This window comes from Physella acuta, unplaced genomic scaffold (genome assembly GCF_028476545.2).
Source record: "Physella acuta isolate Inbredline_101_S28 unplaced genomic scaffold, ASM2847654v3 ptg000026l, whole genome shotgun sequence".
Taxonomy (NCBI): domain Eukaryota; kingdom Metazoa; phylum Mollusca; class Gastropoda; family Physidae; genus Physella; species Physella acuta.
This window is the reverse complement of record NW_026731546.1, coordinates 1-267500: the sequence shown is the minus strand read 5'-3', so window position 1 is coordinate 267500 and position 267500 is coordinate 1. Positions and strand designations below refer to the sequence as shown.

Sequence of the window (267500 nt, the reverse complement as noted above, 5' to 3'; positions counted from 1 at the left end):
GAACGGAACATGGTGTTCTAAAACAACTGTATGCTAGAAGTGAGTTTTCAATTCTTCACGAAAAACTGCTCTTATTGTCGTCAGTTGGCACTGAGGAAAAATCACTACGAACCATCGCATCTTCACAATCATTGACTGGGGGCCAAGGCTACACTCGCTGCAATTGCACAACCAAGTGCACAACAAATCGCTGCAAGTGTAAAAATAACAAGCTGCTATGTAATTCTAAATGCCATAAAAGTTCAACTTGTTGTAACAAATGATAATATTGATTGATTGAGACTATAGTACAATAAAAAATTTGAATGTTTCTGTCATTTACTTTAATTAATAATCAATAAAAACTTAATTTCATGATCCTTACGGCATTAAAAAACCCAAAATCTGCTCATGATTTTCTAATTCGGACTTTTGCCGGTCGTCCCTAGCCAGATGATCTTCTAATTAAGACTTTGGCCGGTCCACCATGGCCAGTCTGCGGATTGGCCGGCCAAACGCCGAAATCAAGCAAAGTTTCGGACTTTGACCGACCTATGGGAGGCGATATTGGCCAATGCGCGGATTGGCCGGCCAATCCGCGCATTGGCCGACTTCGGGCTTTGACCGTAACATATATATATATATATATATATATATATATATATATATATATATATATATATATATATATATATATATATATACACACAGACACACACACACATATATATATATATATATATATATATATATATATATATATATATATATATATATATATATATATATATATATATATATATAGATTATCCCCCCTCCCCATCCCGTAGTCCAGCTCCACCGTGCGCCATCCAAGTGGTATCAGAAACCAGCGCGTGACCGCCCCGTCCCTCACGCTGAGCTCCCCCCCCCCTCCGCCCGTGTGGCCGCTGTGGTTAAAGTCGCCATCGTGTCGACACCACGCCCAGTTTAACCTCGTCACTCTGTGCTTCACATCTGGCTACTCTAGTGTTGATCTGTTCTAACCGCGGCTGTTTCTGCTACACTTTTTTGTTTACTTCTGAAGGTAAACTTTTTCTTCCTGTTTTTTTTAAGGGTAAACTTTATTTGTTTTCTCACGAAGATAAGTATTTTGGTTTATTTCTGAAGGTAATTTTTTAAAATTTACTTCTAAAGGTAAACTATTTTCCTGTTTATTTTGAGGGTAAACTTTATCTGCTTGCTCACGAAGGTAAACATTGTCTTATGTTTTTGTTTACTCCAGCAGGTAAACTTGTTTTGTTTACTACGGTGTGTAAACAACGTATTTATGATTTATGATTTACTATGAAATTGGTCGGTGCAATTAAAAATTATTAAATTTCTTCCTGATTGTATTTGAACAAATGTGTACTTACAGTAATAACTACCTAATGAATCACTGTAATTAACTTGTAGCATTGTTATATAAGAGACTATAGTTTTCCCCTTATTACGAGTCAAAGGGAACTTTGGCTGGTAATTAGAAGCTTTAGAAATAATGGCTTAGCTACATCTGTATACCGGTTTTTGTTTTACTTCAATAAAACTACTTTATAGATACTTCCACAACAAGCTTAATTATGTTATGTATTTTTCTAGTGTGACTATCTAAAATACGATATAACTGAAACTTGGCTGTTGCGTAAATCTAATTATGTATATAGTTTATGGGAATGCGTGGCCTAGCCGTAGAGCGCTATACTGCTAACCGGAACGTCTCGTGTTTGAATCCGGATTCAAGTTCCTGAATCCACGTTGCAGTAGCTCGATTTTTGGAGTGTCTCAATGGTAGAGATGAGCAATGATTTGAGTAGGGCAATGATTAAAGTGGATCCATCCATGATTAGACTACGTATAGAGAGGAGTCGCACGATGGATATCTAGGATTTAAGCAATGAGTCCGAGTTTGATACAAAAATATGCTACGTTTTTGATACAAATGTTTCCACACTATACCGCAGTCTAAGCCCAACCTGGGCACAATGTCGGCTGTGTTGTAGCATGTATTCTAATCGATGCTGATATAAACACAGTTGGCGTATCTAACAACACAGTTAGTTGGTCTACAGCTGTCGCATCTGTTGACGGCTTTATTTGGGTGTCACATTTATCGGAGCACGGCTTGGTGGAGCCCAGATTGTTGGGGCCCGACTAGATGGAGCCTGGCTTGATGGAGCCCGGCTTTATAGAGCATCATCGAGCCATGCTTGATGGAGCCCGGTTTGATGGAGCCCGGTATGTTACTGAGCCCATGATTGCAACATGATAGAACCTTTTCTGGGGCTCCATCTTTTCTCAGCCCTTGTCAGAGCCTTATTACCTCACACAGCCCTTCCTTTGTCATAGTCCTTCTTTTTATCAGAGCCCTTCCTTTTGTCATAGCCCTTCTTTTTATCAGAGCCCTTCCTTTTGTCATAGCCCTTCTTTTTATCAGAGCCCTTCCTTTTATCAGAGGCCTTCATTTTATCAGAGCCCTTCCTTTTATCAGAGGCCTTCATTTTATCAGAGCCCTTCCTTTTGTCAGAGGCCTTCATTTTATCAGAGCCCTTCATTTGTCAAAGCCCTTCATTTTGTCACATCCCTTCATTTTGCCAGAGCCCTTCATTTTGCCAGAGCCCTTCATTTTGCCAGAGCCCTTCATTTTGCCAGAGCCCTTCATTTTGCCAGAGCCCTTCATTTTGCCAGAGCCCTTCATTTTGTCAGAGCCCTTCCTTTTGTCAGAGCCCAATTAGCTTCCACTGCCCTTCCTATTTTTGGAGCCCAGTTGGCTACCACAGTCCCTTCCTTTTTTCAGAGCCCTTCCTTTTGTTATAGCCCTTCCTTTTGTCACAGCCCTTCCTTTTGTCAGAGCCCAGTTAGGTACCAGAGCCAACCCCGTTTGAATCATTTTGTTGAGCTCATTTTCCTATAGCCATTTAACTCTTTTAGTTGAGCTCCGAATCTCAATTTGAACTCTGCTTTTTCGGAAAGTAGCCGACGAGTCTTTTAATATTTCCAGAATATTTTTTTCCCCCACTCCCAAGAAATATCTGACGTTTATCGTTATGGCAATACTAAATAATGGATGCCGTGTTTACAGTCGAGAGGGGATCAGTGGACGCTTGTTGTATGTCACTGTTTATTGTCCTATTGTCAACCTTCACCTTGGTTTTGTTTTCCCCTACTTTCTGTTTGAACTTTGAACCATGTCCGTATATAAATAAGATAGATCACGTGATCGGCGTGACGCCATGTTGTTTATTGTTGATCGACGCGGTATCTGATCATGTTGATGTTAAGTTGGTTGACAAGATTAATTAAATTGATGATGTCGCTTGTGGCCCGCAATATAGTGGCCATATTTGACTGGCTCAAATTTTTAATGGCCCACATTTTAATAGCCCACATTTTAATGGCCAACATTTCAGTGGCCCACATTTGGTCCACATTTTACTTGCCCACATTTTACTGGCCCACATTTCAGTGGCCCACGTTTCAGTGGCCCACATTTTAGTGGCCCACATTTTAGTGGCCCACATTTGGTCCACATTTTACTGGCCCACATTTTAGTGGTCCACATTTTACTGGCCCACATTTTAATGGCCCACATTTTAATGGCCCACATTTTAGTGGCCCACATTTCAGTGACCCACATTCTACTGGCCCACATTTCAGTGGCCCACATTTCAGTGGCGCACATTTCAGTGGCCCACATTTTAATGGCCCACATTTTACTGGCCAACATTTCAATGGCCCACATTTCAGTGGCCCACAATTCAGTGGCCCACATTTCAGTGGCCCACATTTTATTGGCCCACATTCACTTCAGTTTAGTGGCCCTCAGATTAGCAGACATCATTATAGTGTGCAAGACTCCGGTATACAGCCAAAAAAAAGTTCAAATTTGTGTATGTAAATGGCCCACTGGACCACCAATAAACACGTAAAATATGTGTATGCGAATGGCCCACTAGCCCAGCAATAAACACGAGTTAAAACCTGTGTATGTGTATAGTCCACTGGCCCGGAGCCCCATCAACTTAACCCATGTCATAACTGACACAGCAAATGTTATCGATCTCAGGATGATCTAGCTCAGCGCTGATTAAAAATGTTTCATCGATCCGCCAGCGATTTATTGTGACGCGGCAGCACAGATAGAAATAATATTATGGTTTTCTGTTAAAGACCCCCCTCCCCCCTCTATCGTCCCGGAGAATTTTCTCGCACGCGATGACAGTATTAGGGGAAGGACTTATGTCGAAACATTACAGGTCAGAGGTCGAGCTATAAGTTGACGGCTATGGACTAACGGTCAATGTTTGGTCAGACCTGGCAGTCTAGAAAAGGGGCAGTAATTTACAAAAAAATTTCAGGGAAGTAATTCAAGTCTGTTGATTAATTGTAGTTACCATTAAAACAATCACAAGATAAAATTGATTACGTTTAATTTTTATTTTTTGAGCGTCAGTAGAAATTTTTCAGGGGTCGTAATGCGGCTCATTACGATCACGTTACTTAGTTTAGTTAATGTTTTTATTATCGATGACATGATAGCTCATTATTTTAATTATTTATACTAATTAGCAGTAGCAGATCGGTTAGTAACTCCGATGGTATTATAATATAATTATGTCTAATTCTGCGCAAAACCCCCAAAAATAACCCCCATTTTTTGAGTTTCAAAATCTTGAGTAAATTATGAAGAAGTTTGTTACTAAGCTCAGTGTTGAGTGATGAAGAGTTTTGTTAAATTACAATGCACTAAACTGGCTTATATTATGATTACTGTGGTTGGGTATTAAGATTAAATTAGGGATTAACATTGTTTATACCCACACTGGTTAGTACATTAAATACCTATAGCAAAGTTTCTTTCAGATCTTTTGATCCGGGGATGGAAAGGGGAGGGTGGGGGGGGGGGGGGGTGGAGGGGACACTTTGCATTACTGGGGGGGGGGGTTACTTAAAACTTCTAAGTGTGATGGGAGTTAATACAGTTATATACTCTTTAAAACATTTTTTTTTCTATTTTGTAAGGGGGAAGGAGGGGGGAGAGCGATGGATGTACCGGTTCACAGAAAAGTATGCAAATAAAAAACTAGTTGTACTAATACACCTTAGTTTTAACATCTTTTTGGTAACATGTTTTGTTATATTATAATATAGAAGTGTTCATTCTTTGCTGAAGTCTATAAATGCTCGATTTTGAAAAATAGCAACACTCGTGTGCGCATTTTTCCTGTGCAGTTTTCCGTTGCACTGTTTCCCGTTGCGCATTTTTCAGGTCAACGGATGTATCGCCCCACCCCAACCAAGAGAGAAAGCCTGTAAGAAACACTATCTATAATCTTGTTTAATAAAGCAAATGTTTTGTTTCTTCCACAGTGAAAGCTATGGACGTACGACTACATCACAGAGACAACTCTAGACGGAAATTTTCTTAGCAGAACCAACACCGCTTTTGTATTAGACATCGTTGTTATCATAACTTTTGTAGTCATCGTAATTCAACCATAGGCGCCTCATCTCTAGAACTTAAACACGTCAACAAAATTACCCTAGGCGCCTTGTCTCTATAACTTGACCAACTCAACCAAATTTACCCTAGGCACTTCGTCTCAGAACTTGACCAAGTCAACGAAATTGACCATATGTCCCTCATCTCTAGAACTTGACCGTCAACAAATTAACCTTAGCCACCTCGTCTCTAGAATTCTAGAAGTCAACAAATTGACCCGAGGCACTCGTCTCAGAACTTGACCACGTCAACAACTTTCACCTCCATTCACCCCGCGCCCTGCACTAGACAGCCCCAACGATCCCCACCCCCCAGACGTCCCGGCACTGATTCCAGATACCCCGTGTCACAAACATGGGACATGTTATTTAGATTCCATACATAATTAATGAGCCGGCTAATTGTCGCAGCGGCTATTGATTCAGACAGTAGTTGCCCATGTCTTCTGTCTAGCGCTAGCAGGCCAGTAGCAGATATGTGACACTGGACAGCATTTAATTATTCCATTCACACCTCGGAGTAAGATTTGCATTGTTCTATTCATAATACGCGCTGGTCAAACCTATTGTATTACGGAGTGAACGTCTTCTAGAAAGGGAGATCAGTGAAGTCAAAAAATTACTGGATTATCTTTAAATTTAAACCAACACCTTATTTAGTTCTTTCAAAAGTTGTACGCATTTGTATTATTTCATACCGTGAACAAGTTCTTAAACCGGATGTTATTATTTCTGTGTCCTGTTAAGGGAGATCACTCGATTTAAATAACCCGGATTACCTTCTAACCTTTGAACTGGAAAAACCCAAGAACCAGCATTCTATTCTGTCCGCTATATGTTTGGAAAGTCCTAAACAACGACCCCAGTTCCACTACAGTATGGCGGACACCGACCAAAGGAACAGAGTAGTCTTCCTCGGCGCGGGGCGTGTCGGGAAGACCGCCATCTTGAAGAGGTTCCTCTTCAACACCTTCCAGGAGGAGTACAAGGAGACGGTGGAGGATTTGTACGCACGTGACTACAACATCCGGGGCTCGTTGATCAAGGTGGATTTCCTGGACACGGCGGGGAACTTGACCTTTCCGGCCATGAGGCGGCTGTCCATCACGACTGCGCATGCGTTTGTGTTGGTGTATTCCATCACGCTGGCCGAGTCGTTTGAAGAGGTCAAGAAACTGTGGGCACAGATTCAGGAGGAGAGGGCCAGCTATAGGGTCAGTATTGTAGGGTCATTGTGGGTCAGGCTTGGTTAGATGGGTCAGGCTTGGTTAGATGGGTCATTCTGGGTCCGTATTGGTTAGATGGGTCATTTTTGGTCAGGCTTGATTTGCTGGGTCATTGTGGGTCAGTTGTTGTTAGCTGGGTCGGTGGTGGTCAGTCGTGGTTAGATGGGTCAGTCTTGATTTGCTGTGTCATTGTGGGTCAGTCGTGATTACCTGGGTCAGTGGTGGTCAGTCGTAGTTAGATGGGTCAGCCTGGGTCAGTCATGGTTAGCTGGGTCATTCTGGGTAAGTCTTGGTTAGATGGGTCAGTGGTGGTCAGTCGTGGTTAGATGGGTCATTTCGGGTCAGTGCTGATTAGATTGGTCAAGCTAGGTCAAGCGTGGTAAGATGGGTCATTCTGGGTCAGTCGTTGTTGGACGGGTCATTCTGGCTAAGTCTTTGTTAACTGGGTTATTCTGGGTCAGTCTCGATTGTGTGGGTCAGTCGTGATCAGTTTGGGTCAGGAATCTGGGTTGCCGTGTACAACCCGTGTTACCTGGTTGAGCCATGTTGAGTGAGATCAAAATGTTTTACCCTGGGTCAGGTTGACACTAGGTGTCACGTGATAGGGTTACTTCCGGGTCTAGGTCACGTGGACTGTTCGAGTCAATGTACTTAGACAGAACCAGTCCTGAAGCACTCGTTAAAAAAAAACACTTAAGTCTGGAAGTCAGTCAAAAATGACATATTTTAGATGAACACTATCCTGTATCATTTAGATCTAGATGTTTCCATCGGGTCAGACAGACCCGTTGTATATGAAATCTGGGTCATAATTTTCCGTCTGGGTCACAGTGTCAGTCGAGGTCAGTGTTGTCTATTTGGGCGTTGATTGTCAGTTGTGTTGAGCTAGTCCACCCCAGGTTTGTGTCGACCGTATGAGATGGTTCGTCGCTTGCAGCTTCAATACACGAATTGGTTCGCGGTGTTTTCACTAACATTCCCCATTGCCAACCAACTATTATTATTATTTTTTATTTTTTTAACAGACTTCCTTTATTACTAGTTTAAGCAATGATCTCATAGGAATAGGTGTCGAGAATTCAGGCTTGACTCTCTTAGTGCTGACAAAATGGGCTTTCCTTGCCTGGGCGGGAACTGTCTTAGTGTTAGCTTTAACACCTGTCTCCTTAGCTTGTCTCTTCAGCTCTTTATTTTTCTTGACGCGTTTCAAGAAATCAAGACGGCAGTTACTGTGCTCAACATGCTCAATTCTGACATTGATCTGTTTGGGGATAATACGGTTGCCCAACTGTTTAAGGACAACCAACAGCATGAGGAGTTACATTGAAAACACGACCAGGATTCCCATTATAGAACTTGTGTGGCATACCTTTTTGAATGGCACCATCACCCTTAATGTCAAAGATGTCCCCACATTTGTAAACGGACATATAACGTGAGAGCTTGGTCACACCTTTGTTTTCTAAATGTCCGTGAGAACATGTACCGCGTGCCACGGCGAAAAACCTTTTTCTTCTTCTTCTTCTTCTTCTTCTTCGAGCCTTACCTGCCAGAGGGTTTGAACTCGAGACTTTTTTCGAATTTATCACCCATGAGCTTTGCCGACTCGACCTCCATCACAATTAAGGATTACGTGTCAACTGGTTTTGCGCCATTGAGGCCATTAACTCCGATTTCAGCCTGCTTTTCTTTTTGGATTTGCTTCCATAGCCTTTGTCCAACCAAGAACAAGCTACAAGACAGCAATTGTTTGATTTTGGAGTTGTCTCTCCTAGAAGAGTGGCTGTCCCAAGCTAGCTGTCCCTCATCTGCCCGAGGGTTCGAACTCGAGAATTTTCGGTTTAGCAACCATGAGCTTTACCGACTCGACCACGCCGACCCCTTTTGGAAAACCTTTTGGATTTGTCATTTTCAATCACAATAAGTTTGTCCTGTCCCCCACACGGCTTTTGGAAGAGTATCCGTGAAATTTATCTTAACCACTACTGTGATGACGCTAGTTTAGGTCAAGTAGAAGAAGTTAATAGAAGCAGGCTATGGCTAGTTGTTTAGAGAGACCAATGAAAGTACAGGAGCTGACCGGTCATGTGGGACGGGCAGCTGACCACTGAAGCGTGGGTCTGCCTGTTAGGCCCGGCAGTTGATAGTTAGCTAACAAAGAGATCGGTCAGAGTTAGAGAAATGTAGAGTTTAGTAGAGACGGTCAGACGTATGTAGAACTAGGGAACAGTTAGATAGAAGTGGTAGTAGTACAGTATAGATTAGTTAGCTAGGAAGTTGATTATGTAAATTAAAAAAAAAAGAACATTATATTTTGACTTGAACTTGTGTGTTGGATTTTCATCATCTTCACCCTCCCCCTCCTCACAGTTGGTGGTGCTGCCTTTTCCCACCCTCACTAATGGCGGAGGATCTTCTATTCACCCCGACACCACAACTACCCTATACGGTAGTTTATAATCTTCAACCTTTGTTTAACATATTAGGTTAGGTTATGTTTGCCTGTCGTCCCTCCTGGGACATATACCGCTGACAAGAGCTTTCCAGGCGTCTCTGTCCTGGGCTAGTCTCTCCAACTGTCCCCAGGTGTATCCAATCTTCTTGGTGTCTTCTTCCAGGTCACGTCTCCAGGTCTTTCTTGGTCCGCCTCTCCTCCTCCTGCCTTGTGGATTCCAGGTGAGGGCCTGTCTTGCTATGCTGGATACAGGCTTCCTGAGTGTGTGGCCAATCCATTTCAATTTTCTCTGGAGGATTAACTTAATACCTGTGGTTTAATATTCATCGTGTCTGCTGGTTTGGATAGGCTACTTAATTTTCAGCTGTATTTAATAGGTTACCTTATTGCCTAATATATGTATAGCCTGTAATTATTTGTTATACTTTATTGTCTCTAATTTTGTTTACTGTAGGCTTATTGGTTAGGTTAGGTTAGCCTGTCGCCCCCTTCTGAGACATAGGCCGCTGATTACTATCCGGTTAATTACCCCTTCCTGCAATTAATTAACGTGGCGGTAATGACCTGCTCCCAATCTAGTATACTTAATTACCTGTAGTCTGATATTTTTTTCTGTAATTTTGTCTACCTTTCTTAAGTGACATCCCCGGCTGTGGAGTTGTCTCCCATTAGCCAGTCAGGCCTCAACACGACAAACTCCGAATAACTGGCTTGGATATCTGTTTGATTATCATGTATTGGTCTCGTACCTTACTTGCTAATATCTCATATACATGTCATATTATGAATTCCTGTGGGGTACAAATGTCATTTTTATTTCATTGTGAAATAATTTTAAGCTTAGCAGTAGCACGTCTTCTTTCACAAATACTTTTATAGCCGAATAAACTTGTAAACATTTAGCTTTAAAACATGTTTAACTTCAAAATATGGTAGAGTTAAGATTATTATTTTCATCTTGTCAAACCTTCAACTGTAAGGTACGTTTACCTTATAGAACTACGATGGACTATATCTAGTAAAACCTCAAGCTGAGAGATACGTTCAACCAATTAAAACGTTAGCTTTAATGTATGTTGAACTAGTAAAAACATTAGCCTAAAGATAAGTTCAACTATTGAAACGTCAGAAATTCGTTCAACCATAAAACGATAGACTGGAGGTAGCTCAAAAAGATATGTTCAATAAGAAAAAAATAAATTATGCGCTTGAAATTACCATTAACTCATGCAACATTGAGCAATGATATTCGTCTCCGTTTCACGTTAAATAACGTCAACTGCACGCTATGTTCATCTTATTAGCTCTCTAAACAAACCAACTCGTTACAAATGGGCAGGGACGATACTCGAGCTAGGCAATGCCAAATCTCTGCAGAATTAGAAGAAAAAAAAACAATGCGCTTCGAGGAAATGGTTCCAGCTTTTAGCAGGTTGATGGATGGGCCGGGGACACGCGAGCGGAGCCGGTCTTAGATCACTTTGTCTGGGGAAGTTTCCGTACGTCATTTTAGAAACACGGTGACGTCACGTGAACGAGTCGTGACGTCATTTTAGTAGATGGTGATGTCATTTCAGAACGTCATAACGTCACATGGACATATCATAACGTCACATGTATAAATACTGACGTCACTTTGGCACATAATGACGTCACGTGAAATAATCGTGACGTCACTGGGCAGAATACTGGCGTCAGTTTAAAACATCATGAGATCTCACGGTAAAATCACGTGACATGGAAACATCATGGAGTGAGGTGGAAATAAGGACACGTCATAATGTCCGCATGGAAACATCCGGTGCTGTAGAGAAACATCACTCTCGCAGGGTAGACGAGAGTTAATTATTCATTGAATTTAATCTAAGGATTTAAATAATTAATGAGGCTAATGGGAATAGGGTGATAGGGCTTTCTTACGTGCAGGTTGTTGTGGTGTGGGTAGTTATGTGGGTTGTGGTGTGGGTTGTGGTGTGGGTTGTGGTGTGGGTTATGGTGTGGGTTGTGGTGTGGGTTGTGGTGTGGGTTGTGGTGTGGGTTGTGGTGTGGTGTGGGTTGTGGTGTGGGTTGTGGTGTGGGTTGTGGTGTGGGTTGTGGTGTGGGTTGTGGTGTGGGTTGTGGTGTGGGTTGTGGTGTGGGTTGTGGTGTGGGTTGTGGTGTGGGTTGTGGTGTGGGTTGTGGTGTGGTGTGGGTTGTGGTGTGGGTTGTGGTGTGGTGTGGGTTGGGGTGTGGGTTGTGGTGTGGGTTGTGGTGTGGGTTGTGGTGTGGTGTGGGTTGTGGTGTGGGTTGTGGTGTGGGTTGTGGTGTGGGTTGTGGTGTGGTGTGGGTTGTGGTGTGGGTTGTGGTGTGGGTTGTGGGTTGTGGTGTGGGTTGTGGGTTGTGGTGTGGGTTGTAGTGCGGGTTGTGGCGCGGGTTGTGGTGTGGGTTGTGGTGTGGGTTGTGGTGTGGGTTTAGTGTGGGTTTAGTGTGGGTTTAGTGTGGGTTGTGGTGTGGGTTGTGGTGTGGGTTGTGGTGTGGGTTGTGGTGTGGGTTGTGGTGTGGGTTGTGATGTGGGTTGTGGTGTGGGTTGTGGTGTGGGTTGTGGTGTGGGTTGTGGTGTGGTGTGGGTTGTGGTGTGGGTTGTGGTGTGGGTTGTGGTGTGGGTTGTGGTGTGGTGTGGGTTGTGGTGTGGGTTGTGGTGTGGTGTGGGTTGTGGTGTGGGTTGTGGTGTGGGTTGTGGGTTGTGGTGTGGGTTGTGGTGTGGATTGTGGTGTGGGTTGTGGTGTGGGTTATTGTGAGGGTTGTGGTGTGGGTTGTTGTGAGGGTTGTTGTGAGGGTTGTATGGGTTGTGGTGTGGGTTGTTGTGAGGGTTGTGGTGTGGGTTGTGGTGTGGATTGTGGTGTGGGTTGTGGTGAGGGTTGTATGGGTTGTGGTGTGGGTTGTGATGTGGGTTATCATGTGAATTGTGGTGTGGGTTTTAATGTGGATTGTGGTGTGGGTTTAATGTGGATTGTGGAGTGGGTTGTGACGTGATATGGATCGTGATATGGTAGTAAAGTTCCCTTTCCAGCCTGGGGGCCCATTAGTCAGATGAAGTAGAGTTCACCTCTTTCTGTGACCTCGGCATAAGAAGAAATAGTATGGTCAGCACTATGCCCAACCGCCATTACTTTCTCTAACGTGCGTTAGGTACCCATCAGAGTTGGGTAGACACATGGACGTGTTACGACTCTAGCCCGGATCCGAACTCGAAACTTTCCTGCTGTGAGCCGAACGTCTACTATTCGACAATACCGCTTGTGATTTGGTTGTGATTTAATTTTTGATATGGTTTGTGATGTGGATTATGATGTAGATTATAATGTGGAATGCGTTGAGCTTTGTTATGTGCATTGTGATGTGATATTTTATTTGTTTGTCATTATGTGATCTTTGCACATCACATTTTCCTGATCTGTTTTATCAGCTTCTCTGTGTAGCACCCTGTTGTGATTGTATTTACTTATTACAACCACATCACAAATTGAACTCTCGAAGTTTGCTGAATCAACCTCTACTACATTTTACAGCAATACGATATTTCGGCTACTTAGTTTTTCTGTGTACAATTTTACAGCAATACAATATGTCGGCTACTTAGTTTTTCTCTGAATATTTTTAATCTCGTTAATCCACACTAATCTCGTGTGCAACACATTTCTCCCGTTATCCCCCACCCATGTCCTATTTTAATCCTACACTTTATTTGTAAGCTACCTTCCTCAACTTTCTAAATACCACTTTTCCCATTCCTAAGCCAAAATTCTCCATTTTATCCCCCGATATCTCCCCTTCACTATTCCTAATCCTCACCAACTGGTGTACCCCCCCCCCATACACCCTCCACCACCCCTACCCCTATACTCAAACACCCTGCCCAATTTTAAAAAGACCCCCCACCAAACAGTTTCCTTGTTCCCCTCAAGTAATTAGTCGAGCTAAATATTTGAAGTTTTCGCCTAGCCGCGCAGAACTCTCTACCATTCCCGGTAACAAAGTTAAAAGGGGCTAAAATATACCGCTCTAACGGATAAGAAAACAAAATTCTCTCCACTTCACGGTTGAGAGTATACTTTTATTATTTAATGGTTGTTTAGTTGCGCCTGACCTACTTTGATGAAGAAATTTAATAGAGTTTAGTAGCGTATAGTAAATAGTAAAGAGTAGTTATGTTGAAGAAATTATGTCGAAGTTTTCTATTTAAATAGTTTTATTTATTTCCATAAAAACGAATTAGGTTTTTAAAGATTGCATTCGAATATATCTTTACTGCAATATTGCTTTAAAAAATTCTAACGAAAACTTTATGTGATAAAGTTCGTATGCTATTATGTTTGAATTTACGTAAGAGTATTTTTGCAGACACATTTTCTCCGTCTTCGATATTCTCTGCTGGTATACCTCTAATTTCGTTAACTCTGTTCGTCATCTATTTTTGCAGTATTGTTTTTATTCTCCAAAACATAATGCAGTCGACCTTGAACCAATCTCAAGGTCATGACTTAGTTGTCTTTATGAAAGCGGAGAACAGCTATCAAGTATCCAACTCCTTAAGATCCCAACACCAAAACTTTAAAGTCGAACTCATTTCATCGACTTAAAACCTATATAGTCTGGTTGGGTTGTCGGCCGCGGGAGTATTACCTCCCCACCCACGACCCTACTTTTCTAGTATTTTCACCAGAACCCATCTGCTACGAGGGAAATACGAATCGATTCCGTGTTAGCTCCGTCTTAGGAAGCTTCATAAGACCACCCGGTGAGATATCTCTCCATCTTTGTCGGTCCAGTTAGTTTCAATATTCGAGAAAAATATTTGATCTGTCTTTTAGCTAGCTCGATCCGTATCATATGTGTCTGTAACTGAGTTCGATTTTGTGTGACGTAGTTCTGTCTTGTCTGTTTATAGTTCCGTAGTATAGTTCACTTTCTTAGTTCAGTCTAAGTAATATTTCTCGGTTGTTTTGTTCCGTTTCATAGTCCTACGTGGAAGGGCACTAAATATTCCAGTTTTAAATTTGACATCTTCCCAAGTTTATTGTCATAGTTATTTAGTTTCATAGTTATGATATACGTTTGTAACTTCAACAATTTTTCAAAAATAATACTTTTTAAATTTTATACTTTTTTTCATAGATCCTTACCCCGGAAATGATATAAACTTTGACATATAGTTTACTGTGTCATAATTACACTTATTTCATACAGTTAGATGTTGCATAGTAACACATCTACTGATTTATAACTTCTATTTTTGTTAATACGTTTATTTAACTGTTTCATCTATTCTATCAAATTTGTCTTTCTGTTTCACTGTTCTATTAACTAAAACATGACAATATAGCTCTCGTTAATTTTGGCTTAGTTCTTGTGATAAACCTCTAAACCTCCAACACACGACTAAACCTATAAACCTCCAAAACACGACCAAACCTCTAAACCTCCAACACACTACCATATACCGCTGGTCAGTTCTCATAATAAACCTCTAAACCTCCAACACACGACTAAACCTTTAAACCTTCAACACACGACTATATACTGCTGGTCAGATCTCCACTAGGTTCTTGTGATAGGCCTCGGCCTTTAAGTCCCCCATCAAAACGTCCTACTTCATTATAAATTCATGTGCTTTTAAAGATCTGACCCGCATGCTATAGCATTAAAGGGCTACCGAGTAGCTCTTTGTAAATGGCTACCGGGTAGCTGTTGGTCCATGAATGAGGTCAATATAGGTCGTGACGTTTAGAACGTTGTCACGATTTGACTTGATAGGATCACGTTGATTTAAAACGTGATCGTTTTTATCTTGTCCTATTGGAACGTGATCGTATTTTATCACTAAAGATATAAACACGTCACATTCGTGATAATACAATTAGGATTTTAACGTGACAATCATATGTGCTATAACAACGTGATATTGTACGCTACATCGATACAATCATGTCACACCATGTTATAGCAGAGTATACTGGTTAAGTTATCGATTTTTGGAAGCTTATTTCAGATTTCATTATAAAATTGATTTTGTATTTTACAGTCCTACTCGAATACTGTAGTAGAATATTACTCGTTTTATTATTTAAAGCTACCAGTCTGATTCAATAAGTTTTACTAACACTACATGACTTATCTACATGACTTCACAAACATGACTTCAATCATGACTTAAACATTACTAGCTCTTTTCTACACACACACACACACACACACACACATATATATATATATATATATATATATATATATATATATATATATATATATATATATATATATATATATATATATATATATATATATATATATGTATGTATATATATATATATATATATATATATATATATATATATATATATATATATATATATATATATATATATATATATAAACTATTGAACATGACTGGACTGAGCAAAGATGACTTACTATAAATGCTTCATCAAACATAACAAACATATGACTTAACACACAGAACTTAGCCATTACCAATAGCTCAAGTTTTCCATTTTTTCTCAAAAATAATTAATTTTCGCTTTAAAAATTATAATTTCGACACATTTTAATTGGCCAATTAATCACCGAGTTTTTTTTTTAATCAATCGGAAATAACCAGATTCATTAAAGCTCAATAATTTTGACGCCACAATTAATTCTTACAACCAAATTCTCCAAAAGTTCAACCACCAGCTAATACCCTACCTGCTCCAACTCTGCTTGAACTAATCGCACCCTATTCTAGTCGGTACCGCGATGGGAAGACATCATCAAATTCACCTGCCTATTTACTTTTTTATACCCAGAAATAAGTGTCACAGGGAGATAACTCCAGTGAAAATAAATTATTGTTAAGCGCCATCCATGTCAGCGTGTGATGAGGCTTCTGTGTCCAAAGATGTAAATGGTTTCTGGTGAGAACAGAGTTGACGGAATTGGGTTCCTGACATTTAAAGTGTATATTGTGATAATGTTATTATTAAAAATAGAAAATATATAGAAACAGAAACAGAAAAAATAAATATTGTGTAGCGTTTATTTTAGATAAGGCTGTTGAAGTATAGAGTAGATTAGTTTCTATGCCCTGGACATGTCAAGATCACCTAGTTAATCCAGAGGCGTATCCAGGTTTTCGTTGTAGGGGGAGCGAAAAGAGCAAAAAAAAAGGCGCCGAATTTTTAACACGTTCTATATACGTGTATTATATATATATATATATATATATATATATATATATATATATATATATATATATATATATATATATATATATATATATATATATATATATATATATATATATATATATATATATATATATATATATATATATATAATTACTAGCTGTATGCCGTTACTTCGCTATGATGTAAAATAAATTGAAAGTAGCACTCTGAAGAAATAAAGAAAAAACACACAATGTAGGCCGACAAAACAAAAATTGTATCAATCTAAACAAAAACAAAATATACACACACTACAACCAAAAACAATGAACGTAACACAATCTGTTTTGTAATTCTTGTAAAATAATTTCTTACATAATAATTCCTGGGAAATTATTTAAGACAAGTGAAATAGGGGAAATAAACACTCTCTTAATATAAATATGTATATATCTACACACTTATTTATAAATGTCAAAACAAATAAATAATTACTTTAGATTATAATGAAATTGTTTAACACTATTCGTGTTTATAAAATGTTTTTGTCTATAATCAGAATTTAATATATCGTCATCATAAATGCTAAAGTATTACAGCATAATGAAAGTTTTTAAAATCAGAGTTGGTATAAAACCACAATTTTCGATAAAAATAGAAAAACACTCGGAATAACAGCCTACATTTAACTATATGTTGGTATTTTAGTTCAGTTCATATATTTTTAATTAACTACTGCTTCTTTGTGTTCTTTAAAGATCATTTTTAACTTGGTGATAGGTATGGGTTAGATCACTGTATTGATCACACACCTTTTTACTGGTAATTGCAAAAACAATATTCACAGAGTTTTACGTTTAAAAAGCTAATTTTCTGGCGGCATGGTACTTTGGTACATCATGACGCGTTTTTCTACATGTACTTCACAGATCAGTCCGGGGTGGGTTGGGGGGGGGGGGGGATTCAACTTCATTCACTACTGTCCGGTCACTTTAGGTCAATTATCCAACCCAGTGTATACCTAGGTGTGACATTAATGTCGCTCTACACAATTGTGGTGGTGAGGTGTGGGGGGGGGGGGGGAGATAACCAACTCAGAGTGAACATAGCGTCAGTTTTTAGATGACTTTTCTAAACATACATATATATTATACAAATATATATTACACAAATACATATTACAGAAATAGATTTAAATAAGTAGCAGTGGTATTCTGACAATATTTTTTTACAGAGGGGTAAATATTTAAAGTAATCATGTGTGAAGTTTTATGTATAACATGTTCTAATTCAATTATTCGTAAGCAAATACATTATACTGTTGCCTTAAACTTAACACCCCTATTGCAAAGTCGTACTACCCGTAGAGGTTTTTTAAACATTGCAATGCATCGTAATGGTTATTTTTAGAATGGCAAACTGATGCAGCTCTTAATACGTGTTGTAAACGTAGACACTACTAGACTAGTACAATAATGCTTAATTGCTGCATGAAAAGAAATCTTGTGATTTACATAGATGTGCCGACCAAAAATATTTTTTTAACAAATATCATTGTTTAAAACTTGGAGTTTAAAAAGTTTCCAAAAAGGCGCCACTTTGCTAAAAATGGCCAGAGGGGGAGCGGCCGCTCCCGCTGCTCCCCCCTGCGTACGCTACTGAGTTAATCCAATGTAAAAAAAAAAAATTAATCCAATGTCGGAGTCAGGTATATACTAGAGCTGATGAATGGATATACGATATAGTTTTAGGTCAGGTATCCATTAGGTGGATATATGGACAATATGGACCCAGTTCAGTCAGGTATCCATTAGAACTTTGTGGATATATTGATCATTTAGTCTTCTGCCAGGTACCCATTAAAGTTGAGTCCTAACTATTCGACTGCTATGAGCAACATTCTGCTCATACACAACTGTTGTTGAGATTTATATCGACACAGCAGTAAAAAAAAACTTTCCAGGTCAGACTGGTACGCACATTGCTCAAATATTTAGCTTGCACAAATTTACATAAATGATTGATGTTTTGGAATGTTTCAATCCTGCTGAGTAAGCATTTTTTTCAACAGTTTTTTTTTTTTTAAATTGATTTTTTTTTGTATTTCACAAGACCATATGTGACACAGTCTATACAAAATGTGACTGGCTTATTGTAAAACTTAATAGCAGCTTATCAATCAATCAATCGGCTTACCATTAGCCCAGATTAGGGAAGTGAGTGATCGATAATTGAAACGGGTAATTGAACATACATGTATGAAACAGGAAATAGGTGTGGAAGCGCATCCAACCGACGTATGATGCTTTTATTGGCGTGATTGTAAAAAGTGTAGAAGAGGCGCTAAACTTACAATCTATTGGCGTTCTAAATTCAGAGTCATTTTTGTAGCTTGAGTTTGAGAGGAGTTAATGATATTTTAGAGTGGAAAAAGTATGTTACTTGTAAAATTGCTAGTCTGCTGTTTTCACGTCTGTTTATAGTTTTATCGACATGATTCTTGTCTCAATGTAGGCATTCTGTGCGGTAGGCAAATAGAAATTTTTTTTTCAAAAGTGAAATTTAAAAACATTAAAAAGAAGGAAAGACGATTGATTTTATTTTACTAAACACGTTTTATATTTTTTATGATTTGTAGAAGTTTCCTACTGTCTTGAATGCGTTTAATAATAAATTTGATGAATGCATCCAAATTCATGCTGAATCTTAAATAATGCTGAGTTTTCTTGCTCAAGTAGCGACTCCTTAATGAAGTCCAATCTTAAAATACTTGAATTTCTTTTTTCACAAAACGGGACAGAATTTGCAAGTGTAAGAAAATATTTATGAAAGTACAGAGTAGGCCTATACTTGATATTAACGATTTTAGAAATTTTCAAATTTGTAAAATAGAAGAATTTTATACAACTAACCGGTTTGTGTTTAAGTTAGAATCCAATAGAAAATACAAAAATAGTGAAATATTATTTTTTGAACGTAGAATTCTTCAAATTGTGTTTGTTTATGTTTGAATATTAAAAGTTTAATCATTAATTATTTTCATTACTGTTGAAATTTTATTTACATTTAACAACTTTTAAGAACTTTGAGGTTATTACCCTTACTTATATTCAGTATTATAATGGGAAGCAACTCACAAATTAAAATCCAATATTAAACTGCCGTTTCTAATCATATTAAACAATCTTGGAATAATTATTATATTTATAGTTTAATAAAGAAGATTACATAATATGCATCCTTACATTTTAAAGATCATTTTATATAGTTGACGTGTTTGTTAATTTTAAAATATAGTCTATATTCAATCTTTACTGAAGCATTGATACTCGTGACTTTTTTTTATTATCAGTAAACAGATTGCTACAATGATGCTATGTGTAGTTACAACATCAAATCATATATTTACATAAATATGATGTAACTAATGACATCAGTAGTCCAAAATACTGTACCATCTTACCAAAATACTGTACCACCTAATCAACATACTGTACAAACCCTACAAAAATACTGTACCACCTTACCAACATACTATACCACCTTTCCAAAATACTGTACCACCTTAACAACATAATGTACCACACTACCAAAATACTGAACCCTTATCAAAATACTGTACCACCTTACCAAATACTGCACCACCTTACCAACATACTGTACCACCTTTCCAAAATTCCTTTACCACCTTACCAACATAATGTACCACACTACCAAAATACTGAACCCATACCAACATAATGTACCACCTTTCCAAAATACTGTACCACCTTACCAACATAATGTACCACACTACCAAAATACTGAACCCTTACCAACCTAATGTACCACCTTACTAACATACTGTACCACCTTTCCAAAATACTGTACCACCTTACCAACATAATGTACCACACTACCAAAATACTGTACCACCTTACCAAATACTGTACCACCCTAGGAAAATACTGTACCACCTTAGGACAATATTATACCACAGTACTAATATACAGAGTCTCTTTCAGGCATCTCTTCGGCGGGGGGGGGGGGGGGGGGGACGACGATGGACGGAGCCCCCCCCCCCCCCCCTGAAGAAAGTCTACCCCCCCACCCCCCAACGAAATGGAATTTATATAGAAAATATATACTTTTAGTCCGCCCCCCCCCCCCCCCGAAAATCCGAAAATTTCAAGTGCCCCCCCCCCCCCGGAGAAAAATGTCTGGAAGAAACACTGCCAACAAACTGTATTACCTTACCAAAATACTGTACCAGCCTACCAAAATAATGTACAATTACCAACATATTGTACCATCCTATGAACATACTCTACCACCCTAGGAAAATATTGTACCACCATAGGAAAATACTGTACCACCCTACCATAATACTGTACCACTATACCAAAATACTGTACCACTATACCAAAATACTGTACCACCCTACCATAATACTGTACCGCCGTACCAAAATACTGTATCACCCTAGCAAAATACTGTACCACCTTACCAAAATACTGTACCACCTTACCAAAACAATGTATCACCCTCCAAATATTGTACCACCGTACCAAAATACAGTACCACCCTAGGAAAATACTGTACCACCGTACTAAAATACTTTACCACCTTACAAAATACTGTACCACCTTACCAAAATACTGTACCATCCTACCAAAATACAGTACCACCCTAGGAAAATACTGTACCACCGTACTAAAATACTTTACCACCTTACAAAATACTGTACAGCCCTACCAAAATACTGTACCACCCTACCAAAATACTGTACCATCCTACCAAAATACTGTACCACCCTACCAAAATACTGTACCACCCTACCAAAATACTGTACCACCCTACCACAATACTGTACCACCCTTGGGAAAATACTGTACCACCGTAACGAAATACAGTACAGTTACCAAAATACTGTACCACCTTACCAAAATACTGTACCACCCTACCAAAATACTGTACCACCCTACCAAAATACTGTACCATCCTACTAAAAAACTGTATCATCTTACCAAAATACTGTATCACCCTGCAAATACTGTAGCACCGTACCAAAATACTTTACCACCTTACAAAATACTGTACCACCGTACCAAAATACTGTACCACCCTACCAAAATTCTGACCGCTACCATATATGGAAACGTCCCATGGATCATCGTCCTATTGGCGGCTATTGAACAATGGCACGCTGGGAACTGACTGTAAGTAGGGAGTGAGTAAATGATTCCCGTCTGGTCGAGATCGATACCCAATCAATAATTCCTGATTTAAGCCTAAATCCCGTTTGTGTGAAGGCATTTGATGTTGCATAAAACGGTTCGCAGTTGACTGGCTGGTCCATGTATGACTGAATGTTATGGTTCAGTCACAAAATGATTGACTGCATGTTATGGTTCAAAGTTCACTAAATGATTGACTGCATGTTATGGTTCAAAGTTCACTAAATGATTGGCTGCATGGTATGGTTCAGGGTTCACTAAATGGATTGATTGCATGTTATGGTCCAGGGTTCACTAAATGATTAATTGGATGTTATGGTTCAAAGTTCACTAAATGATTGGCTGCATGTTATGGTCCAAGTTTCACTAAATGATTGATTGGATGTTATGGTCCAGATATCACTAAATGATTTGACTGAATGTTATGGTCCAGAATTCACTAAATGATTGATTGAATGTTTTGGTCCAAGGTTCACTAAATGATTGGCTAAGTGTTAGGGTTCAAAGTTCACTAAATGATTGATTGGATGTTATAGTCCATAGTTAACTAAATGATTGGACTGAAACTTATAGTCCAGCTCAATGATTGCCTTAATTTTATGATCAATATTTTACTAAACCATTTAGCGTATTGTTGAATAAAGTCGACAGGTTTGTTATTAAAATTAAGTTTCATTTGGCTAAAGTAAATTATTTGACAAGAATCGATTTAACAGTACCCCAAGGCGGGGTTTGTTTCACATTAAAGATACAACAATAGAGCTATTGAGATAGTGTCGTGGTTTATAGGACTCAACATGGTAGCTGTCTTTACAAAACATGTACTTGAAATATGTTGCACATCTGCGTGTCTTGTATGTCTTGTACTCACGAGAGTTAACATAATTATTTTGGTCGATACAACACACTAGATTGGACAGTTTAGCTAATACAAATAAATGGTATCTACATGTCTGAGTAGTAGAGCACATGACTGCTAACTCAAACATCTTCTGGGTTTCGATTCCTGGGTTCTAGTCTATATGGTGTCCTTGAGTCACTCAGCTCTTATTGGTACCTAACAGAACAGTAGGAGGTCTTTGAGTCCACTAATGAAAACAGATTATAGTCAAGAAAGCATAGACGACTGTATGATTGTACGAACCAAAACAATCGCTCTACGTGTTAAAAACACACAAACTTTACTTCATTTCACCTTTAGATCAATTTATGCCTCTAAGGCAGGGGTCGGCAACCTGCGGCTCGCGAGCCGCATGCGGCTCTTTTGGTGTCCAGTTGCGGCTCTTCAGCTCCATGCACAAATATTAATAATTACTAGAATACCCGTCATCCGTTGGATAACTGTGGGTTTCGGGGGTCATCCATCAAAAAACAACACGTCTGTCACTCAGAGGCTTAGCGACCCTTCCCGGCGCCCGGGGACAAACTTTTCGATTTGAACCCCCCCCCCCCGCAAGATTTCGATTTGCAGCCCCGCCCCCCCTCAAACTTTTGATGTGCACCCCCCCCCCCACTCAAACTTTCGATTTGAACCCCCCTCAACCTTTCAATTTATTTTTCCAAACCATTTTGGCGCCCCAACATATGTCCCCCCCCGCCCCCCCCTTCCCCCCTCCACCTCCCCCCGCCTCCCCTCCCCCCCCCCCCCCCGCCTCCCCTCCCCTCCCACCCCCCCTCCTCGCTACGCTACTGCAGTGTCACTTATCGTCACAAAAAAACAGACCCCACATTCAAAAATATGTTTTTTATCTTTTAAAAACACCGAAAACACCGATTTCGGACTATCCCTTCATATACTGACGTCACATGTGACCTACTCAACGCTACTTCACCTGCCCAGTGTCCCGCCAAGTCTCAGACAACATGTTTTTATCGTTTGAAAAACGATTCCAGCCGAGCATGTCTCTGACCACACTATCCTTTCATATGCTTAGGACAAAGAAACAGATGAACTCTACTTCACCTTCCCTGTGCCCCGCGAGGTCCTGATAGTCAACCTTATCATTCACATATAGGGCTTAAGAAAAAATAATTGAAAACGTAAAAAAAAAAGTTCTATTAATTTTTATGACACTGACTTTAAAATTTAGCCTTCATTCTCCATTTTTAAAATGCTTTTCTGGCATATCTAGCCCTGGCCACCTATACCATGTTTAAATAATGTGAACACCCGCCATTTTGCTCGTGGTAAACATGGCCTACAAATGGTCGGAAGTCATTCGTCCGGTCCGGACGCCATATTGTTGTTAGCAGCCGACCACGCCTCCAAGTTAGTGAGTAATCCTACTACATCTAGATATAGAACCTAGATTTAAAAAAATCCCATGTATTCTCGAATTAGATGATCATTGAAGCTAAACAAAGATTTATATAAAATAATTAAGGCCTGAAATAGATTCTAGATGTAGAATTTACATTAAGTCTAGATCTAGAATTTACATTGAGTCTAGTGACCTAGATCTAGGCTAGAGTCTAGATCTAGATTCTAGATCTAGAATCTACGCTAGCTCGATTCATTCATAACTTTCCTTCGACAGCTGATCTTTAGATCTAGAGAAATTTATTGTAAAACTAAATGAAAAAAGACAGTTTAAAATTGATATAAGTGTTGGAACGTAATAAATACAGCAAACGGACGTATTGTTAAAGTTATGACCGACAGAAAATTAGATTTAGAACGCGTTAAACTTTTGAATGGGAACACAATTTTCTTCGATAGACGCCGCCATTTTATTGTACTAAAGAGTAAAAAAAGCCTGTGACGTCACTGTTTCCGTCGAGTCTAGTGGCTTTTCAAATCTTTTTTAAAAAATTGGGTTATTCTACGTATGAATAAATCAATAAATTAATTAACGTCTTTAAATAAATTTGTGATTAACAGTCTGTCTTAAAACAAAATTTTTTCTCTACCTACATACTATTTTACAGCTTTCCACGATGAGTGCAACCATGAGCAATAGTCAATCAGGCAAACAAAAAAACAAACAAACAAACAAACAAAAAAATAAATATTCAAACATGTAAACAAACTTGACTTTTAGTAGTATATAGATGTTATTTTAATTTTCAAAACTCATAAAAAATATTAGTCTGCAACATTCGGTAATAAACGATATAACATAAGATATAAACAATAAACATTCACTATTATATTAGAATATTTAGTTACTCCCTATCTCAATGTAGACTACTTCCTATTACATTGTCCATTCTGAATTGAAACATTCAACTTCATAGTGGATATCACACAAAAACCAAACCAGCTAAGCGTAGAACTGAAAGGAAAATCTAGCCTATCTCTTGCTTGAAGAAGTGGTTTGTTTCGAAAAAAAACAACACTTTTTTGTTGGATACATGGTGAGCGGTAAATTACTTAATTACGAAAAATCTGAAAAAATATCGTTATAAAATCAATGCTACTACTCAATCACTTCAGCATTAATATAAACAAAATGAAGGATTTAAGCTATTCAAAACAAATGCAAGTACTCTGACTTACATAGTAGATCCTCTCAACACAAATTCAAATGAGATTATTTCATATATTCAAAGCTATTTATTTTAAATATATATATATATAGTATGATATTTGTTTAGGATTATATATATATATATATATATATATATATATATATATATATATATATATATATATATATATATATATATGTATATATATATATAATCCTAAACAAATATAATATTGACATAAAAATGTTAGCGGCTCTTTAAAAACCGGGTAATGTTGTAAATTGTAACTTTTGGCTCTTTCGACTCAAAAGGTTGCCGACCCCTGCTCTAAGGTACTTTACGTTTACATATGTCATTCAGACATACCCTTGCTAACGCCATCTCATATTGACTATTGTGGGCGCGTTCTACTCACTACAGCTGTACAAAATAACACAGCAACTGTGTTTTACTTCTATTAGCTACTCCGTCTTCTGAACACGCCCGACGCCTATTGATTTATTGTCCGTTCCCTGTTATACCATTTTTTTTTCTTCGTACACAACTTATAAAGATCTCGTTATGCAATCATTGGCTCTACCAGTAATTTCAACATGTTCTGTTTCCGTTTGAACGCGCGCCTGATTAAATGAACATGTAGTTATCTAAATCTTTTTTTTTTTAGTATTGCGAACACATTTTACTTCCCGGAACATGGTTATATTTAAAGGGAGTCAATCTCAAAAATCTGCAACAAAGCATGATGCCAATTTTAACGCTTTGAGCACTGTTCCTTATTAGCTTGTGGGACCTTTCTGATTCCAGTAAGACCCATAGAGTACCTGACAAGTCTGGTAACATATTCCATGCTGGAAGCGATGCGCATCAGTTTCTTTATGTGTGCGATTTATAGAAAAAAGCGAGAAAATTAAATTAATCGTCATTTGCCAATATGGCATGCCATTTTCTCGGTGACGTTTTATTTAAATTGTTCTGACTAGATTTTTCCCCCTTCGAAAAACATAATATAAATCTGAAAACAAGTTTTCTATCTTCAAATCTTATAATTTATAAACCTTTTAGGGATCGTGACCACATTATATATTATAATATTTTATAGTATTGTGAACGTGATTTAATTTTTCAAACCGCGAAGCGTTGTGAACACGGCAATACCTTCAAACCTAGCAGTATTTTGAACACGTGGTTAAACCTTGCTGTATTTTTATCTTGTCGTAATACCCACTGTGTTACGGTAAACCCGATATTTTTCAGGAACTTCCTTGCTTTTTTTTCCTTTCGTATTGCCCACTTTATTACGGTAGACCTGATATTTTTCAGGAACTTCCCTGCTTTCTTTTTTTCATGTTGTATTACCCAATGTGTTACGGTAAACCTGATATTTTTCAGGAACTTCCCTGTGTGATAGTCGGCACCATGATGGACCTGGAGAACGGCAGACAGGTGGAGAAGTTCGACACGCTCAACTGGATCTATAGCAACAGTTTTTCTGGCGGCTTTGTTGAGGTGAGTACACCCCCCCTCACCCACAGACTCACACACAGTCACACACAGTCACACACACACACACTCACACAGTCACACACGCTCAACTGGATCAACAGCAACAGTTTTTTTTTGGCGGATTTGTCGAGGTGAGTACACCTCAACACCCCCTCCCCACTCACACACACACGACAACTGGTACTCAACTGGAAATTAGAAAAGAACTATTAAACTTAGATTTTTATAATTAATTACACATTGTTAGTAGTTTATTTAATTAGCGAGTCAAAATTAGCGACAAAACTGATTATGTGACTAAAATTAATAACCTTCAACGATCTGCAATGCGTACAGATAAAATACCCACGTGATCTCTAATTGTACGGGCTCCTTTGTTATACACACCCGTACACATAACTACTCACTGTATAACAAGTACACATTACTTCAGCAATACACGACTTACTTGGCAATACATTTCAAATTGGAGAAATGGAGCAAGGTCGTCTCTTCGGGAGTTCCCGATTAGACTACAGTCTCTCCCGGTGGGATTCCCGGTGATGGTATTCTGGTGGTAGTGTGCACTGCCCTGATGGGTAAAACAGTGTAATTGTAGTTGTCAGCTGGTCTCTTGAGGAGCTGGCTGTCTGGGTGTTTGGTTGACTGGAGAATTCTGTTCTCTAGCAACTGTCTGAATGTTGACTGTCTGGGTGTTTGGTTGACTGGAGAATTCTGTTCTCTAGCAACTGTCTGAATGTTGGTGGGTTTTGTTGGGTAACTTAGGGGCTGATGTAGAGTTCATTGGTAGGTGTAGAACAAATGGTGGATTTAGAACATATTAGCCAACTTAGAACAAATAGGCAAATTCAGAACAAGTTTGCGAATTTAAACACACTGGCGAATTTAGATCATAATTGGCAAATTGAGAACACTGTCGAATTCAGGACAAATTGGCGAATTTACACCACACTGAGGAATGTATAACAAGTTGGCAAATTTAGGAAAAGTTGGCTAAAAAAATGACGGATTTAGAATATACTGGTAAGGTTGGAACACGCAGGAGTGTAAAGTAAAAGCTCTAAGACTCGATTCATGTTGGCGACTATAGAACATGTTGACCTACAGGCGCATCCTCCAAACCAACATCATCATCTCGCAACTCCCATTGGCGCGCGAGGCATCAACAAGTGAGCGCCATTTCGTCCTGTCTCTAGCTCTAACCTCGGCCTGTGAGGTCACTCCTTCAACACATTCTTCATTGATATCCCATGTTTCATCTGCCTTCCTTAATTTTCTCTTGTCATGTGGTGTCCATCTGACTTCAGTCTTAACCATTCTGATCACGTGACCTACTGAACTCCATCTTCAGTGCTGGAAGACTACGTTAGTTTTTGAATGTTCTGGGTGTCCTACTTTTAAACCCACATTGAAGATATTTGGCCAGACGAGGATCCAGAGGCGTAGCGAGGAGGGGGGGGGGGGCTGGGGGTACAAATGTCCCCGGTAGCCAACCGTAGGGGGCGCCAAAATGGTTCGAAAAAAAATTATAAGCTCATTTTAGCAGTTTTGCATTATAAATATAAAAAAATATAAAGGGGGGGGGGCGGGGGGGGGGGGGGGGGGGCGCCAAATTGAAAGTTTGTCCCCGGGCGTCGGGACGGGTCACTGCGCCTCTGCGAGGATCACTAAAACGGGACGCCCTGTGGATGTCGAAGACTCTTTTAATGGAAGATCACAAAAATTAACGGGACGTCGGATCTTGAAGACTCTTTTGATTTTGATGAGCTGATTTCTCGGCGCAACAAAAACGGAAAATTGGGTTTTTAATTTACACGCTCATGCGCGATCGTCAACAACTTGTCGTGTGGAACGTCATCAATCTCTGTGTTGTTTTTGTTTACATTTTTTTCACACGGGAACAAAAGCTCGAGGTCGACATGAACTTTGAATTATGATGACGTGATTTCTCATTTGTGATTTTGAAATACTGGCTATTTAAATTATTAAGCAAATTTTACCAGCAATGCTGTTTTTAAATTTTACGGAAATACTTTTTTTTTAAATTGATTCAAACTCAGCGTGTTTATTTATTTAAAAATAAATAAAGAAATAAAAGAAATAAATAAAAACATCGAAGTTATAAATTAATCCACAAAGTCTTCTGACGTGAAGCAATGTTATACAAATCAACTCCCTTCATGGCGTTTTATATGTCACAAAAATACAACCCATTTATCTAAATCAGAGACGTAGGCAAATTTCAATCCAGCCCCGTAAAGTAACGATAACTCTATTAAAAACAACATGGGTTACGGCGCATATCTTCCCATAGTTGTAAAACGTAATTTATTGACATCCCCCCCCCCCCCACCCCTGATTATAAACAAATATCTGTAGGCTAAATGCCACAAACTCGACCTTGTGGTGACACATTTACTTTTTTCACCACTAATAAAGAACGATAGCGTGTTGTGTAATTATCTGCCCTTTAATTAATTTTTTTTTTTAAATTTATTTTCTCATTTTTACGTAAATCTCCTCCGTTAAAATTAAAACCAGACAGGTTTTAATTAGGTGCAATTAATACAATTAAAGGCAATTAAAATAAATGCGGTGTAACATATTGTTACAATAATAACCTCGATTAAAGCTCAGGTTTTTAAATAATAGAGAGATTATTAATCTAACCTTCACCCTTTTAAAATCGTAATTAGCCCAGTTGTGTCTTGTTGTGCTTTGTTTATTAAAACAAGACGGGGCAATAATTAAAACAAAGCGCGCGAATAAAAACCGACTATATCTAGTTGCAACATTTAATGCCAGTGGGTCATACAAACAAATTGTAGACATTTGTAGCATGTTTTTCACAATGTCAGTGGTGAACACTACTTCACCTTGGCCGTCAGGTTCGAACGGGAACTTTACTTTTAGTTTTGAAATCGTGTAACAAAATGATAATTTACACCTTTTTATTATGCCGCGTTATATAAGTGAATAGTCTGCAATTTACTATACGCCTAAGAATAAAAAGAATAGTAATATGTACAAAAAAATAGAAAAGCATTAGAAATGAGTCAAAATTGATTGGGTTTCTATGTTTGACAGTAAAGCCTACATGAAAAGACCTTATAAAAACTTAAAAAAAAACAACAACAACAACAAAACAAAAAAATAAAAACATCGCACAATTGAATACATTGACTCGAATGTACAATTTTAAATATCCAAGCTCCTTATTGGAGGAAATGGAAAACAACAAACGATTGCATACGATCCATTTAAAGAAAATTAAAACTTTATAAATATATTCTCTCACTCCCATACATTTGATCAGATTTGACTATGTTATTGACTAAAGTGAAAAAAAAACCATAATCTTTACGCTATTATAGTTAAAATACATATCTTTCTGAAACCTTTATTCGTTGTGTTTAAGTATATCATCTCTCATGAGATGCAAGTCAAGTTTTCTATTACATTCTGACGGTGTAATGGGTTAAAATGTTACTTGTATTTATTTCTAAAGATGTTTTCATTTGATTAAAAAAAACTTAAACGACACCAACAGTCATTACTTATAGCGAGGCGGCAACTTAATTTTTGATGAGGTAATTTACTTAACGCAGTCAATTCACTGTGGGTGGCGTTTCAAATATTTATGCCAGAACCTCAAGTGCATTAGGTGGTAAAGATAGGGTTAGGTTTATTTATAAGGGTGGAATATATCCAGTAATTTAAACCCCGACCGTTGGATGGTGTATGTTGCTATTGAGTCACTTTGTTTTTTAATACTGGTCATTTTTAGATTTGGTTATTTTTAACATTTGGTAAATTTTAACATTTGGTTAATTATTTGGTCAATTTTAACATTTGGTCGATTTTAACATTTTGTCAATTTTAACATTTAGTCAATTTTAACATGGGCGAATTTTAACATTGGTTACTTTTAACATTTGGTCATTTTTAAAACAGGTCATTTTTAACATAGGTCTTTTTAAAAATTAGTCATTTTTAACTTTCGTCATTTTTTTGCATTTATCATTTTTAACGTGTAAATCTTAGCGTTGTTAATTTTGCACTATAGGGGCCTACATTTTTGACAAAAATGTTAACACTAGTAATTTTAACTAGTCATTTTTTAGACTAGTTTTTCTTGACAGTGGTTTTAACACTTGACATATTTAACTCTGGTACTGTTAAAACGAACAATACTAATCACTTTTACGGTTGGTCATTTTTAACACTGGTCACTCTGGTTATTCAGAACCAGTCACTAGATTCACCCAGCTCTGACGTGTACCAGACTCACGTTAAGGAAAGTAAAGACGTCTAGACATAGTACTCACCACACTATCCCTTCATTGAAGTAGTAAAAAAAAAACAGGCGAACTCTACTTCATCTTCCCTATCAAACCCCAGGTCCAAAAGAATATCTATTCACTTTTATCTTTTAATACTTCAAATACTAGTTTACTAACTTCTGTTAAAAAAAACAACGTTTTATTTACTGTGTACATTCGTGATTAAAAATAGTGTTTTTGTTAAACTAAAAACACGGGATGTTTATCTCCATCAAGCTCCATATTCCCTGTTTTGTAAAACACGATATGTTTGCAGAGATTAAATATGTATAAGTCATTTTTCCACCCATCTGACCCCCCCCCCCCACCCTCCACCTCAACGTTGTAATACCCGATCTACACTTTTCATCAAATACCACACAAGTGTCATGTTATTTGATCCGTTTCAATTTATACTTGCTCTGTTTTTTGTTGTTTTTTTTATTTTTACATTCTCTTGAAACGAATCCTACCAGATGCGTGAGTTAATTCCCCTTTCAAATAAATCAACAGAAGATCCATTATGTAGTGTTTTTCTTCTTCTCTCCCTTCGTATTTCCTGTAGAAGAAGATGAGCGCTTTTTAAAACTAATGACCATACTTTAGGACATACATTTCTTCTGTAATTATCTTTTAATTAAACTTTCTCTCTTCCAGCTGTCTTGTAAAAATTTACAATTTTCTTTTTTTTTTTTAAATTCTTTATCTGTCGTGATCTCACGCAATCCATTCTCCTTGTGACACACATAGACAAAATGAAATCATCGACTAGCAAACTCATTTTGGAATACTTACGCATACGCAGTCAGCTATATACACATAAACATACACATTAAAACACACACACACACCAGTGGCGGAACTAAAAAAAAAAGGCTCCCCCGCAAAGAAAAAATTATATATATGTATATATATATATATATATGTATATATATATATATGTATCTATCTATATATATATATATAAATATATATATATATATATATATATATATATATATATATATATATATATATATATATATATATATGTATATGTATCTATATATATATATATATATATATATAGATATATATATATATATATATATATATATATATATATATATATATATATATATATATATATATATATATATATATATATATATATATATATATTTATATATTTATATATATATATATATATATATATATATATATATATATATAGATATATATGTATATATATATATATATATATATATATATATATATATATATATGTATATATATATATATATATATATATATATAATCTATATCCTAACTGAGTAATTTAGTCTACTTCATTGCAATGGATAACCATTCTGAGAGAACAAACCAGAAAAACTTAGTCTAAACTCATCTTTAACCATCAAACATAAACATGCTGGTCAAAAATATATAAAGACTTTAGCTTGATCCGTGAATGGTTTCTCGCGTTATGTTTATTTTTTTCATTTTTGGCTTTTATAATATCAATTTTGAAAACATTGATTTTTATAGCTATACTATTGTATAGTACGTCTTATTTAAATTAATTTTGAGAATCAAATGCTTTTTAATATACATAGTACAAAACTATTTAAATAAGCTTCGTGGGCATCCCTATTTTAAAGAATGGCAGTAAGTCATGGAAGTAGTGTGAATGTTTACCTACCTTTCAAACTATAGCTCTTGTAGATTTTAAAATATTTTTCTACGCAACAATCTCTGCTATAGTAGACCTGCTGTTTTTTTTTTTACAAAACCTCTTTCAAAACGCATGAAAAACTTAATTTCTGTAAAAAAAATTCATTGTTTTTTGGTCGGAACTGGGCCCCTAAACGTCCTGGGCCCCCCCGCATTGCGGGGTCTGGCGGTATGGTAGTTCCGCCCCTGACACACACAGGCAATACGTAAACACGAACACACACATTTAATCATAATTTTTGTTATATTTTTTTATCTTTGCTAATAGGATTTTTTTTTTACTGCCGAAACTGTTTTGTGCAAGTTTCCCGCTAAATGTCAATATTGTCCTCTGTTTCGCGCACCAGGTGTCGGCAAAAGAGGACGAAAACATCGAGGACATCTTCCGTCTTCTGCTCGACCAGTCACGGGGTGAAGGTCGCCACGTGGGGGCGCTCAGTCACGTGCTCTCGACGCGCAGGCGCAGTGCCAACTCTCTGGATGAAAGCGAACCGGAGAAGAGCGAAGAGTGGGACAGTGATGCCAAGAACTTTAACAGGTTAGGGTTAGGGTTAGGGTTAGGGTTAGGGTTAGGGTTAGGGTTAGGGTTAGGGTTAGGGTTAGGGTTAGGGTTAGGGTTAGGTGTTAGGGTTGGTGTTGGAGTTGGAGTTAGAGGTGATGTCAGGAATTTTACGGTTAGGGTTGGTGTATTGAGTTAGAAGTGATGCCAAGAATTTTAACAGGTTAGGGTTGGTGTTAGAGTTAGGTTTAGGTTTGGCGTTAAACCTACAGGTATTTATCCGACGTCACATTCCCCCACCCCATATCACGTTCATCCATAGAAAATATATACTTTAACCAGTGCCCCCCCCCCCCTGGAAATTTCAAGTACCCGAAATAAAAATTGTCTTCAAGAAATCCTTGACGGAAGGCGTTAGAATGGGCGTTAGGGTCAGGGTTAGCTTTAGCTTTAAAATCTTGGTTTAGCAACAAAATGATGGTTGATACTAGAATTAGATGTAAAAAGCATAGTTAAAGTTATTAAAATGAAACTAAGCGTTGTATTTGGGGTTGGTGTAAAATTGAGTCAGCTTCGTTTTTAAATGTGAAATGTATGTAGAGCCAACAATAATATAACTTCAGGAACAAAATAGAACTGGCATTCTTTCCAGATGGGGTTGGATTTTCGTTCGGCATTTTTTCTTTTTTTTTTTACTTCCTTAGAAGTCGGAGTCTGACGTGGTTTGAGATTTGTTCAATTGTTTCCTGTTTTTTTTTTTCCAGAAGTCGCAGTCTTGTTAGGCGGGGTTCGAAACCCAAGGTGAAGAGGACCCACCGTCGGGGCAAGCATGACTGCCGTGTGTCGTGACCTAGTTCCACATCGGCTCCAGAACGTGCGCGTGACTGGTTGTCTACTCGAGAAATGACGTCACTGTTCTATCTATTCAAGGTCGCACCTGTGCGGTGTGACGTCATCCTTGTCACCTGCATGTTCTGAAGAAAAAAAGAAAAAGAAGTGCGCTAAATTGGATGCCATTGGATGGGAATTTTTATTCATTTTTTTAATGAATGTCGAAACATACTCATTGATGAAAGTGTAAGAATTTAAATTATTGGCTGTCAATGCAACGTCATAGCTCTCTGCGCATGTCTATTTCTATCTTGGTAATGATACAGGTAATGACTGCGCATGTCTTGTGGAAGTGTATGTTTGTATGAGGCTGTCACATATTGCTTGAATGCCACATATACATATTAGTGTAATAGGTTTGTACGCTTTTATCACTATTTTTAAACTTCGTTGTAGGCCTATATGCAAAACCATGCAGTTTATACATTAGATTTTGTATGTGCAAGTAGTGTCTTTGTCAAACTATTTTAGTAGATAGCTTTTTCAATCCACGGGTTCATCAACTTGTGATTTGAAGGAGAAAAACTGCTCGATTATTTTATTTTTTATATTGTGATCGGTCTTGTTTATTTCATGCATTTTTTTGGAGGCGGTATGTTCACATACGAGAGAGAGAACAATTTTAAATAAAATTAAGCTCTGATTTTGTACTTGTTTGCTACAAACAGTCGTGGAAATTATTTGTTTCTAGTCGTTTCTTGGGCTTGAGTCTGAAAACCTATTCAGTTCTGATCACGGGATTGGTCACTAGAGATTTTCAGTCAAGTGTTTTGTCTTGATAAGAATTTGGTGTGCTTTATTGTATCAAAGTTGATTAAATTATTGCCTATATGGAGTGTATATGTTATTTATTGTTTGTTTCATTTGCGTCCATACTTGCTTAATTGATTAAAGGACTAAATCTGTTATAGTCATAATACTGTTTTTATGAATGCACATATAGTAAAGTTTTTCAACAAGCACTATCGACTGTAAACATTGGGCGTGTGTTGATTAACTGAATTTTGGTATGTGTGACTTGTCGTGTGTGCGAAACTTTTAAAACAAATTTCATTTTTGTGAAGTCAAAATGAAATGTTGCTGTTTCAATATAATGTAAAGTACAGAGGGAATGTTGCTGTTTTAGCACAATGTAAAAGTAAAGAATCTTTGTTGCTGTTTCAGCACAATGCAAAGTACAGAAGGAATGTTGTTTTCCTCAGTACAATGTAAAGTATAGAGGGAATTTTGCTGTTTCAGTATAATGTAAAGTACAGAAGGAATGTTGCTGTTTCAGCACAATGTAAAGTATAGAATGAATGTTGCTGTTTCAGTACAATGTAAAGTATAGAATGAATGTTGCTGTTTCAGTACAATGTAAAGTATAGAATGAATGTTGCTGTTTCAGCACAAAAGTATAGAATGAATGTTGCTGTTTCAGCACAAAAGTATAGAATGAATGTTGCTGTTTCAGCACAATGTAAAGTATAGAAGGAATGTTACTGTTTCAGCCTACCTTGTACAATGCAAAATTTAGAATGATTGGTATTTTTCTTGAGGTCTTTCTTTGGTTAAAATTCTGTTGGTGACGGAGAGTGAAAGGATAATGTTTATATGTAAACATTAGTATAATTGAGTATTATAATACAATCACATATCTGTATTAATCATACTTTGCATTTTTTCTACTGGGTAAATTTGTTTACTTACATATGTTTCTATTGGCTAATTTCATGTGTTACGTAGGCCTATACTTCAATTTTCTAAATTAGTTTTCTAACTAATGCTTCTAATAGTTTACTTCGTTTTCTTACGTATGTTTCTATTGGCTAACCGTTCTCTTACGTAAGTTTCTATTGGCTAGCTTTATCATGCTCGTTTCCAATGGCTAAATTGATGTCAAATATGTTATGGTTGCGGTAGTCAGGACTAAGGTTGTGTTGTAAATTGTAAATATTGTACGCTTTGCTTTACACGGCTTTACACAGCCTTTGGTAGGGTCCAATTTTTTTATCCTTTCTGTGCTGTGCAGCGACCATAGGCTAGATTTTACCCTCTGTGTTGTCGGGTCGTGTTTTTTTTTCAATTTTAATACTTGCAACTGAACCGTTTTACGTCATGGTTTTGTCGTTACCATGGCAACCCGCATTGTCGTGGACTTAGGAATAAGCTTAAAAATAAATTCTAAGCCTTTTTTGTGTCTTTTTAATCGCGAGTTTAAAAACTTAGAAATACAATACATCGGGAGTAACATTTAAAAATATTTTTTATCTTTAAATTTTTAATTAAAAATGATTCTCATGTTCAGATTTCTAGGATTCAGTACACTTAAGGGAAAGAGTTGCAATGGTATGTAAATAAGAATCAATATGTATATACATTTTAATTTAATTTTTTAAAGATATATGCTAGTTAGACGTGTAGTTATTCGGTAAAAAAAATACAACAAGATCGATTATATTAATTTGCTCAATTACTCATTGGTAGAGCATTGGAATTAATGGCGTTTAAAAAATTAAAATTTTATATTTATTTACCACAGGTTGTGAAAAAAAAAAATATTTAAAAAAATATATATATATTTAAATTTAGAAGAATATTTCTGAAAAAATGCCCGGCAAGAAACGAAACCGGAAAAAACTAAATTAACCGGCAGAAATGGAAGGCACGGGCCGGACGTAATGGTGGCTGGTTTACGTTTTTTTTTAGCGGGTGGGGAGTCGGCATTGACGTGTGCCCTTCACCTCTAACATTCCACAACAAGTGCAGTTTTTTACTTCCGGGTTGTAAAGGCTGAAAGTAAAATAAAAGTAATAAATGCTGAAGGTAAAATAAAAGTAATAATTCTGAAACCAAAAATAAATATTAATAAATACTGAAAGTTAAATAAAAAGTAATAAATGCTGAAAGTTATACTTAATGAAAGACTGGATAAAAAAAAAACTATAATCCGAGGGGGTTTGTGGTGTTAGTTTTGATGGATGGGGTTTAAAGCCCAAGTCACAATCGGGATGAGTTATGCGAACATTTTAATGAAGAAAGCCTTATCGGGATTCCCCGGTGATTGTTCTAATAATACCTAAAGCCACAGTTTTTTAACCTCATTTTGAGAACAGTGAATAAACCTTGGCGCCCCCCCCCCCCCAATTCCGTCTTATCCCATTGGTGTCACTGTGGGAGAGGGGTCAGGTATCGAGGGCGAAAGGGGTCGGTCTAGTAACATGGGGAGAGGGGTCGGGTCTTGTAACTTCAGAAAAAAGGGGTTAGGTCTTTTAACATGGGGGAGAGGGGTCGGGTCTAATAACATCGGGAGAGGGGTCGGGTCTGGTAACATGGGAAGAGGGGTCGGGTCTGGTAACATGAGGGACCATCACTGGTGGCATTGTGTGAAGGGGGTGATAACATTGTGGTAGTGGGGGCCAGCTTTAAATGCCGTTTGCGTCAGCTCAGCCCCTGCGAACCATTTCCATCTGTCTTCTACTTTAAAGTCTGATGCATACAAAAAAACGATATATTTTAACAGTAACAATAGCCTTCTATTCTAAGGCTACAAACAGTACACTCAATGAAAAATACTCTTTTTGTTTTTGAAAAAAAAGAAGAAATGATTATAAATCGTGCCTTCCATAAGCTGTTATTTTTTGCTTGACAAGGGTAATCCTTTTAAGAGTGAAAATATTTTTTTTTTACTTCCTAAGAATTAAATTACTGAAGATGGAGTAGGTGTCATGCCAGTATTTAAAGGCCATACTTTTAAAAAACATGGCCATTTTTCTGACAACTAACAGAAATTATTTAAAGGCCAAACTTTTAAAAAACCTGGTCATTAACTGACAACTAACAGAAAGTATTTAAAGACAATACTTTTAAAAATCTGGCAATTTTTCTGACAACTAACAGAAATTAATAACCGTGTATTGATTGAATAAAGGTTACCAGACACCTTCTGACATTTTCTTATGCCAGATTTTTTACAAAGATGTGTCAACTTGCCTGATTGATTATGTTAGTTGTAGGGGTATATTTAGTGTAGGGTATATGTATTGTAGATTGGGGCACGACCGAGACGAGTACATACAATGCTGGTGTGTAGCGTCTGTGTAGGTAGGTGTGTTGATGTAGCGTCAGGTTTTGGGGGAGGTGGGGGCAGTGCTTGGGGTAGGGGTAGTGACATTAGGAGGCGGGGGGGGGGGGCAAAGGCATAGCTGTAAAAGAAATAAAAATGCAGTGTTTGGAGTCATATTAATAAACACCTGTTAATTGTACGTCTGCTGACGTCACGCACACCGGAAAAAAACAACTAAGTGATAATCTCTAACGATAACATAAACACCACATTATTTTAGCACAGACCTGTATATATGCAATACTCACATTGAAATTAACAACCAGATTTAACCTTTTTTTTACAGCTTTTAGCAGTCAAAAGTAACATTTACAAATACATTATGTAGCTATTTCCTGGAGTATTTTGTATATTGTTCACTTATTTACACACCAGTAGTTTTACAAATGCCTAGAATTCAAACCAGCAGCCAACTGACATTTTATTCGATCCACATATAATATGTTCTGAGTCAAACGATGTAATCATTGCTTTTAACATTCTAAAGTTTGCGTGCAAGAACTCATGAAATTCAACAAAAATAACTCAAGAATTTTCAAACTCCATTTAATTTTTTTTTAAATAAAGAGCATTGAACTGGTTGTACTGAAATATTCGTAGCATGAGAAATTTGAAGATTTGGATGCGTGTGTACAAATATCACGCAATCTTGTTTTTTTTTTACAACAGTTTGAAAGGAGTAAAAACCACATGTGGGTTGCTTGTTTAAGACTAGACTCAACCACATGTGGTGTGTGCATCAACCACACAGACCACTGATATAACCATTGTAAATAGATACTTCTTTCTTTTTTTTTTGCTCATTTGCTATGTTCTTTTTCAGCCACACTTTCAATAAAAATTGAAATGAATATTTGTTCCGTCCTTTTATTTCATTAGGATACTGATATCACGACAAGACAGTTAACACGAACACAAAAACTGAAATTTTATAAGAGACTGAGACGTCATAGAAAATGTATATATATATATATATATATATATATATATATATATATATATATATATATATATATATATATATATATATATATATATAATATATATATATATATATATATATATATATATATATATATATATATATATATATATATATATATATATATATATATATATATACACCTCTAATGAACACAAGAAGTTGAGAGGAGGAACAGCTGTCCAGCGACTCATCCATTGCAATAGAAAACTTACAAAACTTCTTGCATTTTTCGCGATTTGAGACATGTTTTCACCAATGTCTGCAACACGGCGGGCAATGGAATTTGCACCCAATACTACACTTTAAAATTGTTTTTAATTTTCTGGACAAAGTTCCTCAGCCACCTTCAACAAACATTTTTTTTCCGTGGACAAAAAGATCTCGGCGGGCCACTTGAGAGGACCTCGCGGGCCTCATCTGGCCCGCGGGCCGTAGTTTGGAGACCCCTAATTTAGACTATATATATGCGTGTGTGTGAGTATGTATGGGTGTATGTGAAAGCAAGAGAGATTTTGCGTTTTTACATTACATTACATTTGTAATCTGTATTAAGGAGCAACGAATCAGATAACGCCATTGATCATCGAGTGACCACCGTTAGGGTCAAGGCGGATTAAATTAGATTAAACAAGCTCTCACGCGCTAATCCAGGGAGCCGGGCCCCTGGACGGAAGCCGTTAGTCGCTAAATTAAACTGGATCACGAAGATAAATCTAGTTGTGGAGCCGAGACCGACCTTTTAGAGCATTCCATTTGTATGGGTGAGACGTTGTAGGTACCCACGGCCTAGCACTATGGGTTCGTGACGATGTCTAGTAACTGGGGGTGCTGAGGTACTCGGGTCAATGGGGCAACACAAGAACAACATGGATTAGATGTTTGGCTTATAGGTATATTACAATCCAGAACATGACGGGCAATGGAGCAGGTGAAGTAGAGTTCACCTGTTTCAATGCCTCGGTATGTGAATGGTTATCGCTTTTCTCAGTCGATTTACTTTCGCTAATATGAGTCAGGCACTCATTAGAGCTGAGCGAACTCAAGGACGTCCTACATAAGTGAGTCCGGGATCAGAACTCGAGACTCTCGGGTTAGCAGGCCTACGCTCCACCACCCGATCACGCCGTCCTGGGTGTATATTTAACAAAGCGATGATGAAATTCTTAGTTTTCTTGTCATAGCACAGCCATATTCGCTACAACATCAAAAATGTGGTTGTCTCATCAGAAATGTGGTTGTCTCATCAGAAATGTGGTAGTCACATCGCAAATGTGGTAGTCACATCACAAATGTGGTAGTCACATCACAAATGTGGTTGTCACATCACAAATGTGGTTGTCACATCACAAATGTGGTAGTCACAACACAAATGTGGTAGTCACAACACAAATGTGGTTATCACCTTACAGTTCCTGTTTCAACAATACAGCTGGTTGTCGCGGAACAACATTGGTTGTTAAGCATATTTCCGGTTGTCACATCACAACTGTAGATGTCACATCACAACTGTAGATGTCACATCACAACTCTAGATGTCACATCACAACTGTAGATGTCACATCACAACTCTAGATGTCACATCACAACTCTAGATGTCACATCACAACTCTAGATGTCACATCACAACTCTAGATGTCACATCACAACCCTAGATGTCACATCACAACCCTAGATGTCACATCACAACCTTAGATGTCACATCACAACCCTAGATGTCACATCACAACCCTAGATGTCACATCACAACCCTAGATGTCACATCACAACCCTAGATGTCACATCGCAACCCTAGATGTCACATCACAACCCTAGATGTCACATCACAACCCTAGATGTCACATCACAACCCTAGATGTCACATCACAACTCTTTTTGTCACATCACAACCCTTTTTGTCACATCACAACTCTAGCTTGTCTTAGCTAAACTATTTTTGTACCATCCTCTAGTAAACTGCTCATGTATCAAAAAGTTCCCATTAATTAAACCCCAACAGTATCACATTTCAATCTCTCCCCTCTAAACTTAAGCCTCAATCAAAGCATCAAATTCACCAAGGACTACATAACTCCTAGAAATATCCATCAAACTTCAAAACAAAGTCAGCTTAAAATAAGCACCCACAGTTTTCAACCTTTCATGTTTCACCATTGACCCGAGTTGTTTAACAACACATCATTTGATACCATCTTTAGATACAGCCGTTTAGAGTGTTCCATAGATCTTCATCTTTGTTATCGGCAGTGTTCTGACGTGATCTATAGATCTTCATTTGTTCTTTACAGTAAACAAATATAGACTTAGTTTCATATTTGATACCACCTTACCCTCAATATGGAAATTTGAAAAAAATATAAATCGGATATGTTTATTTGCAGACAGCATTCAAGTTGTAAAAAATTACAATATAAATATAAAGTAACAATAGTTTAACAATACTACGGCGACTTTTCACGTTCAGTTTGCTTCAATACTGAGATAAGTAAAATTATATATATATATATATATATATATATATATATATATATATATATATATATATATATATATATATATATATATATATATATATATATGTGAATGTATATATTACTCCAAATGTGTATATATGTATATATATATATATATATATATATATATATATATATATATATATATATATATATATATATATATATATATATATATATATACATATATACACATTTGGAGTAATATATACATTCACATATATATATATATATATATATATATATATATATATATATATATATATATATATATATATATATATATATATATATATATATATATATATACACATTTGGAGCAATATATACATTCATATATATAAATATATGATGGTCCTGTATTAATGCAAGACAGACAACGACAAAAGTACTCGGTAAAGTAGATCATTCTTTGAGAACTTTTTCCAGCAAGCTAAATGTAGAAACAATAATCCTCTGCCGTTAATCAAACTTAATTAACGCTAATGACTCCAAGTACATAAATCAATAGGACAGAAGGATTGGAGCAAGTATGGCGGAATAGAAATAATGTCACTATATGCAACAGGGCAGAAAACTAACTCAAGAGCTTTTCAATTTGATATAAAGAACAACTTACAAGGAAATGTATTATAGTGAGTGTTTACGGAAATTTACAGTTATTTGAAACTTATTAACATCAAATGTATGCAGATAAAAAAAAATTAGTGTGACGAGTCATATTATATATATATATATATATATATATATATATATATATATATATATATATATATATATATATATATATATATATATATATATATATATATATGGCGTGTAATGTGTTGTAAATACAATAACAAGTATCAAAGTAAGCAGTAAACGGAATCTTTTTAACAAAGTACTGCATATGTCTGTTGACTTTTTTCCACGGACAATCCTTATATGTGGCAAACATAACGTATGTTCTTGCTGTCATATTCCTGTTCTGGTCCTAAACGCAGACACAGAACATACAAGACATACACTTGTAAAAATATTACGATATTGTATAACAAAAACATATCACGAATCTAGGGGAAAAAGGAAAGTAGATCGCAGACATTATTTGGATTAAATTAAAATTCCAAAGATTAAATAACGAACAATACCGCGCACAACAATCTTTGGGATGAAATGCCCTCACCTGATGCATAAAAAAGCGCAAACCGACAAATTAAACAAGAAAAGAAAAAAAATGTGCAAGAAATTTAATTTCATTTTCCTGAGGTATTAATTAAATCAATCACTTTTTTTGTGTGAGGGAAGCAGGAAGAAATGGACGCGGTCACATGACTGTACAATAATAATTCATTCTGTTTTCTGGTGTTCGCTTGTGTGTGTGTGTATGCGTATGTGCGTGCTTGTGTGAGTGTGTGTGGTAGAGAGAAAAATCGGGAGTAGGGGGGACAGGGGTTGGGGGGTCACACATGAGTCATCCAGCAGTTGACGTCATCTACCCAGGACGTTCAAATTTAGGCTGCTGATGTTGAGGTCCTAGTTCAGTTGACTGTTCACTTGACGTACATGCTAACGTCACTTCCCACAATTCTGATGTTAGTCTTAAGTCACCTGCAAACTATGACGTACACGTTCAAACTACTGCTGTATGAGATTTCAATTAAAGGCTTATATTTGACTTATATTTCCAAAGGACGACTATATTTGACTTTAATTTTTTTTTGTCGATTGCTATATTTTACTTCCATTTTAAAAAAGACTGCTATATTTGACTTCCATTTAAAAAAAAACTGCTATATTTGACTTCCATTTTTAAATAAACCGGGAGTGATCTCCCCTAAACTTTCTCGAATATTCTTATATAAAATAACAGGGGATGGGAACTCGGGCTATAGACATGATTTTTAATCCATTTTAAATACTTAGAGTTTTAAAAATAGAATAAAATCTCGTAGACAAATTAATTGCACACCAAGTGAACGCCAAATAAAAAAGCGCTTAATAGTGCGCAATATTATTCGTACTACTAAAATTTACATTAGTTTTTTGAGAAATCGAAAGTAGCGTAAATTACAACTTCCAGTCAACGGAAATTACTCAAAATTTAACAGAAGGTAGAGAATTAGATCTTTTACTTACATGTGAAATTTCATGTATCTATCTGAAATAGTACTCAAGTTATAGGCTTTTGAAAAATTCAAAGTAGGAAAAGTACCACTTCCGGTTATCGAAAATCGCTCAAAAGTTGATACGGATCTACGATTTTGATAAAATACTTATATATGAAATTTCATCAACCTAGCTGTAACGGTACTCAAGTTATCGTGTTTACACACGGACATACAGACACACAGACACACAGACACACAGACACACACACACACAGACATACGGACAAGATTGCAAAATTATGTTTTTCCGTATCAGTGAGGTGTAAAACGTCGAGATTTGTAAAAATCTCGATTTTTTTTTTTTGCACGATTACAATACTTTCTCTATACTACGTATATACGAGAAAGTAAAAAAGTAATATATTTGACTTCCATTTTAAGAAAAGTAATATATTTGACTTCCATTTTAAAAAGACTGCTATATTTGACTTCCATTTTAAGAAGACTACTGTTACTTAGATTTTTGAGTGAACTGCTATATTTGATTTACAGTCTTTCGTGGACTGCTATATTGGACTTTCATTTTTAAAAAAAAAGAACTACTACATTTGATAGCTGGACTTCCAATTTCTGCTGATTGCTACGTTTGTTGTCCTAGTTACGATTCCCTCTACCACTGTCTTCCATACTTAGTAACCCATTCCCCTGACGTCAGTACACTGTTTTTATAATTGGTAATTTGACACTGGGTAAGACGACCAGTATTTAACTCGTGTTGGTTACATTCCAGGTGAAATTTGACCCTCGTTATCTTTCGGTTTAAAATATTTAAACAGGAGACTTATTTATTCTATTGACAAAATCCACACAGCAGCTAGTATAAGGTTTCACTAAGTCAAATTTCAACACAGATTAAAATACGTTGTGAATCATGCAAACTGTTGACATTTGTGCACGTTTAGTTTCTCGCCTTAGTGTTTTTATAAAATTATTGTTTTTATTAGGAAAGTGAAGAATGTATGACTAGCCTTGAAGCAATGCATTTCTTCATTAAATTAATTACTAATTGAAAACCAGAGTGATTTATATGTTTTTCGTTTTTTTCCGTTGTAAAATTGTTAACTTGTATGTGGTTCAAACGTTTTCTGTAAAAAGTGTTAAATGCTTTTGTTAATGCAGTAGCTGTAGTTTAACATTAGTCTAAGGGATGTTAGTTGAAATTATGTTAAACACATGTAGGTCTAACACGCTATATGTGTTTGTCTGTCTGTAGACAAACATATGTTATTATGTATGTGGTCCTAAAACTGTATGTCTGTCTGAGACCCAACATATGTTTGTATGTATGTAGTCACACAAAGATATGTCTGTCTTTAGTCCAACATATGTATGTCTGTCTGTGGTGCAACATATGTTTGTATGTATGTAGTCGAACACGTATGTGTCTGTCTATGGTCCCATACATTATTTTCTATCTGTCATCCTTACAAAATAACTCTGTATCTGAGGTTCAACAAACTATTGTCTGTCTGTAGCATTACAAATGTTCGACCAGCAACTCTAGCATATTACAAATGTTCGTCCAGCATATTACAAATATTCGTCTAGCATAGTACAATCGTTTGCATGTGTGTGCTCACACTTTATCGTTCAGCATTGCTCAACAATTCAAATATTTCTCCAATGTCTGCCCCAAAAGCCTAACAGAAGCACCATAATACCTTATTCTCACAATGCTAAATTCGGACTAAGCAACGCAATTATTCTTAAAATATAAATCACGACTATTAAAATTGATGATAGTCATTTCCCTTCGACTAAATCACGACTGTTAAAATTGATGATATTATCTCCCTTGGATTAAAAAACACGCTAACAATAAATGTCGAATTCCCTGAGGCAGTAGATATTTGATTTCAAAACACAAGCTTTAATCAACACGAAATTAGAATTTTAAAATAATAAATTGTTTTTGTTTTAATGGCAAATACGTAGGAGTTAACTTTAATGTTAACAAATATTTAACTCCACCGTTTTTACTTGACCAACCGGATTCATTTCAAAAGTTAATTTTTTTTTACCCATTTTTTTTTAAATAGTTGCTTTTTAGATAGATCTACTATTTTAATATATTTTTGTTTTTATTGAACTGCTAAAAATAGATTCTATTTCTGGCAGTTTAGTTTTTACTTTATAAAATGTTCAGCTTTTCAAAAAGTTTTTTTTTCATGTGTATTGTGAAAAATTGACAGCTTTATATAGATTGTTTATTTGTGATATCAAGGCTAGTTTTATTAATATGTTATATATAGGGATGGCGAGGTGTAGCGGTAGAGCGGTAGACTGCTAAGCTGAGAGTCTCGAGTTCGGATCCCGGCCTGTAGGATGTCCCTGAGTCCACTCAGATCTGATAAGTACCTGGCTCACGGTAGGAAAAGCAAGCCGGATGGCCATAGTGCTGACCACACTCTCCCCTAGTATACCGAGGTCACTGAAACAGATGAACTCTACTTCACCTAGCCCATGTGTCTTGGGCAGGAACGGGAAAAGATGATGCTGTCACTTATAGGCCTAGCCCTTATAAATTGTTATATATTTATTTATAAGGCAAAATAAAACCATTTATTTTGAGCATGTACATTATAATTAATACAATAAAACATAATGGACTGACAGAAGTATATAGCATTATTGATTGCCATAGGTCTATTATTGTATAATCTTTTAGGCCTTTTTTTTTTTACTTTTTTTTTGTTCTTTTGTTCAGAAAAATATTTTCTTTCGGAGTTGAAAGTCCATGTGAAGTTGAAGTAGAATGTGTCTGATTATCTGACCTCGGCAGTAGATTGAAAAGTGTGACAGCATTTTCTCTACTTAGCTTCACCAGAATTGTCAGGACCTTTCATGGCTGGGCGGCGGAGTCATTGACGCCATACAGACTCGAGTCAAGGACTCAAGCCTTAGCTGGACTCGCTGACCAGAGTTTCTTCCTGGCATCCCCCCCCCCCCCCCCCCCGATGAAAGTCTACCGCCCCCCCGACAATTTTAGTCTGTTACCCGAAAATTTTAAGTGCCCCCCTCCGGTGAAAAAATTCTGGAAGAAACACTGTCACTGACGCCGTAAGGATTTGATCCCCGGATCAAAATATGAGACTTTTGTGTTGGCTATTACGTGCACTATCTCTATACCACACAGTTCCCATTTCATAAGTTGATCAAACTTTATTCATCAAAAAAAACAAACAACAACAATGATTTTAACAGTGTGAGTAGCATACGCGCATCCTATATTTAGGATTATGATTAACGCAACAAAGGGGATTTAAACAAATAAGTTTTCACTTGTAGCTAGTTGTATTGTTTGATTTTGGAATAAATTGTCGAAAATAATTTTCAGATAATCCTAGATTTTTTTTCAGCGAAAAGCCTAGTTTAAATCTAAGCTATTTCTTTGGTAAATAATAACGTGCTTTAACTAAAGCAAGCCAAAAGCACAGCCCCCCCCCCCCCATCCCACAATAACCGTCACCCAGAGATTATATTGGTGGGGCACTACACTGTTGACATGACAATACGGCATGGAATAATATGACATTTGTACCTGTTCTACAAAATACGTCAGGCACGGATTAAGATAACATCTCTAAAGGTTTAAGGAATAAAATTTCGTTCGTTTTTACCTTTAAATCGTCATACAAATCTATTTTTAAATCATTTAATTGTCACATTTTACAATATATTTAGATTAGACCCGGCTTATAACATGAATACCATGAAATTAAAATGCGTATTTCGGTACACGATCCTATACCTCAGCCAAGCCGAGCTATTCACGCTACTAAAAAAATAAATTATCTCCCTTTGAAACATAAACCGAACCAATCAAAAACAATTAGACGCTTTAGCCAAGCCAATCAAAAGCAATTAGACGATTTAGCCCGGAGCCATATTTCAAATTTTAGATGGCTTAATAACGAGGCTAATTAGACGCCATATTTAACCGGCCAGTTAAACACGTACTGGGTATCACTAAGGTGATAGGACCCGTAGATCTCAGTTCTGCTCAGATTTTTGAATTTGTTGACGTTTGATCTCTGCGGTCGTGCGCCGAGACCCGTCGTGCTGATTAAAGATGAAAGACACGCATACATACATAAATACATATTAATTCAGAAAACCTGAGATCTTTCCTTCTGTTGATTTTTTTTCAGTTGTAAGATCTGCTCACATGGTAGAAAAAGCATGAAAGAAACCCATTATTTCAATTTAACAGGAAAGGAGGGGGGGGGGGGGTATTGTTGGCAAGCAGAGGCGTAACGACTTCTCCTTTGTCTGGGAGACTCGTTTACCCACCCACACCCCCCTCCCCCACCCCTAGTTTAGCTTCTGACTAGCGATAAATAACGTTGCACAGAATCGATACTAGATCTATAAATGTTCATGAATTTATCGTTGAAGATTGTCTATAAAAAGGTGACTTGTATAGTACTGAGAGGTGGGAGGGTGTGGGGTGTAATAAGGAGGGATTATTCAGAGGCGTAGCGATGGGGGGCAGGGGGTACATATGTCCCCGGGCGCCGACCTTAGGGGGCGCCAAAATGGGTTGTAAAAACAAATGAAAATATTATTTTAGCTGCATTTTTGCTTTATAAATAGTTAAATAGTTTGGGAGAGGGGGTGCAAATCGAATGTTTGAGGGTTTGAGGGGGGGGGGGGGTGCAAATTGAAAATTTGCTCCCAGGGGGCGCCAAATTGAAAGTTTGTCCTCGGGCGCCGGGAAGGGTCGCTACGCCTCTGGGATTATTGCTAAGTATTCTGGAGCTCTAATCCTAATTGCATTTTTTTATTTTCTATAATCTTCTTTAATCGCCGTTTCGATACAATGCATTATTATGGTTTTGATTCTCGCTTTAAAAAAAACACGTCATGTGAGTTATAATTAGGCTTAGAACCAAGGATATTATTGGGACTTAATTCTGGTTTGTTTTTATTTATTTTGTTTTAGTAACAATAACAACATTTGTTAAGTTATCGATCCATATTGATTAGCCTGTTAGGCTGAATGTGAATGAGTAATGGCTTCTAGTGATAACAAACTGAAAATCGTGTATTCATATACATCACGGGTTCCCAACCTGGGGGTCGCGACCCCCCAGGGGGTCGCGAAGGTGTTTCTGGGGGGTCGCCAACTGGTATACTAAACCTTAGTAATTTGAAACAAAACATAAATATTTAGAAGAATTTTTTGAAATTCGGCTTTATTAACATCACTGGAAATGTAATAGAGAAGAAACAAAGCGCACTGTACAAAATTGTTCTCAGTCACGAATCTATGAAATATTCAAAACTAAAACGTCATTTGAGACGAGTCATTCGGAACACACAAAAAAATATATGGAGTTCTTTCGTCGGTAAGAAGCTAGTTGCAAACGCCATATACTTGATCGAACAGGAAGTTTTCACCAGCATTAGTGCAGGCATCAATTGAAGTCGCGATAGAAAATGCCAAGCAAAAAAAAAAAAAACAATAGGAGAAAATCTCATCAAACGCTGCATGTACGTAAATGTTAAATACCACATTTTTATTGAAATTAAGCTTCCACCATTGTTTGCCTTTCAAGTTGATAAATCAACAGACGTGAGTTCGTGTTCGAAGTTGCTGGTCTGTGTCTATATTCATGCGGATGATAGCAAAGAAGAGTTGCTCTTTTGTGAAGATAGCATGAAGAAAATAAATACCTTTTTTGAAACTGGATGATTAAAATTGGTTAGAACGGCTGTGGGGGTTTTTACGGATGGTGCGCCATCTATGTTTAGGTCAAAATCGGGCTTTCAGAAAACAGAAAAGATTTAGCTCCCTAACCACTGCCCTAACCAATCGACATCAAGAGTCCATTGCTAGTATAAGTCGTAAAGTATATAAAATCTGGAGCCTTCAAAGAACTGAGCAAAAACATTAATATAGATCACAAGGTTCTGCTCTTCTACACTACAGTACGCTGACTGTCAAACGAAATGTTATAAATTGTGTTTTTGAAGGGAAATCTGAAATCAAATTGTTCTTGGAAGTGCAAAGGAAACAAGACTTTTTGGTATCCTTAAAACGACATAGAGTGGTTGACCACTGCCCTAACCAATCGACATCAAGAGTCCATTGCTAGTATAAGTCGTAAAGTATATAAAATCTGGAGCCTTCAAAGAACTGAGCAAAAACATTAATATAGATCACAAGGTTCTGCTCTTCTACACTACAGTACGCTGACTGTCAAACGAAATGTTATAAATTGTGTTTTTGAAGGGAAATCTGAAATCAAATTGTTCTTGGAAGTGCAAAGGAAACAAGACTTTTTGGTATCCTTAAAACGACATAGAGTGGTTGGAGAGAGTATCATACCTAGCAGATGTGTTCGAACATCAAGATAAGCTTAACCTGAAGCTTCAGGGAAAATGAACGAATATTCTAACTTTCCATGATAATCTCGGGACATTTTTATCAAAGCTGCAAAATCGGTAAAGAAAACAAATCTTGGAAACATTGTAAATTTGAGAAACTCTGCGGTGTGGTAGATGAATCTGATTGTGAGATAATTAAAATTGTGAAAGAAGCGATTTCTTGGCATCTTGAATCTCTTGAAAACGAACTGCATTGCTATTTCTCTGAGCTGAAAAAAGAAGAATCTGCATTTACGCATTACCCATTCTTTTCTTCCCTTGATGTTGCCAGCATTCCCGATGAATTACAAGATGAATTATTTGATTTGCAGAATGATTCCGAGTAAGATGAAAAACTGCAGACACGATTTTGGTGTAGCATTCACCATTCATACCCAAACGTAAAATTGATTGACTTTTTGAGAATATATTTTTAACACTATTCTTCGATTAAAAACAAAATTAAGATAATTATAATGACATAGGTTGGCGTTAACAAATTTTTTTTAAATTAAAAACTTAACCATGAAGGTTTAGTGAATAGTATGCAATCTTACTCATGCTATTAAAAGAGTTATAAAGAGTAGTTCATATTGAAAGTCTACTGGAAAATCTTATTTTAGTGCTTATTAATTTCCATACTAATTACGGCTTTTTAATTCTATGGGGGTCGCGGGTCACTTACTTTTTATAAAAGGGGGTCGCTACTCGAAAAAGGTTGGGAACCACTGATATACATGTACAGTAATGCTAATAATAAGCCTTGATGTCGACTTGTTAGTAGAAATGTGATTATACTTTTAAAATAAAATTTAATGAAGTATTAAAAAACATCACATTAACGATGTAAGTCGTAATGAGACGAAAGTAATAAGATGGAAATACAGTCTGGTCGTTTAATGAGCTGTTCCAGAATCTTCTAATGAGCATCCCCTCCCCTCCAGGCCGATGGACATGACGTAGGCTATCAGTACTTTTCTTATTCAGTTTTAACCATTGATCTTAACGACACACGTTCTTATTTTTACGACATTGGTTAAAATATTTATGACGAATGTCGTAACGATGCGGGGGGGGGGGGGGGGGGGGGGGGGACGTTGTCACCTTAGAACACGGAAGTCGTTGGTTTTGTTTTGACTTAAAATATTTCTTTTTTTCACTAAAAACAGCCTAATGCTAACAACATAGGGGGTTTCGTGTATAGTGTACATAGAAAAGCATGAACTATACTTCATCTATACACAATGTCGCAAAAATCATGAACTCTACTCCATCTATACCTGTCACAGAAAAAAAAATGAACTCTACTTCATCTACACCTAATGCCACAGAAAAGCATGAACTCTACTTCATCTACACCTAATGCCACAGAAAATCATGAGCTCTACTTCATCTACACCTATTGTGTAAAAGATGACTATATTTTACTATAGAAAAAAAAACACTACCAAAGTCGTTATAAGAAATAATCATGGCAAATGTCTCAACTGTGTTTGTCAATATAACATTTTGAAGATTACATTTCTAATGATGTCATGCTAATGATGTTGTGTCTCCAAGTATTGTTGACTTATCAACCGCTACGTGGTCAATTAATGTCAGTTTGAACATGGATGTTCTGATAATGACTTGTGATATACTCTTTTATCATAACCACATATACATCACCATGGTTACAGCACTGCCACACCCAAACACTCAGCACACACGAACAGACACGAGTAACTGATGCTCAAAGTCGAGATTACAATTCAAATGACGCTAAAGGGGAAACAATGGTCTAGGGGAAGTCACCGCTGAACAGGAAGCGAATGACAGAGAAATGTTGATTTTATTCATGGAAGCCGTCGCTTAGTTTCTGTTGCCACGATACTATGGATGATGTAAAGACATGGTGTCCGCTTCATAATCAACGGAGTGGTTTCCTCAGGGATAGATAATTAATTGTCTTGATAACTTGACGTTATTGTTTTTTGAGTGTGCTTGCAGTGATTGGGGGGGGGGGGGGGGGGAGGGGGTTAGATTATAAATGTATACATAATTAACATCAAATCGTACAATACATAGATACATAGATATATAGACTGATATGGCCAACTATATTTAACAAAACTAGAAAATAAAAAGTAACTAGTACATTGGAAAGGTGACGGTTTTTATTTATTTCGAGAACTTCAAAGCGTTGAATTTTTTTAGCAAAGAGAGGCAATCGTGAAAATACATCAGTTTTAACATATTACCTCCCTCTACGCAAATTTATTTACAATAAGTAAAAAAAGAAGTATTTGAATTTACGTCAAAACAACACATTATTTATAATACAGCGATATCATTTTAAAAGAAAATGATATATCAAATTTTACAAATACCACACACTAACACTCTTCACATAACTAATTTCACTATCTAATCCATTATAATTATCAGCTTATTAATTGTAAAAATATATTTATTTTCATATTTTAGCTAGTCTCCCTTAATTTTTATATCACAAGACTATCTCCCTTTGTCATCGTGGATTCTTCGTTTCTCTCGTCTGTTACCGTTTGTTTATCTGAAACGAAACAGACGAATTTATTAAAGTTTTAAACATCCAAGTCTAGCGATCACACTCCTTCCCCCACACTTACCAAGCCCTTTGCCCTACCTCCCCCCCCCCCCCCACTCCTACCCCAAACTTTACAAGCCAATGTCCTACCTGCCACATTCCCACCCCTATCTCATATTTCCACCAATCGAACCCCCTCCCCCTCCCAAACAAATACCAAAACCTTCAAACGACCCTCTAGCACCAAGAACATTTCACCCCCATGCGGCAACCATCCCTCCCCCTTTCCTCTCACACAACTGCTTTACCTGCAAATGACTTATGTGCAGCAAACACATTTGACTTCTACCATGCAACTACCCCTCTCCCCTCTCCCCACCCCCCACAAACTCCCTCACCTTAAACGACCCCTATGCAGCCAGCAAATTCGACCTCTTCGATGCGACCCCCCCCCCTCCCCCACACAACGCCCTCACCTTCAAACGACCTCTGTCCAGCAAGCACATTTGACCTCTTCGATGCGACCCCCCCCTCCCCCACACAAACGCCCTCACCTTCAAACGACCTCTGTCCAGCAAGCACATTTGACCTCTTCGATGCGACCCCCCCCTCCCCCACACAGCGCCCTCACCTTCAAACGCCCTCTGTCCAGCCAGCACATCTGACCTCTTGGGGGCGACTCCCCCCCCCCAACTCCCCTCCCCCACACAACGCCCTCACCTTCAAACGACCTCTGTCCAGCCAGCACATTTGACATCATCGATGCGACCCCCACTCCCACTCCCCCACACAACGCCCTCACCTTCAAACGACCTCACCTTCAAACGACCTCACCTTCAAACGCCCTCACCTTTAAACGACCTCACCTTCAAACGACCTCTGTCCAGCCAGCACATTTGACATCATCGATGCGACCCCCACTCCCCCTCCCCCACACAATGACCTCACCTTCAAACGACCTCTGTGCACCCAGCACCTCTGACCTCTTGGAGGCGATCATGACCTCCTTGAGTACCTCCAGCCTGGTGCTAGAAGCCTTTCTCTCCCTCCACCAGATGCAGGAGGCGACGATACAGGAGAGGATGGACATCTGTGAGAAGATGAGCACCAGTAGGTATATCACGCCCTTGATCTTCATCTGTCTGTGGTCCCCGCCTGGTCGGGGTCTAGCCTTGGTGCCGTTCAAATCTCTCGCTGGGTTTTCTTTCATGTTATAGAGGAAGGAAGATGGTGAAATATACAATGAGAGATTGAGTGAGACAGAGAGATACAGGGATAATAAATTAAGAGAAACGTTGTAAGAATATAAGATGTACTAGGGTGGACTGGCTCACCGATCTATCGACAAAAATCTCTCTGGGCACACAAGAATGGTGCTGTAATATTCCGATTGGTGATTTGATATTTTTACTTTCTCGTATATACGAAGTATAGAGAAAGTATTGTAATCGTGCAAAAAAAAAATCGAGATTTTTACAAATCTCGATATTTTACACCTCACTGATGCGGAAAAACATAATTTTGCAATCTTGTCCGTATGTCTGTGTGTCTGTCTGTCTGTGTGTCTGTGTGTAAACACGATTACTTGAGTACCGTTACAGCTAGGTTGATGAAATTTCATATATAAGTATTTTATCAAAATGGTAGATCCGTATCAACTTTTGAGCGATTTCCGATAACCGGAAGTGGTACTTTTCCTACTTTGAATTTTTTTAAAGCCTATAACTTGAGTACTATTTCAGATAGATAAATGAAATTTCACATGTAAGTAAAAGATCTAATTCTCTACCTTCTGTTAAATTTTGAGTAATTTCCATTGACCGGAAGTAGTAATTTACTTCCGATTCCTCAAAAAAAAAACTAATGTAAATGTATAAAGTACTAATAATATTGCGCACTATTATGCACTTTTTACTTTCTCGTATATACGAAGTATAGAGAAAGTATTGTAATCGTGCACAAAAATCAATTGAAATTTTAACAATTTTCACCGTATTACACCTCAGTCCTTCATCACATCCGAAGTATAGAGGACTTATTTTAATCGGGCAAAAATTATCAATCCAGATTTATCAAAATTAAGAGGTTTTATGCGTAATCCAGTCTGAAAAACTGGGCTTTGCAATTCTGTCCGTGTGTCTGTGTGTGTGTGTGTGTGTGTGTGTCTGTCCGTGTGTAAACACGATAACTTGAGTACAGTTACAGCTAGGTTGATGAAATTTCATATATAAGTATTTTATCAAAATCGTAGATCCGTATCAACTTTTGTGCGATTTCCGATAACCGGAAGTGGTACTTTTTCTACTTTGAATTTTTCAAAAGCCTATAACTTGAGTACTATTTCAGACAGATAAACGCAATTTCACATGTAAGTAAAATATCTAATTCTCTACCTTCTGTCAAATTTTGAGTAATTTCCGTTGCCCGGAAGTACTAATTTACGCTACTTCCGATTTCTCTAATGTAAATGTAAACTAATGTAAATTTTTAAAGTACTAATAATATTGCGCACTATTATGCACATTTTTTTATTTGGCGTTCACTTGGTGTGCAATCTTTTGTCTACGAGATTTTATTCTATTTTTAAAACTTTAAGTATTTAAAATGGATTAAAAATCATTTCTATATCCCAAGTTCTCATCCCTTGTTGTTTTATATAAGAATATTCGAGAAAGCTTAGGGGAGATCACTCCCGGTTTATTTACTTTACTCTTTTGTCTACGAGATTTTATTCTATTTTTAAAACTTTAAGTATTTAAAATGGATTAAAAATCATGTCTATAGCCCGAGATCCCATCCCCTGTTATTTTATACGAGCCGACCCGCGACATCTCATACGCCGCTATTTAGTTGTTTTATTTTCTACTTTTCAGTAATTCATAATTTGTGTACCAATGCTGCCACTGAAAATATTTGCTTTAAAACACCATTAGTAGGTCGTTGAGGACGATACTACCCCCACCCTCCTTTCCCCCAACCCCTACCCTACACCCCCCCCCCCGTGAAAGCAGCCTCCTCTTAGCGTGAACCACAGCTCACCAGACCATGTAGGGGTGGGGAGGTAGGGAGCGCGCTTACAGCTTGTTTTCTAGCGTCTCCCAGAAGAGAATTATATATATAGATAAGAATATTCGAGAAAGTTTTGGGGAGATCACTCCCGGTTTATTTTAACGTTGGTATTTTACCATTTAACCATTCTTTATATACACGCTTTGATGGAAAAAGAAATGTATAATAAAAATTTTAAAATTTTCCGGGCATTTTGGACACACACTGATGATATATACTGATTTATTTAATACCATATCAGAAGATTAACGTTGTAATGTTTTCATTCAATGTCTTATTTATAATTATATATTTTTTCATTGAGTTGAAATGTAGAAAATAAGTATTTCTGTAGCTTCTTGTAGTTTGTTATGCTTCAGTCTTGTCTAGTTGTAAAAAGAAAAAAAAACAACAAAAAAAAAAAAAAAACCCACAGAGCATCACTAGAAGTAGTATATTAGGTCGCTTTTGATTATTATTTTTGGCGGAGCAGGATGTGGGGAGGAGCAATGACATATAGTAAAATACTCGGGAGCAGGATGTGGGAAGGGCGCAAAGAGATATAGCAAAATACTCCCAGCCTGGCGCATCGGGATGTGGAGGGTGGGTGAGCAGGATGCGCAGAGGGCGCAAAGACATATAGTAAAATACTACGCCAACTGGGGTTGGCGGAGGTGGTGGGGAAGTAGGTCACCTTTTGGTGACCTTGTGACGTAATCATTGACCTTGTGACGTAATTAGTGACCTTGTGACATCATCATTGACCTAGTTACGTAATTTTAATGCGTTTTTTAATGAGTTTTTTAAATTTTAATTAATTTTTGACCTAGTTACGTAATTTTAATGTGTTTTTATTACGTAATTGTTTAATTTGTTTGATTTAAATTGTTTAATTACTTTGTTTATATTGTGTAATTTTTATTAACGAGTTACGTAATTTGATTATTTGTTTACTTTTTAATTATTTTTTATTTTGTTTATTTTTAATTTTATTTTATTTTATAATTAGTTAAATTATTATTAACTAGTTACGTAATTTGATTTTAATTACTTTTGTTTATTTATTTATTTGATATATTTCTTTTCTTTGTTGTTTAATTTGTTGGTTTGTTTATTTGGTTGTATGTATGTTTTAAATAAAAGACTAACACTAGCATGTACTAGAACAGTCTTTGTATAGGGACCATTCAGCAACACAACGAACGTTACAAAAATAGAACAGCCATTAAAGATAACGATCAGCCACATCTGTTACTTAGCGATCCGCGATCCTTTGTTTTTGACACGCGCTCCCCATTTTTTAATGGGTATTATATCGATCGCAGCTCCAGGCCCATCACACCTAATTAAAGTTGGTCATGCATCGTGGGTTTATGTGTTGTTCGCCCTCACCCTCCATTGATCGAACCCACTGACCATCAGTATGATGGTCCACCTATGTGTAATTTTTATTAACGAGTTACGTAATTTGATTTTAATTTTTTAAATTTTTAAATTTTTAATTTAATTTTATAATTAGTTTAATTATTATTAACGAGTTACGTAATTTGATTTTAATTTTTTAAATTTTTAAATTTTTTAAAATTATTATTTTTAAATTTTATTTTTAATTGTTGTTTACTTGTTGTTTAATTTAATTACTTTGTATAATTTATTTGTTTGAAATTCATTTTAATTAGTTTGCTTTTAATTTCTTTGTTGTACGCCGTTTGAAATAAAAGACTAACACTAGCGTGTACTAGAAAGTGTCATTGTGTATAACATCCATTTAACCCCAAGCTGTTACTTATTAGCGACAGCTTGTACTTATCGATCCGCCCGTGATCCTCCCCGGCGCTCCCCGTGGTTGCTTAATAGCGGGCTCACTGAAGCGATCACAACAGGTAATTAATCGAAGCCATTAAGTCCCTCTCCGCGTTAAGTGTGGCGACAGCTGGTGCTGTAATTAGTCACGGCTCTCGGCTTTTTTCATTAGACTACAGCTGTACATGAACTATGTTCACATATCATACGCCCGGTCATTCTTTGATCAAATTAAAAAATTTTGTTTCCACATGTCATGCGAACCGTCCCTTGCTATGTATGAAAGATTAATGGTTGTAACTATTCGCTTATAGCGAGGGTCAGCGAAAACAAAAATATATTTAAGGGTCGGAATTTTCTTTCAACCACCGTTAAGTCAGGTTTTGAGACGAAACGAAGTCTCGGTAGGTTCGTGTTTTTTAATGGGCGACAGGGCGACTTGGTGCGTTGGTACGTAGGTATGCGGGGTAGACATGTTTTTTACAAGTCTGGAAAAGTAATTACGTTTTTTTTTTTTTTTTTATGACCGTTCCGATTTTCTTTTGATCTGACCACCATTTGACCACACTGAGCCAGATAAATTTAACAATCGTCGCAGCGGGGTTTATTTTAAGTGCACCCCGTGCACGCTTGTTTACATTTTAAAAGACGTGTCGCGTGTCTTCCCCTTACGGCTTCCCTAATAGAGAAACGAGAGGAAAGACAACTGTTCTAAAATTAGAACAGCCTTGTTTACAGCCATGAGTATCGTCCCTTGTGAAAAAATTCGCGTCAGAATCATTAACTAAACATTCAATTTCTTTAACAAGTTAAAAAATAATTTAGGAAGACAAGGGTTAACAACATTAGACGCCACCGTTTTTGTTTCCTGCGACGACAAGGCACAATACACTTTTTTATTTTATGTCTCAAGTAGAGGGGTGGGATATTTTTTCTTTGTAAGCGTGTTGTAAACAATAGGTAGACGAAGCGATTACTAAGTAAGAGGGGAGAGAAGTGACGTACATCGCGATATTTGAAAACATGGCGATGTTTAACCTCAACCAAAAAAGGCAATGAACCTAGAAGGAAGACGAATATATATCTTAGTCTTGCAGCAGATTACCTTCCCATGTTCGCTTTAGTATTACAGTTTTCATCAATCTTCTTTTTGACTTGAACTTCTTTAATTTTTAAGAAAGTTTACTTATACATAATACATTACGTCTAATGACAATTTTTTATTTTTACCACTCAATGTATTTTCTTTTTCTATATCTTACATTGTCATCTTAATTTTTGATCACCTTAGGTGGTGGTAAGGTGGTAAGGTGGTGGTAAGGTGGTGGTAAGGTGGTGGTAAATTTGCTTAAGATTATAAACTTCAAGTTTTAAAAATCAACAACGTTATAGTACGTCGTGTCAAATGACACACCGTTAAAATGTCTACATTTAAATTTCACCAAAATAATGATGTATAAACTAAATATGATATGACGTTAACATACATATCATTCAATCTAATCATTCTAAAGTACAAATCAATAATTTTTATTTATTAAGGGGCCGTGTTCATACTAGGGTCGGTGAAGTTTTCACCGATTAGTGTGTTGGGTGGTACATATGCTTTTTGTTGCATAGACTCTAATATTCGAGGATCCATTAAAAGCATTTTCCTGGCCATCCTTAAAATCCCAAGACACCTTTAAGTACACCGAGGACTGGTCCGAGTAAAGCACCTAGGAAACCACCGGTCTGCAAAATTTGCTTTCGTCTTTTGACGGTTAATTTCTTTTTGGTAAGTTGTCTCAAGTTCACTTTGTGACGACGCAAACGTCTCTTCTGACCAAAACGTCTCTTCTTAAGACATTGTGACAGCACTCGCATAACGTTTTTACGAGTTGTGGGGTAGCATTTTCGACAGAGGCTTTCACGGCGGGTGGTTTGGCCCGAGCCAAAAACCTTAACATCTCACCTTGTCGTTTTACCGACTCAGACATGGTTGCTTTTATTTCGGGACGTAAACGACTTGTTGCTCGTAAGAAAATATACTACTGCGTAATCTCAGATTATCAGGTGTTTCCTGTCGAAGGTCGATCAACAAATAACCATGAGGGGCCGATGTTGCGTCCTTAAAACTTTCCTGGACATACGAAACGCGACCGGGATACATTTGTTTTGCCAAATTTGTAATTTGTGAACCGTCTCTCGGGTTCTTGAACAACACTATGTAATGCGAATTGAGACTGATGGTTCTTTGTTCTTTATTTTTCCCGAATAGGTTTTGGACAATATACATGACACTAATATTACGATGGTGACTCCCTTTCGTAAACAATTTTGTAATTCGGTCATCTGTTTCCGCCATCAAATCATCGATGACGACTAGACGCCTACGTTTTTCATCCCCCATTGATCCACTTTCTAAGTCAGGAAGACCTTCCACAAACTGAACGTTCTTCATGGTATCAAACAAAGGCTGCCACTCCCCGTAACAGTAATAAATTTCCTCAGGTGCAGGATCCATCATCTCTGACACCTGGGATAAAAATGTTTTGACAAATACGGTTTTACCACTCCCGGTTGGCCCTGCGATCAGAGCGGTAAAGGGATGTTTCCATCTCGGATCCATCGTCTTAAATGATTGATTTTGATTCCAATCATACGAGTTAGTGTTGGTCGCCGTATACTCTGTTTGGATCGCTGATGGCGGTTGACCGGCTTGTCTGTCGACCGGTGATGGGGTGTCCCTCAGTATAGTTTGGTTGTTGTGTGCTGTCTTATAATGGGTTGTCAAATTGTCAAGTCGTGTAAATAGTTTCCCGCATGTTGTGCAGGGGTGTCTTTGTCGTCCGTGTACAGAGTCGTGATGTCTTGTCAAAGCGTCTTTGCGAGTGAATACTCGGTCGCATATGTCACACTTGTTACGGGTCATGGCTGGGTGGCTGGTAGACTGGGCGGCTTCCATTATTGACGAGTTATCTAGTGTGTGGATCAGTTGGCTGCTTGGGTAGGTCGGTGGCTGTAGAATAAAAAGAAAGTAAATACATAAAATAAAAATCATAAAATAAAAAACATACTTAAAACAAAATTGAAAATTGAAACGTACCTCTGGGTTTGAACGTCTAAGGTGAACGTGTAGTTAACTGTATGTGGAGATCCGAAGTGGTGTAGTTGGATGTAGTTGGAACGTTTGGTTCAGTGGATGCCTCGGGGATGGGTAGGTAGCTCAATAGGTCGGTCGATGGTTAGGCTGTGTCGGTTGTACACTAAAAAGAAAATTCAATTGACTACTTATTTAGATACATGTTTATTTAAAGGTTATTTTAAATGGTTAGTTCCCTTAAAACAATTCATACTATTCACCTTACGTCGGTGTACGATACAAAAAAGTAAAGTAAATACCTGTGACTACTTATTTAATAAGTTTTGATTTTAATGGGGTTAGCTCCCTTAAAAGAAAAGTAATATTAACCTTACCTTTAATAGAATAAACACACACAAAAGATGTGGTCCGTGGAAGGATTAGGTGGGTGTGATGGTTGGTAAAGCTGACGTGGGTTAGTTTCAGGAGTCAACAGAGGTCTCAGGTAGGATAAGTCGCTGTGATGGTTGGTTTGAAGTCCGAAGTCGAAGTGATTAGAACACAATTTGCGCGGTCATTTATACGGTTGGACACTCTAATTACAGCCCACACCTACCGACTCCAAAACATGCATGTTCCGAGTTCAAAACCAACCTCGGTGAAAACTTCACCGACCCTAGTATGAACACGGCCCCTTAATAAATAAAAATTATTGATTTGTACTTTAGAATGATTAGATTGAATGATATGTATGTTAACGTCATATCATATTTAGTTTATACATCATTATTTTGGTGAAATTTAAATGTAGACATTTTAACGGTGTGTCATTTGACACGACGTACTATAACGTTGTTGATTTTTAAAACTTGAAGTTTATAATCTTAAGCAAATTTACCACCACCTTACCACCACCTTACCACCACCTTACCACCTTACCACCACCTAAGGTGATCAAAAATTAAGATGACAATGTAAGATATAGAAAAAGAAAATACATTGAGTGGTAAAAATAAAAAATTGTCATTAGACGTAATGTATTATGTATAAGTAAACTTTCTTAAAAATTAAAGAAGTTCAAGTCAAAAAGAAGATTGATGAAAACTGTAATACTAAAGCGAACATGGGAAGGTAATCTGCTGCAAGACTAAGATATATATTCGTCTTCCTTCTAGGTTCATTGCCTTTTTTGGTTGAGGTTAAACATCGCCATGTTTTCAAATATCGCGATGTACGTCACTTCTCTCCCCTCTTACTTAGTAATCGCTTCGTCTACCTATTGTTTACAACACGCTTACAAAGAAAAAATATCCCACCCCTCTACTTGAGACATAAAATAAAAAAGTGTATTGTGCCTTGTCGTCGCAGGAAACAAAAACGGTGGCGTCTAATGTTGTTAACCCTTGTCTTCCTAAATTATTTTTTAACTTGTTAAAGAAATTGAATGTTTAGTTAATGATTCTGACGCGAATTTTTTCACAAGGGACGATACTCATGGCTGTAAACAAGGCTGTTCTAATTTTAGAACAGTTGTCTTTCCTCTCGTTTCTCTATTAGGGAAGCCGTAAGGGGAAGACACGCGACACGTCTTTTAAAATGTAAACAAGCGTGCACGGGGTGCACTTAAAATAAACCCCGCTGCGACGATTGTTAAATTTATCTGGCTCAGTGTGGTCAAATGGTGGTCAGATCAAAAGAAAATCGGAACGGTCATAAAAAAAAAAAAAAAAAACGTAATTACTTTTCCAGACTTGTAAAAAACATGTCTACCCCGCATACCTACGTACCAACGCACCAAGTCGCCCTGTCGCCCATTAAAAAACACGAACCTACCGAGACTTCGTTTCGTCTCAAAACCTGACTTAACGGTGGTTGAAAGAAAATTCCGACCCTTAAATATATTTTTGTTTTCGCTGACCCTCGCTATAAGCGAATAGTTACAACCATTAATCTTTCATACATAGCAAGGGACGGTTCGCATGACATGTGGAAACAAAATTTTTTAATTTGATCAAAGAATGACCGGGCGTATGATATGTGAACATAGTTCATGTACAGCTGTAGTCTAATGAAAAAAGCCGAGAGCCGTGACTAATTACAGCACCAGCTGTCGCCACACTTAACGCGGAGAGGGACTTAATGGCTTCGATTAATTACCTGTTGTGATCGCTTCAGTGAGCCCGCTATTAAGCAACCACGGGGAGCGCCGGGGAGGATCACGGGCGGATCGATAAGTACAAGCTGTCGCTAATAAGTAACAGCTTGGGGTTAAATGGATGTTATACACAATGACACTTTCTAGTACACGCTAGTGTTAGTCTTTTATTTCAAACGGCGTACAACAAAGAAATTAAAAGCAAACTAATTAAAATGAATTTCAAACAAATAAATTATACAAAGTAATTAAATTAAACAACAAGTAAACAACAATTAAAAATAAAATTTAAAAATAATAATTTAAAAAAATTTAAAAATTTAAAAAATTAAAATCAAATTACGTAACTCGTTAATAATAATTAAACTAATTATAAAATTAAATTAAAAATTTAAAAATTTAAAAAATTAAAATCAAATTACGTAACTCGTTAATAAAAATTACACATAGGTGGACCATCATACTGATGGTCAGTGGGTTCGATCAATGGAGGGTGAGGGCGAACAACACATAAACCCACGATGCATGACCAACTTTAATTAGGTGTGATGGGCCTGGAGCTGCGATCGATATAATACCCATTAAAAAATGGGGAGCGCGTGTCAAAAACAAAGGATCGCGGATCGCTAAGTAACAGATGTGGCTGATCGTTATCTTTAATGGCTGTTCTATTTTTGTAACGTTCGTTGGGTTGCTGAATGGTCCCTATACAAAGACTGTTCTAGTACATGCTAGTGTTAGTCTTTTATTTAAAACATACATACAACCAAATAAACAAACCAACAAATTAAACAACAAAGAAAAGAAATATATCAAATAAATAAATAAACAAAAGTAATTAAAATCAAATTACGTAACTAGTTAATAATAATTTAACTAATTATAAAATAAAATAAAATTAAAAATAAACAAAATAAAAAATAATTAAAAAGTAAACAAATAATCAAATTACGTAACTCGTTAATAAAAATTACACAATATAAACAAAGTAATTAAACAATTTAAATCAAACAAATTAAACAATTACGTAATAAAAACACATTAAAATTACGTAACTAGGTCAAAAATTAATTAAAATTTAAAAAACTCATTAAAAAACGCATTAAAATTACGTAACTAGGTCAATGATGATGTCACAAGGTCACTAATTACGTCACAAGGTCAATGATTACGTCACAAGGTCACCAAAAGGTGACCTACTTCCCCACCACCTCCGCCAATCCCAGTTGGCGTAGTATTTTACTATATGTCTTTGCGCCCTCTGCGCATCCTGCTCACCCACCCTCCACATCCCGATGCGCCAGGCTGGGAGTATTTTGCTATATCTCTTTGCGCCCTTCCCACATCCTGCTCCCGAGTATTTTACTATATGTCATTGCTCCTCCCCACATCCTGCTCCGCCAAAAATAATAATCAAAAGCGACCTAATATACTACTACTAGATACTAAATCAGTACTGTACTTTTGCATTGTATCAATAAGCGTGTTTTGACTTTTGACGGCTATGCATGAAAGATGATAAACATTTTGGTCCAGTTCAAGGAATACATTATTTGGTTGAGGGTCTCTTTTGGAAAGTGGGGCGGCATTAGAAACTTCATAATGGACGCTTTACACTCCTAACGTGTGTGTGAATAAAGTAAGAGCGATGAAAATAATTACAAGTAATTATTTTAAGTTTTATTTTCTATTCAATTTTTAAACAAAAATTCTACTTTGTCCGGTGGGGTGTGTGGGAGGGGTTACTGTCTCTGAAAAGAAATGCCTTAAAAGAAACACTGATGTGTATAAGTTCTCCCAGTTAACACACACAATCCAGGGCATTGTCTACGTCATTCTTAGTTTAGCAATCATCCGCTTTACTGCTAGACCACGCCATCCCCACCTGATGGAGCAGTCCCATAGGAGTCAGGTGAAACTAACAACACGGTTCTTACCTTCGCTCTACTGCTAGACCACGCCATCCCCACCTGATAAGCAATCACATAGGAGTCAGGTGAAACCAACAACACGGTTCTTACCTTCGCTCTACTGCTAGACCAAGCCATCCCCACCTGATGGAGCAGTCCCATAGGAGTCAGGTGAAACTAACAACACGGTTCTTACCTTCGCTCTACTGCTTGACTACGCCATCCCCACCTGATGGAGTCAGGTGAAACTAACAACACGGTTCTTACCTTCGTAGCACTGGCCATTGTGATGGCACCGCCCTTCGTAGCACTGATGTCTGCAGATTTCTGAGCACTGGGTTCCGTATCTTGGAGGTGCACAATCTGGCATTTGATAAAGGGAAACACAATACACACAACAAAAACCGCTACACATTTCTAGCTTTTTTACCAAAGACAACATTGGTAGACCGCAGCCAAGAGATTACAATTTTACCACTTTACTACTTCCACACGACATCCGCCTACTCCAAACACCAGACATAACCTACCACCAACACTACAAACTCCCACCAAACACCACAACCTACCACCAAACACCACAACCTACCACCAAACACCACAAACAACCTAGCACCAAACACAACAAACTACCACAAACAACCGCAATACAACCTACCACCAAACACCACAAACATCCACAATACAACCTACCATCCAACATCAACCTACCACCAAACATCACACCCTACCACCTACCACCAAACGCCACAACCTACCATCAAACACCACAACCTACCATCAAACACCACAAGACAACCTACTGTTACGGGCCAGTTGTAGGTTAGATTAGAATAGGTTAGAATAGTCTAGAACAGGGGAGAGTGCGTGTGTGAGTGGAGTTCACCTTACTGTGTAGTTACCCTTGTGTGTTTATGACTTGTGGTCCCAAGGTCGAATGCGGGTATAAAAGGGCGAGTGAACGATTGTGGGGGGCAGTCAGCGGGTTAGTAGCGGTTAGGACGAGGGCTGTTATGGTACGCTTGAATGCATTGAGACAAATAAAAGGAGTGAAGTTATACACGAAGCGTTGTTATTGATTTGAAACGAACCCAGAACGTAACAACTGGTGGCCAGTATGAATCAAGTAGAAGCATAAACGTGATGCTGTCCTGTCGTTTGCCTGATGCTGTCCTGATGTTTGCCTGATGCTGTCCTGTCGTTTGCCTGATGCTGTCCTGTCGTTTGCCTGATGCTGTCCTGTCGTTTGCCTGATGCTGTCCTGATGTTTGCCGGTTGCTGTCCTGATGTTTGCCGGTTGCTGTCGTGATGTTTGCAGGTTGCTGTCCTGACGTTTGCCGGTTGCTGTCCTGACGTTTGCCGGTTGCTGTTCTGACGTTTGCCGGTTGCTGTCCTGATGCTTGCCGGTTGCTGTCCTGATGCTTGCCGGTTGCTGTCCTGATGTTTGCCGGTTGCTGTCCTGATGTTTGCCGGTTGCTGTCCTGACGTTTTCCGGTTGCTGTCTTGACGTTTGCCGGTTGCTGTCCTGACGTTTGCCGGTTGCTGTCTTGATACTTGCCGGTTGCTGTCCTGATGTTTGCCGGTTGCTGTCCTGATGTTTGCCGGTTGCTGTCCTGATGTTTGCCGGTTGCTGTCCTGATGTTTGCCGGTTGCTGTCCTGATGCTTGCCGGTTGCTGTCCTGATGCTTGCCGGTTGCTGTCCTGACGTTTGCCGGTTGCTGTCTTGATACTTGCCGGTTGCTGTCCTGATGTTTGCCGGTTGCTGTCCTGATGTTTGCCGGTTGCTGTCCTGATGTTTGCCGGTTGCTGTCCTGATGTTGGCCGGTTGCTGTCCTGATGCTTGCCGGTTGCTGTCCTGATGCTTGCCGGTTGCTGTCCTGATGCTTGCCGGTTGCTGTCCTGATGCTTGCCGGTTGCTGTCCTGATGCTTGCCGGTTGCTGTCCTGATGCTTGCCGGTTGCTGTCCTGATGCTTGCCGGCTGCTGTCCTGATGCTTGCCGGCTGCTGTCCTGATGCTTGCCGGTTGCTGTCCTGATGCTTGCCGGTTGCTGTCCTGATGCTTGCCGGTTGCTGTCCTGATGCTTGCCGGTTGCTGTCCTGATGCTTGCCGGTTGCTGTCCTGATGCTTGCCGGCTGCTGTCCTGATGCTTGCCGGCTGCTGTCCTGATGCTTGCCGGTTGCTGTCCTGATGCTTGCCGGTTGCTGTCCTGATGCTTGCCGGTTGCTGTCCTGATGCTTGCCGGTTGCTGTCCTGATGTTTGCCGGTTGCTGTCCTGACGTTTGTTGATGCTGTGGGGATGCCGTTAGCCCGACGCTATAGCTGTTTGACAGAGTATGTTACAACATCGACTGTGAGTTGCAAAATTTCGGGATGTAGAATGTTTGAGATATGAGTAGGAGTCGTAAACCAGTGTAGCCATAGAGCGCAGGTTGACTCAAAATTTGATGTAGAATGGTTGAGATATAGGTAGGAGTCGTAAACCAGTGTAGCCAGAGAGCGCACAGGGTAGACTCAATTTGATTTTTTTTTAGTGATGTAGAATGGTTGAGATATGAGTAGGAGTCATAAACCAGTGTAGCCATAGAGCGCAGGTTGACTCAAATTTTTTATGATGTAGAGTTGCTGAGATATAGGTAGGAGTCATAAACCAGTGTAGCCATAGAGCGCAGGTTGACTCAAATTGTTTGTGATGTAGAATGGTTGAGATATGAGTAGGAGTCGTAAACCAGTGTAGCCATAGAGCGCACAGGGTAGACTCAAAACAATTGTGGTCTGGAAAGTTCTTAGATTCGGTACGATGCAACTGGGTGTGTATGATTTTTTTTTTTTTTTTTTGTTAGTTACACGGATGATTTGTGCTAGCTCGAAATTGTAGCAGTTTTGTATATTGTCATTATGTATTTCATTGTATATACAATCTGTCATATACATTCTTCGGAATGTATATTTTTAACTTGTCTACTAGTGTATGTGTATGAAAGGCTTTGTTTTTTTTATTTAGCTAGGATTTGTTAGTCAGTATTTGTAGTTATTACTACAAATACTTAGGTGGGGGGTAGTGTTACGGGCCAGTTGTAGGTTAGATTAGAATAGGTTAGAATAGTCTAGAACAGGGGAGAGTGCGTGTGTGAGTGGAGTTCACCTTACTGTGTAGTTACCCTTGTGTGTTTATGACTTGTGGTCCCAAGGTCGAATGCGGGTATAAAAGGGCGAGTGAACGATTGTGGGGGGCAGTCAGCGGGTTAGTAGCGGTTAGGACGAGGGCTGTTATGGTACGCTTGAATGCATTGAGACAAATAAAAGGAGTGAAGTTATACACGAAGCGTTGTTATTGATTTGAAACGAACCCAGAACGTAACACCTACCACCCAACACCTCAACCTACCACCAAACATCACAAACTACCACCCAAAACCACAAGACATCCTACCACCAAACACCACAAACAACCTACCACCAAACACCACATGACAACCTACTACCAAACACCACAAGGCAACCTACCACCCAACACCACCAACAACCTACCACAAAGCACCAACAACCTACCACCAAACACAACCACAACTTACCACCAAACACCAACAACAACCTACCAAAAAACACCAACAACCTACCACCAAACACCAACAACAACCTACCACCAAACACCAACAACAACCTACCACCAAACACAACCACAACTTACCACCAAACACCACAAACTTGCAAATCTCCACCACTGCCTTGCTGCCTGGCATCAGCTCCACCACAATGTAACCAACCACTGTCACGGTCTCTGTGTGGAGCGTGACCACACTGTTCACGTCAGTGACGGTCAGCTTGAATCTCACAAGACCTGTTTCGTCATAGCCCTCAATAGTAGCCCCTGATAAAAAAAAAGATGCTACATTGATTTATTTTTCCATTGCTGTCTCTTGCTTAAAACCTTTAAACAAAAAGTAGAAGACAAGGTACTTACATGCAGAGGCGTAGCAGCCCCTCTCAAACTTTCAATTTGGCGCCCCCCCCCTAAGGTCGGCGCCCGGGGACATATGTCCCCCCGCGCCCCCCCCCCCCCCGCCTCTGCTTACATGTGATGTATCATTAATGTGACAAACTGTAAATATTGCGAATCATTAATCTCCTGAACTTTAAATGTAACAAATCACTAATACGACAAGCTGTGAAGTTGACCTATCATCAATGTGTCGAACTATAAATTTGAAGTATCACTATTTTGATGAACTATACATAAGACATCTCTAATTTGACAATATATAATTGTGTCGAAAAAATTATTCGATGTCTCAACTTCTGTACTCTCATAGCTAAAAATTTTTTTTTATCATTACCGTAATGTTTCATGTTATGTATAGTATGAAAGGTAGAAAGCAATTCGACAATGCAAAGTTGTAATATACATTTAATTTTTATAACTGCTTTTATCTACTCATCAGAATTATTGAATGAAACAAGTACTTTGAATATCAGATTGTACAGAGTATGAATACGACTCAGCAAAACAGAAAAACTGTAAACATTTTATTAAAACTTAAATTTTTTTTTTTATCCTATACAGGTATTCTAAAGTCATATGATACTTAAAAATAGATCACACATTTTTTCATTCTTATCCATGTTATCACCAGCTTATGTTTAACTGCAGTCTGACCCTAGTTGTGCAGTCTACACAATAACTACAGTTTAAAGTTTAGTTACGTCATTCCCAACACACAATAATTACAGTTTGGAGTTGTGTGACGTCATTTTCGAAATTCTTTATCGACAATCGAAGCAATGACGTCATAGACACAGTTGTAAGAAAATACAATTTAAAAGTTTAAGGTGTATTTTATTTTTTATTCAGTTGTCGAGTTACACCCCCACCTCCCTCCCCCACCCTTTATGGTGATTTGTGCAACGATTAAAACTATGAGTAGTGGCACGAATAGATGGGGTATTTAAATGCAAGACATTGTTCACATGTTCACAACTTAACTCATTCTTTTCGTAGGCGTGGGTTCGAATCCCACCGCCGCCACCATTTTACATGACTTAAACAGAGTTCCATGAGTTAACCTTGGTACTTTATGCTTATAGACAGCTTAGATTACACGTCTTGTTTCTCGCTAGGGGGTCGCCTTGGTCGAGTCGGCAAAGCTCATGGTTGCTAAACCGAAAAGTCTCGAGTTCGAACCCTCGGGCAGATGAGGCTCGTTAGCTGGGGACAGCCACTCTTCTAGGAGAGACAACTCCAAAATTAAACAACTGCTGCCTTGTAGTTTGTTCTTGGTTGGACAAAGGCTATGGAAGCAAATCCAAAAAGAAAAGCAGGCTGAAATCGGAGTCAATGGCCTCAATGGCGCATAACCAGTTGACACGTAATCCTTAATTGTGTTGGAGGCGTGGTCGAGTCGGCAAAAAAGTTCATGGTTGATAAATTCGAACAAAGTTCAAATCCACTGGCAGATAAATCACGATCCCCTTCAACACTAATAATTAAGAACGAAGAAGAAGAAAGAAGAAGATTCTTACTATATCTGTAGTTAACTAACTCACAAGTACACATCCGTTACACGGTAAACACTGAGTATACAAGCAGTGGCGGAACTAGAAAAAAAAGGCTCCCCCGCAAACAAATTTTTTGGGCCCCCTATTATATGTATATATATATATATATATATATATATATATATATATATATATATATATATATATATATATATATATATATATATATATATATATATATATATATATATATATATATATATATATATATATATATATATATATATATATATATATATATATATATATATATAAGTAGCCTGCTTCTCTAGATTTTATATAGTATATTACCTGAGTATTTTTATTTATTTCATTGCAATGTATAACCACTCTGAGATAACGAACCAGACAACAATAAGTCCGAACTCATTTCGGGCTCGCAATAATCGTTTTTTACAAATGTTTGTATTTTTTTTTTTTTAATGTAAAAACTTTTATTACAAATGTTTGTATTATATTTTCATGCTTACCGAAAATTGTGAAAATATTTGTTTTAAAATTGACATGATGGTCAAAATTATATAAACACGTAAGCTTGATTTGTGCAGTGGTTTCTCGCGTTATGTTTATTTTTATGATTTTTCGTATGTATATTATTAGATTTGAATACATTCATTTTTATAGCTATAGGATTCTTTAGTATGTCTTATTTAAATAATAATTAAGAGATTAAATTGCTATCTAATTTGCATAGGACAAAACTATTTAAATGAGCTTTATGGGCACCCCTATTTTAAAGGAGGGCAGTAAATCATGGAAGTAGTCTGAACGTTTGCCTATCTTTCAAAGTACAGCTCTTGTGGATTTTATATTTTTCTAAGCAACAGTGTGTGTTAGCTACTGTAGAACAATCACTAATATAGTAGACCTGTTTGTTTTTTACAAAACCGCTATCAAGGTGCACGAAAAAGATTATTTATGAAAAGATAATTCATTGTTTTTTTGGTCGGAATTGGGCCCCTAAAAGTCATGGGCCCCCCGCATTGCGGGGTCTGGCGGCACTGTAGTTCCGCCCCTGTATACAAGGGACTTAACTATGATAACTAACAAAACATAACGTAACAATATCTACAATCCCAAAAAAAAATAATTATCTAAGTACTTAGATAAAAATGCAAGGGAAAAATATAACGTACGCCCGCTGGATGGCATATAGTAGAGCCACTAGACAGACACTGGGTTTGAACCTACAGACCTACAGACCAGTAGTTTCAGGGAGAGATAAAGAGATGATTGTATGACTCGAGCTGAGGAAAAAATAGCCACCAATCGAATTTTTGGCAAAGTGTCGTCCGGTCAGAAGACACGATGGAGGATATTAAAATATGTAAAATGTTAAAATCAAATTTTAAATATTGATCGACTTTCAGATACGCGTGCGTTTTAACTTTTAAGCATTGTAAGAGGCATGTGTTGATTAGTTATGCGATTGTTGTAACGTTGTCTCCCTTATTAAAATGAAATAGAAAACAAGAGAAAAAACCTAAAGTTAGAGTGCAATAGCCATCACAAGAGTACAATAAACGTGCAGTAAAATATATATATACACGTTTTCGCATCTTTGATTAAAAGTAATAATTAAATATATTTCTAAATTTTATGAAATAATAAATTTATTAATTGACTTAGAGTTATTATTTGTAGTTTTATTCAAACCGATGTCTTAGCACTGGAAAAATTTGGTATTACGTTATGTATAAGTAACTGTAGAGTAAATAAAAAGTGCTGGATTGTTCAGATGCAATGCGTTCAAAAAGATTTCTTTTCTCAATTCTTCTAATCCAGGGGTCGGCAACCTGCGGCTCGCGAGCCGCATGCGGCTCCTTTGATATCAATATGCGGCTCTCCAGCTCCTTGCACAAATACTAATAATCTTAGTAACAAAATAAAATATTTGAAATAAAAAAATGTTAGTGGCTCTTTAAAACCAGGGAAGTTTTTAAAATTGTAACTTTTGGCTCTTCCGCTTCAAAAGGTTGCCGACCCCTGTTCTAATCAACGTTACACAATCAACTCGACTCTAAACTCCAACAGCATAATGATTACTCAACTCTCGTTAAAAACCACTCTTCAAAAGTATTACTTCGCACCAATTCATCTACTTGACTACGCAAAGAATACAGTACGATACCACCTCACTCTCAAACTACACTCACAATGAACAAGTAAACAAAACAACCTATGCAAAACGATATCTCAACACGATGACGTCACCTAACCTAACTTCTTCAAGCTCTAACCCATTCGAACAACTCCACCATCAACGAGAAGACAGCAGCAACACATCTCGCCACTTCATCAACACAACATCCCCCACTGATACTCTCAAACTAAAACAGAAAAAGTAGGCCTACGTTGTCATGTTTTAAACCCCACACTCATGATTTTTTATAAAAAGGTACTTATTTATCCAAGCGTGGGACTTAAGGTTTGTATGTTAGTATAGTAACACTTATAATGGTGAGAGTTCGTCGGGTGTAAACTTCAGGCATTTTAAAAAGTAGGTCTACATTTAACTACTAAATTTTCGTTTTGTTTCGCATTCTTAAAAGACATATTTTTTCTTTTGTTAACAATAATTTCTTTCAATCTACATAATCGGACACATATCCGTTCATAGTTTTATGAAATCTTTGTTTCAAAATTTAAAATTTCTAATTAGAGTAAATGTCTGCTGAGGTGTGACGTCATTGTAGCGTGAAGTAGGAACGATTTTTACTTTCTCGTATATACAAAGTATAGAGAAAGTCTTGTAATCGTGCAAAATACCAAAATCGAGATTTTTACAAAAAACATAATTTTGCAATCTTGTCCGTATGTCTGTGTGTCTGTCTGTCTGTCTGTCTGTGTGTAAACATGATAACTTGAGTACCATTACAGCTAGGTTGATGAAATTTGATATATAAGTATTTTATCAAAATCGTAGATCCGTATCAACTTTTGAGCGATTTCCGATAACCGGAAGTGGTACTTTTTCTACTTTGAATTTTTCAAAAGCGTATAACTTGAGTACTATTTCAGATAGATAAATGAAATTTCACAAGTAAGTAAAAGATCTAATTAGCTACCTTCTCTAAAATTCTGAGTAATTTCCGTTGACCGGAAGTACTTATTTACGCTATTTCCGATTTCTCAAAAAACGCATGTAAATTTATAAAGTACTAATAATATTGCGCACTATTATGCACATTTTGTTTTGGCGTTCGCTTGGTGCGCAATTCTTTTTTCTACGAGATTCTATTCTATTTTTAAAAGTTTAAGTACTTAAAAAATATGTCTATATTCCAAGTTATATAAGAATATTCGAGAAAGTTTAGGGGAGATCACTCCCGGGTTATTTTTCTAACGATGTGTGGATTAATGGGGGGGGGGGGGATGTAACATTGTTGAAAAAAAAAGAGGCCTCATTAATGTACAACCCGTCCAGGAATTAAGAAATTAATGATCTAACCTTTAAAAGACTGCTCATGACTTGGTTAAGCAATCGACAAACTGAATGACTTCAGGTAACTGAGGATGACTTACGTGAGTTACTCTGAACAACTATCTGGTACACGGCGCGAGGAGTTTGAAAGCTGACCTTCCACCTTGGCACCGTCACGTCCTTGACCCGTAGCTGCGCACACAGGCCTGGTGGCACACCATCGACGGTTACATCCGGGCCACTGGAGAGGATGTCGGCGCCCAGCACCTGGGTGGGCTGGTGCAGGGCTACGTTATGACCTGTGGAGACGGTCACGTGGTCTAAACTAGTTAGGTGACCTCTATCGTGGTTATACGATATTTTAAATTCTTTTTTTTTTACATTTTTACCCAAATTTTTATTTATATTACACCTTATGCTTGAATTTATCAGTAACAAAAAAATAACAATACATATAGGAGAAAATAATCGAATCAAGAAACTTTCTTTATAGTCTCACTCCCCAGTGGCGTAGCGAGGTCGGGAGTCACCCGGTGCGGCACTTAATGGTGTCACCCCCCCAGAGGCGTAGCGACCCTCCCCTGGGACAAATTTTCGATTATCACTCACCCCTCAAACTTTCGATTTGCACCCCCCTCAAGTTTTCGATTTGCAACCCCCCCCCCTCAAACTTTCCTCAAGTTTTTCTCTATATATTTTGCTATTTTTCGCCTTGGTGTCACCTCCCTAAAGGGTGTCACCCGGTGCGGTCCGCACCCCCCCCCCCTCGCTACGCCTTTGTCACTCCCTACCCCCCTACTAACCAACAGAACTAGGACGTGTTTACCAGTGTGTTACCATACACCACCACCAGACCAAAAAAAAAAAAAATTAGGTTGCCCCAATTAACAAGCTAAATGAGCTTTTGTGTAGCCAAATCCTAATTTACTCGTACTTAAGCTATAGATAATAATGTAAATGAATTAAAGGTAGGATGGACAAATAAAATCTCCCGGAATAGTAAGAGGAGTTATGCGACAAAACTAGGTGTAAGGCGGGCAGTGTTTCTTTTAGACTTTTTTTTCATTCGGGGGTGGGGGGGGGGGGCGCAATTGCAAATTTCGGGGGGGGGGGGCTTAATTTTCCAGGGGAGTTACCCTGGCCCTGGTAAAAGTATATATTTTGCATATTAATTCTGCTTCTTCGGGGAGGGAGTGGGGTTCAACTTATGAATAGTCAGGTGAGTTAGGCGTAAGAACCAGATGTAAGCCTAGTAAGTAAAAACCTCTATTCACATAAACAGAACACAGGTGTTTCTCCCCAAAGCTCGTGTGACGTATCGGTGTCCAGTGGACGGTCAAGGCCGTGACCCTCTTGGTGACGTTACAAGCGATGTCAGTTGTGACGTTGTTGATGGGGATGTTGATAGTGTCAGGACATACGGTAGCTGAGGTGCTGTCCCACAGTCGATACACCAATGTAAAGGTCAAATTATCAGCTGAAAAGCCATATATATGTATATATATATATATATATATATATATATGCATATATATATATATATATATATATATATATATATATATATATATATATATCGATGCATATATATATATATATATATATATATATATATATATATATATATATATATATATATATATATATATATATATATATATATATATATATGTATATATATGTGTGTGTACGTGTGTGTTTTTGTGTATATTGTCCCCAAAGAATGACATTACTGTATGCGTTGACATCATCATATTTTCCCGTTTGTGCCCAAGACACATGGGGCAGATTAAGTAGATTTCAATTACCTCGGCACACAAGGGGATAATATGGTCAGCGCTATGCCCAGCCGCCTTTGTTTCCCTAACTTGAGTTAGGTACCCATTAGAGCTGGGTGGACTCAGAGACGTTCGACAGATAAAACCGGGGTTCGAACTCGAGACTTTCGTGTTAGCGGTCTACCGCTGATATGGTATGTTATATTCATCAGTGAGAATACACATTTGTTGTACCAAGTGCCAACAGCTGACAAGATGGTACTCACGATGGTTGCAGGTAACCACACGTAGCCAGGTGAAGTGGATGGGCTCCACGAAGGTGAAGGTCAGCTCGTGGGCGTCTGGTGCCACCACACAAGTCGTGTCCTGCCTGTCTGATAAGACCTCATGCCCCGTGTAGGCTACACTGGCTGGAAGAAGATGTCGTTTATTCATTGATTGTCTTAAAGTTCGTCTATTCACTGCGCCTACATAGAATCACTATTGATCTACACATCACGCACTAAAACCCACACACACACACACGCATATATATATATATATATATATATATATATATATATATATATATATATATATATATATATATATATATATATATATATATATAATTTTTTTATTTATATTATATATATATATATATATATATATATATATATATATATATATATATATATATATATATATATATATATATATATATATATATATATATATATATATATATATATATATATATATATATATATATATATATATATATATAATAGCCGAACGTTTGCCCAGAAAACGAGCACCCTGAAACCGTTTGCTCGAAGGTAGTTTTTCCAAATGGACATTTTCCCGCAATGTGACAATACTCCAAATAGACGTTTGCAGATGGAGAGGCAGGCAGATAATGTGGTCAGATGAGGAAGTAGACAGACAACATAGAAGGCCAGGTATAAGTTAACTATGACTTACCATACTGATACAAACAGCCAAAGTATCTATGACCCCCCGTACTGACACAAACTTCCTAATTTACTATGACTCACCAAACCGACTCAAACTACCAAAGTAACTATGACTCAACAAACTGACACAAACTACCAAAGTAACTATGACTTACCAAACTGACACAAACTACCGAGGTAACTATGACTTACCAAACTGACACAAACTACCGAGGTAACTATGACTTACCAAACTGACACAAACTACCAAGGTAACTATGACTCACCAAACTGACACAAACTACCAAAGTAACTATGACTTACCGTACTGACACAAACTACCAAAGTAACTATGACTTACCAAATTGACACAAACTACCAAAGTAACTATGACTTACCAAATTGACACAAACTACCAAAGTAACTATGACTTACCAAATTGACACAATTTACCACAGTAACTATGACTTACCAAACTGACACAAACTACCAAAGTAACTATGACTTACCAAACTGACACAAACTACCAAGGGAACTATGACTTACCAAACTGACACAAACTACCAAGGGAACTATGACTTACCAAACTGACACAAACTACCAAAGTAACTATGACTCACCAAACTGACACAAACTACCAAAGTAACTATGACTTACCAAACTGACACAAACTACCAAGGTAACTATGACTTACCAAACTGACACAAACTACCAAGGGAACTATGACTTACCAAACTGACACAAACTACCAAGGGAACTATGACTTACCAAACTGACACAAACTACCAAGGGAACTATGACTTACCAAACTGACACAAACTACCAAAGTAACTATGACTCACCAAACTGACACAAACTACCAAAGTAACTATGACTTACCGTACTGACACAAACTACCAAAGTAACTATGACTCACCAAACTGACACAAACTACCAAAGTAACTCTGACTTACCAAACTGACACAAACTACCAAGGTAACTATGACTTACCAAACTGACACAAACTACCAAAGTAACTATGACTTACCAAACTGACACAAACTAACAAGGTAACTATGACTCACCAAACTGACACAAACTACCAAAGTAAGTATGACTCACCAAACTGACACAAACTACCAAAGTAACTATGACTTACCAAACTGACACAAACTACCGAAGTAACCATGACCCACCAAACTGACACAAACTACCGAAGTAATCAAGACTCACCAAACTGACACAAACTACCAAGGTAACTATGACTTACCAAACTGACACAAACTACCAAGGTAACTATGACTTACCAAACTGACACAAACTACCAAGGTAACTATGACTTACCAAACTGACACAAACTACCGAAGTAACCATGACTCACCAAACTGACACAAACTACCAAGATAACTATGACTTACCAAACTGACACAATCTACCAAGGTAACTATGACTTACCAAACTGACACAAACTACCAAGGTAACTATGACTTACCAAACTGACACAAACTACCAAGGTAACTATGACTTACCAAACTGACACAAACTACCGAAGTAACCATGACTCACCAAACTGACACAAACTACCAAGGTAACTATGACTTACCAAACTGACACAAACTACCAAGGTAACTATGACTTACCAAACTGACCCAAACTACCAAGATAACTATGACTTACCAAACTGACACAAACTACTAAGGTAACTATGACTTACCAAACTGACACAAACTACCGAAGTAACTATGACTTACCAAACTGAAACAAACTACCAAAGTAACTATGACTTACCAACTGTCACAAACTACCAAAGTAACTATGACTTACCAAACTGACACAAACTACCAAAGTAACTATGACTCACCAAACTGAAACAAACTACCAAAGTAACTATGACTAACCAACTGTCACAAACTACCAAAGTAACTATGACTTACCAAACTGTCACAAACTACCGAAGGTAGCTATGACTTACCAAACTGACACATACTACCAAAGTAACTATGACTCACCGAACTGACACAAACTACCGAAGTAACTATGACTTACCTAACTGACACAAACTACCAAAGTAACTATGACTTAACAAACTGACACAAACTACCAAAGTAACTATGACTTACCAAACTGACACAAACTACCAAAGTAACTATGACTCACCAAACTGACACAAACTACCGAAGTATCCCAGGTCACACAGCGGCGTCTCTGCAACACAGGAGCCGCTGGGGCTGCATCCGTCCCTCTCACAGTGGCACTTGAGGGTACAGTTGGTGCCCGCCCACCCCCGGGCACACGCTGGGCACAAAAAAACTATTGTACACATTTTGGCACTGTAATTGCGGTAGTTCCGCCTTAGCTTTTGATGTGAAGTGTTGTGTATGTGGTTTATATGTGGTCATCTTTATGTGATCCATGTGTGGTGCTCACTATGCGATGATTGTGGGGTGTCGCCGATGTGGTTAATAACTACATAAAGGTTTGATAGCAAGCTTACAAAAAGAAAATAGCTTAACAAATTACAAATGTACTCAGACCTTGAATAATACTGTTGTTAATTTTAATATACATTTAAATTTTATTTTTTTTTGTAATTTGGTGACACTAACAAGACAAATAAAGATTTGTGCAAATGTGCTGTATTTTTTATAGTGCTAACTGCTAAGTAATAAAGAAAATTAACTTATGAGCTTGAGTGTTTTTGATCGTTTATTTTAACCATATTCTTTGCCCAAACCCTTTATCGTACGCCACCCTAATCATAACCCTTAAAACAATACAAGCAAAAACATTTTAATAAGACACTAGTGACTAGATCTATAATATATTCCTACTGACAGTAGAATGATGTAGATGTAGATATAGATTCTAGATTCTAATACAGAGTAAAAGTAGATCTAATCTAAGTCTAGATTCTAATACAGAGTAAAAGTAGATCTAATCTAAGTCTAGATTCTAGATCTTCTTTTAATCTGTATTAAAAAATAAAAAATCTAGATCTATAAATATCACAAGTTTTGAGAAAAAAAAATATTTTTGGGACTTAATTTAAATGTTACCTGACAAAGCAACTGTTACACAATATTGAAATATAATTCCAATATGGTAGGTGTATATAGGCTTATACATTACATTCAGTTTAAAAAAAAACATTGTAGACCAGTATTGTTTTTAACAATCTTTCATTTTTTTTTTAGAAAAAAAAAGCGAAACTTGATTACTTTCTCTAAACTTCCGTCTTTCGCGATCGCGCGAATTTGATCAAGGTATTAACGATATTTACAGCGCGCTGCAAAAGTGATGTGCAACTTGGTACCAAAAAACGAACCTTTATAGGCTTGAAAAGCTGAATCCAAATGGGTCCAAATATTTATTGCTCGAAAGCATATTTTCAACCACAATTGAATAATTAATACAGAGGCGTAGCAAAGGGGGGGGGGGGGGGACCGCACCGGGTGACACCATTTAGGGGGGGTGAAACCAAGGCAGAAAATGGTAAGATATATAGAGAAAATTTGGGGCGGGTGCAAAATCGAAAGTTTGAGGGGGGAGGGGGGGTGCAAATCGAAAATTGAAAGTTTGTCCCCGAGAAGAGTCGCTACGCCTCTGGGGGTAGGGGGGTGGCACCATTAAGTGCCGCACCGAGTGACACCCGACCTCGCTACGCCACTGAATTTATAGCATTTGTGTAATATGTGCATACAGGTGCCGACTTAACTTCGTGCTCAGGGGACACAACTGAGAAATTATTTCCCAGATTCAACTAAATAATCAAAATGTATTTTGAAAAAGAAAAGAAATGATATTTAGTAAATAATTTACAAGTAAAAATTTTATTATTATTGTGGTAAATGAATATAAACTGCAACTATACTTTTTAAAAAACATTCTAATACACATTTAGCTACATTTTAAAATTAAACGCTTTAAACTAATATTAATATTATAATTATATGTTTGAATCTAATTATATGAACATAACTCTTTTTTCTAACATGTACTTATTTCTGGATCCCAGAAGGGACATATAAACCATATGTGTGACGACCACATCACCCTTGCCCGGGGGTCGGCAACCTGCGGCTCGCGAGCCGCATGCGGCTCTTTTGATGACAGGATGCGGCTCTTCTGCTCCATGCAAAAATATTAATAATTATTTTATTTTCGAAACTCTTAAAAATATTGCTTTGCAACATTCGGTGATGAACCATATAATAATAAATATAAACAATAAACACTCGCTATTGTGTTAGAATATTTACTTACTTCCTATTTTATTGTACTTCCTATTAAATTGTCCATCCCGAATCGAAATATTCAACTTCATGGTGGATATCACAAAGAAACTAAAAGAGCTAATGTAAAACGGCAAGGAAAGGAAAACCTAACCTATGCCTTGCTTGAAAAAGTTGATTGTTGAGAAAAAAAAAAAAACCTTTTTTTGTTGAAGTCACAGAGAGCGATACATTACTTAATTTTGATAAATTTGAAAAAAAAAATGATGAAACCAATGCAACTTTTAACATGAATTACTTAGGCATTACAATAAACAAAATGAAGAATGGATTCCTGAGTGATTTGAGCAATTCGAAACAAAGGCAAGTACTTTGACGTACATAGTAGATCGTCTTAAAACAAAAACAAATGCGATCAACATTGAGCCAATTGGAATGGATGCTGGTTCGCTTCAAATTAAATGGCTGGATTTGAAAACCAAACATTTCACGAAACTCAGGAGAAAGAAGATTTGGAGATCCAGAAAAACGCGCACGTTTCGCTGCACAACTTGACAACTCTAACATAAATGCCTCGAGTTGAGGCACTATTATGTGACGCATGGAATATTCTCCCAGGATACTACATGGGGTAAAGAAGTTAGCGTTTGGAGTGCTGACGATCTTCGGGTCACTATATTTATGCGATGTGGCGTTTTCTTGCATGAATAAAATAAAAAGTAAAGAAGCCAACCAGTGTTTCTTCCGGTTCTCTCCCCCCCCCCCCCCCCCCCCGAAGAGTCTACCCCCCCCCCCCTCCCCGGACGAAATGGACTTTATATAGAAAATATATACTTTTAACAGTGTCCGCCCCCTCGGAAATTTGTGTCCGTCCCCCGCGAAAATTTTAAGTGCCCCCACCCCCTTTGGAGAAAAAAAGTCTGGAAGAAACACCGAAGGAAACTAACAAATAAAAAAATCTTGAGGCGTGCTTGAAACTTGAAACAAGCTATGAGCCAGGTTTTAACAAAAAAAGCTTGCAAGGTCAAACTATAATTGTAAATATTATTCAATAATTATTGTTATATAATTTTATTACTGATTTTATTATTCTAGCAGAGCTGGTTAAAATACTTAAATATGCTCTGTGCTAATCTTGTGTATGTTTTTGTATGAATAAATATTATTTCATTTTAAAAGCTATTTATTTTAAATTATATATATATATATATATGTATATATATATATATATATATATATATATATATATATATATATATATATATATATATATATATTTATAATCCTAATAAAGCATCATAATATTGCAATAAAAATGGCGGCTCTTTAACAACTGGGAAATTTTGTAAATTGCAACTTTTGGCTCTTCAGTCTCAAAAGGTTGCCGACCCCTGCCCTTGCCCCCCTTATACCAGGTGTCGGCAACCTGCGGCTCGCGAGCCGCATGCGGCTCTTTTGATATCAAGATGCGGCTCTCCAGCTCCTTGAACAAATACTAATAATCTTAATAAAAAAATAAAATATTTGAAATAAAAAAAAATTTACTGGCTCTTTAAAACCAGGGAAATTTTGAAAATTGTAACTTTTGGCTCTTCCGCTTCAAAAGGTGGACATTTAATTGTCAATCAATAATTATTTATTTAAAATTCATGTTTCATAAATGGAGGTAGACAACATGTCAGAAAGAAGTACTTCTATTGAAAATCAATATCAATACTCATAATCCAGGGACGAAAACTAATATCTTACTTAGTAGCAATGTTTACTGATGCAGTACAGAAAATGCTTGACCTGTCTCAGTATTGACTCGCAAATGGTATGCCTTGTGCAGTGTTTCTTCCAGACTTTTTTCTCCGGGGGGGGGGGGCACTTGAAAATTTCGGGGGGTGGGGGGGGGGGCGGTAGACTTTCTTCAAGGGGGGGGGGGGGCGGACACTGTTAAAAGTATATATTTTATATATAAATTATATAAATTTCATTCCATTCGGGGGGGGGGGGGGTGGGGGGCAATAGAATTTTTTCGAAAAGATGCCTGGAAGAAACTCTGGCCTTGTAGGAGAGCCATCCGTTTATGACGCCCACACAATCTTCGTATTTTAGGTTTAAGCCAAACCCCCCTCCCCCCGTCCACCTGGGAACCCCCCCCCCCCCTCCCCGATGTGGACGTCCACACACATTTTGTAGACCTCCCAAAACTTACTACAAATTTATTATTTCAATAACATGTATTGAGTGCTTATCAACTGATATACGGATTTAACATTTTCGTTATTGTTGATTATTTGGCCTAAATAATAAAAAGTAGAATTCAGAGTAGAGACAATGTAGTATGATTTAAACATATATTATTTATTTCAATTATTCTCCCCATTACAAACCACAAACTTCCTGTGTGTTTGGGGGGGGGGGGTGAGAATTTTTTGTGATGATGGGTGACGTTGGGTGACGTTGGGGAGAGGGAGGTGGAGTTAAAAATCGTTAAATTTTTCCGGAAGCCCGACCCCCCCCCCCCTCCTACTGTGTGATCATCATAAATGGATGACCGGTAGGGGTGACTTAGAACTGAAAAAGTCATATTTTATGTAGGATGTGCAAGACGCTTAACTGTACTGCTAGGTACCGACTTTGGCTGAGTGGTAAACTTGACCCTCCAACACGAAGATGTAGTCTGCACTCAGACACTCAGCCGATCCAGTACCCAGCATGGATACACATTAGTTGTAAAACAGCTTTTCAAAAAATAATTTTAATTCCCACTGCTTAGCAAACATTATACACATTAACAAATTATTCAAATGTTTAGATTTTAATTACTTTTAATTAAAAAAACAACATCGGTTTGCTAAAAACAAAGTATGGTCTTAATTAAAACAAAAAGTAAAAATTAACCAAAACAAAATAAAATAACATTAAATATAACCCTCTATAAATCTTCGTATGCATGACTGATTTTAATACCCTAGTTCAGTTTTAAAACATTAATAACGCAGATTACAATGATAAACAGGGCCGGCGCTACCTATAAGGCAAACTAGGCGGTCGCCTACGGCGCCATCCCTAGGAGGGGGGCGAAAAGGTTTAATCGCTATTATCAAAAGGTACCTAATGATTAATAACTTGTATAAAGGAGTATCAGTCTATTTCGGCACTATCAATTTTGCACCCCCATCCCAAAATTAGGTCTAGATAGGCTTATATTTATTCGCGATGGTGAAAATGCAACCCCCCTCCCTAATTTGGAAAGTCGGGGCGCTTTTTACCAGTCACTTTGCCTTTTTAATTTGGTGTCACATAATTGATGTAGAAAACGATTAAATTAGTTCGTAATTTTAATTTAATTTCCAACGTTTCAAACAATTATCTAATTTTAAAAGGGCTTGTAAGACTCGTTTTCTCTGACTTTGAATTAGAAATCTGTCCTGTGTATAGAGTTTTGTAATGAGGGGTAGTTCAAAGTATTATACTTGTTTGGTAAGTTTTGATTTTGGAGTAATTGCGGAAGGCTGTTGCTGATTGGTTTCGTAGGTATAAAGTATCGAAGTGTTAATGTGTCATAGTTTTTATTCGGCTGTTTTGTAGTTGAAGGTCTAGTGGAATCTGATTGGTAGTAGAGAAATGAGAATGTAGGTGATGAAGTATCGTAGTTCTGGAGTTAGGGAGAATTGATTCTTGTGGTATTATGGTATTGAATTATATTGACTGTTAAAGTGTAGTAGCAGGTCCAGTGAAATCGTTGTTGATTGGGAGTAACATTTGTAGATCTTGGTGAAGTCAAACGATTTGGTGTCGTAGTTCTGGAGCATCGAGACTAGTCATGTTTAGATATCGAAGTTTGATATGTGTTGTGAATGTAGTAGAGTATATCGAGTAGTCGAAATTCTCTTAAGTTAGATGATTTCAATTCAGTACGGAACACACTACAAAGAAAGGTAGGCGTTCTCTAGTTGAAAAAATGTTTAGTTTTTTAGGAATCTATTTTACCACTCTTAAAGTAATAATATATAATATTAAATAGGATGGAATTTATAACTAACCGTAAACTTTTTTTTTTCATTTTATAATTTTTTGAATTTTAATCAATAATTCTAGCATCGTATAAAACAGTTTTTTTTTTTTTTTTTTTTTTTTTTTTTTACGTCTCAGTGTTGTAGATTTGACTTTCAGCGCGCCCAGCCAATGACTGGTGGCAGTAGCTGATTTTTACTACGTTCATCATGCGACATAAGAAGACTGGTGCAGATTTACAATATAAACTATTCCTGAAACTTTCATTCTCAAAATTTTTTACATGTTATTTACAGAATAAAATATGTATTTTATAGGGAGGGGGGGGGGGGTTTATTTCATGGGCCAAAAGCAATTTGCTATTTCTGAAAATTAAAGTTATAATTGGGGCAATATTTGGCTATAATAAATAAAAGTGCTGAGTTATGGTAAACTTTATATTAACAAAATTTGGCTTCGAAGGTTGGTCTAGGCTTCCTAAAGGGGGGGGGGGGGAGAAGTACAAATAGTTATATATGAAGTATACAGGAAAACATGATATGCTATGTACAATAGGTAGTTGCTATTTCTGAATAATAAAGTTGAAAAGGGGACAATATTTGTCTATGATAAATAAAAGTGATGAGTTGTAGTAAACTTTATATTAACAACATTGGCTTCAAAGGTTTGTCTAGGCTTCCTAAAAGAGGGGAGAAGTACACATAGTTATGTCTGAAGTATACAAAAAACATGATATATTATGTACAATAGGTAGTCATTTGCATTCACGCTTTCCATTTGTACCTATTATCTGCAAACAGTCTTCATTTTTATTTTTTTTTAATCAAAATTTTAAAATAATTAAACTTCAAAACAAACTTATTAATTAATTTGAGTAGGTAATGTACAGAGATGATTGTTAAATCAAATATGTTGAACGTATTTGAATTACATAAAAGGACAAATTTATAAGAGGGGAGCGGTGGTGGGTCAGTGAGGGAGGTGGGTGGGGGTTGGTTGGGTAAGGCGACCTAGACAGCGTGATCGTTTTTGCTACGCTGAGTAAACAAAAATCGTTCACTGGAAATAAAACAGTTACCCGTGTTTGAATTTTTAAAGACGTCCCTTTATTAAAAGATCTAACATTTATATTGACATTTGTAATATGTCATCAGTATTGAATAGAAGTTGTTATAAAAAAGCTACAGTTTTTAGACTTTCAAACAAAATCTACATTTAAGTATTCAATTGGTAAAATATATTGTTTTCACAAGATTACATAGCAAATATAAAATACGTTTTGATAATTATTACGTAATGAAATTTAGAACGTTTTATTGTGTTTTTCAAGCATGTCTTAGTTACACTTGGTTAATTTAGCTATTCTTGTGAAAGTTATTTCCCATGAATAAAATTTTGGTATTTGGATTTTCAAATGGGAGATAATTCGTTGCTTAACTTTACATTCATTATTTCAAATTCCTGCACCTTAGGTTAACCGCTTACATATAAATACAACTGTAAGTTATTATTTGCTATTGTAAAAATTATATAGAGCTTAATTTCTAAACAAAATAGGTTGGTAGGTTTTTTTAGCATTATTAAGTCGATAATCAAAAACATCAGTAGCCGTTGTAGATTGCAATACTTATGTAAATGTTAGTAGACATACAGTCTTAGTCGTAAATTAAACAATTATAATTCTTTTCACATTTTTCACGCTCTCCTAAAGGATTAATAAATAACATTTTTAGTTTTAGGCTTTAATTTTTAACATTTATAACCTTTCATTTTTCAAAAAAAAAAAAAAAAAAAAAAAAAAAAAAACGTTACAGTAGCGGAACTAGAAATAAACCGGGAGTGATCTCCCCTAAACTTTCTCGAATATTCTAATATAACACTACGGGGGATGGCAACTCAGGGCATAGACAATATTGGTAATCCATTTTTAATTACTTTAACTTTTTATAATAAAAAAAAAAGAATTGCACACACAGTGAACGCCAAATAAAGTGTGCATAATAGTGCGGGATATTATTAGTACTTTATAAATTCACATGCTCTTTTTTGAGAAATCAGAAATAGCGTAAATTGCTACTTCCGGTCAACGGAAATTACTCAAAATTTGTTAGAAGGTAGAGAATTAGAGCTTTTACTTACGTTTGAAATTTCATTTATCTATCTGAAATAGTACTCAAGTTATAGGCGTTTGAAAAATTCAAAGTAGAAATAACCGGGAGTGATCTCCCCTAAACTTTCTCGAATATTCTTATATAAAACAACAGGGGCTGGGAACTCGGGCTATAGACATGATTTTTAATCCATTTTAAATACTTAAAGTTTTAAAAATAGAATAAAATCTCGTAGACAAAAGAATTGCACACCAAGTGAACGCCAAATAAAAAAAAAGTGCATAATAGTGCGCAACATTATTAGTACTTTAAAATTTTACATTAGTTTTTTGAGAAATCGGAAGTAGCGTAAATTAGTACTTCCAATCAACGGAAATTACTCAAAATTTAACAGAAGGTAGAGAATTAGATCTTATACTTACATGTAAAATTTCATTTATCTATCTGAAATAGTACTCAAGTTATAGGCTTTTGAAAAATTCAAAGTAGAAAAAGTACCACTTCCGGTTATCGGAAATCGCTCAAAAATTGATACGGATCTACGATTTTGATAAAATACTTATATATGAAATTTCATCAACCTAGCTGTAACGGTTCTCAAGTAATCGTGTTTAAACACACACAGACAGACAGACCCACAGACATACGGACAGAATTGCAAAGCCCAGTTTTTCAGACTGGATTACGCATAAAACCTCTTAATTTTGATAAATCTGGATTGATAATTTTTGCCCGATTAAAATAAGTCCTCTATACTTCGGATGTGATGAATGACTGAGATGTAATACGGTGAAAATTGTTAAAATTTCAAGTGATTTTTGTGCACGATTACAATACTTTCTCTATACTTCGTATATACGAGAAAGTAAAAAAGTCCACTTACGGTTATTATAAATCGCTTCAAAGTTGATACGGATCTACGATTTTGATATAATACTTATATATGAAATTTCATCAACCTAGCTGTAACGGTACTCAAGTTATCGCGTTTACAGACACACGCACACATACACACACACACAGACATACGGACAAGATTGCAAAATTATGTTTTTCCGACTCAGGGAGGTGTAAAACGTCGAGATTTGCAAAAATCTCGATTTTTTTTGGGCACAATTACAAGACTTTCTCTATACTTCGTATATACGAGAAAGTAAAAAAAAATACTTGAACCACACCTTACCTGTTGTCACGTCTGAAATAATATTCTTCATTTACTTTTTAAATACACTGACAGTAAAGATAATATTTGTTTTACTTTCACAACAGATGTGTGAAGGATTTAAGATTAGCGAAAATGTTTTTAAAATATATATACTATTACCCCCAAATTTTATATTTTGCTCTAGCATCTAGCTATTAGTATCTTGAGGTTAACGGTGACACAACCAATGGAAATAAACAAATGTTAACAAAAAAAGGATTGTATACAACATTTAGTCATAGTATTTAATGTGGAGAAGAAAAAACCAAAACTCTAATTTAGTATAGAAACGGAATGTTACATTTATTTTTAAATTTAAATGTGTAGAAAGAATGGCAAAATTTAAAAAAAAAATGTATTGTGTTGATAAAATGACCAAATTTTTAATTTGTGTAGAGATGGAATTGCCAGATTTTTATTTAGCGTAGAGACGAAGTGACCGGATTTTAATTAGTGTAGAGATGGAGTGGCCAGATTTTTAATTAGTGTAGAGACGAAGTGAACAGATGTGTAATTAGTGTAGAGACGAAGTGACAAGATTTTAATTAGTGTAGTGACGGAATGACAAGATTTTGATTAGTGTAGAGACGAAGTGACCAGATTTTAATTAGTGTAGTGACGGAATGACAAGATTTTAATTAGTGTAGTGACGGAATGACAAGATTTTAATTAGTGTAGAGACGAAGTGACCAGACTTTTAATTAGTGTAGTGACGGAATGACAAGATTTTAATTAGTGTAGAGACGAAGTGACCAGACTTTTAATTAGTGTAGTGACGGAATGACAAGATTTTAATTAGTGTAGAGACGAAGTGACCAGACTTTTAATTAGTGTAGTGACGGAATGACAAGATTTTAATTAGTGTAGAGACGGAATGACCACGCGATTGTTCTGGAAACTACTCAGCAGCTCTGGTGCTCCAAGAAGACCTTGACCTAGATTGTAATTTTTATCGCAGGACTCGGGAACATCCGCATACGTCATGGCCATTTCAAAACATCTCTCAGAGAAGTAGCTCCGGAGGCTCTGTGGGTAAAGTTTTCTGGCTTTAATGATGTCATTAACAGAACAAACAATTAGGAGTGTATTTTTTTAAAATACCATTCGGCCCGAATACACATCACAGTTGTTTATTGTTAACATTAACCCGACTTTCTCAACACTGAACCCTCTATGTACGACACACTGTTCAACACTGAACCCTCTACGAACGACACACTGTTCAACACTGAACCCTCTACGAACGACACACTGTTCAACACTGAACCCTCTAGAAATGACCCACCCTGTTTAAATATAAATCCACTACAAATGACCCACCGAGTTCAACTATAAACCCACTACAAATGACCCACCCTGTTTATCACTGAGCCCTCTAAAATGACCCGCCCTGTTCAAATATAAACCCTATAATTATGACCCACCCTGTTCAAATATAAACCCTCTACAAATGACCCACCCTGTCCAAATATAAACCCTCTACAAATGACCCACCCTGTTCAAATATAAACCCTCTACAAATGACCAACCCTGTTTAACCCTGCGCCCTCTACAAATGGCCCACCCTGTTCTAATATAAACCCTTTACAAATGACCCACCCAGTCAAAATATAAACCCTCAACAAATGACCTACCCTGTTTAACACTGACTCCAGCCACCGCCTGACGGGAGTCACGTGTTCATTCTGTGACTGCCACAGCACCAAGAAGTCCTCCACGATGTGATGCAGAGAGTCTGGTCTGGGCAGACGATCGTACTGGTGCTTCAGCAGGAAATCCTCTTCTGAAACATGACAGTCACCAAACGTTTGGCTCAGATTGTGTGATCCCAGACAGAGGCGTAGCGAGGGGGGGGGGGGCGGGGGTGCGGACCGCACCGGGTGACACTATTTAGGGGGGGGGGTAGACACCAAGGCAAAAAATAGCAAAATATATAGAGAAAAACTTGAGGGGGTGCAAATCGAAAGTTTGAGAGGGGGGGGGGGGTGCAAATCGAAAGTTTGTGGGTGGGAGGGGGGTGCAAATCGAAAGTTTGAGGGAGGGTGCAAATCGAAAGTTTGAGGGAGGGTGCAAATCGAAAGTTTGAGGGAAGGGTCGCTATGTTTCTGGGGGGTGACACCATTAAGTGCCGCACCGGGTGACACCCGACCTCGCTTCGCCACTGATCCCAGAAATATATCTTTGTGTTCTGTTCTAAAGTAAATACATCAAAGTATGTACAAAAAGCTCCCCACGAACCTTACGGTCCGTGGGGCAAGTGAAGTAGAGTTCACCTGTTTCTGTGACCTCGGCATATGAAGAGATAGTGTGGTCAGCACTATCAAGATTACCTGAGGGTAAGTCTATCAACATTACCTGTGGGTAGGTGTATCAAGTTACCTGTGGGTAGGTGTATCAGGTTACCTGTGGGTAAGTATCAAGATTACCTGTGGGTAGGTGTATCAAGTTACCTGTGGGTAGGTGTATCAAAATTACCTGTGGGTAAGTATCAAGATTACCTGTGGGTAGGTGTATCAAGTTACCTGTGGGTAGGTGTATCAAAATTACCTGTGGGTAAGTATCAAGTTACCTGTGGGTAGGTGTATCACAATTACCTGTGGGGAGTTGCTTGTAGTAAAAGAGAATCGGGTGCAGGAAATAAGACTGGTGGGCCTGACTGGCCTTGGCGTCAAATTTTTGGCTGGAAATGTCTGGAGCTCCGTAGTCCAGGATGGTTACGATGACCTGGGATACAACGTTTATACTTTAAGCGATGTAGTGACAAGGTTCATTCAAACAATTCGTAGGGCAGTTGTGTGGATATTAGTCTGACATCCACTTAGTCTAATCAGTGAGCCCAAAAGAGGGTCCACTGCACGAATCAAAGGAGTTTGTATTGGCGATGGGCCCCTACTGTAAGTTTGGAGCTAAGTTGAACGAATGATGTAATGTGGTTGCACGTTTTTGTTAGTATCTGTATAATTTATACTCCTGTCTTTTAAATGTTAAACTGGGCTAAGTTGTCTAAAATAAATGTTTAAAAGGCAATCAAGTCTGAATACACATGTGGTGGAAGTTTTTTTTTATGTTAGAAACCCTCATATTGTCCTTTATTTATCCCATTTACGTTTCCCTATATTACTTATACCTCGATAAAAGATGACACACATAGTTGTTGAATGCCTTAAAATGCCCCCACCCCCGTTTTGTTTATTAGCTAGGTATTTAACTTCCCATGCCAACCCTATAAGGATACCATATTCCATTGTGTTTAACAGCTGCCCTCATAAAGGATATACCTCAGTGGCATTATGCCCAGTCATGCGTGTCAACTGGGGCAGCAAGTTGATGGGAAACTCTTCCAGGTACGTCACCAAGTCACGGGCTCTGGAATATCCAGGAGGTGTTTTGATAATACAAATAGGGAAACACGTACCAGCTTATGCATGTTATAAACACATAAGATACTCAAACACATTTAATAAACACATGTTAAAACACATAAGACCCTCACATTAAAATACATTTAAAAAACACATGTTAAAACACATAAGACACATTAAAACACATTTAATAAACACATGTTAAAACACAAATTAAAACACATTTAATAAACACATGTAAAAACACAAATTAAAACGTGAAGATCTATAGATACACTCTCCAGCTGAAGGGTAAATTGCTAAACGTATCTGCCTGTCGACAGATAATTCTAGCTCTCATAAAATAAATCTACCTGTCTTTTGATAAGAAACCCACGACTAAAATCTATCTGAACATGATGACTAAAAGTACCTACTCAAAGATATGAAATATCTACTTTATATTCTAAATAAGTTGTTATCGAAAACCACCTGTAAAAATTCTACAATACAATGGAAGCATTGGTTCTTGCTGATATTAAGGTAAAACTTACCTAAGAATGTAAAGGTGAGATATTTACATTTCCATGTAAAGAAGAATTGCTGCATGGCAACATCAAGGTAAAACTTACCTGCGACTGTAAAGAAGGTGAGATATCTACCTATCAATTAACGCCACGTCTCCAAGGATCCCGTACATCTGGTAGAAGCCGGAGCCTTCGTTCAGCCTTTTGATGATGACGTTGAGCAGTTGGTGTAGAGGATACGTCGCAGACGGCCACGTGACACCCTCGTACCGCCACTCCAGCAGACGATGTAACGCTTGCGCTGGTCAAGGTCAAATACGATTTCATTAAGACACGGAAATGGTAATAATGATAACAAGATTTAGTTTTAAATAATTAATATATTAATTAAACTTGATACGTATAGATAGGTGATAGACATTTAATGTATTTCGTCAAGATATGGCTTCATAAGAAAGGATGTTACCCAAATTAGCATATAAACCTAACCTTTATGCTGATTTTAAATCACTGTTTCTTTCAGATAACTTTTCCAACGATATAGATTGTATATAGAAAATATATAGTTTTTCCCAGTGGCTTCCCCTCGGAAAATGTAGTCATTTAGTCCAACACCCCCCCCCCCCCCCCCCCCAAGAAAGTTTAGTTTCAAGTGCCACCCCAGAGAAAAAGTCTAAAAGAAACACTTTTAAATTAACTCACGTCGTAAAAGTACACAAGCTTAGCAATGACATACGCCATAAATCCTAACATCGCACATACAGTTTAATAACAGGTTAAAAGAGCCCATTCGTTTGTTTATTTTTAAAAATGTAATCATCGAAGCGTAGATGTCTATAGCTTAACAGCTAAATAATCTCAAGCTTTGGTATGAAACAACAAATGGTCTTACTTGTGTATCGAAACCCGTGTATAAATCCGCCAGCCGATTTCCGAAAGTCTAGTGAATGTGTCGCTGTGCCTGCGACAAATAGTCCCGGCAAGTCCACAGATTCGTACGCATGGGTGATGGCTGGGTACTTTTTGGCTTTCCCGACAGGTCTAGTAATGCTGGTCCCACTACGACAGAAGGAGTGAAGGTTTTAGGGGTCGTCCACAAATGTCTTCATACTTTTTGTCGAGTTTACCCTCCCCAACCCTCCAACTAATGTCACTCATCAACTCACACAAATACCCCTCATAATTTTACGCAAGATTTTATTCGTGTGATGACCCTTTAATGTATCGAGTTCTTTGCTGGATAGTAAGAATAATATCATAAGATTTTCTTCAGTGAAACACATTAGCATAAAAAATTAAATCCTTTAAAAAAAAAAAACCTCTCAAATTATTTAATTGTTTCAAATCAATGAACTGACTTGTGAATAAGTTAATTGAAATCACATCTTGCAGGTACAGGTGACTTACATCCAAATTCAGGTATCAAATTACTTAGCTTTATTTGATAACTGTGACTTATTAAAGTTGTCTAAGCCATATTCACATAATAGACGAATTGACAATAGATGTTCGTGTAAGTAATGCTAAGTCAGACTAGATCTATATCAAAGTTTTCAAGTAAACAAATACATTTTTAACCTCACGGTTCATCGTGCAGGGGAGGAGATTTCACTTAGACATATGAAGTTGCAAGGTGGTAAAAGTTATACCCAGCCGCCATCCCATGCGTCCGGTACTCACTATAGCTGTAAGAACTCTGGGACGCCCTGCGGTCTCAAGTTTGGGATTCGAACTCGTAACTTTCGAATTATCAGTCAAGTGCTCTACCACCCGACCACTTTGTATGACTGCATGTAATGACTGCATGCAATGACTGCATGTAATGACTGCATGCAATGACTGCATGTAATGACTGCATGTAATGACTGCATGCAATGACTGCATGCAATGACTGCATGTAATGACTGCATGCAATGACTGCATGTAATGACTGCATGTAATGACTGCATGTAATGACTGCATGCAATGACTGCGAGCAATGACTGCATGTAATGACTGCATGTAATGACTGCATGTAATGACTGCATGTAATGACTGCATGCAATGACTGCATGCGATGACTGCATGTAATGACTTACTTGAAGATGCTGGAGTCAAATGTGAAGCCCATACACCTGATGACCATATCGTAGCCGGACCTCAGAGGGAAGTTGTCGGGCACAGAGTCCTCGCTCTTGGAGTTGCTGTGGTACTGAAATAGTTAGTTGATTTTTTACGAGTATAAATGTGTCTTTATTTACTTCTCAAAGATAAAACATTTTCTCCATTGTTTGTATGACAGTAATGTTTACTCACGTGCTAATCTACAACATACCCCCACCACACACACGCCACCACATTCTCAATCCCTAACCACCTACAAAAAACCCTACCACCCTATACCCTCATTACACACGCAACCCCATCCCCACAAGAGCCCCCACCCCACCCTCCCCCACCCATACCCCCACTTCCAAACACCCAGCCCACCCCGAACCCCCACACCCCACCTCATACCTCCACCCCCACCAAACCCCCTATCCCACAGCCCCAACCCCCCACCCCATACCCCCACCCTTGAACGACCCCAAAATGTCGACTCACGTGTTTATCTACCACAACAAAAAACTTCCCGCCCCTCTCCTGAATGCTGGCATCCTGCATGTCCAGCAGGGTGATGCCGTCTAGTGACTTGAGCAGGTATGTGTCCAGCAAGTTGTTGTTCACGGACCTGCAACAGATGACCTGTATACATTCAACAACACCTCACAAGACAGTGGTTCTTAACATATCTGGAGGTACCGAACCCCACCAGTATCATATGATTATTCACCGAACCCTTCTACTAGTTCTGAAAAAAATCCTATCGTGAATCATATGAGTCGGATGTGTGTCTTGAAATCCGCTGAACCCCTGACACTGACTCGCCAAAACCCTGATGTTCGATGAAACATGCAGTTTGTATTTAAATGAAATATATCTTCACATGAGCTGAGGGTACCTGAGGTCCCCAACATAGTGAGTACTCCAGGCCAGGTCGACCGTCTGCTTGCGTGAGATGATGTGCACGTACTGTGTGCGGCTGTAGATGGAGTCTGCTGTCTCCATGGCCGAGTTGCCCATACCTGGGGAGGGATGGGGGAGGGATGGGGGCGAAGAAAATCGCAGGTATAGTTTTGAAAAGGGGTGGAATTTTAGATAAACAATTTATTTTCAAATCACCCAACATAAATATCACCCTACAAAAAACTCAGCCTTCAACATAATTTCCTTAAAAAATCATCATCTTACAAAAAAATCCCACAAAATTAACCTTAGAAATTATACCACAACAAAAAAAAAAAAAAAAACACCACAAAAACAGCACTATTAAACAACACAAAACACTACATAATTCGAAAGCACGCACCACTATAAAAAACAGACTAAAAACACACCACACCACAAAACGAAGCAGCACAGTACACACCACCCCACGAATCACTCACCCAGTACACTCTAACACACCCACTTACCCAGTACACACGAACACACCCACTCACCCAGTACACACTAACACACCACCCAATAGATCACTCACCCAGTACACACGAACACACCCACTCACCCAGTACACACTAACACCCCACCCAATAGATCACTCACCCAGTACACACGAACACACCCACTCACCCAGTACACACTAACACACCACAAAATAGATCATTCACCCAGTACACACTAACACACCCCCCACGGATCACTCACCAAGTACACACTGACACACCCTCTCACCCAGTACACTAACACATCACCCAGTACACACTAACGCCCCCCCCCCCCCTCACACACACACGGATCACTCACCCAGTACACACTAACACACCCCCACGGATCAATCACCCAGTACAATCTAATACACCACCAAAAAATCACTCACCCAGGATGAGCACACTCTTGTTCTCATACAGTTCCGGGTCAGTTGAGATACTCTCGTACCCGACAGCCCTCTCGATGCCTCGAACATCCGGGATATTTGGCTTCCACATACCCGTGGCGGCAATCACTCGTCTGTAAGGAAAACGTTATAAAACGTGTCCTCTGATTGGATGATAAGCAACCAATCATTATACCCAGCCATAGGCGAATATATCTTTTTTTTTTCTTTTTGGTGATGGGATTTAGATATATAAACATTTATTTGGGGTTGGAGCCTGAGTTTCTTTGAGGGATTATATTGAGGTGGGACAGTGACCCCTATCCTCGAAGCAAGCCTACCGACCAGCGCTGCGACGTAATAGGAAAAAAAAACTTATACATAAGATATGTACTTCAACAAATGTCCTCCCCACCCCCCGGGAATTTTAAGTACGACCCTCATTGAAGTTTCAAGTGCTCCAACCCCCCGATTTGTATACACATTTTTAAAAATCTTTTTTTAAAAATTAGCTTCAGGATTGCGTTTATTACTTTTATTCGGTTTTACATACAATTACAATGCTTTTTTTAAAAAAAAAAATAGATACGTCTGTTCGTTAAATGGGTTCTTTCTCCTGAAATTCTAGAAAAAAATGAACTGTTAAAATACTCACTTGCAGGAATATGTGACCTCGTTCTGGTCGTCCATGAGAAATCCGCCATCTTTGTTGTCAACTTTCCGTATATTTTTTATCTAAAATAAAAGTTGATAAAGGATATTACATTTATTTTGGTGTAAACGTTTTGAAGACTATGAAAGCTGATGTTAAAAGGCGAAACATAACATTTTGAATAGTTCTTTTTTGTGCTTTATAAATAGATTTATATTTTGAAAAAAAAATAAAACAGCAACTAACAAACATATAGAAGAAACCGTTAAAGTTTTAAACAAAGAACGAAGAGAAGACGTGTAATAATTAAACACGGATACCTGTGTGTTAAACTGAACATTGATGCCTAACTTTCTCTGGAAGTCTTGTAGGTACTTCACTAGGATGTCTGCAGGCGGGAAAATCTCCTGGAAATAAAGTATCTTAATAACAAAACTATGTATACCAAACAAAAATATAACAAAACAAAAGCTCCTACCTTGGAGTGATATTTCAATAACGGCACTCTATTTATAGCAACAAACAAAAAAGCCTGCAAATTCCCACGACGAGGTAATGTTTCAATCACAAAACTCTACATATAACAACAAGGAAAACCCACATCTAACCTTGGTGTAATGTTTCATGAGCAGACTTTCATCTTCTGAGATGAGAGAGTTCCAGTCATGACGGAATGAGAAGCCTTTGTTGAGTTGACCAGTGTGTCGTTTGTTGACGCTGATCAATTTCCTGTGGCGGGGGTAGGTGATGAAGAAATTACCTGTACAAGAATGGTTTTAATTCAAACCTAGGTAAATACATTTTTTAAATAATTGGGACGATGCACTCTTGATCGCAAAGTATACACATTTAGAAGGAGCTCACTCGTTCTTGAATACGGTAATTGCAGGCCCAAACTTTCGCTCATTAGCAATGCAGTTCGGAATAGCGTTAAAAATCAAACATTACCCTAATCTATGACACGTGGTTTTCCGCCAGGCTTTTGCTTCCTCTTCCCCCTGCATCACAACCACCTGATTTAGACACGAGGGTCCGGGTACGACAAACGGCCTCGAGCAAAGGGTTTCGATTTCGTTATTTTCAGGTAAGCAAGGGCGTGGTCTATCGCTAGTCCACGTCGTGCCGTGTATCACACTTGATGTAGCTACCATAACTCACCTGTAACTCACCTGTAATTACTCTCAACTCACCTGTAATTACTCTCAACTCACCTGTAATTACTCTCAACTCACCTGTAATTACTCTCAACTCACCTGTAATTACTCTCAACTCGCCTGTAATTACTCTCAACTCGCCTGTAATTACTCTCAACACACCTGTAATTACTCTCAACTCACCTGTAACTACTCTCAACACACCTGTCATTTATTTCAGCTCACCTGACGTGGCACTCTGCTCAAATATGACGTAATCCCGCCCCGACTGCTGCATGAAGTAGCCCAGCTGCAACCCAGCTGGCCCGGCTCCGACGATACAATAATCACGGCTCCCGGAGCTGTTGTCCACACGAGCGTGCAATCCTGGTGCCAGCCACAGCAAACAGCCCAAACACAACAGCCGGCTGTCCATGATGTTAGTGGCGGTCAACAGCTTGCTTCAAAGTCTTCAGTTAAGGAAGTAATTTTTAGTTCAATTTGACCAAAAACTGAAGTATGGTTGTGAGGCTAATTGTAAGTCACTGAGAATATTTGATAAACAAGTGTTAACCATATAAGAAAAAAAAACTATTTTCATATTTTAAAATTAGATAGATGCATAGTTTATATCAGGCTTATAAACAGAGTGAAACAAATTGTACCACTTCACGTGTTAAATGTGTTTGAACTGTCCAGACCTTTGTGGCGCCCACAGCTCCAAGCTAACGACTGGTTTGACGTTTGATGTCCAGCTAGATACCTTCGCCACACACTTCCACTATCACGTGACTTGGTGTAATGTCTTAATTTAGCATAAACTGTAGTTAGTAACGCGCTTTCCCATTGGTTGGTTGTAAACACAATAGACTGGTTATTAACAGATGTGTGATAGAAAGAAAAATATGGCTCCATAGTATAATCGACCATTGGATGATTGTACATTGGACATCCAAGCAAAAGGCCTGGACGGTAAGATGGTAAGAGCCAAATGTTGCCCATGCATCAGGCCCCCCCTCTCTCTCTTCACAGCTGATGGACCCAGGGGACAGGACGTTTCCTGTACAGCTTGGAATCAGTGGTGTGGCAGGAGCTGCCGAAATCAAACCAGAGTTGGTAACCCAATAGCATAAGGGCTCCACTTCAGTTTGAATTCTGACGTTTCTCTACTAGATGGGCTGCCATCCTTAGCTTATGAGCCTCAGTTGCCCGATGGTTTGAACTCGGGACTTTCAGGTTAGAAGCCATGTGCTTGACTGCCCAACCATTTAGAACCATGATTATTTTGTTTTTTCAGGAATTCGGCTAGGGGATATTGTCAGATATCAGTATTAGGGGTTATCTCATAACCGTTCTATTGAACCGAAAAAGTAAGATTCTATTTACTTTTAAACGATGTGATGTTGAGAATCCTTACTCATAATGTTAGCCTAACTCGTTATACGTCCCTATATGTTTATGTCACCTTTGTGGCACCTTTAAGACTCAAGGTCTAAGGGACATAAACATAATTTTTCAAATTTTTATTTGTAATTGTTTGTTTTTGCCCTTGTCAATACACATATAAACATGCCATAATGGAATGTGGGAGGAAGGTGTGTGTATGTGTGTGTGGGGTCTTTGCTAGCATGCACATATTCAACACTATTCGAGGGTTCGAAGCTAAACCAACAAGATTGAAAAGGTAAGTCAAATAATTATATCATCACGAAATAAAGCATATGCTAATTGGTGAACAGGCCTACGTGTCTCATATGCAAATACAGGATTCAGGTTATGGTTATAAATATCGATTCATCATAACGAAGAATAGACAATCCAGAGCATCGTGCCATTAGGGTTCCGTTAGGGACATTATGGTAGACAGGTGTACGGAATGGTTGATGTGGTTAAATCTTCTAGAATAATCCTTTGTTCTTTGTGTGCGTCGGGCTGGAGAGGGGGGGGGGGGGGGGGGGGTGGGAGTATGGGAAGATGGTACGGACGTACTGGTTTGAATAAAATATTTGGATAAGAAAATATAATAACGTTAGATGCTAGATGCAGCAACCGTTAAGACATTATAATGCCCCGAGTTACGAAAGCCTCAGACTACGAAAGTTTTAAATAAGGTCTTACAACAGAAGCGGATATCGCATGGAAACGGGGCATACAAAAATACACGAATTAGGTCCGCGTATACATTTTTTTGACCAAGTGACAAGAAATGACCGAATGTTCAAATAACGGATTGTTTAAATATGTTAGCCTAAGTAGAAGCCTTTTAAAAGAAAGTTTTCAACATTTTACAACAGAAAAGTAACGCCGTGTAGAAGAGCTAATGTATGTGATTATTGAGCATTATGCTGAGATGATTTTACTTAACTGACACAATTCACATACTCATTTGAGATAACTGAACTCAGGAGCTTAGGGTTGGCAGTCATTAGCTCCCACAACACCCCATAAAACACCATTTCAACCAAAAAGCTCCAAATTAATATAACACAACATAACAATTTATTGATACATTCTTTATTAAAATATCTGATGAAAACGTTTTTTTTTTATCACAGCTTCAGCAAAATCGTACACACAACAAAATTCTTTCTTCATACAACTGTCGTACATCAATATGTCATCATACAGTCACAAAACACCATACCATTATACACAGTCATACTAAACAATCATCATACACAATCATACTAAACAATCATCATACACAATCATACAAAACAATCATCATACACAATCATACTAAACAATCATCATACACAATCATACTAAACAATCACCATACACAATCATACTAAACAATCGCATATACAATGAATTCTCACGCAAACCCATTAATACATTTTAAAGAAAGGGAAATAACTACCGCATAAAAGTGATCTCTAGCGTGAAAAGTGAAACTTAGTAAGCTTTCCAAAAATAAATGTATGCACTTGTATAAAGAAATTTGTGACATTACACTTAAAGCGAATACAATTATTGTATTAATGATGACAAACCTAATTAAAAATAATTTAATGCCTCAGTGAAAAAAAAACATAGTTTAGTTAAAACAATTAGATAAACATTTATTTTAATCAGCTTAACCTATGGTTGATTGTTTCCATATTTCAAAAAAAAATATTTAGTTAATTATGTCAAAAAACGATTTCTAACTAGAGATATGTTTTCATTTTTAACTAACTCAGTACTAATTCTCCCTGCTGACTTTACCAGTAGAACTACAACCTTACACACACACACAGAAGTATGACACATGCTAATGTTACATAAGATTGATGGAGGTATGCTGGGTAACTTAAATATCATCATCTGTAAAGTCATCCTTGAAGTTCCTGGCAGCAAATGCTATCGCCTCTTTGATTCTATGGCGGCTGGAAACAAAATAAAGAATGAAAATTTAACATAGAGCATAAAACTGTATAACAATTACAAATAGGCAGAAAATGTGTTAACTTTTGATAGGCCTACATTTCTCCAAATTTATTTAGACCCTTAGAGATCCACCTATAGTAAAACCAACAGTTTCTGAAATACTTAGCCACACTGAAAGTTGGATTTTAATACCGATAAATTATACGGAAGATAACTAAAAAGTTACAAGAAGTTAGGAGACTACATTTTTTTCATACAGGTAGCCTGTTCTGGCTTTTAAAAAAAATTAATAGTTACCTTAATTCAGCTACAGTTTACCAAGCACATAGCTAGTTAAAAAAGATGATATGGATGACCCTAAGTTGAAGAAGATGATGTGGATGATCCAGAGTAAGTTGAAGAAGATGTTGTGGATGATCCAGAGTTAGATGAAGAAGATGATGTGGATGATGGTTTAACCAACAACCTACCTGCTACACCTGCTGGAGCCAGGTACATCATCAGGTTCCGGTGACGATGACTCACTGTCTGAAAACTGAGCCTTCAGCTCTTTAAGACTGGCGGCAAAATTTGACTTTGTTTCCTTTTGCTCAATGGGGCTCAGAGCTATTGGCTCTCTGGTGCTGTTCTCAACTTCAGAACCTGATGTTGGTGCTGGTGCATGAATCCTGTTCTCATCTTTAGCACCTGATGTTGGTGCTGGTGCATGAATCCTGTTCTCATCTTTAGCACCTGATGTTGGTGCTGGTGCATGAATACTGTTTTCAGCTAAAGCACCTGACTTTGGTGCTGGTCTGTGTATCCTGTTTTCACCTTTAGTACCCGACACTGTTGGTACACTTGTCCTATTTTCACCTTTAGCACCTGTTCTTGTAGAGTCTACGGCAGTAGCACCAATTCTGGAACCACCTTTAACACCTGTGATGTTCAAGTCTACAGGTGTGGCTGTTCTAAATGTTTCAGGTAAACTGGTACTAATATCCAGGCTCACAACAAGACTTCGCAGTGAAGTCAGTCTGGAATGTCAGAATTATTCGTAAAATTAAGTCTGAAATGTCATAATTATAAATAAATTAAGTCAGAAACGTTAAAATTATAAAATAAGTGAAATCTGAAACGTTACATAAATAAGTAAAATTAAGTCTGGAACATCACAATTATAAATAAAATTAAGTCTTATATGTCAGAATAATAGATAAAATTAAGTTTAGAATGTCACAATTTATACAAAAGAATATAGCTCCTCATGTATATTTGGTGTGCCGTATCTACAAATGATATAGTATGTTACTGTCAAAACCAATGATAGTATTAACCTATCAATCAATAATGTCAGAATAATGTCACAATGATGTAACAATGACATTGCAATGAGGTCACAATAGTGTCACAAATGTCAAAATAATGTTATGATGCTGAAATAAGGTCACAATGATGTCATATTAATGTCACATTATTGTCACATTAATGTCACATTATTGTCACATTAATGTCACATTAATGTCACAATGCTGTTCTACCTGGCCTCTATAGACTTATGAAGTGATTCTTCCTGTTCATGAACAGCTTTGATTTGTGAGTCAACTTGTCGTACACTGAGGACTGGAGACAAAAATAAGAATTTTAACATTTATACACTAAGCTGATTCTTAACACTGTAACATATAATTAATTATTAAACACATTGCAGAATGTTAACATTTAAACACATAATTAATTATTAAACATTTAAACACATTGAAGATTGTTAACATTTAAACATATAACAGATTTTTAATAATCAAACACACAGCAGATTCTTCACATTTAAGTGAAGACAAGTGTTTAAAGAACAGCAACTCACTGCTTGAAGCAGACATAGGTCTCATCACAGGGTGAGCATCAGTCTTGGTGCTTGGAACTTGTCTGTGTACCTGCAAAAATAAAAGGTTTTACAGCCTACAGAAATTAAAGGTTTGACAGTATTATTTTAAGTGGTTTGTCACCCTTTATGACATTTTGGGGAAATGACCATGGCATTTAAAGAGATGGTGTGGTTAGGTTAGCTCTATTTGCAACAATCTTTTTTAAAATACATCTTAATACAATGCAGTAATTTTTATTTTGAAATTTATATTTTTGAAATAATTGACATTATCTAAGACTTATTTAGACAAAATACGGCTCAAGGTATATCTTGTAACAGACAATGAAACAGTTATTAGCAGTAAAAAAAACATTACCCCATCCAAAAGCTCCAGTGTGGCCAGATTTTTCCAGATTGTCTTGTGAAATGTAATAATTTCCTTGTCCTCACTGGTGATGGGGTTAGATGAGACACTTAGCTCATACAACTCAGGCAGACCAGATAAGGCAAACTGAGGAAAAATATAATTTTATACAAACCATTTCTGTTTCTTTTTTCAAATAGATATGATTTTAAAGTAAATAAAACATGAATTTAATATGATGATTTGATAAAGTATTTTTTAGAACAATCATACAATAATTTAAATTAAAAACAGCAAGTTAGGGGATATAGGAGTCATAGAATACTTTATCATAATCCCTCATTGGGAGTTGAGTGGGAAACTGGATTTATGATGGGTATAAAAGGGTAGTGTTTGAAAAACATACACACTAATTCTTTGTTTAAAGGATAGTATAGAAAATTAAAATGGAGAGCTAGAGTGACAGATGGAGTTATTATTGTGATTGGGTTGTAAATGTTTATCATGGTAGAAGAAAAAATTGCTCTAGATTTGATATTATTGTTATATGAAATTTTTATCTACATACACTTTTTTACTGCTGTATGTGTACCTACACAATACATGAACAACATGCAAATTAATAAATTAAGTATTGTGGAGATCTTTTTGTAGTCCTTTATTCAATGGCATGAACTATACTACACTACACTAGATTAGAATAAGGTAGAACTTCTTGCCCTCTACATTCCTGAATTATTTCTAACACAAATAAAAAGGATGTAAAACTTACAATTTCATCCCAATTTTTAATGCAGTTTTCACACACATGCAGAATTTGTAATTTGGGACAAACACCAGGCAAGTTAGATAACTCTACAAACTGGTTGCCAGTAATGTTTAACTCCTCCAGTGATCTGCCCGAATAAACAAAAATAACTTTTAATTTTTGCCTCACAAAGAAATTAACCAATTAACAGGCACAGACTGTGTTTTATTTTTTAACAAATGCCTAAAGATTTTAGACTTTTTAAAAAAAATTGTTAAAAATTAGTCTGAAAATAAACAACATTTTTAAAAATGTCTCTTTTGTTTTAATAGAGCCATTAAATTATGACAAAACAAAAACTAACAATACGTATGATATACATTAATTAATTAATGTAGTAATAATTTTTGTGTTGTTTATTAAATGGAAATTTTAGATATAATTGCAGAAAATTCAACAAAAATTATTTCAAAATGTATTACTTTACAAATAAATACTGATGCAATTTTTAGGGAAACTGTTTAGCTATTCAAACAACCAACCTTAGTTTTCCCACGGTCTTGATTGTAGACAGTTGATTATGAGAGACATCCAAAATCTTTATGCCGAGAAAAAAGAAAGATAATGTTACAAAATGAATGTGAGCATGCAATAAAGGCTTTGTGAAACTGCAGTTTATGTCATTACCAAACTACAAAAAAAATTTACTCAAGTGCTATGGTGACTCACTTGAAGGTTTGGTAGATTGGCCAGGCCAGATAACTCTGTCAGTTTATTCCATGACAGATCAACTTCCTGTAGTTTTTTACACTTGGTCAATTCACTGGACTTTTTAAAACGGTTTCTTGAAGCAAAAAGTTCCAGAAGGTTTGGTAGGCAGGTGACAGCCTGGGGGTGACAAGTTCAAAACATTGCAGGGAATGTCAAAATAAAACAACCCCACCATTATCACCCCCTGCATACACCAACATCTTCTAAAATTTAAAAGCCTAACTTGTAGAATTTTTTTTCAATTAATGCAAATATACCTGCATGTGTTGTACAAAGATAAAAAAAGAAGATTGAATGGATAATGTAACTATATTATATATAACATTTATTTTTAAAACAATTGTTTAGAAAATTAAAATAAATATTTTCTCCAACATATTTAATAATATTCCATAAATTATTTAGGATAGAAATTATTTTAAGTAAATTACCAAATGAAATTTAAATGGTAAAGAAAACTCACACTACAATAAAAACATTGCAAAAGATATAATAATCAATTTAAAACTAGTGTTGATTTGGAATTTAGAAAAAATCATGTTAAAGTAATAAGAAAGTAAAAAATGCCATTTTAAAACTTGGTGTCATTTCTTGTTTTAAAAGGGAAAAGGAGTTAACCATAATAGACTTAATGTAATAGTCCTGCTAAAATACACTTAGTGACAGAGATTCAGTTACACTAAACTTACTGATAGAGATTCCTGTTACACTGCATTTAGAGATTCCAGTTACAGAAGACTAACTGATAGAGATTCCATTTACATCAGACTCAGAGATTCCAGTTACAGAAGACTTAGAGATTCCAGTTACACTAGACTTAGAGATTCCAGTTACAGAAGACTAACTGATAGAGATTCCAGTTACACCAGACTTAGAGATTCAAGTTACAGAAGACTTACTGATAGAGATTCCAGTTACACCAGACTTAGAGATTCCAGTTACAAAAGACTTACTGATAGAGATTCCATTTACACCAGACTTAGAGATTCCAGTTTTACCAGACTTAGAGATTCCAGTTACACCAGACTTAGAGATTCCAGTTACACTAGACTTAGAGATTCCAGTTACATCAGACTTACTGATAGAGATTCCATTTACATCAGACTTAGAGATTCAAGTTACAGAAGACTTACTGATAGAGATTCCAGTTACACCAGACTTATACATTCCAGTTACAGAAGACTTACTGATAGAGATTCCATTTACACCAGACTTAGAGATTCAAGTTACAGAAGACTTACTGATAGAGATTCCATTTACATCAGACTTAGAGATTCAAGTTACAGAAGACTTACTGATAGAGATTCCAGTTACACCAGACTTATACATTCCAGTTACAGAAGACTTACTGATAGAGATTCCATTTACACCAGACTTAGAGATTCAAGTTACAGAAGACTTACTGATAGAGATTCCAGTTACACCAGACTTAGAGATTCCAGTTACACCAGACTTAGAGATTCCAGTTACAAAAGACTTACTGATAGAGATTCCATTTACACCAGACTTAGAGATTCCAGTTTTACCAGACTTAGAGATTCCAGTTACACCAGACTTAGAGATTCCAGTTACACTAGACTTAGAGATTCCAGTTACATCAGACTTACTGATAGAGATTCCATTTACATCAGACTTAGAGATTCAAGTTACAGAAGACTTACTGATAGAGATTCCAGTTACACCAGACTTATACATTCCAGTTACAGAAGACTTACTGATAGAGATTCCAGTTACACCAGACTTAGAGATTCAAGTTACATATGACTTACTGATAGAGATTCCATTTACACCAGACTTAGAGATTCAAGTTACAGAAGACTTACTGATAGAGATTCCAGTTACACCAGACTTATACATTCCAGTTACAGAAGACTTACTGATAGAGATTCCATTTACACCAGACTTAGAGATTCCAGTTACACCAGACTTAGAGATTCAAGTTACAGAAGACTTACTGATAGAGATTCCAGTTACACCAGACTTACTGATAGAGATTCCAGCCTATTTGCACTGAGGTCCAGTACTGTAATGTTGGAACAGCTACACAGTTCTCTACTCTCCAGTGTAGTGAGAGCATTATTGTCCAACCTCAACGACTGAAGGTTTCTTAAGTGTCCCAAACCTCGTCCTGTTGCATCAGAGGTAATCAGGGTGATAAAATACATGAACATAATTAACAGTTTATGTAATAAATGAAAGTCCTTTTTTAAAGCTTTTGTGTTAATTAAGACCGGTTAAAAATTATAATAACTATTTACCATTTTTTAATGTATGCCTATTTCCAATACAATAATCTTGTGTGTAACTTAATTTATATAAAGATGTTTGATGCAGTTAGTTAAAGTAGCTTATAAAACATTTCTGCAGCTGAGATTGGCTGACCACATGATAAACCAAATTATGCATTCCTACTGGTAAATTTTTTTTATGTTGAATTAATATTTTACCTATTTTCTTAATCTTATTATGCTGAAGCTGAAGGCTACAAAGATCTTTCAAGCTGAAATTAAAGAATAGCACTGTTAAATTCCACAACTAGTTATGTGTAAACATTATTTGTTAAGAAAACATTATCTAATTAGGAAAAGTACAAGTCTAGAACAAATATTGTTTAAAATGCCTATATAAGAAATGTGAGAGATTGTTTTACCTGTGCCATTAAACTCACCTGTCGAGGCCAGTAATTTCAAGCAGTTCATTGTCATAAAGCTTCAATTCTTTCAGTTCCTTATATTAAAATATTATATTTTGAAACTAATATGTTAAATAAAGAACAAATCATAACAAGTTTATGAAAAATATTTTTGTTGTAATTATGCAAACTATGAATATTTTAGGCTTTTTTTTAACTGAAAGATAAAATATACATACTAATTAAAAACAGAAGTTTAGACTAAAATATTTTTTTTCTTACTTTTAGAATGCTTAGCCCAGAAATATTTTGAAGATAGTTTCCAGATAAGTCAAGAATTCTTAACTTTTGGAAATTTTCAAAGTCAGGAAACTCTGTAAGTTCTTTCCCATGCAGGTCAATTTCAAACACCTTTAGTGGGTCAGATTCCTGGCATAGTTCCAACTGGTGAATTAGTTAAAAATACAGACTGTAAACAGACTCATAGAAAGTGTACACAGTGTTTCTCTTTCTCTACAACTCCAATGGCGGCAATGCCCTCCTGGCGCACATACATCTCTCCCTCCCCCAGGTAAAATAGAAAAACATTAAAGCATTTTTATAGGAGATCTTTACTTTAACCAGTGTTTTAGTTTCTTCCTAGAACTCTCAAGTGCCCCAGCAAAGAGAAAGTTGTCGGAAATAAACCCTGATTTTACAATATGTATGTGTAAAAATAATTTGATTATCTCTGTTAAATAAACATTGTGAATGTATAAAATATTACGATGTATATTTGACTTAAACAAGATATTGAAAACAAAATAAAGTAAAATAGTATATAAATATTTAAAGCCAAAATAAATAACTTAATTATTTTCAAATCCGTTAACTCACAATTTGAGTAGTTGTTAATATAGGACAGCTTTTCTTTCTATTTATTTTCGGTTCAGAATTTAAAGATAGTACTGATTCAGAAGATCTGTCAAAAACACTGCTCTCACTAGAGTCTACTATGTTCTCCCTGCTTTCAGAGTTTCTCCGAACCACTTCTCGTTTTGGATCTGCTCCTTTTCTGCTGTTTTGTTTAGAAGATGAGCTACTTTTTGATGACGGTAGAGAACCAGTAGAGGAGTTTCTTCTAAGTGTTTTTCTTGAGTAGCTAGTACGTAAGAAAACTGATTTAAAAATTTTAGCCAATTAGATAACACAATTTTATAACTACAGTGTTATCAAAATAATTTTCACAAATTCAAATATAAATAACACAGCTAAATTTTATTGTTTAGAATGTTACTTTTTTGTCAAGATGGAAATAACATAAAAACCTTTCAGACTTAGCCGGAGGAAGTTGGTTTAAATATTTTAGCAAATTAGATAACACAATTTTAAAACTACAGTGTTATCAAAATAATTTTTACAATTTCAAATATAAAAACTTGTTTAGAATGTTACTTTTTTGTCAAGATGGAAATAACATAAAAACCTTTCAGGCTTAGCCTGCGGAAGTCCAGCTGGTTTTAGCTGGTTCTGGCTTGCTGGGGGACGTGGACATATTGTCATCACATTAACTGACTTTCCTAATGTATGGGGAACAGGCCCTACTGTTGGTGTGCTTTTACATTTTGTATTCATCTTTGATTTACATAATCCCCAATGTGGTCCACTTTAATAGGCAGGCACTGCAGCATTCCTGGGTGTAAGTAAAAGAAAAAAATACAAATAAATTGGGGATTGTTTACATAGGATATCACACGCCTATAGGAGTGGGATTTAGATTTTTAAGACTAGGATATCAAGAAACATGAGGAAACAAAAATGAAAATGATGAAAAATGTTGATTCTAAAAGATGTTTATTTTATTGCAAGGTATGTAAGGCAGTGCAAGGTGTATGGGGAGGAGGGTGAATATTTGCAATGATAATCTAGTTGGTGGGGGGAGGGGATGTTATGTTTTAGAATTTTGTTAACTACTAAATTTACTATAGAACCTTAACATTAACTTTAATTAATAAGTTATTGTATATGTAGCCTATAATTAATAATAGTATGCCTAATGACTAATGATTACTAATTAAACACATTTGAATTCAAATAAAAAGTTTACACATTATCGACTAGGCCTATCTACTATCTATCTATTAAGGAAATTCTACTGTTACCGATTTTGTCTAGAATCTATTCTAGATTAATGTCTAATCTAATGAGTCTAATGTCTTCTTTTTTCAAACTTTGAAACTTTGTCTGCTGTCTAGTCAGTCTAGTCTTTAAAACTTTAAGTTTTAAGTTTAAATATTATATTAGTATAGCCTAATAATATTAGTATTACTATTAGGCATTAGGCCAAAAACTAAATGATAAATCTTTATACATTAGGCTAATCTAATCATTAGGCCTAGGGCTAGGCCTATACTAACTAAACTATAGGGTCTACTATACTTTATTTTGGTAATCTATCGTTTTGGGTACGTAAAATCGCCCGCGGCTATTAATGTACGAAAACGTTACCTCATTGTCAAGGCTGTAATAGAAGTATATTGTGATATGTTTGTGTCAAATATTATAGATAAATGAATAATAAACCTAAATCAATGGCTAAATATATCAATATATGCCCGAAATTAACTTTAAACAGCAGTGTCTGCAAGCAAGATTTTCTATATAAACAGCAGCCATTTGTAAAATAGAGTGACTTCCGCCTGAATCTTGCGCTATAAGTCTATAAAAATAAAACTTTAACAAGATGGCTGCTATAGTAAGTGAGCATGGTTGCATCTGTTGGAAACATCGCTGGTGTTCATTTATTACTGAAAAGTTTTAATTCAATTGTTTAGAAACAGGTACATAAATGAAACAAGGAAACGTTTTTGTATTTTTCAAAACATAAATCCTCCTCAAAATGTGAAATAATTATTAAAATGTAAGGAGTCACCTGTTTTTCACATTACTAGTCGCGGGCGATTTTACGTACCTAAAACGATAGATTACCTTTCTTTAACTTTAGGCCTATTTTTAATTTAATCTTTATTCTTTTCTTCTCGAATCTAGATTTACTTCCAGTTATCTGATACGCCGAAAAGATAAGGTAATTTAACTAAATTAAACTAAACTATTACTGAACGTTGTGAAAGTACACTAAACATACAAAAAAATATCGTATGATAAAGAATTTACCTGCTGTAGGAACAAGATCTTCAGCGTACTACAGAAGTGATTGTTTACTTGGGAGTTAAGAAGCCATCTTGATTTTATCCAAGGGAGGCTACTATAATTTTTCTTAATAAAAAAATCGTTTAGCAAACGAGTTCTATAAAGTTGCCTACTATTTATTATTTGTTTAATATTTACTGTGGTCTTATAATATAATAACATGGTGTAGATGGTGGTTTAGCAATGTGTTAGGTTGCGCAAGTCGCTGGTAGCTGTTAGATCTAGTAGAGATCAATATTTGTACATTCCATCTATTACTGCTGTATGCCTACAATAGGCGGCAAATAGTAGACTAAGGCGGCAGCAGACTAGTAAACGTATGTTGTGAATTAATCAGAAAAACAGTTGTCCCCCGCATTTAATAGCTTAAAAAACGTATTACAGTATTTAACATATTTCTCTGCAACTGAATTTACGATCTAGATCTATCAAGTTATCAAGCGAGAGTGAAAACTGTAGGCGTAGTTTTGTTTTAGTTAATTAAATGTTTACCAGAAATAGGCCTAAATTTTAAGACACTACAAGACTTCCAAACATAGGCATACTATCTATAAAAATTTAAATGTGAGCTTCAAATCTTTTTTTTTTTTTTTTTTTTTTTTTTGTATGATCATTTGAAGTTCCATGACTCATTCATACAGCCTAGCAGAAAGTACCTTATTTGGAATCCCAGTGCAGTTGTGACACGTTAGCGGGCAGCAACCCATCTTGGAGAGAAAACTCCTAAATTTAACAAGAGTGGAGTCCCCTAGGCAAGAAGACTAACCGCTTCTGCGTCATCTGGTATCAAACGTATTGATTTGTATGGACTAAAGTCGAGGTCCAGCGAAGTATCATGATGCACGGACAGCATATAATCTCTTCATCCCTGGTATGCGTCATGAGGAGCCATATATATTTTTGTAAATAACCGTTTAATTAAGGGGGTAAAAAACACATTCATACAATGGCGTATCCTTTTACAAAATGATGCTAAAATCGCAATAGAATCCAAAGACAATGAATACTTTAACTTGAAGCAAGTTTATAAAAATTGTTGGTGCTTTTAAAAACGTTTAATATTAAAATGTTTAGTTCGTAGTTATTACTTTCACTTATACAGAGTATACATGCAGTTTTTAGTTTTCACCGTTTTAATAAACACCTCAGTACCAGTGTTTCTTCCAGGCATCTCTTCGAAAGGGGGGGGGGGGGGTGGGGTGGGCTCGGCCTCTGCCCAGTAAACTATGTTTCTTATCAATCGGTAATATTTTCGCAGTGATCCACGATGGAGGAACACTTAACCAACCATCGTTCATTACCGGGTAGCTAAAATGATGCACAGCTCACTTTTGCGCCTAGTGTCACACCGTATTAACAAGGATCAGATCGATTTCCCAATCCTACGTTTATCCGGTGAGACACAATCATTATATTCTTCTTTCCCTTGTGTCTGACTCGATGGCTAAATTCTGATGAAAATGTTTCGCATATTTGTAAGACTAAATTATAAAAATACCTAGGTTTTTTTTAATAACAGTCTTGAATTTTCGTCTTGCTTGTATTCTTTACTGTTTATTTTTGCTTTACCTCAATTTAATCAGATATTGTTTTTTACTAGCCAGCGGGTAGAATTTGAACACTCCTATCTTAATCAAAGGAACCTCACTACTTAATGAAATACAAAACCAAACCTTTTTTTTTTTTTACATTCGTAAGTTACCTCCCTTAGTTTTTGCACCATCTCCCAACGAATTCTTCGTCACGTTCCACAACTCGTTTCTGCCCGTTGTCTCCCTTTACAACACGTAATTCGGACATCCTGAGCTCGTTTATCAAAAAACTGATCCAATAACTTCTATTCCTATTCACCCATCACTAAATCCTGTTGTATCCACGGGTTCATTTGATCAACGTCTGCTGTATTTCTCATTCGCCTTTTAATTAATCCCCCCCCCCCCACCAGGATAATAAGAAAGGGGCACGTAACTCAATTTTTGAAAACCAGAGTTACCCCGACTACTTGTTTTCATCTGTTCTGTTTTGTTTCGTTTCTTCTTTATTTGAAATTGACAATGCACGTTCATGATACAACAGTGCTAAAACGATAACAAAATTTTAATTTTAATAAATCTTCGAACAATTTGACTGGAAAAAAAATTGTCTGTATCACATTTTATTCTTCTGTGTCTTAACCCCCTTGAAAATAATTTCACTTATTTCCCTTTATACGTGTGTGAGAGTCGGCCATCGCAATGCTTTGGGAGAGGGGGGGGGGGGGGTCAGGCTGATTAGGGAGCCCAAAAAATCGTGGCCAATTTTTTTGTTCAAAATTTTAAGAATTTTTTTTTCTTTAGTTTGAACTGAGGTGGAGGTTGAGTTCTCTTCTCCTATGTTCCATGTATACGCAGTTCCAGACATTTCTTTGAAAAGATAGTGCAAAGTCTAGCCCGAGAGGCCGCTCGCACGGTGTTTCTTTGTAGACACGAATAGGAGAAAAACTCCATGGTCAAAATGTATAGTATTGTTCAATCTAAAATGAACGTTTGTTGTTGGTAGAACCACTAGATATACCCTGTGTTGCACAAATAATTAAAAACTATATTTTTCTTCTGTTTCTTTCTCAATTGTAACGATGAAGGGAATATCCTGCAACACAATCAAATGTTACTTGTCAAGACCTTTAATATAACTGTTCTGATATTCTTATATATTTAACAACGACCTTTGATCTACAAAATCTCAATTCTGCGAAGTAACTACGTGTGGACGATCAGTTTAGGTCAGTATTTGGTTTGTTTAAAAGCGATTGCTTTAATCTGTGGTTATATCGATTCTCAGGAGTTCGGCAGAGTTCAAGACACACACCCGACCCATAATTCACGATTGGAATTCCGCCAGTGCGGACGATAAAAGTATTGCGAAGGGTTCGGTGAATGCGCATATGAAACGGTGGGGTTCGGTTAAAAACCACTGATTACGCTAAAGTTTTCCCGTGAGTTTGAGAGTAAACCACGTGACCTAGCAAAAGATGGCCCCTAAAACATGTCATATAGTATCCGATCTAATTCAGTTGAAATTCGTGTAATTCAAATAATCCGCTCTGCTTTTATGAAGAAGATGAATATAATTTCATAATACTACATATTATTTAGCTAAAATTACACGGATATCTATCATTTACTAGTCAGATTGCCCACTCTCTAGTTCTATCTCTTTTTCTCTCTTTCCCTCTCCTATTACTTATGTATAAATTGTTCCTACTCTCAATAAAATACCAGTCAATAACTAGCTTGCCTATATAACACTTAAAATAGCATGCAACGTTTATTAACACTAGCCGGATACATTTTATTAAAATCGACCATTTGTCTACGTGACTAATTAAACTACAACACACGAGTTTACAGTAGCCAATCTAAACTCTATAAAAGTCAGACGTGTGAGCCGATCAGACTATTAAACTATTTGAACCTGAGCCTGCAGTGAGCATACATTCCGTCATTATGTCTGCCACGTTGAACGTTTGCTTGTTGCTTGTGTTTGTTGTTCTTCTAGCAGGTCAGCAGTTTTTTACTTGAATGTTTTAAATTTTTCCCGTGATATTCCACCTTAATGTTTATACTTTTTCAGTGATATTCACCTTAATGTTTTACATTCTCAGTTATCGTTTACCGTAATATTTATACTTTTCAGTGATATTTCACCTCTATTTTTTTTTACCTTTTCAGTGATATTACACTTTATATACGTAACGAGAGAAGAATTATAATATTGCAAAAAGTTGAAATCGAAATTATAACCAATCTTGACGATTTTAAAGTTTTCTAATTCGGAGAAACAAGATTTACAATAGTGTGTGCAGAGGCGTAGCGACCCTTCCCGGCGCCCGGGGACAAACTTTTCGATTTGCAACTCCCCCTCAGGATTTCGATTTGCATCCCCCCCTCAAAATTTCTATTTGCGCCCCCCCCCCCTCAAACTTTCAATTCGCACCCCCTCAACCTTTCAATCTATTTTTCCAACCCATTTTGGCGCCCCCTAAGGTCGGCGCCCGGGGACATATGTACCCCCCCCCCCCGCCCCCTCGCTACGCTACTGAGTGTGTGTGCATGCGTGCGTACGTGTGTATGTCTGTCTGTATTATTATTTGAACACGATTATTTGGGAACCATTTCAGTTAGGTAGACAAAGTTTTATACCTAGGACCAAGTATTACTTTCTAGTCTCATGTTTTGAGCAATTTTCACGGCTATTTGAAAACCGGTTAGTGTACACATTAAAGGATTTTTAAAATTATTCAAACGTTTTCTTCACTTATTTTTTTGTGCAGTGAAATAACGGGTGAGATTAAAAATTTTAATTTTTTTTTTTAAAGGTAAAATAGAGTCGTCAATTTTCAACGCCTAAATATTAGATTTTGTGTAACCAGTGGCGTAGCCAGGATCGTCTCAAGGGGGGGGGGGTCCAATTTTTACCCGGAGACAAACTTTCGATTTGCACCCCCCTCAAACTTTCGATTTGCACCCCCCCTCATACTTTTTATATATATAGCGAGGGGTCTATGGGGAGGGGTTATGACCCCCCCTAACCCCCCCCCCCCCCCCTGCCTACGCCACTGAGTGTAACATATTTTATTAAATACACACCAACGTTTGGTTGTTTTCTATGCTAGAGAGCTGCGTCGTGATGAGGCGAAGAAGATGTGGTACAGTAGATCAGAGATGTCCGATTTCCCACCCACTTAGGACGTTCGAAACCCTCATTAATTTGATTACGTACCCGGATTGTGAGTGAGTTGATTTTACATTTTTTTTTTAAACTACTGTTTTATTTTAAATCATGCAGAAGCATCGAACACGTCAAATATCAGTTCAGTAGGACGGTGCACCTTATACTAACATATGCTGATGGAGTTGTTAGCGCAATTTCCATACGGACAATTGCGATTATTAACTCGTCCTTTCTGGATGTATGAATGAATGAATGGATGGATGTGTGTCCGCAGCTTTAAGTCGTATCTCCTCCTCAACGAAGCAATATCGAGGACTAGTTCCAAAAGCAAATATGTTAAGCAAGTTCCAAGAATGATTGTGGGTCAAAAGAAATCCCGGAATTCCTTCCTGGATTTCCCGGAAAAGCCAAAAAACCTCGAACAAATGCAGTTTTTGGTCCATATCTCGGCAACCAGACCACTTAGCGACTTGAAAGATTTACCAATCGATTCCTGCCATAATTTAGAACAATATTGCCGAAGAATGTATTCAAAAATATCCTTTCGTTCGGTCACAAAAAAATATTTACTACTTTTTTAAACTGAGCATCTTGTACGCCTAGGAAGAACATTTAAACTGAGCATCGTGTAGGCCTACTCGTTAAAATAAAACTATTTCCGTTGATATAGGTTAATATAGTTGTCTTTTTTTTAGCACAAAAAAATATCTTTTCGTTCGGTCACAAAAAATTAAAAATTGTTATGGATAACATAAGGAAATTGCGCTTAAATTGTCACTAGACTTTTTATTAACGTGCATGAGGGCAACATGACTGCCGTGTGCCAGTAAGACACGATCACTCCAATAAATAATTGTTCCATAATTAAGTAGACGATCCAGCAAGATTATGCTTTAATTGATACAAGCACTGTAATTTTCAGATATACAAATGGAGTTGTGTAGGTGTTAATTATTAATACTAGACGCAGCTTTAAAATTCTATCAACGAAGTATAGGTATTTATTTTGAATAAATTACGTATATATATATATATATATATATATATATATATATATATATATATATATATAATGAGTGAGTAGTATACTATACGAACCTTGGAAAATCACTGTGTCCATAAAGTAAAACGTTCCATTTCGAACCTGACAGACTACGGGACATATGGAATAGAGATCAGCTGTTCCTGTGACCTCGACATATGAAGGAATAATGTGGTCACCACTATGCCAAGCCGCCTGAGCTTACCCTAACGTGAGTCAGGCACCCATCATAGATGGGTAGTCTCGTCCCAAACTCGGTTCCGGGATCTGAACATAGCACTTTTTGGTGTGCTGTCGTATGGTCTACCATACAAAATGTTCTAGCCATTTGGCTTTCATCTCAGCCAGCACTCAAGACAAATAATCTACGTATATGCAGGCTATTATTCAGAATATTCCGCCTATTACACTTAGGTTTTGGAAATATATATATATATATATATTTTTTTTTTTAATTTTTTTTTTATTTTTTTTTGGAAATATATATATTAAAATTTATATCCCTAGAAGATATTAATCCTTATATTAATATCTCGTTAGTAATCAGCTGTACTTGTAAACAAAACATCCAATTAAAAGTTCAAGTGTGGCCAGATTTTTCATATTGGCTTGTAAAATACAATGACATGCTTGTGTGTCTGTATCCACCAGGGCTCTCGTCACTTCCCGCCAGTGCCTGACAAATATTACCCAATCACTCTGTGGTACGAATCCCGGAGAGTTAATGGCAAGAGCTGGAATTAAGCTCTGTAGGTTTGGTTATCTCCCTTCAGTCCGATGTTATAATTATCTCTAATGCCACGCTGGTGAAATTGGTAAGTTTGAAAAAAAAAACACGTATTTTTCTTATTATAAATTAGCTGAAAATGTTGGAAGCAAATCAATTTTTTTTTAGAAATGGTGCTATTCAATACACATAAATTAATTATATATTATGAATTACAGCTTTTAAAGTGCTAATTGTTCAGGTGTTGTTGTTGGAGGGGGGGGGGGATATATGGTGCATCTAGGGTGAGCTCTAGGAATGTTATAAATGTTCTATGTAACTGTTATGTAAATTGATGTCGTTTTATAGGACAGATGGGTTTAAAGCGTCATATTTTTGTGCTACATTACATGTACATGTTTCCTTACCACTAGCATTGATGTGATTAGGAAAAAAAATAGTGTGTTATGTAGAGAATTGGTTGAAAATAAATAAAAGTATTTGTTCCAAATTTCGTTTAAATTATACAGTAAATGTAGTAATATAATCAAAATGAACAGTTGGTGCTGTTATATTTGGAATAAAAAATATATGATTATAAATTTTAAAACATTTATTTAATTATTTTCAGAATCTCAACAAAGATAACATCGAACACTTATTTCAGAATTAACCAAATAAGTTTTTTGTTGGAACAAAATGTTTAAAATGTTTTTAGTTTAGAGTTTTGAAATTTTATTTATCTTGTGATGTTATGCTTGTAATAAAATATTATGGTTATATTATTGTAATGCTATACAAATATTTACTTCTTGATTGTTTTTTTTTTACTTTCTCATGTAAAGAGTGATGAGGAAGTATTGTGATCGTTCACAATAATTAAATGAATTTTTGCCATTTTTCGTCGTTTTATACCTTCCTACATTCTCGTATACGGAATATAATGGGTATATTATTATTTTTTTTTGGATGAAATTGTGTACATCAGTAGATCATATTATCTTCATTTTGTGTAATTTCCGGTAACCGGAAGTAATATTTTCCGGTATTTCCGATTTCTAAAAAACTATTACTTCTTCTGGATCGATTTGGAAAAGACACGATGACAATGAACTGAAGCAAAAAAATATAGCTTTATTAGATGTTTAATTAAAATTAATTAAGGTTTCGTTTATTAAGTAGGCTACTTATATACAGCATAATTATGCACACATTGCTTTCGTTCATATTGGTGCACAATCTTTTTTTTTCTACTCGATAACTTTATTTATATTTTATTATATAAAATATATTATTATATAAAATATATTAAATTATATAAAATATTAGATAAAATATATATTATCCCTAAACTTTCTTTTTAACAGTTTAGGGATGGCACTTCCAGGGCTACAGATATTTTATAATTAATTATTTTATACTGACATTTTATTAGCAGAAAAGAATCGCGCCGAAAAAAAAATTGCGCACCTAATGAACACAAAGTTGTGAGTATAATAATAGGAAAAAATTAGTATTTTCAAATGAAAACATTGATAACCTGATTTAAGAAATCGGAAATAGCGTAATGTACTACTTACGGTTACCGGAATCAGTCAAACTTTGACAGCAAACTGCGAAAAAGACCTACTTTTCACACAGCTAATTGAAAAAAAAAACTTAAAGCAACACACACTTTTTACAAATATTTTATTTTATTTTTTTCATGACGAAGACCTAATGTCGAAGCTTCAGTAAGTTTATTTATACGACTTTGTTTAATTAAATACACCTTATTTTTTTTACGCAATCATTCACGAACATTCCGAACAAGTACTCGAAACAACAAAATAAAGTATTTGACTTCGTATGACTTCTGACTTATCCGCAATTAACATGACAATGTATTCTCAATAGTGTTACATAGACAAATAATACAACGACCTTTTATGAACCTTCTTAGTTGATCGAGTATATCGAACATTTTATCACTTGAGACAAAAATATTGTAAACTGTATTTGACAGCCATGCAACACATTATGATATTTAAAAGATAAAAACTTTTGAAAATTATTTTGTATCATTCCCGACCATTACATAAACCTAGCCCTAATAAAATTTCTAACCCTGACTATAACCGAATCTCTAACCGAAATCATAACGCTAACACTAACGATATTAACGTAAAGCTAACGTCTTTACAATGCTGTATTGCAATCTCTCATTTTTATGTTATCCAAAACTAAACTGTACTACATACAATTAAAATTTCCTTCTAATCCAGGGGTCTCCAAACTACGACCCGCGGGCCGGATGCGTTTATAAAGTAGGCTACTTATATACAGCATAATTATGCACACATTGCTTTCGTTCGTATTGGTGCTCAATTTTTTTTTCTACTCGATAACTTTATTTATGTTTTATTATATAAAGTGGGAGTGATCTCCCCTAAACTGTCTTTTATAACAGTTTAGGGATGGCACTTCCAGGGCTAAAGATATTTTATAATTAATTATTTTATACTGACATTTTATTAACAGAAAAGAATTGCGCCGAAAAAAAAATAATTGCGCACCTAATGAACACAAAGTTGTGAGTATAATAATAGGAAAAATTTTGTATTTTTGAAAGCAAACATTGATAACCTGTTTCAAGATATCGGAAATAGCGTTATCTACTACTTCCGGTAACCGGAATCAGTCAAAATTTGACAGCAAACTGCGAAAAGACCTACTTCTCACACAGCTAATTGAAAAAAAAAAAACTTAAAGCAACACACACTTTTTACAAATATTTTATTTTATTTTTTTTCATGACGAAGACCTAATGTCGAAGCTTCAGTAAGTTTATTTATACGACTTTGTTTAATTAAATACACCTTAATTTTTTTACGCAATCATTCACGAACATTCCGAACATGTACTCTAAAAAACAACATAAAGTATTTGACTACGTATTACTTCTGACTTATCCGCATTTAACATGACAATGTATTCTCAATACTTGTGTTACATAAGACAAATAATACAACGACATTTTATGAACCTTCTTAGTTGATCGAGTATATCGAACATTTTATCACTTTAGACAAAAATATTGTAAATTGTATTTGACAGCCATGCAGCACATTATGATATTTAAAAGATCAACTTTTTGAAAATTATGTTGTATCATTCCCGACCATTACATAAACCCAGGCAGTTATCCTGGCCCTAATAAAATTTCTAACCCTTACTGTAACCGAATCTCTAATCGAAATCATGACGCTGACACTAACGGTATTAAATGGTGTCGCCCGGTGCGTTACGCACCCCCCCCCCTCGCTACGCCTCTGCATACAATTTAAATTTCCTTCTACGTTTTTTTTACTTTACCATCGTTTTGTTGGATGTATTTTTTTCATTTGATTAGAGGAAATAGACATAATGCATCTAATTGTAACAACCTCTGTATGGTATTTTTTTTACACCAAAAAATTTATTTAGAAGGCTGCTTATAGTGAAACACTGTTGCGTACAATCACAATCACACGATTGTTGTTAATAGAGTCATATTAATTCCTGCAACAACATTATTTGGAACAGGCCTAAATAAAAAAAAATGATAAAATACATGACATTAAAAATATTAAACTTATCATTTTCATAATCACAGTAAATTATAGACATACTCAACAAATCGCTCAACTACAAATGTAAATGGTTTATAATTTTTATTTAATAGTTTAGCGAATAGTATTGCTATGTTTCGAACTGACAAATATCAGCTCCTCTCAAATGGTAGAAAATGGTTTAATTAATACAATACTATCTACATTTTGGAATAGATGTCACGGTTAGTCGAAGGGTTAAGTTTGAGTTAGGGTTTAACTTCGAATCTGTCCTGAAGTATAGAATTTTTTCATATGTTTGATTAATGGATTAACGAAAACTGCCAACTAAATGATAACCTCAACACAAACTTTATAACACGAAAAACGTTCGCGTGATGTATATAGCACTGTGAACTAAAAGACATACGTTTGAATTAAAATTTAACATCCAATATGACCATAAAGTATAGAATGATGTCATATCTGTTTTTATGCCAACGAAATCGTAGCATCAACGAATAATTTATGATACCAACAACGATCACGTGATGTATATACCACTGGTAACTAGAAGACATAAAGCGACACGAGGGCATCTTCGCCAGTAGCTGTAGCAACATTAGAAACCATTTATTCTGTGCGTTTATACGGGATGCTCTAGACCACAACTTCCCAACACCCGTACATTCGCCAATATATATATATATATATATATATATATATATATATATATATATATATATATATATATATATATATATATATATATATATATATATATATGCATATTTATCATATTTATCATCTCTCTCTCTCTCTCTCTCTCTCTCTCTCTATATATATATATATATATATATATATATATATATATGCATTTATGTTAATATATATATATATATATATATATATATATATATATATATATATATATATATATATATATAACAGCAAAGGTTTTATGGCATTCAAAATTCTGAATAAGGAGGGCGTCCATCTGACATACCACTGCCTACAACACTTTCCCCACCAGGCCTTTAATTTTGGTAAACCTAGATCTAGATAGCATTAAGGAAATTAATGCTGAGTTGATAAGTACATTGAATAAAGTATGAATGCTAAAAAACGTGTACTTCTGAGTCTTATGTTTTTAATGACAATTTATTGTTTAATTTTATCCCTGTTTGATGCTTGTCAGATTGGCGTCAGTGTTTCTTCCAGACTTTTTTCTCCGGGGGGGGCACTTGAAATTTTCGGGGGGGGGGGGGGCGGGTAAACTTTTTTTCGGGGGGGGGGGGGGGGGGGGGGGGGGGCGACACTGTTAAAAGTATATATTTTCTATATAAATTATATAAAATTTCATTTTGTTCGGGGGGGGGGGGGCGGTAAAAAAATTTTCGGGGGGGGCTTTGTCCCCCCGAAGAGATGCCTGGAAGAAACTCTGATTGGCGTCGCCCCACAATTTTCCATGTGGGCAAATTTGTGTAAAACCATGAACTTGATACAAGATCAATCTAACTCTAGTATTGGTTTTTTTTTTTTTTTTTTTTTTTTTTTTTTTTTTTTTTTTTTTTTTTTTTTTTTGAGATTTTTTGTCGATAGCTAATGTTAGAAAGTCATATCTTTGAATTTTTTTTTTGTAGAAATTTTCAATAATTAATGTCAGAAAGTTATATCTTTGAATTTCGCTCGAAAAGCAAACTACTCTTGAAGGGGAACTACTATTTTCTTAAATTATGGGATATTAAAATCTGAAGACTCATCCACACACATCGACGCACACACACACCTGCACAAACAAACCCACACACACACAGAGAAAAACGCACTCTGAAAGTAGCTAATTTTGGCGCCCGATAGCCCTTTTAAACATTACTTGAAAAACGTCAGTAACTTGATCTATGTCAGAACGGTTTTCTAGAGATGGACTTCTCGCGCTGGCTAAAATTTTTCCGATCAATAACTGAAAAAACGTCCATCGTGGTATCGGTACCCAGAATATTGTTGTTTTTTTTTCATGAAGAAACTCGACAATTCATATTTTAAGTCAACTCTCCGTTAAGATGAGTCATCTTTAGACCTAGCAATCAACTAGGTAGATGAAGTAGAGTTCATAATGTTTCTTGAGCTCGGCATATGAAGAGATAGTGTGGTCAGCACTTTGCCCAGCCTCCTTCACTTACCCTAACATGCGTTATGTACCCATCAGAGCTGGGTGGATCTGGATTCGAAACTCGAGGCTTTCGAATTAGCCGCCTCCGTTACAATTGTGCTAATTAAATTTCCGACGTAATGAACATTTACAGTCGGATTAGTATTTAAGTTTATATGGTGGGGATGGGGGGATGGGGGGGGGGGGGGGGAGCTAGGAGGGTCGAGGCTGAAACTGTGAATAACAGGAGGTAATGTATTATAGTGTTCTACTTTAATCTCAGAACAAAAATCTCAAGTTAAAAACTAAGATGGTTAAAAAAAGTGTACGCTGTTTTTAGAGAAAAATTTAAATTTTAATTCTGCACTCAATTAAAGTTTCACAATAAATTATAGGGCTTGTAAGTATGTCACCAGCTTCTCATCTCCGTATTGTCAACTAGTATTTTTCAAACCAATGTGAATATTTTTAGTAAATCATAAAAAAACAATTTGAACAGTTACTTTCGCAATTGTTATTTAAAACAGTAAACAATGGTAATGATAGATTACTATATGCAGGCTAGCTTCAAGACAAATATAGTCTACGTAAAATTGTGTAATATATTTTTAAAGAAGCGTACAGTTTGCTATTAATTGTTCAAATCAGTAACAAGTTGTAGTTAAAATAAACTTGGCCTACTGTTTACTTTATTTAATTATGTTATCATACGCGTATCATACGCCGCTATTTAGTTATTTTATTTTCTACTTCGACAGTACCAATGCTGTCATTGAAAATATTTGCTTTAAAACACTAAAACCCTCCTTTCCCCCAACCCCTACCCCCCCCCCCCCCCCCCCCGTGAAAGCAGCCTCCACTTAGTTACTTCCCCTAAGTATAAAATAGTTTTAAACTAAATTATCTGCCCCTAATAGCCGTCACTAAACCCGGCTCTACGATGTAAACATTTAGCGTGAACTACAGCTCACCAGACCATGTGGGTGTGGGGGTGGTTGCGATATGCCTAGAGAGGAAAAGAGGGGACTGCTCGGCGCGCTTACAGCTTGTTTTCTAACACTCCCAGAAGAGAATTATATATATATATAGATTATTGCAATTTGAGTACTTTTTGAATTTTAAAATCTTGAAGCGAGGCCTAGAAACAAATAAATAGCCGCATGTTTTTTTTCGGTGTGTTATCAATAGGGAATAAAGTTCACAACAAGAAATTTAGTATATCTCTCCCTGGCTAACGAGATTTCAATTTTCAGTGAGAGAGAACGAGACTTACAAGCCCTATTCTGTCACATTGAAAGGGGGATAACTGGACAAGGGTTAAAAACAACACAGATCAAAATATAGACGGAGTCCTTGCAAATCACATCACTGAAACTCTTCATCCACACAATCTACACTCAGAGAAATGTCACTAGTAACATCACATCAGCATTCATAATATTCAGTAATACATAAAATATAAATATACATATGCACAATATTATACATATCTAACATAAAATCTATAATTTACACAAAACCATTTTATTGGTACCATTAATATTAATAAATTGTGTACACGTTATCAAAATAAAACAAAAATCTGGTATTTTTATAGATCTTCCTCAAGTTTTTAACCGTTCATTAATTTTATATAAAAAAATGTATACTATCCAACCCCAACTTCCGAATGAAACAGAATTCGACTAACTAAAATATTCTTTAAAAAAATTTCATTTCGGCCGGAAAGAATGTTTATTTTAGGAACCGGATGTAAATCTTGATTGGCCCACGTTTAATTAGAGGATGGAACCGTCAGCGATTTTGTTGGTATCGATTACAGACGTAGGAGACAATGTTGATTCTCAGTCTAGACCCGATGAGATTTTAATTACTGTAATTAGTCGTCATCATGAAAGTGTGAGGAACTGAATTCAGGCCAAGAAAGGAAAACAAGTGAAATGTTATGACAGTAACGTGACGTATTAAGGTTACATGACAGCACTGGCTAACTGTCTACGGCCTAGATTACTTCAACTCATGGTCGTAAACACATTAATTACAAATACGGGGAGGGGGGGGGGGTCTTATATATATATATCTTATATATATATATATATATATATATATATATATATATATATATATATATATATATATATATATATATATATATATATATAATCATGTACATGTACGCGTATATGTATATATCCAAACATTCCTTATGCCATGATTTTTCAAGGTCCTTGTTGATTAGGCAATGTGACTTTTAAGTATAAGTATACATGGTTTCTTTCAGGTATTTCTTATGAGCAGGTCCACCGCCTCTCCCACCCATCCACCTTTCTCCCAGATGAAATAGAAAAATCACATTATATATAGACATTTTGTTTTATTAGGAAGTGTCCACCCGATCCCCAAAATTTTAAACTCCTCCCCCCCTCCCCCCGCCGTGAAAAAGTGTGGTAGGAAACACATGTTGTATTTGGAAGACGCACTGTATACACGACACAGTTTCTAATCGAATAATAATATGTAGGTTTGGTGGAGTAGCCCGATAAAACATCGAATAATTTTAGCAGCTATTCAATATTGGATTAAGCTGTTTTTTTTATAGAAATAACCACTATAGATAGAAGTTACCACTAAAGTGCATGATTTATTTTACATTTAGAATATTAAATTTATTTAAATTTTATATTTCTTTTTTTGTATGATTAATGTTTAATAAAGTTAGTTTTAATATATATCGTAAAAGCAGATGTTACGTTCTTTAACATGATCATCTTGTATTACTGTAATAAATCATAGTAACTATATTGAGCGCATAGTAACTATATTGAGCGTTACCTCTCTTATTTGTTTTGTAATTTTATAAGGGAGGTAACTGCTGAGGTTATAAATCTGCTTTGATTTTTTTTAAAATCTATTTTACCAATAAACAAATTATTTTTTAAAAATTTGTAGTAAAACATTTATAGGTTCAAACAAAACAAATTATTTGTTAATCGTTATTGTGTGATGTGTAAACAATGAACAGTTTATTTATTTCAGTTTGACGTTTGGTGAAAGTCACCACAGGTTATTTTATATAGACGTCATTAAATCCACGGTTATGAAAACTACACATCTTTTATCACCTATTAATTATTAAAGAAATAATGAAAGTCAAAACGACCACCGACACAGTTCATACTGCAAGAGAGATAACTCAATGACTAACAGATCAGGGGAGATTAGTTCGAACCACAAATACTTGTTGACCTGGAGTTGTCTTTTAGTCCCCGTGAATCAGTATGCAAACAGAAATTGTTCTCCAAACTGGCATATCTTGTAATACTTATATGTGACAAGCACTGACATGTTCTGGTTTTTAACGACATAGAACAATATGACATGTTCTTTAATGTTCAGTCTGCTCAAAGTCTGGCATCTTTTCTAATACAGATCTGCTTGTAAAAAAATTCTGGTTTGTTTTCTGATACTGACATGTCTATATTCTCCTACAAGGAAATTCTGGTATCTTTCCTGTTAGAAATATCTCGTGTCCTCGCAACCAAAATGTTCAGCTCCACCCCCTAACCGTCACGTGACAATGTCCACCATCTCATTGTCCACCACGCCACGCCCATGTCCTTACAGCAGACTTGTGTCCTCTTCCTCCCCCGACTCCTCCGATTGCCTCCTCCTCCTTGACTGCTGGTCCCTGATCTCGAACTCGTCTGCTCAAAAAGTAAAATTTGGAAAACAATGTTCAAACAGTTCATAATAATATTTAAATGGTGGCAATTACAAACAGCAATAGCATTTGCAGTTTGTTAAAATGTAGGGGAGTTAACTCTCCTTTACAACCGACTATTGACAAACAATTATCTTAAGATTCATATAATTATATTTTTGTTAATTCAGCTATTTGCTTTTACTATTATCTATACTAAAAAACATTTTATAATTTCTATTGATACAAAATAAGCAAATGCATTAAATTGATTTATTGCTTAGCATTAAAAACAAATTATAAACAAAGTTTTATTGCTTCTCTTCCAATAATAAATTCTAAGAACCACTTTCAATATGTTCACTTCTGCTTCCCACTGATTGTTTTAAAAGGATACTAAAAATGATAACATTAATTAATAACAAAAGATAAAAGCATTAATTTAAAATATGTATTAATTAAAAGAATTAAAATTTATAAACAATATAAAGAAAAAAATAAATGTATGGTTATTGCTGTGGTCATAGCCTTTTGAAAGGTAAGGTTTGTTGTGAGGTGTCTCATTTTACTCTACATATCATCGATGCGACTTATATTATAACATTATGTTTTCTTTTAATCCCAAATTTATTTCAGCTTTAGTTTTAAACCCATACCTTTCAACCCACCCCACAGAAAAAAACTATCTTACTTTTTATCTTTACTTTTTATCTTACACTCCACGTAACATTGAATCATCATTTAATTGAATGGTTAAATTTTCAGGTTTAAAAAAAAATTAGACTTTTTGTATTATGTATAAGTAAACTATTTTCAATTGACGAAAGTTCATTTCAGAAAGAAGTATTATTGTAAATCTGTATCCAGTGTTTCTTCCAGACTTTTTTCTCCGGGGGGGGGGGGCACTTGAAATTTTAGGGGGGGGGGGCGGTAGACTTTCTTCGGGGGGGGGGGGGCGGACACTGTTAAAAGTATGTATTTTCTATATAAATTATATAAATTTCATTTCATTCGGGGGTGCGGTAAAAATTTTTCGGGGGGGCTTCGACCCCCCCCCCCCCCGAAAAGATGCCTGGAAGAAACTCTGTCTGTATCAGTCCTCTCAAGGCGTTGATGAAAACACTATAATACTAAGGGGTCAGCCATAAATGACGTCACGCTTTTTTGAACGATTTTTACCTCCCCCTCCCTCCACTCCCTCACATGTCGTCACAAAAAGCCAGACCACCCCTAAAATGACGTCACACCTCAGCCTACAACCACCCCCCCCCCCTCTAAATTGCTGTTGAATTTTTCTTAAAACATAGATATTTTTTTCAAAATCTTGTCAGAACTCTGTCAACACAGAGTATTTTGATCAATTCCTATTAAAATTTATTTAAACCATTTTTTGAAACGCGAATTAAAGGCTAAATCTTGTTTTCTAACATTGCTTTTTTATAATGGAAAAGTGTGACGTCACACCATCTGAACCCCCCCCCCCCCATCCCCCTCATCACACACCCTCACAAAATTACAGACCCCATCCCCCTTACGAGTGTAACGTCATTTATGGACGATCCCTAAAGCGAGCAAGACAAGTCAAACAGACGCTATAAATTACATGCGTGAGGCAATTTTTAAAAACTGAATGAAAAAAAAAATGTATAATTGTATTTTCGTCTCATCTTTATATTCTGACAATTGTTCGATGTATTAGCTATTCATTAGGTCCTTGTTGATATTATATACCGCCCCTTTATAACGACACAGTAGTTACTGAGAATATGGAATTTGGGAGTTCGTTCTCACCAGTGTTTCTTCCAGACTTTTTTTCCCGGGGGGTGTGGGGGGGGGGGGGCACTTGAAAGTTTCGGGGGGGGGGGCGGATTAAAATTTTCGGTGGGGCGGACACTGTTAAAAGTATATATTTTCTATATAAATTCCATTTCGTTTGGGGGGGGGGGGGCGGTAGACTTTCTTCGAGGGGTTGGGGGGGGGGGGGGAGGGGCGAAGAGCTGCCTGAAAGAAACTGTGGTTCTAGCCTCGAGCAAATGCTAGCCTAAGAGAAGGTCAAGCTGACCACGTTTCTGCAATTCTCTGATTGTTTCAATCGCCTAACAGATGGAGGATTAAAACGTCTGGAGCCATCTTTATAATTTTATATTTCTGGACGGCGTGGTCAGACGGTAGAGCTTACAACTGCTAAACCGAAAGTCTCGAGTTCGGAACCATGGCTGGAGAGTGTAGGACGTCCCTGGGTCCATTCAACTTTGACAGATGCTTGGCTCACATTAGGGAAACTAAAGGTGGCGAGGAATAGGTCTAATCACACTATCCCCATATATCTGCCCCGTTTGTCTTGGGCACGAACTGGAAAATACGACGACATCGCAAGGTAACCCGACAATTGCTGCAGGAATTCAAATGAGATCTTTCTGTAAGGTGATTTTTTTGTTTGTTGTTTTTTTTTATGGGGCGGGGTAGGTGTTCTAGCCATCTTTAACATTCAAACCACGACGATCTGCATAGTGTTCAAGTACACAATCCTCCCTTCCACTCCATCACCACCAACACTACCGCCATGAGCCTCTTGCCATGGGGGTAAATCAGGGTAAAAACAGACGCAAGACGTAGATGAAAGAAACAGACACAAGACAGATGAAAGAAACAGATACAAGACATAGATGAATAAAAAAAACAGACACTAGACATAGATGAATAAAAAAACAGATACAAGACATAGATGAAAGAAACAGACACAAGACATAGATGAAAGAAACAGACACTAGACATAGATGAATAAAAAAACAGACACAAGACATAGATGAATAAAAAAACAGACACTAGACATAGATGAATAAAAAAAAAACAGACACAAGACATAGATGAATAAAAAAAAACGGATACAAGACATAGATGAATGAAAAAAACATAGATGAAGAAAAACAGACATAAGACAGACGAAAAAAACATAAACAAGACAGATGAAAACAAAATGGCCACAAGACATAGATGAAGAAAAAAGACACAAGACAAAGAGAAAAAAAGACACAAGACAAAGACATAGATGGATATACGGGTGAATCGATCTCAAGACAGATAGAGAATGTGGTATGTAAGGACATGAATGCTCGCTATAACAAGACGCGAATAGATGAAGAGAATGAAAAGATGAAGAAATAAAAGAAAATAATCCTGTCTATACCGGCTGATGACACGATAGAGGTGATGGGGATGGGGGCGTAGTAGGGGCAGATAACTGAAGTTATAACGACAGATGAATAGCAATTGGGAAATAAATGAAGGGGAGGGGGGGGGGGCTTCAGATGAGTGGGTGTAAAAAGGCCCAAAACAAACAAATTTAAGTATTCTTAGATATAAAAAGTATTGCTTCATCGGCCTGCTCTTATATCTTAGCTAGTTCAAAGTAAAGTTTACCAGTATATGTGAGAAATTCCACCCAAACTTGAGCTTTGTGAAAATATCACACCACATTATAGAAATATAAGGTAACGCCGTACCTATTTAATTATCAGTGTATCATAACACCCTCAATCAGCCAGTATCACCAGTAGCCCTACACCTAAATGTTAACACCGTTCCTAGGTAATTATCAGTGTATCATAACACCCTCAATCAGCCAGTATCACCAGTAGCCCTACACCTAAATGTTAACACCGTACCTATTTAATTATCAGTGTATCATAACACCCTCAATCAGCCAGTATCACCAGTACACCGAAATGTTAACACCTTTCCTAGGTAATTATCAGTATATTGTGACACCCTAATTCAGTCAAAATCACTAGTACACCTAGATGTTAATAACACCTTTCCTAGGTAATTATCAGTATATTGTGACACCCTAATTCAGTCAAAATCACTAGTACACCTAGATGTTAATAACACCTTTTGCTAGGCAATTATCAGTATATTGTGACACCCTAATTCAGCCAAAATCACTAGTACACCTACACGTTAACAGAGGCGTAGCGACCCTTCCCGGCGCCCGGGGACAAACTTTTCGATTTGCACCCCCCCTCGAGATTTCTATTTGCACCCCCCCCCCCCTCAAACTTTCGATTTGCACCCCCACCTCGAGATTTTGATTTGCACCCCCCTCAAACTTTCAATTTGCACCCCCCCCCCCTCAACCTTTCAATTTATTTTTCCAACCCATTTTGGCGCCCCCTAAGCTCGGCGCCCGGGGACATATGTCCCCCCCCCGCCCCCCCCCCTCCCGCCCCCCCCCCCCTCGCTACGCTACTGCACGTTAATAACACCTTTTGCTAGGTAACTATTAATATATTGTAACACCCTAATTCAGCCAAAATCACCAGTTTTGTTTATAACAAAATACTCAGTGGCATTATAATCTGTGCATCTTTATGACAATATACAATTATACTGCACAATCTCATGTTAGGTTCTCTTATAATATAATACCACAGTCTGCTCGTCGGCAGGTTCAGGAGTTCTGTAGGATTAAAAAAATATCCTTTGCTTTTTAAAATATTATCTTAAACTATTAATACATTTTAATTAGTGTATCGGAACTGCTCCAAAAAGAGCCGATTTGTTAAAGTATATTTTTACGGGAAGAATTATTTCAAATACCATTTAATTTCTGATAAAAAAAAAACAATTACAATTTGCATTTTTTAAAATTAAGTAATACTTCATTTATAGCCAAGGGTACTATGTGTGCAAAAAAAATCTCCTCAGAGTAAAAAAATAATTATATATTTTAAGTTATATTTTCTACTTATACGTAATTATTAAGCTTTAGTATATATTTTAAAAGTAAAATGCTATTGTTTTTTTTCTTAGCCTCTAAAATTCATCCAGAATTTAAGTATAAATTTACTTTTAAAATACAACATCGAATTAGCAAAGATAAACAACCACAGCTCTAGCTTTGAAGATCAATTTTTCCCTAGCAATTTAGGTTCATACGAAATATATATCCATAAGCACAAGTGTTATATAAAGAAAGCTAAATTACAAAAACATGTTAACCTTCTTGTCTATAAATGTGGAAAATAAAGTCCCATACCAGCTTTCACACACAAAAAAGTCAAGCAACACTTCTATGAAAGTTATCGCCCTTGAAACAACACAGGTTTTTATACCACAGAACCAATCATGCGTGGAGAGATCGATGACCTACCGCAGGAGCTGTCTGAGTCTCCGCCGTCCGTGTCGTCACTTCCGCTGTGATCCTCCATGTCGTCATTGGCCGTCCTGGGTCGGCGTTCCATTGGCTCATAGGTGATGGACATGACAGTTTCGGTCACTGTGGACACAAGAGGTCAATAGGTCAATTATAGACACAAGAGTTCAATTATAGACACAAGAGTTCAATTATAGACACAAGAGTTTACTTATAGATAGAAGAGGTCACTGGGTCAATTATAGGCACAAGAGGTCAATTATAGACATAAGAGGTCAATAGGTCAATTATAGACACAAGAGGTCAATTATAGACATAATAGGTCAACTGAAACCACAAGAGGTCAGCTACAGACTTAAGAGGTCAGTTATAGACAAGAGGTGAATTAAAAAATAAGAGGTCATTTATAGACACAAGATGTCAATTATAAACACAAAAGGTCAATTAAAAAAATGGGAGTTCATTTATAGACACAAGGGGTAAATTAAAGACACCTAGTTGTGAATTATAGTCACAACAGGTCAATTATAAAGACACAAGAGATCAATTTTAGACACTGGGCGTCAATTATAGACACAAGAAATCAATATAGACACAACTAGTCATGCAAACAACAGATCGAGTATTGGAACAAAAGGCCAAATGTGGTCGTAACTTCTGTAGCTCATGAAAACAACAGGCCTGTAGTATTCGAAATGAGCGACATTTTAAAACGTCAAAGTTTTCCATCTTTATATAGATCTACTGCCAAGCGAAGGATGTGTCCTAAGCATGTAAAATCTACATGATGTGGCAGAGCTTTGTTGAATGAAGCCAAGTCAATTCTTAGTTTCAAACGTTGTCAATTTAAATATCAAAAGGTATTGTCTGAATCAAATTATTATAATGAAAAATAACGCAAGTATATATATATATATATATATATATATATATATATATATATATATATATAATGACCAAGCAAAGAAATGTATCATTGATGACGTTTCCCTCAAGAAAAGACCGCAAGGGGAGAGCAGCCAGCTTTACGGCCATTTACCGAAGTTGATGGGGTGTAAATTATTTCCAACTCAAGCGCGTACGTACTTGAGCGCATCAATACATTTGTGACGTCCCATTTGTGAGGGTCGAGAGCCGCCGGGGAAGGGGAGAGAACCCGAGCTTTTCTTTTATAGCCGCAGCTCTGATTGGTTATGCGGGGAACGGTATGCTACGTGACTCAGCCAAAATCACGTGCAATCACGTGTGAGCGTATTTGTTGTTTTTTTTTTTTTTTGGCTTACGAAGCAAGAAAGTATAGATTCGAATCTGATGTTGTACTATATCGATTTTTACTTCAATTTTTTAAAAATTAAATTAAAGAAGGTCATATGTTATAATTTAGAATAACAATCACAACATTGCACTTACGGGCATTGTTCTAATTCACTCTATACCCCCACTCTACTCTACTCTATCTCCCTCTTAGAAAGCATAACATCAGCTTTATTAATTAATTAATGTAATCAATGTATAACTTTCCTTAGGATAAAATACAAATTACGTTATAATCCACTATCTTACTAGACCTCAATCAACATTAAAAACAAGAAGCGGATCTCAAAACTAAAAACGATAAAAAACAGATATCAAAATTAACGAGTAAGCAACCCCTTGTACAATTTCAAATAGATCCCACAAATTAACAAATCGGTAGCAATCACAAATATTAACAAGTCAACAATGTAGGCCTATTCCGAAACCAAGTCAACAACTATCTGGAAACTTAGCTTCAACATTCATCCTAAATTCAACATCTACCATCCCGAAACTTAACATCCCAAAACTTAACATCCCAAAACTTAACATCCCAAAACTTAACATCCCAAAATTTAACATCCCAAAACTTAACATCCAAAAACATAACATCTCAAAACCTAACATCCCAAATCTTAACATCCCAAAACTTAACATCCCAAAACTTAACAAGTCAACATCTTCTTACACACGATTTAACAAATCCCGTAACTTAGCGATTCAATGCCCCATGAGACCGTATAACCGATTTTTTTATAAATGTCCAGCGATTGGCAACCCCTCAGTTGGAATAAAGACTCCATCCCAGTAGTCGCCGGCTCTATTCGGATATCTGCATATCAATGTCGTCTCCGAATCGACCGAATATTTACGCAAGTAGATAAAAATGAAATAGAGCTGAGCTCGAAATAACATAGGCAAACTGTACCCAATTCTTGGTTAATTTCCGGTGATGTCATTGAGTAGGATTGACGTCATTCTGTGCCAGAAAGTAGGTCTGACTTCATATTATAATTATAAATGTAGTAGAGGTCATAACCACGGCACATAAAGACACCAGAATTTTTTTTATAAAAATTATTTTAAAATTATACACGTTTATAAAATGAAAATCGAAAACGGAATCAATTATTTACATACCAAGGGGAATGAATGTAAATAGCGTTTAATTCCATTTACTAGGAGTCTGCCATCATTGGTTACTTTGAATTTCAGTGTATTAGCAAACTAGTAAACAACCCAAATGTTTTTATACTGCTGTATGTTCAAAATTCATTCATTCATTTCAAACATTATGAATTAGCTATTCAAAACCAATCGATTTTTTTGCTAATAATTCATGCATAGCTTATACATCCGCATATACAAAATGCGAAAGTATATTAAAAAATGCATAATTAATACATCTACAAATAAAAACTGAGAAAACGATGTATTAGTGTGTTTTTGTGTCTTTTAATAAAGAGAATTAAACACGACAGGCGAAAATGGATCTGCTTGCGACTATTTGCCTCCATTTGATTAACATTACATACATTGGATTAATTTTTCACATATGGTGTTTGCATTATATCCACTGAATAAGAATTATAATAAAATTAAAATATAATTAGTATCGTCTTGCATATGCCTATTACATGTGTACAATTCAGCGTCCCAACCTCTTAGGTTAGTCGAACATCAATGTTAATATTAAATTTCGTTACCGAAGACAACTTTTTTATTCAGACGAGGGTTCGTGACGTCATTGACCCAGGAAAGTCAGGCTGCTTACTTAAGCCGAGACTGGAGCCATCCGTCTCTGCTGAATCAGTGAATGGCCACACTTCGCCACCTACACTTCCGGGGGGCGGCACCCGTCTTCATTGCTTACCGATCGTTAAGCGTCACCAGGGCCGATAATTCAAACAAATCGACTTCGCTGAGTTGCCTCCCTTTTTTAAATTCAATGCAAAGAAACGAGAGGAAGCCTGATAATGTTGGTAGACGGTTCGAGAAACTGATGGTACTACAACATGTGTAGTTGTTGTTGCTTTTTTAACATTATTTGGTTAGTATATATATATATATATATATATATATATATATATATATATATATGTATATATATATATATATATATATATATATATATATATATATATATATATTATATATATATATATTATATATATATATATATATATATATATATATATATATATATATACATATATAAATATACCTATACCTAAAAGAAATTTAAACGGATTATCTTGCTTAACCTTTAACCCAATATTTGCGCTCTTACCCAAAATCTACTCATAGTCTTTTAACTGCATATGACCTTATTGCTTAAACCAACCCTACGAACCGTTAAGGAAAAAACAACTATACGAATATAACGGTATGGCGAATCGATGATGCATAGATTTAATTCTTTAATGCATGAAGAAAAACCCAAAGAAAAACAAGCATTTTAGCAGCCACTTTACTGCCCACTACTAGCATAATGTAAAACTATAAATACATCAACAAATACCAAAAATATCCAAACCCGCATGCGCTGTGACGTTAATCTTCTTCTCTACATGCGCGCTATAGAAAAAAATACTGCGAGATAAATAATTTCTACAGCATCTTCAAGCATAGAACATTTGCGAGATAGATAATTTCTATAGCGTCTTCAAGGATTGAACATTTGCGAGATAAATAATTTCTACAGCATCTTCAAGCAATGCAACATTTGAAAAGGTTCACAAAACCTCACGCCCTCTGATCCTAATGGCCGATCAATATTTAATCACAACTTGGCGGAGCCGTAGAAATGCAGGACAAGTTCGGGATCGATTCTCGGCCAGTCGAAGATAAAGTTTCAATTTTTTATCGCCCAAGTTTTGATCGGTGTTTAAAGATAACTAATGAATCATTTAAAGTCTGATATTAGGTCTCTTAATGTTGGGCGGAAATGGAATTTGATAATTTACATTAATGACTGATGAATGCTAACTATACATATATATATATATATATATATATATATATATATATATATATATATATATATATATATATATATATATATATAAACGTATATATACAGGACAGGGGCTACATCAAATGCTGAGAAATAAGTTTTCTATAATCGCAATATAATGAAACTTAATGTCTGACAACCGGAAATATGTAAATAAAATCACATAAAACCTCACAACCATTGCTGTTTTAACTTTAGCCATTCTTCAAATATATATAAAACAAGAGGTGGGTTACTGACCACATTAGGTCTACATGTTAACTGTATAGAATCTACTTGTTTTTTTTAAACAACATTAGGTCCATATCTTAACTGTATAGAATCTGCTTGTTTGGAGTTTTGAAACAACATTAGGTCCATATCTTAACTGTATAGAATCTACTTGTTTTGAGTTTTTAAAGAACAGTAGGTCTATAGTATGTTAACTCTACAGAATATACTTGTTAAGAGTTTCTTAACTAACAAAAAATAAAATTCACATTAATCAACTCCTAAAAATATTCTAAGAAAAAAAAACATACTAGCTTTCTGTATTACTTGTCGCATAACTTATACACAACCCCAATCTTGTGAATGGAAGAAACGATTCTCCTCGCTGTCAAAAAAATTGAGTAACTATCTCAGACTCGACCATAATGTACTGAAGAGGAATTGGAACTAGACTCATACATACGTTTTTTTTTTTTTATACACACGACCTAGCACTGATCTGTCTGATTTTGGGAGTAGGTGTGGGGTACAGGGGTGGGGGTGGTACAGGGGTGGGTTGGGGTGGAAATGAGGGTACATATTGCCTCAGGGAAGAAGGTCAGCTAAAGTAGGCAACAAGCGGCAACAGACGGCAAGAGACGGGCAACGGACAGCCAATTGTAATCAGATTGCAACATCCCAGTATTTTTTTAACTGGTTAGCTCATTCTTAATTGTAGCTTTTCTGTTTTTTTTCTCTGACACCTACACCTCTGCTACATATTATTACAACGAGCTCTGTGATGATAAGGTGACATAGGTGATGGTGCTTTCTATATAGTAAATATAAAATAGGTCGTAAATTTTTGTATAATGCATATGTAGCATATATGTACTGTTAATGATGTTATATGGGTCTAAAGACATAACGTTTTGTTTGAAATGTGAATGTTTGTAGATTTTAATGTTTTAAGGGGTAAGAGTATTGCTTATAAACCTTGAAAACCATTGTTGTTTTTCATATAACACAATATTGTTTGTTTAGAGGATGTGAGATAAAATGTGTTTTGGGGCATGAGAATACACACACACACACAAACACATATTAACACACATACATACACACACACACACATATATATATATATATATATATATATATATATATATATATATATATATATATATATATATATATATATATATTATATATATATATGTATATATATATATATATATATATATATATATATATATATATATATATAATATATATATATATATATATATATATATATATATATATATATATATAATATGAAGTGTGAACATTTGTATGTTTTAAATGTAAAATGTGGCATACAAACTGTGAAAAAAAATACGAGAATGTACATGAACTTGCCATAGTGAATTATCCAAGTGCAATGTTGAATGTCCTTCACCCATTATGTGACGCTCTGCATTGTTAAAACATGGCAACCCGAACTAATGAACTAGATGGCCCGGACTTGAGTAGACTAATGGCCACTTGCAGTCGGCCATTAACACCCCGGAGGGAATCCAGCTGTAGCCTCAAGAGTCATGTGACAGCTAGCTGACAAGTGGGTTCGCCTTCGACCTTTCTCGGCTAGGTTGATTGGATCTCCGATTGGCGGAAATCGTTCAACATGAAGGTCAAGTGTGACGTTAAGGGGAGTTCAAAGGTCGTCAAAACTACAATCAGTGATTGTAACCAATGTACGGTTCGTGACACTAGTGCCCTAGATGTCAGTCAGTAGAGCTGTTTACGTTTCCAGAATGTGACACACTAGGTCAACCATCAGTGTTTCTTTTAGACTTTTTTCTCCGGGGAGAGGGGGGGCCTTCAAAATGTTCGGGGTTGAGGGGGGCAGTGTTTGGTGGGGGGCTGTGTTGGGGGGCGATGTTGGGGGGGGGGGGCGGACTCAATTTATATAACTTCTATTTCGTTCGGGGGGGGGGGGTTTAGCCCTTTTTCGGGAGGGTTACGCCATATATATATAAATATATATATATATATATATATATATATATATATATATATATATATATATATATATACATATTTCCTATATTTCCTATTAATGCTCTTAAGCCAATGGTTGTAGTTACAACAGGCTTATTTTGAAAGATCTGGGATGACTGGACTTTTCTAAGAATATCAACAGGGCGCATTATTCTGCAATAGACAGTTCATCCAAGAAACGTCTGTTTTCAATCAACATTTACCGATCTGAAATTCGTAACGTTTTCAGATTTTTGTGTGTATGCTTTAAGCTTTCAGATTTTTGTGTATGCGTTAATTATAAAATATCACTGTGATATTGCACAGTTTACTTGGCATATTTTTTAATGATTTTATATTAACAAAATATTTTTACCCTTCCCTTTTATATCACTCAGCTTCTCAATATTACAATCAAAGACAGGTCATGCTGACCCCCAGGGATACAATTGGATCGTTGGATAATCCAATCATGGCGTTAAAAGAATACATTTTTATCCTTAATCTTCCAATTGAATAGATCCAATTATGACCTGGGCATTTTAGGAGTCCGCGCGATCGCTTGAGAAATTTCATCAAGCTGATTAACCCCTAGAAATGACGCTCATATTGTTGTATTTGTGTTTATATTAATAAGCTGCATTAATTTAATTGTTTACTAGACGTCCGTCAGATTATTGTTGCAGTTTCACGTGTTCATCTAGAATTGCAGTTTGCCAAAAATAAAGGTGTAGAATCAGTTTAATTTAGAGTAGTGTATTGGCTAGATGTCTCCGAGTCCACTCAGCTCTGATGGGTGTCTGACTCACGTTAGGGAAACAAAGGCAGCTGGGCATAGTGCTGACCATACTATCACTTCATATGTCGCGGTCTCTGAAGCAAATAAACTTTACTTCATCTGCCCCATGATGAGATGATTGGCTAGATGTGGTCGGGAGGAAACGCTCAAATGTTGTCTTTTTTTACAAGCTTTTATTTAACTCACTTCCTCGTCAGTCTGTCTGTCTGTCTTGACGGAAACGCAGGAGTGAAAATTCGGACAGTTCTACTTGACCGATACGATTCACAGTTGGCACGTGGGTCAAGACATGAAGACAATGCAATCTGAAACTAAATTTGACTTAATTGGATGCCTAATTAATTTTTTATGAATTAATTAAAATTTGGACCGAATTAGTAGGCATGTCTAGCCAACCACACCACACGCGTCATCAATAGCTGCGCCATCACGACCACGTAATGGCTGCGTTCAAAAACCATTGCGCGCCTACTGAACGTGATATTCAGTAGGCGCGCAATGGTTTTTAGTCATGTAACTCTATTGTAGATAAAACATGTAAAGTACTGAAAAAAAAATTCATAAAAAACGTTTTAATAACAAGCTTTTATGTAATGATGCACTAAAAAGTAGAAAATAAATTATAGACTACTATTTAAATAACTATAAAGAAAAGCGTGGGTGTCTTCCTTAACATTAGTAAAGGTATCCAATAGATACTAAAGTGACCCACGCTTTTCTTTATAGTTATTTAAATAGTAGTCTATAATTTATTTTCTACTTTTTAGTGCATCATTACATAAAAGCTTGTTATTAAAACGTTTTTTATGAATTTTTTTTTCATGTTTTTAGTTCAGTCACCGACCTAACCAACGCTAATGGCAATGTGGTTAGGTCAAGGATAGTATAGGACGGTCTGGACATTGTGGAGCCATAGATTTGGAACATGTAACGTGGAAGCAAAACTCTACATCCCCTTCTGTGTGAGGCATCAAAAGCACTAAGCAAGCAATTTTCTTTTCAATGTTTAAATATTTGTTTTCGAAATTGTTTTTAAAATTGATGACTGCCCGATTGACATTGTTTTCAAACATCATTATTATTAAAGGTCATGTTGGTCCCAAAATTACTCTATTTGGGCCCTTTACTACCTAATTCTGATCACATAATTAGTCAAGCTAGTTCATTGACTACGTCATGTTGGTCAAATATTTTTCTCCTGTTTTAAGGTCATGTTGGTCAAATATTTTCCTACTGATCTAAGAACATGTTGGTCAAATAATTTCCTTCTGATCTAAGGTCATGTTGGTCAAATAATTTCCTTCTGATCTAAGGTAATGTTGGTCAAATAATTTCCTTCTGATCTAAGGTAATGTTGGTCAAATAATTTCCTTCTGATCTAAGGTCATGTTGGTCAAATAATTTCCTCCTGATCTAAGGTCATGTTGGTCAAATAATTTCCTTCTGATCTAAGGTCATGTTGATTTAAGGTCATGTTGGTCAAATAATTTCCTCCTGGTCTAAGGTCATGTTGGTCAAATAATCTCCTCCTGGTCTAAGGTCATGTTGATTTAAGGTCATGTTGGTCAAATAATTTCCTCCTGATCTAAGGTCATGTTGATTAAAGGTCATATTGGTCAAATAATTTCCTTCTGATCTAAGGTCATGTTGGTCAAATAATTTCCTTCTGATCTAAGGTCATGTTGATTTAAGGTCATGTTGGTCAAATAATCTCCTCCTGGTCTAAGGTCATGTTGGTCAAATAATCTCCTCCTGGTCTAAGGTCATGTTGGTCAAATAATCTCCTCCTGGTCTAAGGTCATGTTGGTCAAATAATCTCCTTCTGATCTAAGGTCATGTTGGTCAAATAATTTCCTTCTGATCTAAGGTCATGTTGGTCTAAGGTCATGTTGATCCCATAACTTCCTCCCAGCAGATGTTCTGCAGGAGAATTTTCTAATTATATTTCCAGTTGCGTTTTGTGTTGCCCTGGAGGAGTTTTCGAAGTTTCTCTAGCTGTGTTTATTGGTTTTCTAAAAGTGTCCTCCCCACCTCTTTCTATAATGTTTTACTAATGAGCTGATAATTGACCACAGTCAGAGTTACAGTGTATTTATAACTGCAGCGTCTTTAGAATAAACATTGTTTTAATTCTGAAACACCATTGTAAGATAGTTTATATTGGAAGATATGGAAGATATCCTATTATAACCGTGACATTTCAGCTAAACATTTTAATTTCATTATAAAATCACTCATTAAAATCAGCCTCAACAGCCCAAACAGCGAATCGACATTAGTGCGTCCACCAAATATTCACATTCGATAATTTGACTTATTTCTTTTATTTTGCAGATACACGGTGACTGTCATACATACTGTTTCAACGGTAGACTAAACAATTGTACTGAGTCAAATCCTAATTGTACACAGTAACTTTTATAACAGATTCATATATAACATTATCCCATTCACACCAGCATTGATTTCTCGCAGTCTATCTTTCTCTTGGCTAGCACTCAATTCTGTATGGAATAAAAGTCTCCTTCAGCCATTGTGTATCAAGTATTTAGAATTCAGATTTCTCACTCTCTATCTATCTCTTGACTGGCACAAAACTCTGGAATAAAAGTCTGGAATAAAAGTCTCCCTTCAGCCGTTGTGGAAAAAGTCCTTAAAAAGCAGATGCGTCCCTCGGACCCAGAGACGACCTCGGCTAATCTAGCAGACGTGAGGCTCTGGTGCACCGACGCGCACATTTCCCGTGGGGGCAGTGACGTTTGACAGATAACGACTTCAGACCAAAGATGGCGGCTAAGACCATCCCGGTGTTACATACTGCCAGACAGAGGGGTAATTTTAGCTGTTGTGTGAGGTAACTTTAGAGTATTGTATTTGAATTTGAGGCGGCATTACGTACTACCAGACAGAGGGGTAATTTTAGCTGTAGTGTGAGGTGACTTTAGGGTATTGTACTTCAATTTGAGGCGGCATTACCTTCACGTAGAAAGATGGGTCACTTTAGCTTTTGTCTAAAGTGACTTTATAGTCCTTGAATTAGAAGCGGCATTACATACTAACAGACAGAGGGGTCATTTTTACCATTTGTGTGAGGTGACTTTAGGGTATTGTTCTTGAATTTGAGCTTAGGTTAGGTTATCGCTCACATATACTTAGGCTTATTCCTATTATGCTTAAGCAGCTAACCATATTTAAGTTCTATTTGGGTCCGAACCTAAAACATAAGGATCAGTGACAACCAGCTTTTCCACACGACCACGCCACATATAAGTTAGCTTGGTGTGTTGACATTCATAAACTCTGTCTATTTCTTTATGTAGTTAATGTTAACAATTTGATGATGTTTTGTTATGTTATGAAAATTCAAATCAGAAATGTTGGAATTTTATTCAATCAGTATTTTTTCTTTATCCGTTATGTACAGTACATTTTATAAACACGACCCATGCTTTCTTTACAGTGATGCAAATAGTAGTGCAGTATTATATATTTACTAGATAAATGGCCCGTTGAGGAAGGGTACAACGGGCGCTAGGCTGATAGTGCTGTCTCTTTTCTCTAAACTAAAACCAACCCACCCCCCCACACACCACCCCCACCCCCACCCCCCCCCCGACCCCCAGACACCACCCCCACCCCCACCACACACCACCCCCACCCCCACACACCATCCCCACCCCCCACCCCCACCCCCCACCCCCACCCCCCTCCACACACCGCCCCCCCCACCCCACCCCTCCAACCCCCCCCCTCCACCGCCCCCCCCCCCCCAAAAAAAACCATGTCTACCGTCCCATTCAACGAAATATAATTATATACTTTTTCCAGTGTCCGCCCCCTCCCAGAAAATTCTACCCCCGCCCCCGAAAATTTCAAGTACCCCCACCCCTCTCCGGGGAGGAAAAAGTCTGAAAGAAACACTGAAACCAACCCACCCCCCACACACCACCCCCACCCCCACACACCACCCCCACCCCCACACACCATCCCCACCCCCCACACACACCACCCCCTCCACACACCGCCCCCCCACCCCCACCCCCCACCCCTCCAACCCCCCCCCTTCTCCACCGCCCCCCCCCCCCCAAAAAAAACCATGTCTACCGTCCCATTCAACGAAATATAATTATATACTTTTTCCAGTGTCCGCCCCCTCCCAGAAAATTCTACCCCCGCCCCCGAAAATTTCAAGTACCCCCACCCCTCTCGGGGAGGAAAAAGTCTGAAAGAAACACTGAAACCAACCCACCCCCCACACACCACCCCCACCCCCCACACACCACCCCCACCCCCCCCACACACCCCCCCCCACCCCTCCACACACCCCCCACCCACCCCTCCACCCCCCCCCCCCCCCAAAAAAAACATGTCTACCGTCCCATTGCAAGAAAACCACTTTTTAGATTAGACACATTAATTTTATTATAGAGTATCGATGAGGAAATTTCTTTTGAGTTGGGGAGGGGGAGGGGCTCAGACGTTCTTACGCGGGGGGTGGGGCTTCGCCCCTACCCGAAGAATTGTATGCAAGAAACTCTTCACGCAAACCACTTAGATTAGACCAAATTGCCTTTGTATTGAATATGTTTACTCGATAATCAATGACGTCATATAACTGTGTGCACTCTCTGGGTTTGAGATTATTTTCTACTCTGTGCGCTAAATGTGTCGACGTCATACTTCGTTTTTCGAATTACTGTGCATGTTTTTAAATTGCTTGTCTTTTCTCTAGAGCGTTCTTGTCAGACAGATAGATAGATAGAGAGACAGCGAAACTATTATTATAGACGAGAAAAATGGCCCGTTGAGGAAGGATACACCGGGCGCTAGGTTGATAGTGCTGTCTCTTTTCTCTAAACTAAAACCAACCCACCCCCCCCCCACACACACACACCACCCCCCCCACCCCCACCCCACACCCACCACACACACCAGCCCCCCACCCCACCCACCGCCACCCACCCCCACCCCACCCCACCCACCCCCACCCCACCCCCACCCCCCAAAAAACATGTCTACCGTCCCATTCAACGAAATATAATTATATACTTTTTCCAGTGTCCGCCCCCTCCCCGAAAATTTTACCCCCGCCCCCGAAAATTTCAAGTACCCCCACCGCTCTCCGGGGAGGAAAAAGTCTGAAAGAAACACTGGTGTCGCGCTTAGCCACTACCCGAAGAATTGCATTAAAGAAATTGCAAGAAAACCACTTTTTAGATTAGACACATTAATTAGGCGGTAATTTTATTATAGAATATCGATGAAGAAATTTCTTTTGAGTTGGGGAGGGGGGGGGGGGGCTCAGACGTTCTTACGCGGGGGGTGGGGCTTCGCCCCTACCCGAAGAATTGTATGCAAGAAACTCTTCACGCAAACCATTAAGATTAGACAACATTTCCTTTTTATTCAATGTTAACGCAAAAATCAATGACGTCATATAACTGTGAGCACTCTCTGGGTTTGAGATTATTTTCTACTCTGTGCTAAATGTGTCGACGTCATACTTCGTTTTTCGAATTACTGTGCATGTTTTTAAATTGCTTGTCTTTTCTCTAGAGCGTTCTTGTCAGACAGATAGATAGATAGATAGATAGAGAGACAGCGAAACTATTATTATAGATAGAAATCTATTTTATTGTCTTTATTTTGGTGCCTACACAAAAGCTGTTATTATGAATTTATTTATTTAATGGCACTGTTCCTTTCGTTTACGTTCTGATTTAAATACAGTCGCATCACTAGATAATCTCAAGTTATTTAAAAGACCAGAAACGACAATCTACATCCAACTTTCTGACGATGTAATGCTACGACCGTTGTACAATTTTAATTAAAGAACCACAATCTATAATCAACAATGATACAACATTTCTTTTTCAATTTTATATAGCCACAATCTATACCCAACTTTCTGAAGATTCAATGATACAACTTTCTTAAAAATTTAATTTAAAGAAACAAAATCAATAACCAACATATCTGTCGATACAACAATGATACAACTTTTTATACAAACACAATCTATACCCAACTCAAGGTCTTTTGAATAATACAACATTTTTTTCCAATTTTATAGAACAGCAATCTAAAACCAACTCTTATTCTTTTTAATGATACAACATCTTTAGAACTTTAAAGAACTACAATCTATATCAGACTCATTGTAATTATACTTTCCTTTTTTTTTCAACTTTTAAGAACCACAATTTATACCCTACTCTTTAAAATGATACTATCTTTTTTCAACTCTAAACAATCTTAATCTTTACCCAACTCTCAGTTGGTTTCATGATACCACCTTCTTACAACTTTAAAGGACACAACCCAGACCCAAGTCTCTGTCAACTTAATGACATCCATTTGCCGGCAGTGCCTGGGCTGGATGTGCCACAAGGGGGCGCTGTTTCTTCAGATTATTATTATCGTATTAAAATTTCCAACTCGTCTGAAAGTAATTGCTTCGGATTTCTCAGACAAAAGACGGCGATGCCAGCCGGTTAGAACACACTTCCGGGTTTTAAAAGAAAAATATCTTAGTTTTGACTTGACCGAAAAAAATCAATTTTTAAAATTGGCTGTTTTTATCAATAATAACACCGAGCAGGATAATCAAAGCTAGAATTTAAAAATTACATTTGATTAAAGGTGGTGAATTTCTTTTATAAAAACAAACGAAATTGATTTATTATCTTTAATTATCTTTTAATTAACGTAAGCCTCGAAGTTAAAATAAATGGATATTTTTATAAATTCTATATTACGTACATCTGTACGCACATGTGTAACTGTTTTCCTATTTCTCAAATCACACACACGTACACACAAACACACATACCCGACGCTTTATTCCAGGACAAAAATATTTTAGTATTGACGTATGACGTCATCGGCTGAAAATATCGGAAACGGCAACTCGTCTGCCAAGAAAGTTGACCCCCATTGTCCGAGAAGGGGTTTCCTACAGTGGTGGAGCGGCGGACGCGCTAATCTCCCTTTTGACGAATTGGTTCCTAGGGTTGGCCCGGTATTTTTTACTCGGCCCCAGTTGGCTCTTTCTTAAGTGTGTGTTTTGTTGGTGCTTGTAAATGCGTATGTGTTGTTGGTTCTTGTAAATGTGAATGTTTTGTTGGTTCTTATAAATGTGAATGTTTTGTTGGTTCTTATAAATGTGAATATTTTGTTGGTTCTAATAAATGTGAATGTTTTGTTAGTTCTTATAAATGTGAATGTTTTGTTGGTTCTTCTAAATGTCTGTGTTTTGTTGGTTCTCGTTAATGTGAATGTTTCGTTGGTTCTTATAAATATGTAGGTTTTGTCGTGTCTTATAAATGTGTATGTTTTGTAGGCTCGTATATAAGTGTATGTTTTGTCGGCTCTTATATATGTCTGTTATGTTGGCTCTTTTATGTTTCTATGTTATGTTGGCTCTGATAAACGTGTATGTTTTATTATCTCTGGTAAAACTGTTGATGCGTAGAACTAAAGTTCCGTATTTGAATAGCGTTTTTATTGCCTGTTTTAGCATCTCTTGCAACATCTGTGTGTGAGAGAGTGTGTAGGGGGGAGGTGGTGTGGGGGTGGGAAAGTGAGTTGGGGGGATGTGTGGAGTGTGTCTTCAATCTTTAAAGTAAAACAAATGTGCTGTTTTTACTTAATGTGGATTCGTTGTTGCCAATCATTGGAGCGGATGATTGTGGTTTGTTTATTAAAATTTCGCTTTGAACTTTAATTCTATATGCTCGATCTCCTGCATTACAATTCATACACTCATCCTGTTAAACAGGTAGGCAGTGGGTAATAAAGTTATCATGAAATGGAAAACATAGAGATAGTTAGGGTATTGTACTTCATTTTGAGGCGGCATTACATCCTCAAAAAATATCAAGAACACCTTACAGGCCTGCTCTAGTTATTACATCTGCGCTGGTTCGATGTCTGAGACCTTCCCTTTCGTAGTCAGCCTATGTGCGTTTCATTAAGGGGAGCTACAGTCCCATTGCACCCCTGCCATATTACTCTGAATAAAACACACTTTTGTCTAATTTTAATTGAATATCTTAAAACAAAAATCAAAACGTCGGTTATTACCGAAAACAAATTATTGTAATTGGCTAAAAATATTATTTGTGTAACATTGTTTTAAAGCCGACATCTGAAAGTGCAATTGTAGACATGTAATTAAACTTTTTTTTTTACCTCAATCATGATTTTTTTTCCCCCAGCCAAGCCATCGCTATCCATTCCCTCGACTTGACATCTCATTAAGACAAGCACACAGACGTAGAAACATTGATAAGACAATTTTCTTAATTAAACCTGACGGGTTTAGAGCTCCACACAAACATTAAATAACGGGTTTTTTTACGAACAGAATACGGAGAGTTTCTTATTTTGTACGACAAAAAGAAAAGCCTTTATACTGAGACGGTAAAACTCTAATGTATAAAAGAAAATTTGGTCATAGGCTTATGATGAATAGGTGAAAAAATCGGATTGACTTATATGTAGATCGGCTACAGGACATTACCCCCCTGGATATTCCCCCCCCCCGCGGACATTCCCCCCCCCCACGTATTTACCCCCCCCCCCGGAGCAATTACCCCCCTGTCAATTACCCCCCCCCCCCCCGTCAATTACCCCCCCTCTCTCAAGTTAAAATCCTAATTCTAACTAGAATTGTATACCTATATACTACTTTAATCCAAACCGTAAGAAAAAGACCAAAACCTAAGCATCCACCTTAGCCTAAAACTAAAACTTTACACAAAACCAAAACCAAAGCTAGACACAACCCTAACCCTAACACTAGCTATAACCCTAACCCTAGCCCTAACCCTAACCCTAATCTTAATCTTAATCCTAACCCTAACCCTAACCCTAACCCTAGCCCTTACCCTAATCCTAATCCTAATCCTAATCCTAATCCTAATCCTAATCCTAATCCTAATCCTAATCCTAATCCTAATCCTAATCCTAATCCTAATCCTAATCCTAATCCTAATCCTAACCCTAACCCTAACCCTAACCCTAACCCTAGCCCTAGCCCTAGCCCTAGCCCTAGCCCTAACCCTAACCCTAACCCTAGCCCTAAACCTAAACCTAAACCTAAACCTAAACCTAAACCTAAACCTAAACCTAAACCTAAACCTAAACCTAAACCTAAACCTAAACCTAAACCTAACCCTAACCCTAACCCTAGTCCTAGTCCTAGCCCTAGCCCTAAACCTAACCCTAAACCTAGCCCTAACACTAACTCTAACCCTGTCCGGGGGGGTAATGTCCTACTGAGCGGGGGGTAATTGACAGGGGGTAATTGACAGGGGGGTAATTACTCTGGGGGTAATGTCGGGGGGGGGGATATCCGGGGGGTAATTGACAGGGGGGAAATGTCCTGTTCCCATGTAGGTCTGCCATTTTAACTACGGCAGTTGTCTTTAAGTGTATAAAACATGTCGATCGTTAAGCCACACGTACCGTTCCCTCATGTTTTGCCTCATGTCAAATCCTGAAGGCTACTTGCAAGTGATTTGTATATTAAAGTTCTGCATAAAGGTAAACTGACATCTCACATAATCTCTGGGTCACTAAGTCATGGTTTAAGGTTTGTACAACATCGTCAACTCTACTGCACTTGTCCAATGGAGAGTCAAGTGTTGAGAATGGAACTTCATTTAGTTTAGTTTATTCAAGATCCGTAATACATCTCAAAAAATAGCAACCGCCTAAATTGTTTATTTTTTTTTTTAAATCAGGATTGATTCCCAAACACCTTTTATCAACCAACAACAGTTCTCTAACACTTCGCCTTTTTTTACAGACCACCTCACCCCAGCGATTCTCCAGTATCTCTACCCTACTATGTATCCCCCTACGTATATTCTCTACCCTCTCCCCTATCTCTGAGCACCATCAATCCCCGCCCCTGCTCACGTGCACCAGGCGCCCCCCTCCCCTGGGGCTACTCCACCAGACGCTGACGTAAGCGACGCCCCTCCCGTCTGCTGATGACAGCTCTATTAAAACTGCCAGGAACTTTTACGGCTGAGTAAGATAAACGGATCTCAGTCTAGGGTTTAGAAAAACTCAAAGGTATTGGGCTCATATTATGTATTTGTTTCAAACTTCTGTGATAAAAAAAAAAAAAAAAAACTCATATAATCCGGAAGGAAATATGTTGTGTGTGAGGCTGAGACCATACCAACCGTCTTTTCACGTTTGTGCTAAAGACGATGGGACAGATGAAGTAGAGTTCATCTGTTTCCATGATCCTATACATGAATTAAGTAACTATTAGGATTAGGTCATCTCCAGCCCGGGATCCTAACTCGAGACTTTCGGGTTAGCAGTCAAAAGCTGTACCATTCGACCACACAGCCACGTAAGGCCATGCCGAATTTGACCTACAAAGGTAGTTAACAGATTTGTGTTTAGTTATATCTTTAGAACAAATATAATAGTTCGTGTTCTGACACTTATAACGATGGAGCGACGTTATCTCTTGATAGCGCACTAGACTGGTCACCCAATGTGAATATGTTTCAATTCCAGTCCACTCAGCTTTGATAAGTAGCCTAACTAACTCGTTAGACAAAGCTAATGTGACTTGACTCAAAACTGACCACACTGTTAATATATACATCGAGGTAACACACTGTCAATAGGGCTTGTAAGTCTCTTTGCTTCTCTTACTTAAAATTTGAAATCTCGTTAGCCAGGGACAGGTGAATTCTCACAGATCATTCTCAGTTTTTACGATTTTAAATAACTTAACAATAGCGTAAGTAACTTTTATTTCTTTTTTTACCGATTTAATAAACATATTCACAATTGGTTTGAAAAATACTAGCTGGCTAGTATGATAAGAAGTTGGTGACCTACTTACACATAATTTCACATAATAAAAAAATCAAGGATTCGTATGTTGAATCATTCATCTTGTATAGATTTCAAATATTATTAAGTAAAAGTAATTGTATTTCTTATCACGTTTCTCATAGAGATATAAAACTTTAGCTTCGATCTTACCTTGAACCTCTAATCCATTAAACCAAATGACCTAATCTGTCCCCACAATTCCTACACTCGCTTCCTCCTGTCGTGTCTAGAATACATATAAAAACAGAACAATAGATCTCCTAACGGCGCCACCTAGCGGCGCACAGCAAACAACGGCCAGTAAATTTCCTTTGGGAAATTCCCAAAGCAAGAACACCGGCTGCCGGCTATTTCTTTCACCCACTGCCGGCTATTTTTTCACCGGCCATCTCTCCAACACAACGCTGTTTTATGCGGCCCTTTTCTTGGTCCCTTTCAGGAGAAAACGCCGACTCAAATTTCTCATTCCATTTTATTGCCACTGTGTAGTAAAAGGAACGTGAGGACGCTGAAAAGTAGGCTGGTCTTATGCGAGACGAGAGCTGCAGAAAAAAATGCTGATCTCATAGAGCACAATAAACTCTTAATCCCCCGCCCACAACCTTCCCCCCCCCCCCCCCCCCACATTTAAATTTTGATTTTCTAACGTAAAAATGTGAAGACCACTTAAATCACAGAAGCTGTGCCTGTCAACGTCAGCCTCTCCAACATGGCTGACTGATCAGATACACAATGGGCGGAGCTTGGAGGGGACGTCTCCTAACAATTTCATGTCAACTGGAATCTTTGTTTATATGAACATTCAATGCACGACTCCCCACCCTAATACACCCCCCCCCCCCCCTGTCAATCCATGCTTTAATTCCACATCCTTGTATATGTTTTATCAACGTCGGCCGCAGTTTTAATAAAAAGTGTTTTTATATGTAAGATAAAATAGTGGTAGTTTGAGAGGTAATACAAAGCAAGACAGGGGCGTATATGTCAATCGATGGGTGTACTACTATTTGATTATTGTATACACATGTTAGCTAGGGGCGTACATGTCGATCTATGGGCGTACATATTATGTTAGAAAGAGCCGTACACCTACACAGTCGTGGCGTACACATGTTAGGTAGGGGCGTATATGTCAGTATTTGTGTGTACATTTGATAGGCAGTAGCGTACAAGTCGATCTATGGACGTACATGTGCTAGTTAGGGCGTACACGTGTTTTTAGATTGGGGCGTACACGTTAATATATGGGTGTACACATGTTAGATAGAGCCGTACACATATCATTTTTTAATACCGTACACACAGAGGTCAGGGGCATGCACAAGAAGAGAAAGAAATCTTTGCCCTTAATTACGGCCCTTTGAACAGACAAGTAAAATATATCACGTCCATTGAACTAGTCATAAAAAAGTCAGCTTTAACCGGTTATTTCCTTTATTTTCCCTGACGCATGCCAGGTACCAATCACAGCTGGGTGAACTCAGGGCATAAAAAGTAGCCAACTCTGAAATCGAACTTCATATTTACACGTTCATAATTGTGTGTTTTGTCACTCAAACATTAAGCAACATACGAATCGATGATGTCGACTGATACTGACACTGTCTATGAAAAGATGACTTCATGTAAATCACGCAAACAAATAATCTTTACTTTACTTTATATGTCAATATCTAATGGCAAAAGAAAGCTAAACAAATCGATCTGGATAAAAACAACGTTGTAATTTTTATTTAAAGACAAGTACGTTAAAAGCGTCACTCAAATCTTTTTTACGATATAAAAGATGTTTTCTAGACCTTTAATAATAAGCGAATAAATGTAACGTTTTCTAAAACAGAAATCAATAGGCCGATATTTGTAAAGAGTTGTGTGATTCTAAGTAAACATTAAAAGTTGTGTAGCATTTAAAGTAAAGTTGTGGTATGAACGCACACAACATCGGCTAACTTTGAAGTAGAAATCAGTCCGTCTTTTGATGTGGTTTAACGAGATTATTATCGACAGGATCAAATGCTCTAACGTTACACTACACTAAACCTCTGATAGTTACACAATAACAGTTCGTTAAAGACCTAGTAGCTTGCCTTAGGCTTTGACTACATTCATAAAGATCTGAGACAAAAAGGATGCTGGTTGGCAATTTTATTTTATTTTAAATCTGAACTCTTAGGAAAATTACAAATAATTGTCGATATTATTTTTCCTTCTTTCTATTTTTGCCATGCCGATTATAGAACCGAAAAATCGACTCTGTTTTGTGGTTTGTGTCAGTGTGTTATTGTAGATTGACAAGGTGGTGTATATAAAAGCATAGGTATAAGTATAGATAGGTAGGGTCGAAATCCACCAGTCACTGTACGAATTGCCACCAATGCCGCAAGACCAAGTATCTAATACCACCACACAAAACACCACTCCTGTCACCACACGTAAATACAGCCACACCATCACTTGCTCAACGAACTTAACCACCTCTATAATTCCTCTAATTTTCAGTTTCCAAAATCTTTCTTCGGTTCTGAAATATTTCCTTAAATCTCGCTTAATGAAATTGCGAGTAGTCGGTTTTATTTCTGTGATTACAATCAATGACGTCACGTGCAATAGAGCAAGGCTCTGTAATTGGCGGGAAAATTAATCCTGCTAGTGTCGTCTGCTGTGTTCAGACAACCGTCTGATTGAGGGGATTAATTAAAATTGTTTAATTAGCGTACGGCACCTACGCGTTCATGGTTAGACATTAGTCAGAATGCTTGCTTCGGTATACTCTCTTATACTCTTGAAATTATTTTTTTTTCAAACTTCGTCACAGTATTCTTTTCCGTTTCCAGTGTGGTTTTAAGTTCTTGTACATTTTGCTATTTCGCTATGCGACCTATACTTTAGTTAATTTCTTTATAATCTACACACTTTTATATGATTCTGTTTTTTTTAAATATTTTAATTGCTTGACTGTAAATAAACCTTAAAATTAAACTACTGCTATCGAATAACTATCGGTATTCGCTATGCTAATATTAGAATATGTAAGCTACTAGTTTACGTGGTAAGCTACTTAAAAGTTTATGCAGGTGTAAGCTGCTAGCTAATACTGTATGCTTATAATAGATTCTTTAGTTTGTAGACGTGCACCAAGAATAACAGCCACTTCGACGGTACGAAACAGTAAATAGAGATCCAAATGTAGCATCAAAGATCAATAGCTGTTCAAACACTCGTCTATAAGCTAACAATAAAATAATCGATTTAGAAAGAAATATTTGGCGTCGACACTTAGCATTGATGATAAAGTAAAAGACAAGCATGATAAGATCAGTAAAACATAGCGAAATATATTTTAAACATCTAATGGAATAGAAGACCGGCCAATTTAAAATAATGATTTGAATGAATCAAAGATTTGCAATAGAAGAAATAGAGGCTGGCAAAATAGGAAAACAAACCTTTCACTGGCGTATGAATACACAACAATGGCATTCTCTAATAGAATAGTTGAGCAAAAAAGTAGTGCTCCTAAGTTGAACAGGCATCTATTCGTACAGCTGTCGTTTTTGATGTAATTACAGGGGGCTGTGGACTGACGTCACGACCTCCGGGGTATAATTACCTTTGAGTTGCGGTAATAATGACGTCGTTTTTCTTTGATCAGAACTTCCGCTACTGCCATCTAGTGTCCAGGGGTCTAAATTATATGCGTCATTAAAGATCGAGGTAAAAAAATGTCACTCAAAGGTCAAGGCAATCCACTTCTATTTATAGCACAATAACACGCGCTGTCTCTTCTATTTAAGTGCAGCCGGCTGTTTCGTTATCTAAGTATTCAAATATCAATACTGGAATCTTTTTATTCGATGTTTCTTGACAGTGTATCGCGCGCTGGTCTAATCGCTTCTGTAGTATTTTAGTATGGTATAGTTGTTTTAATATACAGTGTTAGATTTTTCATTTTAGAAATTGCATTATTGTATTGTTTAAGGAGTTTAGTACAGTTGTTACATTTTCTTATTGTATTCATTTTTCACTCTATTTCTTTACTTATTGCATTGTTTTAAATAGTTTAGTTTTCATGTTTCAATTTACATTCTGTGACAAAAGACTGTAAGTGTTGTTTCAAATAATGACTTGTTTAAATTTAAAACTATCTTACTATCATATATTTACCAACGCCAAATTTTGGCGAAAAACTTGGCAAGATCCTATTGACAAAGAAATACAAAAGCGCAAATGGGAATGGATTGGACACTCCTTGCGTAAACCAACTAGCAACATCACCAGACAGGCATTAGTTAGGAATCCCCAAGAAAAGACGAAAGTAGGTAGGCCCAGGGGCGTAGCGAGGGGGGGGGGGGGGCGGGGGGTGCGGACCGCACCGGGTGACACCATTTAGGGGGGTGACACCAAGGCAAAAAATAGCAAAATATATAGAGAAAAACTCGAGGGGGGGGGGGTACAAATCGAAAGTTTGAGGGGGGGTGCAAATCGAAAACTCGAGGGGGGGGGGGGTGCAAATCGAAAGTTTAAGGGGGGGGGGTGCAAATCGAAAATTTGAAAGTTTGTCCCTGGGAAGGGTCTCTATGCCTCTGGGTGGGTGACACCATTAAGTGCCGCACCGGGTGACACCCGACCTCGCTACGCCACTGGGTAGGCCAAAACAAAATCGGAAAAGATCATGATCATGATAATGATGATGATCAACATGATAATCAAGATGAATGACTGCACATACTAAACATAGAAAGTGAATTAAAATCTCCGCGATATCTAAATGACAATCGAAATACAGAAATCAAATAATCCCAAGCAAAACAAAAAACATCTCACGCTAAGCTAAAATCAGATAACATAAAACGGAAAAACATTTACCCTCTGCTTGAGAGCGGTGGAGAAGAAAATAAATGTCCAACAAACAATCACTCAAGGTTGATTACTCTCAGATCTCATAAGCCGGAGTTAATTTAAGCCAAACATAGAACTAGGTCTTTAAGACAGGGATACTCAATTCCCCTCGGAGAAACTCTAAATTTGGCCGCGATGTCAACAAATTGTTTCATCTCCAGGAAATTACTTCAGTGTTTGATTTTAATTTATTTTAAAACGAATGACGTGATCATAAAAATTATTTTCGCACGATTATCTAAATCGTTCTCGTTTTATTAATAAAGTCGTGATAGGTAAATTAGTGAATTAAAAACGAAATCAAAGAGCTTCACCAAATAGCATATGTATTGTTACATTCAACTGACATTTACTTTTCTGAGACTGTAACTCGGGATTTGAACTCGGGACTTAAGTGTTACAAGTCTCTCGCTCTGCCGCGAGACCACGAAGCCTCATTAAGATCATTGATTAATATGACTAAAACTCGGTTCGAAATTTGATTCAAATAGTATTACAACTTTAAATCACAATGTATATAAATGAAAACTCTTGATCCAGTGATTTAATAATTGGATCCCCGAACTAATTTAAATAATTAAACTAAATTAATTGAACAAAATTTAATTTTAAAACACACACACACACATTCAAAAGACTCTTTGTACCATTGAGAAGTAAACAGTACATCTATCAAATACATTCAGCCACAAGCCCGTAAAGCAGATTCCTAAATTTTCCAATCGCCAATGACGTCATCACCCTAATTTCCAGTCTCTAGTCATGTGATCAGACGTGATCAGATACGTCACTTCCGGCCACTCTCTGCCGTCCGATTTTTTTCAAAATACATCTTGCTTTACGCTAACAAATATTACAGGACATGACATCAATATCGTCCATTGCGACCATTTGTGAGCCTTCCGTTTTAAGCCCACAGTTCATTCATCATTCCCAGCAGCAAAGAAACTACGATCTACTTTCGTTTCGATATAACGATGTTTGTTTAGAAAATACTCGCATTAAAACTCCAGAGATAATTCGATAGTTAACAAAAGTCTTTTCAAAAGTGTATGTTTAAATTTAAAACTGCCAGTAGCTAGAATAACTAATGATCACAGTGGAATGGATTTTGTTGCCATTGATCAGAGAATTGAAGTCTGTAGGGGTGTTTATGTTAACTAGACTGAAAAAAGTTATAGATTATACTAGGAAGAAAACACTACAGGTAGTTGTTTATTTTTATTTAAATGTTGAAAAGAAGTGTAAAGTTTAAAAAATCCATAAAATGAAAGACAATTTTTTAGGTTGTAAAACAGTGGTGGCTATTCTAAGCCATAGGTGGTGGTTTATTTTTTATTTATATGTTGAAAAGAAGTTTTAAAAAATCGGTAAATGGAAATGATGTCTTTAAATCGTAAAACAATGGCGTCTGTTCTAAGCGAAGAACTGTATGGTAAAAAGAACCTAATGACTCACACACGGAGAAAATAACCCTATAGGAAGATCAAATGATTCGAAGATAAAAGCGTGTATTCACCCAACGTGCGATGGGTAAAAAAAATGTAAACAAATAAAATTATTAGATACAATGTAAAACAATTTCACCATAAAACTGTTGCATTGAACACGCAATTGAAATCTTTACAATATTGTAACTGCTGCCCCATCACGCCCGCTGGTGTTACATAGACTAGAGCTCCACCCCCCCCCCCTACAAGCATTCCTAAAATATCCTTCAATTGTCTTTTCTTACTAACGTTTAAGTCAGTTTTCCAACCCCTGATTTGTTCCTGCCCTGTCTGTACAGAGACCAATTTTATCTCTCACATGGACGCAGCAAACACATCTAGAACCAGTCAACCCCTCACTAGTTATCTCCACCCATGGTACCTGCCCCTCCTTTCACTAGAATGCCTGTGACCTGCCCCTCCCGTGAAACATGCCCCTCCGCCCACCCCTGCCTGAGACATGCCCCACCCCTGCCTGAGACATACCGTACTGAGATGAAAGCCCACACTATGCATCACCCAATACTGACACATCCCTCACTCCACATTGAGATCTCCCTTACCCCACCATATGCCTGCCCCACCCCACACTGATACATGCTCCACCCCACACTTTGCCCCACCCAAGGCCAAAACATGCCCCACCATGACAGAAACCAGCCCAACCCCACATTGAGACATGCCCCACCCCACACTTGGACATGCCCCACCCCACACCGAGACATGCCCCACCCCACATTGAGACCTACCCCACCCCACACCAAGACATGCCCCACCCCACACCGAGACATGCCCCACCCCACATTGAGACCTACCCCACCCCACACCAAGACATGCCCCACCCCAAACTAAGACCTGCCCCACCATTGCCATAGCCCCCACCCCTGTACTTTCATTACCCCCGAGGTCCCCCACCGACTGGGTCCATGTCATACAAGTGAGCCATCAATCACCCGCTAAAAACCCATCGGCGCCCCGGCTATAAGGGCCGCTCTGCAATGAGCTTTAAATAAACATAACGTAAATGATGGCCCTCCCCCGGGAACACTGCCTCCATCTCGTTATTCCTGGCATGTATCACCCCCCCCCCCCTACCTCATTCACACCACAGCCCTATTTTTTTCCCCATGATTGACCTTCAAAATGACTCCACATACAACCCACATATTTTGTGAGTCATTTAGAAAAATAAACAAAAGTCGGTTAGAATCAACATAATAGACCGTACGCAACTATCGGGAAAGTTTCAAGCAATCGACATTCATATCACGCAAAGTTTCCTAACAATGTAGGATTATACAAGTTTCACTTGGTTTGCCAGATTTGCAATTCCTGGAAGATGAAACGGGAATTCCCAATCAATATTTATGAAGATTTGGTCGGATATTAATTCGGCCACTCTGGTGTGCATGGAGATGAGAAATTTTCCAGTCGCGTCATCTACGGGGATCTGCCGGTTGTACTTGATGTTAAAAAACATACATGTCATCTTGACATTGAGATAGATAGTATATCAGTCAAACAATTTGACAAAATTTGACATAATATGGTGATCTGCCGATTGGACTTAAGAAAAAAAAAACATCATTATTAGTGGTTAGTTTGTATATAAGTCAAATAATATGATATAGGGATCTGCAGGTTAGTCTTGGTTTAAGAAAACAACATAAATGGCACCATTTGTGTTTAGTTTGTAGCCTATATAAGTCAAATAATGTGATATCATTTGGGGTCAGAGGCGTAGCGACCCTTCCCGGCGCCCGGGGACAAACTTTCGATTTCGGCGCCCTGGGACATATGCCCCCCCCCCCCCCTCGCTGCGCCTCTCTTTGGGGTGACTTTAATAAACGCTACCCGAACAAACTTCAGGATAATCAATGCAGGGACATTAAAAGTAGAGTCCCGCGATGCCGAATAAATTAGAGTAGCATCAGCATAAACCAAAGCAAGGCCAAGTTGATTAACAATACAGTACCGCCATGTTATGAAAGTCGAATGGTGCCATTGTTTTCTAGACGCTCATTTGGAACTTTTTGTTCGGAGTCGAAGATACTGACGCTATTGTCGAGTTAGAAAGTTGACGACAAATCGGAAAACGGCAACAAGCGGGAATTAGTTGGTAGATTTGAAGCTTAAATAGAGCACGGTCCAGTGTTTCTTCCAGACTTTTTTCTCCGGGGGGGGGGGGGGGGGAGGGGGGGGGACTAAAATTTCCGGGGGGGGGGGGGGGTGGACAACACTGTTAAAAGTATTTAGTTTCTATATAAATTCCGTTTCGTTCGGAGGGGGGGGGGGGGGGGCGGTAGACTTTCTTCGGGGGGAGAGGGGGAAGCTTGGAAGAAACTCTGCGACGGTCTTTAAACTTTCTTTAAAACCCTATTTTGTACCACAACCACCTGCTTGTGTTGGGGTCATCATTTTCTCCGCCTTAACTTAGACTAGAACAAGTTTTCTTTACATCAAAGACTAAGTTTTAGATACCTTTACAGTAAGTCAAATACCATCAATGTGAGTCTAATAACTCTGTCAGTGAAATACCAATAAATGTACTTATCATCCATGTTACTTAATTATCATAAATATTATCCAAACACCATTAACTACCTTATGGACAATAGGGCAGGTGAAGTAGTGTTTACTTTTTTCCTGTAACATTGGCTTCATGAAGTGGTCAGTTTTCATCTCATTCAGTTTCCAATTAGACCTGCCGAGTCCACACTAGCCGGACTCGAACTCTAGACATTCGGACTAGCAATCATGAGCTCTACCAACGCCAACCTCTACTGGATTGTGTAAAGTGAATACATTTTTCTCGCACACAGGGCTAAATGAAATCCCAGGATTAAAATAAATTCCACTTGCTTCAACTGTTTATTTCGTTCTATTTGTGTAGAACATGTTTTTTTTTAAACAGAACACCAGGGAAAAAAAAAACTAATTTAACAGCATGTCCTTTTCCAGGTTAAAAATTCTAAATTTCAATGTCTTGTTTTCTTTTTTTTTTAAATTAAATAACCACACGCCAATACAGTTGAAATGGCTGCAATTTCAAGGAAGAAAAATGTATTTTTAGAACGAACTGTAACTCATTGTGGTAATTGCGGTGTCAAGGAAACGCGAACAGGATCCAGTTGGACATAAAGCATGATGACGTCACGTGTTCTAGAGTGTTCTTTTTTCTAAAGTTAACGACGGAACGGAAATAAAAATCAATTTTTTTTTAAACAATGAGCAATCGCAATCAACGCTTTATATTGGTAAAACATCACCGCCTGCTAACTTAGATAGCTAAGACATTTCTATTTCCGGTTTACATGAGGAGTTGATGTCTTAATTTCTGAGCAAGGATGGAGACCTTATTTGCATGCATTGGGTCGAGACCTTTCCGCTTCCTCACTCAACTCAACGCGCTCGGGCATGACGTCATTTCCGCATTCTGAGCAGGGCAGGAGCCGAGCTTCGGCGCGCGGACGTTTCGGTCGTATTCGGGAATTCCCAGAAGATGAACAACCGCGTACGGTTCGACCGTCATCGGGAATTCCCATTAGATGTACAGCACCGCGTACAATTCAGCCGTGTTCGGAAATTCCCTGATTTATAGAACTTCTCTGAAGCCGTTGTCGATTCTGTCGTGCGAATCTTTGGATGGTTTTCTATCTGATTATTTATGGTGTTTTTCGAAATGTTGCTTTTTTTATAATCTGCATCATATATCTTCTTAATTTATTTGAAACATCACTAGAAAGAGTGAACGAGATCTTGAAAGGGTCTAGCAAGAAATGTTAGCATTCGAACTTTAAATTGATTTCCCCCCCCCCCCCCAACAACCATAGCTTTGGCTGATTTTAAACTACAAATAAAATGTATATTCTTTTTTTTTTAATCAAAGCTAAATGTAAATGAAAAAAAACGTTTCAAACTGTTATTTTTTCAAATGCAAATTTAAAAAAAAAAATGAGCGAGAAATCCTTTGAATTTTTAACTTGTAATATTTTTACATATGGTCAAATAGCTGCTGAAATAGTCTAAATATGTCTGCTCCAGATTGACATTCTGAGTGAAATGTAACAACTTTGTTCGGAGAATATTTGAAAGGGTGGATGACAGTACAAACCTGAACCCAAACCATATCTTTGACATTATTACTAATTCGAACCGAACCGATACCTGGTATTAAAAAATTCAATATAATCCTCAAGGCGTTAATTTTCTGCAGTTACCTACAGAAAATAACCTAAAACTACACTAACGTTTACATAATGTAAAAACACTATTAAAGTCTGAACCGTATTACTAATGATCGTTGCTATTCTGTTACATTTTTAGTAGCCCTCCAACATGTGACACCCCTCCCTCTTCCCCCGCCCACTTTCTACCTGTTGCCTGTTTTTAACAACTACATTATGCTACACACTAGACTAATGTTTTCTCTTTCTCACTTTCCAGTCTCACCAAACTTTACAACTACAATACAAACCATTATTCAAATCCCTTGCTTCTGGTACCCACCCCTCCAATCCCCGTCCCCACTACTACCCGATGTTCCATTAAAATCAAAACACGCCGCTGTTTATTCTAATGTTTCCCCTAGTATCTACCTACTGACTCCCTTCTCCCTTGTCACATATACATTATACAAGGAAACAAGCCACGACATGGTTTAGATCTTTAGTTCGCCTTGTAACTAAGTCGCTCACCAAACTCCATCCTCCGTCCAAGACACAGTTATACACTCATGGCATAGCTACAACACACACGTCCCATTTACAGCAACACACACAGGTCCCAACTACAGCAACACACACAACCACCTCCCTGCTTCATCAACACAAACACACACACCCATACTAATACCTTTAAGAAACAAGCAAACGACGCGCCAGTATTTAAACTAAAAATTATCCCCCTCCCTTCCTCCTACCTACCCTCAATAAAGAACAAGCCGCGCCACTGTCGAAAACCGCATCACCGATTACAAGATCTAACACGATACGATACGATATCCTGACGTCAAGCCATCGATCCAAATATAAGGGGAGGTAAAGCCATCCCCTCCACCCCCCCCCCCAACCCACCCATCTTGTACGCGCATACATCAGTCAGCAACATGATTTTTTATTTGCCCATCCTCTGAGATCCAGATCGTTCCTACATAATCGAACTGATGTCTTCAAATATGGAAATCGCTCCGAAAATGTTCGTTTAAATTATTAGATTATCAAAATTTAATTTGTTGATTTGTTTTTTTGTTAGCGCTTCTCTTAATTTCGTGAATCAATATTTCCCTTGCTCATTTTTTAAACCTTGTTGGCCTTAGTTTTTGTGTTTGTTTTTCATATGTTAAGATGATTAATTAACTTAAAATAAGATAAGCAATTTAGAAAATGAGTTTCGTTTTTTTTTGTAATGTGACATCGATTTCAAATTATACGAATGGTGTCTTTTTCTATTTCAATAACAGATAATGATTACGTCATAATGAATTTGTAATTATTACAAAGTATTGTTTGCTTTATGTATTGAGCGTCGACTGTGGATAGAAAATTCTCGATTTCTTAGCTAAGCTAAGATTCCTCTTTACACCGAGCGATATATTGGGACAATGAAGTCAAGTTCATATTTTTCTTGACCTCGGCAAATAAATGGATGTGTTCAGCACTATACCCAGCCGCCTTTACTTTCCTTAACGTGAGTTAGGTACCCATAAGAACTGGCTGGACTTATGAACTTTCAACTGACTTGGACCTCGAGACTTTCAGGTTGGCAGTCAAGTGCTCTACAGCTAGGCCACGCCGCCCAGCTAAGCTATAGAACTACAACATTGGCTGGCTTTCTTCATGATTTTGGATTCCATGTTTTATTTTTTCACTGCCTCTGTGGTTCTTGCTCACACTGCTCGTCTCGTGTTTTAAATAGTGTGTCCATTTCAGCACGTTTTTCTTTTTGTGTTGACATTTCGGTGGCCAGTTTGGTTCGTATGGTCATTTCGGTGGCCATTTCGATTCTTATATTGATATTAAACGGTAAATTTGTACGATGGTGTACTAAAGAATTGATATCTGTAAGACAAGTGTAATTATTTTGGGTTTTTATTTTAAGTACGTTTTGTATGTGTATTGTTATCTTTGTTTCGGTTCTTTAGTTAGGTTTTTAATGTAATAATTATTTTACCTGAATAGTTTTTATCATAGTCAGATTTATAGTTGCTTACATTATAATATATAAATTTCCCAAGTGACCCTCGGCTATTGGTATCCGTCCCACTATGCTGCTATAAATTTGATGCCCTTCTTTTTGGACTATTTACCATAAGGGTTATCTCCCCTGAGAATGTATTCTTCTTTATTGAGAAGTAGTGTTTGGTTTATTGAACAAGACAGAGAGCAAAATAGTAAGCACGTGTTTAAGTGCGTCATAATTTATGTGAATTGATGTGGGATACAAAAGAGTAGAGAACAAATACTTTTATAAAAAATGTATGTAACTATTTGAGAATCTAAAAAATTTGCAAAGACTGAATGATAAATCAAATATATGTAAATAAATGGGAAACTAAAAAAAAATCTAAATGGTGAAACAAAATTAAGTAACATCGTGTGGGTCTTGTGTTCTGAATGCTGACGAAGACCAACGGTCTAAACATCTTTCGCTGTTGTTTCTTAGCCTTTCTTTTTTTTTAATGCAGTCTTTTTTCACTTCATACTCAACAATAAAGTATTTAATACAGTGGCGTAGCGAGGTCGGGTGTCACCCGGTGCGACACTTAATGGTGTCACCCCCCAGAGGCGTTGCGACCCATCCCGGGGACAAACTTTCAAGTTTTCAATTTGCACCACCCCCCCTCAACTTTTCGATTTGCACCCCCCTCAAGTTTTCAATTTGCATCCCCCCCCCCCCCTCAAACCGATTTGCACCCCCCCCCTCAAGTTTTTCTCTATATATTTTGCTATTTTTTGCTTTGGTGTCACCCCCCTAAATGGTGCCACCCGGTGCGGTCCGCCCCCCCCCCTCGCTACGCCTCTGATTTAATATATTGAATATTGAACGGACTGGCATATGCAACTATGGTGATACTACCTAGAATTAAATATTGCCATGGTAAAATAACTTTCTCTATCGACTACCTGGCTATTTCAATATAAAACGTTCAGACTCACTGGCTCGATGCTAACACTCGCGACATCCCATTTCGATGAGCCGGAAATAACCGGTTTAAGGGACGTGAAAATATTTATCCAGCCGACTCGGCCCCGAGGTTAGTTTTCCCCATGCAAATTCGCCGCAATAATATTAGTTCGCCGGCTAAACAGACAGCTTGTAGACAGGAAGTAGTAGCTTCAAACACACCGCGCATGCGTGACAAAACACTCGAATCGTCTGCCAGGGGAATAAAAATTGTGTTGTAATATTCCAATCCAATTTTTTTTTACCCAAATATTATTTTAGAGTATGAGCTCACGAAAATCATTTTAGAGTGTTTATGTCATAAAAGTCAACGGAATTTTTTTGATACAATTTTTGTGAGGAAAAAATTCTTTTTTTTTCTTGCTAAACGAATAAATATGCTAAAAATAAATAAAAATGGAAGCCATTTCATCATGTTTTAGCCGTGAGGTGGTATGGCTGATTAATATTTTCATCCCACTTAGAGGCTCTCGGTCCAACCTTGAGGAGCAAGTGCTTGGGAAGGGGATCTTTCAAGAGAGCGTAATTTGATATTCTGGCCGACCTAGCATACACGAAACAAACTACGGAAGCTCAGTATTATCATATTCAAACATTTTAGTTATGGAAGCACGTTTTATCACTTCGGATTTCCTGTAAATGGAAGCGCGTTATAATCATATTCATACTTCATACAATTTAATTATGGAAGCACTTCAGGTCTTATTCAGATATTCTAGCTAAAGAAGTAAAGTTTAACATATGCAGATATTCCAGCTATGGAAACACATATACAATATTAACCCAATTTTCTTTTAAAAGAACATTTGATTTTGTTCATATTCTGGCTATGGAAGTTCAGCTTATCATACTTAACCCTTTTTTCATTATTTTGGAAGTAACTTTCGGTACATTTAGATATTCTGGTAAAGGACATGCTTGTTGTTATATTGCAACAACGTACATTTGTAGTTTTGAAAGTTCATCTGGATTTAAAAAACAGACTGGTTACCTAGCAATACAGTAACTTTAAAAATTATTAAAACATACTGACCGTAAAGCCGCACGATAAAATACATTTACAAATACTAATTATGCCCAAGCATTTTATTTATTCCAAGGTTCTAATTATTTTACGTTATCTTTAAACTATTACGAAGTTTTTCAAGGTAAACTATAGCGGTCAAGCGAGTCCATTTGTAACTACTTTCCAAGAATCTGGAATTTTCCAGATGTCTACGAACCAATGTTCGTAAAAACAGCGTAAAGTTAAAATATTCAAACATAATATGCAGTGTAGTCTAAATACCCAGATATTGAAATATCTTAATTAACTTCTCGTAAATTACAAACCAATAACCAAATACAGATTTAATTATGTAGATTTAAGCATATTTAGTGAATTAAATCTAAATCTAAAAAAAGATCAAAGACTGATTGATAAAACAATTATATATAAACAAATGGGAAACTAAAAACAAAGATTCTAAATGGTGAAAGAAAATTAAGTAACTCTTTTAGGAATCACAAACACGCGACTCGTTCATCTACTGTAAAAAAAATGACCATAACAGAGTCATTAACAATGACGTAACTAGCTCTAGTGTCAAGTGACCTAGAAATGTCAACCGCAGGAGTGTCTGGCTCTCAAGAACTTTGAAATTATCTTAATCGATTTTTTTATGAACACAAACATGACAAACACAAACATGAACTCTAAACAAGTGAGACGTTGATAAAGATGTCAACTACAAATGTAGCAAACAATATTGTAATCAACTAAAACATGACTAACCTAAACATGTCATCTAGACCAACGTGACAAGCAAACATGGTATCTAGACAAACGTGACAAAACCAGCCTTGTCATCTAGATCAGGGGTCTCCAAACTTTTCAGTCCGAGGGCCGCATTAGCTATCAAATTTCAGTTCTGGGGCCAGTTTCTTCCAGGCATGTCTTTGATTTTTCTGGGCAAAGTTCCTCAGCCATCAACAACAAACGTTTTTTTCCGTAGAGAAAAAGAACTACGCGGGCTGGATGAGAGGACCTCGCGGGCCGCATCTGGCCCGCGGGCCGTAGTTTGGAGACCCCTGATCTAGATAAACGTGACGAAACTATTTTTTCAACTAACATATGTTGACTACATATACATACAAGCCCAAATGTCACCTGCGTAATTTTGATTTTTTTTAAAACATGTCATCAAGACTTCAATGTCATCAGCAGAAAGATGTCATTAAAATAAAATTATTGTAAACAGCAATTTTCCTTTACCTTTTAGCTTTAGAAATGAACAAGGACAGCATTTTTTAAATTATATTCTTAAAGCAAAATAAAATTAATAGTTGACTCAAAAATAAGGATGACGAAAGCGTTATTTTTTTCTTCTAAACTTTTCAAGAGTTGAAAGGGGAAAAGCGTAGAAAAAATTATTGTCATTCTTGTCTAAGTTGCTCAAAGTCTTCTTTCATTTGCTTGGCTTTGGCGTCGGAAAACGCTGTCCAATGAAGAACGAGCATCAGCTTGACTTCTCCATAAAAGCCATGATTTTTTGGCGGATGACGCTTGTAGTTCATGTCTGTTGTTATTTGTAAAACACCCGGATGTTACAGTCTGATGCCATTAGCTGATTTGTTTATGTCTGGGGTAGAGATGGTGAAAGATTTGTGCACCAGGCACACGCATTGGCCATCTGCCCAATGTACCAAAAACAGGCCATCTGGCTAACAAATCAAACATTGGCCATCTGCCCGATGTACCAAAAAAAAAACAGGCCATCTGGCTAACAAATCAGACAGTGGCCATCTGCCCAATGTACCAAAAACAGGCCATCTGGCTAACAAATCAAACACTGGCCCATATACACTATTCCCAACATACTAAACATTGGCCATCTACCTAGAACACCAAACATTAACCATTTGATATGCATACAAAACCTTGGTCACCATTCTAACACACCATACATAGTCCACCTGTTCAAGACACCATTTTGACTAATACTAAAATGGACATGGTATCTACATACTAAACATCGACTATATGATGAACATACAACTTATTTGATATCTATAAAATACAGACACTAACTTTCTATCTAACTTATAAAATAAACAATGGTCATCTAATATTTATCGAAAAATGTTTCATTTATCCTACTCACCCAAGAATAATTTGGCAATCTGTTCCATACGAAAAGTGGCCATCCGCAAAACACAAGAAACAATGAACATAACTTGAAGACTAGCTTGGCAAGAAAGATTACTTGCGCTGTTCCACAAATAATGCGTTTGAGACCTTTCCAACATGTTACCATTAATGTTAACTGGAGTAAACTAAGAACCTCACCAAAACCTTACCACATTAGGTAGATACGTTGAGTAAAATGAACACCATCACAAAACGTTACTAGAAAAGGTAACCATTGTAGGATGAAGGCTACATGAAGGCGTTACAACCAAAGGTAAATAAATACATTGGGTAACTTTAGAACCATCTCAAACAGTTACCACCTTAGGTAAAAGTTTTGTGTAAGTTGGTGTCCATCCCGCGAAACTGCCAGGGGAGGTAACTGCTGTACGTTGAGGACCACTCTAAGAAACTACCAGGGGAGGTAACTACTGTCAGTTGAGGACCCCCCCCCCAAGAAACTACCAGGGGAGGTTACTACTGTCAGTTGAGGACCACCCCAAGAAACTACCAGGGGAGATAACTACTGTAAGTTGAGGACCAACCCAAGAAACTACCAGGGGAGATAACTACTGTAAGTTTAGGACCCCCCAAGAAACTACTAGGGGAGGTAACTACTGTCAGTTGAGGACCAACCTAAGAAACTACCAGGGGAGATAACTACTGTACGTTTAGGACCCCCCAAGAAACTACCAGGGGAGGTAACTACTGTAAGTTGAGGCCCCCCCCCAAGAAACTACCAGGGGAGGTAACTACTGTAAGTTGAGGACCCCCCAAGAAACTACCAGAGGAGGTAACAACTGTGTTGAGGACCCCCCAAGAAACTACCAGGGGACGTAACTACTGTAAGTTCAGGACCCCCCCCCCCCTCAAGAAACTAAAAGGGGAGTTAACTACTGTCAGTTGAGGACCCCCCAAGAAACTACCAGTGGAGGTAACTACTGTCAGTTGAGGACCTCTCAAGAAACTACCAGGGGAGGTAACTACTGTCAGTTGAGGAACTCTCAAGAAACTACCAGGGGAGGTAACTACTGTCAGTTGAGGAACTCTCAAGAAACTACCAGGGGAGGTAACTACTGTAAGTTGAGGACCAATCCAAGAAACTACCAGGGGAGGTAACTACTGTTAGTTGAGGACCAATCCAAGAAACTACCAGGGGAGGTAACTACTGTCAGTTGAGGACCACACCAAGAAACTACCAGGGGAGGTAACTACTGTAAGTTGAGACATCCCCAAGAAACTACCAGGGGAGGTAACTACTGTCAGTTGAGGACCACTCAAGAAACTGCAAAGGGAGGTAACTACTGTCAGTTGAGGATCCCCCCCCCCAAGAAACTACCAGGGGAGGTGGCAACTGTAAGTTGAGGACCCCCCCCCCCCCCAAGAAACTATCAGAGGAGTTAAGACCCCCCAAGAAACTACCAGGGGAGGTAACTACTGTCAGTTGAGGACCCCCCAAGAAACTACCAGGGGAGGTAACTACTGTCAGTTGAGGACCCCCCAACAAACTACCAGGGGAGGTAACTACTGTCAGTTGAGAACCACATCAAGAAACTACCAGGGGAGGTAACTACTGTAAGTAACTACTGTAAGTTGAGGACCCCCAAGAAACTACCACGTATCAGCCTGACCTAAATACATCACTGTGACTTTAATCTTCGTCTCATCCACAGGCAAAAATTGATTCCCTCCCCTTTCTCCCCCTAAATCGACCGATTTATCGTTCTTAGCAATTAGATTTTTGGGATCTCTTTGTTTAGAGATGCCTGCTGTTGGCCGTGTGCCAATAATCGCGCGCTTTAGTGGGCAATATTTTTTTCAAAGCCAGTGAACATAGATCCAGTCTGCTCAAAGAGAGACGTGATTGTAGGTACTAGGATGAGGAAAGCATGGTCTGTCTGCAATTTGTGTCATATCTGCCGAGTCTATAACGTAAATCTGCTTATATGTGTCGGATCTATCGAATCAGCAAATTACCTCAGCAAATGACCTAGCACATGACCTAACACACGACCTCAGAACTTGACATTCAGCACATGAACTTAGCATATGACATTCAGCACATGACCTTGCAAATGACCAAGCAAATGACCTAGCAAATGACCAAGCAAATGACCTCAGCACATGACCTCTGCACATGACCTAAGCACATGACCTAAGCACATGACATTCAGAACATGACATTCAGCACATGACCTTAGAACATGACATTCAGCCCATGACCTCAGCACATGACCTAAGCACATGACATCAGTACATGACCTCAGCATATGACATTCAGCACATGACCTTCAACAAATGACCCCAACCAACATAACCTCCACCCCCATATCTAAATTGTCTGTCTGACCCAGACTAGACGAAAGTCTATAAAAAATTATTTAAACATCTCACAAACATTTTTTTCATCCACAGCATCCTTTTTGCTACATCAACTCCTGCTTTACATGAGGACTAGAGATCATTCGGTCAACTTCTCCACCCCTACCCCTCACCCATGTTGTTGCTGTATAGATTATTGACAACATCCGGTCAACTTCTCCACCCCTCACCCATGTTGTTGGTGTATAGATTATTGACAACATCCGGTCAACTTCTCCACCCCACCCCTCACCCATGTTGTTGCTGTATAGATTATTGACAACATCCGGTCAACTTCTCCACCCCTACCCCTCACCCAAGTGCTGCTGTATAGATTATTGACAACATCCGGTCAACTTCTCCACCCCTCACCAATGTTGTTGCTGTATAGATTATTGACAACATCCGGTCAACTTCTCCACCCCTACCCCTCACCCAAGTGCTGCTGTATAGATTATTGACAACATCCGGTCAACTTCTCCACCCCTCACCAATGTTGTTGCTGTATAGATTATTGACAACATCCGGTCAACTTCTCCACCCCTCACCCATGTTGTTGCTGTATAGATTATTGACAACATCCGGTCAACTTCTCCACCCCTCACCCCTCACCCATATTAATGCTGTATAGATTATTGACAACATCCGGTCAACTTCTCCACCCCTCACCCATGTTGTTGCTGTATAGATTATTGATAACATCCGGTCAACTTCTCCACCCCTACCCCTCACCCAAGTGCTGCTGTATAGATTATTGACAACATCCGGTCAACTTCTCCACCCCTCACCAATGTTGTTGCTGTATAGATTATTGACAACATCCGGTCAACTTCTCCACCCCTACCCCTCACCCAAGTGCTGCTGTATAGATTATTGACAACATCCGGTCAACTTCTCCACCCCTCACCAATGTTGTTGCTGTATAGATTATTGACAACATCCGGTCAACTTCAACACCCCTCACCCATGTTGTTGCTGTATAGATTATTGACAACATCCGGTCAACTTCTCCACCCCTCACCCCTCACCCATATTAATGCTGTATAGATTATTGACAACATCCGGTCAACTTCTCCACCCCTCACCCATGTTGTTGCTGTATAGATTATTGACAACATCCGGTCAACTTCTCCACCCCTCACCCCTCACCCATATTAATGCTGTATAGATTATTGACAACATCCGGTCAACTTCTCCACCCCTCACCCCTCACCCATGTTGTTGCTGTATAGATTATTGATAACATCCGGTCAACTTCTCCACCCCTCACCCCTCACCCATATTAATGCTGTATAGATTATTGATAACATCCGGTCAACTTCTCCACCCCTCACCCCTCATCCATATTAATGCTGTATAGATTATTGACAACATCCGGTCAACTTCTCCACCCCTCACCCCTCACCCATATTAATGCTGTATAGATTATTGACAACATCCGGTCAACTTCTCCACCCCTCACCCCTCACCCATATTAATGCTGTATAGATTATTGACAACATCCGGTCAACTTCTCCACCCCTACCCCTCACCCAAGTGCTGCTGTATAGATTATTGACAACATCCGGTCAACTTCTCCACCCCTACCCCTCACCCAAGTGCTGCTGTATAGATTATTGACAACATCCGGTCAACTTCTCCACCCCTCACCCATGTTGTTGCTGTATAGATTATTGACAACATTCGGTCAACTTCTCCACCCCTCACCCCTCACCCATATTAATGCTGTATAGATTATTGACAACATCCGGTCAACTTCTCCACCCCTCACCCATGTTGTTGCTGTATAGATTATTGATAACATCCGGTCAACTTCTCCACCCCTCACCCCTCACCCATATTAATGCTGTATAGATTATTGATAACATCCGGTCAACTTCTCCACCCCTCACCCCTCACCCATATTAATGCTGTATAGATTATTGACAACATCCGGTCAACTTCTCCACCCCTCACCCCTCACCCATATTAATGCTGTATAGATTATTGACAACATCCGGTCAACTTCTCCACCCCTCACCCCTCACCCATATTAATGCTGTATAGATTATTGACAACATCCGGTCAACTTCTCCACCCCTCACCCATGTTGTTGCTGTATAGATTATTGACAACATCCGGTCAACTTCTCCACCCCTCACCCCTCACCCATATTAATGCTGTATAGATTATTGACAACATCCGGTCAACTTCTCCACCCCTCACCCATGTTGTTGCTGTATAGATTATTGATAACATCCGGTCAACTTCTCCACCCCTCACCCCTCACCCATATTAATGCTGTATAGATTATTGATAACATCCGGTCAACTTCTCCACCCCTCACCCCTCACCCATATTAATGCTGTATAGATTATTGACAACATCCGGTCAACTTCTCCACCCCTCACCCCTCACCCATATTAATGATGTATAGATTATTGACAACATCCGGTCAACTTCTCCACCCCTATCCCTCACCAAAGTTGTTGCTGTATAGATTATTGACAACATCCGGTCAACTTCTCCACCCCTACCCCTCACCAAAGTTGTTGCTGTATAGATTATTGACAACATTCGGTCAACTTCTCCACCCCTACCCCTCACCAAAGTTGTTGCTGTATAGATTATTGACATCATCCGGTCAACTTCTCCACCCCTACCCCTCACCAAAGTTGTTGCTGTATAGATTATTGACAACATCCGGTCAACTTCTCCACCCCCACCCCTCACCCATGTTGTTACTGTATAGATTATTGACAACATCCGGTCAACTTCTCCACCCCTCACCCATGTTGTTACTGTATAGATTATTGACAACATCCGGTCAACTTCTCCACCCCTCACCAATGTTGTTGCTGTATAGATTATTGACAACATCCGGTCAACTTCTCCACCCCTCACCAATGTTGTTGCTGTATAGATTATTGACAACATCCGGTCAACTTCTCCACCCCTCACCAATGTTGTTGCTGTATAGATTATTGACAACATCCGGTCAACTTCTCCCCCCCCTACCCCTCACACATGTTGATGCTGTATAGATTATTGACAACATCCGGTCAACTTCTCCACCCCTACCCCTCACACATGTTGATGCTGTATAGATTATTGACAACATCCGGTCAACTTCTCCACCCCTCACCAATGTTGTTGCTGTATAGATTATTGACAACATCCGGTCAACTTCTCCACCCCTCACCCATGTCGTTGGTGTATAGATTATTGACAACATCCGGTCAACTTCTCCACCCCTCACCAATGTTGTTGCTGTATAGATTATTGACAACATCCGGTCAACTTCTCCACCCCTCACCCATGTCGTTGGTGTATAGATTATTGACAACATCCGGTCAACTTCTCCACCCCACCCCTCACCCATGTTGTTGCTGTATAGATTATTGACAACATCCGGTCAACTTCTCCACCCCTACCCCTCACCCATGTCGTTGGTGTATAGATTATTGACAAAACTGATTGGAAGACTGGGATTTTTTTGTCTGTTTTGTCGCGGTCGTGCTGGTACGTCTGTCACAAAAGTTTATACACAAAAAGTAGGAAGGTTTTAAAATAAAACTCATTAGATGCTATGTTCTGTAAACAAACATATACAAGTAATCAGTGTGTTACTGAACAAACCTCGGCTATTATAAGACAGAGAAATTACAGCGCATTTTTAATAATAAAAATATTTACATAGTTTTCTTTGTTCATAACAGGACATTTAAATTGCATTGATTATTCTTTTTTTTTGTTATGAAAATTCACTAAGAAGAAGAAAATTAATAACGCGTTATGTATTTTTTTCTTGATTTCCATATTGGAAATATGTCAGTAGGTCAATGACCTTTTGATTAATTCCGATTGTTTGGATTGTCTGGTCCTGTGGAGGGGGTGTCAACTTCTAGCCCAAAATTGTACATACTCCATCACAATTAATACATCTTTGACCCCCAGCCTAGAGAAAAACTACGAGACATTCAAGTTTAGGTGGGTTTCTTCAGTATGTTTGAGCTAAATGATAAAGTCGCCTTGTTATAGAGAGGTTGTACTGATTTAGTATGTGCTGTGTCTAAAGTCAAAGATAATTATTATTTGTCGTGTGGGTTGGACCATCGTTTGCCTGACATTTTTATGGGAACAGAAGAGTAAGTAGGAGTATATGAGTAGGCAAGAGTGAGGGAGGTTGGTAGGCAATGTTATAGAAGTAGGCAAGCGTGGAGGAGGAAGGTAGGCAAGGGTATAGATGTAGGCAAGAGTAGAGTAAGCAGAAGTGAAAGAGTAGGGAAGAATTGGTCATGACGGGGGGAGGGGGTTAAAAAATGTCCTACGCAAACACGTTTTAGAGTAAAATTGTTGTTTACATGAAGTTCAAAAGTTTAAAGAAACAATTCAACACCAACTTACTGTCGACAATTACTGTAACTTAACGTAAGATAGATTTCATTTTAGATATCCATAGAGATTATAACCCTCCCCCTTTAAAATCCCCCTTTCCTACGCAAATGGTTTTCGGTGTCTATGCAAGTTCATCTACCTGGGGACCCACTAGATGACAGCACGTGATGTAGCTACCCTCACCATCTCTGGCCCCACGTCCCCCCCCCCCCCCGGTGATCAAATTACAACCAGCCCCGGGACCTGAGTCTCCCCACGTTTAGCTGTCAGTAGCGCCCTCCGTGCGCCCCGGGGTAGCACGGTGCACCCCCAGCCAGTCGGCACGGCATCGTACAATAACGTTTGATGGAAGTTGCAATTTCTTTCCGGAAGTGACGTGCCTCTGGTGTCGCTGGGAAGATTAAAAGACCCATCAGCACTTTCGGCCATTTCGGTAACGAGAAAAGAAAGATGGCCGAGTGCGAGATTTTATCTTAACTTTGTGCTTTTTGTGAGTAGGAAAAACGCACATTGCCGTATAAGATTTCTTGAAGTAGGTTGTCGGTAGAAAGAGGAAAGATTTATAGAAAAAGAACTTCAAGACTTAAATAACAAAGCATGACATTCTTTTTCTCTACAAAAATATACATAAAGAGGCTGAATATTATTAAATAACAATACAATTTAAGTTTCAACTGATATTTCACTAATTGATTTAATTCCTTACTGCAAAAGTGATTTTCTGAAGAAGAAAAAAACTATTGTTTACTTGGCTAAGTTCTGAGGTGTAAGCCGATTTGGTGTATGTTTTATTGAAATTTTTGTTGAGGGTATATTTTAATGAGTGCATTTTTTTGTTTTATTGGATGTTTTAAAATGAACGTTATTTTTTTTTTCTTAGGGGTGTTTTCTGACTAGTGCATTTCTGTTTTATTAAAAAAAAAGTTTTTTGTAACGAGAGGTTTTTAGTTGGAGGCGATATTTTCTTTTTTTACTTGGGATTTATTATTTTTTAAAAATACGCTTTTTGCGATACCGCTGGTATTTTGCTTATTTAGGTTTTAATGATACACTTTTGTATAAAGATGTGGTTTCTTTTTATTTAGATATTACTTCCTTTCAGATACATATTTTCAACTGTGTAGAATGTGCTTAAAAAACCAAGTGAAACCTAACACAAATACATATTTTATGTATTCTGAACATGTGAAAAACAAGTCGAATCTAATGCAAGGACACATTTTATGGCATATAAAAATCTAGTCAAATCTAACACAAATACATATTTTCACTACTCTGAATATGTGAAAAACAAGTCGTATCTAATACAAGTACACATTTTGCGCACATGGAACATATGAAAACCAAGTAAAAGCTAATACAAAATGACATTGGGATTACATGTGTAAAACTAGTCAAACCTAATACAATTTCACATTTTGACTACATGCGGCATTTGAAAACCAAGTCAAATTCAGCATTACGCCCAATGAAGGCGTCCCGCCACTGCAAGAAAATCTGTTTATTAAAAAGCGCCCCCTGAAGAGGGATTTGCGCACCCTCTGGCGGTGGCTGCCCCTTCTCGTGGAATTCCACTTCCGGTCTCAATTTACATCACGGAGGAAGTCGCTCCGGTTGCCAGGAATCGAATCACGTGATGGAGCAAATATAAGAAAAAAATATTTTTTTTTGTTTGTCAAAAACTTTTTCCGTGTTTCTGGCCGAGCTAGAAGAAGAAAACATCTCCGAACGTGATTCGGGGGTGTTTGCATGGAATGTGTAGGGGGGAGAATTTATACGGGGAATTTTAGGGGACAACTCTACAATATATGTCTGGAGTATTTGGGCTATTTGCGACTTCGGGAGCGCGTGTTAGGGAGCCGTATGCTGTTCGTGACGTCAGATGTGTTCACGTGACCTGGCGGTTGACCGAACAAGGGGAGGTGATCTGATCAGATGGGGCGTGAGTGGACTTCCGGTCACTTAGTCAGGTCTAGTTTCACATTAGAGTAAAAGTATACGTACTGTTGTGTGAAAACTTCACAATATTCATATTAAACTATACGTATTGATTGTATGAAAACGTCAGATAATTCACATTAAACTATATATATTAAGATATGAAAACTTCATAACATTCATATTAAGCTATACGCATTATTGTGTGAAAACTTCACAGTATTAAAATTAAACTATTCGTATTATTGTATGAAAACTTCACAATATTCACATTAAACTATACGTATTATTGTATCAAAACTTCAGATCATTCACATTAAACTATATGTATTATGGTTGTTACGTCCCTTACATGTCCCCTGCTTGTGTGTGTGTGTGTTGTGTGCTGGAACGACAGGTACCCTCCCTTTGGTGTATAGTTGTATCCCTTGGTTGAGTGTGTTTACATGGAGCGAGAGGTGTTCACGTGAGGTGTGTCAGGTGACGGGTGTCAGAGCGTGTGCCAGTGTGTGAATCAGGCAGTTGTAGTGTGGCTGTGGACGTGGAACATGGAACGTGGTGTTGAGTATTGTATTTATGTTGTAGACCCCTTTTGATCCTTTTATTATTTAAGTACTGTATATATTATTAAATATCTTATTATTATTGTTATTATAGAGTGTTAGTGTTATTGTTGTATACGTCGTATTTGTCTGTTGTTATTTATATACCCCTAGATTCTAGAACCCAACATTTGGGGGCCCGTCCGTTTAGCATGGCTACTACCAGGAGTGTCAGAAGACAGCTAATAAGTGACTTGAAGGAGGAGGGACAGCTAATCGGGCTGACCAATGACAGTTTGGCGGAGTGGGTAAAGGAAGAGTTGAGGAGGGTGGAAGATGCGAAGGTCGAGGTTGTAGCAAAGGTATGTAACCCTGTACCCCGCTTGAGGGACGTGGCGGCGATGACGGTGGACGAAGACCTGGGTGCGTACGTGAGGCATTTTGAGAGTCAAGTAAAGAGACAAGGCATTGACCCCAAGGACTGGTCGCTCCTTCTGACGGACAAGATGAGTGGACAACTGAAGACTTTCCTCGTTGAGACGGGACTGAACTTGCATCATGACTTCGAGTCAGTAAAGGTAAAGTTATTCACGCACGCAGGTTTCAACGAGGAAAAGTATAGGGTCAGATTCCACCAGCTAGTACCAACTCACGACGATATGAGAAGCTTCGCAGTCAACACAGAAGCCGCTTTGAGAGCGTGGGTCCAGCAGTCGGGAATAAAGGAAACGTTTGAGGACTTGATGAACCTTTTGATAGTTGATCGGATAAAATCGGTTGTTACTTGTGATCTGTTGGAGAGGCTGAATGGTGCTGCCAAGGTAAGTGTGGAAGATAATCTTAAAGTTATTGACAACTATAAGAGCACTCAAAACGCTAGAGTGACGAGGCCAGTAAACCAAACCCCTCCGTACGTCGCTGCTAGTTCGACAGCAGAGAGGATACCCTGGCTAAACAAGACACCACGATCTCCAGGACACCACACTTGCCCTGGTGTACAGCCTATGCATGGTGTTAGGAAGGTCAGCCGGAGCAGTAAATGTTTCACATGTGGACGTTATGGACACTATGCCAGGGATTGTCATAGCAATAGTAATAGCGGTTTTCCTTGGAGAAACAGGTCAGATAAAAGAGCTGTTGTGATGTATGGAAACAACAAAAGACCTTATCGGTGCTACAAGTGCAATGAACAAGGTCATATTGCCAAAGAGTGCAGTATGGATATAGATACAGGCGCCTGTTATAGCTGTAGAAAGCCAGGCCACATACAACGAAACTGTCCCAACGGGACCAGTAGAGCGTGCAGCTGGCGTACTGAAAATGTACAGCGACGGTCAGATGATCTCAAGTGCTATTGCTGCGGTGGTGTTGGTCACATATCAAGGGCGTGTCCAAGAGCTCAGCGTGATATGTTAGGAAATTTTTCCCTGCTCAAAGACTCTCATATGAGAATGAGGTAAAGCACGAAATTTGGAGGAGTATCCTTACAAAGGTAGTGTCCTTGAAGCTGTGTATGATGATTACGGACTGGAGATGATTAATGTAGTTAAAACGGCTATCGAGAAAGGAACTCAGTTTGATCTCCTTTAAGAAAAGATGACCATCTATGGCGACGTACGCATCTGCCGATGGGCCCTTACACTACAGGAAACAGCCTGTACTGTGAAACATATCAAGGGAACTGAGAACTTTGTAGCAGACATTCTATCACGAGTGTTTTACGCCAACTAGTGTATATGATATTAAGAAATGTATTATTGTTGGAGTATAGTATGATTATGTTAAGGAATTTACTATTGAGGCATTATAATATAATTATATTGAGAAATGTTTGAGAAAGGTATTACTGATGCAGTTTAGAATGATTATGCAAATCAAATTTTTTATTGTAGCATCTCACATTTATCTTCATAGGTTGAGATAGTCAGACCACGAGCTTGGTGCCCGGCCGGAGAAAACCATAGTCCACACTCAGGACCGAAATGTTAAAGCTGGATGCGAGCCACACTCTGGACCGAACTGTCCAGGCTGGATACAAGCCACACTCTGGACCGAACTGTCCAGGCTGGATACAAGCCACACTCTGGACCGAACTGTCCAGGCTGGATACAAGCCACACTCTGGACCGAACTGTCCAGGCTGGATACAAGCCACACTCTGGACCGAACTGTCCAGGCTGGATACAAGCCACACTCTGGACCGAACTGTCCAGGCTGGATACAAGCCACACTCTGGACCGAACTGTCCAGGCTGGATACAAGCCAAACGCTGTCCCCACCGGTCAAAGCGAGGCGTCCTACGGGCGGAAGAATAAATAGTCGAGCTTGGGCACCAACAGTGGCTAATGGAACAAGAGATGTTTGATCTCTTTAAGGAAAAGAGATCTGAAGGTGGAGGGGAGGGATGTTACGTCCCTTACATGTCCCCTGCTTGTGTGTGTGTGTGTTGTGTGCTGGAACGACAGGTACCCTCCCTTTGGTGTATAGTTGTATCCCTTGGTTGAGTGTGTTTACATGGAGCGAGAGGTGTTCACGTGAGGTGTGTCAGGTGACGGGTGTCAGAGCGTGTGCCAGTGTGTGAATCAGGCAGTTGTAGTGTGGCTGTGGACGTGGAACATGGAACGTGGTGTTGAGTATTGTATTTATGTTGTAGACCCCTTTTGATCCTTTTATTATTTAAGTACTGTATATATTATTAAATATCTTATTATTATTGTTATTATAGAGTGTTAGTGTTATTGTTGTATACGTCGTATTTGTCTGTTGTTATTTATATACCCCTAGATTCTAGAACCCAACAATGGTATAAAAACTTAGGATCATTCAAAATGAACTATACGTATGATTGTAAAAACAACTTCATAACATTCATATTAAAGCATTTGTAAGATTGTATACAAACACTGCCATTAAAGTATGGTTATCCTTGTGTAAAAAAAATTAAAAAATCATTTATATTTCATTCTACGTGTTATTTTACAATTGAGACGGCTAGATTGCTAACCAAAAAGTCTCGTGTTCTAATCCGGGTTATATTCCACCCAGCTTTGATGGGTACCTAACTCACGCTAGGGAAAACAAAAGGCGACTGGGCATAGTGCAGAGGTTTCTGAAACAGATAAACTCTACTTCGTCCGCCCCATGTGTCTTGAACACGAACGAGCACTGATGATGATTATTATAAAATCGTCTTCGAAACATACAGCAAATGGTGATTATAGTATTTAGTAGAGAACTTGTATTGTGTTTTCGTTTTGTGTCAGATTGTATTTTGTTTTTGTTCTTTTAAATTGCTTTCGTTTTGTGTTGTTGTTTGTTTAACATGGGTGAAGAAGACGTTAACAAGACGAAATAGTGTGTCTCGACACAGCTTAAATTATATAACCTTTTCCCCCTATAACTTTATATGGCAGTTTTAATGTTCCTGGCACGTTCAATAATTTAATTAATTTATAAAGACCGGCTAGCAAGATGATAATGGGGAGGGAGGGTGTAGGAAAACTTAACTGGTTGTAATCTAGATAAAATGAGTTTCAGTTTCACCCAATATATTGTAGAAACGTGTATGTCAAATTGTTTCAACTAAATTAAATCCAATGTTTAGTCGACACGCATTTTTTAACACTGGTAAAAAATGTTTCCTTATAGAGTCTTAGGTCTGTTTACATTGTCAGCTCCGAAAGACTAAGAAAGGCCAGTGACTCAATCAACTTATAAAGGTCAGTGACTCAATCAACTAATAAAGGTCAGTGACTCAATCAACTAATAGAGGTCAGTGACTCCACTAAACAGTAATTGTCCATTTTTAAGTGGTCTAGCCTAGACGCCATGCCCATTAGATTGGGAGAGCAGTTTGGTCTAGTCTAGACGCCATGTCCATTAGATTGGGAGAGCTGTTGACTGTGGTCTAGTCTAGACGCCATGTCCATTAACTTGGGAGAGCAGTTTGGTCTAGTCTAGACGCCATGTCCATTAGATTGGGAGAGCTGTTGACTGTGGTCTAGTCTAGACGCCATGTCCATTAACTTGGGAGAGCAGTTTGGTCTAGTCTAGACGCCATGTCCATTAGATTGGGAGAGCTGTTGACTGTGGTCTAGTCTAGACGCCATGTCCACTAGATTAGAAGAGCTGTTTGGTCTAGTCTAGACGGCATGTCTAGATTGGGAGAGCTGTTGACTGTGGTCTAGACTAGACGCCACGGGCTGTTGAGAGATAAATCGCCTAAACATGATACTGGCGGACGTTTGCTTGAATGGCAGACGGGAGGGCAGTTAAAGCAGGCTCGGATGGTGGGGGGGGGGGGGAGGGAGGGGTGGCTACCCGGTTCTAGATAAAAGCCAATCTTTGCTGCCCTGGGCTCCGATTAACTGCACTTAGTAAATGAAGAATATGTTTGTTGGACGCGATGATCAACACAGATGGTAAAGTGTGTATATTATGTCGGTACGTGTTGTGGTTGTGTCATTCGCATAATGTAATACGTCGGTACGTATTGTGGTTGTGTCATCAGCATTATGTAATACGTCGGTACGTATTGTGGTTGTGTCATCAGCATTATGTATTACGTCGGTACGTGTTGTGGTTGTGTCATTAGCATTAAGTAATAAGTCGGTACGTGTTGTGGTTGTGTCATCAGCATATTGTATTACGTCGGTACGTTTTGTGGTTGTGTCATCATGAAATATTGTTCTTTATCCGACATAGTGTGGTCATGGACATTGTTTCTTTCAGGCATCTCTGCGGGAGGGGAGAGGGGAAGGTGAAGGTCTTCATCTACTGACTCCCCTCCAGACGAAATAGAAAAAAGATGGAGAAAAAGATGTTATAAATATAATGGGTTATATCAGAGGCGTAGCGATGGGGGGCAGGGGGGTACATATGTCCCCGGGCGCCAACCTTAGGGTGCGCCAAAATGGGTGGTAAAAACAAATTAAAATGTCATTTTAGCCTCATTTTCGCATTATAAATAGTTTGAGGGGGTGGGGGGTGCAAATCGAAAGTTTCAGGGGGGTGCAAGTTGAAAATTTGCTCTCGAGGGGGGCGCCAAATCGAAAGTTTGTCCCCGGGCGCCGGGAAGGGTCGCTACACCTCTGGGTGTATGGGATGTATGTGTATCTCTATGGCTCATCATCATTTTTATTTTCCTACTATTTTTAAATTTATTTTTTGTGAAAAATGGGAATGAAAATTAAAAAAAAAATAACATATAATTCTGCGAAAATTCCAGACTGATCTAATTGCAAATTTTCATTAAAAAATCGTTGTTTATTTTGGAAAACTGTCCATGTAAAAGAAAAAATAAGAAACATTTTTTGGGTAAAATTATTTTTGAATTTTTTTTCATCATACATAAGCTTTTATTTACACGATGCTCTATAGCTATGTGCTCATAATCACTATGGTAGAAAATGTATGTGTGTGTATAATAGAATTTTTTTGCGATTTTTTTTTTTCAATTTCTCTTCGTCAGAGTGATACCGCCCCCTAAAAAATATTTTCTCAGCCAAAATTCCAGACTAGTCTAGAATCTTAACGGTGGTAAAAAAAAAATGAAAGGAAAATTCTAGAAGCGATGCTTGTTCCAGCAAATTAGAGCCGATCAAACAAAAGGGCCGTTTAGTCAACCAATGGCGAGGGTTCTTCATCTTAAGTGCCGCGGGTGGTAAACTGATCCAACGTGCCGACGTCTGCGATGTGGGCTATACAAAGCAGGCTGCGCACAACTGATCCAAGGGGTGATTGTTTACCATTGTTTTCGTTGATTGCCTAGACCGTGCTATCCTTACAGCTCTCCTGAAGGAAAACTGTTCCGATGAAATGGGTGTATTTGAGATGTGAATGGGCTCTTGCTGTGGGCGTGAAAAGAACGGGGGTGAGATGCTCAATGGGCGTGTATGGGGCTTTTAGGCCCAGAGTATGGGCAATAAGACGTTTGTCAACATCTTGGTCTTGATTGCTCTACATGAGATAAAACGGTTCTGTCTGAGTTTCTGTCGGTCTATTTTTTTTTCTGTTTGTCTGTTGGTCAGTCGACGTGTCTGTTTTTTGTGTGATTGTCTGTCTGTAAGGATGACGTGAAATTCGTGATGTTTTCCATGATGTTTTTTTTATGTTGTCCTTTTATTGACGCCCTGTCCGGATGTCTAAACTGTTGTCTTGCAAATGTCTTCTGATGTTGTCCTTTTATTGACGCCCTGTCCGGATGTCTAAACTGTTGTCTTGCAAATGTTGTCTTCTGATGTTGTCCTTTTATTGACGCCGTGTCCGGAATTCTAAACTGTTGTCTTGCAAATGTTGTCTTCTGATGTTGTACTTTTATTGACGCCGTGTCCGGAATTCTAAACTGTTGTCTTGCAAATGTTGTCTTCTGATGTTGTCCTTTTATTGACGCTGTACCCGGATGTCTAAACTGTTGTCTATACGGTGACGCTCTCCTGTTACTAAAGCTGATCTACTGAATATTTTTACATATAGTTTCTCCATTACTCCGACTACACATGCAGACTAGAATTCATCACTCTAGAACATCTAGAATAGCTTCCTTCTATCGTTGATAAATAGGTTGTTAGAGCTCACAACTTCTAACCATAAATCTCTAGTTCGGATCCCGAGTCCCCCCATTTCTGATTGATACGTGTTTCACGTTAGGGAAACTAAGGCGGCTGGGCAGACAGCTGACCACACTATCTCACCTGTAAACCGAGGTCATTGAAACAGATCAACTCTACTTCATCTGCCCCATGTGGAGAGAGCTGACCACACTATCTCACCTGTAAACCGAGGTCATTGAAACAGATCAACTCTACTTCATCTACCCCATGTGGAGAGAGCTGACCACACTATCTCACCTGTAAACCGAGGTCATTGAAACAGATCAACTCTACTTCATCTGCCCCATGTGGAGAGAGCTGACCACACTATCTCACCTGTAAACCGAGGTCATTGAAACAGATCAACTCTACTTCATCTGCCCCATGTGGAGAGAGCTGACCACACTATCACACCTGTAAACCGAGGTCATTGAAACAGATCAACTCTACTTCATCTGCCCCATGTGGAGAGAGCTGACCACACTATCACACCTGTAAACCGAGGTCATTGAAACAGATCAACTCTACTTCATCTGCCCCATGTGGAGAGAGCTGACCACACTATCACACCTGTAAACCGAGGTCATTGAAACAGATCAACTCTACTTCATCTGCCCCATGTGGAGAGAGCTGACCACACTATCTCACCTGTAAACCGAGGTCATTGAAACAGATCAACTCTACTTCATCTGCCCCATGTGGAGAGATCTGACCACACTATCACATCTGTAAACCTAGGTCATTGAAATAAATCAACTCTACTTCATCTGCCCCATGTGGAGAAAGCTGACCACACTATCAGACCTTTAAACCGAGCTCATTGAAACAGATTAACTCTACTTCATCTGCCCGATGTCTTACGCACGAACGGGAAAAATAATGATGCAATAGGTTACATTTTTTGGTGCCATTTTTTATTGCAAACTCTGACGAAGACAGAGCTTCGAAACATCGTTGCTCTCTGTAAATAATTTTTTTATTTGCGTTGACGTGTATTTCTATACCCGTATTTTTTCTCTCCGGAAACCTAAGGACGTCTCGCGTTGTCATTCGGAATCTCATTAAAGCAGACGTAAAAGTTCTTAACTATACTGCAGTGACGTCATAACCGTCATTTTGATGAGTCATTTGTTTGGGCGGTAATGTGACTCAAAAAAATCATGGAAACGATTTTTTTTATCCCAGTAAACAAAAAAAAAAATCAAACAAAACAAAAGTTGGACAAGGCTGTATGGTTGAAACAATGAATGTGATTATGTTTGTTGTTGTTTACATATTGACACGTGACTGGTCAAGAATCTCACGTGAATGATTGGATACTTCACGTGTCATCTATTGCTCGGTCAAGACAGGGAAATCAATACAGGCTTAGTGACTGTGTTGAGTGGGGTGATTTGTGTATGTGTGTTGGGGGGGGGGGGGGGGTGATGTGTCGGGTGGGTTGATGTGTAGGGAGTGATGTGTATATGTGTGGGGTGGGGTTATGTGTGTATGAATAATGTGTCGTGGTGATGTTGAGGTAAAGTGATGTGTGTGTGGGATTGGGGTTGGGGGATGTGTCGTATTTGTTCTGTATGCCGAAAATAAAACGTAGTACTGCAGTGGCGTAGCCAGGATCGTCTCAAATGGGGGTGCAATTTTTCGACAAACTTTCGATTTGCACCCCCCTCATACTTTTAATATATATACCGAGGGGTCAATGGGGGGTTAGGGTCTATGGGTCGTAACCCCCCTAACCCCCCCTGCCTACGCCACTGTAGTACTGACATGACCTAATGAACAGAGATACAGCTCGCCATTAACATAACACAAGACAATAGAAATAAACGAAAATCACCATATTCTACAGCAATCCACATACAAGAAGATCAACTGTTGTATAACATAAGACCAGGAACATCACATAAGACCAACTGCTGGACATAACAGCAGGAGCATCAATATAACAATAATAATACTGTTGTTTAACATAATAACTAACCATCAACATAACACTATCAACCTGATGTATAACTTAACAAAAAGACCATATAAAACATCATATTATACAATATTAACCAACTATTGAGTCCTACTACAAAATGACAATCTTTCTACCCAAAGCATAGCTTCGATCTAAAGACATTGTGCCAGTGGCGTAGGCAGGAGGGGTTAGACCCCTCGGTATATATATAAAGTATATGGGGGGGGGTGCAAATCAAAAGTCTGAGGGGGGGTGCAAATCCAAAATTTGTCCCCGGGTAAAAATTGGACCCCCCCCCTTGAGACGATCCTGGCTACGCCACTGCATTGTGCTACTACCAGTAAATGACAATCTTTCTATCCAAAGTAGAACCTGGACCTAAAAACATTGGACAACCGATGCAGAAGAAATCACTCGAGATATTAGAAATGTTTAGTTTAATTTCCGTCGTTTCCTGCTATGTAATATTTCTGTAACATTCCCAGAGAAAAAAATTGCAATCTAACATCCGAGTGTAGGTCATGTTGACCTCGTGTGAGGCGGATAAAAATAGATTGATATAGGATAAAGAAGGGAAAAATATTCCGAACGATGTGTGTTTGATATGGGGCTGAATAAGGCCTGTATGTGATATTCAACAAACGTAATAAAAATACTGCATTTATGTTGTAATGAGCTTGATCAAACCCATCGATAAATTTTGGGTAAAGTGTGAATTTAAATATTTTAATTACAACAAATGACACATGTAACGATCCTCATCACATGACCAGTGCCAGAGTTTGATCGATGTATGCTGCAAGTGTTCTGAGTAAGGTACCGCCTACACAAGGCCAGAAAAATTCAACCATCCTTTCATATTCTCCTCCAACCAACATCTGATGGAGGAGACGAATGGCACGGTAAAAAAAAAATATCACCATCAGAAAATATTATTTCAGACAATGTGGCCCAAAGTCCGATCAACCGCCTATGCCATATGACCAAAGCACGGGTCATGTGACCAGATGGATGGAGAATGTAACAGTTTTAGCCCGTCTAGCAGGAGCAGACGTGACCACACGCCAGACGATGGCCTGCCCCAAGCACGGAGCCAAATCTCATAGTCTGACCGGAGGTCGGTGTACCCAGAGCGGTGCGTCGTCAGGGGTGAAAGATGGGTTCTAGATGTAGGGGGGGGTGAAAGATGGGCTCTAGATGGGGGGCGTTAGGGTCAGAATGGCCAGAATTTTATGGAACCTACAGGAGCTGTATCATACAGGCAGGGCTTCTCAGTTTGTAGTCCATAGGCAGGGCATTTTTGTTTGTAGTCTTCAGGATGGGCATTTTTGTTTGTAGTCTTCAGGATGGGCATTTTTGTTTGTAGTCTTCAGGATGGGCATTTTTGTTTGTAGTCTTCAGGATGGGCATTTTTGTTTGTAATCAACAGGCAGGGCATTTTTGTTTGTAATCAACAGGCAGGGCATTTTTGTTTGTAGTCTTCAGGATGGGCATTTTTGTTTGTAGTCTTCAGGATGGGCATTTTTGTTTGTAGTCTTCAGGATGGGCATTTTTGTTTGTAGTCTTCAGGATGGGCATTTTTGTTTGTAGTCTTCAGGATGGGCATTTTTGTTTGTAGTCTTCAGGATGGGCATTTTTGTTTGTAGTCTTCAGGATGGGCATTTTTGTTTGTAGTCTTCAGGATGGGCATTTTTGTTTGTAGTCTTCAGGATGGGCATTTTTGTTTGTAGTCTTCAGGATGGGCATTTTTGTTTGTAGTCTTCAGGATGGGCATTTTTGTAAACCCTAGGGCAGGTTTTTTCTTTTATTTATTTTTAAAATCGGAAATTTTTTCTCTTCAAAACCTTATGTGTATCGGTTAGTTCTTAGTCCATAATTCGATATTCACATTGCCTACTTATGTATATCCATCACGAATATCCTAGAATCGATACCAGTAGTTTTAATGGCACCGCGGTGCTCATAGTTGCATGGTACTCTCGTGGATTCGATTAGCAATTCTGTGTACATTAATTTCCGCTGGTCGCTTTGTTCATGCTTGTTTCTCCCCTTGCTCATTGCTAGCCGTCACTACATTATTCATGACTTAATCACTTTGGGAATTAGAGAAATCCAATTATACATGTAGAAAAGATACATAAATTATAGAGTGAAGGAAATTATTGAAAGTGTATGTGTACATGTTTTTGTATAATTGGAGTACATTGAAATGCGGGGAATATTTAGGTTGATAATTTGTTTACTTTAGTGAATTTTTTTTATGACTCACTAATGTGATTGACGACGGAGGCTAGGAAAAGTTAGTAGGACTTAGATAAGACATGGTAGGACTTAGATAGGACATGGTAGGACTGTAATAAGAGATGGTAGGACTTTTACAAGAGGTGGTACAGCTAATTAGTGATGGTAGGACTTTAAAAAATAATGTCTGGAAATACAAAACGATGGTATGACTTTAAAAATAGATGTCTAAGAATAAAAAAAACCTGATGGTATGACTTTAAAAATAGATGTCTGTAAATACAAAACGATGGTATGACTTTAAAAATAGATGTCTGTAAATACAAAACGATGGTATGACTTTACAAATAGATGTCTGTAAATACAAAACGATGGTATGACTTTAAAAATAGATGTCTAAGAATAAAAAAAACCTGATGGTATGACTTTAAAAATAGATGTCTGTAAATACAAAACGATGGTATGACTTTAAAAATAGATGTCTGTAAATACAAAACGATGGTATGACTTTAAAAATAGATGTCTGAGAATGAAAAAATGACGTGATGACTGCTCGCTGTGATCTTAGAAGGTTGAGCAAACTGTAGACGGAATGACCGCATGATTATTCACCTTATATTTCTGTCCAAATGGCGCTAATTAGGGTGATACCATACTAAGAGACTGACCAACACTTTGAGTAAGAAAGTCTCAAGATAATGTCCTTAGTACTTTCTACATCACCACAGGCCATGAATGCCCAAATAAAATACCAACCTAATTTTGGCGAATGCTAATTACTAAATCCAAACTAACACTCCCCTATATTTGTACTTTTATTTACTTACGATGATTACTTAATTAAACACGACTCAAAACAGTCTTTATTTATGATATTTTATTTATTATAGTAAATAAAAATCAGATAATATAATTTATATTATAATTATTAAGTTTAGAAAGAAAATAAAATTTACATTTTTGCGTATAGAACTCTCGTAATTTTTAAACTCTAAAATTATTAATTTGTATCATTACAATAATTTAACTTTTATAACGTTATATTATATTGTTGAAACTTTATAGCGATAAAACTTTAATTCGTTGAATATTTATAATTTTGTACCATTATGTTTTTTTTTTTACAATCATAGTCATAGTGCTTTGCGTGTCTTCTATATAATCTTGTATTGTTGTGTGGTTATATTGTTGTGTTGTTCAAGTGTTTTTTATGTCATTGTATGTTTGTATTGTTGTATTGTTGTGTTGGTGTCTTGGTGTGTTATTGTAGTGCTGTATTGTTTCAGTTTTGTATTGTATCATTGTATGTCTGTGATATTCTACTGACGCCATGTGTGAAATATTATGTGGGTGATCTATCACCCTACAGTTTTACATACAGAAAAAAGGCTAATGCTAATCACACAGACCAAATTATAATGCTAATCATACAGCTCATAAGGCGAAAACAGAACTTGATCTATGAACTTAAGTGTGTCTATCTACCACCGAGCTGATGATTAATTCTCCAGTAATGAGTTATATGGACCCTAGAGACCAACAATTAGCTGAAGATACTGTGGTCATGTTGACCAAGATATAATGAGACTAATGAGCAGAATTCATGAATATGGCTGGTGTTTTCTCCAGTTGCTTTTGTTCCGCAACATTTGTCCTTTAACATTTGTCCCTCAACATATCTCCCTCAACATTTGTCTCTTAATATTTGTTCCTCAATCTTTTTCCTTCAACTTTTGTCCTCCAACATTTGTCCCGTAAATTTATCCCTCAACATTTGTCTTTAAACACTCGTCCCTTAACACTTATCCCTCAACATTTGTCTCTCAATCTTTGTCCTTCAACATTTGTCCAGTAAATTGTCCCTCAGTATTTGTCCCTCAACATTTGTCCCTTAACATTTGTCCCTTAGCATTTGTCCCTCGACATTTGTCCCTTAACATTTGTCCCTTGGCATTTGTCCCTCAACATTTGTTCCTCAACATTTGTTCCTCAACCTTTATCCTTCAGCATTTGTCACATAAATTTGTCCCTCAACATTTTTCGCTCAACATTTGTCCCTCAATATTTTTCCGCAACAATTATTTACCCGAAACATGAAAGACAAAATATTTTGAATGTAAAAATCCAACTTAAAAAATCCTACGAGTGAAACAAATTTACCCGCAATACATCTTTTAGGTAATAAATGCCATGCACAAAACCATGCCAGCATTATTGCATCCATTTGTATCCCGGATTATCTATCCCGGTGAGAAACGACATGCCCCCCCCCCTCCCACACCCCCACAAAGACTTGAAACGTCTAATCTAAGATCCAAGACATTGTTCGCCAGCGTTCACCCACCGTCTGGGGGTGGGGCTGGTCTTGACAGAGGTCTTGGGCAGTCCGGCGCCAGGGATGACCTTTTGACCTTCCAGGACGACGGTGTGGCGGCTGGTGCTGGGCTTCCAACGGCTGGAGAAATGTCAGGTCAGGTCTACAGCATTGGAACCATGCTTTTATTACGGTAAAACATTTATAGTGTGGTAGACACGCTTTTATTACGGTAAAACATTTATAGTGGGGTAGACATAGGATCCATGCTTTTATTACGGTAAAACATTTATACTTGGGTAGACACGCTTTTATTACGGTAAAACATTTACACTGGTGTAGGCATAGGGTCCATGCTTTATTACGGTAAAACATTTGTATTGGAGGAGACATGTAACATATTCAATATTTAAGGTATAACATGCATACTGCTGTGGATATGCAATACATTATTTAATTACGGTAAAACATAGATACTAATGTAGACATTAGATACACGTTTATATCATCGTAAAGAATTTATGCATTTGTGATTACAAAGGCATACGGATACATAAATTAACAATAAAAAAATCGATTTTTAATTTTCATTAGTTAATGCTATCTTTATCCGACCTGTTTTTTTTTTCCTGTTTGAAATTTTGATGAATAAAGGTGAAAAATAATAAACGATTGTAAAATATTTCATTACTTAGCTTCTACTAGAACAAACAACATACCAATATCATAATGTATGTGGACTTTATTGACGTATGAAGACAATACATTATTTGAATGTTGACACATACAGTAGACTAATGTCAACACATTTTCTGTTCATGGACATTTCTATATCCCAACTGTATACTGAGTTTGTTTACTTTCTTCTACATTCGAAAATTCATATTTATCTCCCTTGAAGAAATGTCACCCCCGCCTTTGAATCTAGTCAATAATTTACCCGGTTATTCCCCCTGTGTACGGCTACATAGCCGCAGCTAATCCAGACCGGCCTGTCCAGCTAGGTCTACAGAGCATTGGTACGAACATTGTTTTTGTTTTATCCTCAGTTCCTTGGGCTGGTCATAGTCTCTATGGACTACTTTACCGTATGAAAGAAATTATGAAAGTCTTCTTCCAAATACATTGGTATTCTTTTTTTTATTTTTTTTACAGTGAAGGTTTTTTTGTACTTTAATAAACGGTTCTTTAAATAAATGTGAGGTTTAGTTTGTTTACTTGAATATATAATGTTTACGTCCCCTTGTGTTCATATATTTGTGAAAATCAACTTTAAAAAAAATAAAATATTTCAGCAATTATTTTATTTTTACCTTAGTGGAATTCTGTATAGCTCTAGTAAAAGTACATTTTAACCACTTAAAAAATGTGTTTCTTTCAGGAAGGACGTCGAGCAACCCCCCTCCCCCTCCCCGTCACACGTCACATGGAAATTTAAGTTACTTCCCATCCTCCTCCCCCCACCCCTGAAGTCTTAAGAGTTCCTTGCCCCACCCCCGGAGAAAAATGTCTAGAAGAAATAAAATCTAAAAGTGTTGATAAATCCGTTCAGTTCCACAGTTCTATACAAACGTGGGTAAATAAAGAAAAAGATTCTTGGTCAGCATGAGAGCTAGGTAGAGAGCTAGACTGCTAACCCTTAAGTCTCGAGATCGAATCCGGGTTCAAGTCAGTAGATCTTCCCTGAGTCCACACAACTCTGATGGGTACTCACGTTAGGGGAAACAAATGCGGGTGGTCATAGTGCTGACCACTCTATCCCTTCATATGCCGAGGTCCCTGAAACAGATGAACTCTACTTCATCTGCGCCATGTGTCTTGGGCACGAACGGGAAAAGATGATGAAGAAAGACAAAACACTACAGTAAAATGGTTCCAGTTTTCTCGATGTGAAGTGTGCACAGAAAGTCTGTGTGGAGTAAATGGGGCTGCACTTATCCTACAAGGCCCGGTTCAATAGCTGCACAAAGCCTTCTTTTGTTTTCAAAATGGCGTCGTGCTTTAATTGTGGTTTAATGCTATTAGGGATTAGCGCGGTGGAAGAATAATTGGAGCAATGCCATTTGGGTTTGGTTAAAGTTTGTTTCAAATGCAAATCAAAAGCAGCGAGCAGAAAGTGAAAAAAAAATAAAACTGTAGCGTTTGCAAGGGAAGTTTGAAAGAAAGAGAAATGTTTATAAAAAAAATTGAATATGAGGTTTTCAGTGTGAGAGATGGATTTCTATTCGTGGCTATGGGTTTTAGAGATTTTAGTGTGGGATTTTATTTGTGAGTTTCCTCAATGTTTGTGATTTCGGTTTTGCGTTTGGGTTTTAGATTGGTGGTGTATGGATACATAATCTAGTAGACCAATTGGATGACTGCGCGTTAGAAATCCAATCCTGGGTGACGGCGTAGGGTGCCTCGTATGTCACAGGGGCTAGGACACACTAACGTAAGTCGTTGGGGTCGTTCATAAATGACGTCACACTCGTAGGGGGGAGGGGGGTCCGTACTTTTGTGACGGTGTGTGATGAGGTGGAGGGAGGGTTAGATAGTTTGACGTAATTTTTGGCATTATAAAAAAAGCAATGTTAGAAAATGAGTTTTGAGCCATTATTTCGCGTTTTAGAAAGCCGGTTTAATAAATTGTAATAGGAATTGATTAAAATACTCTATGTTGACAGAGTTCAGACAAGATTTTGGAAAAAAAATATTGATGTTTTAAGAAAAATTCAACAGCAATTTAGACGGAGGTTGTAGGCTAAGGTGTGACGTCATTTTAGGGGGGGGTCTGGTTTTTTGTGACGACGTGTGACGGAGGGGAGGGGGAGGTAAAAATCGTCAAAAAAGCGTGACGTCATTTATGGATGACCCCAGTCTTGTTCACAACGAACCGCGACCTCAAACTGCCATCAACATTTATCCATACACACCGCCTTTTCCCACTCACAACACACGCGCTTTCACTCGACCAGTCGCTTCCCTTGTTACCCTCGTTCACTCATTACAACAACATACGCGTCAACAAACCGACACACACGCTGTGATCCGTGCCACGTACACAACTGTCATACACATCACCACCCTGGACGGTAAGATGAGAAGAGCCAGATGTTGCCCATGTATGAGACCCCCCCCCCTCTCCCCACAGCTGTTGGACCCAAGGGACAGGACGTTACCTGTACAACTTGGAATCAGCAGTGTCGCAGGATCTGCCGAGAGGAAACGTGATGTAGGCTTAGGTTTAAAGATTTTGGTATTTGTCGCTTGAGAGTAAGATGAAATAGTCTTTTATTTTGGTAACTGGAACGGATTGGCACTGGGGGGGGGGGGGGGGTTATTGAAAACTAAACATTAATGGGTTTGAAATAATTGATCGTCTTAGCGAACCATAAAATAAAACTCACCATCAGAATGTAATGTCAGACAAAATTCTCTCAGGGCAAGACATCAAATAATCCTTAACACCTCTCTCGTTCAATATTTATAAAACGACTAAAACTGTAGACAGATTTTGAAGTCAAGGAACATCACAGAGAGAAAGTTGTGAAAAGTGTGTGGGACACGAAGAATTATTGTTGCCATGTAACTGATTTATAAGGAGGGAAGGGAAGGGGAGAGAATTCGATTGTGACCGAGAACAAATGTCAAGTGCAATAAACTAATGGAAACATTTTTTTATTTGGGTGGACTTGTGAGAGTGATGGTTCTTGTGTACCCAGTTACCTCTGGTGGTGGTATGGTACCAGACTTATGGTGAGGGTATGGTACCAGACTTATGGTGATGGTATGGTACCAGACTTATGGTGAGGGTTTGGTACTGAGACTTATGGTGGTGGTTTGGTACTGAGACTTATGGTGTTGGTATGGTACTGAGACTTATGGTGTTGGTATGGTACTGAGACTTATGGTGAGGGTTTGGTACCAGACTTATGGTGAGGGTATGGTACCAGACTTATGGTGATGGTTTGGTACTGAGACTTATGGTGGTGGTTTGGTACTGAGACTTATGGTGGTGGTTTGGTACTGAGACTTATGGTGTTGGTATGGTACTGAGACTTATGGTGTTGGTATGGTACTGAGACTTATGGTGAGGGTTTGGTACCAGACTTATGGTGAGGGTATGGTACCAGACTTATGGTGATGGTTTGGTACTGAGACTTATGGTGGTGGTTTGGTACTGAGACTTATGGTGGTGGTTTGGTACTGAGACTTATGGTGTTGGTATGGTACTGAGACTTATGGTGAGGGTTTGGTACCAGACTTATGGTGAGGGTATGGTACCAGACTTATGGTGATGGTATGGTACTGAGACTTATGGTGGTGGTTTGGTACTGAGACTTATGGTGATGGTTTGGTACCGAAACTTATGGTGGTGGTTTGGTACTGAGACTTATGGTGATAGTTTGGTACTGAGACTTATGGTGATGGTATGGTACCAGACTTATGGTGGTGGTTTGGTACTGAGACTTATGGTGTTGGTATGGTACTGAGACTTATGGTGTTGGTATGGTACTGAGACTTATGGTGAGGGTTTGGTACCAGACTTATGGTGAGGGTATGGTACCAGACTTATGGTGATGGTTTGGTACTGAGACTTATGGTGGTGGTTTGGTACTGAGACTTATGGTGGTGGTTTGGTACTGAGACTTATGGTGTTGGTATGGTACTGAGACTTATGGTGAGGGTTTGGTACCAGACTTATGGTGAGGGTATGGTACCAGACTTATGGTGATGGTATGGTACTGAGACTTATGGTGGTGGTTTGGTACTGAGACTTATGGTGATGGTTTGGTACCGAAACTTATGGTGGTGGTTTGGTACTGAGACTTATGGTGATAGTTTGGTACTGAGACTTATGGTGATGGTATGGTACCAGACTTATGGTGGTGGTTTGGTACTGAGACTTATGGTGGTGGTTTGGTACTGAATCTTATGGTGAGGGATAAGTACTGAAACTTATGGTGACGGTTAAGTATCGAAACTTCTGTTAATGACTAAGTAATGACTATTATAACTCAATCTGTAATCTTCGCACTGTAGCAATAATGCAACATATGAGGGTTGTTTAGTATATCAACATCTGTAAATGACAAGTAAACCGACAGTTACAATAGGTTTGTGTTGGCAAAAAGTTGTCAAAGCTAGGCGAGGTTTTGTTGGCTGAGTACTAGTGTACTTGTAACAGATCACGCTATGGTGAGTGACAACTGCTACTTGTGTGTTTTGTTGAGTGACATCGTACGTGATGTTGTCCTAGTAGTATCACATGTGTTTGGCGCATTAATATAACATTTTTATGATAATAATAAATATATAACAATTTTTCGGTGTTTGTTTTACTTTTTTAAAATGACTATAAATGACGCTCTTTGTTTGGATTTTTTAAAAATCCGCCATGTTGTATAACATTAGCATAATAACATGACGTTAAATGAATAGAATGGTATGGTGGTAAGAGAGTAGAATTATAAACCAAAAGGGCTAAGAATTGTTGCCCAGGATTATGTATGACGTCATTGATACTGTATGACGTCACTGATTATGTAGGATGTCACTGAGTCTGCAGGGACATTTCTAAGTTTGTATGACGTCACTGATTATTAAGGACATCACTGCGTCCGTAGGACGTCATTCTTAATTAAACCCAAATTTTCACTCACTCAGCTAAAAACACTAAACCGAAAATAGGGCCAGATAAACTCTACTTCACCTTCCAAATCCACTCTGTAGCTTCAGATTTTCTTGACTCAGAACCTTGGTACTCTCGCATACACGTGAATGCTAAAAATACCTTCGTATTTACATTGACGTCATTACTCATCACTAAAGTAAAAACAGTCACTACATAAAAGTACAGAAGCCTCAAATCCTCATAAGCTCCTGCGTCTTCGTTAAGATCGTGTAATTACACATACTAACAGCTTGACCAGTGGTCAGCGTTTCTCTGCGACCATTAATTGACCAGCTGGACACAGTGACTTTACCATGAGACCAGTACTCAAGTACCAGGCTATAAATGACGGCAGACGGCTATGGTATGAGACCAGTACTCAAGTATCAGGCTATAAATGACGGCAGACGACTGCCGTATTATAGTGAAAGGATTTCTGTGTTCCAACGCAGTAATCGGAATGGACCATCTGACCATTTGCATTTAGATGACGCTAATCCCATTCGGTACTTCAAGGTATAAAATAGCCTTTAAAGTAACGGTTACTGTGTGAAGTAATCTACACACTCTTTCAAGCAGCTTTAGACAATCTACATAGTGGATAAACGTGAGCAACAGTCAGTTTGAGACATGACGTTGAAGTCCGTTAGTATTTATAGCAATGTTAATGAAGCATACTTTGAGGTTAACAAATGGCTTATTGTGTTTATCCCAATCTGTCTTAGGGCTAATAAAAGTGGGGGGGTGGGTGTGGGCGGTTAATTCTGTGTCAGAATTGTATGCAGTGGGGTTTTTTCCAATCCCACCCCCCTCCCACCCACCCACCCCCCCCCCCCTTTCCAACCGAGGGATTTTCAAACATCTTGTATGTACGGACTAAGGTTTCATATTGTTCAGGTATTTTTCGTTGTTGTTTACATTTGAGTCTTCCTTAGTGCTCTACTTCGCCACTATATATCATCAATCCTACTTACATTTTTTAAACTGAAAAATAATAAGCTCTAGTGGTAAAATATACATTAGATAAATGTAAAATCAGTTTTTTCAACCCGTTGAACCCCATGCTTAAATGTGTTTGTAGCTATCGACGATATCCACTATACTAGTAAAGATATAATAATAAAATTACGAGTCTCGCTTCGAAATAGCCATTAAAAAACACCAAATATATAGAACTTGTAAGTTTATCGTTCTTTCTCGCGTTAATTCGTGTCTGGTTAGCCAGGGAGAGATAAAAGTTTTCGAACTAAATCAATTGTTGTGAACGGGGTTTCCCATTGATAACAAAAAACATGGCGGCTATTTGTTAGTAGGTCCCGCTTCAAGATTTCAAAATCATCAAACGTTCCAGAAATGCAACAACTGTAAAAACTTTCAACGCTGTTTTGTTCATATGGATGGGAACAAACACATGTGTATGCATTTTTGAATATAAAAGTTTTGTGGCGGTAAGTATATTGATTTTATTTCTTTTGTTGATAGTTTGTCCAAGGCTAGGGGACATTACTCTGACTCTACTCAGTCTTTGCTACGAGACTTAAGATTCCCAGACCTAGAATCTAGATCTAGATCTAGATTCTAGAATCTACCTACTAAGATCTACATTGCTTTAATCTAGTTCTAAGAGTATAAGTTCATGAATTAGAATATATTAGATCTAGATTCTAGATCTAGTATTTTAGTGATCTAGATAAAATATTAAAAATATTAAGAAAAGGATGACGGGAAAAACTAAAACAACAGGAAAATGAGGATGACTTCCAGTCTCACTCAGCCTACGACTTACTTATTAATCGAATCTAGATTCTAGATCTAGATATTAGATCTAGATATCTAGAACTTAGACAACAATGTTAATGTTAATAGACCTAGATCTAGATTCTAGATCTAGCTAGATTACTGAACTAGACTCTAGTACTGATTACTCAGTGATTACTGTTTAATATTTTAGAAGTAGGCCTATTATAAATTATTATATTAGTTATTAGAAGTAGCTTGTAGAATGTAGATAGATGGCTAGATAGATAGTATTACTAGATCTAGATAGAGATAGTAGAATAGATCTAGATCTAGATTCTAGTTGCAGATGGTAGTATGGTAGCCCCTAGATCTAAAATCTAGGTCTAGATCTAGATAGATTCTAGATCTAGATTAGATCTAGTTTAGGTAAAACCTACCCTAGTTAAGTTTAGTAAGAGCTAGATCTAGATCTAGTAATGCCTAGTCAGTAGTAAGGCTAACCTGTTTTTAATTTTAAATTAATTTTTTTATATCTAGAATCTAGACTAGATCTACTCTAGCTATTTACTAGATCTAGATCAGTAGCCAGTAGAGTGATTAGAGTAGTAGTAGAGTGTAGTGTAGAGTACTGTAGACTATTGTAGAGTGTAGGTACTAATAACTAGACTGAAACTAAATTAGACTAGAATCTAGGTCTAGATACATTTAGGGCTTACAGACTTATCAGACTACAGTGTTGCAATGAGTAGATCTAGTAATATATAGATTAAATTTAGTTTGAAATTGTTACAGTAGTGCTACTACTTTTCTAAGTAGTAAGTAGTGTAGACTACTAGAAGAGCAAGATGATAGATCTCCATCAAGCTACAATAGAGTTTAGTTAGTAGTTAGTTAGTCATAGTATTAGTACCAAAAGCAGTGTAAGTAGCACAGTAAAAAAAAGTATTACTAGGCCATCTATTATTGTATTAGGCCCTTTTATTTTTAGCAAGTTAAAGTTTGGTTAAGTACTAGTCTTCTAGCAAGTTGCCTAGTAGTAAACTTATAAACTAGATCATGTGTATTAGTACTATTAGACTTGTAGGCTAGTCTTGTTAGTCTAGACCAGGGACTATAAAATCTACAATTGATAACTTTCAGCCTTTTAGTATAAGCCTAATTATTAATGAATTACAGGGTACAAAAATTAATAAATTGGTCAGAGTCAGTATGGTTACAGTTAGCTGTTAATAGAATTAAGTTTTAGATCTATTGACTACAATTTTTAGTTACAAGTAATGAAAATGAAACTAATAGTTTTGTAATAGTTAAGATATGGTCAACTGTAAACCAGATATTTTAGTTTTTAAGACAAGCTAAGTAGATAGAAAACTGAACCTTTACAATAAATTAAACCTTTTATAAATATAAATATATATATATATATATATATATATATATATATATATATATATATATATATATATATATATATATATATATATATATATATATATATATATATATATATATATATATATATATATATATATATATATATATATATATATATATATATATATATATATATATATTAATATCTCATATTAGTTAAATAATTATTTTAATATAATATACGAGCCGGCCCGCGGCATAACATACGTCGCTATTTAGTTGTTTCTAATTTTCAATAATTCATAATTTGTGAATTCGACAGTACCAACGCTGACACTGAAAATATTTCTTTAAAACACTATAAGTAGCTCGTTAAGGACCATAACCCCCCCCCCTTCCTTCCCTCCCCCCCTCCTCCCCCCCCCCCCCCTACGTTTAAAATCGTTGGCTCTGCTTGTAAACATTTAGAGTGAACACAGCTCACTAAAACCATGTAGGGGTGGGGAGGTAGGGAGAGCGTTTGCAGCTTGTTTTCTAACGGCTCGAAGAAGAGAATTATATATATAGATGGATAAACTTAATAATTTATTATATTTAAATTCCCTAGGTACTTGGCAAGCAATTTTCTCACACTTTACTGTGGCTATTGGTGCTGATCTTGAACTAAAGGTGAGCTGAATTTTTTTTTTATAATAAGCCATTTTTCAGCTTAAGCCCAAGTTTGAAATCGATTCAGTGTTCTAATTCTTAAAGAATATGTTGCTACTAAGATTATATACTGTAAGTATTAATATGTATGGCTTGATAGTGGGACTGTCAGACAGTAGCTTTCACATTTCTATCCTAAAAGATAAGAGTTCAGATCCCTGGCTTTAGTCCTGGTATGATCTCCTAAGTCTCATGAGTACCAGCTCTCATGAGTACCTGGCTCAAGATAGGGAAATTAAAGGTGGCTGGGTATATACCTCTGAACACTCTAATTTTACATGCAAATGTCACAGAAACAGGTGAATTTTAATTCAACTGCTATATTGGCTGTCTGTTTTAATCAATGATTAATTTTTTTCATATTACAGAAAGCTGTTAAAAATATTATTTATTTAATTTCTAGGTAAATGGAACAGCATGGATGTGGATTTTTAGACACAAGGAAGCTGAATTTAACTTTTAATGAAGAATTTAAATGATGATTGTCCATGAAAAGAAATATTAATCATATACATTGTAATGCTGTATTGATGCATCTTCTGTTTTAAGTAATTAAAAAACCATCCATTTATGAAATTATTTTCATTTTTTTTTTTCAATTTTAAAACTGTAGTTCTGTTTTGTTATTTGAAAACAATGATGAAAGTATACTGAACTGCCATTGAGATATTAATATAAATGCTATTGTTTATAGTTTAATTCTTTCAGAAGCAACTATATTGACATCAAAACTGAATCTTTATTGTACACTAAGTATAAAAGCTTACCCGCAAACCAGTCCATGTCAACAATTTATTGACATTCAAACATTAAATTTTTTTAAAGGTGATTTTTCTTAAATAAAACAGACTACTTTCATATGGGATAAGAAACATTTAATTTTGAAATTGATTGGTTTATTAAATTTTAATGGAGCTGAAACTAAAACACTGGGTACAAATTTATTATTACTTTGTTTCTCAGAAAATTGCAAATTTTGAACATAAGAACTGTGGGAAGTAGGCAATGATGTTAAAATATCTCTTGAAACTTGAAGAAATTGTGGAAGGTTTAGAGATAGAAAACAACATTTCAGAAGATGATGTTTGAAATAATGGTAAAATATCTTTAGCAATTGTCACTGAATAAATATTTTCATTAGACAAATCACATTTAGATATAGAAGAATAAGGTATGTCTTCAGATTTTCTTATCAGCGAAGATCCTGGGTGATTCTCTTTGTTACCATCGGTCAAACGACAAGCCAATTCTGGAAAATTCATTGGGTTCTTTGCCTGGGCAGCTAAATATATTTAAATTAAGTTCATGCAAGGCTTTAGAAACATCAATTGGATAAAACTCTATAATTTCATTAACTTTTTATTAATATCAGCTCCAAAGGAATAATATAAACAAGTTACACATCATCAATAAATCAAATTTGCAGATATTTCCATTTCACCAAACTTTCTCTAAGTCATAATATATATTTTAAATTCATGGCATTTTGTTAGGCTAGATATGTTGACTTTTATTTACCACAATAATCTGATTATATAAATTAGGATTACCCAGCTATCATACATTCTTTTTACTGCCCTCCTTTATGAGGGGGAGGTAAAAATCATCATAAAATGTGTGATGCAATTTACAGATGAACCCTCTCTCTCTCTACCCCTCCCCCTATATATATATATATATATATATATGTATATCTACATAATTTCTAAAATCATGTTGGTACCTCTACCTGTTTGAATGTTAGGCCCCTTTCCTTCAACTGTTTCTGTGTGGATCTTCTCCATGGGGGTCATCTATAAATGACGTCACGCATTTTTTTGACGATTTTTACCTCCCCCCTCCCCCTACACATCGTCACAAAAAGCCAGACCCCCACCCCCTAAAATGACGTCACACAGTACTAGATTCTAGATCTAAATTACTACAGTTGCCTACACTCTAGATTTAGTTCTTAAGTTCTACAACAAGACTACACTAAACTTCACTAGATCTAGAATAATCTAGATTCTATATATAAATTGATATTGAACATATTCTAGTCTACCTGTCTTAAAGTAAATAGCCTATTTAGTAATTTAGTAATTAATTCCACTCAACTACACTGTAAAATAAAAGAAACTAGATCTAGAATCTAGATCTCTAGACTACTCTTGAGTCTATAAATTAAAAATAAATCCTGTATGTCGTATGTTACTGTCTAAGTCGGAATTTTCAAGAGGGTTTTTTTTAAGTCATAGATCTAGATATAGAATTCTAGATCTAGAAATCTAGACTCTAGATCTAGGCTATATATATTTATTAATTAAATTAGGCTTGATTTCAGATTTACGATTGAAATCTTTTAGGCCTATAAATATCATATTTTATATAGATTATAGATGTATTATTATTATACAGGTTGTATTCTAGATCTATCTAGATCTATATAAAATATAATATATTTGTGTGTGTGTGTTATTTTAAACTTAATTTACTTAAAACAACTTATTGTCGGAGTTTTTTTATTCCAAAAACGAAAGTAGATTTCATAACTTAAAAAAAAAATAAATAAAAAATATTCACATTTGGTTTGAAAAAACAAAAAAACGCCAGCTGGCAACTACCGGAGCGAGAACTTGGTAAGCTACTTTAACAACTTACAAGCCCAATAAATAGAGATACTATTGAAAACAAATAGTTGAGTAAAATTTAGTAAAATTTAGATATCTCTAAAACTTTAAGAACTAAAACAATCCAATCAAATTCTCCACCTTTAATTTATGGTCCAACACAGCTTTAGGGCAGTTGAAATAGATTTTATTCACATCAAATTGCACGGCCGATCAATCAGTTTATCGACCAAAGCACTGCGACTTTTAGACATGAGTTGAAGAAATTTCTCATCCCCTTCCCCCCATGGACGTGACGTCACGGTCTCTTGTGTACCCACAACATGATTACATCTATTTCCGGTTTCTGTTTCTCGATCTCCCATGTTCAAGTTTAGTATTTGTTGATTTTTTTTTTCTTGTTTCTTTTGTATGTTTCAGTTGAATCGGGATTTAAGGGAATAGGAAAAGAAAGGGAAGAATAGTGCATTGTGGGTGGAGAGAGGAGATGAATGACAATTTAATCTCGTAGTCTATGAGAGTTTTAGATGTAGAAGTATGTTTGCTACTTTGTGAGAAGATAGTCGGCTTATCGTTCTTTAAAAATGTTTGGATTTTGGTAAAAGTTAGGACGTGTCTGCACTATAACTAGAACATAGGTCTATTTGTTTGATGTATATATATATATATATATATATATATATATATATATATATATATATATATATATATATATATATATATATATATATATATATATATATATATATAAATAAATATATATAAATAAATAAATATATATATATATATATATATATATATATATATATATATATATATATATATATATATATATATATATATATATAAAGAGAGAGAGAGAGAGTGGAAATGCGAGGGAGAGTGTTTGCGTATTTGTGTGTGTGTGTGTGCTAGTGAATGTGTGTTATTGTGTGTGTTTCTGTGTGTTTATCCTAAAAAATGACACCTTCTCCATAACCGTAGAAATCAACCTTTGGGAAGAAAACGTTAATTCGATTGAATACAACAAACAAGATTACACTGTCGAGATCATCATTTCTAGACCCATTTACTAACTGAGGTCAATAGGTCATGGAATGCTTATTTTAATCGTTTCGTTGAGTCTAACACAGTACACCATCACTATGCCATAGTGTTAACTTACACAGTGAAAAAAATGTCAAGTGATTTCAACTAAGACCCACCCTTCCCCACCCCGCTCACACACACAAAAGACGCCTCTGTGTCTAGAAGCCAACACCCCCCAAACACCCCCCCCGTCTCCATCCAAGGGAAGATAACTTCGATACAGGCGGATCTTCAATGGACCAAGGGGAAATAATGTGTACATGTCACAGCCCGGGGGAATAACTCTTCCAAGCAATCACGAAGGGGAGTAAGTGGTCAAATTAAGCATCAAGAGGGACAACTCGTCCACGCGTACAAGCTAACGATTTCTGTCGGACTAGGTTGTTTCTTTAATACTGTATTATTCTCTTGCCTGTTTACATTTATTGGTTGTAAATAATAAAAAAAAAACAATGTGCAGGTCAAGCTTGATACTGTATGTGCGTAATTTATTTCTCACAGGTAATAAATAGTTGATATACATGAACTCAATAAATATGAGAGGTCAATTCAATTCTAGCGTCATTCCCTACTACCTCAGTGTTTCTTCAAGGCATCTCTTCGGGGGGGGGACGTACCCCCCCCTCCCCCAAAGACAGACTACCGCCCCCCCCCCCCCCCCCGAAAAAAATGGAATTTATATAGAAAATACATACTTTTTACAGTGTCCGTCGTCCCCCCCCCCCCCTCCGGAAATTTTAGTCCGCCCCGTCTAAACTTTTAGGTGCCCCCCCCCCGAGAAAAAATTCTGGAACACTGCAACCCACCGCCCCACCATTGTCCCTCATGTTACTAAAAACACGCGACATTCAACGTCGTTGCCGTGACATCACTAACACTATGGCGTCACTAGCCTTTATGACACAACCAACCCCAGGACGCCATTTTCCTATACGAGGCAACTTACACGTCATGACGCTACTACGACCACTGTCGCCATCTCCTCCAACGTAGACTCCCATGAGACCCAGACAGCCCCCTCCCCCCTACCCCTTCCTCGACTCACACGATAAAACGGCTTCACGCTTTCACCATTGATAACTTTTTAAAACTTATTTTACTCACACCAAAAAAACAACAACCTAGGAGCCAAGAAAACCGCTCGCCTCCACTTCCCACCCCTCTTGTTCCCCTCTCCCTAACAGTCTTGGTGAGACTCCAGCCTCCCTCCCCCCACACCCCACGGTCTCCACAAATCTTATTCCACCCTCCGACACCCGAGAGATGTATTTTTAATGTTTGTCCTTTGAAACTAATTTACCAGCAGCGTAAAGATGGGTGGGGGGGGGGGAGGGGGTGGGAATAAAATGGCGGAAAACGTTTTTGAAAATCGATAAATCGACAGAAAGAGAAATAGATAATTAGGAAATGGAACTTGAGAATAAACGGCTGAAAGTTGTTACGCAATCGTTCAGCGCGAGCGTAAATTGCATTTATTACGTCGCATCCCTTGCGTCCTTAAAACAATTTAACGCCGTTCTGCTTGTACGCGCCGAATGTTCCAGAACATTCCCTGTCCATTAAAGTAAAGCGCGGAGGTCCGTGGATGAAGTTATTAATTAATCGGAGAAATGTAAACAGAGTGCATCGATCTGGAAAAAAATAATGCAGTGAAGATGTGTTAGAAAAGCCAGTGGCTTAGTTATGGTTTCTTACAGAAATGTTTATCCGCTGGGGGGGGGGGGGGGGGAAGAGAAGAGATTTGAAACTTCCTGGGGAAGGGGGGGGGACACTTGACATTTTCGAGGGGGGGGCGGACATTGATGAATGTATTTATTTTCTATATGAATTAATTTTCTATACGAATTCTATTTTTTTTCTTTTTGGCCCGTGGGTGTCGCGGACGTAACGCAGGGGGGCGATGCCTCTCCCCCCTCCTTCACAGAGAGATGGCTGTAAGAAACTTTAGGTGTAGTTAGAGAAGACATGACACATATCGGTATCTCTGTCGGTCACATGACTTTGTACTGACACATGTAAACACACACGCCAACATGTCAACACACACACACACACATGCCAACATGTTAACACACACACCATCATGTAAACACACCAATCACATTCATATAAACACACACACCAACATATAAACACATACCTACTATCTTTTAAACATGTACACCAAACTGTAAACAATTACACACCAACATATAGACACATACACATCAACATGTTAACACACACACACCAACATCTAAATGCATACTCACCAACATGTCAAACATATACACAAAACTGTAAACACTTACACACCAACATATAGACACATACACATCAACATGTTAACACACACACACACCAACATCTAAATGCATACTCACCAACATATACACCAACATGTAAACATGTAAAAATTGTTATTTTCATTGAGCAATAACCAACAGCTGAGTATTAAAATGTTTTTGTCAAGCAATAAAGTAATTTACTGAGTATAATAACGTATATTTCTAAAGTAATGATCTGCAGCTCACCATTAAAGTGTGTGTGTTGTTGTTTCATAATCTAAATTGCCACAATCGGAAATTTAAAGTATTGATACGTAACCCGATGATCAACATCTGACTACTAGCCTGAGATTTCCAACTAGTCGCTAGCTCTTGTTTTATTCTAGGCAGTGAGAACGACGGTCAAGCGAAAAGTTAAAATGCGAAACGCCGGTCAACAAATTGGATTGACCACTCCCCCTCAACCGCAAACATTTCTTGACTTCCCACTCACACGCCGCTCAAATGTGCGTGTTGCGCACGTGTGTCTGGTACTCACTCCTAGTCGGGGATAGTTTGATTGATCTAAGTAGGGACAAGTAGTGGGCCTTGAGGTGTGCGGGTCAGGGGTGTGCGGGTCAGGGGTGTGTGGGTCAGGGGGTGTGGTGGTCAGGAGTGAAGGGGTCAGGGGGGTGGTCAGGGGTGTGGTGGTCAGGGGTGTGGGAGTTAGGAGTGTGGGGGTCAGGAGTGAAGGGGTCAGGAGTGTGGGGGTCAGGAGTGAAGGGGTCAGGGGGGTGGTCAGGGGTGTGGTGGTCAGGGGTGTGGGAGTTAGGAGTGTGGGGGTCAGGGGGGTGGTCAGGGGTGTGGTGGTCAGGGGTGTGGGAGTTAGGAGTGTGGGGGTCAGGAGTGAAGGGGTCAGGAGTGAAGGGGTCAGGAGTGTGGGGGTCAGGAGTGAAGGGGTCAGGGGGGTGGTCAGGGGTGTGGTGGTCAGGGGTGTGGGAGTTAGGAGTGTGGGGGTCAGGAGTGAAGGGGTCAGGAGTGTGGGGGTCAGGAGTGAAGGGGTCAGGGGGGTGGTCAGGGGTGTGGTGGTCAGGGGTGTGGGAGTTAGGAGTGTGGGGGTCAGGAGTGAAGGGGTCAGGAGTGTGGGGGTCAGGAGTGAAGGGGTCAGGGGGGTGGTCAGGGGTGTGGTGGTCAGGGGTGTGGGAGTTAGGAGTGTGGGGGTCAGGAGTGTGTGGGTCAGGGGTGTGGGGATCAATGGGCTGGGGGTCAGGGGTGTGTCGGTCAGGGGTGCGGGATCAGTGGTGTGGGGGGTCAGAGGTGTGAGGGTCAGGGGTGTGTGAGTCAGGGGGGTGTCTGTCAGGGGTGTGGGATCAGTGGTATGGGGGTTCAGGGGTGGGCAAGGGAAGGCACGTTTTATACTTCAAGAGCCGCCAAATTAACTGCCGCAAAATTAAACGGCCGCTAAATTAAGCGGCCGTTTTATCAAATTATCCCTGATGACAAAACAGGACAGACCCAATAGCTGGAGGTGTTTAATTCTTGGACATGAGCGGATTACACATCACAGGGCGGGGTTATATGGGGTGATGTGTGAAACACAGACAGGAGGAAATATCAGAGTTTGCAAGAGGGAGGAGGGGTGAGTAAACATGGGCTGAGAGAAATGGACGGGCAGAAATAACATTTTCCATCTTTCGTGTTGTGTGGCTTTGGTTGTGTTAGATACGTGGTTTAGTCACGTGATTGTTGAACATCGTGTTTTCTAGCTGAGGTGTTTCACTTTGTTATAGGAAATAAACCGGGAGTGATATCCCCTAAACTTTCTCGAATATTCTTATATAAAACAACAGGGGATGGGAACTCGGGATATAGATCTATTTATGATTTTTAATCCATTTAAAATACTTAAACTTTTTAAAATAGAATAGAATCTCATAGAAAAAAGTATTGCGCACCAAGCGAACGCCGAATAAAGATGTTCATAATGGTGCGCAATATTATTAGTACTTTATAAATTTAGATGCGTTTTTGAGAAATCGGAAATAGCGTAAATTAGTACTTACCGTCAACGGAAATTACTCAAAATTTAACAGAAGGTAGAGAATTAGATCTTTTACTTACAGGTGAAATTTCATTCCTCTATCTGAAATAGTACTCAGGTTATAGGCTTTTGAAAAATTCAAAGTAGAAAACGTACCACTTCCGGTTATCGGAAATCGCTCAAAAGTTGATACGGATCTACGATTTTGATAAAATACTTATATATGAAATTTCATCAACCTAGCTGTAACGGTACTCAAGTTATCGTGTTTACACACCCACACACACACACAGACACACACACACACACAGACACACAGACACACAGACACACAGACATACGAACAAGATTGCAAAATTATGTTTTTCCGTATCAGTGAGGTGTAAAACGTCGAGATTTGTAAAAATCTCGATTTTTTTTTTTGCACGATTACAATACTTTCTCTATACTACGTATATACGAGAAAGTAAAAAAAGCTAGCTGTCTAGTATTTTGTCAAAACGTGCAAAACAACATAAGAAGTTAAATTGTTTTTTCATAGGCAAACTATTGTTTTGTTTCGCTTCATTAGCAAGTTAAAACAAGTCTTTTACGGTCAATAACTAGCGCACATATTAACCTATTTATTCAAGTCAAAACAAATAATTCTAGAATGTTTTAAAATTTTGCCATTTTTACTTTCTCGTATATACGAAGTATAGAGAAAGTATTGTAATCGTGCAAAACAAAAAAATCGAGATTTTTACAAATCTCGACGTTTTACATCTCACTGATACAGAAAAACATAATTTTGCAATCTTGTCCGTATGTCTGTGTGTCTGTCTGTGTGTCTGTCTGTGTGTGTGTGTAACACAATAACTTGAGTACCGTTACAGCTAGGTTGATGAAATTTCATATATAAGTATTTTATCAAAATCGTAGATCCGTATCAACTTTTGAGCGATTTCCGATAACCGGAAGTGGTACTTTTCCTACTTTGAAATTTTCAAAAGCCTATAACTCGAGTACTATTTCAGATAGATAAACGAAATTTCACATGTAAGTAAAAGATCTAATTCTCTACCTTCTGTCAAATTTTGAGTCATTTCCGTTGAACGGAAGTAGTAATTTACGCTACTTCCGATTTCTCAAAAAACTAATGTAAATTTTTAAAGTACTAATAATAATCTTTTGTCTACGAGATTTTATTCTATTTTTAAAACTTTAAGTATTTAAAATGGATTAAAAATCATGTCTATAGCCCGAGTTCCCATCCCCTGTTATTTTATATAAAATATTCGAGAAAGTTTAGGGGAGATCACTCCCGGTTTATTATTTAATGGACTTACGTTTTATATCTCCTAAATGGCCAGAAAATTTTATGAGAGCATACTCTACCCACGTCGTATCATTCCAACATTTTATCCTAACTGGCCAAATAATATTATAACCCACGTCATGTCCATCCAACATTTTATCTGAACTGGCCAGGTAATATTATAACCCACGTCATGTCCATCCAACATTTTATCCTAACTGGCCAGGTAATACTATAACCCACGTCATGTCCATCCAACATTTTATCCTAACTGGCCAGGTAATAATATAACCCACGTCATGTCCATCCAACATTTCATCCTAACTGGCCAGGTAATATTATAACCCACGTCATGTCCAACCAACATTTTATCCCAACTGGCCAGGTAATATTATAACCCACGTCATGTCCATCCAACATTTTATCCCAACTGGTCAGGTAATATTATAACCCACGTCATGTCCAACCAACATTTTATCCCAACTGGTCAGGTAATATTATAACCCACGTCATGTCCATCCCATATTTTATCCCAACTGGCCAGGTAATATATAACCCACGTCATGTCCATCCAACATTTTATCCTAACTGGCCAGGTAATATTAAAACCCACGTCATGTCCATCCAACATTTTATCCTAAATGGCCAGGTAATATATAACCCACGTCATGTCCATCCAACATATTATCCCAACTGGCCAGGTAATATTATAACCCACGTCATGTCCGTCCAACATTTTATCCAAACTGGCCAGGTAATATATAACCCACGTCATGTCCATCCAACATTTTATCCCAACTGGCCAGGTAATATTATAATCCACGTCATGTCCATCCAACATTTTATCCTAAATGGCCAGGTAATATATAACCCACGTCATGTCCATCCAACATTTTATCCTAACTGGCCAAATAATATTATAACGCACGTCATGTTCATCCAACATTTTATCCTAACTGGCCAGGTAATATTATAACCCACGTCATGCCCATCCAACATTTTATCCCAACTGGCCATTAAGCTTTCCATGACTGACCACGCCGACCTGACACCTCCCCTGCACGCGAACAACGGAACCCCTCCCCAGCACCGCACTGACCAAATGGCAGACGTCACGTGATGCCCGTTCTCGGGTTTCTGCTCACATCTGGTCTGCTTTCACTCACCCGACCGTTGACCTGTGGCACGTGACACGACGCGACAATTTCATGAAACAAAAACCACGCCTACTTCAATCCACACGGCAGTCTAGTTATCTTTTTGCCACACTGCAGCTAGTTATCTTTTTACCACATCCACACGGCAGGTTAGTTATCTTTTTACCACACGGTAGGCTAGTTATCTTTTTACCACATCTACACGGCAGACTAGTTATCTTTTTACCACACGGCAGGCTAGTTATCTTTTTGCCACACGGCAGGCTAGTTATCTTTTTAACCACATGGCAGGCTAGTTTTTTTTTTACCACATGGCAGGCTAGTTATTTTTTTTACCACATGGCAGGCTAGTTATCTTTTTAACCACATGGCAGGCTAGTTATTTTTTTTACCACATGGCAGGCTAGTTATCTTTTCTACCACACGGCAGCTAGTTATTCTTTTTACCACACGACATGCTAGTTATTTTTTGTACCACACGCCAGGCTAGTTATCTTTACGACATCCCCACACATTGATATCATGTGTTATATTTTCCTGGACAGGTTTCATAATATTTTTCGATAAGTCACGCACCAAAATATGCTTTAAGGTGATGAGAAATTTAGCGCATTAAAGTATAGAGATGCAACAAGTTTTGCTTTCACAATTTTCATATGAATGGGACTTCGAAGTGATAATTTACCTGTGCTAAATTGAGATTTTGTATGTACACTGTACACGTACGTCCAGTTAATGATGCGAAACAGAACAAGTTCACAATGTCTAGTACTGATACTATATTGTTTCTAATGATTCACGAACAAAAAGACTTCTTCTAACAGCATTTAAGATTTAACAATAATAAGGTATATGTTGAGGAAAGTGAGAAACATCAAATGCACGTTAATAGCACACGTTTTATATAGAGCAAATTAACTGTACGATTTAGGACAGAAGTTTCAGGTAAAACAACTTACCTGGATGACACGAAACAATGACAGGTAAAAACAACTTACCTGGAGCAGGTGGGGCGGATGTCGCAGGTACAACCATCATCCTTTTGATGCCGTCTGGTACCGACTTGAGTGGTACCGTCTCGATCCTGACGGTGGTGCAGTGACCTCTGGTCTCCAGCCACTGGCACACCTGCAGTCTGGTGTTGTTTAAGGTAAAGTAGTGGCCGTCCTTCTCAACCACCTGTAGGTATAGGACAGGTAAGGTTAGTCAGGTCATCCGTTACTACAGGTTTTCTGTTTTAAACTACTTTAATGTAAAGTAGTGGCCGTCCTTCTCAACCACCTGTAGACATTGGACAGGTGAGGTTAGGCGTGGTCATCAGGTATAGGACAGGTGAGGATAGATGTGGTCATCAGGTATAGGACAGGTGAGGTTAGATGTGGTCATCAGGTATAGGACAGGTGAGGTTAGGCGTGGTCATCAGGTATAGGACAGGTGAGATTAGATGTGGTCATCAGGTATAGGACAGGTGAGGTTAGTCGTGGTTATCAGGTATAGGACAGGTAAGGTTAGGTCATCAGGTATAGGACAGGTGAGGTTAGGCGTGGTCATCAGGTATAGGACAGGTGAGGTTAGATGTGGTCATCAGGTATAGGACAGGTAAGGTTAGGCGTGGTCATCAGGTATAGGACAGTTAAGGTGAGGCGTGGTCATCAGTATGGTATAGGAGGTTCTTTGTTTTACTTTAAACTAGTTTAATGTAAGTAGTGGCCGTCTTTCTCAGCCACATATAGGTAAAGGACAGGTAAGGTTAGGCGTGGTTATCAGGTATAGGACAGGTAAGGTTAGTCGAGGTCATCAGTATGGTAACGGTTACTTTAGGTTTTTTTTGTTTTAAACTAGTTTAATGTGAAGTAGTGGACGTTCTTCTCAACCACCAGTAATCATACGACAAGTAAGGTTAGTCAGGTCATCAGTATGGTAATGATTACTATACGTTCTTTGTTTCACTTTATACTAGATTTTATTGTGGTTAAACGATTACTAAGAATTGTCTAAGGCTGTAATTATAAGGCTATGTTCATAAGATAAGACTGAAAAAAAATGAAAAAAAAAATAAACATAATTATCACGGCATATTTTTCAAAATTTGCAATACATAAGATTAGAGCTAAGGGGGGGGGGGGGGTAACGCTAGCTTAACCAACGGAGACATTTTTGTAGAGGAACCAGAGTTTCTTCCATGCATCTCTTCGGGGGGGGGGGGGGTCCGCCCCCCCCCCCCCCAAAGAAAGTCTACCGTCCCCACCACCGAACGAAATAGAATTTATATAGAAAATATATACTTTTAACAGTGTCCCCCCCCCCCCCGCCCCCTCGGAGAAAAATTATGGAAGTTCTTTGTGAGGAACTTCAAGACTCAATAGTTCAAGAACGACATGGGATATGAGGAACTGATCTTACTTTATAACCAGCTTCATATCGAGGCGTCTAAAACTGGTGCATGGCTCCCCAAGCAGAGCCTGACAGTTTTGTAAGACTCGTCATACATTCCACCACCCGAATTGTGCAAAATGCGATCAAAGATTGGCACAATTAGAACACGTTGATTTAAAGTTTTCTGAAATTATGGACATCAAAACAAAAATAGAGTAAGATCATGTACACATGTCAAATTTGACTGTCATGAATCGATAGGAATTAAAACTGGCTCATGTCAGAGAGGTTTATGTCTGATAGATCTTCGATCTTTAGGTCTCAATCAAAGAGAACCTTTGTCAGAGGTTTTAACTCCAAAGATATGTGCCACAAACATTTGTGTAATGTTATGTGTGATTGATAAATATTTGATTGGTAGATGTTGGGTTGTGTGAATTGTCATTGGTAGATGTGTGATTGGGAGATTGAGATTGGAAGATTTAGATTGTGATAGAGAGATGCGTGACAAACAGTTAATATAACAACAATGTCACAATATTATCACAACAATATAATAACACAAAAAAAGAAATAACAACAAATAACAACCAAGTAACAACATCACAACAACATCACAATAATATCCCAACAAAATAACAATATCAAAACAATATCACAACGATACTACAAAAATGTCACAACAATGTCAACATGTAACAACAACATATAATTGTCAGAATAGACCGTGTAGACATAACACCAGCTGAATACATCTGTAGAAAAAACATAAAGCCTTCCTGGTACCCTGTACAAAGTATTGATTTGAAATACATCGCGACTACAAAATCTGGCCAGAATTCATTAGACAGACGAGAAACACGATAGTTTTAACTTTAACGAAGCGATACAATATTTTTCCACACGAATAAACACAACCACAATTTTAATGAGATTTACTTTTTTTCTGTGATGTATTGTTTTCTCTGACTACGGAATATGTGGGTGATTGTTTTTACAATATAAGTTCCAAAAGTTTTTGAAAAAGACAATATACGTAGTGCAGTTCTGTTAAACTAGTGGTCATCGCTTAAATCAAGAGGTCATTTCATTCATTTTTTTTCATCTATTTGTCATTGTTCTAAATAAGGTCATTTCATTCCGTTTTATTTTGATCTATTTGTCATTGTTTCAAATAAGGTCATTTCATACGGTTTTAATTTCAGCTATTTGTCATTATTTCAGAACGATCATTTTTGTTCAATTTTATTTTTATCTAATCGTCCCTAATCCAAAATAAACCGGGAGTGATCTCCCGTAAACTTTCTTGAATATTCTTATATAACTTGGAATATAGACATGATTTTTAATTACTTAAACTTTTAAAAATAGAATAGAATCTAATAGAAAAAAAGAATTGCGCACCAAGCGAACACAAAAAAAAATGTGCATAATAGTGTGCAATATTATTAGTACTTTATAAATTTACATGCGTTTTTTTGAGAAATCGGAATTAGCGTAAATTAGTACTTCCGGTCAACGGAAATTACTCAAAATTTGACAGAAGGTAGAGAATTAGATCTTTTACTTAAATGTGAAATTTCATTTATCTATCTGAAATAGTACTCAAGTAAAAGGCTTTTAAAAAATTCCAAGTAGAAAAAGTACCATTTCCGGTTATCGGAAATCGCTCAAAAGTTGATGCGGATCTACGATTTTGATAAAATACTTATATATGAAATTTCAGCAACCTAGCTGTATCGGTACCCAAGTAATCGTGTTTACACACACACACACACACACAGACACACAGACATACGGACAAGATTGCAAAATTATGTTTTTCCGTATCAGTGAGATGTAAAACGTCGAGATTTGTAAAAATCTCGATTATTTGTTTTTGCACGATTACAAGACTTTCTCTATACTTCGTAAATACGAGAAAGTAAAAAAGAGGTCATTTTATTCATGGTTCTATACATAGATATATAAATTGATGTAGATTTTAAAAAGGAATTAGACATTTGATGAGAAGAGTTAGGGGTTTACTGGGCGTAATAATATTCTTTCCTTTGAATACCTGATTCGATCATTATAAATGCAAGTGTATCTGACTCTTATATTAGAAAAACACAGCTATTAACCCGAGCTTCACCCCCCGCTCAATCTAAGATCACAATTTACGTAATCTCTCAGCTCATCGGGCTGTTTCCTGCACACCCTCACCACGTGACGTCCGCATGTCCCTAATCACGTGATCCTGCCAACAGACCTGCAATTTCCAGCAGACGAACACATCTCTCCGCCACATTGTTATCCCGCCATGCACTTTTCGTGTCGCATCTGTAGCGGTGTGTGCAAATTTTCTCGTCAAACTAGCCAGCACCTCTTCTCCATCACCCCAACCATCACCTCCCCGCCCCATCAACCCCCACCCTCAGCTAGCACATTCTATCACCCCCATCCCACACCCGAGTAAAAAAAAAAATTAAATTTGCACTGTGCCACATCGAAACAAAATAATCAAATAATGTTCACACTCCAAATTTTTCTTTTCCTGTTGAACTTTTTTTTTTACCCCGGAGTAAAATGAAACAGAACATGCTTTGTTTCTATTTCAGCATTTGACAGCGACGGGTCCCCCACATGTAGCGAGTTCGTGGGGTGCGGCTCCTGGGGTGAGGCTCACACGATTGAGATATCCCACAAGCCAATGATCAACTCGATAACAATTATCGAGATTTAAACCGAAAGCCGTCCTCAGAAGATCAGGACATCCGGTCCCCTTCGCTTCCTGTTTGCGGGTTCGATCCCACGCTAAGCCAGATTTAAATCGCAATCTCATGTACGTGTCTATCAATCAATGAGATAAATTTGTTCGAGAGTTGAAGGCAAACTGGTTTCACTGTTCGAATATTCGTGTTTACTTGTGATCGTGTACGAAATCGGAGGTTGTATGTGTGAGATGGATTTTTAATTAGGTTCTGCTGTTGTTGTTTCGATTTTTTATAAATATTCGGTTTAAAATTAACATTTCAAGCCAGATAGTTTAGTTTCATGGAAATCTTACCATCTAGTGGGGTTCACATTTAGCTTCGAGTGAGCTAATAGAGGCTAAACTTAAGTCTTTTGTAGAACACTTCAAACAAAAACTGATGATATTTTGTTTCTGGTGACCGTTTATCGCTAGAGGCTAACCTTACGTCTTTTATAGAACACTACAAACAATAAAAGATAACTCTATAAATAATTCCTAACCGTGTTGTCAGAGACTCAGTGATGTATTAGAGCTGATGTTTTCTTCAGTATGACAAATTTGTGCGGTCTTTATATTTAACTGTTTACTGTTTCGAAAATGAATGCGTTCATTTGTTAATGTTAAAGGTAACACGTTTAGATCGTTTTGAGAAAAAAGAAAGTAACATAATTTATCTAAATCTTAAATAAGCCATTCTTCATGACATAACAGGATCATTTGTATATACCATTAAAAGATCATATTAACTTCCAAGAATTTTAGAAAGATCATTTGTATATACTATTAAAAGATCATATTAAATTAAAAGACTTCTAGAAAGATCATTTTTAAAATAATTACAGTGCTTTTTGGTCTTAAAATTACCAGTAATAATAACATCCGAGACTATCAACGTTTATAATTAAGACCTTTAAAAACAAAACCCATGTGTTATGATCAATACAAATTTCTATTACAACAAAATATATTTATCTCGATCATTGTTACCAAAGACTTAAAAAACATAACATGTCTCAACAATTATTACAAAAATCTCACAAAATGAAACCTTTTTGTCCCTATCATTACAAAGATCTTTAAAAACAAAACCTGTTGGTAAAGATGATTTTGAAACACATCTATTAAGATCACACAACGATCAATGGCCACTGGTTCGGTTATCGCCCTCCGTGTAGCCTTATTGACTAGCCAGAGATCAACACGGTCAAAGCGCGGACAAAACAAACTTCCAAGTAAAAAAAAATCAATGAGGCAAGCGGAGCAGGTTGGGTGTTAACGCTCAGCTTTCAAGCATCAAGTCTTCGGTACTTTGGGTCGACTTCTCATTTCTATAGTATAGTGTGGACAGGGTCTAGTACAACGTGGGACTAGCCGGAACAAAGTCTAGTACAGATTGTGGCTAGTGGGAACAAAGACTAGTACAGTTAAGATCTAGCCGGAACAAAGTCTCGTACCGTTAGGATCTACCCTGAACAAAGTCTCGTACAGTTAGGATCTACCCGGAACAAAGTCTCGTACAGTTAGGATCTACCCGGAACAAAGTCTCGTACCGTTAGGATCTACCCGGAACAAAGTCTCGTACAGTTAGGATCTACCCGGAACAAAGTCTCGTACCGTTAGGATCTACCCGGAACAAAGTCTCGTACAGTTAGGATCTACCCGGAACAAAGTCTCGTACCGTTAGGATCTACCCGGAACAAAGTCTCGTACAGTTAGGATCTACCCGGAACAAAGTCTCGTACAGTGTGTGGCTAGTCGGAACAAAGTCTAGTGCACTGTGCGGAAAAACAGCTCCCGTACTTTGGATAAAAGCAAACAATTCTTTAGTACGCGGTGGTACTAAACAAATCCACGCAGCATCAAATATAAAAGGTATGTCAAACTAGGTGCAAAAAAGCTAAAAAAATTTTTAGAAATTTATTTTAAATAAGCGTCATTTTCTAGACGTTGTCAGCTGTTTTAAAAAGAACAGTTTAGATTTACATTACTTTCCCTGAGCGGCGTGGCCTAGAGGTAGAGCGCTAGACGGCTAACGAAAGTTTCAAATTCTAATCCGGGTTCAATAAGTATAACGACCCTGAGTCCACCCAGCTCTAATGGATACCTAACACACGTTAAGCGAAAAAAAGGTGGCTTGGCATAGTGCTGACCACATTATCCCCCTGTATACCGATCTCGTTGAAACAGCTTAACTCTACTTCATCTGCCCCATGTGGCTTGGGTACAAACGGGATCTGATGACGATGCTAACTCGCCCTACATTACAGTGAAAGTAATAAACAAAACTTGAACTTTATTTTTAGTTTGATCGTCAACGTAAATGTACGTTATCATCCAGTATTTTTTCTATCAAGTTAGCAGTTTAATTTAAGAACAAATTTCTAGTTTTTCCCTCATTCCCAGAGTTTCTTCCAGGCATCTCTTCGGGCATCTCTTTTACCGCCCCCTCCCCCCCCCCCCCGAACGAAATGAAATTTATATAATTTATATAGAAAATATATACTTTTAACAGTGTCCGCCCCCCCCCCCCCGAAGAAAGTCTACCGCCCCCCACACCCCCCCCCCCCGCAAAAAATTCAAGTGCCCACCCCCCCCGAAGAAAGCCTACCGCCCCCCCCCCCGAAAATTTCAAGTGCCCCCCCCCCCACCCCCCAGAGAAAAAAGTCTGGAAGAAACACTGCTCATTCTATTCAACCTCCTCCCACCCATAATATAACAACGCTTCCAACTTCAAGCTACTAAACTACAACAATTCATTTCAAGTTCAATGACCTCGTACATAATCAGCGCGTGACGATAATTACGGCCTTAATTGCCATTTAACACCACTTCGCTGGTATTAAAAACATCCGCCACTTAAAGCGGGCGAGCACTGAGGAGAATTGGACAGTCGGGTGAGTCTTGAAACTATCACATACAAACATCACTAACTGGCTGAGTTGTTCCGCCTTAAGTCAAGTCAAATGTGACTTTATTGGGTGATGTTGCTACCTAACGCAAAAAAATCTAGGATCGCTCTTGAGATTTAAAAAATATAATTGAACCAATATTTTTCTTTTTTTTTTTACCTTGTAATTTTGCCTAGGTAAAAAGTTAACTTAAACTATTAACTAATCATTAAAAACAATTGGCTAAACAAATTAGACTATTTTAGTTTCCCAGAGTCAAGGTCTTTCAATGCTAACTAAAGTCGGATATATGTGGGCTCTGCTAAATTAGGACGTGGGATTCTGGGTGGGGATGGGGTGTAGTGGCGGGGAGGGTGAGAAATGTTGGGGGCGGGGTGGGAGAGAGATGCTGGGGACGGGGTGGGGGGAGAGATATGTACAAAATAAATCGATCGACCAGCGCTCCAGCACATAAAACCCCCATAATTCATTGCTTCTATGACTCACAGCTCCGCCAGTTAAAATATCTTGGAGTCAATTTTAAGGCTTCACCGGATGAGATGGGGCATCATCTGTGGCGTATTGCATCGTAATGGCTTTAGTGAATTGTAGATTCTAAATATACCGGCTTTAGTGAATTGTAGATTCTAAATATACCAGCTTTAGTGAATTGTAGATTCTAAATATACCGGCTTTAGTGTATTGTAGATTCTAAATATACCGCCTTTAGTGAATTGTAGATTCTAAATATACCGGCTTTAGTGAATTGTAGATTCTAAATATACCGGCTTTAGTGAATTGTAGATTCTAAATATACCAGCTTTAGTGAATTGTAGATTCTAAATATACCGGCTTTAGTGAATTGTAGATTCTAAATATACCGGCTTTAGTGAATTGTAGATTCTAAATATACCGGCTTTAGTGAATTGTAGATTCTAAATATACCGGCTTTAGTGAATTGTAGATTCTAAATATACCGGCTTTAGTGAATTGTAGATTCTAAATATACCGGCTTTAGTGTATTGTAGATTCTAATTAAACCGGCTTTAGTGTATTGTAGATTCTAAATATACCGACTTTAGTGTATTGTAGATTCTAAATATACCGGCTTTAGTGTATTGTAGATTCTAAATATACCGGCTTTAGTGTACTGTAGATTCTAAATATACCGACTTTAGTGTATTGTAGATTCTAAATATACCGGCTTTAGTGTATTGTAGATTCTAAATATACCGGCTTTAGTGTATTGTAGATTCTAAATATACCAGCTTTAGTGAATTGTAGATTCTAAATATACAGGCTTTAGTGAATTGTAGATTCTAAATATACTGGCTTTAGTGTATTGTAGATTCTAAATATACCGGCTTTAGTGTATTGTAGATTCTAAATATACCGGCTTTAGTGAATTGTAGATTCTAAATATACCGGCTTTAGTTTATTGTAGATTCTAAATATACCGGCGTTAGTATATTGTATATTGTAATAATAGTGGCTTTACTGTGTTTTATATTGCAATAATAGTGCCTCTAGTGCATTGTATATTCTAACTATAACAGGTTTAGTGTATTGTTTGTTCTAACTATAGTGGTTTTATTGTATTGTGTATTTTAATAATACAATATATCATTTAGCATCACATTATTTTAACAGTATGCTATTGAAGAAAAAATAACACCAAATGATTGGCTTAGTATTCGAACAAGGCACAAATAGCATTTTATTGTAGAACTAGGCATGCTGCCCAGCTTCGCTTAGGCTTTCGAAAACATTGAGAATTTGAATGCTTAATTAATTCGCCCGAAGGTCGGTCTACGACCTCAAGAGTTATGAAGAGGTTCCTCGGTGGACATTTTTTTTTCGATTTATAGCTCATATAAGGTACCGGTCAGTCGAGGTCAGTTTTGACCCCCACATCGTAGACTTTTCGGCCACCGGCCCCCGTGTTCTGTCGCACCAAGGCAAGATCATGCCAAATTTGAAGCGCCTGCGGCGCCGGGAAGTGCCCTATCGGACACCCGACAATCTAGATCTAGATCTAGATTCCTAAAAGAATTTTTTTTTTAAGTTTAGCCCGTGCATAATAAAAAAGAATACATCAACCAAGTTGACTTGCTGTGTCTCGAACCCAAACCACCTGCGTGGTTTAATGTACACTAACATCTCCGCTATTTAGGCACCTTATAAAATACGGAGAATGAAAGACGTATTTTAAAATCTTAACTTACGCGAATATGCCTATTCTTTCAAATTAATTTTTTATCCCAAATTAGCCAGTTCATAACAAAGATTTTGTATAAAATAAATAAGTCTTGAAATAGTTTAGTCCTAATATAGAAATTTATTTTTGGAATTGATTTTAGAGAAGTTAGAGTCTAAATCTAGATCTTAGCGTCTACGTCTAGATCTAGTTATTGCGTAGATTTAGATTTAGTCTAGATCTAGAATCTCTAGATCTAGAATCCAAATACATAAAATAAATTTTATGAGTTTAGGCCGGAAAAATTGTATTGTATACATTTCATAGTGTACGTAGATCTAAATAAAATTTGAATGAAATAGTTCATTTCTTTTCATTCTAAACACGGCAGATGACGTCATTAGTTAATGTATAAGCAATAGTGACGTCACAGTTTTATGCGTTCTTTTTCACATATAATATTGCTTTTCCGGTTGCATAAATAATACTGTTTCTCTACATTCGAATACGCCTTAAATTTTTATTTTTCTTCTTTAAATAAAATTGTGGTTATACATTTAAAACATCTAACATATTATTTTCAACAAAAGTCCGTAAAAAATTCTCGATATATCGCTGCCGATTCTGACGTGATGTCCGGCGAAAATTTTTTGCGGACAGAGAAAGAGAGAGAGAGAGAGAGAGATGTGCGCACATTGGGCTTTTATAAATTAGGATGCATTAATGGCGCATCGTTATAAAAGGTTTGCGTTGGAGGTTTTCCTTCAGGATTGTAAAAAAACAAAACGCGTCAATCCTAATCGATAGTCTTTTGATTGGCGCTATTGATTACCTGAGTGAATACCGATGTAGATTTATTAACATTGAGTTATTATGTAATTTTTCTACAGAACTGAACGTGTTCATGATTTATAAATAAGTAGTCCGGCTTGAATACGCTTGGCTAAAACCTTTAGGGCTATGGTAAGCAAAAGTGAATTACTTTTCTACGCAATATACACATGCGTAGACCACTCGTGTTCATCATTTATTACCGATAAAAGCCTTCATCCTTAAAAAAAATGTTTTCGTTTTGTAAAGGCGTTTCCATAAAAACTATCACGTTACATACTCTTATTTATAAACTGAGGGGAATTCCGTATGCAGACGTTGGTGAGAATTCTTTAATTCCTTAAGATGAGTGGAAAGTAGAGGGTTTTTTTTCCATTCTTTTATTTTTCTTTTATTTTTATTTATTTTTATTTTTTTTTTTGCCAAATGATGTGTTGCTGTTTTTTTTTTTTTTTTTTTTTTTTTTTTTTTTTGCATATTAGAATATTCTCAGTAAAATCTAACTCAGAGCGATTCTATGTTTAAGCTAATTGGGGGCCCAGCGTTTTGCTACATCGTTGGTGAGCGAAACAAACCGGAAGGGCCACGCCCCTGGAAGACGGTGGGTAGATGCTGAAGATTAAGTTTAATGAGCTGGTAAACAAGACACGGTTTTGACTTGCTTCATTACTTCACTCGTTTTCTAATAGGATTTAGCTTCAGTTGTAGGCCCCGGGGTGGGGAGGGGGGGGGGGGGTTCCTGGGGTAGTGTAGGAAGAATTATATATTTAATATATTTTTTTGTATAAGGCTTGTGACGTTATTTTCAGAGTTTTAGGGGTCTGTATAACAGTAGTGACGTCTTTTTTAAATGCTGTAATGTAACAGGGTACTGACGTCTCAGAGTTGTGGCGTCATTCTTGTGGATTGTGCACGTCAATTTTAGGATTGTATTGTCTTGTTAGGGTTGTGACGTTATTCTCATGTTTGTGTAGGTCTGTGTTAGGGTTGTACGTCTCGTTGTGACGTCTTGTTCTCGTTATGTTTGTGAACTGATAGTAACGTCATTCTCAGAGAAATGCCGTAATTTGTGTTGAAGACATTAAAAACATTCTTGGAACATTCAGATACGCTTTAGCGGGCTGTATTTAAATTCGTTTTTCTTCATGACACACTCTTATCAACGTTTAATTTTCTTAATTAATTAAATCTATTGGACTGGTGTGATAATCAACTCCTTAGTATATGTTAATATATGTATATATGTATATATATAAATATATTTACATATATACGCACACACACACACACACACACATATATATATATATATATATATATATATATATATATATATATATATATATATATATATATATATATATATATATATATATATATATATATATATATGTGTGTGTGTGTGTGTGTGTGTATCTATGTATATATATAAAACTGACTAGACTAGCTAGCTGGAAGTGTAAAAATAAAGTCGATTGTAAACAGACTTGGTCACATGACGAGCAGGCACGTGACCACGGCTGACAAAACCCACCTGCAGTCTGAGACCTTCAGAGTTGGCCATCAGTTTCTTGGAGAGTTCCTCCAACTCGGCATCGCTGGTCAGGCATTCAAGTCCTGGGGCGCCGGGGCAAGTTGTGTACAGCACGGTAGAGGGCGCCACAAACATCCTGGTAGGCGGTAATAAAATAGATTAGAGGGCGCCACACACATTATCCTGGTGGGTGGTAATACAATAGATTAGAGGGCGCCACAAACATTATCCTGGTGGGTGGTAATAAAATAGATTAGAGGGCGCCACAAACATTATCCTGGTGGGCGGTAATAAAATAGATTAGAGGGCGCCACAAACATTATCCTGGTGGGCGGTAATACAATAGATTAGAGGGCGCCACAAACATTATCCTGGTGGGCGGTAATAAAATAGATTAGAGGGCGCCACAAACATTATCCTGGTGGGCGGTAATAAAATAGATTAGAGGACGCCAAAAACATTATCCTGGTGGGCGGTAATAGAATAGATTAGAGGGGGCGCCACAAACATTATCCTGGTGGGCGGTAATAAAATAGATTAGAGGGGGCGCCACAAACATTATCCTGGTGGGCGGTAATAAAATAGATTAGAGGGCGCCACAAACATTATCCTGGTGGGGTAATAAAATAGATTAGAGGGCGCCACAAACATTATCCTGGTGGGCGGTTAAAAAATAGATTAGAGGGCGTACAAGAGGAAAGTTACACATACATTAAAGGGCGTCACTAGGGGTATTCTTATAATAAATTAAAGGGCGCCGCAAATATAGTCGTTGGCGACAAAATGACAGAAGTTAAAGTAACGACGTCAGCAACAAAATCCGGGGGTGTGAGTAAAGGAAAGCATAGAGGTTAAGGGCGCCACAAATATGGTAATAGGGATTGTTGACATGATAGTAGGAAAGACACCTAAAACTGTTTCAATAAGGATGAAAAATAACTACAACATTTATTTCGTATAAATTTAACAATTCAGGAAAAGACTGATCTTTCATTTCAAGTGAAATTTATAAAATGTGCGACATCTTTAAAGACATTGTAACATTCTTAAAACATTCTTAACACTTCACCGAGTTATATCCTTAAGTCAGGATTTAAAAAATGTTGTGTTGTGTCATGTATTTAACAGTTGTTTCTTTTTTTTTTTGGAATTTAAGTGTTGTTGTTTTTTTAACTTTAAATTATTTTCTCGATTCAAATGTTTTAAATAAATAGAAGTTTGTTTTAAAGTTTTAATTCTAGCCTTTTTTATATCTTGGGTTGTCTTCAAGACTTTCGTTGACTTCGATTTTTTAATTATTTTCAGTCTAGCCAGTGGTAAACAAATGTGCATCTTGTGTGGGATGATAAGCTCGTGTGAGCAGAATACACTTCAATTAAGTACTCACCGTGAATGCCATTAAAATCAATAACAAAACGTCGAAACAAGTGAATTAATAGAAAAAGTCCAAGTGACTTTTGAATTTAAAGCTTTAAAATATTTTAGTCAGTTATAAGAAGAGAACTGTTTAAATAGAAACGTTAAAGAAGTTTGAACAACCGGTGGTAGATTTAGTTAACAAGTCAGTTGAGTGAATGATGTAAACAAACCCAACAAGTTATTTTAGAGTAGAGTCTGAAAGAGCTTGTATTTGGTTAAAGAGTTATCTAATAGCATTGAACTTTATCTCCAGCCTGTGTGGGATTTCATTAGTCAGCTTTAAACTGGTTTTTGAATCAACATTTTGCACTTCGGTTTCACATATTTTTCTCCGTCCCAGACTACCATTGCACTGGTTGAAACTCTCCCAGTAGTCTGGGCGTGTCTGATGATCACAACAGTGCCGTGGGGGTTGTACTTTAGTGTGAGATAACATTAGACTGAACTGTTGAATTAGACCTTTAGATGCAGTGGCGTAGGCAGAGGGGGAGATAGTGTTAGGGTATGAGTTGAAATCCTAAAAAGATACATTTTAATGTTATTTATTAGGTTATGGCGATGAAGTTGTGTGCGTACAGTTTCAAAATTTAAAACGTTAAGTAACCACAATTTCAAATTCCAAAAACCTTAATGGAATATATATATATATATATATATATTTATATATATATATATATATATATATATATATATATATATATATATATATATATATATATATATATATCTTTATACTTTTTTAGAAATGTACACCCCCCCCCTTTAGTGGTAAACATCCTGTCTACTCTACTGTATAGTTAATGTGTGTGGGGTTGTCTTTAGTACTGTTTTAAATTAGGTCTGAGATCAATATATAAAATTGAATATGTTTAAATTTGTAGAGAACAATTATATTTCATTGTTCGTTTAAAACTTGTTTTAAATCAGGCCGTTGTAATAGCTTTTCTATTGTTGAAATTAACCGTAGATCTATTTCAAATTCGGAATTAAATTTTAAATTTGAATCAATAGCTAACATAGGACTTAGTTTCTGTATTTGGGCCAGAAATAGTATAGCCGACTTAAGAAAGTAAACGTGTGATTTGGACAAGTAGACCTGACATCAGATTGTCCAACAAAAACGTCTTTTAAAACAACGCACACAATGTAAACCGCTAATACATTAATAAATATAGCATAAAATTTAAACCATTAGCTTATTCAAGTAGGCTCCTAACAAAAATGAAAAAAAAGTCCCTGTTGGCGTTCCTGATGAACTTTTCCAATACAGAGAACAGCCATTTATACCAATTAAAGTTTTCTTTTAAGCCACACACCCCCCTCCCACACACACACAAACAAAATAGATAAACAGAAAATAATGTTCATCAAACCATAAAGCTTTAGTTTGTGTGATGTGAGTTATTTTCATTTAAACGGAACGTCCGTTTTAAATTTTAAATTGTTGAGGTGTTAATGGAATCCATATTAGGACGTATTCGCTTGCCGCTTTATTGCTGAGCCCCCCAAGAACACAACTAATCTTTATCGATCACCCACCAGTATCTAGTAAAATCTAGTTCTATTGCCACTACTATTCAGTTATATCTATTTTCAAGCATGCATCAAACTTACATCAGACTTACAAATGTATACCAAACTTGCATTAAACTTGCATCAAGCTATCATCAAACTTTACATCAAACTTATATCAACTTTACACCAAACCAACATCAAACTAACATCAACCACCAGCACAAATCTATGTGCAACACGGATGATATTATATCCACCACACTCATATCCACCACACCCCTCTTATCCACCATATAACATATATGTACAGTCCACCTATATCCACCATCCATTCTATATCAACCACCTAATCTACATCCACCACCACACCTATATCAACCACTTAACCTACATCCATTTATATTTCTACCACTGTACTGTATAAAAGTATCATCTATTCCAGACAGGCACAAGATTAATTACGACAGTCGACAACATCTTAAAAACTCTAATTCTCATTTATTGGTAGGATTACCTCCCATACGTGATGAATTACTTCCCTTGGCTAGAGGATTATACAAAGATGTGCATTGTTTCTTAAAGACGCTCGGAAAGTTTTTATGTATCTAAAATTTGAGATTGGTGAAGTGTTAATCTCGAGATAATTCTAATTCCGCAACGGATTTTATCCTAGGATAAGCTGCAAGAAGCCACTTAAAACGCGGGATATCGGGAAAAAACCGCGGTTTGCGTGAATATTGATAGCGCAGTATGGTGAGCTGATATGCCAGCTCTTTTAAAATTCTTCCAATTTTCTGGAGATTTTTTTTCTGTTGTCAATTGTCTAATCGCGTGGATCAGTCGCTCAATGATCCTTTTTTATTAAGTGTTGAAAAATATTAATGGCTGAATAATTGCGTCGTTAGCGTGCGTAGTTTGATGAATATTTTAAATATTTTTTTTTATATGTGTCTGATGTTAGCAAAGATATTGAAAGTTTATTTAGTGCTCATACAAGCGAGGAGATGGAAGAAGGAGGTTCAGTTCGTTCCCTTACCCTTTGTTAAATGCTATACTCTTTCGGTCGCTTACTTCCCGTTCACTTACTTGTTATGCTGTTAATGCTAAATATCATCCTTAAACTTAATGGACCTTAACCAATGTTTCTTTAAGGCATTGAGTCCCTCGAAAAAGTCTACAGCCCCCCCCCCCCCTCCCCCCCCCCCCGCCGAACGAATTGGAATTTGTATAGAAAATATTTCCGCCCCATAGGAAAATTTAGTCCGCCCCCACCCCCACCCCAAATATCAAGGGTCCACCCCCCACCCCCTCCCCCACTGACCTTAACTAAACTCTAATGACATTAATTAAATTTAAAAATCCCAGTAACATTTTATTTTTTAAACTTTTGTTTAATTTCTGACACCACTTTTCACTAGTCTATAAACAAAACCTGTGCAAGGATCCTCGTATCTCAAATTTTCTCGTATTTCAAAGCAAAATATTGCTCACTAGACGGCTCGTATGTCGAGCTACCACTGTATTTAGTGTACAATGTCTGTCTATTGGGTTTTTAGCTAATCTTGTAACTCAATTCTGACCCACTTGTAATGCAACGATTTCGTTCAGACATTCCAGATTCATTATTCTCCCAAAGACAGCACATCAATATTTACTTTTCAATTTAATTAGACATTAATTTAGTCATTTACACAACTAGTTAATTTAATTTAATCTAAATAAGTAATCAGGATTAATATATTCAGTAACAAAAGGGTAGATAGCAGGAGGAAGTACTAGTCAGTGGCGTAGCGAGGTCGGGTGTCACCCGGTGAGGCACTTAATGGTGTCACCCCCCCCCCCCCCCCCCCAAAGGCGTAGCGACCCTTTTCTAGGACAAATTTTAGATTTGCACCCTCCCCCCCTCAAGTTTTTCTCTATATATTTTGCTATTTTTTGCCTTGGTGTCACCCCCCTAAATGGTGTCACCCCCCCCCCCCCTCGCTACGCTTCTGGTACTAGTGATTATGTGCCTACCACGAACATGAAGAAACTAGAAAGGGAGATAATAACATTTCGAGGTCACAAGCTGCTTAACAGTTTTTAAAGCAAATAGTACACTTTGTATTGTATTTTCGATTTTATTAAAAATGAAGAAAATGCAAAAAAAAAGTAGGCCTACTCATTGGTTTCAAAAATGTTAAAATTGAATTAATATTTTAATTTTTAAAATTCATAATTACTAAAAATTAAAAACAAAGAATAAAAGCAGTTAATTAAAACAATCCTTTAATTGCAGCGAAAACTCAAAATTAAATTGCATTGACTTCGCCTAGTTCCTCGGGTATATTATTTTATAACAGCAAGAATTAGATTATTTTTTTTTTTTTTGACATGTACTTTCATTTATTTAAAATTGTTTACTAATACATAATACAAAACGTCCATTTAAGTATTTTTAAAACCTGACTGAAAATGCAAATGTGTATTTAAATGAAGACTAAGTGTTCTGTTTTAAAAAAAGGTAAATTAAGAAACCATATTTTTTTTTCTCAGACATGCAATTTATAGCGTCAGTTTGCCTTGCATGGTTTTCATCATCGGCTTGTGCGGATTGATATAGATTTACAATAGTAATACTTCTTTCTGACATGTAGTCTACCTTCATTCTCTTCTTTCTCTTCGTTCTTTAGTTATAATTAAGTATACGAGTCAACTGGTTATGTGCCATTGGGGTCATTGACTCCGATTTCAGCCTGCTTTTCTTTTTGGATTTGCTTCCAACCAAGAACAAACTAGAAGGCAGCAGTTGTTACATTTTTTAGTTGTCTCTCCTAGAATAGGGGTCGGCAACCTTTTGAGCCGGAAGAGCCAAAAATTACTATTTACACAATTTTCTAGTTTTTAAAGAGCTACTAACATTATTTTTTTCCCAATATTTTGGTATTTGATAAGGATTAGATGAATAAATTTGATTTTTGATTTGAAATAAGTAGCGTTAAATATGAACTAATATTGATTCATATAAAAACATACAAATGTTTCGCACAAAAACGGTTTTAGCTAGCTCTGCTGTGATAAAATTAGGAATCAAATAATAAAATTATAATATAACTATACGACTATCCCAATCCACTGTAGGAGCCAATAATTTTTTTTCTTTCTTTACTGACACCATTGGTCCAGGAGATGTCTCTCATAACCAGTCAGCGCTCAACACGGTAAGCTCCAAATAACTGGTTTGGGTATCGGTTTGATAACTGTATCGGTCGCATCTGTCCTTCGGTTCTCACTAGGCTTATCCTCCACACGGCTTAACCAAAGGAAGCTAATAACTAAAATACTTCGTCACGCAGGTCAAATTAATGCATACTGATAGGTAGAGGAATGCATTCTTAATAAAACAGCATTCTCCATTTAACGATTTTCGAAAAAAGTTGGCACTTGGGCAGTGGCAAGCAAGGAATTATTTGCAACGGGGCTGGCTAAAGCACGGCTGTGGGACTGGTGCCCAAGCGGCTGTCAGCTGTCCGTATGCTTTCTACCTGACCTACCCTCATTGTTCTCTGATGTGTTTTTATCCTGTTTAAAGTTATTTTTTCTTTACAGTATAATATATTTATGAGTTTTGAAAATGAAATGATATAATTTGTAATATTTGTGCATGGAACTCAAGAGCCGCACCTTAACATCAAGGGAGCCGCAGGTTGACGACCCCTGTCCTAGAACGAACCTCTATGCCCGAGGATTCGTACTCGAGATTTTCATAAATCTAATACAAAGCGCCTCATTACAATGTTATTAATAAGATTTAGAAAACCATTTTTTTTTTCAATTTTGAGTATGTTTTTAATAGAACGCTCTTTTTGTGTCAAATATTTTTGTTTGTAAAATATCTACAAAATGGTAAAATCAAGTATAAAATATAACTTGGTTTTTTTCTTCCTTTTACTGCGGTATTTTAAATAAAAATTGATGGCTAAAATTAAGCATAACAAATAAACATTTGAAAGCTATGTTTTCAAGTTTAGCAAAGTCTGTTGGCCGAGGCTGTGAGTCGGTACTCGCGTGGGTGGATCCTACCCACATTGGCGATGTGGTGCGCCTGCGCAAGTTTGCGGAAAATGGCGGTGGCAGCATCGGTGCACTTGTCGATCAGCCTCTGTGTGCTGTCCACGATCTGACGTCTCCTGGCCTGACCGAACATGTTGCGGTGGTCAAAATGCAGGTTATTTGGAACCTGTATCTCAAGGCCTTGCTTTAAGCGGTTCGATGCCATAAGCTGATTATTGCCCTCCTTATATCCTTCGTGGACGCCGTGTAGGGTGTGGAGCAAACACCTGGTTTCCTTGACCAGCCCGTTGATATTTAGAAAATCATTATTTATTTTTCTATTTGTCTGCTTTTATCACCACATTTTAAAACACAAAACCGCTTTCTTCTACTAAACCTAATTAAAATAAAACTGAAGTGTAAAGGTTCAATATTTTATTTCTATATAAATTTGATTTTTATAAAAACAGTCAAATACGAATCATTTCTTAAACAGATATCTGTAAATATTTTTTTCTATTATAACCAAATAATGGCTTATGTTAAATAGTTTGTTCAGTGCACATTACTTTATTCTTTTTTCAATTTTGGGTGTTTGTATTTAGATTGTTTCCCTTACCCAACAATATAAGCTATGGGAGATAATTCTTGAGACTAGCATCGCAACTATTTTTGTCTATATTATGATTTTTCTCCATATTTGTCGTAACTTTTGTAACAGTATTCAGACTGTGATTCTGGCTCGGTTGAAAGGGAGGGGGGCGCATTTATTAGATTTTGTACATTTCTGATAAATAAATTTTATTATTTTATTGGGGGTTATTAAATTGCTCAATATAAATGTAGATATCGGCGTGATTGTTTCTTTCTCGTATACAGAGTATAGAAGAAGTATTGCAATCGTGCACAAAAAAAAATCACATGAAATGTTCACGGTTTTCATCGTTTTACATATCAGTACTTCATCATATACGGAGTATAGGGGACTTATTTTAATCGGGCAAAAAAAATCTAAATCCAGATTTATCAAAATGTCTGCGTTTTAAACGTCATCGAATCGGGAAAAATAGGCTTTGGAATTCTGTAAAAGTAAAAGCTACCCGTACAGCCCCTGGCGGTCAATATAAAGGGATAGTGTGGTCAGTTCTACGCACTTCTGTCTTTAGTTTCCCAAACTTAAGTCAGGTACCCATTAGAGCTGGGTGGACACAAAGACGTCCTAAAGATTTAAGCCCGGGATCAGAACTCGAGACTTTCTTATCAAGAGCTGTATCTTCAAAACAAATACACACCGTACCATCAAAACATACAGGAGGGTAAAGTGTCTTAAGAAATTGTTTGTTATGATAAATTATGATTATACGAAGTAGAGCAACCCACGAAATAACAGCAATAGAATATCAACAATAATAATAATTATATTACTATTATTTTTTATTATCGTTGTCGCTTTTGCTGTCGTTGTCGCTGTTGTTGTTGTCGTCATTGTCGTTGTCGTCGTTGTTGTTATCGTTATCGTGAAGATAGTTTAACATTATTTAATTGTTTGAAAACTTATTTCTTCTATTTAAGAGAGAGTATTTTTCGATACGTTATAAAAGGGCGGAAAATGCGATTAGAATCAAAAACTGAAATTCCTGGTTCGTTAGAAACTTTGAATTCCGATATCGTGCAATCCGGATTCTGTTCGCGTTAGAGAGAACACCACGGAAGCCAGGCATACCATGGCCTGCAGACGCCCATTTCTCTGTTACAGTTAGGTGTATTAAAAATATGCATCATGGGAGTTTGGTGTGCATTCAAAATGTGTTAATTTTTTTTAATACTTTAGTACCGGTATGACCAGTTTATTAATAATATTATATTAATATTCTAACTTCGATTAGGACAAATAAATTACAAATAAAATGAATCAGAACTTAACGTTTGCTATATTTTCCTTCAATTAAGCTAGCCCATATCTTATGGTCTATAATTTTGATCATAAGAATTGTTTACGATTTCTAATAACTTAATAATAGCGAAAGCAAATTTTTTATTTATTTATATTTTCCCGATTTAATAAAAAATGTTCACATTTGGTTTGAAAAATATTAGCTAGCAAGTACGAAAACGAGACGTTGGTGACCTACTTACATGCCCTATTGGCAGAACTCATTGTCTAAGCTTGATTCCAGAGGAAGCTCTATATACTGTGTATAAAATGTGTACAAGAACGTTATCGTATACACCTTATACTCGTGTAACTAAGTTTAGACTACCAGTCACCTTCAACGCGAAGCTAAACATAACAAGCTGTAAATAACATTCGAATAAACTGCTTGTAAACCTTTGTCATATTTGATTTATGAAATAATTTATTTTTCCTAGAAAATCCTGTGTGACGAAAAACCGTTTGTGGAGGGACATTAAAAATAAATAGCTAAAAACAGCGAATGTAGTCTTTCTCATTAATTCGTTTTCATTAGTTTATAAATAATTATTAATTGGGTTATTAGCTTTCCTAAAATAGTACATCTTTAGAAATGTGGCTTTCTTAAGTCCACGAATTGTTTGGTATTTTCAATCAATATTGCCGGCTGTTAACAGAACCAAATATTTTATACTGATTGGCTTTAGCATTTGTTACGTATAGAAAAGTATTAAATTGTGTTGCAATTTCTATATTTAGAAGTAAAAACTCAAATCCGGTTGTCAGTGTTTCTTCCAGACTTTTTTTTCTCCGGGGGATAGGGGGGGGGGGGCACTTTAAATTTTCGGGGGGGGGGGGGGGGGGTGGACTAACATTTCCGGGGCCGACGACACTGTTAAAAATAAGTATTTTCTATATAAATTCAATTTTGTTCGGGTGGGAGGGTGGTAGACTCTCTTCGCCCCCCCCCCCCCCCTGAAGAGATGCCTGGAAGAAACACTGCCAGGTGTAATGCGGGCAATAGGACTAGTGTGACTTCAAATGTTGTTTGACAGGAAATCTTCAACGCACAAAAACCACGCATTAGAAGTCACGTGACATCACGTGCCAGGCACGTGGAGAAAGTTGTCAGTGACGTCAAATGCTTGTGTTGGTCGGCGTCAAAGCTCGCGTTATGTTTCTACCGATTGTGTCCAAATTTTTCAAGACCAATAGACAAAGGTTTCAATTGTCAGTGGCTATTGTAACAGTTATCAGGTATCAACAGACGAAGTTGTCAAAGATGTCTAAAGTTCAGGAGAATTTGGGAACATACAGTGTCAGCACTATGAAAGGACTCTAGGGATACAAGATGTTGCTTTTACACAGCAGAAATGTTGTCTTCTATAAATGTTGTCTTCGTTGTGGGTTTTTTTTTACATTGTCTACAAATGTTGACTTTTTTACTTTCTCGTATATACGTAGTATAGAGAAAGTATTGTAATCGTGCAAAAAAAAAATCGAGATTTTTACAAATCTCGACGTTTTACACCTCACTGATACGGAAAAACATAATTTTGCAATCTTGTCCGTATGTCTGTGTGTGTGTGTGTCTGTGTGTCTGTGTGTCTGTGTGTAAACACGATAACTTGAGTACCGTTACAGCTAGGTTGATGAAATTTCATATATAAGTATTTTATCAAAATCGTAGATCCGTATCAACTTTTGAGCGATTTTCGATAACCGGAAGTGGTACTTTTCCTACTTTGAATTTTTCAAAAGCCTATAACTTGAGTACTATTTCAGATAGATACATGACATTTCACATGTAAGTAAAAGATCTAATTCTCTACCTTCTGTTAAATTTTGAGTAATTTCCGTTGACTGGAAGTAGTAATTTACGCAACTTTCGATTTCTCAAAAAACTAATGTAAATTTTAGAAGTACTAATAATATTGCGCACTATTATGCGCTTTTTTATTTGGCGTTCACTTGGTGTGCAATTAATTTGTCTACGAGATTTTATTCTATTTTTAAAACTTTAAGTATTTAAAATGGATTAAAAATCATGTCTATAGCCCGAGTTCCCATCCCCTGTTATTTTATATAAGAATATTCGAGAAAGTTTAGGGGAGATCACTCCCGGTTTATTTTCTAAGGTTGGAGGAAATATCTTAAGATGTCGTGGTTGTTCTCAAATTCAACATTGGATGCTGTCGTGGTTGTTCTCCATTTCTTTATTTGATATTGTCGTGGTTGTTCTCCATTTCTACATATTATGATGTTGTCGCGATTGTTCTCCATTTCTTTATTTGATGTTGTCGCGATTGTTCTCCATTTTTTTATTTGATGTTGTCGCGATTGTTCTCCATTATCTAATGTTATGTTTTATTTGCTCTCCATTGCCTAATGTCATGTCTATCTGCCTCTATGTCAGTGCAGCAGTTGAGTTATCCACCTACATGATAATTCTAGTCTCTCTAGATTGGCATCCAACAAGATAGAAATCCATTATTATGTCTGCACTACGGTAGCTTTTATTTCTTCCACACTACATGCCGCGTGCTAATATTTTTCCAATAGATCATTTGTTCACATCCAGTATTTAACTAATCAATATTTAGGAACTGTGTAGGGTCTAGCAGTAGACTGCTCGCTTGCTAACCCGAAAGACAAAATCCTGACCGACTGACCCTAATGTCCGAACCAGGTGGTGCCATCACTATGATGGGGGGAGGGGGGTGGGGGAACCCACGGGTCTAGCATGGGTGAGGGGAGGGGGGAACGGGTCTAGCATGGGTGAGGGGAGGGGGGCACGGGTCTAGCATGGGTGAGGGGAGGGGGGGCACGGGTCTAGCATGGGTGAGGGAGGGGGGAACCCACGGGTCTAGCATGGGTGAGAGAAATGCTCGATTCTAAACCATATTCCAGTATTACTCGCTTATGAGAAACATTTTGAGCCGGTTTTTGTCTTGTAAGAGTGAGAGTTGAACAAATTTATTCTCACAACAATTTTTTTTAATGTTATGTTCTCGAGATCATTTTTCCTTCCCTTGACTGATAAAAAACAAAACAAAACGTAGCTCTCTGATTAATGTGATGTTTTGATGCAGCCAATCCTCATCAAGTGCAGACAATCGGATTACACAAACATGATATCTGTGAAGACTTATGGGAAATGACAACCCAGCTGCTCGCATCCCTTGAGCAGGATCAATTCGGGTTGCTAATGATGTCACCAATTATTGAAGCGTGTCTCTGGGCGCGTGCTGGTGGGGATTAATTAATGGGCAGACAACTTTGGAATAAGCCGGCATATTTAGGGGTGGAGTTGATCCCCTTGCTGGCTTGTACTACTGACACGCTTTGCAAGGGAATTGTTTTCTTTCCGTGTATTCCATAGCAAATATATAATGCATTTGCCTGTTTATATCCTAGTGATTATTAAGCTTGTACGTATAAAGTAAGTGGAATCCAGCCCTCCCCTCGCCCCACCTCCACCCCCCCCCCCCCCCCACACCCAAGTTCCACTGTCTCAATTCCCATCTCTCAAATATTGACCAAATTAATATTCCGCTGTTGTGGCCGAATGTGTCAACAAAATATCAACATTTGTTGTTGACGGTGGTTAAAGGGTTAAACGTAGATAACTACAACATTTGTGAATCAGGCCTCATAAACTCGCTTCACTAACAGGCAAGAATTCGGATTACTGTTAGGTTTTGAATATCAGTATTGCAATAATAAACGTTTTTTTTATACAAACTGTGTGATTTTGAATGCTTTAACGAAAATTAAGTATAATTACAAGGGATAAAAAACATTTGTCTAAAATTGGTATTCATTTTTTAAAATTTATTCTGAACACATGATTCGACCAGGTAACTAAATGAATACACCTACTTATCAAAGACTGAATCTATTTTCATTAAAAAAAAATATTTCAAAATGTAACACGTATGTGATACCGGGGTCTGCAGACACTAAAATTTGTTTTTCTCGTAAGTCAAAAAGTGTGACAACTGTGGTTTAGCCCCTGTGTTCTTCAATGCTACAATACAAATGAATAGCACCATCCATACAGTTTCTTCCAGGCATCTACAGCCCCCCCCCGAACGAAATGAAATTTATATAGAAAATATATACTTTTAACAGTGTCCGCCCCCCCCCCCCCCGAAAAAAGTCTATCGCCCCCCAAAAAAGTCTACCGCCCCCCACCCTGAAATTTTAAGTGCCCCCCCCCCCCCCGGAGAAAAAAGTCTAGAAGAAACACTGCGTCCATAACACTCAGATTTGTATACCACAACTTTGCAGGCCTACGAATGTTTACTAAAGGTCAAGGCTAACCAATCCTATAGCTGTCAACCCGATGTTGGATGGTTTTAATAAAAAGCCCGATTCCTCATAGCTCGGAGCTAATGTTCGCATCTCGTGTTAGTTTGGTCGCCAGCCTTTGTTGGTCTACTTTCGTTATTCTGGTTTAATATCTACCAGTTTGTTGTGACGGGTGCCGAACGTTTGGCCTAAAGACACTTGACCGAATGTCTTTGCCCTAAAGACACTTGCCCGAATGTCTTTGCCCCAAAGACACTTGCCCGAATGTCTTTGGCCCCAAAGACACTTGCCCGAATGTCTTTGCCCTAAAGACACTTGCCCGAATGTTTTTGCCCTAAAGACACTTGCCCGAATGTCTTTGGGCTAAGACACTTGCCCGAATGTCTTTGGCCTAGAGAAACTTGCCCAAATGCCTTTGCCCCAAAGAAACTTGCCCGAATGCCTTTGAAGTATTTCCAGTTACATTTTATAGCGAAAATTGCTAACATACTAACATGCGCTTAAGGTTTAAAACTAAAAAATATTGAATGGCATCGCCGCAGAGTACTTGCATTCAAAGATTGATTACATTTTTTATTCTACCGTTTTATTAACGAGAACGGATACGGTTATAAAAACGTGATTGCGTGCTTTTTGGATTACTTTTCCAGATTGGACGGAATTGTGATTATCCTTTTCAAAGACTAAACAAAAGATTGAAAATAAAATAAAAATTGGAAATTTACACCTGAATACTATAATGTAATATAGAAAATTTTGAATTACACACCAGAGAAGAGTGATGACATAAAATAAATTATATATAACGCTGTGGAACAAAGGATTGACTGGAGAGTTAAAAATGGTCGTCATATGTGTGTCTGTGTCTGCCTGTCTTCCTGTCTATATGTCTGTCTGTGTATGTCTGTGTGTTAATGTGTGCGTGTGTGTATGTTTCTGTCCGTGTGTGTGTGTAGGGATATGCAGCCCAAAGTAAACAAATATTTTCCAGTTCTCTACATTTACAAGTTGTATAACATTATTTTCTTAAAATATTTCATTTCGTAATCATTTTTTTTCATAATTTTTAAATATTTTTAAAGCGTCTATTCAAAAGATGAAAAAAATAAATTAAAAAACGTTTTCACTAGCTAACAAAAATCGCCGTCCATCTTTGATGTCAAAGTTGTCTGTCATCATTTTGACACACGTGACCCGCTGACAAGGCACACTCGAGCAAGTTGAAGGCTATTGATTGGAGCGTGACAATCTCGCTCGCGAGGCTGCACGAGGTTGGCGCGAGAACAAAGATCTACTGTCGCGTGTCGCTTTGTTTACGTATTGATTTCTCGACTGGCATTTCTACAAGATGATCCCTGCATTTGTGATTTGCCGTCGCCAGCCTTGTTAGACAACATTCATTTCTGATACTTTCCGTGAAATGTATTTTCGTCTACTTCATTATTTCCTAATTCCGTATACGTTTTTGTAATAAACACCAAAACCATCTAATTAAGATAAATTCACTATATTATAGATCTACGTGTTAAATATGTTTATTAATAATGGTTACAATAATAAATAATATTCGTTTCGGTGCAAAAATTCCCGGGTAACTTTTTATTTTTAATAAACTCAGGATGTGAGGTGTAGAAAATGTTCAGTACTTACATACATTACAATACAAATCCAATGTGTACGGTGTAGCAGATGGCGATGTGATTAACACGTCTGGGGTCAGCACATTAGATGGCCGGGGTTTGTAGGTATGTTACACACAAACACGATTGTTTGTATACACAAACTCTGGCTGTCAGTACGCATGGTATTACGTCACTTCCACCGTTTGTTGTTGTGGTGGTTTGAAGTCTGTTTGCCTGTTGTTTACAGTGTGTTGTTCAAGTTAACACATTGACCCACTTCAGCAGTGTGTTGTTAACACTGTGACCCACTTCAGCAGTGTGTTGTTAACACATTGACCCACTTCAGCAGTGTGTTGTTAACACTATGACCCACTTCAGCAGTGTGTTGTTTAAATTAAGACAGTGACCCACTTCAGCAGTGTGTTGTTCAAATTAACACAATGACTCACTTCAGTTTATCTGAAATAGAAATACCTTGTTGTTTTACACTGTTTAAAAGAACGCGCATTGGAAATTTTACAAGCAAAGGAGTAACCGAGGGCTAATCGAATTTCAAACAATCGCCGCCTCAATAGGCCTGTCAATAATGACAGATCGATGGATGTTATCGATAAACATGGCTGGGAGAAACAATCATGTATTTGAATATTCCTGCTGTACAAAGAAAATGCAACAGATTGTAAATTAAATATGATGGTGAGGTTATAAAATAAGGTTGGTATAGTATTCCTCAAAACAAATATGGTAACTGATCATAACTTGAAGAGTTGTTCTGTTAATGTTGGTTTTGCAGATCGCTTGATGTCACGTCATAAACTATCCCTAGTGCTAACATACCCATTCGGTAAAGCTCATGGTTACTAACCCGAAAATTCACGAGTTCGAACCCTCTGGCAGATGAGGCGGTAGCTGGGGACAAACACTTTTCTAGTTTGTTCGTGGTTGGACAAAGGCTATTAGAAGCAAATCCAAAACAGAAAATTTGAATAGCAGGCCTCAACAGCACATAACCAGTTGACACGTATACTAAATTGTGTTGGAGGGTATCTCTTTCAATACTAAAATTATGAACGAAGAGGAAGTCCAACACCCAACCCATTCAGACTAGCACTCAACCCAGCTCCTAATAACCTGGGAACCTTTGACTGACAAGTCAGTGGTGACACCATGATCACCAAACTATAACTGGAAGTGGTGACACCATGATTACCGACTATAACTGGAAGTGGTGACACCATGATTACCGACTATAACTGGAAGTGGTGACACCATGATTACCGACTATAACTGGAAGTGGTGACACCAAAACTATAACATATAGCTTCAATAACTAATTATAACATATGGCAAAGCGGTCAAATAACCAAATATAAACAGCATGGCAAATTGGTCAAAAAATCAAATATAACAACATGCCAAATAGCCAATTATAACATTGTAGCATGCCGATCATATATCCAATTAGTAAACGATGCCATATTGTGCAAACAGCCCACCATACCATTCCATCCAGCTGTGATCGCATACAAACTCGCCCACCTCACATTTATATCCATATTTTTATCAGTTTAACTCTTATCTCACGGTGATTGAGGGGCTGATTGTGTCTGCCTCGGGACAGAGGGGGGTGAAATCGATATCTTGTGTATATCGATACCTTGTTTACATCGATACCATGTTTACACGTGATTTAAAAGGTTGCAATGTGACACGTCGGTATCGGGCTGGGGGTGGCTACAATTGTTTTGTCAGCGTTCAGTTAGCTTTGATCCACTCGCCACGGCTTCTAGCGCTAGCAACATCTAGGCTTGAAGCTTGTGACAAATTTTGTTGCCTACAGCTGCTGCATATGGGCTATGATCCATTTGGATATTTTTTTAAACCACGATACTGACATCATAGCGCTCGATTATCTGCACATCAATATACTGGGTAGTGGTGATAACATATTGACAATTACTGAATCGAGCTGTAGTCAGAGGCGTAGCGACGGGGGACGGGGGTGCATATTTCCCCGGACGCCGGCCCTAGGAGCGCCAAAATAGGCTAATTTTAGCTGCTATTTTGAATTATAAATATAATTTGGGGGCGCCGAATTGAAAGTTTGTCCCCGGGTGCCGGGAGGGGTCGCTACGTCTCTGGCTGTAGTGTTGGTCATATTATAAAACAAGAATGTAATTAATGTATTATCTTTCCGTTACATTATGCTAAATCTAGTTAGCTGGTGGCCTAAATCCGTACTACGTAAAAATATTTGTGATTATTCAATTTTTTAAAACTATTATTTGTTTCATCTTTGTATGTATGTGTTTATGCATGTATATAAAATTAATTATATCATATTTTATGAGCAATATCATTAGTAACAGTTATTGAATGAAATTGCTAGTCGTTCTTTTAAGGAGATGGGATTTATGTTTTTTTTATTTTACAATAGTGAGTGGTGTCTATGGAATTGTTTTAAATTATTATATGAAGTGTGGGGATCTCAAAACATGACACATATGTGACATATATGTGTGTATATATATATATATATATATATATATATATATATATATATATATATATATATATATATATATATATATATATATATATATACTAAACTATACATATATATACGATCCCATTGTTATATTATAATACTTGAGATTTACAAAGAAAATTACAAGATGATGTAATGTTGTAAATTACAAATGAAAAATACTGGACCGTATTAATATCATGGTTGGGCTAAAAAAAATAATATTAATTAACAGAATTTGTTGCTATTAAATTAATAGTAAATAATATAAACGGCTTTTATCGCACGCCGTTTGTTATGTACGTTAGTGATATTGTTGCATACTAAATAATGCAAGAATTTCTGCACATGTGGTATTAGCATATCAGTTTCTCCGTGCTATGTCTTTCCTGGGTGACGATATTTTTAGCTGCTACATATTCTTCTGTATTTCAACCTTAACTTTTTTTCTTTTTACAAGAAGAGCGGTCATCCACAAAATGTCAACATGGCTGATCAACTTTATCGGCCGTGACATCATCGGTAATGCCACTTGGAGGTGACTTCACAAGATCAAAAGGTCCAGGTTTTAAAAAGAATGACATCCCTCGCCTGATTCTGGAAGAAATCTTGACCCCCACCTACCCCACCCCGACAGTCTGCTAACCAGCCGTTTTGTCTTATCTAGAAAATGGATTTTTTATCGGGGTTAATTTGTACCCTCCGACACCGGATATGATGATCGGGGGGGGGGGGGGGGGGGAGCGTCCCGTCTCAGACGTTCTGGTGTGGGGTGTTTTTTTCTTAACTTCCACGGCTGATTATTATTTTTTTAGGCGGTGGCCAAAATTTCACAGTGGAGCTTCATGTTTTAGATTTTAGACTGAAGTTATTCAAAATATCACGTGATGGAAAGTATCGTTCGCGCAAAGTCAAGCTTTATTTATCAAGGACAATCTCCAATACAAATAATAAAGACTTGAATATATATATATATATATATATATATATATATATATATATATATATATATATATATATATATATATATATATATAGATAGATATATATAGATATAGATATATAGATATATAGATATATAGATATATAGATAGATATATATATATTCATATCTACGGTGAGACAGAAAGAGATGTCCATATGCCATATGTGGAAAATATGCTATAACATAATATGAGACAGTTGTTTTATAGGAGTGCATATGAAAGGGGGTTTCAACCCCTGATTACAACCCCCTGTCTACGTCATTGTATATACAATACTTTACAAAATTCCGAAGTTTTCCTATGTTCCATGATTTTTTATTCTTCTAAATATGTTCTTTAAAGAAACACAATTTAAAACGTTCTATTATTCTTACGTGCAGGCTTCGCTTATGCCTGTTAAGCTTTAAAACTCTTTTGTTTACAAAAGTAATCGAAAATTTGTAATATCGCCGCGCATACATCCACGTGTGAGTTTTAGCCCTGAAGAAGCACAAAGTAAACAAGCCAACTCTCGTTCAAGTCCCGTGAGTGACGGGACTTTGTGATATTTGTCTGTGAATTAGATGTAAAAGGTTTATGTAATCGTGTTGTTTTTGTTAAATCCCAGAGAGATGGCATTGCCAAAGGTTAAAAACATGAATATTTTACATTAGGATAGAAGATAAAACGAGGTTTTTTTAAGTAATAGAACATAAATATTTAAATAGGAATAAAAGATAAATAAGTATTTTAAATAGATAACTATTTTAAATGGGAATAGATGATGAAACAAGTCTTTTAAAAATTGAAGTTTTAGACAAGGAAAAAAATATAGGGGAAAAATTATAAAAATTTAAGATTTTAAGGCAAATTGTCTTAAATAAGAATATACGATAAATCTAGGGAACAGAATTTAAAATATCAATATGTCCTATAAAATACGGTAAAACTAGTTTTTACAACCAATAATTTTCTGCGGGTGGACACTGGTTAAATTTTATATTTTCTATATAGAAATCTATATTAGAATGTTTTCCATTTCGAGGAAGGGGGAGGCGTTTATTTGTTTGGGGTTGGGGGTGGGCTGAGGGAGAGAGAATTGCCTCTCCGTAGAGATGTCTGTAAGAAACTAAAAAAAAAAACAATTTTCGTTGTTTTCAATTTATTCTAAAAATTCCACCCAAAGTCTGGATGTGTTTACATGTCATGTTATTGAATACATTAGCCGTCAAAAGTTTAATTCACCCACATCCTATCCAGTTTAATTGTTAGAACAGTGTGTAAGCCAACAACTCGATAAGGTAAGGAGTAAAACGTAACGCGAATAGAGCCGATTTTAACAGCTTTAGGCGCGGAACTATTTGTCTGTGAACATTGCCAAGATCGATGATGACAATAAGTTTCAAGTGTGGTCTTTTTGTAATGTCAGTAAACATAGCATGGCGCTGTTTCTTAATTCAATTCTAGGAAAAAAATCGCATTTTTATTTCTTAATTAAGTAGTCTAGAAAAAATTTAGTATTTTTGCTTAAAATAGTTTTTTTAAAGCATCGCTATTCGAGTTTTTTAAAACTGTTTTTTCACATTACCTTCATATCGTTATACCATATTTTGTGAGCAATAACACTCGCTAGAACACGTTTCATGTACATGAGCTTTAAACCTTGTATTTCTCTCCCTTGCTGTTAATCAAATAACAAAATTTAAGTTGCGTTGTAGTTCACAAAAAAGACTTCACAAGTAGCAGCGACGAGAGGGGGGGGGGGCACTCACTTCGAGGGGTGACATAAAAATAAAAATAAATTGCTTAGAAAGCAAACATTCAACAACTTATAAATGTTTATATATATATATATATATATATATATATATATATATATATATATATATATATATACTTAAATCAACTTATATCAACACTTAAAATTTAAGTCCACCCCTTCCCCTCCCCCTCCTTCCCCCCCCCCCCCCCCCCCCGTTGAATATTGTTTGAAACAAACACAGTTTATATAAGTGTATACTTGAAGCTACTAGTTTAAACTGAACTATTTTCAAGCAGCGCCCTCTTCTATTGGTTGGTATTGACTATGATCTTGTACTACGAGATTTTGAATAAATAATACGTTCCTATTTAAGGTTCATAACACTGTACTCTCTAAGCCTGAAACTAACTCTCCTATGCGAGTACGATTTTAATTTTTAATCAGTTTTCCGTACCGAACAGAAAATCACCGAAAAACGCTGTTATGCTTGAAAGTGTAAAATATTGATTTTTTTATTTTTTTATTTTTTTATTTTTTTTTAAATCGAATACAAAATTACATCAGCATATTTTTTATAAGCATTAAGATGTTTGAATAAAACATTAGCCTCGATTGTTTTTGTTTACTCTGCTCCATAATTAACGAGAATCTATACAATAACTATTTGCTGTACGAGAGTCTACACAATAACGATTTGTTAGCCGTTGCATTACATGAAGTGAAAAAAAAAGAAAGCGGTAATTTTTTTTTATTGGAAACAATACGCGCTTGCCTCGGTAATATATTTCTAGATGTGGAGCCACAGACGGATCAATTTCTGTTTACCCTGATTATGTTCGTAACTTGAAAAGATCGTGACCCGACCAGGTAGTGTTGCCACTGGCTAAACAACTTTTCAAGTCCTTACAACTGGTTTAATTAAATAAATGTAATCAGCGGATTATGGAACTTTCTCGAAATCCTTCTTCCAATGACATAATTAATTAACGAAATCGTATGTTAATTTACAGACAGATGATGCTGATCCGGAAGTTGTTCGTACCGCGAACAAGTGCTTCAAAATACGAACCGTTATTTTATTTACGTTTGGTTCGAATGAGACAAAATTCTTGAAAGTAAAAAAAAAAAATGGAAAAAAAACGACTATTAATAACTAGATCACCAAGATTAAAGGAACAAATAGAAAAGGAATACAGTGTAATTATAAAGACCAAGAAATAAAAAAAATTAATGCAGGCAGAACAAACCAATTACCATGACACTATCACAGAAAGCAGAAAATGACACAAAGACTGTCTAGAACATAATTAAGCAACTTCAACAATAGAAACAATGAACCTCTAACAGTACTTTAAAGTATAGTTAAATTGTTATGCTGTAGTGTCAAAATGTTGAGATTATGTGGATACATAAAATAACAGAACCTCGCTGTCTGACTTTCAAAGCACACCACCGACCCCCCATCAAAGCTGAGGAAACAAAAAATTACCAACTTGCCACACTCCGTCCGCGGCCAAACATTACATGAACACGTCCATTTAGCGCAGCGTGTTTCCTAGCAGTAAAGAAACGGATCACTAGTCCACACAAACGAATGGAGTTATCGCTGGCGGTAACTAGCGGACCCACCGTACTTGTTCTTATAAGCACGCCACGCGAACGGCGGCGATCAATTGTTACACTCAATCCATCGGCTCGCGCGGGCATGCGTGCTGGGTGGACAGGGCGAGCCGGCGAGATGTAGCCAGTAGGTTGTAGGGAGGCTGGGGTAGCCAGTAGGTTTTATGGGAGGTTGTAGTAGTCAGTAGGATGTAGAGAGGTTGGGGTAGACAGTATGTTGTAGGGAGGTTGGGGTAGACAGTAGGTTGTAGGGAGGTTGGGGTAGCCAGTAGGTTGTAGAGAGGTTGTAGAGAGGTTGGGTTAGCCAGTAGGTTGTAGGGAGGTTGGGGTAGCCAGTAGGTTGTAGGGAGGTTGGGGTAGACAGTAGGTTGTAGGGTGGTTGGGGTAGACAGTATGTTGTAGGGAGGTTGGGGTAGCCAGTAGGTTGTATGGGAGGTTGGGGTAGCCAGTAGGTTGTATGGGAGGTTGGGGTAGCCAGTATGTTGTAGGGAGGTTGGTGTAGACAGTAAGTTTTACGGAGGTTGGGTAGCCAGTAGGTTGTAGGGAGGTTGGGGTAGCCAGTAGGTTGTAGGGAGGTTGGGGTAGCCAGTAGGTTGTAGGGAGGTTGGGGTAGCCAGTAGGTTGTATGGGAGGTTGGGGTAGCCAGTAGGTTGTAGGGAGGTTGGGGTAGACAGTAGGTTGTATGGGAGGTTTGGGTAGACAGTAGGTTGTAGGGATGTTGGGGAGCCAGTAGGTTGTATGGGAGGTTGGGGTAGCCAGTAGGTTGTATGGGAGGTTTGGGTAGACAGTAGGTTGTAGGGAGGTTGGGCTAGCCATTCGATTGGAGTTGAGTTGAACAAAATAAAACACTATTTTTTAAAAATAATTTTTCTATTGGATTCACACATTTACTTCATATGGCAAGTTGCGTCAGCCCCTAAATGTCAGATTTATGTAACGACACTTTCAACTAAACACTCACACACTAAACAAATCAATATGAAATACTGCCTAGCCGTTTGGCATGCCGCAGCTCAATGAGATGAGATTATGAAATTCAATAGGAATTGTCGACCTTGGTATTTTCAAGGAAATTTGTTGACCTTCTGAAGTTCGGTGATATTTGTTGACCTTCTAATATACAGTGAGGTTCATTGACCTTCTGAAGTTCAATGAACCTTGTTAACCTCTTTAAACAGATTTGTTGGTCTTCTGTTGGTATTTAAGATTCGTTGACCTTAGAACTTTCATTAATTAAATGTGTTGACCCCCCCCCCCCCCATTTTCTTCTTTAAATTTGTTTCCGTGCACCAAATACTTGAGATCTTGATATCAACAATCTTCTGTTGACAACAACAATCCACCACGTTCATCAAACCAAATGACACATGACATGAACATCAACAACACGCTGTCAACCAAGTGCGGAGATCATCCTCTTTTTGACAACCCCCTGACATCTACAGCCTACTTTTATCAACCCAATGTTGAGATAATCCTATTTTTGACAACCCTGTGTTTACATTAAAAACCCGTGTTGAGATCATCCTATTTTTGACACACACACACCCTCCTACAATGTAACCAACAAATCAATCCTACCACTTAAAGCCATCATTGATTCATGTACTAAAGACACTTCACCTATCCGCTCTGTCACAAATGTCAATGATGTCATCTCGTGTGACATTCACTGGTGCCAGAATGTTCTTTTCATTTAAGCTGACGCGGATGACGCTACTACTTAAGTACCGACTACTCAGCTGCCCCATCGTTGAGGGGGGGGGGGGGGGGGGGGGGGAGGGGCTAGTTACTGTAAATATCAGCTGTTCCGTCTGGTACTTTTGAAACGCTACCCAGCCTTACAGGCCGTCCGCCTCCACGTTACAGAACCTACAATGCCAATATACAAAAAAGTTCCGTCACTCTACCAGTCATTCAGTCGTACATCAACAGAAACTGGCATGAACATTCAAACTGAACATAAACACCAAACACAGAAACAAAATGCAAGCAAAAGTTCTGTATACTTGATTGAAATGTAGCCTAAACTTGTATAACTTACTCAAATTTCATTTCATGACACTGAAATGTCTTTTTTTAATGTTTAAATATTTCTTTTATTTTGGGCAAGACAGATCCATTCACCCCCCCCCCCCCCCTTCTTAAAAAAAATAGAAAAAAAAAATTTGAAAAAGTTATATACTAAGTCACCCTCACCCCCCCAAATCAGAGAAAAATATTTTTTAAAAAAATCCCACACAGACACTGGTCTGTCCATAGGTAACAACAAGCTGATTTGTATTGTTTCTTACACTCATGAGTTGATATTGCAAACCAACATATTAATCAACCATCTCTGACAAAATACACAACTGACATGTTGAAACAATAAGTGACTGGAGTTCAGTTAAAAGTTAACCAACAAAAAAACATCACAATTGCCAGAACAAAACTTAAAACAACAGAACAGAAGAAGATCAAATCATCAAATTTTATTTCCAGCGCCAACACCTTGGGCTGCAACAACATTCAACAGGTTTTATGAAAATTACGACATGGAACAAGTTTTACTCTAAAATGGAACCAAACAATGTAACTTGCCATTGATTTGTAACAAGTTTTGCTCTAAAAATGGAACTAAAAATTGACTTGACCTCGTCATTAAACAAGTATTATTCTGTAATACACAACAAACCATTTAATTCTACCCCTTAAAAATGAAATGAAATAAATATTTTTAAAAAGTTGTTACATATTTTTTAACAAACAGAAATAGTGAAAAGAGGTATCATTGCAGGTAATACTGTCTGAGAGTCTACTGTCCAGGTAAACTCGTGACCTGGAGGAGATGACACTTAAAAATAAACCTTAAAAAAATGACATTTCTTTATAGTAGAGACAATATTGCAACATTCACAAAGTTGAAATTATTGTTTAAATACATTCATGTTAACAACATTTGTAAATTAAAAAATACAACTTGTACAAAAAAGTATAAAAAAAATTCATTGAAAAACTCCAGGGATATGCCTAGAACAATGCCTCAAGGACTCTCAGACAAGAAATAACTAGATGAGTGGGTCCTGCTTTAACAACACAACCCCACTGATGAACTGCATGACTTGAGCATTGACTGCAAAATTCTTTGCTTGCTAATACTGTCTTCAGTCAAGCATGTGCACACATCACTAGTTTAACTTACATACTGTACCTCTAGTCTTTTCTTACAACACACCCTCCGCTTTGACATACCACAGCCTTAACTTATACATAAAGCACACCCATTTCATTTTTAAAAAAAAGTTTACAGTAAATTTTTATAAACACACTCAGTAATCTACATTGTGTTAACAAAAAGTTCAGGGTTATCTTCCTTGCCTTAATATGGGGAAAAAAAATTGAGTTGTCCCTCAGTTAAAACTAACATAATGTCAACATTTTGATGTAATCCATGATGTGAAATACAGCAAAAAAAACTGTTAGAGAGCAAAACTAAAACTAAAATTCAACAGTAGTCTTAATGTCAGTAAAATAAAATGAGCTGAATTGGCATAAAATAATTTCATCACTCTTGTTATTTGACAGAAGAAATTTGAACCACAATAAAATAAGAGACTTTATCAAATTGTTACAAGAAAAAATTGTGTTAGACTATATTACCTAAAACAGTCTCTCTCATTACAACCCTTGGGTCTATCAGATGCCACAAGGCTACAAATTATTACATTGACTGGAATGGCTATAAAACATCTTACATAGAAATACCATCACACAAACCACATCTCTACCATCTCACTACAGGGTGCACCATCCTCCTGTGACATTATGTCCTGTTTCTTGACACAAGCTTTAACTCTATTAGCTCTGTGATGTTGAATGTGTCCTGACAAAATGAAATAAAACTAAGTTAACAACAAAATTTAGTAATTTTAGAAAAAATACCTACACTGGTAAATAATATTGTGCTTTTAATTTGATTACCACAAAAATATTTCACAATTTGGAATATGCTGGTTATGGGAAAATGCAAAGTTATAATTGAATAAATACCCATTGGTTTTAAAATATTAAGTTTATAGTAGTTATTTCCCCTTGTATGTTTTTTTTTATTTTTTATTTTAAACCAAAGAAAAGGTCAGAAAAAAGAACAAAGGATGCTGGATCATGGATATGCATTTTAAAAATAGACTTACTAAATCTAACTTAGGATCAAGTAACAAAACAAAAGAATACTCCCCATAAAAAAAAACTTTTTTAATAATATTTTTCTAACAGTCAAGAAAAAAATGTTTTAAAAAACCAAATTACTTTTTAACTATGATAAAAACATCACTAATAATAGTAATAACTTAGAGAAAATTTATTTAAAGTAGAATACTAGCCAAGTGGAATGGGACATCATGGTTGAGCTTTGGTTTTTATCTGACTCACATAAGAGAAAGTAAAGTCTGCTGGGGTAAGTGCTGACCACACCATCCCTTCATTATTCAATTGCAGAACTCACTAAAACAGTTGAACTCTACTTCGGCTGCCTTTTTGACCGTAAGGTTCAAAAGGGTGCTTTACTTTATAGAATACTAGCTCTAATGAATATGTGTTGGGAAACTAAAGAAATTTAATCAAAACTTACCACACTATTTTCAAAAAACTCGTCATCATTTTCATCCTCATAAACCAACTCAAACCGACCAGTTCGTTTTCTTCCTGCAAAAGATGTTTATTGAAAAAACAAATTTCAAATTAAATTCTGTATGATTATATATTCAAGGTGCATGCATCACATCACAAATACAATAGGCTTATGATAATAAAACGTGATTCTTCATAAATTTGAATTAACATGGTCTTTTTGAAAACAGTAATGAGATGCGACAGACATTCATTACATCAACATCACTACTAACACAAGAGTCAATTTCTAAGTGATTTCACTCAGATGAGAAAATCATCACCAACCTTTTTCCCCCCTGATCTCCAGTTGGACAGACTGAGTCTGTGCGTTGACATTTAAGACCTTGGCCTCCTAGAAATATACAACTTGTATTAGTACATGCACAAACTAAACATGTATAAACAAATACTGGACAGACTGAGTCTGTGCGTTGACATTTAAGACCTTGGCCTCCTAAAAATATACAACTTGTATTAGTACATGCACAAACTAAACATGTATAAACAAATACTGGACAGACTGAGTCTGTGCGTTCACATTTAAGACCTTGGCCTCCTAGAAATATACAACTTGTATTAGTACATGCACAAACTAAACATGTATTAACAAATACTGGACAGACTGAGTCTGTGCGTTCACATTTAAGACCTTGGCCTCCTAGAAATATACAACTTGTATTAGTACATGCACAAACTAAACATGTATTAACAAATACTGGACAGACTGAGTCTGTGCGTTCACATTTAAGACCTTGGCCTCCTAGAAATATACAACTTGTATTAGTACATGCACAAACTAAAGATGTATTAACAAATACAACATCAGCTAGAAAAACTAAGTTGCTGTCATCAAAACAGTATAACAGTGACTAATATGTATCTTTGATAGAATACAACTAAATTTAAAAACAAAACAAAAAATTACAGATTTATTCTTTTTCTCTAAAAAATCTCCCAATTCAAAAATGTTACATAGTCCTAATATAATCTGTTTTATATTCATTATAAAAATAAAGATTATTTAAATTTAAATAGAAATATTAACATGTTTCCAAGCTGTTAATTTAATTAGGTAATTTACCTTAAAGTCAGACATAACAGGCTGGTAATCTTCAGATAACTCTAGAACCTGTTTAAAACATTCGGTACAATTAAAATACTCATTGTCTCCATTAATTATATTACACAATAAAGAAACTACATAATATTTCTCACTAACTACCAAATATTTTACAACTAAATATTTAACCTTAAAAGTAATAATGTCTCCAATTTGTGGTAGCCCATCAATTGAGTCAGTGCTACTTTTTCTTGTGTCCTTTACTACAGTCTGTTTCTGATGAAAAGTGTTTTCTATGGCGTCTGATCTGACACTTGGATGCTGAAACATTTCAAACCCTCTGTAGCATTCAATAACAAAATATTTTAAACTTTAATAGAACAATGTGTTAATCAACCATGTAAGTCTAACAAACATTTCTATCACCATCTATTGATGAACCGTTCTCATGTTAGGGAAACAAGACGGCTAGGCATAGTACTGACCACACTATAACTTTGTATGCCGAGGTAATTGAAACAGATGAACTCTACTTCATCTGCCCCATTTGTCTTGGGCAGGAATGGGAAAAGGCGATGATGAAGACCTACCTGCATGACAGTCGACACATTGACCAACTCATCTGTGTCTGGATTGGCTGCAGCAGATGACCTGTCCCTCTTCTCCCTGTACGAGACACACAGAGCATGACCCGAGTCCGTGTGGGTCACCTCCAGCTTCCTGCCAGTGTAACCCCTCTGGTTCAACAGCTGCTGGAACTTGTCTGCCGGGTTGATGGGGACACCTGTGGCTGCAGGTGATGACTTTGACATGTCCATTTTATTTTCTTTTGTCGAGATCTGAGTCGGCACAGGCGTTGATGAACACGGCACTTTGAAACTAGGCTTTGCGTTATCCGGAGCATATGAAAAACTAATACTTGCGTTCTCTTTGAACTGTTTATTTGAACTTTCCTTCCCAACAACAACAGTGGGTGTTGCATTCAGTTCCTGATGACTATCATCTACCCCATTATCAGTTGTTATCATACTAATATCTTCATTGTTCTCATCATCAGAACAGCCATCAAAAGTCACTCGACTATTCTGTGGCATCAGATGATATGGCAAGTTCAAATTGTAATCTTTGACTGTTGGTTTAGTTTCCACTTTTTCAACAGTCTTATCAAATATGGAGTTCTTCTTCTTTCGTTTGCGGACCCTTTTGCGTTTTGTCTTTCCTGCATCTGGTGTGCTGCTCTCATCACTGAGTTTGGTCTTGTCTGTTGCAAGTGAAGCCTCCTGGAGTTGTAAGATTTTTTGTTGTATCAGAGACTGAATGTCTTCCTCAACTTCTTCACCACTTGATCTAACTGTACAGGCATCAGAGGAATCTTTGGCTTTATCCACATTCTCTTGTGCAACATCCCTAACATCATTTTCTGAACCAACTAATAATATTTCATTTTTAGAAGTTTTGTTTTTTGATGAACTTTTGTCTTTTTTCAAAGATCCATTAATGGGGTTAATTATTAAATTACTCTGTTTATAATTGAAAGCTTTTGATGTTGTACCAGATGTAATTACTTCTTGACTATGACCAGAGCCAACAAAACAGCTCTCATTTGGCTTTGTTTGCTGACTAACTAACACTTTACTAGAACCAACTTCTGAGCTGCTTTCCTTTCTCCTTTTATTTTCTGTTTTGTTTCTTTTTTTCTGATTCTCAATCAAGTCATCAGTTCCTACTTCAGATCTATGTTTCCTTTTCTTTTTGTGTTTCCTGGAGCTTTCATCTTTTAACATTGGTTCAGATTTTTGGGAAACAGATATCTTATGGTTAACTTCAGTGCCATTAAGGGATGGTTGAGCCTCAGTATTAAATAAACCTGGTTCACCATGGCTTGATTCTGATATACCTTGGTTTTCACAGCTTGGTTCATGTATCTTGCACCTGTAACAAAAAAAAAAGATATTCAAATTGTGTTTATTCTAATATAATAGTTATATAGTAAATAGTATGATAATCTAGTAATAATAGTAGGCCTATCAATATCATTATTTATTCACTAGGCCTATTAAAATAGTACTACATAAAACATAGGAAGTACGAACTTACTTAACTTTAACTGATACAAAATCATCATCTTTAAGTATCTCTGACAATTCACTACTTGGCAACAAGCAACCATCAATGCTGATTTGACAAGATTCAAATAAAACATTAGGTTTCCTATTGACAGAATTTGAACTACTTTCTAGTGATGCCAGAGCAACAGGCGTTTCTATGCTGCTGTTTTGAGTTAAAGTAGTTATGTTGTTATTTTGGTAATCATTATAGTTTAAGTGGGAAACATCACACAAACTCTTTTGTAAGCCTTGAAAACTACTTTGAGCAAGTTTTTTAATAAATTTTATTTTGTTCGACCGCATATTGAGTCTAGAAACAATCTTTGTTTTGACATCCCGAATCGTGGGGCATTCAGAAAAATAAACCATCATCCAGAATGGATCCATCGTAAAAGCATGTTGTTGAGAGTTTATTATTATGTCAGTGGGGAAGATTTTTATTTTAAGCCTAGCACTATCTCCACGCTTTCCGGAGGCTGCCATTTTTCGTCTGTTCACGACATAAACAATACGGTTTCTCCAGCTACCGAATTCTTTTATTAAAATGTTAGGACTTAACTCTCACCATTATAGACAAAAAAAAATATTTTTCATTTTAAAACAATTGACAAATTAAAATTAAAAAATTAGGGAAATATAGATCTACGGGCCTAATAATATTTTCCTAATTACAAAAAGATATTACAATATTTGTTTTGGTTAGTTTATTGCCTTTTAGTGTCCTGCCTCAAAAGTTTGCAATTATTATTATTATTATTAGATCTACGTCTAGACCTAATATTTTTAATTATACCCTACACGAGGGACTTAAACCCCTTAACTAAAGTTAGGGTGTAAAAATTAGCAAAATATGGCAACGTCATTTAGATCTATGGACATTTATAAATTTTCGGGTCGCTTCATTAGAGATATCAACTAGGGCGATTTTAAAAGCAAAATAGCAAAGTAAACCACTGCAGTGTATTTTCCTGTCTATTCCTGCACATTAATTTAAAACCCCACTCGACATATCTGGACACCGGTTTGATTTAAATCTATGCAGGCCAATAATGTGAATGGTGCGCATGTGTGTATGTTTTGTACACTGGTTATGTAATGTGTTTCCGTATGTGTTCAACTCCACACGACATCACTAGCGTGTTCATCAACTGTTACACACATCTCTGAAATAACTAAAATTCATGTATCAATGTGGAATTTGTAGTGTAATTCTATTACCAGTAGCGCTCGCTTATCTTTCTATGTTATTATAGTTGCAATGGTATGTGTATTATGTTACACACTTTCAGTTTAATAAAAAAAATTGTCAGTGTGCTATAAGTGTGTTGTGTCAGTGTGCTGTAAGTGTGTTGTGATACAGTTCATCCTAACCTAGCAGGAGTGTGTTAAGTGCGAATTACTTTCAGTGCTTGAAGCAAGGGAGGACACCAATGCACAGTTACTGTTCCTGTGCCTATTTATAGATAAATTTACGACCGGATTTCACCAATACATTATTATTGTATTGAGTTCTTTTAGGTGTAAAATGACGACACAACGACACGTCCTTGGGTAATGGGACACACGAGCCTGCTTAACAATTAGGGTATGTAGGCCAGTGGGTTTAACCTGTCTTGTATTCGATGAACACGATCAGGATGTGTATTTGATAAGCTGCAGTTACTGTGAACACAAGGAAGTCTGGGTAAGCATACACGGGTAATGTGTGGCTTGAAGGATGAGTGATGTAATGTGACTAGATTCTTCTCTACAATCGTAGATCAGATGTGTGTACAGTTGTTCAGTGTCACGGCGAGCGACGCCGCCAGGAGTTTAAGGATCGAGTCCAGGTTCTCCAATACAGGTTTGTGTTAGCACATGTTGATATCAGTTATAAAAGGTCTATGTATGTAATTAACTAAACATTTGTCGATGGCCGCCCAGCATTTATTATTAAGAGGTCATCCATAAAATATTAGAATTTTAGCCCCCACCCCATCAATGAATACGTGTCAACTTATGTGAGCCCCCTTCCACTCCCCCCTCATCTATTTGATGTCTACAACAATGTAATATATCTCAAAACTTACATCCAGCTATACACAACCAAAAAGATGGTATGTAATGCTCTTTCTATTTTTTTTAGTAATATTAGCTCTATAGTCCAAAAAAATAATATTATCATGCACTTATGTTTTATGAAGAAAGAAGAGTTTTTATAATATGTAGGCTATGGAGTATTTTAAATAAGTCGTAAGGCCCTCCCCCGTATTTTCTTGTTTCTTTGCTGTCTTAGAGGTTTTAGTTGTTTTTTTTTGTTTTGTTTTTTGTCAATGTCCACTGTTGGCCTAATTATTCGTTTTGCAGTAGATATGTGTTGCGATAAAGTTGGGAGTAAAGTTAATAACTTGTTAAAGCGTAAGGGTTATGTAATCTTATTTTAAAACTTTGGGGATATTGATATAGGCTTAATGGACTGACAATGACAGCAAAAATTTATTCTTCAACAAAATAAATAAATTTAAACCACAATTTTTATTTAATACACGTTGACTTCTTAAAAAAAGTTATTTAAACAATTTTTGTCTGTAATCCCTTTGATAAACACAATCAAGATGTCCAGTGGCCGCAGTCTAAAGTTCGTCTTAGTGGGAGATTCGTCTGTCGGCAAGACATCCATCTCATCCCAGTTTAACCACGGCTACTTCAGCAACACCTACGCTGCTACATATGGGGGTGAGTGCTGTTTCAGGGGCGTGTGTTTATGGTGATGCAGTGATTAGTTGTGTGTGCGGTGGTGGTTGTGTGTCGTGGCCAGTTGTGTGTAGTGGTCAGGTGTGTGTAGTGTTCAGTTGTGTGTGTAGTGGTCAGTTGTGTGTGTAGTTGTTGGCTGTGTGTGCAATGGTCAATTGTGTGAGTATTGGTCAGTTGTGTGTAGTGGTTGGTTGTGTGTGTAGTGGTCAGTATGGAACGATTTCATTGACCACCCCGTTTCCATAATATAAAGTAATTTCAGGGAGCACGACACCTCCCCCCACCCTCTCAGCAGCAGAAAGAACAAAACGGTATACAGACTGTATCAACCCTGTTCACAACCCGATACCATAGCAACCCTGTTCAAAACCCGATACCATAGCAACCCTGTTCACAACCCGATACTTTACCAACCTTGTTCACAGCCCAATACTTTACCAACCCTGTTCACAACCCGATACCATAGCAACCCTGTTCATAACCCGATACCTTAGCAACCCTGCTCACAACCCGATACCTAAGCAACCCTGTTCCCAGCAACCCGTTCTCACAACAACCAACCCATCTTGCCTGCAGGTCATTTTTTTGCCAAACATCTGCCAGACCTGAAGGTCACAGTACAGCTCTGGGACACCGGGGGCGAGGAGAGGTACCGGGCTATGCTGCCCCTCTACACCCGGGACGCCATGTGTGCGATTCTCGTCTACGACGTTTCCGACCGGGTGAGCTGGGGGTTGATGTCTGTGTGTGGGGGAGAAAGGGTAGCACACACTCTTGCCTATGACACTGCAAATAAGGAGGAAGTGGAGCTGGGTGGGGCACATTCTGAGAAAGGTGGCGCGCCAGGCGCTTGAGTGGAACCCTTAGGGAAAGAGAAAAAGAGGGCGCCCATTGCAGACATAGAAGCGGATCAGTCTTCCAGAACTGAAGACAGCAGGAAAGTCTTGTGGGGTTGCAAAATTAACAGCAAGGGACAGGACAAAATGGAAGGTTATGGTTAATGCCCTATGTTCCACTAGGATTAAAGAGGATTAAACATAAACCTTGTCTTTTACTTTTAACTAAAAGTGATTAATCATCGAATTTTCATTTTCGTGCACAACACACACGGGGCAGATGAAGTAGAGTTCATCTGTTTCAATGACCTGGGCCTACACAGGGACTCAGTAGCCGTGCTTAAAATTTCTATTATATTCTTGTCCTTACGAAATGATATCACACATGTGGTGGAGAAGAGATCAGAAGTCAGTTGCTCAAGGAAGTTAATAGAGAAAGATTGCAAGATATGATAGGATTTTTTTGGGTAGAAAAAACACAAACGATTTAAATTTGTTTTAGGGGAGGGGGAGGGGTTAGCCTTATATCAACGAACGATGACGATTGGAGTTTGGGTAAAAACTGTTCTTTAACATATAAGCAGCGATCAGAAAGCCCTCTTTGACTTAAGTAACTGGTTGATGCATCTAATATAACTATATTTTAATTATAGTTTAAATCCTTTCTGTTTTTTTAAAACAATACTAGTAATTTCAATACGACTATGAACAATTTTTACAGCTAATTACAAAAGAAATACTGAGTATATGTTATAAAATAAACCGGGAGTTATCTCCCCTAAACTTTCTCGAATATTTTTATATAAAATAACAGGGGATGGGAACTCGGGCTATAGACATGATTTTTAATCCATTTTAAATACTTAAAGTGTTAAAAATAGAATAAAATCTCGTAGACAAATTAATTGCACACCAAGTGAACGCGAAATAAAAAAGCGCATAATAGTGCGCAATATTATTAGTACTTTTAAAATTTACATTAGTTTTTTGAGAAATCGGAAATAGCGTAAATTACTACTTCCGGTCAACGGAAATTACTCAAAATTTAACAGAAGGTAGAGAATTAGATCTTTTACTTACATGTGAAATTTCATTTATCTATCTGAAATAGTACTCAAGTTATAGGCTTTTGATAAATTCAAAGTAGAAAAAGTACCACTTCCGGTTATCGGAAATCGCTCAAAAGTTGATACGGATCTACGATTTTGATAAAATACTTATATATGAAATTTCATCAACCTAGCAGTAACGGTACTCAAGTTATCGTGTTTACACACGGACACACAGACAGACAGACACACACACACACACACAGACATACGGACAAGATTGCAAAATTATGTTTTTCCGTATCAGTGAGGTGTAAAACGTCGAGATTTGTAAAAATCTCGATTTTCTTTTTTGCACGATTACAATACTTTCTCTATACTACGTATATACGAGAAAGTAAAAATACTGAGTATGTCTTAAGTGTTAACTTTATGTTCATGTGTTTATTCCTTGATTTTTATAGAGAACTTTTGCTTCGGTAGTCGACTTCTGGACCGATTATGTGGAATCGAATACGTTATCATACACTGTCAAAGTTTTAGTGGGCAACAAGATAGATAAGACAAAGGAAGTCGATGAAAAGGTATCGTTTTGACATTTTTAATCGACAGCGTCCCAAACTTGAGTAAGGGGTGATTTCAAACGATGGGAGGGGGGGGGCAGGATATTGATGAAAAAGTTTTATTTTTACATATTTGTTCTTTTTATTGAAGGGCTGTCACAAAATGACATCACACTCTTGAAGAGGGGGGTGGGGGTGACTTTCTGTGTTGAAGTGTGAAGAGAGTTATGGAGTAAAACTATGTAACATCATCCGCCATGTTGAATAGAAAAAACACCCGTTTGATGTTTACAGGTTGCACGAGATCACGCGAGAGACCACGGGATGTTGTTTTACGAGACCTCGGCCAAACAGAATCAAAACATTGACACATTGTTTCACGAGGCAGGTGTGTGCAACCATAACATCCTTCAAACTAGAGTAACTTATATTTAAAAAAAAAAAAAGAATTGTAAAAGAAATCCATTCAGGCTACGTCGTTGCCTAGCGTTGAGCGCTAGACAATAACGCGAAAGTCTCTAATTCGAAACCGGGTTCAAGTCAGTGTCCAGCTCTAATGGACACCAGCGAGAAAAGTCTCAAAGGTATTTGAGAGGTGTATAAATTCATTTAAAAATCTTGCACGGCGTAGTTACAATTAATATGGTTATAAAATCCTGTCTGTCTGGTTTTTTTCGGACTTTACTAAAGATTGGATATATTTGATGTTTTTAATATTTTCGGTAACTAAATAAAAATTTAAAAAAAAGAAAAAACGATTTGGTTTTCACGTGTAATGGCGACATAAACAATGGCCGACATAAATTTTATTGTACACATTGTAAGCTAAAAATAGAAACAATAGGTCATGGTGTTTAAATTTGCATAGTTATTTAAAGATTTGATCTGCAAAGTTTTGTAAACAAAATAACTATAAAGTGGGGCTGTCAGAAATCGATCACGGAGTTCCTTTACAGCCAATCACTGTTTGTCTTACGAAAGTGAAACATCGGGTTATAACTTAGGCTTGATGAAAATAAATAGAAATGTAACCTTAAACTCAACAAATTATTTTCAAGTTCTCTGGATCTGCAACTTGTATAGCATTGATTCTAAAACTATTACATTTCTGAATTAATTTTAGGCTTAAGTTTTTAATAAAATTTTATCTTTTATTAGTTTTATGGTCCTAAATCTAAAAAAGCACACTTTTATTCCATGTCAACAATATTACGGAGGGAATCTCGTCAACTCGCTGGTGTCCATTGGGTACCTAACTCACGTTAGCGAAAGTAAAGGCGGCTGGGCTAGAAGAGTGGTGAAATATTCGAGTCAGATCCAGGGGTGGACTGGCCTTGTCCAAGAGACTCAGGAAATTTTAAAAGGAACCCCACAAGTGGCCCACAAGAATTTTTTCCAGTAGACCGGCGGGCCAGTCCAACCCTTGTGATTTTGGCTGCCAACGTACAAACCCCAGTCACACCTACGGAGGAGCGGGGGAGGTTAGGAGATAAGTACCTTCCCTCACAACTGCCCGAGTTAGATCTTTTTCTTTAAATATCTTTCTTGTCAATTCTATAGTCCCTGGTAGCTGTGGCCCGACTTGTTGTTAATCCGGCTTAACCGTTAACCTAAACCCTAACATAGCATAGTTAACCCTCCTGTTGGTTATCACTGTCTTAGTGTTAAGGTTTAGGTTAGATTAGTTACGTGTTAAAAGTTATGGTGAGGCGTTTTGATATTGGATAAATAGAGACACGAGTCTATTAACTTGAGAACAACTGAAAACATTTTACTATTAGTAAAGTAAAAAAAATTGAAATCTTTCAAATAAGACGATCCAATTGCAGATGAAGTAGAGTTTATGTTTCTCTTACTTCGACATACGAAATTATAGCGAGGTCAGTACTATGACTTATCATATTTACTTTCCCCGACCCAAGTGACTATCCCATCAGAGCTTGATAAACTTAAGACGCAATACAATCTCAAACCTGAGATCTGAACTCGAAACGTTTAGTTTAGTGAATGGCGCTCTACCATTTGTTCAAGCCGGCAATGCGATAATTACTATTTAATTTTTATTTCAATTATTTTTTTACTAATATATTTTTTCAAGCCAAAGAAGTGGTACTGAAAATACCGGACGAACAAGTCAAGAAAGATGGCGTACGTTTAGAAAAGTTGGGAAGGAAGAAAAAGAAATGGAGGTGTTGATACATGATTGGATGATTCGAAATGTTTGGGAAAAAAGCGAAAGTTTTATCTTTTGACAAGCATGTTTGGATTCTTGACGCAAAATATCCGTTTCTAAACGTGTTAAACTCATATTGAATAGGAAAGTTTAAATCAGACCAAAACTATTTTAACCCGATCAAAACTGTTCAACTCGGGCGCTGTCCAAATCAGAACAAAATGTGTTATTATTATTCTTTGTTCGTAATAGTAATATTCAAGGGGATTTCCTCCATCAGTATTACGTGTCATCGTGTAATGCGCCATATGTGGTCTATTGACTCCGACTTAGCATGCTTTTCTTTCTGGATTTGCTTCCATAGCCTTTGTCCAACCAAGAACAAACTACAAAGCAGCAGTTGTTTGATTTTGGAGTTGTCTCTCCTAGAAGAGTGGCTGTCCCCAACTGATGTGCTTCGTCAGCTAGGGGGTCCGAACTAAGGACTTTTGGAGTTAGCAATCATAATCTATCCTACCCGACCACGCCATCCCCTTTGTTCAGCTAAGACCAATAATCCAGAACAACATACCTAACGAAAACTGATCTACGAACAAACCCATGGGAAAGATGCAAGCCACAACCTTCAAACGCTGAATTATTTTTAACCTGAAGAATTAATTAGCAACTAAGCAATGAGAGAATGTCCGTGAATTTTTCAAACGTGAATTTTTCAAACGGATTTCAATGCAAAACTAAATAAATAAACGGGACGTGATGTTGTGGTGAATAAGACGTCAACGTTGTATGTAAAGGGACGTCAGTGTTGTATGTAAAGGGACGTCAATGTTGTATGTAAAGGGACGTCAATGTTGTATGTAAAGGGACGTCAATGTTGTATGTAAAGGGACGTCAATGTTGTATGTAAAGGGACGTCAATGTTGTATGTAAAGGGACGTCAATGTTGTATGTAAAGGGACGTCAATGTTGTATGTTAAGGGACGTCAATGTTGTATGTAAAGGGACGTCAATGTTGTATGTTAAGGGACGTCAATGTTGTATGTAAAGGGACCATGTAATGTTTGGGTTTCAGAAACTCAAGCTTGTGATTGTGCGAGGAGGGTGTCACATATTTTTCTCTATGAACTCCTATGAAGGTTGGCAACTAGAGTACGTCAATGAACAAATAAACACACACACACACACATTTATACTGGTAGCTTATTGGATGTCAGGTGGTGGGTAAGGTTAGCCACACCCCTGTTAAAGGGACTAATTAGATCTGATTTGGGTAGTTACACATCAAAGATTTGTGTTTAACTTTTTGTTGTGAAGATTTGTGTTAACTTTTTGGTGTGAAGATTTGTGTTTAACTTTTTGGTGTGAAGATTTGTGTTTAACTTTTTGTTGTGAAGATTTGTGTTAACTTTTTGGTGTGAAGATTTGTGTTTAACTTTTTGGTGTGAAGATTTGTGTTTAACTTTTTGGTGTGAAGATTTGTGTTAACTTTTTGGTGTGAAGATTTGTGTTAACTTTTTGGTGTGAAGATTTGTGTTAACTTTTTGGTGTGAAGATTTGTGTTTAACTTTTTGGTGTGAAGATTTGTGTTTAACTTTTTGGTGTGAAGATTTGTGTTTAACTTTTTGGTGTGAAGATTTGTGTTAACTTTTTGGTGTGAAGATTTGTGTTAACTTTTTGGTGTGAAGATTTGTGTTTAACATTTTGGTGTGAAGATTTGTGTTAACATTTTGGTGTGAAGATTTGTGTTAACTTTTTGGTGTGAAGATTTGTGTTTAACTTTCTGGTGTGAAGATTTGTGTTAATTTATTGGTGTCAATATTTGCGGTCATTTATTTTTGTATTATTGTTAAGTTTGACTTGTAGATATATAAACTTTATACAATAAACTCGCAATATCTATACATCAAATTCCTTAAATTATTTGCAAGTATGTTAGTTTTAACACTGCTGTTGTAAAAATATGTACCATAAATATGTGTATCGTATTGTTTTTTTTATTTCTGCATCCTTTCATTTAAAAGTAAAATGACTGATTTAAAAGATGTTTAGCTAAGTGAGATAAAGTATTTTAAAATTGTTGTTCGATTAAATCCATTCATAAAACAATGTTCTGATTGTTTTTAGCTTTTTGATTATTGACTAACCTAGATAACGACAATAAATATTAAAGCCATACTGACCTTAAGATGCCAAGTTTAGCCATACTGACCTTAAGATAAAGAATTTAGTCATCCTGACCTTAAAAGCATAGTTTACTCATACTAACCTCAAAACAAAGAGTTGAGTCATAGCGAGCCAGGACTGTGATAAAAACGTTTACTCATAGTAACCCAGAATTGAACAGATCATAGCAGTATGATTGTACGTTAGGAAAACAATTCACGCAGGATAGATCACAACACCTCAACGTTCAATAGCTCGTGTATGTTGGACTTTGTTTATCAACACAAGGGATAGACGTGACGCAATACGATCCTTACACTATGTCATCGCGTCATTCAGGGTAGTTAGTAGTGGCGTCACTAGGTTGGGTGACGCCCAGTGCGGTAGCCCAGAAGCCACCCCCTCCTCTAATGACTAATATACTACCTAATATACTACCCTGTGTCTATAGAACGTAGAAAACCTTGTTACGTTCTTGGACTAAATGGAGAAATTCGATTTTTTATATCATATCATTTAATTATTACCATTACAGCTTTATTTAGCTCAATATTTGAGTTCACAATACCATGCAATTATTACCATTACAACTGTATTAAAATCAATTTTTGAGTTCATAATACCATGTAATTATTACAACAACTGTGATTAGCCCAATCGTTAAATAAAATCACAGCGCCTTACCACTGTGGTACTCTATTAACGAACACGTTAACTTGTGTACGACCACCACATGTGGTTACTCCAGTACTGAAGTACACACACACATCGCTTACCATTTACTCGAGTACACAAGAACTGTGTACCCAATGAGGAAGTGAAAGTACAATCAGCCGTGGAATATTAAAAACATAAATTGCAATGTTGATGGAGATAAGTGCAGATCATTCAGCAGCATCGGGGTGGGGGAGGGAAGGGGAGGGTTGTAGCTGTGAGGGGGTGGCTATGGAATGCTTTTCAAAATTCGTCTACTGTTAAGAACAGAAAATAAGTTCCATTGTAGTTTGTTTTTTTGTTTTTTATTTTTTATTTATTTTTTTTTTTTTTTAAGGAAAACCGTTAATGGCGTAGAAAAGGTTTTACAGATAACAAAGAAGGGGACTCTACTGTAAAATTCTATCTTATCGGTTGTTAGGGTTGGATAGTTTTGAATTTCTAACACATTTTTTTTTTTAAATTTGTTTGTGAACTTGGGTTACTAAAATTTATAGAAATAATATTATTTATTTATGGATTTTTATTTGGTTGGCCGGCCTTGAATGAAGTGACAATTTATGGAGATGGCAGGGGGTGCAGACTTTGGTAAGGGTAATGTGGATGGGGCGAATTAGTGCTACGTCACATGCAGGACCGGCGCTACCTATAAGACGAACTAGGCGGCCGCCTAGGGCGCCATCCATAGGGGCGCAAAATTTTTCATCGCTATTATCAAAAAGTACCTAAATGAATAACTTTTATAAAGGAGTAGCGATCTATTTCGGCACCCAAGACGAACTATCAATGTTACACCCCCACCCGAAAATTAGGTCTATATAGGCCTATATTTATTCGCTATGGTGAAAATGCAACCCCACCTCCCTAATTTGGAAAGGTCGGGGCGCTTTTTACCAGTCACTTTGCCTTTTTAATTTGGTGTCACATAATCGAATGGAGAAAACTATTAAATAAGTTCGTAATTTAAATTTCGAACATTTCAAACTGTTATCTAATTTTAATAAGGCTTGTAAGTCTCGTTTTCTCTGACTTTAAATTAGAAATCTGTCCTGGTGTATAGAGTTTTGTAATGACGGGGTGTTTAAAGTTTTGAACTTGTTTGGTAAGTTTTGATGAATCGTTTAGATTTGGGAGTAAAGGCGGAAGGCTGTTGCTGATATAGTTTCGTAGGTATAAAGTATCGAAGTGTTAAAGTGTCATAATTTGTATTCGGCTGTTGTGTAATTGAGGGTCTAGTGGAATCTGATTGGTAATAGAGAAATAAGAATGCGGGTGATGAAGTATCGTAGTTCTGGAGTTCGGGAGTATTGATTCTTGTGGTATTAAGGTATCGAATTATATTGACTGTTAAAGTGTAGTAGTAGGCCCAGTGAAATCGTTGTTGATTGGGAGTACCATTTGTAGAGCTTGGTGAAGTTAAACGAGTTGGTGTCGTAGTTCTGGAGCTTCGAGTCTAGTTATGTTTAGGTATAGAAGTTTGATATGTGTTGTGAATATAATAGAGTATATCGATTTGTCGAGTATATCGTAAGTTAGATGATTTCAATTCAGTACGGAACACACTACAAAGAAAGGTGGGCGTTCTCTAGTTGAAATATCATTAATTTTTTAGGAATCTATATTACCACTCTTAAAGTATTAATATTTAATATTATATAGGATGGAATTTATAACTAACCGTAAACTTTGCTTTTCAAATTATAATTTTTTTATATTTAATCAATAATTCTAGCAATGTCTAAAATAGTTACCCGTTTCTTTATATTTTTCAAAGGCGTCCCTTTATTTTTTATTTTTTTTTATGATCTAAACATATTTTATTAGTGATTGTACCCAAAGAATTTTATTAAGAAATATTTAGGCCCTTCCTGCTGCAAATACTCAAGGAAAGGCATAACATTAAAAGCTCCCGTTGGACCTACAAGATTTCCATTTCGACAAATTTAGAACTTTCGAAACATTTTCAAAGCCAAACCAACATGAAGGGACTTATGAAATTTTTTTTTGAAGAGAAATCTAATATATAAAGCCCTTTTTTTATTTTTAATTTTTTTTTTATAACTAATCTAATAAAACTTTTTTTTTTAAATTAACTAATATTTACAAATATTTACATTACAAAAATAGGCAATGTTTTAATTATATAACAAATGCATATAATCTACTACATATAGTTCATTTTAAATGGTTTTTAACCAGATAAAAAAATAAAAAGTTTGGACTTGATACAAAAGTTGACGATTATTAAAGTTCTTGTGGTGTTAGTTGGTTGTCATTTGAAACATATATTTCATTGTTGGTTGGACTAGTCCTCTTCGTCTCTGCAGACATATGATACTTCGTTGTTTGAGTCTTGATGCAATAAACATCGTTGTTTGTATGCCAGTTTTTGAGGTGCGTTTTAACTGCTGTTTAGTGGTTAATATAGATTCCGATCCTCGCAATATCAATAAGGGCTGTTGGATTCTTTTTTGAAGTGTTTCACATTTTTTTTAAATACTTTTATTTGCAATTTAAAACAAGTACATCAACATCAAATTCTTACATAATTTCGAACATCAAATGAAAACGAAATAGTAATACAATATATTACAATAGTAATATTTCTTTCTTACTTGTAGCCTGCTTTCATTCATTTAAGATGGTTTACATATACATAGATGTAATACAAAACGTCTAAATATAAAGAAAAATTAAAAAAAAAAAATTCATAAAAAACGTTTTAATAACAAGCTTTTATGTAATGATGCACTAAAAAAAAGAAAATAAATTATAGACTACTATTTAAATAACTATAAAGAAAAGCGTGGGTCACTTTAGTATCTATTGGATACCTTTACTAATGTTAAGGAAGACACCCACGCTTTTCTTTGTATAAAAGCTTGTAATTAAAAACCAACCTGAAACTGAAAATGCAAATGTGTAATTAAATGATGATTCAAGGGATTTTTTTTTTCTCGGCGTGGTGGGCTGAGGGGACGACGGGGGGAGATGGGGAATTTGTTTTTTTTTTAAAGTAGAGCTGAAATGAATTTGGGATTACAGAGAATTAAAATGATACAAATTTTAAGCAATCGGAAAAGTTATGTTATTACAATGAAACACGTAAAAGCAAACACTCTTCCCTTTCAAACATCTATATCTATACAGTCCTCAATTAGTTTTTTTTTCCTTTTTATTTTTTATTGTTTTATTAATTCAATTGTTTTAAACATTTAAATCAGTAATAATTATTTATTTGATAGATTGTACACAGCATCAATGACATGAACATCAATTGCATATATAATAATCAAATGGAGAAAATAAAATGGCATAAGAACTAGACTAAAATAAGGTGTGCAAACTAGGTTTCTCTTGACTGCTTAGTTTACTGTGCTTTGTCCTTAGCTGAGGAGTCAAAAGTTCACATTGTAGCCGCCCATGGACAGGAATAGAAACGACCTTGGGAGAAGTGTCTCTGCAGTACACATACTGATCCATCATTCCAAAACTTTCCATGACATAAAATTGACCCTTGGCAAAGAGGTCACGCTACCTTGAAAAATCCGCCAGTCCGGTTGAGTGGAGGGAAGTGTGTGTGTGTGTGGGGGGGGGGTGAGGTGTGTATCTCTTTCTACCATTCAGGTTGTGCACTTTTAAAAACCTGGGAAACAGAAGACTGTTCTAATGTTAATTTACTTGAGGGCTGATCGAGTGATGTTTAGCTTGAGACTGTCGATGTTAATTATGCATCTAGTTTGTTTGCTTCTTCTGTAGTTCAAATGTTAGTTTCCTGTAAAAGTAGGATGTCGATATTGTGTTTATTTATTATGTTGTTTATATAATGTGTTTGTCCCTAGCCCCCCTGATGTTCAATGTTGCCAGAGTTAGCATGAATTATTTGGGGTTTTCTTTCGAACATCTGTTTCTGGAGGGCTGGATGGTGGTGGTCTTTTAACGCCAAACTTTCCAGCCGCTGGTTTGCTATCCCGTTGGGCCCTGGTCACGACCCTTTGAGGTGGATTTACTGTAGGTAATTGATTTTTACTTGAACTGATTGCTTGACTATATGACAGTTGACCTGATACCTTTGTTGCTGATATACTTTGTGAGCTTTTAATTTTCTTTAGCGGTTTCGTTATGTTTTCTGAACTAGTGTTATCTTGAAGAATATCATTTATTTTTTCGTCGACAGCCTCCACATTTTCTTGATTCCCATCTTTTTGAGACCCTGTTACTATGGAATTTCTTATCGCTATTGTCTCCATGGCTTCGGCCTCTTTGGTGGTTTCTGTTACGCTTTCGTTAACTTGCTGTGATGCTGCAGTAGTATGATGTGCTTCAGTTTGGCCATCTACTCCAAAGGCATCTTCTACCTCTCTATGCCTTGCTTCTCTAAGCATTTCATTTTGTCTTTCTCCGTCAACATCATAACTGTCCCAATGCTTTAAGAAATTTCTATTGTTACTTAGATGCTCCCTAACTTCTTCTTTATCATTTGCATCCCAAGGCTCAATTGCCCTGTACTGTCCATCTACTAGCTGGACGCCGTCAAGAGCGCGAGTCCTCAAATGCTCACACATCTTAGGCAGGTGCCTGTCTGTGTTGCAGTGGCAACATTGCACCCTCCTCCCATTGAGGATTATAAGGACTCTGCTCTCCTTGTTGGCCTCATTTGTAAGTATAATATAGTGTGGCACACTCTCCACATCTTCTTTCTCCAGAGAGATGGTGAATTGGACCACATTTGATTGGTCTATTCTCTTAAATGTTGGTGTTGAGACCTGACTGCTTATAGATTTCAGAATCGCCATTATATCATCGTCGCTTGTCTTGGAAGGCAGCCATTTCAGCATGCCCCTTTGCCCAGATTTATCGGCGTGGGTTATTGATATTCTCTGCACTCTGTATCTGGATGTTACCGCAGGTGGCAAATCTCTGTGAAATTCTTTTAGGTGCATTTTCTCATATAGTTCCTTTGATCTAATGGTGACATACCATTTACGCAGTGTCCCATAGTTATACAGACCTTCAAATTCAGCTGGTGATAGGCTACATAACATACATAGCTCTCTTTTTAGTTCGTCAGCTGTGAGTGTAGCTAAAGAAAAACCCTCTTCTATGAAAATCTCTAGAGTTTTTGGTGCATGTCCTGCCATGCCAAACTTAGGCAGGAATAGCCGTTTGATGTATTTTTCCGACATAGTTGTACGTGAGGCCCATCCGGGGCCAGGCAACACACACAAGAAATAAAACAGAAAAAAAGTACTTACAATGTATAAAATGTGAAGGAAAAAAAAATAACACACACAAGGTTCCAAATGGAAATACACTCGAGTTTAAATAAGTAGAGATGAAATTAATCCAAAGTCACTGATTCTTTAATGTCTATTCAAGGGTGCCAGAAATTGTCACAAGAATTTAAAATCAATAGAACGTTAGCTGTTCCAATTGTAGCATCATTAACAATAACATATTCATCTATAAATATATAAATATGAAAGTCGGTTATTATTTGTCAAATTGTCTAAAAATAATTTTCCTTGTCCAAAGGCGTCCCTTTATTAAGGGGATCCAAAATTTAAAAATGTAAAGTATGATGGGTGTATTTTTAATTGTATGTCATCAAAATTGAATAGAATTATGTTATAATAAAGCTACCATTTTTTTACTTTTAAGCAAAACCTACAGTTAAGTATTTAATAGATAAAATATATTGTGTTCACAAGGTTACATAGCTATATAAAATATTTGTTTTAATTATTACGTAATGAAATGTAATGCGTTTTATTGTGTTTTTTAAGCATGTCTTAGTTATAATTGGTTAATTTAGCTATTCTTATGAAAGTTATTTCCCCTTAATAAATTTTGGTATTTAGATTTTCAAATGGGAGATAATTCGTTGCTTAACTTGACATTCATTTCAAATTCCTGCACCTTAGGGTGAACGCTTACATATAAATACAACTTTAAGTTATGCTATTGTAAATTATATAGAGCTCTAGTTCTAAACAAATTAGTTTGGCGTATGATATGCCGCTATTTAGTTGTTTTATTTTCTACTTTTCAGTAATTCATAATTTGTGAATTCGACAGTATCAATGCTGCCACTAAAGATTTTTTGCTTTAAAACACTATCAGTAGGTCGTTAAGGACAATAACCCCCCCCCCCACCCTCCTTCCCCCCCCCACCCTCCTCCCCCCCCCCTCCGTGAAAGCAGCCTCCTCTTAGTTACCTCCCCCAAGTTTAAAAGCGTTTCAAACTAAATTGTCTGCCCCTAATAGCCGTCACTAAACCCGGCTCTACGATGTAAACATTTAGCGTGAACCACAGCTCACCAGACCATTTGGAGGTGTTAGGGATATGCATAGAGAGGAAGAGAGTGGCTGCTAGGCGCGCTTATAGCTTGGTGTTTTCTATGGTCTCCAAGAGAGAATTATATATATATATATATATATATATATATAAACTATATATATATATATATTATATATATATATATATATATTATATATAATATATATATATATATATATATATACGAGCCGACCCGCGGCGTATCATACGCCGCTATTAGTTGTTTTATTTTCTACTTTCAGTAATTCATAAGTTGTGAATTTGACAGTACCAACGCTGCCACTGAAAATATTTTGCTTTGAAACACTTTCAGT

At 37.3% G+C, this 267500-nt stretch overlaps 7 protein-coding genes and 1 long non-coding RNA gene across 14 annotated transcripts; 3 read left to right on the top strand and 5 right to left on the bottom strand.

Annotated features, from left to right (window-relative positions):
* The first annotated feature begins 5738 nt into the window (after nt 1–5738).
* On the top strand, nt 5739–35323 carry LOC131940968 (GTP-binding protein Di-Ras1-like). Its single transcript, XM_059299917.1, has 4 exons — nt 5739–6713; nt 26441–26557; nt 32937–33127; nt 33853–35323. The coding sequence occupies exons 1-4, from the start codon at nt 6378–6380 to the stop codon at nt 33935–33937; spliced, it is 729 nt and encodes a 242-aa protein (XP_059155900.1). The 5' UTR covers nt 5739–6377; the 3' UTR covers nt 33938–35323.
* Nucleotides 35324–88113: 52790 nt separating this feature from the next.
* Nucleotides 88114–98137, bottom strand: LOC131940917 (FAD-dependent oxidoreductase domain-containing protein 2-like). Its single transcript, XM_059299831.1, has 15 exons — nt 98071–98137; nt 97649–97947; nt 96878–97029; nt 96590–96676; nt 96273–96352; nt 95621–95751; nt 94703–94826; nt 94306–94432; nt 93801–93913; nt 92615–92781; nt 91858–92023; nt 91133–91220; nt 90449–90578; nt 89489–89637; nt 88114–88880 (listed from the first exon to the last, which is right to left on the bottom strand). Exons 2-15 carry the CDS (start codon nt 97836–97838, stop codon nt 88713–88715), a joined length of 1872 nt encoding a protein of 623 aa, XP_059155814.1. The 5' UTR covers nt 97839–97947; nt 98071–98137; the 3' UTR covers nt 88114–88712.
* A 2514-nt stretch (nt 98138–100651) lies between these two features.
* On the bottom strand, nt 100652–110390 carry LOC131941010 (uncharacterized). Of its 2 annotated transcripts, XM_059299984.1 has the most exons (16): nt 110289–110390; nt 108601–108807; nt 108012–108276; nt 107418–107579; nt 107172–107230; nt 106951–107003; nt 106489–106631; nt 104462–104620; nt 104275–104330; nt 103757–103880; nt 102997–103131; nt 102618–102687; nt 102295–102376; nt 101507–101790; nt 101245–101416; nt 100652–100773 (listed from the first exon to the last, which is right to left on the bottom strand). In XM_059299984.1, the coding sequence occupies exons 2-16, from the start codon at nt 108747–108749 to the stop codon at nt 100698–100700; spliced, it is 1989 nt and encodes a 662-aa protein (XP_059155967.1). In that variant the 5' UTR covers nt 108750–108807; nt 110289–110390; the 3' UTR covers nt 100652–100697. The 2 variants fall into 2 exon arrangements, with proteins under 2 accessions (XP_059155967.1, XP_059155958.1); XM_059299975.1 differs by having other exon boundaries at nt 101245–101790.
* A 15538-nt stretch (nt 110391–125928) lies between these two features.
* LOC131940945 (uncharacterized) lies at nt 125929–242797 on the bottom strand. 2 transcript variants are annotated; one of them, XM_059299886.1, is made up of 6 exons: nt 242668–242797; nt 235949–236379; nt 221107–221242; nt 209542–209722; nt 131359–131484; nt 125929–126210 (listed from the first exon to the last, which is right to left on the bottom strand). In XM_059299886.1, coding segments are annotated over exons 2-6 (531 nt in total). In that variant the 5' UTR covers nt 235951–236379; nt 242668–242797; the 3' UTR covers nt 125929–126124. The 2 variants fall into 2 exon arrangements, with proteins under 2 accessions (XP_059155869.1, XP_059155859.1); XM_059299876.1 differs by having other exon boundaries at nt 242664–242786.
* Nucleotides 195502–198659, top strand: LOC131940965 (uncharacterized). Its single transcript, XR_009386599.1, has 3 exons — nt 195502–195730; nt 198004–198065; nt 198508–198659. It is a non-coding gene; the product is annotated as an uncharacterized LOC131940965 (long non-coding RNA).
* LOC131940956 (uncharacterized) lies at nt 198766–199929 on the bottom strand. Its single transcript, XM_059299896.1, has 2 exons — nt 199834–199929; nt 198766–199386 (listed from the first exon to the last, which is right to left on the bottom strand). The coding sequence occupies exons 1-2, from the start codon at nt 199895–199897 to the stop codon at nt 199064–199066; spliced, it is 387 nt and encodes a 128-aa protein (XP_059155879.1). The 5' UTR covers nt 199898–199929; the 3' UTR covers nt 198766–199063.
* A 2456-nt stretch (nt 242798–245253) lies between the features above and the next one.
* Nucleotides 245254–251108, bottom strand: LOC131940930 (coilin). 2 transcript variants are annotated; one of them, XM_059299855.1, is made up of 7 exons: nt 250605–251108; nt 249098–250439; nt 248697–248828; nt 248529–248576; nt 247733–247799; nt 247407–247480; nt 245254–246659 (listed from the first exon to the last, which is right to left on the bottom strand). In XM_059299855.1, exons 1-7 carry the CDS (start codon nt 251096–251098, stop codon nt 246600–246602), a joined length of 2217 nt encoding a protein of 738 aa, XP_059155838.1. In that variant the 5' UTR covers nt 251099–251108; the 3' UTR covers nt 245254–246599. The 2 variants fall into 2 exon arrangements, with proteins under 2 accessions (XP_059155838.1, XP_059155847.1); XM_059299864.1 differs by lacking the exons at nt 245254–246659; nt 247407–247480 and having other exon boundaries at nt 247732–247901.
* An 888-nt stretch (nt 251109–251996) lies between these two features.
* On the top strand, nt 251997–260054 carry LOC131940988 (uncharacterized). 4 transcript variants are annotated; one of them, XM_059299946.1, is made up of 7 exons: nt 251998–252200; nt 252375–252458; nt 253210–253330; nt 253925–254070; nt 255698–255817; nt 256091–256184; nt 257895–260054. In XM_059299946.1, the coding sequence occupies exons 3-7, from the start codon at nt 253210–253212 to the stop codon at nt 257990–257992; spliced, it is 579 nt and encodes a 192-aa protein (XP_059155929.1). In that variant the 5' UTR covers nt 251998–252200; nt 252375–252458; the 3' UTR covers nt 257993–260054. The 4 variants fall into 4 exon arrangements, with proteins under 4 accessions (XP_059155939.1, XP_059155929.1, XP_059155919.1 ...); XM_059299936.1 differs by having other exon boundaries at nt 251998–252299; XM_059299956.1 differs by lacking the exon at nt 252375–252458 and having other exon boundaries at nt 251997–252299.
* Nucleotides 260055–267500: the final 7446 nt, after the last annotated feature.

Bases quoted from the DNA above. Each gene is read 5' to 3' on its own strand.
- LOC131940968 (XM_059299917.1), top strand. From the start codon at position 6,378: ATGGCGGACACCGACCAAAGGAACAGAGTAGTCTTCCTCGGCGCGGGG. The intron at 6,714-26,440 runs GTCAGTATTGTA...GATATTTTTCAG, and splicing joins AGGAGAGGGCCAGCTATAGG to GAACTTCCCTGTGTGATAGT. The intron at 33,128-33,852 runs GTTAGGGTTAGG...TTTTTTTTCCAG, and splicing joins GATGCCAAGAACTTTAACAG to AAGTCGCAGTCTTGTTAGGC.
- LOC131940917 (XM_059299831.1), bottom strand. From the start codon at position 97,838: ATGGACAGCCGGCTGTTGTGTTTGGGCTGTTTGCTGTGGCTGGCACCA. The intron at 92,782-93,800 runs GTAAGTCATTAC...CTTCTGTCGTAG, and splicing joins TTTGACTCCAGCATCTTCAA to TGGGACCAGCATTACTAGAC. The intron at 91,221-91,857 runs GTAGATATCTCA...TGGATATTCCAG, and splicing joins GACGTGGCGTTAATTGATAG to AGCCCGTGACTTGGTGACGT.
- LOC131941010 (XM_059299975.1), bottom strand. From the start codon at position 108,749: ATGAATACAAAATGTAAAAGCACACCAACAGTAGGGCCTGTTCCCCAT. The intron at 108,277-108,600 runs GTTTTTATGTTA...CTTACGTACTAG, and splicing joins CCGCAGGCTAAGCCTGAAAG to CTACTCAAGAAAAACACTTA. The intron at 106,632-106,950 runs GTAAAATATTAA...CTGATGCAACAG, and splicing joins TAATAAGATTAAGAAAATAG to GACGAGGTTTGGGACACTTA.
- LOC131940956 (XM_059299896.1), bottom strand. From the start codon at position 199,897: ATGACCCCCATGGAGAAGATCCACACAGAAACAGTTGAAGGAAAGGGG. The intron at 199,387-199,833 runs GTAGAGGTACCA...AAATATATTTAG, and splicing joins GGGGCCTAACATTCAAACAG to CTGCCCAGGCAAAGAACCCA.
- LOC131940945 (XM_059299886.1), bottom strand. The intron at 209,723-221,106 runs GTGGGTTTTGTC...CTATACCTACAG, and splicing joins CTGAAGGTCTCAGACTGCAG to GTGGTTGAGAAGGACGGCCA. The intron at 131,485-209,541 runs GTAAGTTGTTTT...TTGTGTCCACAG, and splicing joins ATCCGCCCCACCTGCTCCAG to TGACCGAAACTGTCATGTCC.
- LOC131940930 (XM_059299855.1), bottom strand. From the start codon at position 251,098: ATGGCAGCCTCCGGAAAGCGTGGAGATAGTGCTAGGCTTAAAATAAAA. The intron at 248,829-249,097 runs GTAGGTCTTCAT...GAAATGTTTCAG, and splicing joins ATGTGTCGACTGTCATGCAG to CATCCAAGTGTCAGATCAGA. The intron at 246,660-247,406 runs GTAAGTTTTGAT...TCATTTTGTCAG, and splicing joins AGTTTTTTGAAAATAGTGTG to GACACATTCAACATCACAGA.
- LOC131940988 (XM_059299965.1), top strand. The intron at 255,818-256,090 runs GTATCGTTTTGA...TGATGTTTACAG, and splicing joins CAAAGGAAGTCGATGAAAAG to GTTGCACGAGATCACGCGAG. The intron at 256,185-257,894 runs GTGTGTGCAACC...TATTTTTTCAAG, and splicing joins CACATTGTTTCACGAGGCAG to CCAAAGAAGTGGTACTGAAA.